The 288,358-nt window shown below is 39.3% G+C and overlaps 2 protein-coding genes and 1 pseudogene across 3 annotated transcripts; 2 read left to right on the top strand and 1 right to left on the bottom strand.

Moving 5' to 3' along the window:
- Window positions 1-60,381: 60,381 nt before the first annotated feature.
- LOC132379252 (dual oxidase 2-like) lies at window positions 60,382-194,471 on the top strand. Its single transcript, XM_059946955.1, has 34 exons — window positions 60,382-60,395; window positions 63,950-64,026; window positions 84,990-85,067; window positions 85,893-86,057; window positions 90,097-90,284; window positions 91,895-92,096; window positions 95,344-95,510; window positions 107,914-107,974; window positions 108,565-108,661; window positions 111,800-111,890; window positions 114,594-114,696; window positions 117,816-117,988; window positions 119,716-119,891; window positions 121,504-121,622; window positions 126,937-127,074; window positions 131,916-132,026; window positions 134,148-134,347; window positions 137,961-138,146; window positions 139,981-140,206; window positions 143,787-143,880; window positions 146,895-147,070; window positions 150,930-150,996; window positions 153,092-153,202; window positions 156,064-156,242; window positions 168,163-168,393; window positions 170,365-170,464; window positions 172,231-172,280; window positions 175,289-175,416; window positions 178,610-178,763; window positions 179,764-179,996; window positions 181,332-181,490; window positions 184,437-184,592; window positions 189,137-189,265; window positions 194,349-194,471. Exons 1-34 carry the CDS (start codon window positions 60,382-60,384, stop codon window positions 194,469-194,471), a joined length of 4,662 nt encoding a protein of 1,553 aa, XP_059802938.1.
- On the bottom strand, window positions 96,244-96,391 carry LOC132379289 (U1 spliceosomal RNA; annotated as a pseudogene).
- Window positions 194,472-221,061: 26,590 nt separating the features above from the next.
- LOC132378894 (secretory carrier-associated membrane protein 5) lies at window positions 221,062-287,929 on the top strand. Of its 2 annotated transcripts, none has more exons than XM_059946185.1 (7): window positions 221,062-221,229; window positions 242,737-242,795; window positions 245,242-245,361; window positions 264,522-264,678; window positions 266,931-267,032; window positions 272,561-272,678; window positions 282,796-287,929. In XM_059946185.1, exons 2-7 carry the CDS (start codon window positions 242,789-242,791, stop codon window positions 282,991-282,993), a joined length of 702 nt encoding a protein of 233 aa, XP_059802168.1. In that variant the 5' UTR covers window positions 221,062-221,229; window positions 242,737-242,788; the 3' UTR covers window positions 282,994-287,929. The 2 variants fall into 2 exon arrangements, with proteins under 2 accessions (XP_059802168.1, XP_059802169.1); XM_059946186.1 differs by having other exon boundaries at window positions 242,737-242,810.
- Window positions 287,930-288,358: the final 429 nt, after the last annotated feature.

Raw genomic sequence — 288,358 nt, 5'->3', positions numbered from 1 at the left:
TCTGTGGTGATTGATTCACTGCCTTTCCTATTTACAAGATACTAATCATTCTCCACCTGGATCAGTATACAATCAGCCCTCCTTATCTGCGGGGGATTGGTTCATGGACACCCCGCGGATGCTCAGATTGGTGGACTTTAGGACCCAGCGGAGCACCGGACCTTATTTAACCTGTGTCAGTGTGGTGGACTTTAGCTCCCAGCAGAGCTTGGGATCCGCCGCCCGCAGTGTTTCTATTCTGGAAAATGATCATGATTTAAAATAAAGTGGAAATAATAAAGCGATCAGAAAGAGGTGAAATGCCATCAGGCATTGGAAAAGCATTAGGCTACAGTCGGTCAATGATTGGAACAATTTTAAAGGATAACGTGAGAGTAATGGAACATGAGAAGGCCCTGCCCTGGTGAAAGCTACAATTATTACTAAGCAACACAGTGGTTTAATTAGTGAAATACATACGTTGCTTAAATGTTTTATATGCATAGAAAGGTAAAAATATACTATATACTAAGACAAAGGTTTGACTAACTGACCCGAAATAATACCGGATGTACCTGTTCCGGCTTGGAGAACTTCCATTTTTTTTCGATTCCCGACCTGCAGTAACCTATGCACATCCTCCCATATACTTCTCTATCATCTCTAGATTACTTGTAATACCTAATGCAATGTAAATGCTATGTAAATAGTTGTTATATTGTATTGTTTAGGGAATAATGACAAGAAAAAAAAATTGTACATGCTCAAATAACAAGTGCGGGAGAGAGAACTTCCGGGTTTTCCTGATCCACAGTTGGTTGAATCCGTGCATGTGGGACCCACGGGTAAGGAGGACTGACTGTAATTCCAATACTCACGAAGCTTGACACAATCCAAATACAGAAGCTTGCTTAATTGGCACCCCATTAACTACAGCCAAATATTTATTCCCTTCACTTCCATCAAACAGTGTGTAGCATGTATAAAATTCACCCTGGTTACTCTCACAGGTAATTCTGACAGCACCTCCCAAAGCAAAAAAAGGCAAAGATATATGTGTGCACCCCTTGCTCATTTCCTCTGAATTGCACACCATCACTACTTGGAAATATATTGCTATTCCTTCATCATTACTTAATCCTTTGTAGCAATGTGGAAGTAGCTTCATCACAGATTAGTAGTTCTAGAAGGGGACCAAGCAGTAACTCTTACCAGTCCCATTCATATCGTCAAAAATTAAAGGAATAAAAATTTTAAATTATCTGTCAACTACTTCATAGATGTTTATGGGACCCATGTGTAAGTTGATCATGATTTATATTTTACTGACAGGCTCAAGATACAGAGAAAGGGCAATCATAAATGCAAAGCATACTTTCTGAGCATAGGATGTCAATAAAACAAGTAGCAAAGGTAGGTGAAAATAATTGTGTTTCTGTCTATTGCCTTTTAGTTTTAGTTAGGGTAAGGTTAATTTAGAGAGCCAACCTTGCTACTTCTGATTTTTAAATGGCTATTTTTGACAACCTTATTCATATGTGAATGTTGTTCTATAATTGGCTGATCAAAAGCTTTTACAGCTGAATATGTGTGTCTGTCACCTGTTTGCAGAGCAATACTGATTTCACTTTAGCACATTGACCTAGAAGTTCATTGATCTAAAATATTCTTTCTTTTTAAATCTTTTTATTAATTTTTAACCAAATATAAGAAAAGAAGACATCGATTACAAAGAGCTTGAGAGTTCATAATTAATAGGCTAGAATACAAATACAAACAATTAATAATTCACATATAATAGTCTCCCAAACTCATAGTAGGTTGCAAAAAATGGAAAAATTAAAAAAACCTAAAAAACCAAAAAAAACAACCTAACCTAAACAACCTAATCTGTTGTATCATATCAAGTATACACAGTAGTGTCAATAACTCCGCACCTCTATCCAAATAATTATAGATGATGAGAGAATGGTTTGGGAAAGGTCAGTTTAATTCATATAAAAATGTTGAATAAATGGTCTCCAGGTTTCTTCAAATTTGACTGAGGGGTCAAAAATGACACTTCTAATTTTTTCTAAACTCTAACAAGAAGTAGTTTGGGAAAACCATTGAAATGTAGTTGGAGGATTTAATTTCTTTCCAGTTCAATAGGATAGATCTTCTAGCCATTAATGCGACAAATGCAATCATCCTCCAGGCTGAGGGGGATAAACGACTATTATCCACCATTGGTAGGCCACAAATTGCAGTGATAGGATGAAGTTGCAATTTGATATCCAAAACTGTTGAAATAATGCCAAACAACACACACAAAATGCTGGTGGAACACAGCAGGCCAGGCAGCATCTATAAGGAGAAGCACTGTCGACGTTTCGGGTCAAGACCCTTCGTCAGGACTAACTGAAAGGAAAGACAGTAAGAGACTTGAAAGTAGTGGGGGAGGGGGAAATGTGAAATGATAGGAGAAGACCAGAGGGGGTGGGATGGAGCTAAGAGCTGGAAAGGTGATTGGCGAAAGTGATACAGAGCTGGAGAAGGGAAAGGATCATGGGAGGGAGGCCTCGGGAGAATGAAAGGGGGGGGGGAGCACCACAGGGAGATGGAGAACAGTCAGAGTGATGGGCAAAGAGAGAGAAAAACAAACAACTAAATATGGCAGGGATGGGGTAAGAAAGGGAGGAGGGGCATTAACGGAAGTTAGAGAAGTCAATGTTCATGCCATCAGGTTGGAAGCTACCCAGCCGGTATATAAGGTGTTGTTCCTCCAACCTGAGTTTGGATTCATTTTGACAGTAGAGGAGGCCATGGATAGACATATCAGAATGGGAATGGGATGTGGAATTAAAATGTGTGGCCACTGGGAGATCCTGCTTTCTCTGGTGGACTAAGTGTAGGTGTTCAAATAATGCCAAAAATATCTTTCCAGTATTTTTGCAAACAAGGGCAAGACCAAAACATGTGAGTTCATGAGGCAACTTCAGAGTGATATCTGTCACAGATTGGATAAACATGGGAATAAAATTAAGCAAGTTTGTCCTTGGACATATGAGCCCTATGGACAACCTTGAATTCTATTAGGTCATGTTTGGCAGATCTGAAATATTCACTATTGAATGGACACTAGAATTTCTATCATAGCATAGCAGTTAGCATTGTGCTATTACAGCTTGGGGCATGGGAGTTCGGCGTTCAATTTCAGCATCATTTGTAAGGAGTCTCTGTACCTCCTCCCTGTAGAATGCTGGGTTTTCTCTGGGTCCTCCAGCATCCTCCCACAGTTCAAAGACATAGGGGTGGGTTAATTAATTATTGTATATTGTCCCGTGATTAGAATAGGATTAAATCACGGTGGTTGGTTGCTGGGCAGAGCTGCATCTCTAAATATTGTTTTAGGGTTTTGCACAATTGCATCATTTCAGTAGGCTTTCAGTGCAACCAACTGGGTATTTGAAAATGTCTCACCTGGTTTGCCTGTTCTTTGTCCAAGACATGGATCCAGTGTGGGGTGGAGTGGGAAGATGTGGTTGTCAGATTAACTTGCCTGCATAGGTATCTACTGTGACTGGAATGTGTGAAGGTTGAAAGGAGAGGGCAGGGTGGTACAGTGGTAGCTGTTCCAAACCCAGTATTGATGAATCTTCAGTAGAAGACATGACCTGGATTTTTTTAATGGATCAGCTGTTGATGTTGCGGAGAGGGTCCAAGTGGTGGAAGCTCGAGGAAAGTGGAGGAAATCTATGCAGTGCCATAAGTGTGGGGTGTATGAAAGCGCAAAACAGATAACTGACTGACTGGAAGGAGCACCCAGTGCACCGTTGCATTTTCTGAGTTTTTATTGGTTGTTGTAAAGGGAGCATGATCCAAGTTTCCGGTCAAAACTCCAAAAGGAGCTTTCCCAGGAAAAAGCCATTGACTTTTGTCATTTATATAAAAGTTGGACAAATACACAACTGATCTTGTCATATGTGATCCCATTGAATCCTGATGAAGGGTCTCAGCCTGAAACGTTGACTGTTTACTTTTTTCCATAGATGCTGCCTGGCATCCTGAGTTTCTCCAGCATTTTGTGTGTTGCTTGGCTTTCCAGCATCTGCAGATTTTCTCATGTTTGTACATAAAGCTGTTTGCTTTCTTTAGTTACAGCTTAATTTCACAATCCATTATTTCATATTTTGCTCCTTTGAAATCTTTTAAGTATTGTAATACGGTTTTAAAGTGTGCCTAAAATTAGAAAAGCATAGGTTTAGTAACTATAAAGGATATTAAAAAAGTGAGCAGATGCTGGAAACCTGAAATAAAACCAGAAGCCGGGAGAGATTAAATGCTGGGGAAAATCTGCAGGCGAAGAAGCATCCGAGGAATGAGAAACAGTTCACATTTGATGTCGAAGAACTGCCTGAGCCTACTGAGATTTTCCAGCCTTTGCTTTAATTTCAAATAGGAAGGACTACCTCCTGACAATAGGGGTAATGAACAGGGAGCATAGTTCTTGGGTAATACTCACGAGGTAAGTCAAAAAATATGAAATCATCCAGTGCGTGTGATATTTTGAATTCACTGACTGAAACTACATCTAATTTTAAAAAGCGGATAAACATAAGGAAAGCTATAACCTACAATGAGACCTGCAAAATGGTTTCATCATAATGGTTGTTATTTGGAGCAGCAGGCAAAAAAACGCCAAAGAACCATAATTCCACCAGTGTTATTTTGTTTATGATCCATGTCTGTCCTAAATTTACTAATAAAAAGATGGCCAATAAACAAGAAAATTGGAAGCAAAGACATTAACAGAACTGATTAATAATGGAAGGCATTATTTCTGCTTGTATTTTGTTTCATGCAAACACAAATCTAATTCTATAGTACCATTACCTATTGTCTGTACCTTGTGATTTTATCAATATTTGAGATATGACAACTCACATAAGAAATGTTGAAGTTTCTTTTGATATTAATAACATCTGTCAGATCTTGCATAAACCATACCAAAGCAATGTCTTTTATTGAAATAGCATTAGAATTGCATGACAATAGCCCAGCAGGCACACTCAAATGGTTCAATTAATATCAGAGAATATAAAGTATACAACCTGAAATTCTTACTCTTTGCAGAGTCATCCATGAAACAAGAAAGCCCAAAGAATGAATAATAATATATCAGAACTCCAAAGCCCCTCTTTTGCATGAGCAGAAGCATTATCTCCCCCCCCAACTGCACCAGCAAAAGCACCACCCCCACCTACCATGCAATCAATAGCAAAAGACCCCAAAGAAATGCTGATCTAGAGTTCATCAAAAACTACAGCCCATCCTAACACACCTGTATCTTATCACCTGTATCTCACCAGTGAGGGAGACAGAGGTCACTCCTGCAACAACAAGGTCAGCAGCTCGCTGTTCCAATGTTACAATCTTCTGTGTTGCCTCTCCAAGCCCCCTGAATCTGGGACCAACAGGCTCTCGCCCTCCGTGAGAGAGAGGTAATGCTTGAGTACAAGAGTCGTCTTCCGACAGCAGTGCACACCACTTGCTGTCAATATCAGTCTCCCACAACGCTTCAGTTGATGAAATCAGTGAGGAATCAGGTCATCCACAGGGCCACTCCTAAAAGCACACATCTTCCAGGCTGCACAGCCAGTGTGAAAACACACTGCTTTCAGAGAACCGTAGTTTGAACTGTAGATAATGAGCTCCGACAGAATCCCAGCCACCTTGAAAAGAAAAGACACAAGAAGAACAAGCTGCTTCACGAGCGATCTGGAAGAAGTCGCCTGGATCTACAAAAACCACTGGTACCATCTTTCCTAGCTAATTTGGGAGATGGGTAAAAGAAACATCTCATTCCTGATGGGACAGATTACCTCATGAAGACAGATTACTTTTTCAGTTTAACCCACCAGGAGAAGATGGACTCACTGCTTTGTTCTTTAAACTGAGCGTCTGTTGCCAGTCATGTCTCACTCAGGATACTATTTTCAATGTCAAACCACAAAGATTCTCAACTTATTGTAGCAGAGTGTTGTTTGGATTTGTTGCAGCTGGGACTGTTCAAGAGGGCTCTGATGTTCAAGGTCGTGTGTTCTGCGCGTGACTTCTTACAGCATATGATAATTTGCATCTTTTCTCCTGTGTGAACTTGACAGAGTGAGGCCTTGTTCCATTGCAAGGGTTCCAAGACAACTGGAAACCAGCCCTTGGTGCAGGGAAATGATTGCTCAAATATTTGTAACATCCCTTGTCTCTCAGCATGCGCTCACTCATTCTCAAGAAAACACGTATACACAAATGGGACCAACCTTTCCTCACTCCCCTCCATGCCTGCTCTTACCTGACCATTCCCACCTTACTCTTCCCTGTCCTTGGTTCTTTGTTTGACTGTCACCCAGCCACACTTTGGTTGCCCTAAATTCTGAGCCCTCCTATCCTGGTTGTTCTCCAACTTAACAGCTTCTTATGACAAACTTGCCAACATTAATTCTGCCATTTACTGAGAGCAGATAGTGTTATTCTTGCAGAAGTTCACCAGGTGGATTATGCCTCTGGTAATTTCTTGATATTGGAATTAGCGTATTATTTTCACATGCATTGAGATACAGTGAAAACTTAGTTTTACAAGCCGTCCATTCAGATGATTTCAAAACACAAGTTCATCAAACAGTACAAAGAGAAAAGCAATAATTGAAAGCAGAATGTAGTGTTACAGGGACAGAAAGAATGCAGTGCAGATAGATAATAGGTTGCAAGGGCCACTGTGAGGTAGATTGTGAGAAAGAGTTCATCTTTAAAGTACAAGAGGTCTGTTCAAGAGACTTTTAACACAGGGATAGAACCTGTCCTTAAGCCTGGTAGTACAGGTTTTCAAGCTTTTGTATCTTTTATGATAAGGGGAAAGAGGAGAGAATGACCAGAGTGAGTGTGATCTTTGATTATGCTGGCTGCTTTTCCGAGGCAGCAAGTTGCTGACAAGGGTCCATGGAGGGGAGGTAGCTTGGTGATGAACTGAGCTGCATCCATAAATCCATGCAATTTCTTGCAGTCTTGGCCAGAGCAGTTGCCGTGTCAAGTTGTGATGCGTCTGGATGGGAAATATCCAAGGGTGTATCTATAAAAATTATTGAGGGTCATTGGGGATATATTGAATTGGCTTTGTCTTCAGAGGATGTCAGGATGTTCGTGTGTTTTCTTGACTATAGCATCTACATGGTTGGACCCCAAGCATAAAGCCAAGTCTACAGAGGAATGGCTTAAAAACAACAAAGTTAATACATAGAAATCTACAGCACATTACAGGTCCTTCGGCTCACAATGTTGTGCTGACCAGGTAACCTACTCTAGAGACTGCCTAGAATTTCCCTAGCTCATAGTCTTTTTTTTTCTAAGTTCCATGTACCTATCTAAGAAGCTCTTAAAAGACCCTATTGTATCTGCTTCCACCACCGCTGCTGACAGTGCATTCCATGCACCCACCACTCTGTAGAAAAATTTACCCTGACATCCCCTCAATATCTATTTCCAAGCACTTTAAAACTATGCCCCCTCATGTTAGCCATTTCAGCCCTGGGAAAAAGCCTCTGGCTATCCACACGATTAATGCTGCTCATCATCTTGTACACCTCTATCAGGTCACCTCTCATCCTCTGTTGCTTCAAGGAGAAAAGGCCAAGTTCACTCAACCATCTAGGCAACATCCTTGTAAGTCTCCTCTGCACTCTCTATAGTATCCACATCCTTCCTGTAGTGAGGTGACCAGAACTGAACACAGTACTCCAAGTGCGATCTGACCAGGGTCTTGTATAGCTGTAACATTACTTCAATCCCACTGTGTGGTTCTTTGTGGAAATGGGACCTGCTCTCAGGGCCTCATGACTGGCTGCTTTTCAATATGCCAAAGATGCAGCCTGGAGACTAGTGCGCCTTCAGGGTGCCAGATTTTTGTGGCTCTGGAGGCAGGTGGATTGGAGGCCGGTGCCGCCGCCAGATGTGTTGTGGGAGTACATGGAAGATTGAAAGTGGTGAGCTGGCTGTGTGCCCAGAGACCCGAGTTCTTTGGGCACAGAGCTCAAAAAAGCAATGCAACAGACTTTTAATGCCATAAATCAGCAAGTTGTTTTGTTATCTCCCCTATCACTGTGAAACAGGGACACATTTTTCCATTACTAGGGAGTGAGAGAGTCTGTGGTTTGTTGAATTACCAGGTGAATGAGTAGTCTTTGGGCTACTGCAAGCTTGTGTCTTTATTGATGTTTTGCTGCCCACCTGAGTGCTCGGTGGGGGTTGCCGATGCTTTTTGACGGTGGGGTGGGGCGTTGTTGCTTTGCTGCTGCTTATGCATGGGAGGGGAGAGTTGGTGGGGGGGGGCTTTGGTGTTCTAACATTTAACTGATTCATTCTTTGGGGCACACCTCTGTTCGTGGATGTTTGCGAAGAAAAAAATTTCAGGATGTATATTGTATGCATTTCTCTGTCATTAAATGTACCTATTGAAACTATTGAATGCCAACACACCATACACTTTCTTAACAGCACTGTGAACCTGAAGAGCAGCTTTGAGTGTCCTGTGGACATAGACCTCAAGATCTCTCAGATCTTCCACACTGTCCAGAATCTTACCTTTAATATTGAATTCTATCTTCAAATTTGACCTACCAAAATGAACTACTTCAGATTTATCTGGATTGAAGTCCATTTGCCACTTCTCAGCCCAGTTCTGCATCCTTTTGATGTACCTCTATAACATCTGACAACCCTCCAGACTATCCACAACACCCCCAAACTTTGTGTCATCAGCAAACTTACTAACCCACCCTTTTTCTTCATCCAGATCATTTATAAAAATCACAAAGAGGAGGGGTCCAAGAACAGATCCCCCAAGGAACACCACTGGTCATTGATCTTCATGCAGAATGCAAACCATTTACAACCACCCTTTGCCTTCTGTGGGCAAGCCAATTCTGAATCCACAAAGCAAGGTCTCCTAGGACCCATGCCTTCTTACTTTCGGAAGGAGCCTTGCATGGGGAACCTTATCAAATGCCTTACTGAAATCCATATACACTACATCCACTGCTCTACCTTCATCAGTGTGTTTTGTTACATCCTCAAAGAATTCTTTCAGGCTCATAAGACATGGCCTGCCCTTGACAAAGCCATGCTGACTATCCCTAATCAGATTGTCTCTCCAAATGCTGATAAATCCTGACTTTCAGGATCTTCTCCAACAACTTGCCCATCACTGAAGTCACACTCACTGGTCTGCAGGTACTTCTCCCATCCCTATTGATGATGCAAAGATCATTGTAAGAGGCTCAGCAATCTCCTCCCTCACTTCCCGCAGTAGCCTGGGATACATCTCATCTGGTCCCGGTGACTCATTAACTTAATGCTTTTCAAAAGCTCCAGCACATCCTCTTTCTTAACGTCTACTTGCTCAAGTATTTCAGTCCACCATAAGACATCCCCACAATCGCCAAGGTCTTTTTCCTTGGTGAATACTGAAGCAAAGTATTCATTAAATACTTCCACTACCTACTCTGACTTTATGCACACGTTTCCACTATCGCACATGGTCCCATTCTCACATGGTTCATCCTCTTGCTTTTCATGTACTTGTAGAATGCCTTGAGAATTTTTCTTAATCCTACTCACCAAGGTCTTCTCATGGCCCCTTCTAGCTCTCCTAATTCCATTCTTAAGCTCTTTCCTAGCAACCTTGTTTCTTGAACCTTTCATAAGCTTTTTTTCTTAACTAGATTTTCTACATCCTTTGTACTCTATGTTTCCTTGACCCTACCATCCTTTCCCTTGCCTATGCAGAACTCTTTGCAAAAGTTCCGTGAACATTTGCCACATTTCTGCTGTGCATTTCCCTGAGGATATCTGTGCCCAATTTATGCTCCAATTTCCTGCCTAATAGCATCATATTTCCCCCTACCCCAATTAACTGTTTTTGCAAACAATCTGCTCCTATTCGTGTCCAGCGCTATGGTGAAGGAGATAGAGTTGTGATCACTACCTCCAAAATGCTCTCCCACTGAGAAATCTGACACCTGACCAGTTTCATTTCCCAATACTAGATTAAGTACAGCCTCTCCTCTAGTTGGCTTATCTACATATTGCATCAAGAAAGAAACCTTCCTGTACCCCTTGCGCTAAAGAGATGCCAATCAATAGTAAAGTTTAAAATCTCCTGATAGACAGCAGCAGAAAATTAATCCTGATCTTTATAGTATTCAGCACTGGTTCAGCATATCTACAGTTAGTCCAGTGAATGTGCTATAACATCAACACAAATTTAAGTAGCTTTCTTTCAACTTTTGTGAAAGTATTGCACTGGATGAATATAGGCAATAGTATAATCATACAGGACAGAAATCAGCACATAGGCACATCCCCACCCATGCTGACATTCAAGAAATTTGTCTACGCTTATCACCATCACTTGATCCATGACTTAATATGTTTTGTCAATTCAACTGCTTACCTAGATACTTGTTGAGTGTCTCTGTCCCCAGTACTCTCTCAGGCCTTGCATTCCATCTCCAAATGGCTTGTGAGTCAAAAGGATTCTTCCTTTTATCCCTTCTAAACCTCTTACTCCTTACCTTAAACCTATGACCTATAGTTATAAATATCTCTACTACAACAAGTTTACTACTGTTCACGCTATGGTTTTTAAAATTCTGTGCACCTCATCATTTTCTGCCTCAGTCTCTCTGCTCACAACTGAAATGCTCCATGTCAGGCTACATCCCAGTGAATCTCCTCTTCACGCTACCCAGAAAAACTGCATCCTTTCTATAATAGGGACTTAAACTTCATCCAAAATTCCATTGGTGACCCTGCAACTGTTTTATAACTGTACTATGAATTCTCTGCTCTTCTACTCTGTGCCCAAATATTGAAGTCTGGAACCTTGTATAGTGCCTTCAGCAACCTATGTGACTGCACTGTCACCTTCAGAGATCTTTGAACTTGTTCTCCGGTACTGGGTTCCTCAATACTCCTTATGGCCCATTCATTATGTATGTACTCCCTTATTTAATCTCCCAAAGTATATCGTTTCACATTCAACAAGATTAAATTCCAACTGTCAATGCTCTGCCCAATTTATAGCTGATTAATATCTGAAAACAATGACGGGGTGGGAAAGTGTCAGAAGAACCTGGATAGATTACTGAACAATGACTGCTGGAAATATATTCTTTGTGTACGAGAGATTGGGGAAAAAACAGGAATGCAGCAAGTAGCTCCCAGCAGATGTTGCAGTTGAATACTCATGCCCACCCTGACTCCTCCCATGGGCTAATAAAAAAATAGAAGTCTTCTCTACTAATGGAGTGCTGTTTTCTGAGTGCTAGGAACACAATGAATGCTGTGTAGGATGAAGTGGAACTGCAGACCAGGACAATTAAGATAGTAAATCCGTGCTGTTGAGAGTCAGAAGGCTGATGGAAATTCATCAGCTTGAAATGTTAACTCTTTCTCTATCCATGCACACTCACTGATCTGTCAAAGTTGAGTTTAATGTCATATGCACAAGCAGATGAATGCATAAGTGCAATGAAAAGCATACTTGCAGCAGCATCACTGACAAATGGCATCAGATGCACTACATTCACAAGGAATGCTTAACAATCTAAATTATGCAAGGAGTAACACAACTAAAATTTAAAAAATCAGAAGTCCATTGTGGTGCAAAGTGGTCATAGTTTTGCTGTAATTTAAGAAGTGATTAGGGTTGTGCAGGTTATTTTGTGAACCAAATGGTTGAGGGAAAGTAATTCTTGATGAACCTTGATGGACATTAAAGCTTCTGGACCTCTTGCTCGGAGGTAGCTACAAGAAGATGGTATGGCTGGGGATCTTTGATGATAGATGTTGCCTTCTTGAGGTGAAGAGGCTTCTGTCTACAATGTACTGGTTTGTGATGAAGGTTCTGGTGTTTCATGCACCTGCTGGCTCTACCCTTCTTGGTGGTAGATAAAAATGCTTCCAGTGGATGAAACTCGATAGAGAGGATGTGGAGAGAATGTTTCCTATGGTGGAAGTGTCTAAGACTAGACGACATAGCCTCAGAAAAGAGGGGGTACCCTTTTAGAACAGAAATAAGGAATTGCTTCGGCCAGAGAGTAGATAAGAATCTGGAATTTGTTGCCACAGGCAACTGTGGAGCCCAAGTCTTCACATACATTTAAGGCAGAGGTTGATAGATTCTTGACTGGTCAGGACATGAAGGGATACGGGGGAAGGTAGGAAATTGGGACTGAGAGGAAAATCTGATCAGCCACGATGAAATGACAGATCAAACTCAATGGGCCCAATGGCCTAATTCTGCTCCTATAATTTTATGATCTGAACCAAGCATGTATTTCAAGTAAATTAAAAAAAGATCAGAATATATAGGAAAAACTTTAGAACAATGTGCTAGAAATGTGAATTTAACTGAATTTGGGTAGTTGGTATAATACTGACCTTCAGATATGAGTTATATTGGCAGGGATATGGGGTAATTGAAAAAGGTTATCAGAGATATGATGTTCTGGAGGGTCAATACAACATTTGGTGTCTGTGTATTGTGTGGTTCATGAATATTAATTATTACTTTGCTGGTGAGTCACTACTATTAAGGAAACTCATCTCATTCACATTGTGTGTACCATGCTTTCGCTTAGTTGAGAGTTGTCTGTCACGATAAATGCATGTGTTTCCAAAAATTGCTGGAGGGACTCACCAGGTGACACAATATCTTTCGAAAAAAAAATACAAACAATGTTCTGTGCTGAGACCTAATTAGTATTCATTCACCAGGAATCAGAAATGAGTCTTAGCCCAAAATGTTGAATGTTGATATCTTTCCACAGATGCTGTCTGACACATTGATTTTCTCCAGCATTTTGTAAGTGATGCTCAAGATTTCCACCTTAGCCAAATCCACTACCTTTTGTAGGATACTCTGCTCAAAGGTATTGGTGATCCCATATCAGGCTGTAATGCAGCCAGTCAGCACACTTTCCACCACACATCTATAGATGTTTACCAGGGATTTCAATGACACGCCAAATCTCCACAGACTCCTGATGAAGTAGAGGCACTGTTGTGTTTTCTTCACAATAATATTTATATGGTGGGTGCAGTATAGGTCCTCTAAGATGGTAACACCCAGGAATTTAAAGTTACCGACCCTCTTCACCTCTGATCTTCTGATCATTGCTGGCTCATGGACCTCTGGTTTCCGTCCCTGAAGTTACATTTGGTTCCTTGGTCTTACTGGCATTAAATGAGAGGTTGTTGATATTACACCACTCAGCCAAATTTTCACTCATCATCCCCTTTGATACAACCCACAACAGTGGTGTCATCTGCAGAACTGCTTATGGTGTTAGAGCTGAACTTAGCCACACAGTCATAGGTGTAAGGCGAGTAGAGCTGGAGACTAAGTACACATTCCTCTGGTGCTCGTGTGCTGATGGAGATTGCAGAGGGGATGTTTTTGCCAATCTGAACTGACTGGGGTCTACAAGTGAGGAAATCCTGGATCCACTTACACAAAGTTGTATTGAGGCCGAAGGTCTTGGAGTTTACTGATTAGTTTTGAGGATGTGATAGTGTTAAATGCTGATCTGTAATGGATAAAGTGTGCTCTGATGTATGCATCTTTGCTGTCCAGATGTTCCAGTGTTGTGTGAAGAGCCAACAAGATAGCAACTGCTGTAAAACTCTTCCTTTGGTAAGCAAATTGGAGCAGATCCAAGTCGCCATTCAGACAGGAGCTGATATGGTTCAACACCAGCCTCTCAAAACACTTCATTGTAGATGTAAGTCCCACTGGCTGATAGTCACTCAGACAACTTATCACAGTTTTCTTGGATCATTGGGAGACATCGGGGTGTGCAATGGTTCTTCCCTGTTCTAGAGGTCAAGGCAAGCATAGATGGCATTGAAGTCACCTGGAAGTCAAGCTCTGCTGTCCCTTATGTTGCAAGATTTAACTTTGTAGGATGTTATGGCATTCAAACCTTGCTACAGCTGTTGAGCATCCCTCATTGATTTCAGTCTAATCTGGAATCTCCACTTAGCCCGAACAATGGCTTTCTGGAGATCTACCTGCACCTCTTGTAGCATTCTTGATTTCCAGACTGAAATGCCTCTGATTTAGCTCTCTGATCTGAAGGTGAAAAGTCTGAGGGTAGATAAATAATCTGGACCATATGTTCTACACCCCAGGGTTCTGAAGGAGGTGGCTGAAGATTTTGTTGGAAGCATTACTAATGATCTTCAAGATTCAACAGTTTCTGGCATAGTTTGAGAGGACTGGAAAATTGCAGATGTCACTCCACTCTTCAAGAAGGGAGAGAGGAAGAAGAAAGTGAAATATAGTTCAGTTAGTCTGTCCTTAGCGGAAAGAGGTTGGAGACAATTGTTAAAGATGTGGTTTTCAAGCCAGCCCATGTTTGTCCATGTTTGATTGTTGCCCTTTTGAGGAAGTGACTAATGGTGAAGAGGAATGTGACAATGATGTATTAGGTTGAGTCCAATACTCTGCAACGTCTTTATGCTCCTGAGTATATATTGTAGCTCTAAGAAGAAAGAGAACAAAAAAAATTAAATAGGCACTAAGAAAAGAAGATATCCTTTATAAATTGTTGATGATGAAAATCTTAGAATTAAGCACTGGGAGGCAGTGCTGTGCATAGCAGAGCCTAACATTGGAGCAGCCATCGATGTCAGCTGAAAAGGAAATACTTTTCACAATTTATCAACAGTAAAACATACTCCTTTCAATAAAGGCAAGAAAACCAGTTTTGTTAGATGGACGGAAGAATGACGAAGTTAAAGCAATATGGAATTGAATACTATGTTTCTCTCAAACTGATCAATACAAACCCACTTATGTTGTCAAACAGCTTTTGCTTCATTCATTGCCCAAAGCCCTTGGTCATTGTTTGGCTTGTCCTTGATCCAGAAATTCCACCCAAAGTGGGCTTAGAAAACAATGTTATCTTTATGTCAGTCATGACTCATGGTTATACTTCAGTTCAGTTCATTGTCATTTAGAAATCACAAATGCAATGCAGTTAAATAATGAGCCAACATTCCTCCAGAATGATATCTCAAAAGCACGTGACAAAACAGACTACACCAGAAAATCCACATAACATTTGGCAATCCCCAAGCCAGAGTCCGGAGAGGGTGCTGCATATCAATATCGCACTACAATCTTAGTGCGTTCCCCGGAAAGGAGCTCCAAATCAACCAGAGTAAACAAGACCAAAAACTAAAGCTCCAAGACCTGCACAAAACCACATAGTTACAACATATAGTTATAACAGTGCAAACAATAGCATAATTGTTAAAAAAAAAGACCATGGGCACAGTAAAAATAGTCCAAAGATGTTAAAAGACTTTAAGTTCGAAGGAAACGACCACACTGTTTCCACAAGTCCTCAGGGTCCCGACAGACTCATCATCCCACACAGGCGTCAGAAGGGAATACCCCTGCTATAGACTTTCACGGATCTGCCGGACTCAGCCTCACAGACACAGCACACAGTGAAAGTGCACCGACCACCGCGGACTCCGAGTCTATCAACCCACCGAGCCTCCGACCATCCCCTCCAGCACAGCTTTTCTGAGCACCATCCTCTGTCGAGCGTATTAAAACGCCCCTGCCAACAGCCACTAGCAACATGACCCCGAGGACTGGCTGCCTGTTCGTCTCAGCAGAGACCCGGACTCCACAGCAGCAGCAGCAATGAAGAGGGCCTTCCTGGAGATTTCCAGATGTTCCTCCGTGCTCCCACGTCTGTTTTTCATCAGATTAGGATTGTGCACAGCACCCCGCTTAACAAATAAAACAAATTACATATCAGCTCTGGAGTGGCCGCTGCAAGCTGCGTCACGCCGCCATCTGGGCTTCTTACGATGGTAGGGAAATCCATGATTTAATCAAAGCCTTCTAGGAGGACAGGAGGATGAATACAGGGCCCTGATAGTGGACTTTGTCAAGTGGGTCAGCTAATCATCTGCAGATCAACATTAGTAAGACAAAGGAGATGGTGATGGACTTTAGGAAGACTAAGCCTGCACTGCTCGCTGTTACTATTGATGGTAAAGACGTGGATGTGGTGAGGACCTACAAGTACCTGGGGGTTCATCTGGATGACAGGCTTGAGTGGAGCACTAACACAGAGACTGTGTACAAGAAGGGCCAGAGTCATCTCTACTTCCTGTGGATACTGAGGTCCTTTGGAGTATGCCAGCCTCTCCTTTACATGTTCTACCAGTCTATTGTCGCCAGTACAATCTATGCGGTGGTGTGCTGGGGCAATGGCATCAACACGGTGATGCCAAAGGGCTCAATAAACCGATTAGAAAGGCTGGCTTTGTTATAGGAGTCACACTGGACACTGGAGGCTGTGGTAGAACAAAGGACCCTATGGAAAATCCTGGCAATTCTGGACAATCTTTCTCACCCTCTTCATGCCACCTTGGCTGAACAGAGGAGCACTTTTAGTAACAGACTAAGATAACTACCCAGCTCCAAAGAGTGCTATATGAGGCCATTCTTCCCCTCGGCCATTAGGCTCTATAATCAGTCAACCTCTAATCAGAGAAGTGATGACCCCCTCCTGTTAGACTGTTTATGATAACTTTTTATTCTTTCTACCTCTCCTAATATTTTTATCTGTGCTCTTGTAATGCTACTGTGACACTGTAATTTCCTTTGGAACCAATAAAGAATTGATTACCTATTTATTATGTTCATGCAGATCATCAGGCACACAATTTTTCCTTACACCTACCCTCATCCACTTTATTTTTGCCCATGTTAACATCAACTTCACAAGGAATACTTACCAATCTAAATTATGCAAGGAGTAACACAACTAAAATTTAAAAAATCAGAAGTCCATTGTGGTGCAAAGTGGTCATAGTTTTGCTGTAATTTAAGTAGTGATTAGGGTTGTGCAGGTTATTTTGTGAACCAAATGGTTGAGGGAAAGTAATTCTTGATGAACCTTGTGGACATTAAAGCTTCTGGAACTCTTGCTCGGAGGTAGCTACAAGAAGACGGCATGGCTGGGGAACTTTGATGATAGATGTTGCCTTCTTGAGGTGAAGAGGCTTCTGTCTACAATGTACTGGTTTGTGATGAAGGTTCGGGTGTTTCATGCACCTGCTGGCTTTACCCTTCTTGGTGGTAGATAAAAATGCTTCCAGTGGATGAAACTCGATAGAGAGGATGTGGAGAGAATGTTTCCTATGGTGGAAGTGTCTAAGACTAGACGACATAGCCTCAGAAAAGAGGGGCTACCCTTTTAGAACAGAAATAAGGAATTGCTTTAGCCAGAGAGTAGATAAGAATCTGGAATTTGTTGCCACAGGCAACTGTGGAGCCCAAGTCTTCACATACATTTAAGGCAGAGGTTGATAGATTCTTGACTGGTCAGGACATGAAGGGATACGGGGGAAGGTAGGAAATTGGGACTGAGAGGAAAATCATCAGCCACGATGAAATGACAGATCAAACTCAATGGGCCCAATGGCCTAATTCTGCTCCTATAATTTTATGATCTGAACCAGGCATGTATTTCAAGTAAATTAAAAAAAGATCAGAATATATAGGAAAAACTTTAGAACAATGTGCTAGAAATGTGAATTTAACTGAATTTGGGTAGTTGGTTTAATACTGACCTTCAGATATGAGTTATATTGGCAGGGATATGGGGTAATTGAAAAAGGTTATCAGAGATATGATGTTCTGGAGGGTCAATACAACATTTGGTGTCTGTGTATTGTGTGGTTCATGAATATTAATTATTACTTTGCTGGTGAGTCACTACTATTAAGGAAACTCATCTCATTCACATTGTGTGTACCATGCTTTCGCTTAGTTGAGAGTTGTCTGTCTCGATAAATGCATGTGTTTCCAAAAATTGCTGGAGGGACTCACCAGGTGACACAATATCTTTCGAAAAAAAATACAAACAATGTTCTGGGCTGAGACCTACTTAGTATTCATTCACCAGGAATCGGAAATGAGTCTTAGCCCAAAATGTTGAATGTTGATATCTTTCCACAGATGCTGTCTGACACACTGATTTTCTCCAGCATTTTGTAAGTGATGCTCAAGATTTCCACCTTCTGCAGAATCTCTTGTGTTCTCAGTGTCTTGGAGTCATTTGGGAGTTTGAACCGCAGGCAATCAATGAACAATGCAAGTAGAAGAGGAGACTTCACATTGGGATACAATTGAAAATTTGAAAAGCAGCACTTCTTGGATAGTTTTTGGAGTTTGAACTGCAGCCAATCAGTGAAGAGGCTTCATTAGTAAGGTGAATAAAATCAAGACAGGCAAGCAGAATGGCTATTGTTGGAGTGGGTTAGTGTTAGAGTGGGGAGTCTTTGGCTTTGGTTCATCAGGCTAGGGCTGGAAAGTATCTGGTAAGTTCCTTCTTTTTCTTTATCTTTCATTCATCATCTGTTAGAACATATCTAGTGCAGTAAGAATGGCTCTGAGTGCTGTGTTGTTTTTGTAAGATGTAGAAATTCTGAGAGACCTCCAGCTTCCCAGATAACCAAATCTGCACCAGATGCACAAAGCTGCAGCTCTTCAGAGAACACACTATCCAACTGGAGCTGCAGCTTGATGACCCTCTGCTCAAACAGGAGATTGAGGAAGTGATAGTTAGGAGCTACAGGGAGGTAATCATCCCTAGTTTGCACAATACAGGTAACTGGGTGACTGTCAGGAGAAGGAGCGAAAATGGACAGCCAGTGCAGAATAACCCTGTGGCCATTCCCTTCAAGAGTAGGTATACCTTTGTGAATACTATTAAGGGGTACCACCTACTGGAGGGAGCTACAATGAACGGGTCTCTGGCACTGAGTCTGGGTGCTAAGGCTCAGAATAGAAGATAGGTGAAGAGGTCTGCAGCAGTGATGGGAGATTCCATACAGGAATAGAGATGAGATTCTGTGGAGATAATAGAGACACCTGGATGGGGCCAGGGTCAGAGTCATCTCGGATCAGGGCCATGACATTCTAAAGGAAGAGGGTGAGAAGCCAGAATCTTGGTACATATTGGTACCAATGACATGAGTAGGAAAGGAGTGGAGGTCCTGAAGAGAGATTTCAGGGGGCTAGGTAGAAAGCTGAAAATCAGGACTCCAGGGTAGTAATCTTTGGATTGCTCTCTGTGCTGTGCACCAGTGAGGGTAAAAATAGAAGCATTTGACAGATAAATGTGTGGCTAAGGAACTGGTGCAGGGGCAGGGGATTTGGTTTTTGGAATATTGGGATCTCTTCTAGGGAAGGTGCAACCTGTACAAAAGAAACAGGTTATGCCTGAACCTGCGGGGGACCAACATCCTTGCGGGCAAGTTTGCTAGAGCTGTTTGAGAGGGTTTAATCTAACTTGGCAGTGGGGGAGGGGAACTGGAGAGTTAGGGCTGAGGATAGGGCAGTTGGTTTACAAATAGGTATTCTCTAGCAAGGGCAGGCTGATTATAGGACAAACATGCAGTCAACACGATGAGTTGCAATGTAAGCATACAAAAATAAAGTAGATTGTATTATCGAAGTACATATATGAGATTTATTTTCCTGTGGGTATACACAGCAAATCTATAGAACAGTAGCTAACAGAGGCAGAAAGATGAACCAGAGGACAGAAGACAACAAACTCTGCAATTGCAAATATAAATAAATAGCAATAAATAATGATAATATGCAATAATGAGATAAAGAAGCCTTAATGTGAGTTCATTGTTTGAGGGAATATCTCAATGATGGGCTTCTTTTGACTTGGCCCACAACAACAGAGTCATCAGCAAACTTGAATATGGTGTGGGCGCTGTGTCATTAAGTCATAGGTGTAAAGCATAAGTGCACCTGCACTGATGGAGATCGTGGAGGAGATGTTGTTGCCAATCCAATTACAAGTGAGGAAATCCAAGATCCAATTGCATATGGAGGTATTGACAAGGTCTTGCGGCCTATTTATTAGTTTTGAGGGGATGATGGATTTGAATTCTGAGCTGTAGTCAATAAAAGTTGGACAAAGTTGAAAAGGATGATGAATACAGGACTGAAGGTGTTGCATTTGAATGCACGCAGTATACTGAGTAAGGCAAATGAATTTGTAGCACAGTTAGATATTTGCAGGTATGACGTCATGAGCATCACTGAATTGTAGCTGAAAGATTATAGCTGGGAGCTTAACATCTAAGGATACACATTGTATTGAAAGAACAGGCAGCTAGACAAAGGGGATGGCTCTGTTGATAAAAACTGAAATCAAATCCTTTGAAAGAGGTTACTTAGAATTGGTAGATGTAGTAGCATTGTAGGTAGAGCTAAGAAACTGCAGGGGTAAGACGACCCTGATGGGAGTTATATACAGGCGTCTGAACAGTGACAAAGATGTGGGCTACAAATTACAATTGGAGATATAAAATGCATGTCAAAAAAACAATGTAATGATGGTCATGGGGGATTTCAATATGCAAGTGGATTAAGAAAATCAAGTTTGTGCTTGATCGCAGGAGGCAGAATATGTAGAATGCTTACAATGTGGCTTTTTGAGCAGCTTGCAGTTTGAGATCATTAGGGGATCAGTTCTTCTGGATTGGGTGTTATGCCATGAACTGGAATTGATTAGGGAGCTTAAGGTAAAGGAACCCCTAGGGGATGATCATTCTTTTTTTTTCATTTTCAATCCTTTCTATGGATTTTTCAGCAAAAAGAGATACAAATCAGAAGAGGTTATAGCAAACACATAATACAAAAAATGTAGAAACAACAAAAGAATATACACTGAAAAAGTCAAATAAAAATAATATTGACTTATTGTATATAAACAAAGAAACACAACTCCTCTTGACAAATCATAGAGAAGAAAAAGACTGGAAATTTCTATAGTAATGAGAAAGAAACAGCTAAACTAACCTAAAACAACAAAAAAAGAAAGATTGGGCAGTCCATTTGAGGATAAAATTAGAAAAAAAAGAAGAAAACCTCCTTCGAGTCAGGGGATGATCATTATATGATCGAATTCACCCTGAAATTTGAGGGAGAGAAGCTAAAGTCTGATGTACCAGCATTACAGTGGAGTAAAGGGTGTTACAGAGGCATGAGAGAGGAAATAGCCAAAGTTGATTGGAAGGGAATACTAGCAGTGATGATGACGGAGCAGCCATGAGACATGGCTGCAACTTCTTAGAGCAATTTGCAAGGTGTAAGATAGATACATCCCAAAGAGTAAGTATTCTAAAGGCATGATAATGCAACCGTGGCTGACAATGGAAGTCAAAGCCAATATAAAAGACAAAGAGAGAGCATATAATAAAACAAATATTGGTGGGATGTCAGAGGACTGGGAAGCTTTCAAAAATTAACAGAAGACAGTTAGAAGTTCATAAAGTGGGAAACAATGGAATATGAAGTTAAAGAGTATGCCAAAAGATTATTCAGATATTTAAAGAGTAAAAGATAAGTGAGAGTAGATATTGGACTGTTGGAAAATGAATCTGGAGAGGTACGTGAGGGAGGCATGGAAATGGCAGATGAACTGAATAAGTATTTTGCATCAGTCTTTTCTGTGGAATATGTTTGCAGAATACCAGAAGTTCAAGAATATAGGGGGCAGAAGTGATGCCTTCAATAGGGAGAAGGCTAAAAGTAAAATTGATTATCGGAGTACATATATGGCACCACATACAACCCTGAGATTCTTTTTCTGCACCATACTTAGCAAATCTATAGAACACTAACTATAAACATCAGGAATTATAAACTGTAAAGAAATTGTGCAAATAATAAATATCAGTAATTATTGAATATCAGTAAATATCAATAAATAACTAGTAAAAAAATAACAATGTAACAGAGTCCTTAAATGATTTATCCCCTTTTGTTCATGAGCCTGATGGCTGAGTGTTAGTAACTGTTCTTGAACCTGGTTGTGCGAGTCCTGAGACACCTGTACCTTCTACCTGATGGCCGAAAAGACCATTGTCTGGGCAGTGAGGATCTTTGATGATGGATGCTGCTTTTCTACAACAACGTTTCATGTAGATGTGCTCTATGGTTGGGAGGATTTTACCAGTGATGTACCGAACCAAATCCACTACCTTTTGTAGGATTCTCTGCTCAAAGGTATCAGTGTTCCCATATCAGGCTGTAATGCAGCCAGTCAGCACACTTTCCACCACACATCTATAGACGTTTACCAAGGATTTCAATGACACGCCAAACCTCCACAGACTCCTGACAAAGTAGAGGCACTGTTGTGTTTTCTTCACAATAATATTTATAAGATGGGTGCAGTATAAGATAAGATTGTGACACCCAGGAATTTAAAGTTACTGACCCTCTCCACCTCTGATCTTCTGATTCTTGCTGGCTCATGGACCTCTGGTTTCCATCCCTGAAGTTACATTTGGTTCCTTGGTCTTACTGGCATTGAATGAGAGGTTGTTGATATTACACCACTCAGCCAAATTTTCAGTCTCCCTCCTGTATGCAGACTCATCATCCCCTTTGATACAACCCGCAACAGAGGTGTTATCTGCAAACTTGTATATGATGTTGGAGCTGAACTTAGCCACACAGTCATAGGTGTAAAGTGAGTAGAGCAGGGGACCAAGTGCACATCCCTGCAGAGCTCCTGTGCTGATGGAGATTGCAGAGGGGATGTTTTTGCCAATCTGAACTGACTGGGGTCTACAGGTGAGGAAATCCTGGATCCATTTGCACAAAGTTGTATTGAGGCCCAAGGTCTTGGAGTTTACTGATTAGTTTTGAGGATGTGATGGTGTTAAATGCTGATCTGTAATGGATCATGTGTGCTCTGATGTATGCATCTTTGCTGTCCAGATGTTCCAGTGTTGTGTGAAGAGCCAACAAGATAGCACCTGCTGTAAACCTCTTCCTTTGGTAGGCAAATTGGAGCAGATCCAAGTCGCCATTCAGACAGGAGCTGATATGTTTCAACACCAGCCTCTCAAAACACTTCATTGTAGATATAAGTCCCACTGGGTGATAGTCACTCAAACAGCTTATCACAGTTTTCTTGGATCATTGGGAGACATCGGGGTGTGCAATGTTTCTTCCCTGTTCTAGAGGTCAAGGCAAGCATAGATGGCATTGAAGTCATCTGGAAGTCAAGCTCTGCTGTCCCCTATGTTGCAAGATTTAACTTTGTAGGATGTTATGGCATTCAAACCTTGCAACAGCTGTTGAACATCCCTCTTTGATTTCAGTCTAATCTGGAATCTCCACTTAGCCTGAGCGATGGCTTTCTGGAGATCCTACCTCTATCTCTTGTAGCATTTTTGATTTCCAGACTTAAATGCCTCTTATATAGCTCTCTGATCTGAAGGTGAAAGTTCTGAGGGTAGATAAATCACCTGGACCATATGTTCTACGCCCCAGGGTTCTGAAGGAGGTGGCTGAAGAGATTGTTGGAGGCATTACTAATGATCTTCAAGAATCAACAGATTCTGGCATAGTTTGGGAGGACTGGAAAATTGCAGATGTCACTCCACTCTTCAAGAAGGGAGAGAGGAAGAAGAAAGTGAAATATAGTCCAGTTAGTCAGCCTTAGTGGGAAGAGGTTGGAGTCAATTGTTAAAGTTGTGGTGCTCAACCCAGCCTGTTTGTCCTTGTTCGATGACCTTTCATGACAGATGTTGCCCATTTGAGGAAGTGACTCATGGTGAAGAGGAATGTGACAATGATGTATTTGGTTGAGTCTAATACTCTGCAACTTCTTTATGCTCCTGAGTATATATTGTAGATATATGTAGATAAGAAGAAAGAGAACAAAAATAATTAAATGGGCACTAACAAAAGACGATGTCCTTTTCAAATTGTTAATAACAAAAATCTTGGAATTAAGCCCTGGGAGGCAGTGTTGTGCATAGCTGAGCCTAACATTGGAGCAGCCATAGGTGTCAGCTGAAAAGGAAATACTTTTCACAGTTTATCAACAGTAAAACATACTCCTTTCAATAAAAGCAAGAAAACCAGTTTTGCTGGATAGGCGGAAGGATGAGGAAGTTAAATCAATGTGGAATGGAATACTGTTTCTTTCAAATTGATCAATGTAAAACCGCTTATGTTGTCAACCAGCTTTTGCATCATTCATTGCCCAAGGCCCTTGTTCATTATTGATCCAGAAATTCCACCAAAGGGGGGCTTAGAAAACAATGTTACCTGTATGTCAGTCATGAGTCATGGTTATACTTACGATGGTAGGGGAATCCATGATTTAAACAAAGCCTTCTAGGAGGACAGATGAATACAGGGCCCTGATAGAGGACTTTGTCAAATGGGTCAGCTAATCATCTGCAGATCAACATTAGTTAGACAAAGGAGATGGTGGTGAAGACTAAGCCTGCACTGCTCTCTGTTACTATTGATGGTAAGGACATGGATGTGGTGAGGACCTACAAGTACCTGGGGGTTCATCTGGATGACAGGCTTGAGTGGAGCACTAACCCAGAGACTGTGTACCAGAAGGTAAGAGTCGTCCCTACTTCCTGTGGATACTGAGGTCCTTTTCGAGTATGCCAGCCTCTCCTTTACATGTTCTAACCAGTCTATTGTTGCCAGAACAATCTTCTACATGGAGGTGTGTTGGGGCAATGGCATCAACACAGGTGATGCCAATGGGCTCAATAAACCGATTAGAAAGGCTGGCTTTGTTATAGGAGTCACACTGGACACTGGAGGCTGTGGTAGAACAAAGGACCCTATGGAAAATCCTGGCAATTCTGGACAATCTTTCTCACCATCTTCATGCCACCTTGGCTGAACAGAAGAGCACTTTTAGTAATAGACTAAGATAACTACCCTGCTCCAAAGAGTGCCATATGAGGCCATTCTTCCCCTCGGCCATTAGGCTTTATAATAAGTCAACCTCTAATCGGAGAAGTGATGACCCCCTCCTGTTAGACTGTTTATGATAACTTACTTTTTATTCTTTCTACCTCTCCTAATATTTCTATCTGTGCTCTTGTAATGCTACTGTGACACTGTAATTTCCTTTGGAACCAATAAAGAATTGATTATCTATTTATTATGTTCATGCAGATCATCAGGTACACAATTTTCCCTTAATCCTGCCCTCATCCATTTTATTCTTGCCATGTTAACATCAACTTTCCCCCAGACTCTACCACTTACCTACACACTTAAGGGCAGCACCATAGCAAAGTGATTGGTATGACGCTTTGCAGTACAGGCAACCCGAATTCAATTCCTGCCGCTGCCTCTGAGGAGTTTGTACGTTCTTCCCATTACCATGTGGGTTTCCATCAGGTGTTCCGGATTCCTTCCATGGTCCAAAGACATGCTGGTTGGTAGGTTAATTGGTCATTGTAAGTTATCCCATGATTAGACTGGAATTAAATTTGGGACTTGTTGGGCAGTGTAGCTCGAGGGGCAAGAAGGGCTACTCTGCGCTGTACCTTGATAAAAATCAAATTTAAAATACAGAGGCAAGATAGATTGGCTGGTCAGGTGATGTCACAACAACAACCTTGGACTCAGTGTCAGCAAGAGCAAGGAACTGATTGTGGATTTCAGAATAGGGAAGTCAGGAGAACACATTGTCTGCAGTGGAAAGTTGAGATGTTTCAAATTCCTGGGTGTCAACATCTCAGGGGATCTATCCTGGGCACAACACATTGATGCAGTCACTAAGACAGCATGCCAGAGGGTCCAATGTACAGTATTGTAAGAGGCTGCAGAAGGTTGTAGACTCAGCCATTTCCATCATGGGCACAAGCTTTCCTACTATTGTAGACACCTTGAAAAATTGATGCCTCAAGAAAGTGGCATCCATCATTAAGGACCCTCACCACCTTGGATGTGCCCTCTTCTCATTACTACCATCATGGAGGAAATACAGGAGCCTGAAGACTGAGACACAACAGTGTAAGGCTGCTTCTTCTCCTCTGCCATCAGATTTCTAAATGGTCCATGAAGACTACCTCCCTATTCCCTATTCTCACTATTTATTTATTTATTTATTTAGTTAGTTAGTTAGTTAGTTAGTTCATTAGTTTTCCTGTATCCCACAGTAATTTTTATGTCTTCCTCTTTACTGCTGCCACAAAACAACAAATTTCATGACATATGGCATTGATAATAAACCTGATTCTGACTTATAGTGGATATTTAACCTACCAAAATTTAGCAACTGGAGAATTGGTAGGAAGACACCACAGTCAAAGGAAAAATGTGCAAACTTCACATAACGGTACCAGAGGTTCTAGAGTTCAAAGTCTGGAGTTTGGTCTCATCAGCAAGTCCTGGGGTCAAAGGTTGATTGGAAATCCAGAAAGTAAGGCATAATAGTGGAGGCCCTTGGTCTATGAGTCTGCAAGTTGATTGAGAAATTGGGGGCTTGATGTCTGTGAGTTTACTGAAAACCCAGAGACTGCCTATACTGAGGTTGGAGGGCTGCTGGTGTGTATGTGTGGGTGGGTGGGAGCGAGGAAAGGAGCTTGATTTGCAGTTTTCTTGTTGCTGCTCCTTGTGTTGTTCAGCTGAATGTGGTTAGCATGCTATGTTGGCACCATGGACAATTGTGGACTGTCCCAGAACATCCATAGGTCATGGTGGTTGTTAACACAAATGACACATATCTCTACATTTCAATGTACATACAATAAATAAAAGGATGTGACTCTGAAATTGGGTCACTGGAGAGTTGAGGCAATGGTTCTACTAGCTGCACCACTGGGCTCCCCTGAGCCGGATGACTGTAGCTCCTAATTCCGTTCTGGAAACCTGAGCACAAAGAGCTGCACCATCAGAGTTCATAACTCCTTGCCCATCCTTTACAGGGAAGCAAAAGAGGAAGTGAAATTTCTCTGAAATTCTTTCTGATATTTATATGTAAATTACTGACACTGACCTGTATTGTTATTGTTAATGCTGCTTATAGGATTTATGACAAGTTGCACGTCTTAAAGGTGAATATATATATACAGTTGGAAATAACTCCTCATTCGGTTGTAATGCTCTGACATGTACTGAGGTTTTGAAAGGGTGCTGAAAGCTGTCATTTCTAACTGGGGTTCTCATTCCATCTTTGATGCTGGCTTCACACTGTAATATTTTCTACATAGAACATAGAATAGTACAGCACAGTATAGGCCCTTTGGCCCACAATATTGTGCTAACCCTTAAACCCTGCCTCCCTTATACCCCCCCCCCACCTTAAATTCCTCCATATACCTGTCTAGTAGTCTCTTAAATTTTATTAGTGTATCTGCCTCCACCACTGACTCAGGCAATGCATTCCATGCACTAACCACTCTCTAGGTAAAAAACCTTCCTCTCATATCCCCCTTGAACTTCCCACCCTTTACCTTAAAGCTATGTCCTCTTGTACTGAGCAGTGGTGCCCTGGGGAAGAGGCGCTGGCTGTCCACTCTATCTATTCCCCTTAATATTTTATTTAAAGATACAGGACATCCCAGCCCATTGAGCCCACACTGCATAATTACACCCATCTGACTGATTAACCTACTAACCCAAATATGTCTTTGGGATGTGGGAGGAAACCAGAGCCTCTGGAGGAGATCCATGGGATAATGGTGAAAACATACAATCTGCTTAAAGATAGTGCAGAATTGAATCTAGATCACTGGTGCTGTATTAGTATTATGTTAACTGCTACACAACCATGCTGCCCTAGGTCACAGGAAAAATGATATACTAGCTGCACAGTAATGCTGGTGAACCAAAAATTACTGTAGTGACTTTTCTTGTAGCTTTGTATTTTGCTGTATTATCTTTCAGCAAATCATTGCAATGTTACTTCTGTGTTAGGCTACTTATCTCCCAACCAACATGGTAAAAATGATCCCATATAGTAGCAAAAACATTAGTGTGTGATTTAGAATCCTGCTACCCTACTCATGAAAACTGGGATTGGGTAAATCCAGTTCAGCTCATTCAGATGCGGCTGGGTAAAATAAGATAGATCATTGCAGTTGAGTCAAATTGTCCTGGGTGGGTATTTTCCCGTCTTTAGCAAACAAGTGTGCTCAAGTGCAAGAAATAAGGACCAAGTTATATAAGTTAAACAGAAAAGTAGGGTCTGGGCCCATTAATGCAGATTTTCTGCATGTTAAAAGTTCAAAGGAAATTTATTGTCAAAGTAACTATGTGTCACCATGTACTACCCGGAGACTTATTTTTGCAGGCATTCACAGTAGAACAAAAATGTACAGTACAATCAGTGAAAAGCTACCCACAATGACTGTTGAGCAGCCACGATAAAACAACAAACTGCACATACAAAAAATATATAAATATATAATACTGAGAACATGAGTTGTAGTCCTTGAAGATGAGTCCATAAGTTGTATTCAGTGATCAGTTTTGAGATGAATGAAGTTACCCACGCAGGTTCAGGAGCCTGGTTGTTGAAGGGTAATGACCGTTCATAAACCAGTTGGTGTGATACCTAAAGCTCTTGTACCTAATTCCCAGTGGCAGCAGCGAGAAGTGAGCATGGCCAGAATGTTGGGGATCCTGATGGTGTAAACTGCGTTCTTGTGCCAGTGCTCCTTATAGATGTGGTCATGGTGCGAAGGGCTTTAGTTGTGATGGACTGGGATGTATCTACAACTTTTTGGAGGCTTTTCTGTCCTTGGGTACTGGCTTTTCTATAACAGGCCCTGATATAACCAGTTAGGATACTCTCCACTGTACTTGCTGGGCACACATGTTGAAGGCTGAATCAGATAATCAACCCTGTTGCAGGGTTTCAACCTGAAACATTGAGATTTCCTTTCTGTCTACGGATGGGCTTGACCTGCTGAGTTCCTCCAGCAGTTTCCAGCAACAACAGTCTCTTGTATCTCTCTAGAAGTTCATGAGCTTGGACTGGATTTTGGCTGGATGGGAACTGATTTGTCCTTGGCGAGCAAGCTTGCCCAAGTGCAAGAGGTAAGGGACCAGGTTTTATAAATTGAACACAGATATGTCTAGGGTATTCAATGCAGGTTTAAGCAGGGATTTACATGCTTCGCTAGCATTCTTAGTGAGAGTTAGCTGGGCTAATCAGTCCTAATCCCTCCCCAGGTGCTGCTTGATCTCTCGAGTTCTTCCACGAGATTGCGAATGATATGTTGCCTCCCTGGTGCCACCGGGTGGTATTTTGCCTCCCTGGTGAGAGGATCTTTCTTTCTTTCTAAATCTTTTTATTATTATTAGTGATATGGACAGAATACAAATGATATATTGATAAAGAAATTACCAACATACAAATTCCATTACATATGAAAAAAAACATACATAATAGTTACAATATAAATGAGTTTACCAAGACATAAGCCATAAAATATATGTATGAACATGGTAAGTCTAAATATTTCATAATATATGATATAAAGAAAACAGAAAAAATAAAGAAAAAAAAATATATAATGCAAAACTAGCTAATCTACTAATCTAATAACTAATAACTAATATAGAAGAAAAAAGGAGCAAAAAAAAGAGAGAGAAAAAAAAGAAGAAAAAAAAGGGGGCTGTTTATAATATCTCACAAAAATAAGTATTCATCAATGCCGTCACTTTCGGTCCTCTCAACATACATAAGCTAAAAGCTGGGAAATCAAATGAACTTGGCACAGGGTCATATTACATCATATGAAAATGTTGAATAAATGGTCTCCATAACTTTTCAAATTTAATAGAAGTCTCAAAAGTACCACTTCTAATTTTTTCTAAATTTAAACATAACATAGTTTGAGAGAACCAATTAAATAGTGGGAGGATTAATTTCCTTCCAGTTCAACAATATAGATCTTCTAGCCATCAGAGTTAGAAATGCAATCATTCGACAGGCAGAAGAAGATAAATGCAGTGAGTCTAACATTGGTAAACCAAAAATTGCGGTAATAGGATGAGGTTGTAAATCGATATTCAAAACCGCAGAAATAATATCAAAAATATCTTTCCAATATTTCTCCAAAAATGAACAAGACCAAAACATATGAGTTAAAGACGCAATTTCAGATTGACATCTATCACAAATAGGACTAATATGAGAGTAAAAATGAGCTAATTTATCCTTGGACATATGGGCCCTATGTAGAACCTTAAATTGTATTAATGAATGTTTGGCACATAACAATGATGTATTAACTAATTGAAGAATTCTATCCCAATTCTCACTAGAAATAATAACACTAAGCTCTCTTTCCCTATCCTTTTTAGTCTTATAAAGAGGCTCTGAACGTATCTTCATAATTATATTGTAAAGTTTTGAAATAAGCCCTTTTTGAAAAGGGTCTAATTCAAATAAACTCCAAAATATCTGAAGGCACAAAATTTGGAAACGTAGGGAATACAGAACTTAAAAAATGTCTAATCTGTAAATATCTAAAAAAATGAAATCTAGGCAAGTTATATTTGTTGGATAATTGCTCAAAAGACATGAAACAATTGTCTAAAAATAAATCAGAAAATCTTAGTAATCCCTTAGTTTTCCAAGCCGAATAAGCTTGATCTATAATGGAAGGGTGGAAAAAACAATTAGATACAATAGGACTATTTAAAACGAATTGAGTCAACCCAAAAAATCTCCGAATTTGAAACCATATACGCAAAGTATGTTTAACTATCGGGTTGTCAATTCGTTTTGGCAATTTAGAAAGAGCAAAAGGGAGAGAAGTCCCTAAAATAGAACCCAGAGCATAAGCTGATACAGATTTAGTTTCTAAACTCACCCAACAAGGGCTGAAAGATCCACCCCCATCTTTCAACCAACATAACAAATATCTAATATTAACTGCCCAATAGTAAAATCTGAAATTAGGTAATGCTAACCCGCCTTCCTTTTTTGTCTTCTGTAAATATATTTTACCTAACCTGGGATTTTTATTCTGCCGTATATATGAAGAAATTTTAGAGTCAACATTAGTAAAAAAAGATTTCGGGATAAAAATTGGTATCACTTGAAAAATATATAAAAACTTAGGTAAAATAACATTCTTAATAGCATTAATCCTACCTATTAGGGATAAAGATAAAGGTGACCACTTAGTAAACAAACCTTTAATCTGATCAATTAAGGGTAAAAAATTAAATCTAAATAAACCTTTATGGTTTTTTGTGATTTTGATCCCTAAATAAGTAAAAGAGTCATTAACTAATTTAAAAGGTAAATTTCCATAAATTGGGACCCGTTTATTCAAAGGAAACAATTCACTTTTATTAAGGTTTAACTTATACCCAGAAAACTCACTAAATTGAGCCAATAATGATAAAACTGCTGGGATGGATTTCTCCGGGTTAGAAATGAATAGTAATAAATCATCTGCATACAAAGATAACTTATGAATATCTGTCCCACGATTAATACCCAAAATATCCTGTGATTGTCTGATGGCAATTGCCAAAGTTTCTAAGGCAATGTTAAATAGTAATGGACTAAGAGGACATCCTTGTCTAGTGCCCCGAAATAGGTGAAAAAAGGGAGATCTTTGATTATTGGTAAACACTGAGGCTACTGGAATATGATAAATCAATTTAGTCCATGATATAAATATCGGACTAAAATTAAACTTCCCCAACACATTAAATAAGCAAGGCCATTCAACTCTATCAAATGCTTTCTCCGCATCTAATGAAATCACGCATTCCGAAATGTCATGTGAGGGAGTATAAACAATATTCAACAATCTCCTAATGTTAAAAAAAGAATAACGATTTTTAATAAAACCGGTTTGATCATCTGAAATAATTTTGGGTAATACCTTCTCCAATCTAGATGCCAGTAATTTGGAAAAAATCTTGGAGTCTACATTCAATAAAGATATAGGTCTATAGAAAGCACAGTTAGTAGGGTCTTTATCTTTCTTCAATATTAGAGAAATGGAAGCTGGATAAAAAGATTGTGGCAAATTCCCCAATCTAATGGCTTCCTCAAAAACCTTACCTAACCAAGGGGAAAGAGTAGCGGAAAAAAATTTAAAAAATTCAACTGTATAACCATCTGGACCCGGTGCTTTCCCAGAATTCATTGAGGAAATAGCCCCTTTAACTTCTACATCCGTAATAGGAGTATCCAATATCAAAAGATCATCAGATGATAATCTTGGAAAATTTAATTTCCCAAGAAAATCAGACATGGTATTATGATCTTGAGGAAATTCAGATTGATACAGGGAGGTATAGAAGTCTTGAAATGCCTTATTTATCTCATCATGATTAACTGTCAGATTCCCATTCTGCTGACCAATCTTAGTGATTTGACGTTTAACCAAAGCATTCTTCAATTGACTAGCTAACAGTTTACCAGATTTATCACTATGTATATAAAAATCAGATATAGTTTTCATTAATTGATTTTCAATCGAGGATGTAAGTAATAAACTATGTTCCATTTGAAGTTCAACCCTTTGTTTGTAAAGCTCCTTATTAGGAGCAATCGAATATTTCTTATAAATCTCTTTAATTTTATCAACCAATAAAAGAGTTTCCATCTTAGTACGTTTCCTCAAACCAACAGAATAAGGAATAATCTGTCCACGTATATACGCTTTAAAAGTGTCCCAAAGTGTTCCGCAGGAGATATCATCTGTAGAATTAGTTGAAAAGAAGAAATCGATCTGCTCCTCCATAAATTTTATAAAGTCAGAGTCTTGCAACAAGGTAGAGTCAAATTGCCATTGTCTGGCATTAGAAGCTGTATCCGTAAATTTCATAGAAAGTAATAATGGAGCATGATCAGAGATAGCTATAATATCATAGTTACAACCGATTACCAATGGAATAAAACAAGAGTCTACAAAAAAATAATCAATTCTCGAATAAGAGTGATAAACATGTGAGAAAAAAGAAAACTCTTTGTCTTTAGGATGCCGGAATCTCCAAATATCAAAAACTCCATTGTCAGTCAAAAAAGAGTTAATACAAGTGGCTGACTTATTAGGTAAAGTCTGAATAGATAAAGATTTATCCATCAGAGGATTTAAACAACAATTAAAGTCACCACCCATTATTAACTTATATTCGTTTAGATTGGGTAAAGAGGTAAATAAGGACTTAAAAAAGTCAGGACAATCCACATTTGGAGCATAAACATTAACCAAAGCAAGCTTTTTATTACAAAGTAAACCCATAATTAACAAAAATCTACCATTCGGATCAGAAAAAATATCATGTTGAACAAATGGAATAGAGGAGTCAATAAAAATTGAAACTCCTTTTACTTTAGCATTCGAATTTGCGTGATACTGTTGACCCCGCCAAAATCTAAAAAAACAAAATTTGTCCTCCTTCCTCACATGAGTTTCTTGTACAAAAATGATATGAGCATTAAGTCTTTGGAATACTTTGAAAATCTTCTTTCGTTTAATTGGATGATTTAAACCATTAGTATTCCAAGACACAAAATTAATGGTCTGAGCCATAATTCTAAAATCAACCCTTTGGTATAGAAAGGGTTAACCAACTTATAAACTCATGCACCCGGAAGAGGAACAAAAGTAATGAGAAGACCCGGAAGTGACGACAACACAGACATATTTGAAGTTCAAAAACAGCTCAAATAAAAAAACTAACACAAACTGGTGCAAAAAAAATAGAATTAGAAAACAGACCATCCCCCCACCCCCCAAGAGAAAGAGAAAAAGCCAAAATATGACTTAAAAAGGGAAAAAGTAAGACTAATCCTACCCCCATGTCAGCTGAAGAACACTCCATATATAAAGGATATATATAAAAGAATCACCCCAACTTTAAAAATTAAAATCGCTATAATAAAAACCATATTTCTAAGTATAGTTAGTTGTAAAAAAATATATAATCACAAAAAAAAATTATAAATCGGGCTCTAGCCCAGACAAAACAAAAAATATTTAGGCTATGATAAGCGATGCTTTGTAGGAAAAAGACGAAAGACAGAAGAAAAATAACGCCATCTTAAGCAAAACCAAAGATCTTTTTCAAAAAACCACCATCTTAATCAAAGAAAAATTCACCTTCAAAGAATTAAAAATATACCTTCGAAGGAACAAAGTTAATGGACAAGTATGTAGTATAATGGTTAAAGTGTATAAGGCAGAACAATTAATATGACAAAAACACACTTTAACTTAAGTATAAAGTATAGGATGAACCTACACCAATAACCAGATTTTAATTCTGGTTTAAGAGATCAAGAACCATCTTACACGATCAGAATCGTTCATTTATTAGAGACCGGTGTCTGTAGCAGTAGGGAAGTTCTCCTCCAGATATTTTCTCGCTTCTGAACTCGAAAGGAAAACCTGTCGTGGAGCATTCGACGGAGATATTCGAAGCTTCGCAGGGTATAGGAGCGCAGGTTTCAGATTTTTCTCATAACATTCAGCCATCAACGGTTTAAAAAGAAGCCTTCTTTTTAAAAGGTCAGGGCTAAAGTCTTCGACCAGGCGGAAGCAGAATTCTTTGAATTTAATCATTCCTGCCCGACGAGCTGCTCGTATAAGTTGTTCTTTGTCATGTACATAATGGAACCGGACAATTACCACCGAAGGTTTGTCTGTAACACTCGGTGATCGACGCCGAATTCAATGTGCCCGATCCAATAAAGGGGGGTTATTCGGGAAAATCGTCGGAAACGCTTCTTTTAAAAGTTGAGCAAAATATTTCGAAGGGTCATCTTTTTCTATGCCGTCTGGAAAACCAAGTATACGTAAGTTCTGTCTTCTGGACCGATTCTCAAAATCGTCACTCTTGGCTTTAAGGGCTTCCATCAGCTTAATGGTCGAAATTAAATCCTGTTGCAGTTTTTCAATAGTCAAATCTCGCTTCCGAGCATCTTCTGGCAGAGACGCAATAAGAGCTTGTTGCTGTTTAATTACTGAATCCGTCTTAACCATGTACTCTTGAAAAGCCTTTATATCTTCTTTAAAAAATTGTTGTAGTTCAGCAAATTTTTTATCCAAAACCTCCATAAACAGTTCAAAAGTTAAGTTTGTTGTGGCGGAGCCTGCTTCTTTCCGTTACCGTTCTGATTGCATCCGGGGTCCCGTCCCTTAGACCTGAGAGACATTTCTGTTTGCATATCTTCAAAAGTTCACAACAAACTCTTGGCAGTAAATTAAAAAAAAAATTAACAAAGAAACTTTCGGTATAGGTAAAAATAAGCTGAATAAGGGTGATCAAAGGTTAAAAAAAAAGTAAAGGTTATAGAGCGAATCCAAAACAGTACTCACTCCATGAGTGTCTCCAGCTGACTCCCCTGGTGAGAGGATCAGGTCCATTGCATTCTCAAGGGCGAGGGTAAGCATCCAGAAGTCTTGGATGCTTACATAGTTAGACAAAGGTGAAGAGTTCCTGAAGAGAGGAGCTAGGTAGAAAGATGAGAAACAGGGCCGCCAGGGTAGTAATTTCTAGATTGCTGCTTGTGCCATGTGCCAGTAAGGGCAGGAATAGGATGATTTGACAGGTGATTGCATGGCTGTGGAACTGGTTCAGGGGGCAGGCTTTCAGAGTTATGGATCAAGAGGATCTCTTCTGGGGAAGGTACGACCTGTACAAAAGGGGCAGGTTACACCTGAACCAGAAGGGGTCCAATATCCTTGGCTAGAGTTGTTTGGGAGGGCTTAAACTAATTTAGCTGGAGATGGGAACCGGAGTGATAGTGCAGAAGATGGTGTAGCTGGTTTAAAAAAAGAGGCAATGTTTAGTGAGGAGAGGCTGTTGATAGGGCAAAACTGCAGTCAACAGGATGAGCTGCAGCGTAAAAAGTGAACAAAATTGAGAAGGGTGAATTCAGGACTAAAGTTATCATATTTGAGTGTTCGCAGTTTACGGAATAAGATAAACAAATTCATTACAGATTGGCACGTATGATGTTGTAGGCATCACCAAATCATGGCTGGGTGATGAATATCCAGTGATACACATTGTATCAAAAGGACAGCCAGTAAGGCAGAGGGGGCGGCATTGCTCTGTTGGTAGAAAATAAGATCAAATCATTAGAGGTAACATAGCGTTGGAAAGTGTTGAATCGTTGTGGATAGAGCTAAAGAAGTGCAAAGATGGGAGTTGTGTGCAGATCCCCAAACAGTAGTAAGGATTTGGTCTACAGATTGCAATGGAAAATAGGAAATGCATGTTGAAAAGGCAATGTTACGAGGTCTCAAGATGGTGCTTATGGAATGAGACTGTTTTAGGCTTCGCTCCAATCCTTTTACTTTTTTCTACCTACAATCACCCCCTAATTGATCTGTTTATACCTATTCTAAAGGGGTTGATACTTAAGAAATGTTTTTCAACTGTTTGAATTATTTTTCAACTTGTTAAAATGTCTAAACAATGATAACCTAAGGAATCGAAACAGGTGAAAGAACCGTTAACTTTGTAAGCAATTGCGAAACTTATGTACGAGAGACTTGAGAAACTGGAGAATAAACTAACCCCAAAGCTTTCTATGCTCGATGAAATTTTAAAGACAGTCAATGTAAAACTTCAATCACAACGGATTCTCAACAACAAGAAGCAAGAATTTTAGCTCTCGAAGATGCCGCTCGCCAGAGAGATCACAAAATTGAAACTTTGGAACAACAGCAATCTTCAACTTCTCAACTGCTGGATTGTTATAAATCTAAAATTACTGATCTTGAAAACCGGTCTCGAAGACAAAATCTTCGGCTAGTTGGGATTCCGGAAAATTTTGAGAACAGTGATCTGACTGTATTTTTCTCTAAATTTTTAATGGACATAGTCAGCTCAGAAGTTCTGGATACGTCTCCAATAATCAACCATGCACATCACATTTCTTGTTTTCAGCCAGCTCCAGGTACGAAACCACGACCAGTGATTCTCCAGATTCATTATCCTCATACTAAAGAACATCTGATTCGAGCTGCCCGGAAAAAGGGTATGATCAGCTTTCAAAATTTCCAATTTCATATTCTGGAAGACTACAGTCCCGAAGTTTTGAGGGCAAGAACAGCTTTTAAGTCAGTTATGTCGGAAATTCATCAGAAAGGCTACAAACAAGTGCTGCTATTTCCAGCACAATTGAGAATTACTCCGAAAGTTGAGACTTGTTGGTTGTTCAAATCTCCAGCGGATGCTCAAGGGTTCCTTGAAGAATAGTACAAATTGATTTGTTTTTATCAACAAATTCTACAGAAGAGATCTCTACTGGAACATTATGGGACACTTTTAAAGCATTTATTCATGGACAAACTATTTCATACTCTGCTGGAGTTAGGAAACGAACTCATTCTGAAATATTAATGTTGGTCAATAAAATTTAAAAAATTGATAAGATTTATTCAGTGAACCCCAGTAAACAACTTTATAAAAAAAGAGTTGAACTTCAAATGGAACATTGTTTGTTATTATCCTCTTTGATTGAAAATCAGTTAATTAAATCTAGAATCCAGTTTTATGTATATGGAGATAAAACTGGCAAATTATTGGCTAATCAATTGAAAATTGGTTCGGTTAAACAACAAATCACCAAGATTCGTAAATGAGATGGCACTTTGATGATTTATCATAAAGAGATAAATAAATGCTTTCATGATTTTTATAATTCTTTATATCAATCAGAATTTGTTAAGAATTCTTCCATAATGGATAAATTTTTAAGAAAATTGAATATCCCAAAATTAACAACAGAAGACAGTGTATTTCTAGACACACCTGTTATGGAAACTGAAATAAAAGAGGCCTATGTTTTCAATGAATTTGGGTAAAGCCCCTGGTCTGGATGGTTATACTGCGGAATTTTTAAAATCCTTTTCTTCTATACTCTCTCCTTGGCTTTGTAAAATTTTTAAAGATGTGTTAACTGTAGGTAAATTACCACAATCTTTTTATGATGACTCCATTTCTCTAATTCATAAAAAAGATGAAGACCCCACTGAATGTGCATCCTATTGGCCTATATCCTTGCTGAATACAGATTCTAAGATTTTTACCAAAATTTTGGCCACTAGATTAGAAAATATTTTTCCTCAAATTATTTCTGAAGATCAGACCGGATTTATTAAAAACTGTTATTCATCTTTTAACATCAGAAAATTAATTAATATAATTTGTACTCCATCTAAAATACCAGAATGTGTTATTTCCTTAGATGCTGAAAAAGCATTCAATAGACTTGAATGGTCATATTTATTTAATACATTGCAGAATTTTAACTTTAGTTTAAAATTTATATCATAGATTAAATTAATATATTATAAACCTTTGGCTTTGGTTCTTACCAATAATCAGAGATCTCCTTTTTTTTCAGTTATCCTGTGGTATGAGGCAAGGCTGTCCTTTAAGTCCTTTATTATTTGACTTTGTTTTGGAACCTTCAGCCATTGCCATTTGTGAATCACCTAATATTTTTGGTATTACTCATGGGGTAGGGACTTATGTTATCATTGTAAGCTGATGATTTGTACTATACATATCTGACCCTGAGAGATCTATTCCTGCTATTTCGTCCTTGCTTACTCAGTTTAGTAGCTTTTCTGGTTATAAACTGAATTTTGATAAGAGTGAATTATTTCCATTAAATTTCAAGTTCCAATTTATAAACACTTACCATTTAAACTTGTGACAGATTATTTTACTTATTTGGGTATTAAAATTGCCAAGAAACATAAGGATTTATTTAAAGTTAATTTTTTACCTTGAATTGACCAAATCAAGCAACTTGTTACCAGGTGGTCCCCATTATCTTTGTCATTGGTTGGTTGAATTAATGCTATTAAGATGATAGTATTACCCAATTTTTTATATTTATTCCAAGCATTAACAATTTTTTTTCTTAAATCTTTTTTTGATATCATTGACTCCAAAATATCCTCGTATGTGTGGCAAAATAAAAATCCTAGATTAAGTAAAAAATATTTACAGAAGCCTAAGAAGGAGGGTGGTTTGGCTTTGCCAAACCTGAGATTTTACTATTGGGCAGTTAATATTTGATATTTAATATTTTGGACACAAGTATCGATTATAGTATCTTGCCCACAATGGGTAAATTTGGAATGTAAATCTGTACAAGACTTTCTATTTTAGGATCTTCGCTTCCTTTTGCTTTATCTAAATTGAATAAACAAATAACCAATCCTATAGTTAAACAAACATTACGAATATGGTTTCAATTTTGTAAATTCTTTGGCTTGAATAAGTTTATTTTATCAAGCCCTATTATAGCTAACTTTTTTTTGGCCCTCTTTTATGGATCTCGCCTTTGTATTATGGAAAACAAAAGGTATAACATATTTGACAAAACTTATTGAATTTCTTGAAGAAGTTACAAGGAATGTTGACGAGGGTAAGGCAGTGGATGTAGTCTATATGGACTTCAGCAAGGCCTTTGACAAAGTTCCACATGGAAGGTTAGTTAAGAAGGTTCAGTCGTTAGTTATTAATGCTGGAGTAATAAAATGGATTCAACAGTGGCTAGATGGGAGATGCCAGAGAGTAGTGGTGGATAATTGTTTATCGGGATGGAGGCCAGTGACTAGCGGGGTGCCTCAGGGATCTGTTTTGGGCCCAATGTTGTTTGTAACATACATAAATGGTCTGGATGATGGGGTGGTAAATTGGATTAGTAAGTATGCCGATGATACTAAGGTAGAAGGTGTTGTCGATAATGAGGAGGGTTTTCAAAGCTTGCAGGGAGGTTTATGCCGGTTAGAAGAATGGGCTGAAAGTTGGCAGATGGAGTTTAATGCTGAGAAATGTGAGGTTCTACATTTTGTCAGGAATAATCCAAATAGAACATACAGGGTAAATGGTAGGGCATTGAGGAATGCAGTGGAACAGAGAGATCTAGGAATAACAGTGCATAGTTCCCTGAAGGTGGAGTCTCATGTAAATAGGGTGGTGAAGAAGGCTTTTGGAACGCTGGCCTTTATAAATCAGAGCATTGAGTACAGAAGTTGGGATGTAATGTTAAAATTGTACAAGGCATTGGTAAGGCCAAATTTGGAATATTGTGTACAGTTCTGGTCACCGAATTATAGGAAAGATATCAATAAATTAGAGAGAGTGCAGAGACGATTTACTAGGATGTTACCTGGGTTTCAGCACTTAAGTTCCAGAGAAAGGTTGAACAAGTTAGGTCTCTATTCATTGGAGCGTAGAAGGTTGAGGGGGGATTCGATTGAGGTATTTAAAATTTTGAAAGGGATAGATAGAGTTGACGTGAATAGACTGTTTCCATTGAGAGTAGGGGAGATTCAAACGAGAGGACATGATTTGAGAGTTAGGGGGCAGAAGTTTAAGGGAAACACGAGGGGGTATTTCTTTACTCAGAGAGTGATAGCTGTGTGGAATGAGCTTCCTGTAGAAGTAGTAGAGGCCAGTTCAGTTGTGTCATTTAATGTAAAATTGGATAGGTATATGGACAGGAAAGGAGTGGAGGGTTATGGGCTGAGTGTGGGTAGGTGGGACTAGGTGAGATTAAGAGTTCAGCACGGACTAGGAGGGCTGAGATGGCCTGTTTCCGTGCTGTGATTGTTATATGGTTATATGGTTTTCGTGATTTTTTTGGACAGTAGTTTTATGTCCTTTGAACTTCTATCGAATAAATATAATTTGCCTAGAACTCATTTTTTAGATACTTGCCAGTTAGAAATTTCTTGAATAATATGTTACAGTTCTTTCCAAAATTATGTCCAATGGACATTACGGAAAACTTTTTAGCTCTGAATCCTTGCCAGAAGGGTTTAGTAGCCACCATTTATAATATGATCATGAAAATACAGCCAGAAGTATCAGGAAAAATTAAGAAGGAATGGGAAAAAGAACTTCATTGTCTTATACCCACTGAGCAGAGGGAGAAAATTTTACAATTAGTCAATTAAACATAGAAACATAGAAAATAGGTGCAGGAGTAGGCCATTCAGCCCTTCGAGCCTGCACCACCATTCAGTATGATCATGGCTGATCATCCAACTCAGAACCCTGTACCTGCTTTCTCTCCATACCCCCTGATCCCTGTAGCCGCAAGGGCCATATCTAACTTCCTCTTAAATATAGCCAATGAACTGGCCTCAACTGTTTCCTGTGGCAGAGAATTCCACAGATTCACCACTCTCTGTGTGAAGAAGTTTTTCCTCATCTCAGTCCTAAAAGGCTTCCCCTTTATCCTTAAAATGTGACTCCTCGTTCTGGACTTCCCCAACATCAGAAACAATCTCCCTGCATCCAGCCTGTCCAATCCCTTTAGAATTTTATACATTTCAATAAGATCCCCTCCCCACAATCTTCTAAATTCCAGTGAGTATAAGCCTAGTCGATCCAGTCTTTCTTCATATGAAAGTCCTGCCATCCCAGGAATCAATCTGGTGAACCTTCTCTGTACTCCCTCTGTGGCAAGAATGTCTTTCCTCAGATTAGAGGACCAAAACTGCACACAATATTCTAGGTGCGGTCTCACCAAGGCCTTGTACAACTGCAGTAGAACCTCCCTGCTCCTGTACTCAAATCCTTTTGCTATGAATGCCAACATACCATTTCCCTTTTTCAACGCCTGCTGTACCTGCATGCTCACCTTCAATGAATGGTGTACAATGACACCCAGGTCTTGTAGCATCTCCCTGTTTCCTAATCGGCCACCGTTCAGATAATAATCTGTTTTCCTGTTCTTGCAACCAAAGTGGATAACCTCACATTTATCCACATTAAATTGCATCTGCCATGAATTTGCCCACTCACCTAACCTATCCAAGTCACCCTGCATTGTCTTAGTTTCCTCCTCACAGCTAACACCACCACCCAGCTTCGTGTCATCTGCAAACTTGGAGATGCTGCATTTAATTCCCTCGTCTAAATCATTAATGTATATTGTAAACAACTGGGGTCCCAGCACTGAGCCTTGCAGTACCCCACTAGTCACTGCCTGCCATTCTGAAAAGGACCCGTTTACTCCTACTCTTTGCTTCCTGTCTGCCAACTAATTCTCTATCCACATCAATACCATACCCCCAATACTCTGTGCTGTAAGTTTGCACACTAATCTCCTGTGTGGGACCTTGTCAAAAGCCTTTTGAAAATCTAAATATACCACATCTACTGGCTCTCCCCTATCCACTCTACTAGCTACATCTTCAAAAAATTCTATAAGATTCGTCAGACATGACTTTCCTTTCACAAACCCATGCTGACTTTGTCCGATGATTTCACCTCTTTCCAAATGTGCTGTTATCACATCTTTGATAACTGACTCTAGCATTTTCCCCACCACCAGTGTCAGACTAACCAGTCTATAATTCCCCTGTTTCTCTCTCCCTCCTTTTTTAAAAAGTGGGGTTACATTCGCCGCCCTCCAATTCTCAGGAACTAATCCAGAATCTAAGGAGTTTTGAAAAATTATCACTAATGCATCCACTATTTCTTGGGCTACTTCCTTAAGCACTCTGGGTTGCAGACCATTTGGCCTTGGGGATTTATCTGCCTTTAACCCCTTCAATTTACCTAACACCACTTCCCTACTAACATGTATTTCCCTCAGTTCCTCCATCTCACTAGACCCTCGGTCCCTTACTATTTCCGGAAGATTATTTATGTCCTCCTTAGTGAAGACAGAACCAAAGTAGTTATTCAATTGGTCTGCCATGTCTTTGTTCCCTATGATCAATTCACCTGTTTCTGACTGTAAAGGACCTACATTTGTCTTGACCAATCTTTTTCTTTTCATGTATCTATAAAAGCTTTTACTGTCACTTTTTATGTTCCCTGCCAGCTTTCTCTCATAATCGTTTTTTCCCTTTCCTAATTAAGTCCTTTGTCCTCCTCTGCTGGTCTCTGAATTTCTCCCAGTCCTCAGGTGTGCCACTTTTTTTTGCTAATTTATATGTTGCTTCTTTGGACTTGATACTATCCCTAATTTCCCTTGTCAGCCAGGGGTGCACTACCTTCCCTGCTTTATTCTTTTGCCAAACTGGGATGAACAATTGTTGTAGTTCATCCATGCGATCTTTAAATGCTTGCCATTGCATATCAACTGTCAACCCTTGAAGTATCATTTGCCAGTCTATCTTAGCTAATCCACATCTCATACCTTCAAAGTTACCTTTCTTTAAGTTCAGAACCTTTGTTTCTGAATTAACTATGTCACTCTCCATCTTAATGAAGAATTCCACCATATTATGGTCACTCTTACTCAAGGGGCCTCACACAACAAGATTGCTAACTAACCCTTCCTCATTGATCAATACCCAATCTAGAATGGCCTGCTCTCTAGTTGGTTCCTCGAAATGTTGGTTCAGAAAACCATCCCGCATACATTCCAAGAAATCCTCTTTCTCAGCACCCTTACCAATTTGGTTCACCCAATCTATATGTAGATTGAAGTCACCCATTATAACTACTGTTCCTTTATTGCATTCATTTCTAATTTCCTGTTTAATGCCATCCCCAACCTCACTACTACTGTTAGGTGGCCTGTACACAACTCCCACCAGCGTTTTCTGCCCCTTAGTGTTATGCAGCTGTACCCATATCGATTCTACATCCTCCAGGCTAATGTCCTTCCTTTCTATTGTGTTAATCTCCTCTCTAACCAGCAATGCTACTCCACCTCCTTTTCTTTCCTGTCTATCCCTGGATGTTGAGCTCCCATCCTTGGTCACCCTGGAGCCATGTCTCTGTGATCTCAGCGAGATCATATTCATTAATAACTATCTGCACATTCAGTTCATCCACCTTGTTATGAATGCTCCTTGCATTGACACACAAAGCCTTCAGGCTTGTTTTCACAACACTCTTATTCCTTATACAATTATGTTGAAAAGTGGCTCTTTTTGCTTTTTGCCCTGGATTTGCCTGCCTGCCACTTGTACTTTTCACCTTACTACTTTTTGCTTCTACTCTCATTTTACACCCCCCTGTCTCTCTGCACTTGTTCCCATCCCCCTGCCACATTAGTTTAAAGCCTCCTGAACAGCAGTAGCAAATGCTCCCTCAGGGACATTGGTTCCAGTCCAGCCCAGGTGCAGAACGTCCTTTTTATACCGGTCCCACCTACCCCAGAACTGGTTCCAATGCCCCAGAAATTTGAATCCCTCCAAATTGCACCATTTTTCAAGCCACATATTTATCTGAAATATCCTCCTATTTCTACTCTGACTAGCACGTGGCACTGGTAGTAATCCAGAGATTATTACCTTTGTGGTCCTACTTTTAGTTTAAATCCTAACTCCCTAAATTCACCTTGTAGGACCTCATCCCATTTTTTACCTATATCGTTGGTACCTATGTGCACCACAACCACTGGCTGTTCACCCTCCCATTCCAGACTGTCCTGCAGCCGCTCAGAGACATCCTTGACCCTTGCACCAGGGAGGCAACATACCATCCTGGAGTCTCGTTTGCGCCCGCAGAAACACCTATCTATTCCCCTTACAATCAAATCCCCTATCGCTATAGCTCTCCCACTTCTTTTCCTTCCCTCCTGTGCCGCAGAGCCACCCATGGTGCAATGAACTCGGCTGCTGCTGCCTTCCCCTGATGAGACATCTCCCCCAACAGAATCCAAAACAGTATATCTGTTTAGGAGGGAGATGACCCCAGGGGACTCCTGCACTACCTACCTACTGCTACGCTGTCTAGTGGCCACCCCTTCCCTTTCTGCCTGTGTAGTCTTTGCCTGCGGTGTGGCCAACTCACTGAATGTGCTATTCACGACTTTCTCAGCATCATGGATGCTCCAGTATGAATCCAATTGCAGCTCCAGATGCTCAATGCGGTCTACCAGAAGCTGCAGTTGGACACACTTCCTGCACACATAGTCGTCAGGGACACTGGAAGTTTCCCTGATTTCCCACATGCTGCAAGATGAACAAACCATGGGGCCGATCTCAGCTGCCATGACCTACCCAATACTTGCCTCAACTTTTGAAACTTTCTCCTTTGAAAGGAACTTACCCGGCCTTACCTCACTTGGAGTGAAGCTCGTCCTCAGCCTCTTCTCGTCGAAGCCTCTCGAGTCAAAGCCTCAAATCTCCATTCCTTCACTGGCCGCTTTCCACTTCTTCTATTTCTTCCAATTCTATTCCAATTCTTCTTCTATTTGTGCTAAACATGCCTTAATACAATTTAAGGTTGTACATAGGGCTCACACATCTAAGGATAAACTTGCTCGATTTTATTCTTATGTTAATCCAACCTGTGACAGATGTCATTCTGAAGCTGCTTCATTGACCCACATGTTTTGGTCTTGTCCCTGCTTGCAAAATTATTGGAAAGATATTTTCAGTATTATTTCAAAAGTTCTGAATATTAAATTGCAACCACATCCTATTACTGCAATTTTTGGTTTACCAATGGTGAATAATAGTTGTTTATTCCCCTCAGCTCAGTAGATGATTGCACTTGTTACGTTAATGGCTAGAAGATCTATCCTATTGAGTTGGAAAGAAATTAATCCTCCAACCATATTTCAGTGGTTTTCTCAAACTATTTCTTATTTGAGTTCAGAAAAAATTAGAAGTGTTGTTTTTGACCCTTCAATTAAATTTGAAGAAACTTGGAAACCATTTATTCAACATTTTCATATGAGCTAAACTGACTTTTCCTAAACCTTATTTTTATTGTCCTTAATTATTTGGATGGAGGTACGGAGTTATTGACACTGCTCTGTATATTTGACGTAATGCAATGGCCCATGTTGGTTAGGTTTTGTTTTTGGAGGGTTTTTTTTCTTATTTACTCCTTTTTTTGTAATCACTATGAGTTTGGGAGGTTATTATATATGGATTTTCATCTATTTGTATTTATACTTTAACCTATTAATTATGTATTCTCAAACTCTCTGTATCTGGGTTTCTCTTGTTTGTTTAAAATTAATAAAAAGATACAAAAAAAAGAAAAGGCAATGTTACAATAGTTATAGGGGATTTCAACACGCAGGTAGATTGGGAAAATCTGGATTAGTGCTGGATTACAAGAGGGGGAGTTTCTAGAATGCCTACAAGGTAGCTTTTTAGAGCAGCTTGTGGTTGAGTCCACTAGGGGATCAGCTATTCTGGATTGGGTACATGCATACATACATAGCTTGTCACACCAGACAGTCAGCCATTCTTGTCTGGAGCATAGTGTCAGAATTGGTCTCCTTTCGGATTAACCGGGTCACGGTATGAACATTCCTGACTCGACCCTTGTTTTTTACGAGGCTGAGTGGCTAGCTCAGCGCTCAACCCAGCACGGGTGGAAAGCATGGATTGGGTGTTGTGCAATAAACCGGAATTGATTAAAGAGCTTAAGGTAAAGGAACGGAGGCGGAGTTAAGATGGCGCTAAACGGTGACTCCTTTGCTTGCATCTTTGGCAACAGCTCTATTTCCATCTTTAATATCTTTGTTTTTCCTTTTCAGGGTTCCTTTGAAGACCCTGACCTGGAGTTACATGCTGACTTCGGTTCTTTGCGGGAATGGGACCCATTCTCGGGGTCTCAGGATCAGCCATTGTTTGACATACCAAGGGGTAGGTCTGAGAGGTGGCATAGTGTTTCGAAACCTAAGATCACGGGGCTCTGGAGACAGGTGGATCAAGGGTCGGTGTTATGGCAGGAGACGTGTGTCGTCGGGGAGGCTGGAAAATCTTTTGCTGTGGGCTCAAAGACCAGAGATCTTTGTGATCTTCAGGCACAGAGCTTGTAAAAAGTGACAAAACTGACTTTTTAACATTGTAAACCAACAGTTTGTTGTTATGCCTCCCGCTCACTTTGAAAATGGGGGACACCTCTCTCTTCCTTATTAGGGAGAGAGAGAAAACCTGTGGGTTGCTGAATGCCAGATGAATTGTGATAGTCTTTGGGGTAACTGCAAGGTCTGTGTCTCTGCTATCGCTTAGCTCATGCTTGTGCTCGGTACACTTTTTGTTTTGCTGGTGGGGGACGGGGGGATTGTTGCTGGCCGCCAGTTATGCGCTGGAGGGGGAACTGGGGGGGGACTTTGGGATTCTCACATTTAATTGTTGTTCATTCTTTCAGGCACTTCCCTGTTTTCGTGGATGTTTGGTGAAGAAAAAGCATTTCAGGATGTATATTGTATATATTTCTCTTACAATAAATTGAACCTTTGAACCCTTAGGGGAAAGTGATCATAATATGATTGAGTTCACCCTGTAATTTGAGAAGGAAAAGCTAAAGTCAGATGTATCAGTACTACAGTGGATCAAAGGGAATTACAAAGGCACGAGACAGGAGCTGGCAGAGTTGATGGTAAAAGAATACTGGCAGTGGTGACGGCAGAGAAGCAATGCCTGGAATTTCTGGAAACAATTCAGAATGCACAGGGTTATATGCATCGCAAAGAGAAAAAAGTATTCTAAAGGCAAGAATAATCACGGCTACCAGGAGAAGTCAAAGCTGACATAAAATCCAAAGAGAGGGCAAAAATGTGTGAGAATCAAGATAGCAGCGCGACGCAGCTTACAGCGGGCACTCTGGAGCTGATATGTAATTTGTTTTATTTGTTAAGCGGGGTGCCGTGCTCAATCCTAATCTGATGAAAAACAGATGTGGGAGCATGGAGGAACATCTGGAAATCTCCAGGAAGGCCCTCTTCATTGCTGCTGCTGCTGTGGAGTCCGGGTCTCTGCTGAGACGAACAGGCACCCAGTCCTTGGGGTCAAATTGCTTTTGGCCGTTGGCGGGGGTGTTTTAATACATTCAGCAGAGGATGGCGCTTGGAGAAGCTGCGCCGGAGGGATGGTGGAAGGCTTGGAGGTTCGATGGACTCAGAGTCTGCTGCGGTCGGGGCACTTCCACTGTGTGCTGTGTCTGCGAGGCTGAGTCCAGCAGCGCCGTGGAAGTCCACAGCGGGGGTACTCCCTTCTGCCGCCTGCGTGGGGTGCAGAGTCTGTCGGGACCCTGAGGACTTGTGGAAACTGTGTAGTGGTTTCTTTCAAACTTATAGTCTTTTAACATCTTTTGACTATTTTTACTGTGCCCATAGTCTGTTTTTTTTTAATCAATTATGCCATTGTTTGTACTGTTGTAACTATATGTTGTAACTATGTGGTTTTGTGCAGGTCTTGTAGCTTTAGTTTTTGGTCTTGTTTTGCCTGGTGGGTTTTGAAGTTCCTTTCCGGGGAACACACTAAGATGATAGCGTGATATTAATATGCAGCAGCCTCTCTGGACTCTGGATTGACAATAAACTTAATCTGAATCTGAATAGAGCAAAAATTCGTGGGAATTTAGAGGATTGGGAAGCTTTTAAAAACCAACAAAAGACAATGAAAAAGTCATTAAGAAGGTACAGATAGAAAATGAAAGTGAGCTAGTCAATAATATTGAAAAGGATATGAAAAGTTTATTCAGATACGTAAAGTTGAAAAGAGAGGCAAGAGTGGAGATATCAGACTACTGGAAAATGACGCTGGAGAGGTAGTAATAGAGGACAAGGAAATTGCAGACAAACTGAATAAGGACTTTTGCATCATTCTTCACTGTGGAAGGTACCAGCAGTGTGGTAGAAATTCCATAGATCTTGAAACGTAGGAAGTTACGATTACTAGAGAGAAGATTCTTGGGAGGTCTAAAGATAGTTAAGTCACCCAGACCAAATGGTGTACATCCCAGGCTTCTGAAAGAGTTGGCTGAAGAGATTGTGGAGGCATTACCAATGATCTTTCAAGAATCAGTAGCTTCTGCAATGGTTCCAGAGGACTGGAAAATTGCAAATGTCACTCCATTCTTCAAGAAGTGAGAGAGGCAGAAGAAAGGAAATTATAGGCCAATTAGTGCTTGGAAAGATGTTGGAGTTGATTATTAAGGATGAGATATTAGGGTACTTGTAGGCACATGATAAAATAGGCCGAAGGCCATGGTTTCCTCCAGGGAGAACCTTGCCTGACAAATCTGTTGGAATATTTTGTAAAAATTAACAAGCAGGATAGACAAAGGAGAATTGATTCATGTTGTGTACTTGGATTTTCAGAAGGCCTTTGACAAGGTGCCACACATGAGGCTGCTTAACAAGCTACGAGCCCATGGTATTACAAGAAAGAGTCTAGCATGGATAAAACAGAGGCTGATTGGCAGGAGGCAAAGAGTGGGAATAATAGGAGCCTTTTCTGGTTTGCTGCCGGTGACTCACAGTGTTCCGCAGGGGTCAGTGTTGGGACCAATTCTTTTTACGTTATATGTCAATGATTTGGATGATGGAATTGATGGTTTCATTGCAAAGTTTGCAGATGATATGAAGGTAGATGGAAAGACAGGTAGTTTTATAGAAATAGAAGCTACTGAGGAATTTAAGCAGATTAGGAGAATGGGCAAAGAAGTAGCAGATGGAATACAATGTTAGGAAATGTATGGTCATTTACTTTGGTAGAACAAATAAAGGAATTTACTATTTTCTAAATGGAGAGAAAATAGAAAAAAAACTGAGTTGCAAATGGACTTGGGAATCTTTGTGACAAACAAGAGAAAATCCGCAGATGCTGGAAATCCAAGCAAAACACACACACACAACACTGGAGAAACTCAGCTGGTCAGGCAGCCTCTATAGAAAAGAGTACAGTTGATGTTACGGGCTGAGACCCTTCTTCAGCAGGACTGGGAACTTCTGACTGCAGCAGTGAGAGATTGAAGATGTCCTCGAACACTCCTGCCAGTCGGTTGGTACAGGTTTTCAGAGCCCCACCAGGCTCTCCATCAGGGTCTGATGCTTCGCAAGGATTCACTCTTTCGGAAGGTGCTCTAACATCAGCCTCCGAGTGTCATGGTGTGTGCTGGTATTGACTTGGAGGAATGGCAGACTCCCATGTAGCAAAGGAAACAAAAGGCTATACATAAGAATACCAACAGAGAATTGGTGGCATGACCAAGTGACATTGTGAGACAAATCATTATAAACACAAGAACTCCATAAAGCACTAAACCAGAGTCCACTTTAAATAATCATAGAATGTGGAAAACCTGTGCTAGTGACAATTAACTTAAGATTAAACAGAAAGCACAAGGGCTTAACAACTCTGGTTAAGTCAACAATTAGTAAATGCAGGTACTCGAGAAACCTGGAATCTCAATGCTCTATGGCAAGCTGCAGAGCTCATGACACCAAGGCAGAGATTACAGGATCACCAGGTGCTGCAGGAATTTGCGCAGGTGTAGTTTTACTCTCTCTTAAAAGCATGCACAAAAAGCATTGAGTTCCTCTTGGAGTGAAGCATTACAGCCATTCATGATGTTAGGTTTTGCTTTGTAGGAAGTAATAGCCTACAAACCCTGCCAGAGCTGATGTACATGTGATTGTGTCTCTAACCTCAATTAGAATTGACTTTTTTTTTTGCCCTTGAAGTAGCCTTCTGTACCTGGAATTCTTGTATATTTCTGGATCAGATGTCAGGAATGCCACAGATTCAGCCAACAGCACACTACAAGTCCCCCTGGTTTTTCCACAGATTTTGGTTTGGGTATGTCAGGTATGTTCTCGAAGGCACACGCTCATCCATACAGGCTTTGAAGAAGTTGGTGACAACTGTGCCATATTCATTCAGACTTGAAAATGAATCCCAGAATATTGTCTAGTCCACTGACTCAAAGCTGTCCTGTAAGCACTCCTGCACCTGCCTTGACCCTGCTTTCTTGGTCCTCAGTACTGATGCTGTGGTGTTCAGTCTTTGCCCATATGCTGGGAGTAGATATACAGCCAGATGCTCACACTTACAAAAGTGTGAGCTTGGGATGGCACAGTAAGTGTTCTTGATAGTGGTATAGCAGTAGTCAAGTGTGTTGGCTGCTCTGGTTTAACAGGTAATATGTTGGTGGTAATTTTTCAGAGGCTTCTTCAAGCTGGCCTAGGTTGAAATCACCTGCAGTGATAGGCAAGGCATCATATCAGCATACAAGACACATTATCTGAACAAAAGGTGACAGACGGGAAATGATAAAGTGACAGAGTGACTGTTGGAAGAGAAAGTTTTCTAGATAGCAGGAAGTACTTGAGAAGACAGAGGTCAGTGACTGTCAGAGTTGGTTTGAGGTGTGGAGTGTAAGCATAAGGTGGCAGTGCATTGGCAGAATGAAGAATGCAGGGGGGCTGTGGAGAGGAGTAGTTGATCTTCCTATGTTTTTCAAAGGAGAAAATAGGGTAACATATGTGCAATGGAATCTTGTCAGCTCTTGTAGCCAGTCCCTTAGGATTCTAGATAAAACACTTTCACTCAGGCAACACACAAAGTGCTCAAGGAACTCAGCAAGCCATTGAGTCCTGCTGAAGGGTCTCAGCTCTAAACGTTAACTGTTTCTCTCCATAGATGCTGCCCGACCATCCAGCATCTTGTGTGATACCCATCAATTTGTCTTGATTCTTCTACTTATGCTAGGCAAATATTACACTACATTAGAGGTATTTAATGACAGCCAGGCAACCCCTCAAGTAGCATGAATGTGGAATGTGGGAGGAAGCCAGAGCACTAGGGAGTGGTCTCAGGATATGTGTTAAAACCGGATTGAACTCCGGTTACTGGAACTGTCGACTCTGCTGGCATCTCAGTCTTGGATCTACAGTCCATATTGTAAAAGTACTGATTACCCAACAGTGATGGTGTGAGCTGATTCTGCAAGGTTATAAACAAAAAATAAGGTAACTTACGCTAATTTTAAGAAAAAAAGGCTAATTTTCATCTGTGGGACAGAAATAACCAGATCTTCTTCTGTTTTCAACTTCAGAATGTTTCATTGTCATTATTTTCAGATATCGGGCAGGTTGGACAGCAGCCCGCAGAGGAGAAGGAAATCTCTGATTTCAAACCTCTGCTGTCTCGCGACCATACCCACCCATGGGAAAGGCTTTGGGAGTAAATCCCAAGGAAAAAATCTGGAGCTGGGGTCCTTAAGGAAGTTTGATGTTGTTTACAACTTCTGTCTGGCAACATCTGCGATGACACTGGTGCCAAGCTGCATCGGCACTTGCCCTTCCCTTGGACTACATCAGTGACTTGGAGAGGGGGAACCTGCGGCATGGGTAACAGCCAGTTCTTCAAATCTTCCCACACAGGCTTGCGTCCTGGAGAGGACGCAGTCCACCAGAGGTGCAAACCCATAATCCACTCGGATCGACGGCTGCCTACTACAAACTTTTGTAAATTTTCTGATACTAATCAGCTATAAATTTGACAGAGCATTGATAAAGTGTTCCACAAACATGCCTGGGATGATACCTTCTGCAATTGTCCTTTACTTTTTGCAGCCCCTCAATGTGAATCACGTTTTCTTTTTCCTTCCTCAGATGTTCAGAGGTTCTACTTGTCACTTTTCACTTCGTGTCAAAATTGGGCTGAACAAAAATAAACATGAAGATCTTGTAGCAAAAAGTTTATAGAACTAGAAGGTTCAACACAGCTGTGTTGCAGTAAAACATTTAAGATGTTTAATTAGAAAATATGGATGTGAGGAATAGACTTTACCCAAAATTTGCTCCAAAATGACTACCAAATTTAAGTTGCATTCATCTTAAAGCTAAAATCAGAAAGATGTAAATAAAACACTGCAGGATCTTAACAGGTCAGGCAGCATCTGTGGAGTAAAATAGATAATCAATGTTCTGGGTGGAGATACTTCTTATGAACTAAAAGATAGAGGGGAGGCAGCCATCATAGAGAGGTGATAGGTGGATTTAGATGGGGAGGGGTAATAGGTGGAGGATGAAGAGAGTTAATAGTGACAGAAGCTGTGAGGTGATGGGTAGAGGTGAAAAAGTGTTGCAGATTATGGAATCTGACGAGAGAAGGTGGAGCATGGAACAAATGGGAGTGCATAGGTGAAGATGTGTGTGAAGGAGTAGAAAGGAACAAGTTGATAGGGACTAGGCTGGGTGCCAGAAAAACTGGGTAGATCAGAAAGAAAGGGAAAGGAGACAGATGGGCTATATGCTACCCTGATACTAGAGAACTCAGTGTTCGTGGGGTCAGGGTACAGATTGCCTAGGTAGAATACGAGGAGATGTTCCTTAATTTAAGTTTGGCCTGATTCTAGTAGTGGAAGAGACCAAGGATGGATAAGTTAGTGTAACCTAGATTCCAGCATCTCCAGTTTCTACTGTTTCCTAGAAATCTGATGTTTTCTTTGCATTCACTGAAGATTAAACAGTTTTGAATAAAGTTTATAGACTTGAAACATTAACTCAGTTAACCATAACACGAGGTTCTGCAGATGCTGGAAATCCAGTGGAAAACTCACAAAATGCTGGATGAACTCAGCAATTCATGCAGCATCTATGGAAGGGAATAAGCAGTTGACATTTTGGGCCAAGACCCTTCATTGGGATTGGAAAGAAAGGGGTAAGAAGCCAGAATAAAAATTGGGGTAGGGGAAGGTCCTGCCTCCACATATGCTGAGTATTTCCAATCCATTCTATTTCTATATTAGGGTACATTCACTTTCTTTCTTGGATCATTGTAAAATTTTGTACTAAGCTGAAAGGTTTTGCTTCAGTGCAAGTATAAAACGCAACTGTGGTATTTATAGTTCACGATGTTACATTTGTATAACCTTACCCAGATGGTCATTGAAATCATTATAGTTGTTCAAGGTTAAAGTAGAACACAATCAATAGAAAGGAGCGACAATGCTGATAAGGAATAGCAATTGAGTTCACACCTTTGCAATTTCTCCCTTCAGCACATTAATCCTCCAAATTTGTTAGGTTTAACAAAAATACTAAATTGTTTTGCATTAATACATAGATATTTACATTAAGGAGCCATCTTGTAATTTGCACGGATAGGAGAGGGAGAAGGACTTAACTATTTTCAAATTCTTATGCCAAAAGGGCGACTTATTGTCAAAGAGACCTTGTGAGTTTTCATGAACTAGAGCATACAAATGTAACTGGGTGACCATCGGATGCTATTCATTATCGTTAAAGAGTGTACTCAGGGATCCATCTGGGTAATGCTAGAATAGTGCCTTTAAGTGGAGATGGTGATGTCATTACGCATGTGCGGGATAGTGGGGAGACCATTTTGTTTTCTGCTGAAGAAGCTGGCGGGGCATTGGAATTGAGTTCCTCCCAGAGATACTGGGTTTGGTGAGGAAAGGTGAGCATTAATTTAACATTGCATTTGCCTTCCTCACCACAGACACAACCTGCAAATTAACCTTTAAGGAATTCTGCACAAGGACTCCCAAGTCCCTTTGCATCTTGGTTTTTTTGTATTTTCTTTCCATTTATAAAATAGTCAAAATTTTATTTTTCCTCTACCAAAGCACATGCATTTCCTGACACTATATTCCATCTGCCACCTCTTTGCTCATTCTTTTAATCTGCTTATGTCCTTATGTAGTTTCTCTACTTCCTCAAAACTACTTGCCCCTCCATTTACTTCATATCATCTGCAAACTTTGCAATAAAGCCATCAATTCCATTAATCCAGTCATTGACATCTAATGTAAAAAGAACTGGTTTCAACACAGATGCCTGTGAAACACCACTAGTCACTAACAGCCAGTTAGAAAAGGCTCTCTTTGTTCCCACTCTTTTCCTCCCGCCAATCAGCCACTGCTTTATCATGTTAGAATCTTTCCTGTAATAACCATGAGCTTGTAGCTGTTGAGCAGCCTCATGTGTGCATCTTGTCAAACTCCTTCTGAAAATCCAAGTACACAGCATCAACCAATTCTCCTTTGTCCATCCTGCTTGTTATTTTTTCAAAGAATTTCAACAGATTAGTCAGGCAAGATTCTTTCTTGAGGAAACCATTCTGTCTACGGCCTATTTTATCATGTGCCTCCAAGTACACTGAGACCTGATTCTTAATATTTGACTCCAACACTTACCCAACCTCTGAGGTTGGACTACTGGGCCTATAGCTTCCTTCCTCTGCTTCTCTCACTTCTTGAAGAGTGGAGTGACATTTACAATTTTCCAGTCTTCTGGAGCAATTCCAGAATCCAGTGATTCTTGAAAGGTCATAAAACCCTCCAAGTAAGACACTTGCATGGAAGTATGGATCTAAATTCTAAACCTCCCAACCCATGAATGAACATTATTTACAATGACAAAAAATCTACAACTTTAAGGCTAAAGTGTTAGGTTTAGTTTAAGCTTCAAAGTAAGTTTATTCTCGAAATAGGAATACCATTATACAGCCTTGAGATTCATCTTCTTGCAGGTTCCCACAAAATAAGGAAATACAATAGAATCCACAAAAAAACAGACCCAACAAAAACAACAAACATCCAGTAATTTAAAAAGTAAACAAATAACACATCGAACATGAGCTGCAGCATCCCCAAAGTTGAAATCAAAAGCAACAAACTGACTTCTACGGATGGAGAAAAGAACAAGTGTACCACACACTTGGCAACTCAATGTGCAGACTATCTCATTTTCTCCTGTGGGGTGAATACGAGCAATATGGGATGACATATTTCAGATAGTATGTCTGATTTTTAAAAATACCTTTAAAGGGCATTACCATACCAGAAACCTTTGAACAAGTTATTTTAGTGCCACCTCTAAGGTGTGTTCCTTTAGAGACATGATACAATTGGCAGATAATTAAATTCTACATTTCATCCTAGCCTCTTTAAAAGGAGTACTTAAATCAGCTCAGGCAAAATCCCCTTTTACATTGTAGACTTAGAGGAGGCTTCTGCCATCAGAACAGTATAAGCGAACTGCCTCTCCTTTTGTGAATATTTCCTGAGACTAAATTAGAAAGTTTGCACAAGGTATGTTCTTGTTCCTTTTCTGGTTTTTATTTTTTATTTATTATTTTTCAATCACTTTTTAAAATGTTTCATGTTGGTACACAGCTGATAAAACCATTATGGTAGATGATATTCAATATATTAAATCCATTAGATAATTTCTGTATGTTTTATTATTATTTTCTTTCTACTTAGAAAATATAAAATCATTTATTTGATTATTTTGGATTATATTAGATTAGAGAACCACAATTTTTATTTCTTTTGAAATGCTTTCATAAGCTTAAAAGATCTGCAAAATGCCATTCTATAGTTTTATCTGTTTTCAAGAGGGGCTTTCTGTTCACTTTTCTGCTGACAATCACAAGCTCTCAACTCTGAGTGTGTTTTCTGTTTTATTACCAGTACCTCAGCCTTATGTAATTGTGGAGACCAATGCTCTTTCTGTTTCCAGCATTTACACTGATGTTGAGTTTAATTTATGGCACTTAGAAGAGCGTTAGCAAGTTTGGAGTGTGTTACACATTAAAACATTCTATTTCATGTCTATTTCTTTGCTACTGTTGACAGATCAATGTGGATGTTAGAATTCAAAGCTGGAAGATGATGGCAGCGAGTAATAACCGTAAAGCATTGGTATTTTTCTGGACTCTGATTCTGTGTTGTCCTTCATTGAACCGTAAGTAATGCAGCAAACATATGAAGCTTCTTGAAAATCTAATAGTACTGTTTATCGTGAGATTATCTTTAAATAAGGAAGCTGCCTAGAAGAGGTAGAAAAAGGGTCTCGACCTGAAACGTTGACTGCTCATTTCAACAGATGCTGCCCAACCTGCTGAGTTCATCCGGCGTGTTGTGTGTGTTGAGTTTAAAGAGCAGTATGTGAACAGTACACAATTTTACAGAACTTTAAATATTACAAATACCATACTCCTTCAGAAGTTAAAACTCAGTCACACAGTGGCATCTGTGAAAAGTGGAAGAGGTAACAGAGGCAATAGTGGTTATAATGATGGGGGGGCGAAGGCAAGTGTAGTTACGTTGCATCACTTTCAAATACCTCTTCTCAAATCTATCAAAAGTTCTGTGCACAGGCCCTTTGCCAAAATAAGGTATCTGGTCCTTTTATGTATGAATGAGGTAGAACATGGATGCACAGCATGCCTGAGCAGGAATTACTTCCCTGCCATTTCTTCTCTTGTCGTCCTTCTCCAACATATTCACATTTTGGGGTATTTTCACTGAGAAATACAACTAATGGGAAAAAGTGGTGTTGGCGAAAGGGTGGCACAGCTAGCTGAGCTGCAGCTTTCTGGTTCCAGCGACAAGAGTTCTATTTTCACCTGTGATATTATTGGAATAGATTCTCCTTATGTCCTTCCAGTTTTGCTCTGGGTTCTTATTTTTCCTCAACGTCTCGACCTCTGATGCTGTCTGTCTAAAACGGAGGCCATATGGGTTTCCTCTGGGTGCTTTACTCTCCCAAAATGCATACTGAATGTTTAATCAGCCACTGTAAATTACTCCCACTGTGTAAGTGATTGGCAGGATCTGGGTAAGTTGAACAAAACATATTAAGAGGAAAATTAGTTGTACTTACTTACTGCCCATTTTGCCATTGGTGCTTATGGCAGCAAGGAAGGTCCACTTTCTCTGCCGGAGTCCAGGGCTTCCTTCATCATGTCAGTAGCTTCTTCTTGGTTTTTACTACAGTCAGTCATGTATGCCCTGGGTGGAGACTCAGGAATACCATTACTCGGATGTAGGTTTCTTCATTGCTGTTTCCATCACAATTTTATTTTACCTGTCAGGGTTGTTAGCCCTGAGCTAAACCGACAAACCTGGAGAACTAGTGGACCACTCTTAGTGTGGCTTGTTTGGCATGGGTGACCGTACCAAGAGCAAAGTCCTGATTCCAGCCAACATAGCTCTCTGGGTCAACAAGGTTATGGTCCTCTTGAAGGGAAAATTAGTAGGGAATGGGATTACTCTGCAAGTTGGCAAAGACTTGATGTGCTAAGATATTATCAGGAAAAAATGGTATGAATGATCACAATGGCCGATGACAGAAATTAAACACCAAAAAAAATGGGATTCCTATATATCTGGTGTCAGAATTTTTTTTATCCTCCATTAAGACACATGATTGATGCAATTCCTTAGCAGCTGTGAGTGAATCTGACACACAAACAACTGTTAGAAGTTAGCTTCAAAATGAAAACTGCTTCTTCCAAAACTGTGATTCAAATCCCACCCCAGGGCATTAGTGCAAACATTTCGACAAACATTTTGGACTAAACAGAGTGTTGCTAAAACAACATGCCTATTTATTTATGTAAAAGATTCTATGCCATTTGATTTCTCAATTTACAATTATTTCATTTATGAATTTTTGCTTTGCTATTAGTTCTTTATTTTGAATGGCAGGGTGGAGAAAATGCCAAAGGAGGTGTTAGGGCGTTCCTTCCCTTCGCTCGCCTACAGGTCCCCTTGGGCAAGGTGTAGCACCTGCCTAATAACCCCCCCCACCCGCCCGATCAGGGTGACGTGAAGCAGTGGGAGCAGGTAGTGGGTGGTCGTAAGAGCAGCTGGTTCATATCACAAGTCCTGGTTATGTGACTACTGACAACAGGCAGATAATCTCTGAAAAATATTGACAATTGCTGTGGTCACCTGTCTTTTAAAGACACAGCCCTGAAGAAGGCAATAACAAACCATATCAATGGAAAAACTTGCCAAGAACAGTCACGGTCAAGGCAAAACCATGATCTCCTATGTCTACAACATGGCACATAATGAACAAATGAATGTTTAGTTCTCTGGGTTACACGTATTCGATTTACAAATCTGTTTATTGTCACAAGGAATAGTACAGCAATAGCACTTTCTATAGGAAGACAAAGTACCAAAGTAGCTGCAATTCATTTTGTGCAAACATTCCAATTTATGAAATTTTGCTTAATATTTTCCATGAATGCATCTCTTGTTTTGTAAATAAGAAAATGGTTGTATTTTAAAAGGGTGAATGAGGAGTGTTTGATGGTGCTGAGCCTGTACTCAGTGGAGTTTGGAAGAAGGACATGAATGGTCCATTTTCTCATTGCAACAAGGGCAGCACAGTGGAGCATCTAGCAGAACTGCTGTCTCACAACAGTTCCAGAGTTCCTAGTTCGGTCCTGATTTCCTGTATTGTCAGTGTTGTGTTTGCATGTTCCTTCCATGGCTGCATGGATTTTTCCAGTGTGTACTGATTTCTTCCCACAGTCCACAAATGTGTACTCTGGTAGGTTAATTGGCCACTGTAAATTGCCCCTAGTGTGCAGATGAGTGGTAGAATCTGGTGTAGTCGATGGGTATGGGTGAGATAATAAAATGAGATTAGTATAAATGCATGCTGGACAGTTAGTGTAGCTTCACACTGTTTCTCTGCAGTGTGACTCGATGACAACTGGAAAGAATAAAGCACTATGTTGTAATGCTCTTTCTAATAGATGATAGTCAGGAAATGTACTGTACAAATGAAAAGCTTTTAAAATGCCCCTTTTGTTGTGGTTCACTTCACTTTGTATGGGTGATGGATATAAATTAGGATCATCAGGACCAAATGATCAATGAATTAAATGCCTTGTACTGTCCTTTAATTGCATTTTATCAAGTGTTTATTCTTTTACTTTTGGACCATTGAAATTAGAATTCAATGGAATTCCAAATTGGAATTGGAACACTTTCCCAATTTAAATAATTTACTATAAAAAATTCCCAATTTATAACACGTTCTGGTATTTATATATTATACATATTTTATTTCATATCTGTGCTTGTAATTAAATTTTTACATTTTTGTTTATAATTGTTGAATAATTTTCTTTCGCCTGTCATGCCAACACACCAGAGCAAATTCCTAAGACATGTAAATGTATATGGCAAATAAAGTTGATTATAGATCCTTAAATATTGTGTGTGTGTGTGTGGCATCCGTCGGTCTCGAGAGACCATGGATCTGCGCCTGGAGAGTTTTGATTCAGCTGCTGATGGTGGTGCAGCGTCTGTTGTGGCTGTACAGGCCCACACAGGAGTGACAGTCTCGGTTGCAGCGATTGCATTTGAAGACGCTCTCCTCCAATGTTGCCTTGTTGTTGTCTTTTCAGCGAGCGCGCTTTTCCTCGGTGGCAAGCCTCAGTTTCTCTTCTCCTCGCTCCAGCCCTCTGTGTAGTTCTCGTCTCCAGCGTGAGCGATCGTTCGCGACATCTTCCCATCTTTTGACATCCAGTTCCATTGACTTCATGTCCCTTTTGCAGACGTCTTTGAAGCGAAGATGAGGACGTCCCCGTGCTCTCTTGCCGGTGGTCAGTTCCCCGTACAGTAGGTCTTTCGGAATCCTCCCATCCGGCATGCGATGTATGTGTCCCAGCCAGCGGAGGCGGCGTTGTTGAAGGGTGAAGAGGCTGGGTAACTGGGCACGGGTAAAGACTTCGGTGTTGGTGACTCGGTCGGTCCATTTGATGCCCAGAATGCGTGTCAGGCTGTGAAGGTGGAAGGCGTTGAGACATCGCTCCTGCATGGAGTACAGGCTCCTGGTCTCGCTGCCGTAGAGCGGTGTGCTGAGGACACATGCCCTGTAGACTGCCATTTTGGTGTTCGTAATTAGCTTTCTGTTCTCCCAGACTCTCTTGGTCAGCCTGGCGAATGTGGTGGCTGCTCGTCCTATCCGCCTGTTGATCTCGGAGTCCAGGGAGAGGCTGTCCGTGATGGTGGAGCCGAGGTATGTGAATTCGTGGACTACCTCCAGCTCGTAATTGTTGATGTTGATGACGGGGGGCGGGGGGGGGCAGGGGGCTGTTCAACGCCTTGGCCCATCACGTTGGTCTTCTTCAGACTAATGATTAGGCTGAATTCCTGGCAGGCTCTTGAGAGGTTGTCCATAAGTCGCTGCAGTTGCTCTTCCGAGTGTGTCGCCAACGCTGCGTCGTCTGCAAATAGCATGTCTCTGATGAGTACTTCACGGACCTTGGATTTTGCCCTCAGCCGGGACAGACTGAGCAGCCTTCCGTCCGATCTGGTATGAAGGTAAACTCCATCGGTTGAAGTTCCAAACGCATGTTTCAGCATGACTGCGAAGAAGATGCCGAATAGGGTGGGAGCAAGCACACAGCCCTGCTTCACACCGCTGCAGATGTTGAAAGCCTCTGAAGAAGAGCCGTCAAATGTACTCACAAGTATACTTGTGTACTCACAAGTATAATATTGCATACACAGGATTAATTGTCCCTTTAGACAAGTTCTATTTTTAAATCCTTGAACATTTTCGAAGAGTTCTAGACATGCTGATTAGAATGAGAGGGGGGTTGGCATTGAGGAACGGAGAGTCTTGTATTTGTTTCTATGCATTCAGAACAGTACTGATGGAATTTGGAACCTAGAAATGCTGTAACTAGGGGAACAGCTGGAAACAAATACATTTCTGCACCAGTAAGCTTTCTGGCAGCTTTAAGGAACCTTTTGATTTTGGTAATTTGGCAATTACACTTGCCTAGAATTGCAAAACATTACAGTCTCTGCTGAAGTCAAATAGTAAATAAGCTTCTTCTAAATATTCAGTACAGTTTGGGAAAATGAAAAGAAGAATAAAATAGCATATCTCATATTTAATCAAATCAGCGATTTGAGGTAGGTATAAATCTCATACAAAAAGTAAATGATACAGTACATGGTACCCATTACTGATTTTGGTCTTGATTTGTTTCATCTTCCACTGATGATAGATTATTATTGAGAGCTGGGAAAGGTTGATCCCATAACTCAGTATACACCCAGTGGCCAGCTTATTAAGTATACCTGTACACCTGCTCAAGAATGCAATTATCTAATCAGCCAATCGTGGCAGCAATTCAATGCATAAAAGCATGCAGGCATGGTCAAGAGGTTCAAATGTCATTCAGACCAAATATCAGAACAGGAAAGAAATATGATCTAAGTGACTGACTGAGGAATGATTGTTGGTGCCAGATGGGGTGGTGTGACTATCTCAGTAACAGCTGATCTCCCGGGATTTTCACGCACAACAGTCTCTAGAGAATGGTGTGAGAAACAAAACCAACAAAAAATCCAGTGAGTGTGAATTCTGTGGGCAAAATCAGCTGGATAAAGATGGGGGCTCAGACGACATTGGTCAAGCTGACGGGAAGGCAATGGTAATTCTAATAGCCACACATTGCAACAGTAGTGTGCAGAAGAGCATCTTTGAATGCACAACACGTCAAACCATGAAGTGGTTGGGCTACAGCAGCAGGAGACCATGAACATACAGAAAAACACTTAGTGGCCACTTTATGAGTTACCTCTGAAATCCGATAAAGTGGTCACTGAGTTATGTTTTACAAACTCATTGTTTACACTCATTAATGGAATGTTGGTATCACAGACGAATTTGGCAGTTATTGCCCCTTCCCTATCTTTCTGTACCTAGTTGTTCACTAGGCCATTTCAGAGAATAGTTTATAGCATTCACTTATACAGTCGGCCTTCCTTATCCACAGAGAATTGGTTTCAGAACCACCCACAGATGCTCAAGTCGGTGGACTTTAGGAACTGGCAGAGCTCCGGAGCTTATTTAACCTGTCTCAGTGCTGTGGACTTTAGGACCCAGCGGAGCACCAGAGCTTCTTTAACCTGTCTCAGTGCGACGAAAGCTACAATTATTACTAAGCAACACAGTGGTTTAATTATCGGAATTTATATGGTTCTTAAGTGTTTTATATGCATAGAAAGATAAAATATATACTATATATTAAGACAAACGTTTGACTAACTGACGCTAAATAATACCAGATGTATCTGTTCCATCTTAGAGAACTTCTGGGTTTTTTTTGGATTCCTGATCCGCGGCAACCGATGCACATCTTCCTGTATACTTTGTCATCTTCAACCCATTTAAGATTTCCAGCTAAGCTAATCCCATTTGCCTGCATTTGGCCCATGTTCTTCCAAACCTTTTCATCCATACACCTGTCCAAGTGTTTAAATGTTGTTGTTGTATTCAACTCAACCACTTCCCCTGATAGCTCACTGTCCACTCTATGAGTGAAAATGTTTTCCCATAGCTTCCCTTTAAATCTTACCCCTCTCAGTTAAAACCTATGCCTTTTTCATACTCTACCTTAGGACAAAGAGTGTGCTTTCACCCTGTCTATGCCTTTATGATTTTGTGAACCTGTTTAAGATCACCACTCGTTTTCCACAATCCAATGAATAAAGTTCTGGTCTACTCCTCCGTAATCTCTCCGTAATCAATGCCAGAAGTCCTCATGATTATTTCCTGTACACTTCTCACTAATGTCATGTTCCCTATAGAAGGGGGACCAAAATTGAACACAGTATTATAAATGTGGCTCCACCAATATTTTGTATATCTGCAACAGAACTTTTATATCTTAAATAGCTTTTCCTTTATCATTTTGAGACTCCTGGTTCTCAGCTTGAAGGTCACCTGGGACATCCTTCCAGTATCAAATCTGTCCATTCCCATAAGCATTTTGCAGCTGTCCATGAGATCCCCCTTTATTCTTCTAAACTCTAGTAAATGCAAGTCTTATCGACCCAATCTCTATTCATATTCAGTCTCTGTTCTTTTTTCTCACAGAAAGTGCTGGATGTGTTGTGCACCCTGTCAGAGTGGTGGTGGTGATAGATGCTTATTGGACATTTAAGAAACTCTTAGATAGGCACAAGGATGGAGAGCTATGTAGTAAGGAAAGTTGAGATTGATGTTCGAGAAGGTTAAATGGTCGTCACAATATTGTGAGCCAAAGGGCCTGTACTGTGCTGTACTGTTCTATTTTTTTGTATATCAATACCATAATTGCCAGGATTAGCTGGCTGAACTTTACTGAACTTTCTGTAGAGCAAGAACATCCTTCCTCTGATAAAAAGATCAACACTGTACAGAATACTCAAAATGTGGTCTCACTAAGGCCATGCACACTTCCAGAAAGACATCCTTGCCCAATTTCTCTTGCTATAAAGGCCAGAGAACAATCTTCTGCACTGTTTATTTAACTACAGCAGTTGGCGGACAAGGACACCCAAGTCTCGCTGCACCTCCCCCTTCAATTCATTGTTGTTGCCACCAAAGTGAATGACCTCACATTTATCCACATTATTCTGTCCTGCCTTGTGTATCTGCCCACTCTCTTAGTCTGTCCTATCTAACCCAACCTGGAGCTTCTCGACGTCATCTTCCAGACTCACCTTGCCATCCAGTCTCATCTCATTTATTTGACAAAAGCATATTAAATCATTAATGTTTATTGTTAATAGCAATTATTTGGATGATGGAATTGATGATTTTGTAGCCAAGTTTGGAGATTATTCCACGATAGATGTGAGGGGGACAGGTAGCGTTGAGGAAGCAGGGAGTCAGCAGAAGGAATTAGACACATTAGGAGAATGGACAGTGAAGTGGCAGGTGGAATATTATGTAGGGAAGTGTATGGTCATGCACGTTGGTAGAAAGAATGAAGTTGAGTGGATTATTTTCTATACAGTGACCAAATTCATAAATCAAAATTGCATCTATGTTTGGGAGTCCTCATGCAGGATTTCCTAAAGGTTAACTTGCAGGTTGAGTTGGTGGTAAGGAATGTTAGCATTCATTTTGAGAAGACTAGAATATAAAAATGAGGATATAATACTGAGGCTTTTTAAGGTGCTGGTGAGGCTTTACTTGGAGTATTGTGAACAGTTTCGTGCCCCTTATCTAAGAAAGAATGTGCTGCTTTTAGGGATGTTTCAGAAGCAGTTCACAAGAATGTTCCCAGGAATGAAAGGATTAATATATGGGTAGCATTTGATGGCTCTGGGCCTGTACTCACTGGAGTTTAGATGAATGAGTGGGGACTCATTAAAACCTATTGAATATTTGAAAGGTTGAGATCGAGTGAACATGGAAAGAATGTTTCCTATTGTGGGGATGTTTAGGATCAGAGGGCACAGCCTAAGAATATAAGGTTGTTCCTTTAAAACAGATGAGGCAGAATTTCATTAACCAGAAGGTGGTAAATCCATGGATATAATTGCCACAGATGTCTGTGGAAGCCAAGTCATTGGGTATATTTGCAGCCAAGGTTGAGAGGTTCTTGATTAGGGAGGGTGTCAAAGGTTATGGGGAGAATGTAGGAGATTGGGGCTGAGAGGAATAATAAATCACCCATGAGAGCAGACCTGAAGATAAAACGGCCTATCTCTGCTCTTGTGTGTTATAATCTTTTGGTTTTAGGGTTGTTTATTGTCAATCAACTACCTCTCTATCCATGCACTGTAAGCACCTCCTCCTCAGTCCTATGTGCTTTAATTTTGCATACAATTCCCTAAACTGGGATATTATTCAAAGCTTTCTGAAAAGGTAAGTGCAGCATACCACTGGTTCTCATTCAGTATGTTATAATCCTCAAAAAAATGTTGGTAGAATTATCAAATGTGATATCCCTTTGATGATACCACACTGACTTTTTCTGACCACTGTCTTCTTTGTGTTCTACTTCTGCATTTTTTATAATGGATGATAAGACTTCCTCATCATGGATATCAGGTACACCAGTCTATTGACTCGTCACCTCCCTTCTTAATATTCTTACACGAGCTAAACTCCAAACCATTAGAACTCCACAGATCAAAGAATGTTGCAAAGTGATCACCAAGGTAGCCACTGTTTCTAGGTTTACTTCCTTGAGTACTCTAGGATGCAGGCTAGCAGGCTATGTCTCTGATCCCTTCAATTTCCCCGCTAATACATATTTATTTATTCTCTCTGTTTCAATAGACCTTCTGTTGCCCAACATTTCTGGGAAGTTAGTTATTTCCTCCTTTGTGAAGAGAGAATCAAAGAATGAATGTAATTGGACTGCTTTTTCTTTGTTCCCTATTATAAATATCCTTGACTCTCTTTGCAGAAATATCGAATCTTTTATAGTCAGTTCTGAACCTCTGTACAAGATTACTCATACTCTATTTTCCCTTTCCCAATCAATCTTTGTCCTCCATTGCTAAATTCTGAACTACTCCCAATTGTCAAGTTTGTTACTACTTTTGACTTTTTTTTCCCTTTTGAATCTAATAGTGTCATTAATTTCTTTTAAAAACCGTGGTTGAGCTACCTTTCCTGCTTCATTTTTGCACCTTTCAGAAATGTATATTGTAATTGATACATTTACTCTTTCAGACGTTTGTTTTGTCTGTCCACCATCAACCCTTTAAGTAACATTTCCTAATCTATTATTGCTAACTTGTGCTTTACACTTTAGTTTCGTGGAACATAGTACAGAACAGCAACATGCTCTTTGACCCACAATGTCTGCTCCAAACACAATGCTGAATTTAACTAACCTCTTCTGCCTTTTTTTGATTCATATCCCTCCACTCCCTACCTATTCACGTGTCTGTCTGAATAACACTCCTGGCAGTGTGTCTCGGGCACCCACCACTCTCCGTGTAAAAATGACTGACCCTTGCCACGGAGCTGCCTGATCTAGAGGACACGTCTTATGAAGATAGGTTGAACAAGCTGAGGCTTTTCTCTTTGGAGCAAAAGAGAATGAGAGATGACTTGATAGAGGTATACAAGATCATGAGAGGTATAGATCGAATGGATAGCCAGAGACTATACATTCGGGCATAATTCTAGGGTGATTTCAGGAAAGTACAGGGGGGGGGGCATGTCAGAAGTAAGTTTTACACAGAAAATGGTGAGTGCATAGAATGCCCTGCTAGGAGTGGTGGTAGAGGCAGATACATTAGGGGCATTTATGAAACTCCTAGAGAGGCATATGATGGTAGAAAAATAGAGGGCTATGTGGGAGAGGGAAGTTAGTTTGATCTTAGAGTAGGTTAAAGAGTCAGCACAATATTGTGAACTGAAGGGCCTGTTATGTTCTACATTCCTATGCATCCCTTTTAACATTTCTTCCTCTCACCTTAAAGCTGTGCTCTCTAGTAGTGACACTTCTATCGTGGGTAAAAGTTTCTGACTGCCAACTCTATCCATGCTTCTTCATTATTTTATAAACTTGCATCACATCTCCTCTCACCCTCTGAAGCTCCAGAAAAAGCAATCCAAGTTTGTCTAACTTCACCTTATACCTTATAGTCCAGGCAGCATTCTGGTAAATCTCTTCTGAACCCACTTCAAAGTTCCCACATCCTTTCTGCAACAGATCAACCAGAACTGTACACAATGCTTCAAGTGCAACCTGACCAAAGCTTTATTTATAAATGTGTTGTAACTTCTTGACTCTTATACTCTATGCCCCTAGTAATGGGCACAATGAGAGTGTTCATTAATCCTTTCCTGTTAAACAATCCCAGTCTGGCTCTACAGTTGGTTCCTCAACATATTGAACTAAAACTATCACAAGCCCATGTCAGAAATTCTACTTATACAGTATTAGTACAAATTTATTTTGTCCAATTGGTATGTAGATTGAAGTCACCTTTAATTACAGTTGTATCTTAATGCATACATCACTAATTTCAGTTTAATGGTTTCCTCCACATCACCACAATTGTTTGTGGTTTTGCATATAATCTACCAGCATGTTCTGCCTCATAATGTTCCTCTACACCTCCCATATAGATTGTCCATCAGGGTTTTTAACTTTAACACTATATTTTGCATTCTGCTATTGCTTTTTCCTTGTACTCCCTCAATATGCTGATGTGACGAAATGATAGCATGCAAAGCAAAATTTTTCACTGTTTCTCAGCACATGTGATAATGATAAACCAAGATACGTTTGAACAGGTAAATAGACGGGAGGCATATAGAGGACTTGGTCTTGGTGCAAGTTGATGGGACTAGGCAGAAGACCTGGTCAACATGGACTAGATGGGCCAAAGGTCCTGTTTCTGTACTGTGGTGCTCCTTGACTCTTTGTCAGAACCAGAATCAGGTTTATTAACACTGACATATATGATAAAAGTAGTTGTTTTGTGGCACCTGTACAGTGGAAGACATTAAAAAGTTACTACAAGTGGTAAATAAAAAATACTTGAAAAGAGGAAGAGTGAGGTAGTGTTCATTGACCATTCAGAAATCAGCATGACAATATTAAACCAATTTGTCAATTTAATTTCCTTCCTCACACTTACAAAATAAATTAACTTCCTTAGCTGATGTTGTGCGATTCAATCAATAGTCCAGACCTCTTGAAACTCATTCAGTAATATAGCCACTGTATATTGTGTCCCTAATCATGCAAATAATAAAATCATGAACTGTTGGGAATATGAAATAGATAGACATAGACATAATATATACCTATACCTATAATCTATACCTCTCATAATGTATAGACATAGTAAAGGATAGATTATGCTTTGGATAACATATGTTAGGATAGATCTGCTGGTTGTGGACAGAGTGGGAGTGTCAAGGTCATGGCCAAGTCCAGCAGAAGAGTTGGAGAGACAATTGAACCAGTTTACAATGAGGAGTGGAGGCGGCAGATTGAAGATGACATCAGAGGTTCCAAGTAACATCGGGAGCCTCATTTGATGTGAGGATGGGTAAGAGAAGGCGTGAAAGAAAACTAAAGCAAAGGCTGTCATCTCAGATAAAGGTCATGGACTGTGAATGGCTGATCCTCTTTGGTTTCAACTCTGACATTAAGACTCGGTTTACACTTCCTCAGAGCCGCTGATCACGAGAGCAAGTATTGAGTGAAAAAGCAGAGAAAGGTGACGAATGTTTGGCTCAGAGAAGGGCATGGTTGTTTCATGGAGGTTTAGTGAGTGCATTTATAATTGTACAACAATGTATGTTTTACTCCTTAGCTGAAGGTGTGGATGATCCAACACCGAAGTTTGAAATGAATTGCAGGAGATAAAGAAAAGCACTTTAGTCTAATGTTAATGTTAATATTCAGTTAGACTCAGAGCACTACATAGGTGGTCACAGAGTGGTTACAGGAAGCTAGTAAGGCCAGACTTAGAATATTATGTTCACTTTTGGTCACACTGCTATAGGAAAGAAAATATTATTAAACTGGAAAGAGGGCTGAAAGGATTCACAAGAATGTTTCCTGGATTTGAAAGACTGAGTCATAGGGAGGGGTTGGACAAGCTAGGTCATTTTTCTTTGGAGTGTAGGAGACCTTGCAGCCACAAAGACAACAAATTTCACAACATATGCCGGTAATATTAAACCTGATTCTGATTTTGAGGGGGTGATCTTACTAAGGTGCACACAATCATGAGAGTGAATGCACTCAGTATTTTCCCCAGGGTTGGTTGATGAAGAACTAGAGGGCATAGGTTTAAGGGAAGAGGGGAAAAATTGGAAGGCAACTTTTTACATAGAGACTATTTGAGGCAGTTAATACAACAATTTTGAAAAGACAATTGGGCAGGTACATGGAAAGGAAAGGTTTAGAAGGTTAAGAGCCAAACATAGGGAAATAGGACTAGTTTCTATGGGCACCATGGCTGGCATGGAACAATTGGGCCAAAGGGTCTGTCTTGGTGCTAGATTACTCTATAACACTAAGGTCATGTGCATTTGTTGTGATAGTTGGCTTTCAAATAAGATAAAGCATGATACAGGTCGACCTTCACTAATCTGGTACCATTGGGAACCGTGGAGTGCCGGATTAGTTAAAATGCTGAATTACAGCAGGATCTCATTAAGCAATAGCTAACCACCTCGTCATACCTTTAAAATATCATATAAATCAGTACAAGTTAGATAATAATGAAACAGAAATATTAAATGAGTGGGAAGTGAAATTTTAATAAAGTAATATACTGTACGGGTACAGATAAAATAAAGGGTACAGGTAAATGTACAGGAATTAACTTATACAGAACAGTTGAGCACTTCTGCTTCTAAAGTAAGATGTTTAATATACCTTCAGGCAAAGTTACGTGTCTGCAAGTGTGGGGTTGTCAGGATCATCAACATCTTCATCTTGAAAAATGAGTGAAGCATCAGAAACTGGCGCTGAAACTGGCACAGCAGTTTCTTCAAAAACTGTTGATGTTGGTGGCAGCACATCTGGGTGAGCAGAAGCAGAAGTCGGAGAAAGAAGGTCTTCTATACGCCACATTTCACATGACCAGGGATTCAGCGCTGGCCTCTTCCCTCTTCACTCGCAGTTACTGAGGGAAGCCTTGTTAGTTTCTTTTCCTCCACTTAGTAATATGCTTAAATTCAGTGGGTCGCCACATCTGATCTGAGGTCGTAGGCAGAAGAGAACGGAGCACCGGTGGGCGACACTGAAGGGCAGTATGCGACTGCCAGCAGGTGGGTGAGATGTCGGACTGACCCAGCGCGTGCCAGCTCCCCCGCCGCTAGTGGGTGAGACGGGCAGGTGCCAGGTGGCCATGCCTAACGCAAATGATATTAATAAGTGCAGGAAAACAGGCAGGAATTGTGTTTACAAGAGCACGCCAACATGTGAACAGATCTAGCACAACCAATTGGTACCGGTGGCCCAGGAAATTTGTAATTACGGTTGCACGGAAAATTTGAAGTCAGTGCTGGATTATTGAAGGAACAGGTAGATACATGTTACAGGTAGTCAGATTAGTGAAGATTGACTGTACCAACAACAGGAACCACGTGACAGTTTCCTTGATTATAGGGGCTCAGCCAAAATCAACAATTAGATCTAACAACTAATATGCATAAACTACATGACAAAACACAGATACTGAATATTGTATTGGTCATTCAGAACATCAGATCTCTGACAAGCCCTTTTCAATTACCCCATATCCCTATAAATATTGCTCCAAGGGGGATATTAGAGGAAGGTTTTTTTCTCAGAGAGTGATTGGTGGGTGGAATGCACTGCTTGAGTCTGTGGTGGAGGCAGACATACTAGTGAAATTTAAGAGACTACTAGACAGGTATATGGAGGAATTTAAGTTCGAGGGATATACGGAAGGCAGGGTTTAAAGGTCGACGCAACATTGTGGGCCAAAGGGCCTGTACTGTGCTGTACTATTCTATGTTCAATATCAACTATTCAAATCTAGTTACATTCAAATTTCTAGCCACATGTTGCATATGCTTTCTTCCTTATATCTTCTGACTCCTTTACCTGAAATGCATGCACTCTGATTATTCAGCTTCATCCACTGGAAACCTATTCTGTTTATTTTCTACAAAGAAGGAAAAGGGTAGTGGGCGTATGGAGCACTCTCACCTACAGATTCCCCTCTAACACACACCCATACATGATGAATACAAGCCTCTCCACCATCAGTAGTAACTACTGGAAGCACTGCCTCAAGAAGGCAACATCCATCATCAAAGACCCCTATCATCCAGGCTGTGCCACCCTCTCATAGCTGCCATCAGGTAGGAGGTACAGAACCCTGAAGTTCCACATCACTAGATTCAAGCATAGCTACTTCCCTTCAACCATTCAGAAACAACTAGCAGAATCCTAATCACTATAGTTTAGCCACTTTGATCACTTTACATTAAAATGGACTAATTTTGTTCCAATTGTGATCTTTCTAAGAAAAGTTGTGTAAAATTTGTTTAATTTGTGTTTTTCTTGTGAAAGCTCCTGATGTGATATAATGCACGTGCAATGTTGCTGCAAGAAAGCTTTTCGTTGAATCTGCATACATGTACATCTGGACATGACAATAAACTCAACATTGACCTTCCAAGCAGATCACCTTTCCTTATCATTGCTAGTCTAACTCCTGGATCTCCCTATGCAAGGACATTATTGGATCACCTTCAACACACAAACCACAGTCGATCAGGAAGACAGTTCACCACCACTACCTTAGGGAGAGGTAATAAATGCTGGCCTTGCTAACAACACGTTGCATGAAATAAGTAAATATTTTTTAGAAACAGAAATTTTTTACAAAACAGTGTAGGCTTTGGTGAGGAAGTGATCAGTACTTCCTGTTGGAATTCCTTCATTTCATAAATTTCATAAATTTCATAAATACATTTAAATTCCTTAGAGCTATCACATCAAAAAATCTGTCCTGGGACCAGCACATGAGTGCCATCACAAAGAAGGTATGACAGCATCTCTACTTTCTTGGAAGTTTGCATAAATTTGGCATGTCATCCAAAACTTTGACAAACTATTTTAGATGCACAGTAGGGAGAACCCTAACTGGTTGCACCATGCCCTGGTATGGAGACACCAATGCCCAGGAACGGAAAAGTGTAAAGATTGTGGTGGATACAGCTCATTCTATCACAGGAAAAGCCCTCCCCACCAATGGAGCACATCTGCAAGGAGCATTGCCACAAAAAGCAGCAACCATCTTCAAGGATCCCCACATTTCGGGCCATGCTGTCTTCTAGCTTTTACCTTTGGGCATGTTGTATATTTAATACTTAAGGAATTGAGTAATATTATAAATATATTGTTTGATTAAGCATTCTTTGCTGTTTCAATAATTCATGTAAAAGTATGTGAATGGCATACATCATCAGACCACCACATCGTAAGTGTGTGTCTCGCCAAATTCAAAACAAAAGTAAACACAACTCTTGGCTTTGTGTTTTTTATTCAATTAGTTTTATGTTTTGGAGTTACAAACTATAGCTGTGGCAACGATTAAGTTTTAAACAACCTGAGATGACAACCTACCTGTTGAAGAATAGCAAGATGTTCAAGCAAAAAAGAGCAGTGCAAAATTGTCAAGCTAAAAAAAAAAACAGCACAGCACATGCTTTTTTGGGAAGGGACAGAGATGGATATATTAAAAAAAAGGCAGAAAAATGGACAAATTCATGGGTTCATAATCAATGAGTACCAAGTGATAATAATCATAAATAAAAAAGCAGTATGATAGATACATTGGACTGCACAAGAGATAACTATATTGTACACTGAGAGAATTGAGCAGTTTTTAAAGCAAATGAAATAGCCAATGAAAAGCAAGTGCCAGATTTACTGAGTGCATTGGATTTAAAAGGATACAATTTGCTTAGAAGTTTAACTGATTCCACCAAACCAACCGAAATTAACTTTGCTGATATTGTGAAAGTAATGTGGGAACACTTTAGAACTGAAAGAATTGTTGCTTGCTGAATGCTTTAGGTCTCCCAGCCAGAACCAAAAGGAAGGGGAAATCCATTTCAGCGTATGTGGCTGAATTGAAGGAGTTGCCTGAGCATTGTCAATTCAATGATGAGTTTAATGATGCACTGAGAGATCATTTGGTTTGTGGAATCTTACAAGAAGGCATTCAAGTGTAGCTCCTAACCGAGGCACAACTTGCTTTTAAAAGAGCAGTTGAAACTGCTCTATCAATGGAAACAGCAGACAGAGACGCAATTGAGTTGAAGTCAGGAATAAAAGTGTGCATGAACAAATTTGAAACATTTAAACAGAAACTGGCCTGGCCAGGCAAATTGTGTTACTATCCTGGCAGGGGCTCACATGCAGATTATGCAGATTTAAAGGTCAACCTTGCAGAAAATGCATACAAAGAGCCTATTGGGCAGATAAAAATAAATGGACTGTACAAGGAAGAGAAAAAACTAAAAAGTCAAATTGCAGTTTCAAAATTAGCACTAATTTGCATGCTGTTGATGAAAACATCTTTTAATGATGAGAGTGACATAGGACTGAATAGATTTGAGATTTACAATGTGAAAACTAACAATAGACAAGCAATATGACTTACACCAGAAGTGAATGGCAAATTGATTAAAATGGAGTTGGACACCGACTCAGCTATTTCAGTCATTCCACAAAATGAATTTGAACAGCATTTCAGAGATATTAAACTGAAGCCTGCAGATATCCAACTAAGAATTTATACTGGAGAAAAGATAACTCTTGTGGGAATGAGAATCGTACCAGTGAAATGCAAGAACCAACAAGCCACGTTGGGTTAGTATTTGGTAAAAACAGGAGGGCTAGCATTGTGGGGCATGATCGGCTGAGGCAACAACACGATTGGAGATCCTTCCAACATTTGCATGCCAAATCCCCTGCAATCGAATCAACTGAAAGTAATTTAAGAAGGATACTGATAATGCCATAGCAGTATTCAAGGGTGATCATGAGCTGAATTCTTTAAACCAAGCTTCACTTACTATGCTCACATCATTGATACATCAGAATTACACAAATGGGCAGGCAAAATTCAAGAGTGATAGATGCCCCAGGGCCAAAGGATGTGTCACAGTTGGAGACCTGTTTTGGATTTGTCAATAATTATAACAGCTTCTCAGCAAACATCATTACTGTGCCCCACCCACTACAGATCTGGAAGAAATGGCAATGGACAAAACGGGATGAGTTGGTTTTCCAAAAGGCAAAGGAAATGGTAACATCAGGCACCGTACTCATCCATTATGATCGACACCATCCAGTGAATTTTCCCTGTGATACCTCACCTTATGGTACAGGTGCAGTTGGGTCACATGTTATGAGTGATAGAAGTGAACACCCCATAGCCTTTGCATCATGTTCCCCTACTATTGCAAAGATAAATTACACATATATTGACAGAGAAGCCTTCAGTCTGGTTGGGGTATAAAATGTTTCAACTAGATTTTGTGTGGGAGAGAGTTTACCCTCATTATTGATCATCAACCACTAGTGTTCATTTTCAACCCACAGAAGGGTGTTCTAATAACAGCAGCACATACACCGAGATGGGTTCCGTTTCTTGGGGGACACAATTATAAGATCAAATTCAAGAGAATGACCAATCATGGAAATGCTAATGGATTATCCAGTTTACCCTTAGAAAAGGAAATACCTGAAAAATTTACACATCTTGACATATTCTCTAATGCAAATCGAAAATCTCTCTAGTACGTCAGAGATGATTCAGCAGACAGCCAGAAAAAATCCCACACTGTCTTAGATCTACATGGCCACCCAGATTGACCAGAGGGTACAGTAGAGACTCCATTTCCCCCATTTTACCAGCTCTGGGATGCAATTGCCCTTGGTAGAGTTTGTCTCGTGGGGATTGAGTGTTGTACCATCCAAGCTGAGAGCTACTGTGTTGAAGGAGCATATATATAGCTAGGATGCCCAAGACTTTTGCACAGTACTGTATTTGTCAACGTGGAGCAGAGAGTGAGTTTGTATATCTGGTGTGAGCTAAGGATGCTGGGAATTGTGAGAATTGAATGCCATGGGAGGGGTGTGGGACAGGAGGCAGAGACAAAGTGCCAGGGGTGGGGGTGTTGGTAGCACGAGTACAAACACACCTGGCCCTGAGACACTAGGCAAGGTAATTTGATTCCAAATAATTGGTTTATTATCATTACAGGATGTCTCTCTGGTGCTTCCTGCTCCCTCTCCTCTTTGTTCCCCTTTTTCCAACCATGATTCCCCTCTTCCTGCTCCCTTTCCACTCTCATTCCACAATAGAGACCCATATCAGAAGCAGGTTTATCATCACTCATATATGATATGAATTTTTTTGCAGCAGCAGTACAGTGCAATACATAATATTACTACAAAAGTTACTGTTACTTTTACTGTGCAAAAGTTTTAGATACCTGAGCTATATATATGTGTCTAAGACTTTTGTACAGTACTGTGCATGTCAGTCATCGAGGCATATTCAAAAGGAAAGCATTGACTCAAAGCTTTGTCTGCTGGCCTGGGATAGATGAGCAGATTGAGCAGCTTGCCATGCACAGTTCAAGATGCCGGCATGTCCAGAAGAAAGGTATTCAGAGCTGTAGTCACTTCCTGCAGTCCCGGAGTCAATCGCCATGGAGCAAGCTCTAGAACCTGAGATTGTTGCACAGCCATAAATCTGACCTGCCAAGATAGTGACCCCTCTTGCCAGGAAGAACGTTATCCCACAAGAGTAAGAAATTTGCCTCAGCCATTAAATCTTTAGGCCTGCATTGGGCAATTTAAAATCTACAATGCTGTGAATGTCTATATAGTAGATATATTTTATAGTGTACTGTATATATAAATTTGAGATTCATTCTACGTTGATTTGGAGTGTTGTGTATTTAATATTTCAGTATTTGAATAATGTAAACACATTGTTTGAATAAGCTTTCTTTGAATAATTCATTATTGGTTACATGTAAAAGTACATGAATGGCATATGTCATCACGTCACCACATTATAAGTGCATGTCTCACTAGATTAAAAGTGAAACTAAAACACATATCTCCAATTCTCCGTGTTTTTTATTCAAGTAGTTTTTTGTTTTGGAGTTACAAAACATCACAGGGCAGTGTTACAGGAGATTTGGATTGCACAGCACCAGATTCAGGGACAGTTATTACTCTACAACCATCAGGCTCCTGAAACAGAGTGGATAACTTCACTCTCCTCAACTCTGAACTGATTCCTCAACCTATGGAGTCACGTCCAAGGAGTCTATTTGAACAATTTGACTTTTACACATTTTTGCTTCTCAGTCTTTGTTTATGTATAGTTTTATTTCTTTAGTTTTTTGCAAATGCCTGTAAGAAAATGAATCTCAAGGTAGTGTACGGTGGTATACATATTTTGATAATAAATTTACTTTGACTTTGAAACACTCACATGGTTGCCACACTGCATCAGTAATGTATGAATCCCAGACTTAGGATGGTGAAAGTGTGCCAGTTGAGTGCACAACTTTATCCAAAACTGTGTTGAGCTTCTTGTCAGTTGGGTGCTAACTCATGAGGATGATGTATAGGATTATCAGTGACATTTGGTTCTTAGATTTTGACAAAATACTTAATGCCAAATTAGAAACTCATTGCTATGGCACACATGTGTTAAGTAAATGAATAAGGCAAGATTGCTAAGTGCCTACTGAAGCCACTAGTACACACTGATGACAAATAGTTTGCATTGCTTGCATTACAAACAATCATGTTAAATTCATTGTATAGACCAGGGGTCAGCAACCCGCGGCTCTTTCATCTCTGTGATGCGGCTCCCTGTGGCTTTGGAAAATAAATGATGAGTATTTAATTAAAATGTATTTTATGTTAGTTTGTTAGTTTTTGAAATGTAATTCTAAATTTGAAGATTATGGTGATCTTGTACAATCTAAATAAAACGTGTTTTTTGTCGCTATTATACGTCACCACTACCAATGCCTGACACCCGCCAGTGCGCGATTTCTTTAATTTTTCGATCCAAGGTAGGCGAACTATGGAGAATTCTAAAAAAGGAAAAGTGACTGAAGAAAACAGAACTTTTAATGATAAGTGGGCAGATTCATTTGCTTTCAGTGCTGACGAGACTGGTTTACTGGTATGCTTAGCAAACTAGCAAACAACAAAAAGTCAAAAGTCACAAGACATTTCCAGAATAAACACACAGCCTTTGCTCAAAGATATCCAGATGGAGATGAAAGAAAAAAAGCCATTTCGGAACTGATGCGGAAGGTTGAGCTGAGCAAAAATCATTTCAAGAAGTGGATGAAGTCTGGAAAATCAACTACATATGCTAGATTTGTTGCCGCTCAGTAAATAGTCAGGCACGTGAAGCAGTTTACAGATGGTGAATATATAAAAGAATCTTTCATTAAGATTTCAGAACATCTATTCACGGACTTTAAAAACAAGAGTGAAATTGTGCAGAAAAACAGGAATATGCCCCTCTCTGCAAAGACTGTCAAAGACAGAACCATAAAAATGGCAGAAGACATCACAAGACAGCAAATTAAAGACATCAATTCAGCTGTGGCCTACTTGATTGCCTGTGATGAGTCTAAAGACAAAGGTGATATTGAACAAATAGCACTGTTCTGCCGGTATGTAAACTCTGCCTGGCCACAGGAAGAAATGATTGAGTTGATACCTCTAAAAGGCCAAACACAGGGGGAGGACATCTATGAAGCTGTCTTGAATTGTTTAAGAGCCAAAGTAATAAAGACCACCCACCTGGTGTCAGTAGCTACTGATGGGGCATCAAGTATGACAGGAGCGTACAAGGGATTTGTGGCTTTACTGCAGAAGTCGCTGGGCAGAAAGCTGCTGACTTTTCACTGCATCTTGCACCAAGAGGCTTTGTGCACTCAAACATTTCCTCCAGAATGCACAGGTAATGCTAATTGTCATTCAGATTGTCAATAAAATAATGGCAAAAAGTTTAAATCACCGTCAATTCAAAATGTTACTGGACGAGCTGGAAAGCACATATTCTGATCTCCTGCTGCACAACAATGTCCGGTGGCTGTCAAGAGGGGAGGTGCTGAAACGCTTTGTCGCGTGTCTGGAAGAAGTGAAAACTTTCCTGGGCAGTAAAGGGCTCACCTTTCCTGAGCTGGAACAGCCAGAGTGGCTGGAAAAGCTACACTTCATGGTAGACATGACAGCGCACCTGAACACACTGAACACAGCTCTTCAGGGGAAAGGACGCACAGCCCTACACATGTTGGAGGATGTTTTGGCATTCGAGCGCAAGTTGACAGTGCTTGCCAGAGATTTACAGAAAGGCACATTGTCTCACTTCCCCAATTTGAGAGAGTTCAAACAAGCTCACGACATGATAAATTCGGAGTATTTACATTCTGCAATCATCGCAATGCAAACATCGCTTGGGAAATGCTTCTGTGAGTTCAGAGAAGAAAAAAACACATTATCCTTCCCGGTCACTCCCCTAAGCATCGATCCATCCCTACTGAATACGACTGCATTGGCAGGTGTGAGTCAACCTGATCTTGAGATGGAACTGGCTGACATAGCCGACAAAGACATATGGGTGTCCAAGTTTAGACCTTGAAGATGTTACCCGTCAGAAGGCCGTTCTTGCTCAGAATCACAAATGGAGTGATATTGAAAACCTGCCCAAACTGGACAAACTTGTGTTCGAAACATAGAATGCTATCCCCGACATTTATGTAAACATTAAAAAGTATGCACTTGGAGTCCTGTCGATCTTTGGATCCACATATGTATGTGAGCAGGTGTTCTCCAACATGAACTTTATTAAAAACAAACATCGCGCACGCCTCACAGATGACAGCTTGCGATCCTGTGTAAAGATGAAGGTGACGTCATACAGCCCTGATGTGCAGACGCTGTGTGCTGAGGTCCAGGAGCAGAAATCCCATTAACCAAGAATGATAAGTATTTTAATTGCCTATTATTTTACGTATATTCAAGTTTTTTTTTTCATTTTTCAGTGAAATAGTACTTTTATTTTCAGGTTGACAGCTGGCTGATGCTATTTTTGGTTTGCTGCTGGCGGACAATTTAAGTTCGGCATTTTTCATAAATACAAGAAGGACTCAAATAGATTGAGAATTTTACTTAAAAGTAACCTTCAACCCAAAGTCTTTTTTTCGGAGTTCAAAATGTTTTTGTTGCATGCAGAAATGTAATTTTGTTTTCTCTGCAGGAGTTCATCGATTTCATAAATGCAACACATTATAGTTTGTTTATACATAGCATAAACGCAAAAAAAATGTTGTATGCAGTGTTATTTCATTTTAAATGTCAAACGGGTTTTGTGGCTCCCAGTGTTTTCTTTTCTGTCGGAAACAGGTCCAAATGGTTCTTTCAGTGGTAAAGGTTGCCGACCCCTGGTATAGACAAAGCCTGGGAACAGAAAAGGTAACTGAGAAAGCTAGTATTAACCAGACAACTGAGATCTGCTGTGATGTGATTTAAAGTAGATCAGTCTTTTCTGGTAATAAGTGATTTTGAGACATTAACGTCTCTCGCAGATATATCCCGGTATAGTAAAGTGCTACACTACTGTGCAATGAGGAAAGGTGTACCATGTGTTAAAGTTCAGGAATGTAATTGACTGCTTTAAATTTTTTTTTGGTGTTTGCTTCCAACTGTTCCCAACAGAACCCAGTTCAAAAGAACTTTCAGCCTCTTCCCAGTTATTCAGCATCCCCTCCTCACTCCCAACTAACTCTTCAGTCAATTATATTTCTGAACTTTAGCGCATGGTACACCTTTCCCCTTGTATGGGATTTTTGCACTTTACTACACCAGCTGTAAGATCAGGGTTCAATTCCCACGTTGTCTGTTTGGACGTTCTCCCTGTGATTGCATGTGTTTCCTCCGGGTGCTCCAATTTCCTCCCACATTCCAAAGATATATGGGTTAGCATTAGTGAGTTGTGGGACTGCTATGTTGGCACCAGAAGCATGATGAAACTTGCCGGGTTCCCACAGCACAACGCAAACTGTGTTGGTTATTGACACACATATTTCACTATATGTTTCGATGTGCATGTGCCAAAGAAAACTAATCTTAATCTTGCAACTCTCCACTGCCAATTCTAGTTCCAACTCTCCCTATGGACCTCCTCACTGAAATCTTGTCAGAGGTGCTAACAAGCTCAGAGCCTGTTGTTTTTCATAGTACACAGACTGGGACTTAGAAAACAACTGAGGGAATCCTGCACTAGGCAGGATTAGCTGCCGTTCTGTTCTGGTATTAGCTGCCGTTTTTGCCTACTTAATACTCTGAATGCCAAATCCCAAATCATTTTTGGAGTGGCTGGTTCCAATATCGATGTCAAGCTTCTTTCATTGTTAATCCTGTTTTGTTTTTCACTCTTCACTCTCCAAGTATACTGAAATTAACATTTAAGTACATTGGAGTAGACTATAAGACCCATTGTATAACAGTGATTTGGTATTCTAAACTGGTTAATGTTTCTAGAACCTAACTTTCATCACTTTAGGAAAAAAAGCTGAGATTATTGTCATCTTCACAAGTACATGTGCAATGAAAAGCTTACTTTCAGCAGCATCACAGGCACGTGGTATCATATAAACAGCAGTAAAACAACAAATTAAACATAAATTCTACACTATTTACACAAGAAATGACAATTAGAATTAAAATAATTGTCTTCTATTTTCGTTCAAAGTGATCCAAGTTGCTACACTAAGGTAGTGATTCAGGTTGAGCTGCCTGGTTCAGAAACTGAATGGTTGAAGGGAAGTAGCTGTTCTTTTATCTGGTGGTGTGGGACTTCGGACTTCAGACTTCTGGAGCTCCTGTCCAATGGTAGTTATGAGAAGATGGTCTGACCCAGATGGTGATGATCTTTGATGATGGATGTTGCCTATATGAAACAGCTCCTCGTGTAGATATTACCAGTGGTGTGGAGGGGTGTGCCCATGATGTATTGGGCTGGGTACACTGCTCTATGCAGTTTCTTACATTCCTGTCCATTTGAATTCCTGTACCAGACGATGATACAACTAGTCCGGATACCTTCAAGAATATACTGGTAAAATGCTCCACCACTATTGGATTCCATTGACTTCTGATCATCCCTATCCAGAACGTCACTGCAGGAGTTCGGCAGAGCTGTGTCTGCACCCAACCAGTTTCAATTGCTTTATTGATGGTGTTTCCATCATAACCACAGAAACGAGGATGTTTGCTGATAATTGCACAACGTTTAGTATAGTTTGCAACTTCATGGCAGATACCACAGCTCTTGCCCGTAAGCAGTAAGATCCAGATAACCTTTAGGAATGAGCTGTTATGCAATACATAACATCCATGCCATGAAAGTGCCAGGAAATGTACACATTTAACAAAGGAGAGTAACTATCTACACTTGTCATTCAATGGCATTATCATCATCCAGCTCCCTTGTCATGAACATCCTGTGGATCATTATTGACCAAAGCCAAAACCAAAAGAGCTGGTTATTCCCTACAGGAAGAAGAAGCTGGAGGTTCTCATTAGGGGACTGCAGGTGGAGAGGGTCAATAACTTAGAATTCCTTGTGTTAACATTTCAGAGGATCTATCCTGGGACCAGCACATAAGTGTCATCACAAAGAAGGAAGGGCAGTGTCTTTATTTTCTTAGAAGCTTTTGTAGCTTGGAATGTCATCTAAAACTCTGGCAAACTTCTCTAGATGTACAGTGGAGAGTATCTTGACTGGTTGCATCACGACCTGTTATGGAAACACCAATGTCCATGAATGTAAAACTGGTGGGTGCAGCCCTGTCTATCACAAGGAACGCCTTCCATATCATTGAGCACGTTTACAAGGAGCGCTGCCACAAGAAAGCAGCATCCATCAGCAAGGACCTCACCATCCAGGTCATGCTGTCTTCTCACAGCTACTATCAAGATACAGGAGCCTTCGGTTCCAAATCACCAAGTTCATCAAGCTTATAATTTCACTTACCTCTACAGTGAACTGACTTCACAACCCATAGACTCACTTTTAAGGACTCTACAACTCATTCTCAGTAGATATTTATTTACTTTTTTGATTATTTGAATGATTGTCTTCTTTCACACATTGGTTGTTTGTCTTTGCTATGTTTATTTTTTCATAAATCTGTTGTATTCCATTACTTTAATGTAAATATCTGAAAGAAAATGAATCTTAAGGTAGAATATTTTAACATATATGAACTTTGATAATAAATTTATTTTGACTTTGGGAATCCAACTGGTTAACCCACATAAATATTAGGGAGTCAGAGGCTGGGTAGCCCACAGCTACTCAGTGAGCTGGGTGACTCACCTCTTGAACACGTTGAAGTCAGAGGTGTGATGGAATCCTCATTGGAGCATGCCTGGATGAGCACAGCTCTAATATAATTCTCATAAAGTCACGTTTATCCTGTCAAAGCTGCCTGCTTTGTCCCACCACTCCTAAACAGTTACTCCCTGCATCACCAGCAGAAAGTGGCTCCAGAATGAATCATCCATTAAATGACTGCAGTTACTCACCCAGACTATGCTGGCAGCAGCTGCCAATTCTCTGATATTTACTACCAAGAAGAAGATAACAACAAGCACACAGGAAGACCACCAGCTTCAGATTATTTTCCCTGCAGCACGCCATTGTGATTTGGTAATGTTTCACCAACCCTTCATTATCACTGGGTCAAAGTACTGGAAATTGCCCTCTGTCAGCCTTGGGGCAGCACTTTTGTCAGTAGGACTGCAACAGTTCGGGAAGGCGGAATCCTTCTTGATGTTGAAGGCAATTAAATATATGCAATAATTGCTGGCCGACCCAGTGACACCTAAATCTCAAGAGATGAATAAGTAGTATAACTGTTATTTTGATCACTTTTTGGCAATTATTAGATTATATTTTTCTATTTATAAGTATGATATATATTTCTAGTACATTGTTATTTTATTGGAGAGATTTTCCTGCATTCAGGAATATAGACGTTCCTTGCAAAACAAGTAAAGTCCATTCATTATTGCTGTCATGAAGGTAATCATACAGCAACCATGATCATCCTCATTGATCACTCATGGTCAAGTATGATTCTTCTCCTGATGGTTGATCTGGTTACTTGTGGGTCTTGAGATGACTGAAGAGGTTGCTCCATGATCCACAAGTCCTATTGCGGTGTTGGCAGGTGTAGGTCATTGAAGTGGTGGTGGATGATACTGGTTAGGCCTTTCCCAATCTCTCCTTATGTTGAAGCCGCCTAGTCTCAGTGGCACAGTGGAGGTATTTTTCAAGCTGTGTAGTCCTTCTCCAGCTTTCCCTATCCTGTGGTAATTTCTCCCATCCATTCATGCTGATGTGGCACTTCCTCAACTGGGTCTTGATATTGTCCTTAAACTGCATTTTCTGTCCTCCAGGAGTGAGCTTTGCATCCTTGAGTTGGCCGAACAGGAGTTATTCAGGGAGGCAGGAGTCTAGCGTACGGATGATGTGGCCGACCTAGCGCAATTGGTGTTGAGACACAGTTATGGCTATGATGTTAGCTTCTTCCAGGATGCTAAGATACAGGCCCTTTGGCCCAACATGTCGATGCCAACCACAGTGCCACCCAGCTACTTCCAATTTCCTGTATTCTGCCCATATCCCTCGAAGCCTGCCTCTTGATGTAACTATCCACTTCCTCTGACAGCTCGGTTCATAAACTCACCAACTTTGACATGGAAAAAGTTGCTCCTTTCTCACCTGAAATCTATGTCCCTTAGTTTTGGACTCCCCTAACCCAGAGGAAGACTGTTTCCATCCATCTTCTCTACCATACATAATTTCAATCGTACACCATTTTAGAATATTCAACCTTACATCATTTCTCTAAGGTTTCCCCTCATAGTAGTAAGCCATCTTTTATATTTAAAAAATAAACTTCGTTCATAATAAAGTTTACATTAATCATTACATTAATTATCTGGATGATGGGGTGGTAAATTGAATTAGTAAGTATGCAGATGATACTAAGATAGGTGGCATTGTGGATAATGAAGTAGATTTTCAAGCCCGCAGAGAGATTTAGGCCAGTTAGAAGAGTGGGCTGAATGATGGCAGATGGAGTTTAATGCTGAAAAGTGTGAGGTGCTACATTGTGGTAGGAATAATCAAAATAGGACATATGTGGTAAATGATAGGGCACTGAAGAATGCAGTAGAACAGAGTGATCTAGGAATAATGGTGCATTGTTCCCTGAAGGTGGAATCTCATGTGGATAAGGTAGTGAAGAAAGCTTTTGGTATGCTGGCCTTTATAAGTTGAGTATAGGAGTTGGGATGTCATGTTAAAATTGTACAAGGGATTGGGAAGGCTAAATTTGGAGTATTGTGTACAATTCTGGTCACTGAATTACAGGAAAGATGTCAACAAAATAGAGAGAGTACAGAGAAGATTTACTAGAATGTTACCTGGGTTTCAGCACATCAGTTAAAGAGAAAAGTTGAACAACTTAGGTCTTTATTCTTTGGAGTATAGAAGGTTGAGGGGGGACTTGATAGAGGTATTTAAAATTATGAGGGGTATAGATAGAGTTAACTTGGATAGGCTTTTTCCATTGAGAGTAGGGGAGATTCAAACAAGAGGACATGAGTTGAGAGTTAGGGAGCAAAAGTTTAGGGGTAACACGAGGGGGAATTTCTTTACTCAGAGAGTGGTAGTTGTGTGGAATGAGCTTCCAGTAGAAATGATAGAGGCAGGTTCGATGTTGTCATTTAAAGTAAAATTGGATAGGTATATGGACAGGAAAAGAATGGAGGGTTATGGGCAGAGTGCAGGTCGGTGGGACTAGGTGAGAGTAAGCATTCGGCACAGACTAGAGGGGCCGAGATGGCCTGTTTCCATGCTGTAATTGTTACATGGTTAAAAATATGTAAAAAAGAAAACAATCATGGTGTTGTTTGATCTATATTTTTATACTGAAACGATTCCAACTGGCATCTACAGTCATTCCACAGTCAGTCACATAGATAACTTTTCTTCCCCAGTCTGATGAACAACAACTGAACCTCTTGATAATGTCTGTATGCATTTATGTTTGAGTTGCTGCCACGAGATTGATTGATTAGATATTTGCATTCACAAGTAGGTGTACTGAGCATATCTCTGAATCACTAAATCATTCATTCTGGGTTGTTACGCCAGTAATGTAGACTCACAGTATTGAAGAGAATCGCAGTATTGACCATACTGATTTACTTTGATTTAGATGCTGCTCTGAATTGGGAGGTACAGCGATATGATGGATGGTACAATAATCTTGCCCATCACAGCAGAGGGACAGTAGGTAAGTGATTTCTTCTACCTGTAATTATTTCTACAATTAGAATCAGAGTTAGGTATGTTATAACTGACATATGCTGTGTCAAATACTAACAAATCTTACAACATCTTGTCAATGGCAAAGAATTTTGTAGCGTACTATCGGAAGTATCCTTGACAACAGGAAATAGAATTGTGCAGGTACAATGACCTGAAGGTTCTCTTCCTTTGTTGAGTTGAAACCACCATCCAATGACCTCTCACAATCCAGGGAGGTGTAATGTAGATTCATATGACTGCTCTCATTGGTCAAAACTGGCCTAGAGGCAGAAAATCCCCAAAAATAACTCACGTCTGGGAATTTTTAAAAGGCAGCAAAGCCATGCCCGTAGTTTTCTCACCTAGCTCAAGATTTTTTATTGTCTCCAAAAGTCTCAAGTTGTTTGTTTTTAATGATACCTAAGTGCCCCTCATATTCTGCAGCATTTAAAACTCTTAAAAATGAAGAGGTCAACTTATTTAAAAAAATCCTTGGGACCAGTTTTCCCCTGTAGTTTGCCATACATTTTTGGCTGAAGTCAGTGATTGTTGGGGAAGAGACATGAAAATGAAGCTAAGGCCTGAAGCTGTTTTTGTATTGTCCACATATAAAAACATCTTCTCTATATCTATGCTTTCAAAACATTTCATAATTTGAAAGGTGGAATCAGAGTACTTATGATTATGGCAGAGTCTCGATGAATCATCTTTACCCACTATAGCCTCTCATTACTAGCATAGTATTTATTGATGTATTAAGAAGTTATTTGAATTTGAAAAGCAACCAGTGAGTCACTGTTCTCCTTTTCAGACGCCCCCTTTGTTCGCCTGCTACCAGCTAATTATGCTGATGGAGTTTATGAAGTTTTCCGAGAACCAGAATTACCGAATGCTCGCATGATCAGCAATGTGGCAATGCAAGGAAAGTCGGGAATACCATGTTCCAAAAACCGAACTGTTCTGTTTGTCTACTTTGGTAAGTTAGCTTATAAGTTTTTGAATGCTTTAGATCTGCAAACATTCATTCAGATTTAAAGTTGTTTTTTGCCAAATAAAGTCACCTTTATTGTAGGCCTATGGCTTACAATTACAACTCAAATATAACTTGCACCTGAGTTCTGGCAACATTGTTATAACTCTTCTTTGCACTGATTGCAAATTGATTATAAATCTCTGATTGCAACATATAAGATTATTAAGGGATTGGACAAGATAGAGGCAGGAAATATGTTCCAGATGCTGGGAGAGTCCAGTACCAGAGAATAAGGGGTAGGTCATTTAGAACAGAGTTAAGGAAAAACTTCTCCCAGACAGTTGTGGGGGTCTGGAATGCACTGCCTTGGAAGGCAGTGGAGGCCAATTCTCTGGATGCTTTCAAGAAGGAGCTAGATAGGTATCTTATGGATAGGGGAATCAAGGGATATGGGGACAAGGCAGGAATTGGGTTTTGATGGTAGATGATCAGCCATGATCTCAAAATGGCGGTGCAGACTCGAAGGGCTGAATGGTCTACTTCTGCACCTATTGTCTATTGGCTATTGCACTCTTTCCAGAACTAGAGGTCATGGGTTAAGGGTGAAAGGTGAATACTTAAGGGAAACCTGAGGAAGAATTTCTTCACTCAGAAGATGGTGCAAATGTGAATGAGCTGCTAGTGGAAGTAATGGATGCAAGGTCAATTTCAACATTTAAAAGAAATGTGGATAAGGAAATAGAATAAACTAACAGAGACACAAGAGACTACAGATGCTGAAATCTGAAGCAACAAATAATTTGCTTGAGGAACTCAATGGGTCAAGCAGCATCTGCTGGGGGAAATTAATCATCGATATATGGGATCAAAGCTCTGCATCAAGACTGCATGAGAAGTTTTATTTTAAAGTTGGCATACCTTGAAATGATTTTGTAGTGGATGACGAAATGAACTACACTAAAAGTAGCAAAGCAGGATTTCGATCTGAATGTCAACAATTCCTTCCCTCACCACAGATACTGCCTGACCCACTAAGTTCCTCAGGCAGATCATTTATTAAACTAAAAATAATCCTAGATTACACTTACTGTTTATATTGTCTGGGCCTCTTATAGTTTCCCTTCCATGTTCATTGTTCCAAAGAAATTACTTTCCAGACTTGGCAACAAACTCAGAAAAGTTTTCTGCACCCTCATGAATTCCATTGCAAGTTCAAATCTAGTTCATTGTCATGTGCACAGGTATGGAGAGTTAAGGGTACAATGAAAAACTTGCTTGCATTAATATCATGGACACTTCAACTCAGACAGTACATGGAATATACACTGTACAAGACTGACAAAAAAGTCTACAAAATAAAATATTAGTGCAATAAACACATTTTCAGGGATGCTTGTGCAAGTCTGAGAGTGTTCCATGGCCGAGGACATGTTCAGATTGTGCAGATTTGTTCAAGGACCTGATGGTTACAGTGAAGTAGCTGTTCCTGAACCTGGTAGTTCTTGACTTCAGGCTTCTGATGGTGCTGGACCTTCTGCTTTGCATTAACAGTGCTTTTAATAACTCTATCATGATCTCCCCGCATTTCTTCATTCTACTTTGGATGAAAAGCAGGTTTCCCATAAGCTTTCTCAACAACTATACTCATGTGTGCTGCTTTAAGCATTTTTGTCATGTTCTCCTAGATCGCTCTGCTCTTTGCTTTACTATTTTCATGCATTCCATTCTAGTTTTCTGCAAGTGTATTATCTTATACTTGATGTCAGGGGTAAGTTTATTACACAGAGAGTGGTGAGTGTGTGGAATGGGTTGCTGGCAGCGGTGGTGGAGGTGGAAACAACAGGGTCTTTTAAGAGACTCTTGGATGGCAACATGGAACTTAGGAAAATAGAGGGCTATGGGTAAAGCCTAGGTAGTTCTAAGGTAGGGACATGTTTGGCATAGCTTTGTGGGCCGAAGGGCCTGTATTGTGCTGTAGGTTTTCCATGTTTCTCATAAAGGATGAAGAGATAATGGAGAAGTTAAGTAAAGAATTCTAAAGCTTGGCACTGTGAGAGTTGCAGGTGTGGCTGACAATGATGGAGTGATTAAAACTGGATGTAAACAAGAGGGTAGGATTCGCGGGATGCATATGTCTTGGTGAGATTCAAGCTGGAGTGGGTTACGGTGGAAAGGAGGAGTGAGGGCTTTGAAATCAAAGATGACAAGTTTTAAAAGTGAGACTTCACTGAGAGTCTGTAGCAAGCACAGAGGTGGCTGCAAACAGGACACCTGCCAAAAATCTCATTCAAGAGCACAGCAGACAAGAGAAGCTGTGTGTAGCCTCTACCAGAGTAGTCAGGTGCAGGTCGCAAACCCTAGTTCATCTAGTTCATACTGAACTTTTTTCTGCTTCGTCCTATTGACCTGCACTTGAACCTCCATAGCCCTCCCATCCATGTACTTACCCAAACTTCTCTTACATCTGAGGACTAGAAATGTAAGGATGTACAGCTGAGGCTTAATAAGGCATTGGTCAAATCACATTTGGAGTATCGTAAGCTGTTTTGGATTCTGTATCTAACAAAGGATATGCTGACATTGCAGAGGCTCCAGAAATGGTTTATGAGGATAAAAGGTTACTGTATGAGAAACGTTTGATGTTTCTGGGCCTGTACTTGCTGAAGTTTAGAAGAATGATCGGGGAGGAATCACATTGAAACCCACCAAATATTGAAAGGACTAGATAGAGTGGATGCGGAGAGGATTGGTGGGAGAATCTATGACTGGGGAGCTCAAGCTCAGAATGTCCCTTGAGAACAGAGATGAGGAAGGATTTCTTTAGCCAGGGTGGTGAATCAGTTGAACTCATTGTACAGATGGCTATGGAGGCAACATCACTACGTATATTTTAAATGCTGATTATAGATAGTTAATTAGTAAGGATGTCTAAGGTTATGGGGAGAAAACAGGAGAATGAGTTAAGGGGGAAATTAAATCAGCCACGATCGAATGGTGGATCAGATTCGTTGGGCCTAATGACCTAACTCTATTCCTCTGTCTTATGGTCATATGGTGTTATGCATAATACCATAATGAGAATTGAACCCAGTTCTCTGGCATTGTGAGGCAGTGCCTCTACCAGTACCACTACTGTGCTACCAACTTAGCTGTCCTGCTAGTTATTGTTGAATCATGAAATCATCAGGACAAAAAGTGATTATTCAGATGATCTATTTTAGTTTATCAGTTCCTTTATTTGAGTATCAGCAGTCAAAGTCACATCTGTGGTTTCACCAGAAACACTCTTAAGTCTACTGACCTTCAGTGGAAATAGTACAACAGACTGCAACCAAGCTAATTCTATCCTGTAGTGCACAGAGTCATTTCACCTCTATGCAAGTGGACTCTAACTAGTCCAAATCTCTGGACTAGCTGCCCATAGCCTCACAAATATTACCCATTGAAGTCTTTATCCAGTTCACTTTTTGAATGCCATGATTGGATCTGCTTCTGAATTATAACCACTGACTGTGAAGACACATCTTCTGATAGTACATTTGGTATTATCTTCATCCTTCATTCTAAGCTTTCTAATTCTTGACAAGTCTGCCATTCTTTATTTGAAAGAAAATGAACACAGAACATGGTTGAACATGTGAAGCAAGGTAAGGCACTTGCTTCGCACCCCCCCTTACCCCGTAGCCCCCAATCAGGTTGATGTGAAGCCATAGGAGCAGGTGGAGGATGGCCGTATGAGCATCTGGAGCAGATCACAGGTCCTGGTTATACAGCCACTGATGCCAGGCAGACAATCTCTGAAAGGGTTTGGCGTCACCCTTCTTGTAAAGACATTGCCCAGAAGAAGGCATTGGCAAACCACTTCTGTAGGAAAATTTGCCAGGATCAATCACGGTCATTAGAAAGACTATGATCATTCACATCATACCACAAACGAACAGTCCCATAACCGTCCATTTTTCTTACATCTATATGCCTATGAAAATATATTTTATTGAATGTTTTATAATAAATATTTTTCTGCTTTGTTTGAACCTTTCAGGGTTTCACGTCTTTGATGAAATTTTGGAAGCGGTTGGAAATGGATGCCCTGCTGAATTTCTTAACATTCAAGTTCCTTCTGGAGACCCAGTTTTTGATCCCAATAGCACAGGGAGGGTGGAGCTTCCATTTCAGCGCTCTCGATGGACAACCAAGTCAGGACAAAGTCCAAACTACCCCCGAGTGCAGGTGTGTCACGTGACAGAGCTCAGTGCAACTGTCCAACAGATAAATCATTTTGAATAAAATATTAAACAGATCTGAAGCTAGAAATACAGATCTTCAGCTGATATCCTCTCCAATTACCTTTCCTAGCAGGGAGAGATGGAATGAAGAATGCATTTGGTTGTAGGGAAGCTCATAGTATGGAATCATATCTCTTATATAAAAGTGAAAATCAATGGATATATTAACTCCAGTCATTATTCCTCACTACTAGGTTTCTGAACATTGCATGAGACCTCAGTGCAACTTCCTTACCTCAACTGAAGAATGAGTCAAAATATTCTTCAATGCTTAATAATACAATAAAATGAGTATTTAGCAATAACTATGTCAAATGGAGATAAGAGAGGTCATTGTCCCTTTAGGTTGAAGATGTGCGGCACTGTTGGAGGTCCTGTCAATGTGCTGAGATACCCAATGTACAATTATAGAACGCTACAGTACACATGAACAACAAACACAAAATGCCTGAAGAATTCAGCAGGTTCGGCAGCATCTATGAAGGTGAAAAACAGTCAATGTTTCAGACTGAGCCCCTTTGATCCATTGAATTTATCTCCCATTTCCCCCAGTACACCTGTATTGTTAGTCTAATTCTCTCTATTCTTGCAAATTATCTTCTCTCAAATATCTATCAAAATTAGAATCTATTCCCATCTTCCTTACATATCGTCACACTCTCCATACAAAAATATTTCCTTATAGGGTGGCATGGTAACCTAGTGGTTTGCATACGCTATTAGAGCGCTAGCAACCTATTGGTAAGGAGTTTATACATTCTCCCTGTGACCATGTGAGGTTCCTTTGGGTGTTCCAATTTCCTCCCACAGTTTAGTAGCTTAATTAGTTACATGGGTATCATTGGCCGGTGTGGCTTAATGGGTCAAAGGGCCGATAACCGTGATGTATCTCCAAATTAAATTATATCTCCATTGTACTGGCTGTCACCAAGAAATGAATGGGTTTCAATTTTACAGATGCAAGGATCCAACACAAACATTGACTATTCTTCACACTCACCTCGTCCACAAATGCTGCTCTACCCACTCTAGCAGATTGTTTGTTCAATTTTAAAGAGTTTGTATTATTAGTGTTTTCCACATTATGGATATTTCCTATCGCATCCCCACATCCAGTTAATTTACTTCTATAGTTCAAGATGTTGGAGCAAGCCCACTCCAATAACAAGTGAATGATTGACAGGGAGATCTATTTCCAGCACTGATCTATGGGGGAGGACATCTTGTTAGAGCACAAGGAGACCTTTCTGTCTATGTTGCACTTGTTGCAGCTTAAAGTTAACGTTTCATTTTAGCAATAACTTCATAGTGTGAGAGGTACCTGGAAACTCTGAGTTTCTGTCTGCATTGTACAAATAATAATTGTTGACAGTAGAATCCTGTATATGAGGCCAAGACACATCAGGGAATGAGGTGCATTTTGCTTTCAAGCTGGGTACCTTGCTGATGGGTACAGATTAGTTTAAGAAAGACTCAACTTTATCAACAGAAATGGAACACGTAAGATATTTTTTGTGTGCTACCTTACATGTGGCAGTCATCCCTTCATTCCAGATAAACCATGTCACCACCTGGATCGACGGAAGTTCTATCTACGGATCATCTCATTCTTGGAGTGATGCCCTGCGCACCTTCTCTGGTGGACGTCTGGCTTCTGGCCTAGACCCACAGCTGCCGAGGCAAAGTGATGGATTGATTCGTTTGTGGAAATTTGCAGATCCTGCAACCAAACAACATGGAGTTCAGGGACTTTATGGTAAATAGCTTGACTCCTCTCATAAGAACATTCCTTATGAGTTAGTTTGGATAACTAGCTATAGATCTTTAAGGAGAACATTCATTCATTACAAATTTACACTGCATTGCTGTTGCAGTTATTTACTCTAGATGTGCTTGATTAGCTGAACTTTTGCCTCTGTTTCTGAAGGTTCTGAAGGTTCTGAAGGTCCAAAGACTTGACAGAACATATCTAGGTTGTTCTCCAGTGCAGGGTGGAGTAAGTGCTAAGTATATGCACCAGATTTTTGATACAAAATCCAACTGAAGTCCCATTAACACATACAAAATGTTGGAGGAACTCAACAGGTCAGGCAGCATCTATGGAACTGAATAGATAGTCAACGTTTCGGGCTGAAACCCTCCTTCATGAATCATCTTTGGCAGCTGTAGAAGATATTCTTGCCAGTATCTTGGTGCAGAGCTGTAGGACTAGCTCCCATATCTATCCCTGGGCCATATTTATCACTCATCTGACGTTATAAAAACAGGTTGGACTGGAACTTATTAGGAAATTCAGGCATTCCGTGCACTGAACTGTGAGCATGTAAATTTGGAACTCAAAAGATATATATCAAACATGCTAATTAATTCTTTCTTTCCTTCGCCAGACTTGTGTAACAGTCTGTTTATGTTCCATCTGAAGAATGATTTGAAAACACAACTAGAATACAATAGTAACAAATATCATCATTTCTCTAGACAATAATCTTTTTCCATTCAACTTCTTTTGCTCCTCTCTTGTTCATGGAAGTCATTAATATTTACCATCTGTTACACCACTGGGGTTCATGGCAGCAATGAAGGTCCTCCATCTCTGTCTGTCTTTGGCCACACAGATGTAGAAAGATTATTCACTGCTGTTTCTGTAACTGTTTTGTTTTACCAGTCAGGACTTGTTTGCCCTGAGCTGTATGCCTGAACCTAGAGGACCTGTACCACTCTTAGTCTGGCCTCTGCCCTTTGACCTGTTCAGCATGGTGATCCTCCCAAGAGCCACAGCATAAAGCCCTAACTCCAGCCAGCATAGCCTCCTGGGTTATTGAGGCTCGCAGGCCTCCAAGCTACGAGGTTGTGGCCCTCTTGGAGGAAAGTCATTACTTCTAGTGACTTCTTCCAAAGTTCTATAATCTTTGAAATCAATAGCAGTTTGTTTTTTTAAATTTTCTTTTGCTGAATTTACGGCCGGGGCATCCAGAATACAGTAACACAACATAGACTATGATCTGTAAATGTGAAGATTGAAGTTAAAAAAAATGTCTGTTTATGGGGTTAAATTATCTGGACAGGTAATATGGAGTAAAATCTTCTTCTTGGTAGTTGAATTCTGAAATAAAAGAACTTTTGGAAATAATGCAGATCATGCTGCATCTGTCCAAGAAGAGGCTGACAACCAGATCAAATACCTTGCATTGATACTTTCAAGCAAATTCTGAGCCATGGAAGCCTAGGGAGCTAGAAAAGAAGCTTGGAATTGGAATTTGTATTTCTTTATTATTATCATACAGCATATACCAAACTATAGTGATAAGCTCATCTTGCATGATGTTCATACAGATCAAATCATTACAAAGTGCATTGAAGCAAAACAATACCATTACAGACTAAAGTAAAACAGCTACAGAGAAAGTGCAGTGCAGGTGAAGAATAGGGTGCAATATCAATACGAGGTAGATTGTGAGGTAAAGCATCCAATTTATCATATTAGAGAATTATTTAATACTGATAAGGATCTGATAGAAGCTTTCCTTGATCCTGGCATTTGCTTTCAGTCTTTGGCATTTTCTGCCCAGTGGAAGAGTGGAGAAGAGAAAATTTCAGGGTGGGAAGGGTCTTTGATTATTACGGCTGTTTTACTGAGGAAGTAAAAAGTATAGACTGAATCCAGGGAAGGGAGGCTAGTTTCCGTCATGGGCTGAGCTGTGTCTACAACTCTCTGCAGACTAGTTGTGATACCAAGCCGTGGTGTCTTCTACGGTGCAGCGATAAAAATTGGTAAAGGGGGACATGGTCATGCCAAATTTCTATAGTCTCCAGAGGAAGTACAGAGATTGGTGTCATCAACATTGTTGGTGCAGGTCAGATTATTAGTGATGCTCCTTCCGAGGAACTTGAAGTGCTCAATGCTCTTGTAAGCTTACAAGATGCAATTTGATACCTCAGATCTTATTAAAGCCTGTATTTCCTTCCTGTGTCATTATCCTCACTTTATGTCTCCTCAATCATTCAACTTCATAGGACAGATAGTGGGGGATTGCAAGAGGCAAGAAGACATTAAGGCACTGAAGGTCTTGCGTTTCCTGATTAGATCTCTTCACATGCACACTTGATAGTAGAAAACCAATTGAAGAATACATGCTCTTGTGTTAATATTAAGCATTCCCCTGAATTTGGGGAAAATAAAAGCAACAATTACATTGAATTCACCTGTAAGTCAGGCAGGATAGGAATGGCAGATTATCCTAACTGATAATTGTTAATAAACCAAATGGGCTTTCATAACCTTCTGGCCATCTTATAGTCATCTCTCCAGCTACTCGTTTTTTATTCTTGATATATTTAATTACTTGAATTTAATTTCTCCAGTTGCCACAATGGCTTTTGGAAACGTCTTTGGATGAATTGGTAGTCCAGTAAAATTGGATAATTTGATTATTAGCAATTGGGTTATGATTGTCACATGTACCAATAATTATTTTGCGTGCCATCCATAAAGGTAATTTCACAACATGATTTCTTCAGGTGGTGAATGTATGGAATTCTTTGCCATAGACGGTTGTGGAAACCAAGCCATTAAGTTTATGTAAGGCAGAGATTGATTGGTAAGCGAGGGTTAAAGGTTATGGGGAGAAGGCACGAGAATTGGGGTTGAATAAAAATCTGCCATTATTAAATACTGAATGGTCTAATTCCATTTGTATATCTTATGGTTTATAAAAATATTGAAGTGAGAATAGGGAACATGAATAGGGAAAAGTAGGAACAGGCTGCGGAATAGAATGATACAGTTACGGTGAAATGCAACTAGACAATAAAGTGCAAAGGCTATGAGAAGGTAGATTGTGAAGTTTGGAATTTACCTTTATCACACAAGAGGTCCATTCAAGAGTCTTATAACAGCAGAATAGAAGCTGTCCTTGAGCCTGGACGTGAGGGTTCCTTAGATAAAAATGGTGTAATGGTAGATTCTTATGATCTAATTTTGCTTGTTTGTCTCTTGCTGACAGATTTTGGAAATGCAAAAGCAAATGAGAGTCCATTCCACCAAGCTGAGAACATCATCTGGTTTCGATACCACAACTATTTAGCTTCCAAACTCCAAGAGCAAAATCCCACATGGACAGATGAAGAGATATTCCAGAATGCCAGAAAACGAGTAATTGGCACCTTCCAGGTAATTATAAACCATTAACTTTCCTTATTGAGACTCACTTATTGGTGTAGACTTAGAAGATAGTTCTGAACAAGCCACTTGACACATTTTTATTGAGATCACAACCATGTTGACCTTTGACAAGAGATCAAATTAGGTTAGCCTTTTCTTTCTTTCTTTTTCAATCTTTTTATTAAATTTCACATATAAAAAAACAACACATGATAATGAATAGATTACAAATTCAATAAACTTGAAATTACATTAGTAATAGGATAATAATATCCTATTAAACATCAATCAACAAAAGGTACATAAATCAATCAAGTCTATATAAGGTTAGCCTTTACTAACATATTGAAGAATGAAGAAAAATGAGAGGAGATCTTACAATGATGGTAAGAAGAGTGACAGATGGATGCTGAGAAGCTGCATCCTCAGGATGGAGAGTCAAGCACAATCTTAAACATTAGTTTTATTTGTCACATGTACATCAAAGCTTGCACTGAAATGGATTGTTCGCGCCAAAGATCAACACAGTCCAAGGATGTACTGGTGGTAGCCTGCAAGTGTCACCATGCTTCTGGCACCAACGTACAGCATACCCACAACTTACTAACTCTCACCCGTACATCTCTGGAACGTGGGAGAACATACAGAGTCCTTTCAGACAGTAGCAGGAATTCAGTCGTGATCTTACAGCTGGCACTATAAAGTATTATGCTAACTGCTATGCTACTGTCCCATCCAAGACCAGGGCAAAGTGCAAATACAGTCCCCCACTACCACAAATTATGCAGTTGAGTGGCCTGCATTTGGGGATATTACAGGTGCCTGCACATCTGGAGTGCAATAGGATATCTTTGTCCTTGAACCTTGACAGTTCCCTGCAAAGTAAGTATCTTGGTTAAGGAGACAGTCTTTAAAACTAAGATGAAGAGAAATTTCTTGACATAGTGGGTTGTGGATTTTCGGAATCCTCTGCTTCACAGGGCATAGTCATTTTGGACATCAAAAGATTATGGGGATTAAATGGCAAGGCAGAATACATACATGCTAAGCTGCATCTTGCTTTTGCTCCTTATCTTTTCTGGAGACTGCAAACTGAAACATAAGTGAATAAAAGCGGAAGGAAGAGGTTAACGTGGAGCTGGAATCGGTGGCAAAGAAGGCAAATCGTGTTTACTATCACTAACATATGTCATGAAATAAGTTGCTTTGCAGCAGCAATACATTGCAATATATAATTTTAAAAACTACAAATTACAATAGGAAATATATATGCATGTAAATTAAATAAAATAAGAAGTGCAAAAAGAGAGCAAAGAAAAAGTAGTACACGTGTCCACCGAGAAATCTTTCTTTTTCTTTTTAAATCTTTTTATTAGTTTTTAAACAAACATAAATGAAACATGAATACCGAGAGTTTGAGAGTACATAATTAATAGTTTAAAGTATAAATACAAATAGATGATAATCCATATATAATAATCTCCCAAACTCATAGTAGTTACGAAAAATGGAGTAAATTAAAAAAAACACAAAAAAGAGAAGAAAAAACCTAACCAACATGGGCTATTGCATTATGTCAAATATACACAGTAGCGTCAATAACTCCGTACTTCCATCCAAATAATTAAGAATAATAAAAGTACGGGTTTAGGAGAAGTCAGTTTAGCTCATATGAAAATGTTGAATAAATGGTCTCCAAGTTTCTTCAAATTTAACTGAGGGGTCAAAGGCAACACTTCTAATTTTTTTCTAAACTCAAACAAGAAATAGTTTGAGAAAACCACTGAAATATAGTTGGAGGATTAATTGCTTTCCAATTCAATAGGATAGATTTTTTAACCATTAATGTAACAAATGCAATCATCTGCTGAACTGAGGGGAATAAACAACTATTATCCACCATTGGTAAACTGAAAATTGCAGTAATAGGATGCGGATGCAATTTGATATTGTTGAAATAGTACCGAAAATATCTTCCCAATAATTTTGCAAGCAAGGACAGGACCAAAACATGTGGGTCAATGGAGCAACTTCAGAATGACATCTGTCATAGGTTGGATTAACATAAGAATAAAATTGAGCAAGTTTATCCTTGAACATGTGAGCCCTATGTACAACCTTAAATTGTTTAGCACCAATAGTAGAAGAATTGACTAATTGTAAAATTTTCTCCCACTGCTCAGTGGGTATAAGACAATGAAGTTCTTTTTCCCATTCCTTCTTGATTTTTTCTGATACTTCTGGCTGTATTTTCATGATCATATTATAAATGATGGCTACTAAACCTTTCTGGCAAATATTCAGAGCTAAAAATTTTTCCGTAATGTCCATTGGACATAATTTCAGAAAAAACTGTAACATATTACTCAAGAAATTTCTAACTTGCAAGTATCTTAAAAAAATGAGTTTCAGGCAAATTATATTTATTAGGTAGCTGTTCAAAGGACAAAAACTGTTATCTAAAAATAGATCACGAAAACATGTTATACCTTTTGTTTTCCATAATACAAAGGCTTGATCCATAAAAGAGGGCTGAAAAAGAAAGTTAGATATAATAGGGCTTGATAAGATAAACTTATTCAAGCCAAAGAATTTACGAAATTGAAACCATATTCGTAATGTATGTTTAACTATAGGATTAGTTATTTGTTTATTCAATTTAGATAAAGCAAAAGGAAGTGAAGATCCTAAAGTAGAAAATAATTAAAAGCCTTGTACAGATTTACATTCCAAATTTACCCATTGTGGGCAAGATGCTATAATCGATTCTTGTGTCCAAAATATTAAATATTGAATATTAACTGCCCAATAGTAAAATCTCAGGTTTGGCAAAACTAACCCACACTCCTTCTTTGGCTTCTGTAAATATTTTTTACTTAATCTAGGATTTTTATTCTGCCACACATACAAAGTTATCTTGGAGTTAAGAATATCAAAAAAAGATTTAGGAATAAAAATTGGTAATGCTTGAAATAAATATAAAAATTTGGGTAATACTATCATCTTTATAGCATTAATTCGACCAACCAATGACAAAGATAATGGAGACCACCTGGTAACAAGTTGCTTGATTTGGTCAATTAAAGGTAAAAAGTTAACTTTAAATAAATCCTTGTTTCTTGGTAATTTTAATACTCAAATAAGTAAAATGATCTGTGGCAACTTTAAATGGTAAGTGTTTATAAATTGGAACTTGCATATTTAATGGAAATAATTCACTCTTATTAAAGTTCAGTTTGTAACCAGAAAAGCTACTAAACTGAGCAAGCAAGGACGAAATAGCAGGAATAGATCTCTCAGGGTCAAATATGTAGAGTAACAAATCATCAGCATATAATGATAACTTATTAAGTCCCTTCCCCACGGGTAATACCAAAAATATTAGGTGATTCACGAATGGCAATGGCTAAAGGTTCCAAAACAATGTCAAATAATAGAGGACTTAAAAGACAGCCTTGCCTCATACCACGGGATAACTGAAAAAAAGATCTCTTATTATTAGTAAGAACTGAAGCCAGAGGTTTATAATATATTAATTTAATCCATGATATAAATTTCAGACTAAAATTAAAATTCTCCAATGTATTAATTAAATATGGCCATTCAACTCTATCAAACGCTTTTTCAACATCTAAGGAAATGACAACCTCTGGTATTTTAGATGAAGGAGTATAAATTATATTAATTAATTTTCTAATGTTAGATGAATAACGATTTTTAATAAATCTGGTCTGGTCTTCGGAGATAATTTGAGGTAATATATTTTCTAATCTAGTGGCCAAACTTTTAGTAAAAATCTTAGAATCCGTATTCAGCAAGGATATAGGCCAATAGGATGCACATTCAGTGGGGTCTTCATCTTTTTTATGAATTAGAGAAATGGAGGCATCATAAAAAGATTGTGGTAATTTACCTACAGTTAACTCATCTACCCAGAAATCTGATGGCTGTAGGGAAAAAACCTAAAATGTTGAGTGTGTGTCTTCAAGCTTCTGTACCTCCTCCTTGATGGTACCAGTGAGAAAAGGGCACGTCCTGAGTGATGAGTGTCCTTTCTGACAGATGCTGCCTTTTTGAGGCACTGCCATTTGAAGATGTTCTCAATGCTGGGGAGGCTAGTGCCCATGATGGAACTGGCTGAGTTTGCAACATAGTGCAGCCTTTTCTGATCCCGTGCAATTGTCCCTCCATACTGCTAGTGATGTAACCAGTTAGAATGCATGGTACATCTGTATAAATTTTGAGGGGACTAGAATATAAAATAAAAACAAGTATGTAATGCTAAGGCTTTATAAGGCATTCACAAGGCATTGGTCAGACTGAACTTGGAGTATTGCGAACAGTTTTGGGCCCCTAATTTAAGAAAGAGTGTGCTAACATTGAAGAAGGTCCAGAGAAGGTTCATGACAATGATCCAGAGAATGTAAGGGTTAATGTATGAGGAGCATTTGACGGCTCGGGGAATGTATTTACTGGAATTCATAAGAATGATAAGAGATCTCATTGATACTTATTAAATATTGAACAGCCTAGACCAGGGGTCAGCAACCTTTACCACTGAAAGAGCCACTTGGACCCGTTTCCCACAGAAAAGAAAACACTGGGAGCCGCAAAACCCGTTTGACATTTAAAATGAAATAACACTGCATACAACGTTTTTTTTGCCTTTATGCTATGTATAAACAAACTATAATGTGTTGCATTTATGAAATTGATGAACTCCTGCAGAGAAAACGAAATTACATTTCTGCATGCAACAAAAACATTTTGAACTCCAAAAAAAAGACGTTGGGTTGAAGGTTACTTTTAAGTAAAATACTCAACGTCTATTTGAGTCCTTCTTGTATTTATGAAAAACGCCAAACTTAAATTTGCCGCCAGCAGCAAACCAAAAATAACATCAGCCAGCTGTCAGCCTGAAAAATAAAAGGACTATTTCACTGAACAATGAAAAAATATGAATATACATAAAATAATAGGCAATTAAAATATTTATCATACTTGGTTAATGGGATTTCTGCTCCTGGACCTCAGCGCACAGCGTCTGCACATCAGGGCTGTATGACGTCACCTTCATCTTTACACAGGATCGCAAGCTGTCATCTGTGAGGCGTGCGCGATGTTTGTTTTTAATAAAGTTCATGTTGGAGAACACCTGCTCACATACATATGTGGATCCAAAGATCGACAGGACTCCAAGCGCATACTTTTTCATGTTTACATAAATGTCGGGCATAGCATTCCATGTTTCGAACACAAGTTTGTCCGGTTTTGGAAGGTTTTCAATATCACTCCATTTGTGATTCTGAGCAAGAACGGCCTTCTGACGGGCAACATCTTCAAGGTCTGCTGTCAAGCGTCTAAACTTGGACACCCATATGTCTTTGTCGGCTATGTCGGCCAGTTCCATCTCAAGATCAGGTTGACTCACACCTGCCAATGCAGTCGTATTCAGTAGGGAAGGATCGATGCTTAAGGGAGTGACCGGGAAGGATAATGTGTTTTTTTTCCTCTCTGAACTCACAGAGGCGTTTCCCAAACGACGTTTGCATTGCGATGATTGCAGAATGTAAATACTCCGAATTTATCATGTTGTGACCTTGTTTGAACTCTCTCAAATTGGAGAAGTGAGACAATGTGCCTTTCTGTAAATCTCTGGCAAGCACTGTCAACTTGCACTCGAATGCCAAAACATCCTCCAACATGTGCAGGGCAGTGCGTCCTTTCCCCTGAAGAGCTGTGTTCAGCGTGTTCAGGTGCGCTGTCATGTCTACCATGAAGTGTAGCTTTTCCAGCCACTCTGGCTGTTCCAGCTCAGGAAAGGTGAGCCCTTTGCTGCCCAGGAAAGTTTTCACTTCTTCCAGACACGCGACAAAGCGTTTCAGCACCTCCCCTTTGGACAGCCACCGGACTTTGTTGTGCAGCAGGAGATCAGAATATGCGCTTTCCATCTCGTCCAGTAACAAACGGAATTGACGGTGATTTAAACTTTTTGCCATTATTTTATTGACAATCTGAATGACAACATCCATTACTTCTGTGCATTCCGGAGGAAATGTTTGAGCGCACAGTGCCTCTTGGTGCAAGATGCAGTGAAAAGTCAGCAGCTTTCTGTCCAGCGACTTCTGCAGTAAAGCCACAAATCCCTTGTGCGTTCCCGTCATATTCGGAGCCCCATCAGTAGCTACTGACACCAGATGGGTGGTCTTTATTCCTTTGGCTCTTAAACAATTCAAGACAGCCTCACAGATGTCCTCCCCCCGTGTTTGGTCTTTTAGAGGTATCAACTCAATCAGTTCTTCCTGTGGCCCGGCAGAGTTTACATACCGGCAGAACAACGCTATTTGTTCAATATCACCTTTGTCTTTAGACTCGTCACAGGCAATCGAGTAGGCCACAGCTGAATTGATGTCTTTAATTTGCTGTCTTGTGATGTCTTCTGCCATTTTTATGGTTCTGTCTTTGACAGTCTTTGCAGAGAGGGGCATATCCCTGATTTTCTGCACAATTTCACTCTTGTTTTTAAAGTCCGTGAATAGATGTTCTGAAATCTTAATGAAAGATTCTTTTATATATTCACCATCTGTAAACTGCTTCCCGTGCCTGACTATTTCCTGAGCGGCAATATAACTGGCGTATGTCGTTGATTTTCCAGACTTCATCCATTTCTGGAAATGATTTTTGCTCAGATCAACCTTCCGCATCAGTTCCGAAACGGCTTTTTTTTCTCTCATCTCCATCCGGATATTTTTGAGCAAAGGCTGCGTGTTTACTCTGGAAATGCCTTGCGACATTTGACTTTTTGTTGTTTGCTAGTTTCTCATTGCATATTAAGCATACCGGTAAACCAGTCTCGTCAACAGTGAAAGCAAATGAATCTGTCCACGTATCATTAAACGTTCTGTTTTCTTCAGTCACTTTTCTTTTTTTAGAATTCTCCATAGTTGGCTTACCTTGGATCGAAAAATTAAAGAAATCGCGCACTGGCGGGTGTCAGGTATTGGCAGTGGTGACGTATATTAATAGCGATAAAAACACGTTGTAGCGGTGTGCTCACGCAGTCAGTAAACTGCAGTCGAATAACTTTATTCGAACTAAACAGCCTTGCTTTTAAGCCTCCCTCAACCCAGCCCCCATGGACGCAGATGCTGCAAAAGACGCGTACTCACAAACCCCCGTAGGCTATCTCCCTTAGCCGGAATGCTGGCTAATTGTGAGGAAATGTGTCGCCACACTTAGATTGTACAAGATCACCATAATCTTCAAATTTAGAATTACATTTCAAAAGCTAACAAACTAACATAAAATACATTTTAATTAAATACTGACCAATTATTTCCCAAAGCCACAGGGAGCCGCAGCACAGAGGTGAAAGAGCCACAAATGGCTCGGGAGCCGCAGGTTGCCGACCCCCGGCCTAGACAAAGAGAATGAGGACAGGGTATTTCCTTTAGTGAGGAAGTCTAGGAGCAGAATGTGCAACCTCTGAATGCAAGGACATCTTTTTTGGGGGAATTTCTTCAGCCAGAGGATGGTGAATCTGTAGAATTCATTGCCACAGATAGCTGTGGTGACCAAGTCATTGGTTATATTTAGAACTGGTGTTGATAGATTTTTGATTAGTAATGGTGTTAAAGGTAATGGGGAGAAGGCAGGGGAATAGGGTTGAAAGGGCTAATAAATCAGCCATGATGGAATGGCAGAACAGAGTCAATCAGCCGAATGGCCTAATCCTGCTTCTGTGTCTTCTGGTATTATGGAAACCCAAAGAAATATTGGGATTTTATAACAACATCCATAGAGAATAATGGTAAAGATGCCTCTGCCAAAAATTAGGCAGACTAAATTATGTGCAGTCTACCCATTTATAGAAATGTTATTAAGGTGTTTGAGAGAATAAAGCAGAGATAGATATAGGTAATATCAGGGATAACAAATTGTGGTTATCAGGAGGTAATGGTGTTATTTTCACTGGGACAAAAGAGATTTTATATAAATTTCCAAATATTGTAAGATGTTTTGATTTGGGATTAGGTCAATAAATTTAGTGACAGTGGCAAATCAATTTAAAATAAAGTGAATACAGAATTGGTAGTTTAGAAATGTTATAACTGGTAAATTGGTTTATTATTGCTGCATGTACCAAGGTACAGTAAAAAAAAACTTTGTTTTGCATACCATCCATTCAGATCCTTTTATCATATTGGTACAAAATATAGTACAATGGAAAACCAGTCACAGAATACTGAGGACAATGTTTTAGAGAAAGCACAGACCAGACAGCTAAAAAGGTTCAAGGCCATGATGAGGTAGATTGTGAGATCAAGGGTCCATCTTATTTACACAGGGATTAGTTTATGCATTTATGATAATTTGGATAAATATTTGATTTAAGACTATAGATGAGATTCCTATCAGTGAGATTATTTTATAAAAATACAGAAAGAGACCATTCTGCCTATCAGGGCATTAGCCCATAGAAGAGAAATCACATTAGTCCCATTTCCCCTCTTCTTCTTTCCCTTCAGCCCTACCTAGATACTAACACATGATAGGGAATAAGCCTGCCGCTCTTGCTGGAAATGACTAAGGTTTGAGGAACACACACAAAAGGGGCTATTTGCAATGCATAATTAGCCTTCCAACCAGAGCACTTGAGGGAAGCCTGCACAAACTTGACACAGACAGTACCTGAGGTCAGGACTGAATCCAGAACATCGGTGCTGTGAGACTGCCAACCAACCAGTGTACCATTGGTTGCCTATTTGTTTGACCATGAGAGGTTAGGAATGCCATTATTTTGCCTAAATGTCTGGTGGACACAAATTTAACAGTAACCTGGAATTACCAGTTGGATAACTCGTTAGATAAAATGGTAAAAAGACCCAGCTTGTGAGACCAACTTGATTGTCCTCTGAAAGAGCCTGCACAAGTTTGCTGGGCCAACTGTTAGACCTGGTGATTTAAATGCAAAGTTTCTTAGGAAGTGAAAAATGAGGCATAAAACTTGGTGGCCACAGCCATTTATTAAATGTTACAAGAACAAAGAGAAAGAAAAAAGATATGATAGAGATAAAGCTCCTTCCATTCATAAGCTGTAACTAATGAAATAGCCAACTTCAAGTAGAGTAAGAAACCAAAAACCTAGAAAATGCAAAATTAGCTATGCTATAATTGCTAGAAAAATTATTGAACAATTACACATATATAGATAATAATTTTAAAATTTTAACTACAAGAAAAATAACAATTCTACACATAAATCCAACATATTCCTTTCATTGTTCATGGTATCTCTGGCCCATGTATTGCTGCTTTACAAAACAGTTCAGATTTATTTGTGTTGGGTTAGAGTTTTGCTGTGTCAGCTTTCTCAGTGTGTTCTGTAAAGTCTTCTGTGGAACAGAGAGCAATTGTCGAGGAACTAGTTTCACAGTGAGTGTCCAAGAAATAAAATAAAGAGATAAAGGGTTCTTGGAAGTGCCAATACTCAGAATGCTCAACTCCAACAATGGTCAACAATGAGCCCGCCGTCTTATGATTTGACACAGAATGACAAACTATTCAGTTGGGAAAAAGAGAAGCCTTAGCACTTTTAAAGAGACAATCAAAAATAGAGCAGCCAAACCACAGGCCAATGAACAAGAAAGATACAACAGCTTTGACTGTATGATGAGAAAGCCAAGAGTGATGATTAACGTTCTCAGGCTTGGAACAGGAATGGCCTGGGAACCAAACCCATTTAACATATTGCGCAACTCTGAAGCTAGTCTGAATTTAAAACACTACTGAAAAATGGCACTATAACATTTAACACGAGAGATGTTGGAAGCCATAAGCAATGCACAGAAAATGCCGGAGGAACCTGGTTGGTCAGGCAGTATTTATGGAGGGGAATAAACGACATAAATTAATGTAACTTACCCTTGCACAACTTGGTCTTTTAAATTGTTTTTTTGATTTACCAACTACTTTCTATTCAATTCTAAAAGCAGACTCAGTTAGTGCTGGAATGAGCACTGGTGTAAGTAATTCATACAAGCACATGACACATGAAATAACACATAGCACATGAAATAGTTCTGAAGTACAATAATTTTAGAAAATCCTGCAGTCACTTCAAACATGGGCAGAAATGTAATTATGACATTTTTGTATGGTAATGATAATTCTGGATATCAGGAAGAATTCCCCCACTGTTCTTCATGACACTGCCTAATGATCTTTTCCCTGTGAGAGCTGCTCTTGAGGCTAAAGTCTTTGAGGTGTGTCAAGTTTTTCAAAATAACAAATGCAAACTGAAGGACAATTTTACTTCATTTCAAAGCTAATATGATTAAGAGTCTGTTTATTTACCGTTTTTTGTTAAATAAGATTGGTGGAGGGGCAGGCAGTGTTGAGGTAGGCTGCAGGTAGGAGAATGGGCAAGAAAGAGGCAAATGAAATACAATGCTGGAAAGTGCACGGTCATATACTTTGGTAGAAGAAATAAATGTGCAGACCATTTATATCCAAAAATCTGAGATGCAAAGGGTCTTGGGTGTCCTTGTGCAGAACTACCTAAAGGTTAACGGTGGTGAGGAAGGCAAATGCAATGTTAGCAATCATTTCAAGAGGTTCACAAAGCAAGAACAGGGATGTGATGCTGAGGCTTTATAAGGCACTCCCACCTGCGTGTAAGCGGCAGCAAGCAACAATCCCCCCTCCCCCCTCCAGCAAAATAAAGTGCACCCGCTACCGGCGCTCAAGAGTGAGCAAAGCAATAGCAAACACTTAGACTTACAGTTACTCCAAAGACTACATTGTTCACCCAATAATTCAACATGCTGCATGCTCTCTCTCTCTTTTCTAATAAGGACGAAAGAGGTGACTCCATTTTCCAATGAGTGGGGAGACATAACAAACACCTCACTGGTTTATGATGTTAAAAGTCCGTTACGTTGCTTTTTTCGAGCTCTGTGCCTGAAGATCGCAAAGACCCTGGGTCCCCAGGCGCACAGTAGATGTTCCGACTCCCCCTTGGGTCTCCTGTGGCGACACTGACATTTGATCCGCCTGTCTCCAGTTGCTTGAGATCCTAGGCTTCTGAATCCATGCCGAAATCTTAGGCCAAGCCTTTGGCATGCCGAATAGCAGCCGATATTGGAGCCCTGAGAGTGGGTCCCATTCCCGCAAAGAACTGTTGTCAGCATGTAACTCTAGGTCTGCAAAAGAACCCTGAAAGGGAAAAATAGAGATATGAAAGATGGAAATAGAACTGTTTTCAAAGATGCAAGCAAAGAAGTCATTGTTGCACGCCATAACTACTTAGCTCTGCCTCCTCACCAATTCCAGGGATGAAAGTGTTATCATACAAGGAATGTTTGATAGTTCTGTACTCGCTGGAATTTAGAAGGATGAAAGGGGAGGAATCTCATTGAAACCTTCCATCTATTGAAAGGCCTAGACATAGTAGAAGTGGAAAGGATATTTCCCATGGAGGGAGAATCTAGGTCAAGAGGGCATAGCCTCAGGATAGAGGGGTGTCCATTTTAACAGAGATATGGAAAAACTTCTTTAGCCAGAGGGTGGTGAATTTGTGGAATTTGTTATTACAGGCAGCTGTGGAAATTAGGTCATTGAGTGTATTTAAGGCAGAGCTTGATAGGTTCTTGATTAGACATGGTATCAAAGGTTATGGGGAGAAGGCCGGGGAGTGTGGCTGAGGAGGGGAAAGAGAATGGTCAGCCATGGTTGAATGGCGAAGCAGACTCGATGGGCTAAATGGTATAATTTTGCTCCCATGTCTTATGATCTATTTTAAAAACTTCTGAAGCTCCATTGTTAAAAGCTTTTGCCTAAACTTTCAATGAAAATTGAAATTTCTGGAAACCTCAGTATGTCAGGCAACATCAATGGAGAGAGAAAAAACTAAGAGGCCAAAAATGTACTTTGTATTTGCTACTTAAGAAGACCATTGGCAATATAAAATACAAGAGATTCTGCAGTTGCTTAAACTCCAGAGAAACACACAAAGTACTGGAGGCACTCAGTAAATCAGGCAGCATCAATGGAAATGAAAAAAGATTCAAAGTTTTGGTCTGAGACCCTTAATCAGGACCACTGGCAAAGTCCTCCTTGTTGGTCAGTATGTTCCACCTTCTACACAGGCCAGGTGCTGGTTCAATGGACCTTCTGTTCTGCTGGATAGATCAGAATTGAAGCCAAAACCTCCTGAACTGTGGAGCTGGATAGCTCAAAAAAAGCTATGCTCTACTCCATTTCACTCCACACATTGTAATGTACGTTTCAGGCCAAATAAAGGGAATTAGTTGCAAGCCAGAACTATCATCTCTTTCATCAATAAGCATCTGATATTGAAGGCAGGGGATCATGTTTTAGTTAACTTTGTTAACACTTTTTGTATTTGTAGCGCATCCTGTTTTATGAGTGGTTACCAGCCTTTATTGGAGAAAGTGTGTCAGCTTACAGAGGTCAGTATGGTCCGTAATTTCTTGAAACATGTTCCTGAAATATACCTAAATCATAAAAAGTGCAACGTGAAAACAAACATTTTTTTAAAAAAAGTTGAAACAACGTTGATGGGAAGTTGTTGCCAAAATTGAAAGAAACTTGGGTAACACCTAGACACTGATCCAAAGACAATTAGAATGCAATTTGAAAGGCAGAGCCTAAAAGCGGTTCATTTCTATCAGCAAAGACAGGAGAGAGTGCAGATGCTGGAACCTGGAGCAAAAAAAAAGCTGCTGGAGGAGCTCAGTGGGTCAGGCAGCATCTGTAGAGGAGAAAAAGACAATCAATATTTCAAATCCAGTTGAAAGGTCTCCACCTAGACATTTCTGAAACTCAGACAGGCACATGGATGAAAGAAAAATGGAGGGTAATATGGGAAGGCAGGTTTAGATTCATTCTGGAATAGATAAAAATGTTGGCACAATATCATGGGCAGAAGGGCTTGTACTGTTCTAAGTTCTAAAACTCCAGAAAGCTGTAATATATAGAATCTCATACAATTCCAGAAGGTAACACAGAGCTTTTCTGATTTTCAGTTTCTGTTTTGCAGGCTACAAGAAATATATAGATCCGAGCATTTCACCTGAATTCCAAGCTGCGGCTATTCGAATAATGAACTCCTTGGTTCCTGCAGGAGTCTATATGAGGTAGTAACGCCAAAATTACATTGGTATAAATGTCTTTGAATATTTACTGGTGTGGCTACGTTAGGCAATGTGGAAGAGGCTTGACCCAAAAGCAGAGCAGCTCAGACAATTTAGAAGTGGTAACTTTAATTGTAGACTAGAAAGTAACAAGCCACGAGGGAAACCAAAAAGAGGGAGAATAAATACTAAGCACAACAGACAGCAAGGTTACTGAAGGCTAGCAGTAACTGGTTAGGGGCTGCTGGTTCAATGAGTGAATGAGGACTGTAGATGAGAACTGCGGTTGAAGAGGCTGTAGGTGACGAGTTAGGAACAACAAGCGGCTGACTACTGTTATCTGGGTGGAAGGTTATCTGGAAGGTGCCTGTATGTGAAGGCCTGACAGAACACCCTCACCCCCCCCACCCCCCACACTCACAGCTGGCTCCTGATGGTTTAGGATGATCCGGATGGATCTGGTGGATCTCCTTAATGAGCAATGCATCCAGGATGGAATTGGATGGCACCCAACACCTCTCTTCTGTGTTATGCTTTCCCAGTTGACCAGGTACTGTACACCCCATCTATGATGACATAAATTCATTAACCAGCAAATGGTGTACACTAGACTAACTCCCACCCTCCTAGGTTCCGGAGGTGCAGGCTCAGGTGTGTTGAGTGGTCCATATAAAATGGGCTCGAGGCTGGACATGGAAACCAAGGGTGACCAAGTGTGATGCTGAGGAACAGTGGCAGCTAGAGATAGCAAGTGATTGGATTGATGTGGTGGGTAATCTCAAAAGGACCAGTTAACTGGTCTGCAAGCCAGAATAGTCTGCCTGGCTCTTTGTATGAGGGCAGTAGGCAATTAGGATGGCCATCCAGGCCCACCTCCAGTAGTGGTGAACCAGGGCCTGGGTGGTCAGGACCCCCACCATTGCATCCTCCATGGGGGAACAACGGAGGTTGGTAGCCATGAAACACTTTAAAGGACAACATACCCATGGCAGAGGAGGAGGGTAGATTCTGTGATAGCGCGGCCTAGAGAAGATACTTCTTCCAGATGAAAGGGTTAGAGGCAGCAAAGCACTGCAGAAACTTTTCCACCTGCTGATTGGCTCTTTCTGGCTATCCATTAGTCTACAGATGATAGCCAGAGGACAAACTCACTGAAGTGAAGAAGAAGGAACAGGATGCTCACCAGAATTGGGAGATGAATTGTGGGCCCGGATTGACACAATGTCCTGAGGGAAGACATGGAGTCAAACTACATCAAAGAGACAGTCTGCTGTCTCAGGGGCTGACAGAAGCTTGGGGAGGGCTTTGAATTTGGCTGCATTGGAGAAGTGGTCCACCACTGCAATGACAACCATGGCCATGTCAGAAAGTGGCAAACCCATGGTGATTTAATCACAGGTGTCAAGGGAGTGATAGAGGCCGCAGAAGCCCAGAGAGCCACTGATTGGAGGAATTGGACAGGGCAATTTGAGGACAGGCAGAGACAAACTGACATACATTTGCAATCATGGTGGGCCACCCAAAATGCCATCACAGAAAATCCAGAGGTCATCATGTATCTGGATGGCCAGAGAGTGGTGAGGAGTGGATCCACTTGAGCACATTGCCACCAGCACAAACATGTGGATGTCAGGTGTGTCAGCCAGAGCAGGCTGTTGCTCTAAAGCCTGGCAGATCTGGTTGTCAAAATCCCAGAAATTCCTTCCTGTCTGTGTTTTATAAGTATTCCATTATTTTCATGTGACACAAGTATTAGAATGACAGCAAAATAGCTGCAGAATCCTTTGGTCTAGTGCCTTAGGTGACCATACTCTGCTGGGTTCACTCATCCTGTCAGGGAGTATAGAGGAAGTTTGACCTAAAAGTAGGGCAGCAGAGATGATTTAGAAGTGAATGATAACCTTAACAATAGACTGCAAAAGTAACAAACCACAAAACAAGAGAAAACAGATATTACAGACAACAAGGTAACTGCAGGCTAGCTGTAACTGGTTAGGGGCTGCTGGTTCAATGAGTGAACAAGGACTGTGGATGAGAACTGGGTTTAAATAGGTTGCAGGTGATGAGTTAGAAACAAGTGGCAGGTGATTCCTATTAGCTGGGTGGAGACTGGGAGGTGCCTGAATGTGCATGCCTGGCAGGCTGATCTACTTCTGATATATTGCTGGAACTGTTTAATATATCAAAAAGAAAAGGTAGCTCGGTTCAACTGACTGAGATCTGAGTTATTGGCTCAATCTCCATTCAAGGGATAAGGTATATAAATATTAGTTATCAATTCATATAAAGTATTAAATGTTAAATGCTGACTGTCCATTTCCCTCCTTAGATACTGCCTGATCTGCTGAGTTTCTCCAGCATCTTTATGTGTTGCTCCAGATTAGCATCTGCAATCCCTTTTGACTTACAGTTAAATTTCATGCTTACTGATGAAATGGTACAGCAAAGGTCTGTCTGTGTATGGAATTTTTTTACTGCTCCAGATTCTACACCAAAAATTGCCCCTCAAGCAGCATTACCAAAACAAGCCAACAGGATATTCATTTCAATTCTGTTGGCAGCTGTGTTTGCTTAAGGAACCAGTGTAACCATACTTAAAGAAAAAAATTAATTATCTGTGAATTGAGTTGTATGAGCCCAATACTTAGAGATCATAAGACATTAAGACATAAGAACAGATTCAGGCCATTCATCCCATTGAGTTGGCTTCACCATTCAATCATTGCTGACTTAATTTCCCTCTCAACACCATTCTTCTGCCTTCTCCCCATAACCTTTGACACTGTTACTAATCAAGAACCTATCAGTCTTCACTTTAAATATACCCAATGACCTGTCTTCTATAGCCGTAGGTGGCAATGAATTCCACAGATTCACCATTCCTGTCTGTGCTCTAAACAAATTCCATGATTATCATGTGACATGGGTATTAAGGTGACAGCAATATTGCTACATAGATCCACTACACGGTCCAGTGCAGAGGTTTCCAACCTATTTTTATTCCATGGACTCCAGGTTGTGAACCTATGGTCCAGAAGGAAACACGTTATATTTTAATAAGAATACCAGATATTAGAAAAGTGTAAAGGCAGTTCTGAAATTGTGAGCAATAAGAATACTTCCTTCTATTTGATTCTCCAGGAACAGAACATGCCACTTTCGACAGGTTATGAATGTTTATAACAGAGAAGATCCAGCACTTCGTGTTTGCAATAACTTCTGGAGTCGAGAGGTATGGCAGCATTATTATTACACGACTGAATGAGCATTTAGGAGGACAAAGCTTCTGACTGCTCTGTGGCAGATTGTGAAAGTGAATTTAATAGTGGCCAAGTACGTACCCACTAGATCCATACAGAGTTACTGTGAAACCTCTGGAGTAATGGGTTCAGGATAGCTTCTTCATTGCCGTTATCAGATTTCTGAATGGACAATGAATCCATGAACACTTACTCAGTAATTTTCCCCTCTCTTTTTGCACTAAGTATTTAATTTATTTTTATATATGCTTCGTATGTTAATTTATAGTTTCTATTTCAATGTGTTACAATGTACTGCCGCTGCAAAGCAACAAGTTTCACAACACATGCTGGAGATGTAAACCCTGATTCTGATTCTGATTCAGATTCTGGTAATGTGCTGCTGATTCAGTAACATCCTTCAGGAAAAGGAACATTCCTTGCCCAGTCTCATCTCTGTGTGATTCTAGGCCTGGATTTTTAGCATCCACTGAAATGGCCTAGCCAACCACCTGTGAGCCACGACAAGTGGCAGTTGATTACACACATTATTCCCAACTTTCATGTCTGGTTTTCATCAAAGTTAAAAGTGTGGAATTTCTTTGATTGAGTAAATTATATGTGAACTACTAGCTTTAAATATATGTCAAGGATCTCAAAATCAGATTTAATATCACTGGTATATGTCATGCAATTTGTTGTTTTTGTGGCAACAGTACAATGCAATACATAATAATAAAAATTGTGAATTAAAGTATATAAAAAATTAAATAAGTAGTGCAAGAAAGTAGTGAGGTATTATTCATGAATTCAAAATCCATTCATAATCGGATGGCAGAGGGGAAGGGGACAAAACAACATGACCCAGATGTACCTGCAATCATTGCTGCTTTCATCTTTGTTATATTGGTCATGGTTGACTGATTATCTGTTCCTGTTTTTGCAATAACTTCCTCAAGCATGGAACAAAATAAATGGTCCGTATCATTTTTTTTCTGTGTTGATAGTGTAATGGGTAAGTTATTGATCCAACACCCAGGGGCTGCACAATTTATGTGAAGACAAAAGTTTTTATCTTCTTAGATGAGGAACTTAAAAGTTAGAATTAAAATATTTGTGTTAATGTAAAAGTGACATTAAAAACTGCTACATTCCTGAAAATACTCTTACAGCTAAGTAGTGCCTTTGAAAGAAAGAGATCCATTTCCTGTATGAAGATTGATCTGCATGTGACCTAGTTCCAAATCTTTTTTATGCTGTAGACCAATAACATTAAGCAAGTGGTCTGTGGACCCCAGGTTAGGAACCTCTCCTCTAGACTCATCAACCTGGTTGAATCTTAAGATTAAAAATTTAAGATTAGCTTTGCTACATGTACATCGAAATATGCTGTACAGTGAAATGAATTACTTGCATCAACAATCGACACAATCTGAGATGTTCTGGGGGCAGCCAACAAGTGTCACCACTGCCAACATCATATGCCCGCCACTAACTTGTACGTCTTTGGAATATGGGAGGCACCTGGAGGAGACCCATGCGGTGACGGGAAGAATATACAAACTCCTTACAGACAGCAGAAGGAATTGAACCCCAGCCTTAGAGTTGGCACTGTAATGCATTGCACTAACCACTACACTACCATGCTGACTCTCTAAGGGTGTTTAAGGATGGACACTAAATACTAGTTTTGATAGTAATGGCCACATCTTGTGAAAAAATAAACTAAACGATGAGTTTTATCAAAGTGATTGACCAGCCTGATAGAATTATAAATCAGATGTGGGAAATAATGGCAAGAGATCTGATCTGATTTCTTTTCTACTTCATACTTAATAAACTGTGGCTTTATTATATAATGGAAAACAAATCATATAATAACATACATCACTAAATCACCATTAAAAACTGTGCTGCATCTATAATGATGAGCATCAGTTGAAATTGCTGGTCCAATTTGAATCATTACCCTCCATGTGATAAATAACAGTTTCTCTTACAACCTTAATTTTGTGCCATCTTTAACAATTTTCACCAATTTATTGTGGCCATTTGCAGAATTTTGTACAAATTTGTATGGCACGCTCATGTAACAGTTAGTATAAAGCTACTGAGGTGCCAGAGAACCTGATTCAATCCCTGCCACTGTCTGTAAGGAGTTTGTACATTTTCCCCGTGACTGTGTGGGTTTCCTCCGGGTGCTCCAGTTTACACCCACAGTCCAAAGATGTCTGGGTTAGTGGGTTAATTGGTCACATGGGTGAAATTGGGGTCACTGAGCCAGAACGAATTGTTACAAGCTGTATCTTGAAAAAAATGTTTAAATTATTGCCTAAATATCCACTCCCCATCAATAGCATGGGATATTTCGAACATTTGAGACAGTACATTGTTCATGGTCATTGAAGCTTGAAATGACTCTGGAATGAATTTTGAAAGCACAAATTGCTTTAAATGTGTTAGAACCTCTGAACAGGGATGATTGGCTCCTTTTATAGGAAATCTGTAGAGGATCACACAAAAGCAGAGACATAAATGTAAATGATGGCTTTCCATCACTATGCAAATTGAAATACATATTAATTCCTTCAATACTCTATTAGTCATTAGATGTTTATTGGTGACATGGCTTTTATTAGTTAACTGGTGGACATTTTCCACCAAATGGACCTTACCTTTGTTGATTGTGGTTTTAGAATTCGAATTTTAAGAAAGCAGAGGACATAGATGAGCTGATACTGGGAATGGCATCGCAGCAAGCTGAAGAAGAAGACAATATCGTGGTGACAGACCTAAGAGGTAAAACACTGCCATTGCAATGCCACTGCAATGCCATTGCCATTGTGCCCCACTCAGTGAAACAGAACACAGAGATTGAGTGCATCAGTATGCTCTGTGGTGCCCCAGTAGTTAATTCATATCCTGTTTATTTGCATACAATTTAAACTGACAGATTGTCATCACATCTGCAGGCAAAGTGATGACTTCAAAACCACTCACGACTGAAAATAAATGTCCTCTATCCCATGAATTTGTTTTAGAGCATAGGACATGAAACACTAGAGCACAGTAAAGGCCCTTCAGCCTATGATGCTGTGCTGACCTTATAACCTACTCTAAGATCAACCTCAGCCTTCTCTCCTCCATAGCCCTCCAGTTTTCTGTCATCTATGTGCCTATCTGAGAGTTTCTGAAATGCCTCTAACGTATCTCATATCTAACCACATCTTTTAACTAATGTATCAAGAACAAGTGTGTGACTGTGACTGAGGTAGGTAGGGGATCCAAGATGTAGTGCTGCTTTTTAAAAAAATCAGAATCAGAATTAAGTTTAATATCTAGATAAATAAGCAGTGCAAAAAGAACAAAAAGAATAGTGAGATACTGTATATGGATTCATTGTCCATTCAGAAATCTGTTCCTCAGACGTTGAGTGAAGCTGCTTATCCAGCAGTAATAAGAATGAAATGCATAATGCGAAACAAATTCTATATTGAATAAGGCACATTGATTAAAATGTGAGTTGTAAGTAGATAAAAAAAATTACAACATAACAGTGCAGGCTGTATAAAATAGTGAATAATAACACAAATTTTTGAAAAGAATATTTAAAATTGTTTATGAATTATCAGAACAATTGTTGCAACATTGTAACAACAAGCAGTTAATTTAGTTAATGTGATCTGACAAATGTGTGTGATTATTTTATTACATGTATCTGAGGATGAATTGATTGTGTTAGTAGGTAAAACATTCTTCCCTCGGGCTTTCCTTCTTACTTATGCACCCCTTGTCAGTTTGGATGCTTATATACTCACATGTTGTATATTAATTTGCACGTCCTCCCTGTGAATATTTGCGTTTCCTCAGGGTGCTCCGGTTTCCTCTCAAGTGCCAAAGACATAAAGGTTACCAGATTAACTGGTCATGGTAAATTATCCTGTATTTGTGCTAGGGTTAAATAGGTGGGTTGCTTGGCAGTGCAATTCATTGAGCTGGATGACCCTGTTCTGCTCTGTATTGCTAAATAAATTAATTAGTTAATTGATTAATTTTATTGTAGTTTCCACCTACCTTTACATTATAGTTTATAATGAACTGAAACACACCCATCAGTTCAACTGGTCAATAATGCTGAAATAGATGCCCATCCAGGCTAGTGTACATATATTTGGCCCATAACTTTCAAAACTTTTCCTATCTATTTACCTATTTAACTGCCTTTTAAAGGTTATTGTGCCTGCCTCAAGCACTTTATTTGGCAGTAACACAGACAAAATACTGGTGGAACTCAATAGGTCAAGCAGTATCTGTAGGAGGAATAAACAATTAATGTTTTGGAACAAAAACCATCATGAGGACACTTCCTCTGGCAGCTCTTCCACATACATACAATCCTTTGAGTAACAAACTTTTCTCTCAAGTTCCTATTAACTCTTTCCCCACTCCCCTTTAAACTACAGTACTGTGCAAAAGTCTTAGGACACACACACACACCATATCTCTGGTGATTTCCTGCTCTCTCCCCTCTCCCTTCCTCTTTACTCACCCATGATTCCCCTTTCCCTGCCCCCTTCCCCATTCCCACTCTCAGTCCACAATCGAAACCTGTATCAGAATCAGGTTTATCATTCCTCATATCTTTCATGAAATACACTTTATTTGCAGCAACAGTACAATGCAATACATAAAATTACGATAGTACTATGAAAAAGTCTTGGGCACCCTAGCTAAATACATGTGCCTAAGATTTTTGCACAGTACAGTATGCCTGAGATAAAGACTGATTCCATTCAGTTCATCTGTCCTCTTCATGATTTTATATTAGTTTCTAATGTTATTGGCCTAGAAATCTTACTACACAGTACATTATTTATGCTACACAATATAATTTAACTGGAAAATCATTCACAAGATCCAGTGTTTATCTCTTGTCCAATGAAGTCTTGTGGCTTTCTTTCCATTTCTGATATACCAACAATGTGCACAGTGAAGCCAACATCGTACAATAGATAGATGGATACACGTTACAGTACAGGATAATCTTAGTTCATTCATGCTGCAGAATATTTTAGCAATGAGCCCTGAGAGGCCATTCTTTCTACCATTCCTTCAACATGCAGCATTGATGCCAAGTGATTAAGGATGTAATGCTGAGGCTTTATAAAGCATTGATCAGACTGCACTTGGAGTATCGTGAGCAGTTTTGGTCCCCTCATCTAAGAAAAAATGTGCAGGCATTGGAGACAATCCCAGAATGAGAGGGTTAAGAAATAAGGAGTGTTTGATAACTTTGGGCTTGTACTCGCTGGTGTTTAGAAGAATGAGGGAGGATCTCATTGAAATCTATTGAACATTGAAAGGTCTAGATAGAGTAGGCATAGAGAAGATGTTTCCAACAGGGGAAGAGTTTATGGCCAGAAATCACAGGCTCAGAATACAACGACATCCTTTTAGAACAGAGATGAGGAGGAATTTCTCTATCCAGAAGATGGTGAATCTGTGGAATTTGTTCCCATGGGCAGCTGTGGAGGCCACATTATTGGGTATATTCTAAGTGGTGGTTGATAGCTTCTTGATTAGTAAGGGTGTCAACAGTTACAGGGCAAAAGCAGGAGCATGGGTTTAAGAGGGATAATAAATCAGACATGATGGGGGTGTCAAAGGTTACAGGGAGAAGACACAAAAATCAGTTTGAGAAGGGTAATAAACCAGCCATGATGGAATGGCAGTGCAGACCTGATGGGCTAAATGGCCTAATTCTGCTGTGTTCTATGGTCTTGTGGTGATTTCTAGCCTAATGCCTAATTTTTGATACTACAACATTGGTATGAGAACAATATTTTTTGGTGTTCTGTAATTGTTGTATTACTTAACTGATATATTGTCTTCCTAACTATGCCATATACCTATTACAGACTTTATGTATGGACCTATGAGGTTCACACGATCAGATGCAGTAGCCCTTGACATCCAGCGGGGACGAGATAATGGTCTCCCAAGTTATAACCAAGTACGAGTGGCTCTTGATCTTGAGCCTGTTAAAAATTGGACAGAAATCAATGCTGAGCTCTCCAGGGAGAATCCAGAGGTCAGAAATCAGAATTACTTATTCCTATCTTAAGAAACAAAGAAAAAAATACTCTAAGTTAAAAAAAATGATTCTCAAGAGAGAAATATATATGCCAGTGTTATTTGTCTTTTAACATAATAGTTATTCACCAAGTTTTGCCTCTTGAAAAATTATAAACTCATTATTCTTTTGTTCCTCTCAGAGGGGTAAGCTTTTTTTGGCCACTGTGTCTGCACCAGCTATTTGAACGAGTTCTTTCTCTGTTGCTCTGCATTTTATTTATCCAGTTACTTCATGCAAGTCACTACCTAATCCTTTCCTGCCCTTTTTTTTCAGACAGCATATTGGAGATTATCAACCCCAATGATAACTGTAGAAATTTATACTTTGATTCTTACAATCACTGACCCAACTCTGAGTGGAAACAATTTCGACTTGTTTACTTTATCTAAATCCGTTGTGAGACTGGGCACTTTCAAAGGTCTATCTTCGTTGCTATAGTCTCCACCTAACTCATGTCTTTGCTGGCATTCTGGTAAAGACCCATCCACGCCATCTCCAACTTGTTCACATTCTTACCAATGATGGGTTCCTAGGGTTAGTCAGATTAGGTGCTTTAAATGAAGCTTAAGGATCAATTTACACATGTAACGTGTTTAGCTTTGGAATAAAATAACTTATAAAATCAAAATTCGCTACCAATAACCAATGCTTTTTGATTTGTTTTAAACTGTTTTATTTCCCTTAGTGGGACTCTAGAGTTTAACCTTTACCTGTACTGTAGATGGGTATGTAAAAAGAGCTTTTAGCACATTGGTCTTGATAACTCAAAGTATTGAGTATAGGAGTTGGGAAGCTATGTTGAAATTGTATAAGACATTAGTGAGGTCTAATTTGAACCATTGTTTGCAGTTCTAATCAGCTATCTACAGGAAAAATATTGAAAAGATTGAAGAGTGAAGAAAGAGAAAATTTACGAAGATCTTATTTATAGGGAAAGGTTGAAAAGTTTAAGACTTTATTCTCTGGAGCATAGGAGAATGGCGGGGGGGGGGGGATCTGATAGAGGTATGCAAAATTATGAGGGGTATTGATATTGTAAATTTCCACTGAGGTTGAATGAGACTAGAACTAGAGATCAAGTGTGAAGGATTAAAGATGAAATATTTAAGGGGGACATGAGAGGGGAACTGCATCACTTATAGTGTGGTGAGAGTGTGGAATGAGCTACCAGTCGAAGTATTGGATGCGGGTTTACTTACAACATTTAAGAAAAAGTCGGATCAGTACATGGATGGCAGGAAGTGGAGGGTATGGTCCAGGTGCAAAGTTGATGGGACTAGGCAGAATAATAGTTCAGCATGGACTAGATGGGCCAAAGGGGCTGTTTTGTGCTTTTCTGTATTACGACTCTATTGAAAGGGTGCTAATGTTCCACTGGGGCTTTACCTTGATATCAACATTCTTGCCTCTGTTAGAAGATTGTGAGTTCAAGTCTCAGTCCAAAAATTCAAGCACATCATTCAGGTAGGCACACCTTCAGAACTTTACCCTCTGAGCTAGTGCCTTCTGGATAAGGGACTTGTATTCACTTTCTGTTGGACGTAATTGATGTGTTTCTATTGAAAGAAAGCTCTTTAGCTTAGTGTTTTTTTTGTTTTTCTTTGGTTTTCTTATGCTTTAAATTTTTCAAATATTCTGGATAATCTAATTGTGAATGATGTTTTATCTCTCCTGTAAACCAGCTCATTAAGCAATTAGCAGCACTATACAATAATGACATATCCAAACTGGAGATGTTTGTCGGAGGCATGCTGGAAAACAGTGAGAAGCCTTCACGACTCTTCACTGCCATCATCAGAAAGCAGTTTGAGAACTTACGGGATGCAGACAGATTCTGGTTTGAAAACACTAAGAATGGGTGAGTTAAGGTCCTTCACTGTCTGTTGGCTGCACACTTGGCAGAAGGATTATTAAACGGTTTACAAAGGCATGATTTGTAGTGTGGCTTATCTGAGTGAATTTCTGGTCAATGCTGACCCTAGGGTGCTGATGTGGGAAATTTGGCAATGGCAATGACATTGGAAATCAAGTGTATTGCGAACACATAACACACAATCAATCACTTCCTATGGGAAGCTTCAGTTTATTATTTTTCTTTATATCTTTTTATGAAGTCCTCTCTCACTCTATCATTGTGACTATATTGCTTTAATATAGGAGTCTAGATTGAATTAGGGAACAACATCCGGCTGCAACACACAAGATGTTGGAAGAACTCTGTGGTTTAGGCAACATCTACGAATGAAAATTGGCAGTTGATGTTATGGCGTGAGATCCTCCCTCTAGTCCTGATGAAGGGTCTTACTCTAAAATGTCAACTGGCCATTTCCCTCCTCACAGATGCTGCCTGTCCGAATGAGCTTCTCCTGTGTTTTTTGTGCCGCCTCAGATACCGACATTTGCAGACTCTTGTATCTCCAGCTTTGGCTGCAGCTTGCTAGAACATTTTTGTGTGTGCCAGTCAGAAGAAATTATGAAAATATTGTTTTTCATACCCATCAATCATATTGTTGTGACACAGATGATAGACATATGGTCCCTGAAGTCCAGGATGACTCCTGGCAGAACAATCACATTGGTCCCACTTGGTTGCACTTTCCCTGTAGGCCTGCGCGTTATTCCCTCTCAGATTCACTCTAATACTCCTTTGAAGGTACTGCTTGATCTTCTTCATAACAACGCACACAAAATGCTGATGGAGCTTAGCAAGTCAGTCAGCATCTATGGAGGCAAATAAACAGTCAACATTTTGGGTCCAGATCCTTCATCAGCATCAGGCCTCAGCCTGAAACGTCAACTGTTTACTGCCTGACCTGCTGAGTTTCTCCAGCATTTTGTATGTGTGTTGCTCAGGATTTCCAGCATTTGCAGCATCTCTAATGGTCCTCTCCACAAAATGAATTCAGATCATAATTTCTCTCTGTGTAAAAAAAGATTTTCCTTACACCCACTCTGTGTATTTTCCTTAAAATGTTAAATTTCAGTTCCCTACTCTTCGAACCACTCTTCTTGTACACTTTTTCCAAATTCTCTTCCTTTCTCCGAGGAAAACAATTATCGCTTCTTTAGCTATTCTAACCTTAGAACAGAATTATTTTCTTCCAAGGACCATTCTATTAAATCTTTCTTGCACCCACTCTAGGACTTCCACGTCCTATCTGAAATGTGCTGATTATAATCAGACATCGAAGAACATGATATGAGAATGGTATTGAGGATGGAGCTGGGAGGGGTGAAAAAAGCTTAAATTTCTCATTTGTGCAGTTCTACTGGTTAACATAACCAATCTGATTAACTTAAACTGAACGTTTTGACATTTTTCTTACAAGTAAACCATACTAGCAAGTGCTGACTGATCTTTTGGGATTGATAATAGTGTGTGAAAATATAAAAGGTTATGTATCAGTGTGAATTAAAAATTCTGTGGAAAGGAATGCTATAAATAAGAATCAGCATTCTCTTTCTTTCAGCATTTTTACAGAAACGGAGCTTGATACCATTTGGAACATGACATTTAGAGATGTCTTGGTGGCAACAACAATTGCAGAGCGTGAGGATATTCAGAATAACGTATTCTACTTGAGGGAAGGTAAGCACCATGGTGTCATGATTCGCAAGATATTTACAAACCTAAACTGAATTGTGCATTGCAATGGAGTACAAAGGATCCTAAGTAGAATTAAAAGCAAAACTCTTGCTCTGAGCATCACCTTGAATAAAGAGTTCCCAATCTTTTTAATGCCATGGGCCAATACCTTTAAGCAAGGGTCCATGGATCCTAGGTTGTGAATCCCTTCTTTAAATGGTTAAATTTGTTTTTGCTTTGTTCAAATATACTACCTTGCCTTTTTATGAAACAAAAACAAGTACAGAGACTCAGGCATACTGTTCGCTCTAAGCACTTCAGGTGCATCACAGTCAACAGCCTAAATTCTTCAATTACTTTTAGAAACTTCTCTGTATCCTTGTTAAGATGTTTCTTAGCTGTTGCCACTTTGATTAAAATGCCGATCAACTGCCTAATTGTTTCTCCTCTGGAGCAGTTCTGGAGAATCCTCACATAAAATGTAGTAAGGAATATTAGTAACAGGCTGGTTGCCAATAGTACAGCACCCTCTGTTCGCTGAGAGTTTTATCTCTGACCCATTCATCAGTCTGAGGTTTGTAACTGTGGCTTGTTCTCATCTGCAAAGGTACTAATTAGCCTCAGTACTGCCAAGGTTCCTGGATGATGAATCTAGTCCTTTGTGCTGACTGATTTTGGGATATTCCTGCCCTTTGTGCTTCATAGTTTGAGGTCAGCTAACTCTAAACAGACTGGCAATTGGACCTGCTTATTAAGGACCAACTGTTCATTGGACACAGTACGCAGCAGGAACGGACCATTTTAACAATTTGAAGTGATACACTAAGTGATGAAGGAACTCAGGCAGCATTTGTGGAGGAAAATGGACAGTATGTATCTCAGGTCATGACCTTTCATCTGGACTAAAAGATAGAGAGGAGATAGCTAGTAAAATGAGGTGGGGGGAAGGGGTGTAGCAGGCAATAGGTGGATCCAGGTGAGGAGGTGATAGGCAGCTGGTGGAGGAGTGAGAGTGGGAATAGTGTCAGAAGCTGGGAAGTGAGAAAGGGTTGAATATAGTGGTATCTAATAGCAGAGGCAGGTGGACCCTGGAATATAGGGGGTGTGGGGATAGTAACCAGTGGAAGGTGTGTGGGTGATGGGCAGGTGGAGAATGGGAAAGAGACAGGGCAATGAGGGCCAGTTGGATCAGGAGGAGTGAGAAGAGACAAAGGGGGCAAAGGAGGAGCGGTCACTGTTTGTATGACTGAACAATTTAAAACTGCTTTCTGCTTGAAAAGAACATTGAAACAAAATTTGATATTAAACTTACAGTAAGTGGGGAATTTTTGGAACAGTGCCAAAAATTTGGTGGAAAAGACAGGTCAACACAGACTGGTGACATTTGAAATACTAACTCTGTTTATCTCTCTACAAATGTTGTAAGAACTGCTTTTATTTTTGGATTTCTAGAATCCTTTGAATATTATCTTGGTATGAATATCTGAGGCAGAACCTTAGGGAAAAGAAAGTGATTTTTCTTTATCATTTAGAAGGTATTCTTTTATATATGATGACTCATAGACCAATCCCATCTCAGTACTAATTTTCTCTGTAAACTATTGTCTCTATATTGGCACCGGTTCAACTGCATTCCAGCTGCCATTTGCCATCACCAATTGGCTTATGCAATCAAAAAGAAGGCATGCCTGTGGCTCTACTTTTTAAGAGTTTGAAAAGATTTGGTTTGTCACCAAAGACACTTTCAAATGTCTGTAGCTGTACAGTGGATAGTATTCTGACTGGTTAATCACAACCTGGTATGGAGCCTCCAATTGACCATAAGGAGGAATTAGCGGGTTGTAGAGACCATCCAGCTTCATCACGGGCACAACCCTCCTAACATTGTGAATATCTTCCAGAAGTTGTGCCTCAGAAGGCAATTTCATCATTAAGGTCCCTCACCATCTAGGACATTCCCTCTTCTTCTTACTGCCATCAGAGATGAGAAACAGCTGCCTGAAGTCCTATTCTCAAAGATGTAAGAGCAGCTTCGTCCCTGTTTCCATCAGATTTCTGAATGGTCTATGAACACTGCCTCATTATTCCTTTTTTTGCACTATTATCTATTTTTGTAATTTATAGTGTTTTTTGTATAAACTCATAAAATAATTGAAAATTACCTCACAGAAATAGACCATTTGGCCCACCTAGTCCATGCCGAACCATTTCAACAGCCTACTCTCATCGACCTGCACTGGGTCCATAGTCCTCCATACCCCTACCATCCACGTACTTATCCAATCTTCTCTTAAACTTTGAATCGAGCTTGCATGCACCACATGATTTAACCACTTTAATTTGCATTGGACATCTCCTCCTCTGTAATCTCGGGTTCATGAAGTTGACAGTGCTGTTTTGCCTTCATTCTATAGACTATGTGTCTGTTTCCTGAGTAAATACAGATGCAAAAAGAGTTTAAAATCTGCCCCATCTCTTTTGCCTCCACTCATCAATTACCATTCCGATCTCCTAGGGGACCAATTTTGTCGCTTGCAATCCATTTGATCTGAATATAATCTGTCGAATCCCTTGGGATTCTCCTTCACTTTGTCTGCTAAGGTAACCTTATACATTTTTTAACACTCCTGATTCCTTTCTTAAGTGTTCTCATACATTTCTTGTACTCTATAAGCACCTTATTTGTTCCTACCTGCCAATACTTACAATGCACTTCTTTTATTTCTTAACCAAAGCCTGATGTCCATACATGGCCTCCTCTACTGCCATGATGAGGCCAAACTCATGTTGGAGGAGCAACACCTAATCTACCATCTGGGTAGCCTCCAGCCTGGTGGTATGAACATTGAATTTTCCAATTTATGGTAATTTCCCCCCCTCCCCCCTTCCCCTATCCCAGGTCCCCCTCTGTCTCTCTCCCCTTTCAACTTTCTGCTTCTTTATCTCCACAGTTCTTTCATGCTTATCCCCTCCCCCTCTGCCCTTTATCTTTCCTCTGATTGGTTTTCTACCTGGCGCCTCTAGGCCCTACCCCTTCCCCTATCTCTATTACTGGGCTTTGGTCCTCTCTTCCCCCCCATTCCTGCTGAAGGGTCTGAGCCCGAAACATTGGCTACTCTTTTCTCACGGATGCTGCCTGACCTGCTGAGTTCTTCCAGCGTTGTGTTCGAATCCCTTGGACTATTGGGTGGTCTGCAATATAGCACCATTAGCATGCTCATACATTTCTTATTTCTCAGTTTCACCCATAATGCCTCACTAGATAAGTCCTCCAGTCTGTCCTGACTGAGAACAGCCGTAACATTTTCCCTGACTAGTATTGCCACTCCTCCTCCTTTAATCACTCATGCTCTGTTGCACCTAAAATAATAAATCCAGAATATTGAGCTGCCAGTCCACAAGACCATAATACATAGGAGCAGAGTTAGGCCATTCAACCCATCAAGTATGCTCTACCATTCCATCATGGTTGATCCCAATCCCACTCATTTTCATACACCTGCCTTCTTGCCATATCCTTTGATGCCTTGACCAATCAGGAAACTATCAACTTCCACTTTAAATATACCCATGGACATGGCCTCTATCGTTATCTATGGCAGAGAATTTTACAGATTCACCACTCTGTGGTTAAAAATAAACAATCCTTCTTACCTTTGTTCTAAAAGGTCACCCCTCAATTTTGAGGCTGTACCCTTTGGTTCTTGATACTCCCACCACAGGAAACATCCTTTTCGCATCCACCTTATCTAGTTCTTTCAACATTTGGTAGGTTTCAATGAGATCCCCATGCATCCTTCTAAATTTTAGTGAGTACAGGCCCAAAGCTGCCAAACACTCCTCATATGTTAACCCCTTCATTCCCAGAATTATCCTTGTGAACCTCCTCTGGACTTTCTCCAATGACAGCACATCTTTCTGAGTTATGGGGCCCAATACAATGACAATACTCCAAGTGCGGTCTAATTAGTGTCTTATAAACACTCACCATTACCTCCCCTTGAAATAAATGCCAACATTATGGTTGCCAATGTCTTATTCTCGTCCACAGAACCCCCTTTCTGTTTCCCTAACTAATGAATCCCTGATGTCCACAGTTCACTTCTTCTCCCTACTTTCCTTGCAAGTCACAGAGTCAGACTCAGAGCCAGAGATCTGATCACTGTGGACTTTCCTCTGCTAGAATTTTACACCTTTGCTGCCTAACAACAATGTTCACATCATATGGCAGTGATTCTGATTCCAATTCTACCAATCCGCTTGTCTTTGGGATGTGGGAGGGAACTGGAGCACCCAGAGAAAACAGACATGATGTGCAAATTCCACACAAAACCACCTGAGTTTGGGTTCAAACCTGATTCACAGGCGGTGTTAGATAGCAACTCTGCTAACCATCTCAAGGAGCACAAAAGATTTGGTCAGGAAATTCTGGAGCTCAGGACACACGTAATCAAAGGCAGAAATGTTACTAATTGGAAAAATCCTTGAAAGAGAAAAAGCAAGAATTGAATGAGCTCCTGGTTGAATTACTGGGAAATTGTGAATTGATTGCACTATTCAGGGCTGGTGAACCTTTTCGAGAGTTTGTGCCCAAATTGGCAATAATCTTGTAAAAACTTTCCTATAGATGAAGGTGAAGGATGAGTCCTCTTGCTTATTTCACTTTTAATCTTTGTTTTACTATTAATAAAAGTAATAAACCTGTATACAAGTAGAAAATCTATTTTAAAAAGGCAATTGAAAAATAAATGTTCATGGGGCAATTAAACAACATACAATATTTACTATTATAATCACAGCCTTCACTCCCATATGAAAGAAAATATACAAACAGAATGAAGTCAAATGCGAACTGACTCAGTCATTTACTATCCAAACACTAATGCAAGGATCTCAAAGCATATTATCCAACATCACATGTTCTCACCACCATTTAGCTGGAGTCAAGCCTTTGTTTCTTGTGAAAATATCTCACTGCTTTCAGGTTTCAAAAATATCTCACTGCTTTCAGGTTGCAAAAGTCGTCTGTCGATTCATTTGGCAGCAATGATCATCATCATGTACCTTTTTATTATGGGTAAGGTATAAAGAGTTGAGGATGACATAGACCAACAAAATTTTTCCACAAGCCATTTTGGGCACCTGTGCCATAGGTTCGCCACTTTTACACTATACTATTTTACTTTGACGTTTGAAGACAGCGTTGTGTAATTACATTTTGCATGTTAGCATGAATTAAAAGAATGCATTTCCAAAGAGCATAAAAATGCTTTGCCAATATTTCCGTGCTAATTCAGTTTTTACTGTCTGTTGACAGGTGACCCATGTATTCAACCAAAGCAGATTAATGCCAGTGATATGGAACCGTGTGTTAAAGTCAGCACCCTGCATTACTTCCAAGGCAGTGGAGCAGGTTTTGGAATACTCATTGTGGCTCTTTGCTGTTTCCCACTAGGTCTGTTCATTTATTTTTTAAAAAGAAGCAAAAATGAATTGCCATGTATTGTCATTGTACATAGTATACTCAATTAAATGTTATAAACAATAACAAACCACCATTTCTTAACAGTTACTTGAGCTGCCTTATTTTAAGTTGCTGGAATCCTGATGTTGGGTTTCAGCCTGAAACAAGGATAATTCGTTCCCTCCCACAGATGCTGCTCAGCTCGCTGAGTTCCTCCAGCAGATTGTTTGTTTCTCCAGATTTCAGCACCTGCAGTCTCTGGCGTCACCATCTTTTCAGTTTAGTGTTTAAAATTAAAAGAAATAGACTATCACTTTTAAACAGAGTCTACTCAGATACAACAGGAATGAGCGATACCTGCAAGTTTTATGTGCTGATTAATATTGAGCAAACCAACTTGGATTTAACTAGAGTGAATTAAGCTAATGATCAATCTCATGTGAAATTGTGCTGGTTGTGAGATTGGGCTGGGTTCTTCTGTATGTTCTCCACCCTCACCTGTCTGTTCTTTACTTGCTATAACATGCACACCTAAACCATAGGTGAAGCCTATTTCTGTCCCTAGCAATAGAGCTCCAACCTGTGGCCATCCTGAAACAGTCTCAGTAGAATGAGAAGTGCATTGTTGGTTTTTGGATCATTTAAAAGGAAATTTCATTGATTGGGAGAACAGACTGGACATCTTTAGCATGGATGGCAAGATGCTGAATCACCTTGAATGGGAATCTCATGGCAGGAAGCAGAGATTCCAAATGCGAACAGATTCCAGGAACTGCTTGGACACATACATCCCTTGGGTTGTGCAAATCATGTACTTCTTCCAGGACTGACCAACATGAGAGAAGGTCTTGAGAGACATCACATCCTACCCTGAGCAGTGGATTCATACGCTTGAGCTTTCCAAGGTGTTTATCATGTTTCATGTCTGAGCTCCTTCATCAGAACACAAAGATGTGCCAGAGGAGCTTTAGCTACCATCTCATGCATGATCTTGTATCTCTGTGGGGTCAAGGTCACATTGATTCTGCACTACCAGATCAATTAAACTGCACAACAGATCTTTGCCAACAGCTAGTTGAATGGTGCAGCAACAACCTTGCACTCAACGTCAGTAGGACCGAAGAGCTGATTGTAGACTTCAGAAAGAGTAAGATGAGGGAACACAAACTAATCCTCACAGAGGGATCAGAAGAGGAGAAAGTGAGCAATTTCAAGTTCTCAAGTGTCAATATCTCTGAGGATCTAACCTGGTCCCACCATATTGATACAGACATATAAAAAGCAAGTCAGTGACTATTTCATTAGGAGTTTGAGGAATTTAGTGTGTTATCTAAAGCACTTGAAAACTTCTACAGTTGTACCGTAGAGAGCATTCTGATTGGTACCTGGTATTGGTGGGGAAGGTTGGGGGAATGGATACTGCATAGGATTGAAAGAAGCTACAGAAAGTTGTAAAATTAATCTGCTCCATCATGGGTATTAGCCTCCATAGTATCCAAGACATCTTCAAGGACCAGTGCCTCCATCACCCAGGATCTTTCCTCTTCTCATTGTTACCATGAGGAAGGAGGTACAAAAGCCTGAAGGCACACACTCAGTGATTCAGGAACAGCTTTTTCCCATCTGCCATCAAATTTCTAAATGGACATTGAACCCATGAACACTACCTCACTTTTTTTTTCTATTATTTATGTTTTGCACTACTATTTTTTAATTTACTCTAGGTATTTAATATACATATATATACTTACTGTAATTCATATATTTATCTATTTTTCCTATATTTATCATGTATTGCATTGTACTGCTGTTGCTAAATTGACAGATTTCATGACTTGTGCCAGTGATATTAAATCTGATTCTGATTCTCTGCAGCATCTTGTAGTTCTGGATTTTGTTACTAATGGGATAGACTTCTATTTTCTAAACAATGACCATTTATCTTGTGTCCATGCTGATTGATAGAGAACCAGCCCCTAATCCAAAATTTCAACAATAGTTCTCTAACCCCACATGTCACATCTCTCACATCAGGTTCATTTTAAATGGCATTTTGTCTCAGTCCTGCTCACCTGACCTGCAGCATCTAGCAGTCAAATGTCATTATTTTTATCTGCTGAGGGAGTTTTCTGCCATCATCCTGGTAGCTCTGTACATTCCACCTCAGGCCAGCATCAGGCTAGCACTGGAGGAGTTGAGCTCTGTAATCATTAGGCATGAAATATGCAGCCAGATGCCTTCTGCATCATTGTGGGGGATTTCAACCCGGCCAGTTTGAAGAAGTCTTTGAACAACTACCACCATCATAGGAGCCAACACACTTGACCACTGTTAAACCACTATCAAGAATGCTTACCATGCCTTCCCATTCACACACTTTGGAAAGTCCAATTATCTGACTGTACATCTACTCCCAATGTGAGGCACCACTGTACAGGATCAGAAAAAGCCACAGAAAGTTACAAGCTCAGCCAATTTCATTATGGACACTAGCCTCCCCAACATCAAGGGCAGAGAAGAAAGCTAATGGCATGCTGGCTTTTATAACAAGAAGAATTGAGTATAGGAGTAAAGAGGTCCTTCTGCAGCTGTACAGGGCCCTGGTGAGACCCCACCTGGAGTATTGTGTGCAGTTTTGGTCTCCAAATTTGAGGAAGGACATTCTTGCTATTGAGGGAGTGCAGCGTAGGTTCACAAGGTTAATTCCCGGAATGGTGGGACTGTCATATATTGAAAGATTGGAGTGACTGGGCTTGTATATACTGGAATTTAGAAGGATGAGAGGGGATCTGATTGAAACATGTAAGATTATTAAGGGATTGGACACACTGGAGGCAGGAAGCATATTCCCGCTGATGGGTGAGTCCAGAACTAGAGGCCACAGTTTAAGAATAAGGGGTAGGCCATTTAGAACAGAGATGCGGAAAAACTTTTTCACCCAGAGAGTGGTGGATATGTGGAATGCTCTGCCCCAGAAGGCAGTGGAGGCCAAGTCTCTGGATGCATTCAAGAGAGAGTTAGATAGAGCTCTTATAGATAGCGGGGTCAAGGGATATGGGGAGAGGGCAGGAACGGGGTACTGATTGTGTATGATCAGCCATGATCACAGTGAATGGCGGTGCTGGCAAAAGGGCTGAATGGCCTACTCCTGCACCTACTGTCTATTGTCTATCTTCAAAATGTGATGCCTCAAATTAGCAGCCATCATTAAGGACCCCCATCACTAAGGACATGCTGTTTTCTTATTGCTACCATTAAGAGAACGTACAGGAGCCTGAAGACACACACTCAATATTTCAGGAACAGCGACTTCCCCTCTGCCATCAGATTTCTGCATGAATGCTTCCTCAGTAGTTTTTTTTCTTTATTTCCCTCTTTTTTTGTACTACGTATTTAATTTATTTTATATATACTTCTATTTGTAATTTATTGTTCTACTACTGTATTTGCAACAATGCAATGCTGATGCAAAACACTAAATTTCGTAACATATGCCAATGACATTAAACCTGATTCTGAAAGAAAAAGATTCAGGGATCTTACTGTAACTTTGGAAAATGTAATTCAGAATCACATTTCCATCAGCCTTGCACATACTTGATCTGGTGGAATGGAGGTTCTGGACTAATAGAAGCAGGCAGTATGGAGAAACAACAGATCATGGAAGAATTTCAATATGACATAAAACTGACAGAATTCTGAATCCTAACTCCAGAGGTGAAGAACTGATTGTAGCTTTTGAGAAGGGGAAGTCAGGAGGACACTCAACAGCTTTTATTGAAAGGGCATCAGTGGAAAGTGTGAGCAGTTTCAAGTTCCTGTGTATCAACATCACAGAGAAATTCTCTTGGGTCCAATATATTAATATAATACGGAAGAAGGCATGCCAATGGTTCTACTTGATTAGGCATCTGAGGAGGTTCTGTATGTCACCAAAGTCTCTAGCACATTTCTACAGATGTACTGTCGAGAGCATTCTGACTGGTTTCATCATCTTTTAGTTCAGAGGCACCAATGTACAGCAATTTCATGACTTGTGCCGGTGACAATAAACCTGATTCTGATACTGATTTTGAATTCAAAACTTTATTGTAACAGGATTCAGAGCATTGAAGAGTCAGCCAGGTCCATCATGGGCACTCCCTCCCTACCATCAAGAACATATTCAAAAACAGTGCCGTAAGAAGGCAGCAAACATCATAAAGGACCCTCACCATCCAGGACATGCCCTCTTCTTATTACTGCCATCAGGGGAGAGGTATAGGAAGCTGAAGCCACACCCAGTGTTTTAGGATCAGTTTCTTCCCCCGTTATCATTTTTATGAATGGTTCATGAACTCATCAGCACTACTCCACTTTTGCTCTAATTTATTTTTTATTGTAACTTTCAGTATTTTTTATGCCTGCACTGTACTGCTGCCACAAAACAACAAATTTCATGACTTGTGTTAGTGACAATAAACCTGATTCTCAAATGGATTCTGATTTCAAAGATTTGTTGTTGAATGAATTAATCCAACATTATAGATTCACACATTCTAGCTGCACGATGTTACAGTTTTTAGTAGGGGGGTTGAGTGTTGCACCATTATGTGTAAGCAATATATTATCTCAGTGGCTCCAAGAAGTCCTGGTACATTGCTGTCGTTTATTGATAGATCCATTCAAATATAAAGCATTTCTCCTGACTGACTCGGACGTTATTGTGTCATCAAGACAGGTCAGACAGACATATTATGTGGATCAAACCACTTCAAAGTTGAGAAGAGCTTTACAATTTAACTTTGTTCATGTTTTGATAAGTAATGGCTTCTTTTTATGTATATTTACAGTGGCCCTGCTTTTAGCTTTCGCTATATCTCTTGATCGAAATAAAGAAAAGAAAAAATTACAGAAGAAACGTTCTACAAGGAAACAGCCCTCTTCAGGAGATAAGTTCCAAGGTATTAATTTTAATGTTATGAAATAAAATGTTTTCTGTATGACAGTTGCAACTGGCTCTCACTGACTATTGTGCAGTTTGGAGGTAATAGTATTTAATTAATTATTAATACATTATTTCACTCCATTCAATAGAGGTGCCCCCAATAATATTATAACCCAGTTGAAAATTTTGGTTTTGTGGCTTTTAAATTAGATTTGGTTTATTTTTGTCACATATACTGAAGTATGGTGAAAAGCTGTTCATTCAGATCAATTGATTACATAGTGCATTAAGGAAGAACAAGGTAAAACAATAACAATGCAGAATAAGGTATAAACATTACAGAGAAAGTGCAGTGCAGGTAATGCCAGATCATAATGAGGTAGACTGTGAGGTCAAGCAACCATCTTTTAGTAGGAAACCTTTCAGTAATCATAACAATGTGGTAAAAGTTGACCTTGACCCTGCTGGCTTTTATATCATCTGCCCAACAGGAGAGGTCGGGAGGAAGAATGTCCGGGGCATATGGGGTCTTTGATTATGCCGGTTGCTTTACTGAGACAGCAAGAATTGTTGACGTAGACCTTTGAGGGGAGGCTGATTCCTGTGATGTGCTGAGCCATGTGCACAACTCTCTGCAGTTTCTTGCAGTCAGCAGCATTGCAGTTGCCATAACAAGCTATTATAGTACATCCAGATAAGATGCTTTTAATGGTGTATTGATGGGGTCGACGGGAATTTTCTTCAGCCTTCTGCAGAAGTACAGACGTTAGTGAGCTTTCTTGGCCTGATGTTTACATGGTTGGACCAGGACAGACCTTTGGTGAAGTTCAGTCCTTGAAATTTGAAGCTCTCAACTTCAACATTGTTGATGAAGATAGCAGTATGTGTATTGCCCCCCTCTTCTTGAAGTCAATCACCAGCTCTTTTATTTTGCTGCCATTGAGGTAAAGTTTGTTGTCATGACATCGTTTTAATGAACTCTCTATCTCCAACTTTTCATTATTTGACTATTACCAGCTCCCAATCACTGGTTAATAAAAGTGAGGGTATTAGAAATAAAAAGCAGAGACAAAAATTTGGTATTTTGTCATCAAAATGTTAATGTAATTTTAAATTGATTGATTCCCTTTTCAAATCTGAAGCAAAATGTGCTCTTTTGTAGATGTGGTAGGTCTTTTACCTGATGAGGTAGTAACAAACATACGTCAGTATTTCAATGGTGATGTCATTCTGCTGTGTTCTTAGGGCACTGAGTAGATCCTCTACAATTTTGTGTACTGCTAGGGTATATTTGAGTCCGGACTTGAAGAGTTATTAACATGGCCCTAGAAGTGAATGGACAGCGACTTGCCCCCTTCTAATCACACTCCTTGTTTAAGATGATGGCCCTCTTCCTGAATCTGGGTATGCAATAAACAAGGCAAGTAGGGCTGTGAAGAGTACAGAACCAGAACAAAGTTTTTCAAATATTTCTGCCTTAGTGAAAATGTGTCAGATTTATTCACTAGTGTTTAATCATCCCTATCTGATTTGCCTCTATTTGTTCCACCTTATGACATAAGACCATGAGACATCCAGCCTATCTAGTCCACCCCACCATTTTGTCATGGTTGATTTACTATCGCTCTCAACCCCATTCTCCTGTCTTCTCCCCATAACCTTTGACGCCCTTAACAATCAAAAACTTATCAGCCTCAGCTTTAAATATACCCAATGACTTAGCGTCCATGGCTGCCATTGGCAGTGAATTACGAAAATTCAGCATCCTCTGGCTAAAGAAATTACTCTTCCCCTCTGTACTAAATAGATGCCCTTCTATTCTGAGGCTGTGCCCTCTGGTTCTGGACTCCCCCCACTATAGGGAACATCGTTTGCATGTCCAGTCTATCCAGGCTTTTCAATTACTAATAGGTTTCAATGAGATCCCCTCGTTCTTCTAAATTCCAGTGAGTACAGGACCAGAGCTATCAAATGCTCCGGACATGGACTGGGAACAATTTGCATATATTCTGTGGTTCCATATTTGATTGTTTAGGTACCGCTAGATGATTTGAAATATTAAAAGCATGTTCTACTATCATGATGTTATGATTATGTTATGTTTGTTATGATGTGTACGTTCTTGCATTGCATTTAGCCAGAGAATGGCAAGGGCCCAAGGATACACCGCGGTATGTCAGCATTGTCTTGGACGCCAACAAGTGCATTAAGGTCATGGACAGTAAACGTTCTGTGATCCGAAACATCAAGATTAGACAGGACCACTTCGATATTATTCAATCCACCAATAATGAACAAAAGGCTTTGTTGCTGAAGGTCCCCAAGGAATATGATCTGGTAAGTAAAAATTTGTGTTTGTGCCTCCTTTTTTTAACAACCTACTTACTCAACTGCTTAGTCGTACAGTGTGGAACAGGTCCCTTTGGTGAAATCAACCACACAGCCCAGCAACCCACCTATTTAACCCGAGCATAATCACAGGATAATTTAGAATGACCAATTAATCTGCTAACCTTTACATCTTTGTAATGTGGGAGGAAACCAAGAGCACCTGGAGGAAACACATGTGAGCACAGGGAAAAGGTACCAACTCCTTACACACAATAGCTGCAAGGAATTGAATCCCAGTCTTACATCTGGTGCTCTAATAGTGTTATGCTAACTGCTACTCTGCAGTGTTGCCCGCTTAGGAAGTTTATAAGCTTCCTAAGTTCAAGTATGTATTTGTTACTTGACCAAGGCAGACTCCTAAGGTATCAAGGCCTAGAATTTTAGGTTATCAGCCATGTACCCATCCCTACCTCATTACAGAATGTTCTGCCTTTGACCCTCCCTTATGTGACTGGTCCATTTGAGTTTCTATACATTGGTGAGCCCAGATGTCAGTGCTTGAAAAGTCACAGGCGAGTGGTTAGTCTTGCCAGAGAGGATCATTGCCCTGTGAAACTATGAAGTGCATTTTTCCGTCTTTCAATCCAGACATGGTCCACATCCATCTAATACACTGCAAATGCCACTAAATCCAGTGGAAGGATCAAAAACATGACCATTTCTGACCTCATGATGCAAGGAAAATCATTGGTGAAGCAGCTAAACTAGCTGGGCTTTAGAATGCTGTCTTGAGGAACACTTTTACTTTAAACCACTTTTTATAATACTGGTTACATTGTAAATGCATGCTAGAATTTATGTATTTGTGCACATTTTATTTCATATCTGTACTTTAAACTCTACATTTATTTTATATAATTTATTCTTCATAATTGTTACAGCATATGTTCTTATCTTCATTGCATGTTGTGCCAATACACCAGAACAAATTCCTAATACATATAAATTGATCCTTAATAAAATTGATCCTTAATCCTTGAGGAACTCCTCCAGTGAAGCCTGGAGCTACATTAATTGCCCATCAATAAGTACACCTTTATGCAAGCTGTGATTTCGAATCAGCAAGGTTGACCCCAGATTCAAAATTATACTTTAGTGAATGTCTTTGATGATACAGATTTCATCAATCACTTGCTTATTAACAAGCACAGTTATTTTCACTTCGATGTAGTACTTGTCATTCTGCATGCTCCTTACCTCACTTTAACAGTACACCATTGTCTGTAAAGCATATCAAATCATTTTGAAAAAGGCATGGAAGATGCTATTTAATCTGTACAGCAGTCTGGAACTAAGTGGCTAGGTGCAACAAGCAATCTGCTGGACGAACTCAATGGGTCGAACAGCATCTGCAAGGAAGGAACTGTCGCTATTTCATGTTGAAACCTTGCCTTAGTCTTGAAATGTTGACAAATCTTTTCCACTGAGAATTCCAGCAGATTTTTTCTTTGCACCAGATACATCTATCTACAATATTTTTGTGCTTCCACTGGTGACCAGGCTCTTATTAAATGTCATTTGCCAACAATGTCATGAGCAGCTTCCATCATGTCACCTATGACTGAGAGTAGACTTATAGAACAGGAGTTAGCTGGATTCGATATGCCCTGATTTTACTGAGTGGACTGATTGGGTAATGTTGTACATAGGAATGGAAGTGTACATTTAAGAGCTGTGCAATTATTAGTTGAGTTTTAATTGTTCTTAGTGAAGATTGTTTGGTGAGCAGCTCTATCCTTGTTGTTACACATACAATATTCTACAGGAACTCAGAAAGTCAGGCAGTACCTATGGAGGGGAATAAGCGGTCAACATTTCGGGCCAAGACCTTTCATCAGGACTCAGCTCAAAATGTCGATAGTTTATTCCCTTCCATAGAAGCTGCATGATGTCATCACTGATTAACTGGATTCTGAAAACTCACCCTTGTTTCTTCAATCACACTTTATTTACTTGTCTACAAGGAGAACGGCATGGCTGCTGCCACCACACTGTTCTGAAATTTTAACAAAAATGCCATTTCTTTATAGAGAAATTAAGTATACAGATAATGATTAATTGGTAATTTTGTGTATGTTCAAATTCCTTATTTACATATGCAAGCTCCAATTGCACTATGATAATACTGGGATTTATAATCAATAGAAATTCCATGTTAAATGCCAATAATACTTCAGAATGAGCAAAGTAACTGACCAATAGTAAGTGTCCTTCACTTACTAGAATCCTTCATCTGCATCCTTATTCTGTATAAATTTTCCAAATGACTTTGGTTACCCTCTGTGCAAAGGAAAGCTATGCCCTTCAAAGACCTTCTATTGCCAGGGAAGACTGTGCGTGATCTGTAAACTATCCTTGCCTTAATTTTACTATAATCCTTGTGTTACTGCAACTTCCATGATGACTTCCCAGTTCCTCCAGTATTTTGTGTGTGTTGCTCAAGATTTCCGGTATCTGGAGAATCGTCTGTGTCTATCTTGTTTCATGTCTAGGCAAATAATACGACAAAAGCCCCTGCAATGTTTTCCCATATAATCTGTAATTTGTCATATTTGTGACCAAAAACTGTTGTTAGTTTTTCTTTCTTTTTTAACTATACAATGCATTATTTATTTTTTAGGAACTTTTCCCTGATTGTGTCTTTCAAATTAATTTCTGCAAATGGTCAGTAATCAGTGTGCAACTTTAAAAGGTCCCAGGAAGAGTAGCTGCTCTGTACTTTGAACTGATTTCACTTGGGAAAGTTGTAGGGTTGTTATAATTATCAGTTCTGCACATCATACTGCTAAATCTTCTCAGCTCTGCAGACCATGTAGCAAAGAAAATCCTGTCATACATAGGATGATGTCCTTGTTATGACATCATCCTGTTTCATGCCTATGCAGTGTTCCTCATGGGGAATTTTAGGGGAACAAGGACAACATTGTCCCAAAAAATTATCACCATCAGGCACTCCTGAGACAACTTAGTCTTTGCAACACATTCCAAGTGGAACCTCATTATTTAAGACCCTTATGTAATTATAACAAACCCCTTTGAACCTCACGCACTGTTGCCCCTGATTTGATTCTAAGACCCCAATCCTCTGCCTGTCTAGTCTTGTAATGTCCTCAAGCCTAAGCTCTGATGCTGTAATCTCCTGATCATTCCTCAGATGCCATGATCTGATCATTCCCCTGGACCTCAATCTCCATCTCTCCCTCAAATCCCTGGCTTGTACACGCTGCTACAAATCATTGGTCGATCTTCTGCCTCCTTTTTCAATCCTTGACTGGTGTTCCAGTCCTCTATCTAACCACACCCAACTAAAGACACAGCCTCGACCTCTTCTGCCTATTCCTTCTGCCACAAGCCCCACCCTCCTCCAAAATTCAATTATTTTGACATTATTTACATAATAACAATAATTTTGTTAACTTATGCATTATATATACATTTGTTTAAATATTAAGTGCAATAGATATAAACTTTATCTTGTCATTAATAAAATTATACACTTGCATCAACATTTAAAATTACCATGCCATAGGTTAATATAAACTCTAACTTTTGCCCTCAGGTTCTGATGTTTAATGATGAAGATGAACGTAACATATTTGTGGAAGATTTTAAAAATTACCTGGTTAGTCATGGCATATCTCTGCTGGTGCATGAAGTGAAAGAACAAACTCTGTTGAAGGAAGCTGTGACAAAGGAACAACGGATAAAGATCTTAGATACGTTCTTCTGTCGTGTTTTTGCCCAGGTAATGCAACAATTGGTAAATTAGCTTATTATTGTCACATGTACCAAGGTACAGTACTTTTTAGATTGGTTCTATACAACGTTATGGGCTGAAGGGCCTGTTCCTGTGATACACTGTTCTACGTTCTACGTAAAACGTTGTTTTGCATGCTATCCATGCAGATCATCTCGTCACATCAGTGCACTGAGATAGTACAAAGGAAAATAATAGCAAAATGCAGACTATAGTGTTACAGTTAAAGAGAAAATGCACACAGGCGATAAGGTGCGAGCCTTATAGAGACAGATTTTAACTCAAGTATTTAACTTATCATACTAAAGGAACTAATCAGTAATCTTATATCAGGGGAATAGAAGCTGTCCTTGAGCCTAGTGGTTTATGCATTAAGGATTTTGTATCTTCTGCCCGATCACCATCTACTCCATCATCAACATCTACACCATCAACACTATCTACACCATCATTACTATCATCACCATCTACTCAATCATCACTATCTACATCATCATCACCATTTACACCATCTATATCATCTACACCATGATCACCATCAACACCATCATCACCATCATCGCCATCTACACCATCTACAGCATCATCACCATCAACATCATCTACACTATCTACACCATCATCACCATCTACACTATCATCACCATCTACTCCATCATCACCATCAACATCATCTACACTATCTACACCATCATCACCTTCTACACTATCATCACCATCTACTCCATCATCACCATCAACATCATCTACACTATCTACACCATCATCACCTTCTACACTATTTCCCATAATCACCACTAAAGTATGAATGTATTGCCATCTACTATCTTGAGATTCATTTTCTTCCATGTATTTACAGTAAATAAGTAATTCAATAGAATTTATGAAAAAACTATACATAAGTATAGGCTAACAAACAGCCAATATGCAAAAGAAAATGAGAGGGGGGAGGGAGAAGGGGGCAGAGAGAGGGGGAAAGAGAGGGAGAGGGAGATGGAGAAACATGATTTGTCGAGTCCTTGAAAGTAAGTCTGCAGATTGTGAAGTAAGTCAGAGTTGAAGTGACTGAATCTCTCCAAGATTTTGACCTAGGATTCCTTCCATACCATGAAGACATTAAATAGCAGTGAAAAGAGCTAGTTCATAATCTGAGTGTGGGCCCACACTGCCCGCATCTTCCTGTTTCACATCCTATGATTGCAACAGCATCATACACATGTTGTTCTTTCTTCAGCTTATTATTGAAGAATAATGGTCTGTGGGGGGTGGCTGTAGTGAAGGGAGGTCTGGGATGGGGACTAGTTCATAGATGGGATCAGCATTTCAAGGGCTGGAGAAGAGGATAGCACTCAGATTTGGGAGAGGTCATAAGGTGGGCATCTGAGCACTAAGTGGAGAGTTGGTGGCTTGGTTGGACCATGAAAAAAATAAAAGGACATATATCACATCTGCAATCTGCACAAAAGCTGTGACAGAGTGGTGATGGATATAGAAGAGGGAATGATCTTTGGAGAATTGATATGTGAGACAAGAACAGGCTGAAGCAGTGCATCTGCCAGGGTAGTCTCACTCATTGATCTTAGGAAGGAGGACAGAAACTGTCTTTGTACGGTGGGGTATGATAAAGTTGGAAGCTGTGGAGAAGAGATCTGAGGAATAAGATCAGTGACTTGCAGACGTGAAGGGTCATAATCCAGAATATATGAGGAGATTGCAGTTGTTGTTCACCCTTAGGGAGGTAGGTGTCATTTTATCAGGCAATGACATCCCTGCATTTTCATTGTGTAATATGATCTACTTCTGCTTTCTTTACTCCAATCAGGTTCTGGAGATTGATGGGTCTGATGCCGGAAACTTTGATTATGAAATCTCCAAGAAAGCAAAAGAGTCTCTGACCTGTGAGCTGACGAAGACAGAATTTGCAGAGGCACTGGGAGTAAAGGAGGACAGCATGTTTGTAGAGCAGATGTTTAGCCTGGCAGACAAAGATGGAAATGGCTACCTCTCTTTCCGGGAGTTCCTGGATATCTTTGTTATTCTGATGACAGGTAACCCATGGTAGTGTAGCGGCTAACATGACCGTATTACAGTTCAGGGCATCAGAATTCGGAGGTAAATTCTGACATCCTCTGTAAGCAAGTTTGCACCTCCTTTCCCATGTGCACATGGATTTCTTCGGGGTGCTGTGGTTTCCTCCCACAGTCCAAAGATGTACCGGTTAGTAGGTTAATTGGTCATTGGATTATCTGTAATTAGGCTGGGGCTAAATAGGTGGATTTTAAAAATAATTTTAATTTTTTAAAAGCCTTGAAGGTAAAGTGTGAGAACAGATGTGAGCCCAGCTGGGAGTCTGGCCAATGGTTAACAACACTTGTCTCAGCAATAATGGAGACAGGAAAACAACACTGTCTTTTGATATGTGAAATCCACACTTATGCATGTGTTGGTGTATTCCCTCTTGCATTACTTGAGCTCCCATTATTACTACCATAATTTTTATAGGATATAGTTTATTTTAATTTTACAATATCTTGAAGTAGGCTTGCTATTAGGATGTCCCAAAGAACATTGCTGTACATGGTATACTGTTGGAAGTGTTTGCACTGCTGTCATGTGAAAAATGTGGCAGCCAATTTGAAAGCTGCCACAGATCACAATATGGCAGTACAGCCAGTCCCCAGGTTATGACAGAGTTCTGTTCCTGGGTACTGCTCATAAACTTACTGTTGGAAATCAACAGCTGTGTGTGACGGGAGAGAGAGCAGGCAGGGGAAGAGCAACCACCAACCAGCCTCACTGACTTGGTGCTCTCAGCTCGACCGAGTTCTCAATTGCTGTAGCTCTCAACTGGGGAGAATAAAGGCTTAGAAATGACCTGTTCCCACCTGAAAGAAGATGCCTGCTACCTTGCAGCAGCCTGCAAAATGTGGTTAGATCACACGTGGAGTATTGTGTTTAGTTCTAGTCACCCTATGATACAGAGGATGTGGAAGCTTTAGAGAAGATGTAGAGAAGATTTAGTATGATGCTGCCTGGATTAGGGAACATGTCTTTTGAGGAAAGGCTGAGTGAGCTAGGACATCTCTTTGGAGTGAAGGAGAAGGAATGACAAATTTAATTGAGTTGTATAAGATTGCAAGAGCCATATAGAGAGTGGAAAGGCAGCACCTTTTTCCCAGGTTGGCAGTAGACAGTACCAGAGGCTAACATTTTAAGGTGATTGGAGGAAAGTTTAAGGAAATATCAGAAGTAGGTTTTTTACACAGAGTGGTGGGTGCCTGGAACACACAGGCAGCGGTGGCGGTAAAGGCTAACACAATGGAGACATTTAAGAGACACTTGGATAGGAACATGATAAAAGAAAAAAGGAGGGTTGTGGGCTATGTGCGAGGGAAGGGTTAGACTGATTGTGTTATTTTAAAATTTAATTTTGAGACACAGCACAGTAACAGGTCAATGAGCCCACACTGCCCATTTTCACCCATGAAACAAATTAACCTACGAACCCACACATCTTTGGAATGTGGGAGGAAACCACAGCATAAGGAGGAAACCCATGTGGTCATGGGGAGACCGTGCAAACTCTTTACAGAAAGCAGCAGGAATTGAATCTCGGTCAATGGCACTATAAAGTAATGCACTAACCACTATGCATTCGTACCATGAAGTAAGTTAAAAGGTTGGCATATCATCATGGGCCAAAGGTCCCATACTGTATTGTGCTGTTCTATATTCAAATCCTTTCCATTTATCAATCCACTCTCCCAATTGCTCATTCTATGTATGGGTGTTTGAATCCAACAATCAAAACCAAACAATCTCTTTGTTGCTTTAGCTATAACTATTGGACTATAAGACAGAAGAGCAGAATTCAGCCCATCAGGTCTGCTCCACCATTCAAACATTGCTGACTTATTTTCCCTCTCAACTTTATTCTCTTGCCTTCTCTGCATAATTTTTGATGCCTTTACTAGTCAAGAACCTATCATCCTCTGCTTTAATATATTCCATAGCCATTTGTGGCAATGAATTAATTCCACAGTTTCATCATTTTTTGGCTAAAGAAATTCTTCCTCATCTCTGTTCCAAAGGGACATCCTCTGATTCTGAAACTATGCCTTCTGGTCGTAGACAGTCCCACTATTGGAATTATCTTCTCCATGTCCACTCACTTGATCCATTCCCTATAATATTTGCTCATTTTCAATGCCCCCCACCTTCATCCTTCTAACCTCCAGAAATTATAGGCCCAGAGCCATGAAACATCTTCGTACATTAACCCTTTCATTCCCGGGATCATTCTCATAAACCTCTTCAATGGCTTCACATCCTTTCCTAGACATGAGGCCCAAAACTGCTCACAATACTCCAGATATGTTTTGAACAATGGCTTATGAGGTATCAGCATTACATATGTGCTTTTATCTTCTAGTCCTCTTGAAATAAATGCTTTTCTTACCACCAGGGATAGGAACAGAATAGAGTATCAGTTGAAACATCAGTTTAGACAGTTGCAACCCCTTAAAAAGGGCAGCCTGTGGCTTAATTTGGCCTTTACAGAGGGATATATTTTACACTACAGGTGGCCTTTCATTCCGAGAGGCTGCTAATCATGTAGTGGTATTATACTGGGAGATCTATGTGTCCTTCCACATCAGTCACTGAAGGCAAGCATGCAGCACCACTTACCTGGAACTGATTAGACTTACAGGTGAGCACAATTGTTATACAACTGCCAAATGACTGCAGACTATCTCCTACATATTTAGCACTGGTGAACAAATATGGAGTTCTCCCTCCCTCTGATTCCAATAGACAAACAATTTCAAAGTTAAAGCCAGAATTTATTGTCATATGCATAATTACATATATGCTCAGATGCAATTAAAACTTATTTGCACTAGCATCACAAGCACAGCAGCACGTAAACAACATTTGCAAGAAAAACATAGATCGAACATAAATTCTACACAAGAAAGAACAAAATTAGAACAAATATATCTATTTTAGTGCTAGGTGTTCAAAGTAGTCACAGAATTGCTATACTGCATTAATGATTCAGGTTTGGCTGGTGGATTCATGAACTAAATGGTTGAAGGGAAGTAGCTGTTCTTGAACCTGATGGTGTGGGATTTCAGGCTTCTGTACCTCCTGCCTAACGGTGATTGGGATAAGATGCAATGGCTTGGATGGTGGGAATCTTTGATGGTCTATGTTGCTTTCTTGAGGCAGTGCCTCATGCAGATACTACCGATGGTGGGGAGTTACATGCCCGTGATGTATTGAGCAGAGTCCACTACTTGCTGCAGTTTCTTACATTCCTCCACATTCAAATTACTGTACCAGACCATGAAGCAAGCAGTCAGAATACTACAGAGATATATCTATATACAGCAGTATATCTACAGAAGTGTTTTGTGACATGCCAAACTTCCTTAATCTTCTAAGAAAGTAAAGAAGCTGGCACACTATCATTGTGGTTCTATCTATGTGCTGGGCCCAGGTCAGGACATCCAATATGTTAACACTCAGGGATCTGAATCTTCCACCATTGTAGGTTGTCTTCCCATTGTAGAGACTGTTTGATTATTAATTCCAGCTGAAAACTGTCTTAATTTCCTTGTGCAGGTTCTTCGGAAGCAAAATCTAAGCTCATGTTTGCAATGTACGATGTTGATGGAAATGGTTCCATGTCAAAAGAAGAGTTCTCACAACTACTTAGGTAGCTCACGTTATATACTTGCACATCTGTATGTTAGGTCTGACATGGTAAATGGTTGAGTGAAAACTGCTAAGGTTCCTTAAGGTAAAAGATGATATTGTTTCTAAAATTGACATGGTGCTTCCTACAGGTGGTACCCAGAGAACACACTTTTTCTTCCTTAGAAATATAGAATTGTGAGTTTCTTGCTATCTGAATTTGGGATATTGGCTAAGATAAAGGTTTAAACACAAAAATTCTTATTAGTGGGGTTGGAAATTATTTTGTGATGGCAGTTACCATGAAAGGATTCATGTACTTTATTGGACAAGCCCCACTCACATCCAGTAGTGTGCCTCTCCTGTCCAACATGGTTATGTAAAAGGCATTATTCTAATATTGAAATAATGCCTCTTACATAACCAGCAAGGCTCACATACAAAAGATAGGCTATTGTTTTTCAGATAGAAAGTTTCATAATATGTCATATCTTGATTGCTGTCAATTTGGACATTTGTTTTTACCTTGGTTATGCTTTCTAAAGTTAAATATTTTAAAATGATCCAGTTTAAGGCAATACATTAGTCTACTACATGATTTAATTTCAATTAAAAATAAAATGTGAATAGAAAATGGAGAAATCCACCACTTCTGAATATCTGCATGGTCCAACATATATGCAGTCTTGGGTGCAAGAAATGATGGGCCATAGGTACAGAAACAGCCCTTTCCTTTGTTCTTAGGGCAGATGCAGCCTTCATTATAGCTTCTAAGTGAGTCCATGTGTAGGGCTGGGTGCTTGAACCAACCTTAATTAGGTCCTCTTGTATGTACCTGCTTCTCCCTTAGCACCTTCCCCTCTATCCCATCCTTTCAACAACTCTGCTTAAGATTTGCTTAAGAAGGAAGATCAGTACATCAGGATTTATCCTGGGATGAAGCACAGAGGTAGGACATGGGAAATTAAGAAGACTAGGTCCACACTCCCTTGAGTTTAGAGGAGTGAGATCTTCTAATTTAAGCATACAAAATTCTTGACAGGGTAGTGTCAGCTATTTTCCTGGAGCTGGGATGGTATAACCATTATTGGTCTAAAACAAATGATCTGGGGTGAAAATAAAAAGAACGTTCTTCATTCAGAATGTAGTGAATATTTGAAATTCTAACAAAGGGGTGTGAAGACCCAGTTGCTGAGTATATGTAAAATAGAAGTTAATAGATTTTTATATATTAAAAAATAGAGACATAGATTAGGAAAGTGATACTGTAGTGAAAGATCAGGCAGGATTTTATGAAATAACAGAGTGATCCCAATCTGGCTTTTGTTTCTGATGTTATGTACTGATGAAAGACTTGGGTTACATCTGAACCACAGCAATTTTTAATACAAACCAGAAGTTTCCTTCTTTAAATTCAACAGTTTAACAAGTCACAGTTGTAAGACAATTCTGTACTTTTATTTACAATCCAGCAACAATTTTGATATCTATGCAGGATAACATTAAAGTTCTTTTGAAGCTTCCTAGATCGTTACTCTTGTTAAACGAGATTAAAATGTTTTGTTGCCATCTTCCAGCAAAGGGGTATTGAATGTTAAAGCATTCAGATGAAAATTGGTGTTCATTCATACTTACTGTTGAGAGATTTGAGATTCAAGATTGTTTAATGTATTTTGTCATTGCACAAGTGTAAAGGTGAAGGAAATGATTGTTACTCCAGATTCAATGTCCCATAAAAAGCACAATAAGCATGATGAACACAGTTTTAAAAACACAATAAGTATCTATACATAAATTAGCTTATATAAATAGACTAATTGTATTACATAAAGTGACACTAGGTACAGGAGTATTTGTACCTAAGGTGACTGTCAGAAAATGATAAAGTAGTAGAGGTGGGGAGGGTGAGTGGGTGGAGGTGTTGATTAGCCTGACAGACAGGGGAAGTAACTGTTTTTGAGTCTAGTGGTCCTGGTATAGATGCTGCGTAGCCTCTCCCCTGATGGGAATGGGACAAACAGTCCATGAGCAGGGTGGATAGAATCTTTCATGATATTGCTGGCCTTGTCTCAGCATATTTTCTTATATATGCCTTTGATGACTGGTAGTCTGGTGCCAGTAATGTGTTGGTCAGTTTTAACTACCCATTGTAGAGACCTGCTGTGCGCTGCAGGGGAGATTCCATAACACACAGTAACGTAGCATGTTAGGATGCTCTCAACTGCATATCTGTAGCAGGTCATGACTATTTATGTGCATGGTCTATCTCTCTTCAGATACCTCATAAAGTAGGGACTGATGCCAGTGATGTGTTGGGCAGTTTTATTCAGCAGATGCGAATTAAGCAGCAAATGAAAACCAAAGACCATGGGATGCCATTGGATAATTGGGCTCTGCATAAATGCTTGAGTGAAATATGTTATTAGAAAAAAAAAGAAAATGAATTATTTTTCATTATTTCCAGTAGAATGTCATGTTCAAAGGATTCAAAGGTTAATTTATTATCAATGTATCTTCTACAACTCTTGAGATTTGTCTTTTCCAGATAGTCACGAAACAAAGAAAGAAAATGAAAGTTGTTCGGTGAGAAACATCAAACCCTCCTCCCCCACACAAAAAAAGAACAGTATCCCGATCGTCAACCCCCAAACTCCATTTCCTTGCACAAAATGGAACAAAAACATCAACTCCCAAGCAACCCCTCCCTGCTTAAAAGAACTAACAGTTCACAAAAAGTACATCAATCTGCAACCCCTCCCAGACCTTCTGCCCTCGCAGAACAAAATGGAAAAGAACATACTTACTATACAAGAAAGCTAAACAGAGGGCATAGTTTGGGATCTAGATTTTGGCTTTGCCTGTCTATTTAATTTAATTTAACACAAGAGATACTGCAGATTTTGGAAATCCAGAGTTAGATACACAAAATGCAAAGGAACTCAGCAGATCAGGCATCATCTATGGAAAGAAATAGAGTCGACATTTTGGGCCGAGGTGCTTCATCAGGACTTTAATTTACTTTAATCTATATTTTAGGTCCTTCATTGAGATCTCTAACAACTGCTTGACAAAGGATCAAATACAAGAGGTGATAGAGTCAATGTTCAAAGATGCTGGATTTGAAGATAAGGAGGAGTTAATGTGGGAGGACTTCCATTATTTGTTTCGAGATCACTACAGCGAATTGGAGTTGGCTCACATCCCTATGAAAGGTCTGTAAAGCTGTTTCATAATTCTCATGATCATTTATCAAGAATAAATGTAAGAAAGGAATTGACATTCCACACTCTTTAATAAAAATTGTTTAATTTATAATATTCAGTTTTAGTTCTTTTTTAGCATATTGTTTTTAACCATAAACTGTCCTACCTTGAAAACATACTGCTGATCTATTATCATTTCTACGCAATTCTGGTGAGCTGTAAGAGAACCTTTCCCACAGCACGCCAATCATTCAGGAAGGGCAACTGACCAATGTAGTTGGGAATGAAGCTTGTACTCCTTCTCCTCCCCCCACATTCTTATTCTGGTTTCATTCCTTTTCCTTTCCAGTCCTGATGAAGGGTCTCAACCCAAAACAACAACTTTTTATTCCTCCCCATATATGCTGCCTGACATGCTGAGTTCCTCCAGCATTTTGTGTGTGTTACTCTGATTGTTAATCTTTAATTACCAAAACTGCTATGATTCAAGCAGTGCCATTTCATACTTGCCTTAATTTTGTGTCCTCAGGAAATAGTTTTTATTCCCCCAAGCCTTGTTAGATTACCTGTTAGAGAAAGGTACTCCATTAGTTTTGTTTTCAGCAGTTCAGTATTGATGGAATGGATGCCGTTGGATCAGGCCAAAAACCAAGCTGAAGGGATTAATGAGCTAGGTTCACGTGCAACCAGACAAGAAAGTAATTTTCAGGGTTAACCATATAACAATTACAGCATGGATCTCAGCCCTTGTAGTCCATGCCGAATACCTACTCTCTTTAAAGAACCCTGAAAGGGAATAATACAGATATTGAAGATAGAAATAGAGCTGTTTCTGAAGATGCAAGCAAAGGAGTTGCCATTGTCTCCTAAGCTCCACCCCCATTTATGATATCTCTGAATGATTTGCATTAAATATGAATGCTTGGTTTGGTATACCTGCAGACGATAAAATGATTGGTGGCACTGTCGACAGTGTGGAAGACTTCCAAAGGATAGAATAAGAAATAAATCTGTTGCAGATGTGTCAGAGAAATAGCAGATTGAGTTACAAAGAGATATGATACAGTAGATGATGAGCAGATTATAATTTGATAACTAGCTTTCAAAGCTGGTGGCGTAGTGCCATCAGCGCTTGACTTCAGCGCAAGAGGTACTGAGTTCGAATCCGGCCACACTCTTCATTTGTGCCTGGGTTGATTGTTGAGCTAGCAACTTGACCTCATAAAAAAAATACCTGGAGAGGGATGGGCTTTGCCAGGTTTCAGATGCCCAAGACACACTGTACGATGAGCAATCACCAAAAAGATCGGTGCATCTTGTCATGATGGCGCCCTGATGACTCCAGCAGGAGTTAAGGGCACACACACACACACCATAGCCTCTGGTTGTGGTCACCTCTGTGTAGCCAATTCTATCGACTTGCAATGATGCTTTTACTTTTGAGAGTCCAAGTGCACTGACCATCCTTATCAAGTAGCCACAAAATTAATAATTACAATCAAACTAATTGTTTTCATTCTGTCAACAATGATTATCAATTTTTGACCAGGTCATTATAGACCAGTCAGTAGTCAAAATCTTCCAAAGCCTAGAATATTTATCAGAGGTAAAGTACTTTATTAACTCAGAATATTTATGTATGAGGGAAGGGTTGGGGGTATAGTGGTGAGTTGACCATTCTTGTAGTGCTTAATTGATATCAAATTGCCTCTACACAATAACAGAAATTATCCAACAAGTTACTCAATGAGCTTTTGATGTTGTCTACGTAAATTTTACTCAGGTGTTTGACAAGATCCCTTATGGGAGGCTCATCCAGAAGATTAAGATGCAGCCGATCCATGGTGACCTGGTTGTTGGACCCAGAACTGGCTTGTCCATAGTAAAACGATAATTGTTGAGGGAACTCATTCAGGCTTGAAGTGTGCGATTACCGTTGTTCCACAGGGATTCTCCTGGGACCTCTGATATCTGTGATTTATACAGATGACTTGGATTTAACAGGAATGGTCAGATTGGGTAATTCATAGATGACAGACAAGATTCATGGTCTAGTGGAGGGTCTAGAAGACTGCCAAAGGACAGAGCAGGATATAGATTTGTTTCAGATGTCAGAATCAGAATCAGAATTAGGTTTGTAATCAACTGCATGTGTCATGAAATTCTTTAACTTAGCAGCAGCAGTTCAATGCAATACATAATATAGAAGAAAGAAAGAAAAAAATGTTTGCAGAGAAATAGCATATGGAGTTTAATATGGACAAGGGTGAAGTGTTGCACTTTGGGAGTTCAAATGTGGAAACAGTACACTATTAATGGCAAGATCCTTCAAAGTGTGATGTACAGAGAGATCTTGGGGTCCATGTGAACAGCGCCTTGAAATTGGCCATGATAAGATGGTAAATTAGGCCTATCAGAAAGTTTATTGCAGTTTTATGGAACTCTGGTTAGACCACATCTGGAGTACTGCATTCAATCCTTGGTAGGGAAGACGGAGAAGATTTGGCAAGGGTGCAGAAGAGATTTATTTACCAGGATACTGTCTAGATTAGAGGGCATATCCTATAAAGAAAGGTTAGACAAACCTATATTGTTTTCTCTCAAGTGCCAGAGTCTGAGAGGCATAGATAGAGTAGATAGTCAGTATTCCTCAGGTCAAAATGTCTAATACCAGAGAGCATCCAGTTAAGGTGAAATTGAGTAATTTCAAAGGAGATGTACAAGGCAATATTTTTACACAGAGAGTGGTGGGTGTCTGGAATGTGCTGCTAGAGGAGGTCTGAACCAGCATCAGGTTTATTATCACTAATATACACTTGGTCGCACTTTATAGGTTACATCTTATATCTAATAAAGAGGTCACTGAGTGTATGTTTGTAGTCTTCTGCTGTGTAGCCCATCCATTTCAAGGTATGATGTGTTGTGCATTCAAAGATGCTCTTCTCCACACCACTGTTGTAATGTGTAGTTATTTGAGTTTCTGTTACCTTCCTGTCAGGTTGATGCAGTGTGGCCATTCTCCTCTGACCTTATAATTTTAGCTGATGAAATATGGCAGCCCAATCTTTGTTTTATTTTAGTTTAGTTTTTTTTTGTTTAGGGTTTTGTTTCTCTCTTTATAAAATATATTTTTCATGGTTAGTTACAAAGAGATTGAGAGGCTAAACTACATTTGTTAGTTGGAATCTGTGTTTGTATATGTCTACTGTTATTAATGTAATCCCAATCTCTTTGTATCATTATCATTATTGTTATGTTTACTCATTTGAAACTTAATAAAAAGATTGAAAAAGACCTTTCCCATTTACAAGGCATTTTCGCCCACAGACCTGCCAGTGCCTGGATTTTTTTTTTTTGTTTTTGCATCATTCTCTGTAGACTCTGGAGAAAGTTGTGAGTGAAAATCCCAGGAAGTCAGCAGTTTCTGAGATACTCAAATCACCCCACCTGGCAACAACAATCATTCCACAGTCAAAATTCCCTTTCTGATGTTTGATATGTCCAACAACTGAACTTATTGATTGTGTCTGCATGATTTTATGCATTGAGCTGCCATATGACTGGCTAATTAGATTAATTAGACTGGCTAATAAAGTGGCTATTTAGTGTATGTTGCTGGATAGTTTTAGAGTTTTAAAGTTGTACAATAAAGGAACAGGCTCTTTGGCCCATCGTGTACATGCTGACTTTTTTACCCATCTACATGAATCCCGTTTGCCTGTATTCTGACTGCATCATACTATGCCTTGCCTATTTGTGAGTGCCTAAATGTCTCTTTAATGTTGCAATTGCATCTGATTCTACCTGACCTCTGGCAGTTTTATTGGACCTTTCAAATTCAACATCTATAACTAATTTATTTTTTCAGGTGTTGAAGGGCAGAAACGTGACCAATCCACTCGGGTTTCCTTCATAATGAGGAAAAAGCAAAGAAAGTAAGTAAACAAGAGATATATTGGATGGGAAGATTTATTGTAAGTTTTCAAAATTATGAAGCTAATTGAGGCAGTTGGGTGGGACAGATGTAAAACAGTGTCAAGAAATTGAATCAAACAACACATAATGTCAATTAGAGAGAGAGAGAAAAATCAGAGGCAAATGACTATTTCAGGACAACAGGTGGGTCTAGATTGATTCAGGGTTCTTTACCTGTCTGACTTGCTACACATGTATGTGGCTTACAGATGATATGACCACTCAAGCAGAAGCCACAACATTGTTGATACTTGCTTCAGAGTTATACAAAGCATTTCACTGAGCAGGCCCAAGGCTGTGGGGTCTATTGCTAGGAACCCATTTCAGGAATGTTCTGTTTGAAGGCCTAGGGGCAAATGAGCAGATATTGTCCATCTTCAGGACCCAATGAGTGTTGCGTCCTACTGCTGTTGGAGGCTGGACTCAGTGAGAGGATCGGGGTGGGCAGGGATACAAGCTGATACGACTAGTGTTGCCATTGGAGGAAGTGGGTGTATTAGAAGCCACAATTTGAAATGTGAGTGGGATGAATTCGGAACTATCAGTGATAAGAGCTCCTTGAACATTTTACAAGGAGGGGATCTGGAGACCAGCAACTGAAAGGTGGGGAGGGGATTGGGAACTGGTAGATGCCAAGTGGCTGATATTTCACTGTGTGGCAGCAACCTGGCAGATTTAACTGATTGGTTGAGACGTGTTGTGAGGGAGATTGGAGGGGTGAGGGTAGACATGCGAGTGAGTGATTGGAAGGATGACAGTAAGTAACCCAGTTTTGAGCTGAGACTATTCTTCTGTCCCGAAATGGCAACAGTTTATTCATTTCCATAGATGCTGCCTGACTTGCAGACTTCATCCAGCATTTTGTGTGTTGCTTTGAACCTGTTAAACTTGTTTCACCTGTTCAGTGGTTGGCTCAGTTCCTTCTGCGTCACTGGATTCAACATCACAATGCTGTCTTTTGGATCTTATCTGCTACTTATTATAATGTATGTATCTAGAAATTGAAAGGTATAGTTTTTTTAGCTAGCTCATGGTGAGACAGTGGAAAATTAAATGGAAGAATGTATGCCATTCAAGCAATTCTTGATATGACTGCTCATCAAAGAAAATCAATAATTTAGTACACAAAGCATAGTTGCTGGTTGGTTATCAGAACTCCCATTACAGAAATATGTGAATGCAAGCATGAACCCATGACTGCACCAGCAGGCTACAAGACATTAATAGGATTCACTTGAGCACAGAGTTAAAAATTTCTGTGATGTTATGTGCACTTAGGAATATCGAGTTTTTCACCAACAATAAAATGCATAAACTAATCATTCATCATGTTTGGTGCTTTTTTAATCTTGCTTTTCGAAGTATGGCTGCATGTTTCCCTGCATGGCTATAATTATGTACATTCATCATTTGCAATGCACCTTCGAATGTCTGAATCATAGAGCACTACAGCACAGAAACCAGACCTTCAGCCCATCTATTCCATGGCAAACTATTATACTGCCTAGTACCATCACCTGCATCCCGCACTATAAGCCTCCATTCCCCTCCCATTCATGTACCTGTCTAAATTTCATTTCAATGTTGAAATCAAACCAGCATCTGCCATTTTCGCTGGCAGATTGTTCCATATTATCACCACCCTCTGAGCAAAGTTCACCTCATGTTCCCCTTAAATGTTTCAGCTTTCACCCTTAACCTATGACCTCTAGTTCTAGTCTCACCCAACCTTAGAGGGAAAAGCCTGCTTGCATTTACTGTATACTACTCATAATTTTGTCTACCTCTGAACATAGAAAATATTGAAAACAAAACTGCACAGGAAGAGGGCCTTTGGTCTATGATGTCATGCTGAACTTAATGTAAAAGGTGTTGCATAAATGTAAATTTGTTCAATTACTTGTGCAAATGTCTTTTGCCTGACATGTTCTTGTCTTTCTTTGTAAATCTATTCAGCTTCTTTCGACAGCAACTGCAGAATTTGTGTCAGGATGCGATCCAGGTTTTCTAAATATCCCTGAGACCTCATGAATATTATCCTTTGATGTTTTCCAGCACGGCAGAACCCACTGAAGGCAACCAAGTGGAGACCAACCACCAGGAGGAAATGAATGAACCAAGCGCGGCGGGCATTGTAATGGACCTGCGGAAACGGTTTCGCAAAAAGTATGATATAAAGTCTTAATTATATAATTCAGTAACAGGAGAATGTTGTTGAAATTACACATTGACTTTAGCTTGTAACATCTTTGCATAAGAAATCAGCCCAAGGATCAGAGTACAGTTAACCTGAAAACTACACTGCAGTTTTTTATTGTTTTAATTGTTTCCCTGCAAAATGATTGTTTCCTTCAAAAGCTGATGCCCCAAAAAGGTGACATCCATTATTGAGGACCTCCATCACACAGCACGTGCCCTCTTCTCATTGATACCATCAAGAAGAAAGTACAGGAGCCTGAAGACACACATTCAATGTTTTAGGAACAGTTTCTTCTCCTCTGCCATCTGATTTCTCAATGGACAATAAACCCATGACCACTACCTCAGTAACTTCATCCTCCCTTTTTGCACCACATATTTTTTTTCATTTTATGTATATTTATTGTATCTATAGTATTTATTATTATGTATTGCAATGTACTACAGCCAGAAAACAGAAAAAAATCATGACATATGCCAGTGATATTAAACCTGACTGTGATTCTGAAATGAGGTCACATTTACAATTAACTGTGATAGCGAGGCACCAAACTTCGTATATCTTTAAACCCCTTAAAACTCAAGTAAAATCATGACCATATTTTCCATTTTCTTCTTTCGGGGGCAGTGTACTGAACTGTAACATTCTAGTGTGTGTACTAGAAGTGAATAATTAACTGGTAATAGAGACTTGTTTCCTCTAGTTCAGTTACAACAGTTGGATTAAAGGTGGAAATAGAAGCAACGATTCCTACTCCAAAGTTCTGACAGAGTATGATCATAAAATTAAACAAAATTAAAGCTGTCAATCTATAAACATGAGGACACAAAAACAGCAGATGCTAGAAAGTAGAGCAACAATTTGTGGGAGGAACTCAAAAAGTCAGTCAATAACTGTGGAGGCAATGAAATGGTTGAGGTTTTGGGTCAAGACCTAATGCATGGACTTGACCTGAAATATATATCATTTCTTTCGCTCCACAGATTTTGCCTGATCCATTGAGATCCTCATGCAGTCTGTTTATTGCGCATTTTAAACAGTTTTTATGCACAATGATAATAGGAATCCTGAGCATCTTAACAAATTAGATGATAGGCCTGTGGAGTTTACTTTACCAAGGTAAAATATTGTTTGGCATGGCTGTCAAGAGATCTTGGAGATGGTCAAAAGTCAGGTATGGATATTTTGAATGTCTGAACAAGATCAATGGACTGAATGGCCTTCTGTTGTTAACATTTACTATACTACTTCACGGCTGAGTGGTTAAAACTGAGACACTTTTCCTAATTTTTGCCCAAGCATCTCCATCCAGAGAATGTTAACAACGTGCAGCCTCTTAACTAGGCTCAGATCAAGCAGAATGGCAAATACATTTCCTGCTGAACTTTGACTCAGGTTTAAGTTGTATCTCAACTTGCAAAGTTATAAAGGGCTTCTGAGATTGACAGATTTAGCCCATTGGAGGGCAGAATTGTTTTACTGGAAAGCAGTAAAGGGAAGTTTGTATCTGGTAAACCTTTAGGTTCCTGGTATGAAAGACTACGGTGGGTTCTTGCACATTAGTGTAAGACAATGGAGAAGCATTCTCTCCATTGAGTGGAGGAGGTTAAGAGGGGACATAATTGAGGTATATAAATGTTTGAGGGGTATTGACAGAGTAGACTGCAAGAGACTTTACCCCACATCAGTGGGCATAGGTTTTGGGTAAGGGGGAAAGGTTTAGAGGATATATGGAAGGAACCTGTACCACCTAGAGAATGGTGCATACCTGAAGTCCTCTGCAAGTTAGAGATTGGTTGAAAATGGGTTCCTGACAAGAGTTAAGAAGTGTCTGGATGAGAACTTCACATGCTTAGGCATTAAGAGCGTCCAAGATAGTCACTCGCTGTTATGTTGCACAGCGCACTGACTCTGATGCTTTCCTGTAGTAGGCTGTAACACTGCCCTCACCAAATCCAGCTCCTCCACCAAGGAGCAGCTCGCTGATCAGATGGATCTGCCATACTTGAGTTTCATTACAGCCAGAATTGTCTTATGATCATAAAAGAAAAAGTTTAAAAAAAGACAAAAAGCCCCTCAGGTTGGCCCCCAAAGGGCCAATGCAATCAAATATTCTGCTATCTTACTGAATGTTGAAGTTATCAAGGCACCAGTATAACATACCATCTCACTGCATGCCCTGCCATAGTTTTCATTTCTGGTAGTAATGTAAACACAGCCTTTCATTCAAAGTCATCTTATGTGGTCATACTGAATTACACTATCAGACCCTCACTACGAAAGTCAGATGCACATGCCATTTAATGTTTTTTCAAAGATTATATTATGATAAACAAAGAATTTTTGAATAATTTTATTGAATGTATGCTTAACTTAAGATGGGTAATACATTATTTTCAGACATTTACTGTAATAAACTGAATAAGCTGTGACTCAGTTGGTAGAACCATTGTCCGTTGAGTGTAGAAAATTGTGTGTGCCCTGACAGGGTTAAAAAGTGTAATCATTGAGATTAGAGATATTTCACCATTTTACTACTGAGCAATTAAACTAAGTCCTCTCTCAATTTCTGAAGTGGATGTAATAGATCTATGGTTGTAATTCAAGTGAGACCAGAAGAGTTATCCTATCCAATAGTTATCTCTTGGATTAGCTGTTCACACTATTTATGAAGGTTTGCTATGTGAAAGTTGTTTTCTTTGTGTGATTTCCTCATTTACTGTGCTTCAAGTATATTTACTGGACTTTGCAACTTGCTGTTATGAAAGAGAATACATACCATATTTTTATTCAATTGGCATCAATTATTTTATTATTTTTGTTTCAGATCTTCCCAACCACCTAACAGAGTCTTTGCAGAGGCCAAACGGGAGAAGTATACCAAGAACAAATTTCAACGGAAAATTAATGAATGTATTCAGTATGTTCAGAACCATCAACGCCAGATTTTTTGTGTCATAATCTTCTACGGTATTACAGCCGGTGTCTTTATTGAGCGTGCCTATTGTAAGTACGACATTCTAGCTGCATAGTACAGTAAGAACAGCAATAAGTATTTTAGTTCTTCAGGCCTTTTCCACCACTCAGTGAGATCATAGCTGATCGGTACCTAATTCTATTTGTCATTTTGATTCCCTGCCCCTCTCTACATGTCCTTCACCAACAAATAGCTTATCAAAAATATTACCTGCCCCTTTCTCTTAACTTTTTTTGGTAAGGAATTGGTTCCAGATTTTCAACGAATCATTACAGTGAAGAAAGAGTTCATTCTGCTCATCAAGTCCATGCCATTATTGCTGTTTATCTGAAGTACTCTATACATGGTAGCACAGTGTTTAGTGTGACACTATTACAACATCATGTTTGGACTTCAATTGCAGAATTCTCTGTGAGGAGTCTGTATGTCCTCCACGTGGAATGCATGCATTTCCTCCAGGTGCTCTGGTTTCCTCCCACAATCGAAATACGTACCGGTTAGTAGGTTAATTGGTCATTGTAAGTTGTCCCATGATCAGGCTAGGATTAAATTGAGGGTTGCTGGGTTATGTGGCTCAAAGGGCTAGAAGGGCCTATTCTGTGCTGTATCTTGTAATAAAAATAAATTACCTCTGAACAGCCAAGCTCAAAAGCAACAGGCAATTTAAAAAAAGAACTTAGTCGGTCAGGTAACATCTGTGGGAGGAGGGGGAGATAAGCCTTTGAACCTACTTTAAAATCAATCTAACCCTTCTCTCCCAAATATCACTCCATTGTTTTTCTTTCATCGAAGGGCTTATCTAAGAGTTCCTTAAATTTCCACTATTGTATCTGCCTCTACCAATACCCCCAGGATGGTGTTTCACCACTTTGTTATCAGAAACCCATTTCTGAAATTCCCTATACTTTCCTCCAAGCACCTTGAAATTATTCCCATCCACATTAGCCATTGCCACTCTGGGGAAAAGGTAAGGTGCCAGCTTTCCACTCTATCTATATTTTCTTTTCATCTTATACACCTCATTTTCATTTTTAGAATCTTTTTATTGGTACATAATCTTCTACAGCCATAAAATGATACAAAACTTCAACAGATTAATATGTATACTATTTAAAAAGCTGAAGAAAAAAGCTGATCGTAATATATAAAAACGGAAAAAAAAATTATATATAGGAAAAAAAGAACCCCGTCTAATTAGGAAAAAAAACCCCACTGACTACAAAAAAAGGGAAAAAACCCATTATGAATCAACCCCCTGGAGCAACGTTTGACCATCATCTAAATATATTAAAAAAAAGTCATCAACTGCCAATTCATATTTATAAAAAAAATAAAATTGGGAGGAAACCATATAGAATAATTCACATTAAATGATAATATTTAGCAGAAGAACCCCATCTTTTCTCAAAATTGAATCGGGGATCAAAAGTTCTACTAATTTTTTCCAAACTGAGACAAAACATTACTTGAGAAAACCATTCAATTAATGTAGGGGAAGAGATATCTTTCCATTTTAATAAAATAGCCCTTCTTGCCAATAATGTAACAAATGCAATTACATGTTGATCTGAAGATGAAATACTCTGAATATGATGCAGAACTATTCTAAGTAGAACAGTCAATCTATTAGGTTGTAAATTAATTTTCAGAGCTTTAGAAATTATAGAAAATAAAGATTTCCAAAATGATTTTAATGAAGAACATGACCAGAACATATGTGACAAAGTAGCTACTTCAGTTTTACATCTATCGCAGTAGTTGTCTATACGAGGAAATATTTTAGATAGTCTCTCCTTTGTTAAATAATAATGGTGAACAATCTTAAATTAATTAAACAGTGGTTGGCACATATAGAAGAAGAATTTATGTTTTTCAAAACTCGAAGCCAATCTTCATTAACAAAGGTCATATTAAGTTCTCTCTTCCAATCTTGTTTAATCTTTAGTGGTAGGTTCTCTTTTTGTGACAAAATTAAATTTTAAATTCTGCTAACGGAACCTCTCACTAAAGGATTCACTTTAATTTGTTAATTTGTTAATTAACTCTTCAAAAATCATCAATCAATCATCACAAAATAAATCTGTAAAAGAACGGATCCCTTTATTTCTCCACAAAAGAAAAATGGGGTCAGTTATTGAAGATTTAAATGAAAAGTTTTGATATAAAAAACTAGACAACTTAAATTGTTTAAAATTTAAAAAATTGCAAAACTGAACCCAAATTCGTAAGGATTGTTTAATAACTGGATAAAAATTTAAATTTGGAATTTTAGAGAGCTGTAAAGGGAATGGAGCTCCTAATGTTAAAGTTAAATGAAATTGTTTAACAGCTTTTAATTTCAAATCAACCCACAGTGGTTTTTGGCTCTTATTGAGCTGGTATAACCAAAAACATAATTGTCCTATATTCACAGCCCAATAATAGTCTTAAATTAGGAAGTGCAAGTCCACCATCTTTTTTAGATTTTTGTAAATGATACTTGTTAATTCTTGGTCTCTTATTGGAGAGTCAATTTGATCGAAAAATGTTTTAGTTAAAAAGATAGGTATATTTTGGAAAATATATAAAAATCTAGGTAAAATCATCATTTTCACAGCATGGATATGATCTTTTAAAGAAAGAGTAAATGGATTCCATCTAGAAAATAGTTGTTTCATGGAGTCCATTAAAGGAACTATATTAGCTTTATAAAAATCTTTTTTTAGTAATTATAATACCTAAATATCTAAATGTATTAACAATTCTAAAAGGAATATCATTATATATACTAACAGGGACATTTAATGGAAACAATTCATTTTTATTCAAGTTAAGTTTATATCCTGAAAATTTACAAAATCTTTGTTTCCAAAAGATTAGGAATTGATTCCTCAAGATTCAAAATAAAAACCAAAAGATCATCTGCATAAAGAGAAATGTTATGTATGGTTCCATTCATAGAGATACCATGAATATTTTTAGCTTCACATAATGTTATAACTAACGGCTCCAATACAAAATTAAATAATAAAGGGCTTAATGGACATCCCTGTCTAGCACCATGAGAAAGTGAGAAAAAAGACCTGCAATTATTAGTAATGACTGTGGCAATAGGATTCTTATAAATCATTTGAATCCACCTATTGAAATTATTACCAAAACCAAATTTTTCTAATACTTTAAACAAATATGGCCACTCAATTCTATCAAATGTCCTTTCAGCATCGAGAGAGATAACACATTGAGGTTGCTTAGATAATGATGAATATATAATGTTCATAAATCTCTGAACATTAGAGAAAGAGTAACGGACTTTAATAAAGCCCGTTTGATCCATAGAAATGATTTCAGTTAAATTATTTTCCAAGTGATTAGCCAATATTTTAGAGAGAATTTTTGCATCCACATTTAATAGCGAAATAGGTCTATATGATGAGCATTCAACAGGATCTTTATCTTTTTTAAGAATTAAGGAAATAGATGCTTCATAAAAAGAAGGTAAATCACCCTTCTCAAAGGATTCATGCAATATTTCCAAAAGATATGGAGAAAGTAATCTTTCAATTTTTTTTGTAAAATCCCACTGAATAACCATCAAATCCAGGAGCTTTACCTGATTGCATTGATAAAATAGTTTTCTGAATTTCATGCTCGGTAACTGGAGCATCAAGCATCTGTTGATCTTCAACAGAAATTTGTGGAAATTTAATCTTATGTAAAAAAGCCTTCATTTTGGAGGAATCTGCAGGAAATTGAGATCTATAAAGATCAGAGTAAAATTCTTGAAAAGTATTATTAATGTCCTCATGGTTACTTGCTATATCACCATTATTTTTACAAATCTTTAAAATTTGTCTTATAGCCCTAGTTGCTCTTAATTGGGACACTAAGAGCTTATTATTTTTATCCCCAAAAATATAAAATTGACATTTCAATTTAAGCAAATATCCTTCAATAGGATATGTTAGTAACAAATTATACTGTGATTGTAATTCTACTCTTATAAGAAACAACATTTGGAGAGATTGCATTGATGTTAGCTAATTCTTTAATTTGTTTAGAGATTTTATCTAATTCCATTCTTGTTTGTTTCTTCAGTTTAGCTATATACAAAATAATCAGACCACATAAATAAGCTTTTAATGTATCCCAAATTACTAACTTTGAGACATTTCCTGTATTATTAAAGAGGAAAAAACTCTTTTATTTGAGCTTCAATAAATTCAACAAATTCTGAACTTTGTAATAAGTATTCTGGAAAATGCCAAAGTGGTCTAGTGGAAACAATATCAAATATAAAGTTTAAAGGAGCATGATCAGAAAAAGCAATCGCATCATACTCACATTTCTGAATATTAAATAAAAGTCGAGGATCGACTATAAAATAGTCAATTCTTGAACATTTTTATGAACATGTGAGAAAAAAAGAGTATTCTCTATCACCAGGGTGCATATGCCACCACATCGCAATTAAACCCTAATCAATTAAGAAGGAATTAATAAGTGATGTAGAACAATTAGGGAGTTGATGTTTGGATGATGACTTTTCCATTAAACGATTTAAACAAGTATTAAAATCACCACCCATTAATAACATATATTCATTTAAGTCGGGTAATAGAGCAAAAACAGCTTTAAAAAATGAGGGATCATCATTTGATCCATAAATATTAACCAAAACCGTTTTTCTATTGTAAATTAATCCTTTAACAATCAAAAATCTACCATTAATATCGGCTATACTGTCCTCCTGATTAAAAGGGATATTGGAATCAATAAAAATAGAAACACCTCTAATTTTACTCTGGGAGTTTGCAAAATTCCAAAATTTTGAAAATTGATTTTTATCACATAACCTGATATACATCTCTTGAACAAAGATTATATCAGGCTGGAATCGCTTATTAACTTTAAATGTTTTCTTATTCTTAATAGGATGATTCCAACTGCGAACATTCCAAGTTAAAACATTTAACTGTTTAGATATCATCATGAAAGTTTGTATCTAAAAAAAGAGTAGTTAGACGCATGTCAGGATAAGGTAGTCAAAAATGGCAGAGATGAACAACAATAAAAATAATTAGCGCGTGCTCTGGGATTTATAATGGGGATAAAAAATGAAAAAAAAACATTCAAACTACAAAGCCCAGAAACAAGTCGATATCAATCGATGCAAGCCCCAAGAAAAGTATAGATGCAAATACAAACTCCGCCTACTTAAGTAAAAATAGTGAAAAAAGTCATCTCTGTCTCCCTCTACCAAACATAAAGCTCATTACAGTCGACATATATCTCAATATAATTAACTTGGAAAGAAAGTGTTTTTCTTATAAAACAAAATGACCTTCAATTTGAAAGTAACCTTCATAATATTAGATAAGGGAAGAAAAGCACATCCAAAACAATTCTTGAAATACTTGCACAAAAGAAAAACAATCGCCATATTTAAATTGTCCAATCTATCTTTAAAACATAAGGAAATCCAAATAATTACTTAAAAGATCTTTACAAAAGCATACAGAACAAAAAAAAACTATTAATTCCTTTAAATGCTGCAGAGAAAAAATTCTAGATGGTTCAAACTTATCTACAGTCTATCAACAGTTCTCCCACTATATCTTCTGAGGTTAAAGCCATCCAAACCAGTTTTTTTTTCAGATATAAAAATGCATTTTAAGGTAAAGATATTCTGTAACCATCAAATCTTCCAATCTCATCACTCTTTACACTGCAAGACAATCAAGCCATTATAAATCATTCAAGCTTCAGGCTTCAGACTCGTCATCAGATCCATCAGGTAAAGAGTTAATAAAACGCAATGCTTCGGCTGGGTCATCAAAAATATGAGCGCCAGACTTTTCGACAAAAAGCCTTAATTTAGCTGGATATTGGAGCAGTGGAAAAAGCTTTTCTTGATATGATAATTTCATAACCGATGCGAATCCAGCGTGCGTCTTTACAATTTCGCGTGGAAAATCTTCAAAAAAGCGAATCTCTGTATCTTGATACTGAAACAGCCTTTTTTTCTCTCGCAATCTTAATAATACGGTCTTTGGCTCTGAAACGGAGAAAACGCACAACAATATGTCTGTTTTTACCTTGATCGAAGAGTTTTAAAGTGCTGATTCTGTGAGCCATTTCAATACCTGGAGGCTGTAAACAAACCTCCGGAAATAAAGACTGCAACATTTTTGCGAAATAATCCAGTGTGTCGGCCGATTCTGATTTCTCTTTTAATCCAACAATTCGAATATTATTCCGACGTGATCGTGCTTCGAGATCGACGATCCATTGTTGAGCTTTATCCAAACAGAAGAAAGGTCAGCAGCATTTCGACTAACTTCTTTAAGATCAAAGCTCAGAGAGTCAATTTTTCCTTCATATTTCTCTTTTCATTGAGTTATTTCAATGCCGATACTGCTGATTTGAGACTCTAGTCTCTTCACCCAAGGGGGTTCCTCCGATAATTCGTCAGCTTTTTTGGGTTTCCCATTGCACGGGTCCGGATTTCTTTTGGCGCTTCTGAGAGGAGCCATAATTATAACTGTTACTCTACAGATCCAACTGAGTAAAGTTGAAATTTCAAAGTTTAAGTCAGAAAAGGGAGAGATTAAAGGCGGATACAAAGAGACTATGTCTTACATGCCTGTATGCGGAGGGTGGAGTCCTTATACACCTCTATCAAGTCACCTCTCATTGCCCTTCACTCCAAAGGGAATAGCCCTAACTTGCACACCCTTTCCTCATAAGACATATTCTTTAATTCAAGCAGCATTCCTCTGCACTCTTGCAGAAGCTTCCATATCTTTCCTGTAAAGAGGAGACCAGAACTAAACACATAATCCAACTATGGTTTAACCAGAGTATTGTAGAGCTGCAACATTACCTGAAGGTGACTGAACTCAAATCCCTGACTAATGAAGGCCAACACACCATACACTTTCTTAACCACCCTACCAACTTGCACAGCAACTTTAAAGGATTTTTGGACCCCAAGATCTATCTGCTTCTCTACATTGGTAAGATTCCTGCCATTAGCCCTGTACTCTGCCTTTATATTCGACCTTCCAAAGAGTACCAATTTGCACTTTTGCAGATTGAACTCAATCTGCCACTTCTTACCCCAGCTCTGCATCCTGTCAATGTCCCATTATAGCCTATTACTACCTTCTACACTAACTTAACACCACCAATCTTATTGCTATCTGCAAATTTATTAACCACCCTTCCACTTCCTCATCTAAGTATTTTATAAAATTTACAAAGAGCAGTGGTCCCAGAACTAACCATTGTGAAACAGCAATGGTCAGCAACTTATAGGCCGGATATACCCCATCTACTACCACCTTCTGTTTTCTGTACACAAGTCAATTCTGAATCCACATACCCAAGTTCCCTGAATCCCATGCCTACTGACCTTCTGTATGACCCTAACAGAGGGAACCCTGTTGAATGCCTTTACTAAGATCCATATACACTGCATCCACTGCTCTGCCTTCATCAATTTGTTTTGTCACTTCCTCAAAGAATTTAATCAAGCTCGTGAGACATGACCTGCCCCTTGCAAAGCCATGCTGACTATCCCTAATCTGACTGTGCTTGTCCAAATACTAGTAAATCCTGTTTTTAAGAATCCTCTCCAATAGTTTGCCCATCCCTGACATAAAAGTCACTGGCCTATAACTCCCAAGATTATCCATATTGCCTTTCTTGAACATTTTACACCCTCCAATCTTCTGGTAGTACTCCTGTGGCCAGTAAGAATGCAAAGATCACTACCAAAGGTTCAGCAATCTCTTCCCTTAGTAACCTGGGGTATATCGTGTCAAGCCCAGGGACTTATCTATCCTAATGTTTTCCAATCAATGCCACTTCTCCATTTCTTTTACCTCCCTCTCTTTTTTAAAACATCTAAACCCTGGAACATCCAGTATTCATTTTTTGCCGTTGTGACAGTCAGGTCTCTGTAATGGCCATAACATCATAGTCCCATGCTCTACGTTCATCATCCTTGTTCCTGATACTTCTTGTATTAAAATGGACACATTTCAACTCATCCAACTGACTGCAGTTTTGTCCTGTCTATTACCTGTCCATTCTCACAGCCTCTCTACAGAAATCAAATCAAGTTTAATTATCATTCAAACCATATATAGATACAGCTGAACAAGACAGTGTTCCTCTGGGGCCAAGGTACAAAACATTCAAATCAAGAAATAACATTCAAAACAGCGAGTAACATAATTCAAAATAGTGATCAAAGAAGCATATTCACTCAAAAAAAGAACATAGTCCAAGAACCTGAACAAATGTCCAGCAATCGATGAAACAGTTTCCTGGCAATGTGCAGACACAGTAATCCAGCAAGTCACTCAAACATGGGAGGGCAGCAGTGATAGGAGAGGCCAGGCCCGAGCTGAGTGCAGATGCCATGCTGTAATGCTTCAACACTTCCACGTTTCCTCTCACTCGGTCTGCAGTGGCAGGCAAGCCCATGGCTTGAGGCCTAGTCCTCGCTATAACTGAGTCTACACAGCTCCTATGTCATCTGTCCCTCCACCAAACAAAGGTAACAGGCTTGCGGTAACTTCCACTATCACTGTCCAAAGAGTCTTGCGATCAAAAGTGAAATGCCCAAGACAATCTCCCATGGTTACACTGCACCAACTTCAATGCTTCTGTAGCAGACAGCAACACGGTCTGCAGCCAGGTCAGCTCCTTCTTACCCAAACGGGCTCCTCCAACATCCCAGCAAGCTCCCCTGATATCCCGATGGGCTCCTCTGATATCCTGACCATCTCCTTTCCTGATATTCTGACCGGGTCTTTCTCCAACATCCCAGCTGGTCCCTTTGACACCACGGCCAGCTCCACCATCGACATCAGTCCAACTAATCTAATCAGTCCAACTTCTCCAGCTAAATATTCCAAAATTCTAAGTATCTATGCAGTATACAACCTGTGATTCATCTTCCCACAGACAGCCATAAAACAAAGAAACACCATGCACCCTTTGAAAGAAAACATCAACCAGCCAATGCACAAAAAAAAAACAAATTGCACAAACGGCAAAAAAATGAGCAAAAACACAGAATATAAAAATCAAAATACAGAGTCATTGAAACAGTCCAGGAATGTTCCGTTTTGTGCAGTCCAATTGATCACTGTGTTGTTCGTTGCATCGTTGCTGCTCCATCCTCTGACCTATAACTCTGGTTCCCATCCTCCTGCCAAACTAGTTTAAACTCTCTAATAGTACTAGCAAATCTGCCCACATAGACCACACAAGTTCAGGTATAACCCATCCTTTTTGTACAGGTCATACCTTTCCCAAAAGATCCCAAAGATCTACAAATCTGAAGCACTCTCTTCCACATCAGTTCTTTAGCCACTCATTCATCTACCACATGACCCTTTTCCTACCCGCACTGCAGGGGTTGTTATCTTTGAGGTCCTGCTTTTGAGCTTCCTACCAAGTTACCAATATTCTCACTTCAAGACCACATTTTTATTCTCATCAATCTGAACTGAGACCACAGCCTTCCATACCCATCCCATCCAAATATCTCTTCTGGATCGACAAAATCTCCTGTCTGTTTCCCTAACTATTAAATCCATTATCATCATGGCTCTCTTCTGCTCCCCCCTTCCCATCTAAGCCACAGAGCCAGACACAGTGCTCAGAACAGTTGATGTTTTGGGTTGAAACCCTGCATCACGACTGAGAGCTTAGCCTGGCATTGATTTTATCAGAGGAAATAATTTCTACTTACCATATCAAACTTTTATATTCACCTTTAACAGCACAATTGTCTACAGCAGGAGCTCCCACCCTTGCTTAACGATATTGGTCTATGGCATAAAGGAGGCTGGGAACTGGTCCAAGAGGATCACAACTTTGTTCTATTTAGAATTAGAATCACAGAACACTACAGCACAGAAACAGGTCTTTTGGCCAACCTAGTCCGTGTCAAACTATTATTCTGCTAGTCTCATCGATCTGAACCTAAACCATAGCCATCCATACCCATTACATCCAAATATCTCTTAAATGTCCACTACTTCTGGCAGGTCATTTCACATTCTTACCACTCCCTGAGTGAAGAAGTTCATTTCAACTTGCACCCTTAACCTATGACCTCTCTCTCATTCCAGTCTCAGCCAAATTCAGTGGAAATCCCTATTTGCATTTAACCTATCTAAACCCCTCAAATTTTTGTATACCTCTATCAAATCTCCTCTCATTCTGATACACTTGAGGGAATAAAGTCTTAACCTTTTCAACCTTTCTCTATAGCTCAGATCCTCAAGCCCTAGCAACATTATTGTAAATTTTCTCTGTCTCTTTCAATCTTATTGATGTCTTTCCTGTAGTAAGAGACCAGAACTGTACACAATACTCTAAATTAGGCCTCACTAATGTTTTATACAATTTCAACATAACATCCTTCCTATCTACTGGACTCAGTACTTTGATTTATGAAGGCCAATGTGCCAAAAGCTCTCTTTATGACCCTTACCTACCTCTGATGCCATTTTCAAGATCTCATGAGTTTGGTGGGGCTGGAGTTTGTTTCCCCTAGATTTATGCAGCCAAGGAAACCAAAGTGTTTCACAAGGAACATCATTTATCATTACTTCATATATTAATGAAAATGTATCACTGTGAATCACTAAGTCAATTCCTGAGATGCTTTGCCCAGAGTTGAATGAGTTATTTCAGATTCAGATTTAGTTATCACATGTACATTAAAACATAGAGTGAAATGTGATGCCACATATTCCAGCACCGACGTAGCAGGCCCACAATGTTCAACACAAGCAGCAGCAGCAACAACAGAACAAAGCAAGCCCTTTTCCAACCCTCAAACCCATCCACTCACTCCTACACATAGGCAGGCCTCATCTGGGCCTTCAGTGTACTTCACATGTGTCTGCTAAATTGTGTCTTATACAGCTAATGGATTAGTTGAGATAAAGATATGATTTGGAATGTTTTAATTCTTGCACCTATTGATAACTGTAACAGTAGAATGGCTTTCTCAAACTTTGTTTCCACCTGATCTGCTATTTCCAGGATTCTCATAACCTACTGTATGAATTTTATTTCCTTGTTGGTAAGTAGGTGTGATAATTTGAAAGACAAAACAACTGCTAGTTATCTAAAATAAAAAGAAACTGCTAGAAATAGTCAGCGGGATAGGTAGAATCTGTGGGAAGATAAATAGCTAATTTTTCAGATCAAAGACTCTGTCAGAACTGGGAAGGAAGCAAAAGAGCTTTTTAAGAACGCAAACACAAGGAAATCTGCAGATGCTGGAAATTCAAGCAACACACACAAAATGCTGGTGGAACGCAGCAGGCCAGGCAGCATCTATAGGAAGAACAGTCGACATTTCGAGCCAAGATGTTGACTGTACTTCTTACAGATGCTGCCTGGCCTGCTGCGTTCCACCAGCATTTTGTGTTTGTGGCTTTTTGAGAAGTTGAGAGGGTGGGGGAGTGCAATGTCTCTAACAGGGTGAAACCAGGGTGACCATGGGAATAAAATGTAAAGAAGGCAACTGGCCAATGAGTGAATGGGAACAGTTAAAGAGTGAAAATAGACACAAAAATGTGGGAGTTGTGAAATGCAGAGCAGGAAGACATACCTGACAGGTCAGGCTGGCCACGACCTCCAGTTACAGACAAAAAAAAAGAGAAAAAGTAAAACAGCATGTATGGATGACTAATACAGTCATAGAAATCAAGTTATCTGACGTCGAGCCCAGAGGGTTGCAATATGCCCATATAGAGGTAGTATTGTTACTCTTTGGATAAGGCATCACACTGCACAGAGATGGGCTGTTTAGCCCTCCATATTATTGTTAACCATCAATATTAATCCTAGTTACCTGCACATACATATGTTGAACTCTCTTGAATAAGTTCATTGTTTGCCTGGACTGATAAGCTCCTGCTTTCTCTTCAGACTATGCTGTTTTAAGGGAGCACTCTGGAGTACCTCAGACTACAAGGCCTGGCATCACCATTGCCCGTGGATCAGCAGCTGCAGTCTCCTTCATGTATTCGTACCTCCTGCTTACTATGTGCCGCAATCTCATCACGGCACTGCGTGAAACCTTCCTCAACCGCTACATCCCATTTGATTCAGCCGTTGACTTTCATCGTTGGGTTGCATTGTCTGCTATCATCTTCTCAAGTATGTACAACTCTGTGCACACCACTTAGAACCATAAGTCATGGGAGCAGAATTAGGCCCTTCAGATCTACTCAATCTTGGCAGATTTATTTTTCCTCTCAACCCCATTAACTTGCTTTTCCCTATAATATTTGACACCCTTACTAATCAAGAACTTATCAACCTCTATTTAAATATAATAAATGACCTGGCCTCCACAGCCATCTGTGGCAATGAATTCTACAGATTCACCACTCAGTTAATGCTGACAGCATTCCATCTCATATCTCTCTTAAATAGGTGACTCCTTTTGAAATTCTGCCCCTAATTCTACATATCCATCTAGAGAAAATCATCCTGTTGCATCAGCTATCATAAAATTGCCCTCTGAATGAGATCCAATCCTTCATCAATCCTTCAGTTGATGCTGTAAGCTGATCTGAGATCAGGAAGAAGGATTGCTAAATTTTGCTCAGTGTCTGTGATTAGGAAGGTCAAAGCATCCAAGATTCCATTTCCTAGTTATTAATCAGTGATTTTCCACAAAAGGCGAGGCAGTGGGATCCTTCTACCTGAATTGAAAAACTTGCACAGAGCAGAGGCCATTCTTCCATGTCATCTTCTCGCAGCTACCATCGGGTGGGAGGTACAGAAACCTGAAAACCTGTCCCACCAGGTATAGGAACAGCTACTTCCCTTCAGCCATTCAATTCCTGAACCATCCTACACAGCCTTAATTACTACTTTTTATTACAATGCTTTAGACATTTTGGCCAAAATATTCCTTGAAAAATGTTTCCTTGTAAAAATTGGCTATAATTAATGCTTTTCTTGTGAATTTTGTGTATCTAATGCTATGAACCTGCAATGTTGCTGCAAGTAAGATTTTTCTCTGCACACGTGCATACATGTCCATATTACAATAAACTTGACTTTGAATTTGAACAGTAATTAAAATATCTTAAAATTTACACATCAAATTGTATTGTTTTTGCCAATCAATTAGCCAAACTAGAAACTACAAAGACAGACTGAAAAGTTCGAATACATAGAACATAGAACAGGACACCAGAGTACAGACCCTTTGGATACAATGTTGTGGCAGTCTTTCAAACTACTACAAGAGTAATCTAATACTTCCTTTCCACATAGCCCTCTCACATAGACCTCCATTTTTCTGTCATTCATGTGTCTACCTCAGAATCTGTTAAATGTCTCTAATGTATCTGCCGCTGTTCCATTTATCCATCATTCTCTTTGTTTAAAAAAAATTACCTCTGACACTCCCCTAAAATCAACTAAATATTATGCCCTCTCATATTAGTCATTTCTGCCCTAGGAAAATGGTGCTGTTTGTCCACTCTCTCTATGTCTCTTATCATCCTTTACATCTCTATTAAGTCTCCTGTCATCCTCCTTTGCTCCAAAAAGAAAAGCCCTAGTTTGCTCAACCTATCCTGATGGTGCTCTCTAATTCAGGCAGCATACTGGTAAATATCGTCTGGAATGCTCTAAAGTTTTCATGTTCTTCCTATAATGAGCTGACCAGAATTGAGCACGATAATCTAAGTGTGGCAACATTATCCTGCGGTTTTAAGCTCAATCACACAACTAATGAAGTTAAAAAAAACATACGCCTTCTTAACCACCCTATCATCTGAAAACAGGGCTCGTCTGGGATTTGAACCAGGGATTACTCACACATCATCCCTAACATCAGCTTAAGCGAGAATCATATCCCTAGACCTACAGCCAATGCTAATTACTGACTGTCTTAAATAGATAAGTTATCAAGAGATATATACTTAACTGAATAAGTTCCTTGTGTGGTTAAAACCATTGAGCAGGAGAATCTGTTTTAAATTTGAACTCAGATCAATGGTGAGAGACAAATACTGTATCTGATCGATTGTTCTATATATTGACTGCTGGCTGTGGTTTATACAAGTCAGAAGTATATCTACAATGTATTTATTTAACTATATTTTGCAGTACTCCACAGTGCAGCTCATGCGGTTAATTTCTACACATTTTCTGCTAACCCACTCAGTGTTCTTGCCTGCCTCTTCCCTGAATCAATTTACGATGATGGGTAAGTTCAATTAAAATAAATCAGAAAAATTACAATTTACTCTGCATCCCTCAAAATCTCAGGACAAAACATATGCTTCATACATAAGTTGTATAGCTGTCATACATAAGTAAAAAAAATCACACTTAAGTATTACTTTTGATCCTTTGAACAAGAGGAGAAGGAATAATCTAGAACTAAGCCAATTGATCATTGAACATCTAAATGAGGTCCAATATTGGTTGTTCCAATTTTGATCACTTTTGCTATTCACCTTGACTCACTTGTAATTCAAATGCTTGTCAGTTTCTATCTTTAATATATGCACTGATCTATCTTGACAACTCTCAGAGGGAAAATATTCCAGAGGTTTTCATCCCCATGAGAGGAGCTATCCCATCTTATCTTCTCATCTCGATTTTAAGTGGGTGATCACTTATTCTGAAACTATGCCTTTTATTTCTAGCTCCCCAGCTAGGGAGAATATCCTCTCAACATCTGAGTCCCCTTCAGAATCTTACCTATTTCAATAATATCCCCTCTCAATCTTCTGAACTCTAGTGTATATGGCCCTACCTACACAATCTTTCTTCATATGTCACCCCTTCATCTCAGGGGATCATGAACCTCCTTTGCATCACATCCAACACTATATTATTCCGTAAATGCAAGGACCAAAATTGTGTACTGTATTGTATTCCACATGCTGTTTCATCAACATCTTATAAATCTGCATCAAACCTTCACAACCTTTATACTCCACATTCTTTGCAATAACACCAGCATTAATCTTCCTATTTACTTGTCATACTTCCTGCTAACTTTTTGTGTTTTATGTACCAGAGCCCCTGATATCTTTTGTTCTAAAATATTTCGCAATCTCACTCCATGTACATAATAATTTTCTTTTTCAGTCTTCCTTGCATACTTGGAAACCTCACATTTTCTTCTGCATGTGAACTTTTTAGCCACAATTATTCTTTCTACATCTCTTTTCATGCTATCTGTGTCCTCTTCTAACATGTTCATCATCTACCTTTGTCTCTTCATCTAAGTCATTACTATAGGTTGCGAGGAGTTGAAGAATCAGCACTGATCCCCTGTGGCAACCCCTTGGTTACTGATTACCAATCTAAAAATGACCCTTTTACCTTCATTATCTATTTTCTTTTACTTGTCCAAGCCTATTGAGATGTCAATACTTTACAACTATTTCTATGTAGTGGTATGCAACTTTTTATGAAGCACCTTATCAAATACCTTCTGGAAATTCAAACATGGCAGATCTGCTACTTCTCTTTATCTACCTGTTACTTCTTCAAAGAACTACAGCAAATTGGTCGAACACAGTTCCCCTTTCATAAAACCACATGGATAATCACGTGATTATCTGAATAGAATGAGTCACAACATTTTCAAAATTACTCATAGTTTTTTGCTTTCTGTCTTCTTTCTTGAATAGTGGTGTGACATTCATGATTTTCCAAATGCATTAAGGGAGCAGAAGAGGTTGACTGGGATGCTGACCAAATTGGAGAGCATTGCTATAAGAAGTTCCAATCTTGGGTTGTTTTCTGTGACAGTGCAGAATGGGGCAATAGCAATAGTAACAGAGCAATATAGGGCCCCTGCCCCCTTCCTCTTCACTCCTGATGAAGGGTCTCCGCCCGAAACGTTGACTGCTCATTTCCTGCTGAGTTCCTCCAGCATGTTGTATGTGTTGCACTGTTGTAACTCATGATGCCTTGCTGCATATTATAACTTACAATGTTGCCTTTCTCCTGCAGATCTGAACTGCCCCTGAAATATTACTGGTGGTTCTTTCAGAACATTACAGGTACCCACATTCTCATAAGGCTAAATCTTACAAAGAAATATTTGCACACATAATACAAAGTTTACAATATCATGAATGTGCCCTCTGTTGTAAAATGTGAGATTTGGTTATGTGTATTTGTCAAACTGCTACTTTGGAGTATAGCTGCAAAAAGCAAAAAAAAAAAACATTTCTGAAATTATAGTTTAACACAATCTTTAATATATGGTGTGTTCAGCACGTGCAACATTGCAAATGGACTCTTAAGATGTGGGCGGAAATGGTGCAAAGCTTTTTTGGAACAAAACTGCAAGGGCCTGATCATCTAAGTTCCACAATACTCAAAATGACCCACAGACAAAGTAACCATTCATATATAGTAATTATGTTTCAGCTGATATTCACTCATCTTGTGTCTGCACGAGCTGGTAGCCTAATAAAAAAGGCAAATTGCGTATGTTAGTCAAGGCACTGAGTTCAAGATATAGGAAGTTTTATAAAGCTCTTGATAGGCCACACTTGGAGTACTGTGTGCAATTTTGATCATCCCATCAAAGAAAGGATGTGGAGATGTCAGAGAGAGAGCAGAAGAGGTTGACCAGGATGTTGCCTGAATTAGAGAACATGTGCTGTAATGAGAGATTACAATCTTAGTTTTCTCTGTAGTGACAAAGGCTGATAGGAGATTTTATTAAGGTTTATAAGGTTATGGGAGGCATAGATACATTAGACAGACAGTATCTTTCTCCCAGGATTGAAATATATAATACTAGAAAGTTTGCCTTTAAAGTGAAAGTGGGTTAAGTTTAAAATGGAGCAAGTTATTTTATACAGAGGGTGGTGGGTGTCTGGAATGCACTGCCAGGGGTGATGGCGGAGGCAGATTTGATAGAGGATTGAAGAGGATCTTAGATAGGAATGTGCCGAGAATGGAGGGATATGGACATTGTATTTGTAGAAGGAATTAATTAATTAGGCATTTAATTACTTGTGTATAACATCATTGGCCAAAGGGCCTGTTCCTGTGCTGTGCTCTTCTATATACACACTTTTATTACTTTTCACAAAAGCTGATTATTTGGTGGCAGGGTGAAGATATGTCTCTACCTAAGGAGGTGTAAGGCACTCCTCCTCCTGATAGTCAGTAGGTCACCCTTGGGTAAGCTGTAGCACCTGCTTAGTCCCCGATTAGGGTGACATGACGCCATGGGTGCAGGCAGTGGATGGTAGTATGAGCAGCTAGTACATATCACAAGTCCTGGTTATGCAACCACTGATGCCAGGCAGACCGTCTCTGAAGCGTATTAATAATGGATGAGGCCACCTGTCTTGTGAAGACACTACCCAGAAGAAGGTAATGATAAACCACTTCCGTAGAAAAATTTGACAAGAATAATCATGGTCATGGAAAGATCATGATCACTCATATGATACGTCATGGCCCACAATAAACAGATGGACAAACTCCAGTAAAAGTCTCACAATCATGTCAGAATCCTTTGAGATCTTCTTCTTGAAAACCAACTTGACTCCTCTAACTATGGGGAGCATCACAGCCAAACTTATCTTGCTCATTTTCATCTCCATAAGATGCACTTTCTATCTGTTAACTGTGCAGCAATCAGGAATGCAAATTCGTAGTGATTTTTGTTTCTTCATCAAACTCCGGAATACACACATGAATCATGGCTACTTCTATTTGATCTATGCCAACACAAACCAAGAGTATTTTTTTATTAATATATGCGATGTGGGCATCTTCAGGAATACCTGACTCTTGAGAAGATGCTTGTAAGCTATTTTTTTTAACGCTGCTGCTTGTGTGTTGGTAGTGATTTTACAGAGAATTTGGTAGGCCAATGGTACCTATGAAAGAGTAGCAATATATTTCTAAGTATAGTTTGTGATTTGGAAAAAAACCTTGCATATATTTTTTCAGTTGTTTACTTCCCTTGTGTTCCAAAGGCATGGGGGTCTTGAAGAAGCCTTATTGAGTAACTGAATTTTATTTTGTTGGCCATATTTTGGTGGAGAGATTGAATCCTTAGTTTGATAGGTGGGATGTCAGTCAAGCAGGATCCTATGCCTTGAGGGTAGAGAGGCATAGAGTTATACAGCACAGAAACAGGCCCTTCAGCTTAATTGGTCCATGCCAACTAAGATGTCCCATCTAAGTTAATGCTATTTGCCTATGTTTGGTCCATAATCTTCTACTGTTTCCAATTCATGTACCTGTACAGCTGTCTTTTAAAAATTGTTATTATACCTGCCTCAATCACTTCTTCTGGCAGCTTGTTTCATATATGCATGTGTACCATTGACTGTGTAATAGAAGTTGCTATTCAAGTTCCTCTCAAACCCTTTGCCCCTCACCCTAAACCTATGCCCTCCAGTCCTTGATTCTCCAATCCTGGGAAAAGGACAATGCATTCACTCTATTGTTGAGGTTGTTAAGTATTTTTATAACTGGACTCAGCTCGCCATGTGGAAATAATCTTGCATACTCCTGGCTTATGCCATATGAATGACAGAAAGACTTTGAGAGATCAAGAGGTGATTTTCACATCACATAATTCCCAGCCTTTAAAGCTGCTACCTTCGAGCTTTCTACATCTGTGCATGAAAGGAATTAATTTTACTATATTAGTATCAAATACCGTAGGTCAAGCTTCAGAATAAATCTCATCATTCACATAAAATCCATGAAAAATATTTCTCATTTTAATATCTTTTCTTGTGTGAAATGCAAAATCTGTGGTGACCAGGATTGAAATGGTCTCCTACTCACTGAATATAAAATGGAACTGGTAGCCATACAGCTAGGATGGGCAGTGTTGATCTCACTATGATAGCTTTATGAGTTCCATCGTTTTAACTGCACTGGGTCTATGCTTCTGTTGAATTAAACCATTAAGTCAACAGATTTATGAAAAATATTGTTGGAAAACTTAGGTTTACTAAACAATGCATTGTGAAGAATCTACCAGGTGGACCTTTAATGACTATTAATATTTTGTTTTCTTTTCCAGGAATGACTGGGGTTCTTCTTCTTTTCGTCTTTTCTTTTCTACACATCTTTGCCTTGCGTTATTTCCGACGCAGTAGCTTTCGAGCATTCTGGGTGTCACACCATCTCTATATTGTGATATACATCTTGGTAAGGACAATTTTCTCTGAAGTGACAAGGAATTTTCAAACCAAACCAAAGTTTAATTTAGAGACACAAATTAAATTAATTTGAGGTGATTGAGTAGACAACAGTGAACTTAGTTTGGAGACCATTCCTGCATGCAGTGTATGTAGACTGTGGAACTAGATAACAAACCAGATGTAAACACAAGAGACTGCAGGTGCAGGAAATCAGGAGGAGCACAAAAGAGGATAGAGAAGCTCAGTGGTCAGACAGCGGTATGGGGGGAAATTAAGGTTTTGGGCTGGGACTCATTTTCCTCTATATGTGCTGCCTGACCTACTGAGTTCATCCAACAACTTGTGTTTTGAACCAACTAGATGTAGCAAGTTCAGTAAGACTGGTCATTTCAAGATTAATAAATACTGCAAAATTACTGTTGAAGAGCATGATCCATTGAAGAGTCTCAAGGAAACATACTTCTCACTTCTATCACCCTAACATTACATGCCTTTGGAAATAGTCATCTAAGAATCTGAACCAGAAGCAGGTTTATCATTATTTAATCAGTTCCCCTCCACCACCACCTTCCTCTGTCTGGTGCAACTAGTCCTCACTCAACAATTCCTCTTTCATCTCCTTCCACTTACTCCAAAACCATGATGTGGCTATGGGCACCTGCATGAGCTCCAGCTATGTCTGCCTTTTTGTTGGCTATGTGGATGAGTCCATGTTCCAATGTTGATGATTCATCAACAGGTCTAGGTTAGGAAACTCACTATGCAGCTCTTAATTAATCAAAGCTCAACTTTATTGTCTCTGCACAAACAATAGTGTAATAATGTTGACTCCAAGCCAATAACTTAAAACATGAATTCTACTGTTTTCTCTGTACCGATGCTCACTCAGATCACTTCTCCAATTTATAATACCGATATAGAGATCTTTCATTGGCCAGATGATTTATTGTTTCTCTCCCAGCCCCTGACATGGTGGTTCTTTCTTATGATAGTTAGTCTCCGGAATTCTCACCCCTTTGCATCTGAAGCTCCTAACTCATATAGTCTTCCATATCAGTTCAAATGTTGTGCTTCAATTGTGTTCACTTGAGGCCATCTGACAGACCTGTGTCAGATTCCCATTGGATGTAGTTCAAGGGCTACACAACTTTCTGCTTTAGGTGTCTTCTTTTGTTCTGCTCAACTCTGATCCAAACCAATTTAACTGGGTCATCAAGATATTGGACCAAGATAACGACAACACTTCTGCAAACCTGCCATTGTGCACAACACAGAGCCTATCTGAGAATAATTTCAGGTATAGCAGATCAATAACAGAAACTTCTTGTGTCCACATTCATTTGCTTTGATTCAGTTATCTCAGATCAAGAATCAGTTCATCAAACAGTTCACAAAATGGAGGTTACAGAGCAGCTTCACAAAATAGCAGCCTCCATTCCTTGAAGCACCTGGCAAGAACAAAAACAACTGCTTTGTCTACTTCCACTGTCTTTGACTCATTTGAGTTTGATGTTTCCTTCCATCTTTTAATTCCTTCATGGGTAACATCAAATCTTCCCCTGGTAACACTCCCCAACTCTTTCTGTATTACTTTGAAGACTGCATTGTGCCACTTCATGTACCCATGCTGATCTTGTCAAATTCATCAATTTTGCCTCCACCTTCCACCATGCCCTCATATTCACTTGATCTGTTTCTGACCCCTCTCTCCCTTTCTCAATCTCCCTGTCTTCATCTCTGGAGACAGACTATCTGCTGATATCTTTTATAAACCTAATGACTCTAACAGCTATCATGACTATACTCTTCCCATCTGGTCACTTGTATGCCATTTTCTTTTCTCAGTTCCACTGTCCCTGCTATATCTGCTCCCAGGATGAGGCTTTTCTTTCCAAAACATCAGAAATATTCTCCTTCTTCAAAGAAAGGGGTTTCCTTTCCTCTACCAGTATTGCTGCCATAACCCACATCTCATCTGTTTCCCAGACATTTTCCCTCATTCCTTCTTCCTGCCACCTTAACAGGGATAGAGTTTCTCTTGTCTGTATATACCACCCTATGAGCCTCCACACCCAGCATGTCATTCTCTGCAAATTTCACCATCTTCAATGGGATCCTACTATTAAACTACTTTACCTCCTGCCCACCAATCTCCACTTTCCACAGGGATTGCTCTCACTGTAAATTTCCTTGTCTATTTGTCCCTCCCCACTGATCTCCCTCTTGGCACTTATGCCTGCAAGTGGGGCTAGTACTACACCTTCCCATTCACCTCCCTCACCACAATTAAGAACCTCAAACAGTCATTCCAGATGAGGCAACACTTCACTATGAATCTGTTCGGGTCATCTACAATATCTGGTGATCCCAGTGCAGCCTTCTTTACATCAGTGAGACCCAATGTAGATTGGGGGACCACTTCGTTGAGCAACTTCACTCCATTTGCAAAAAGCAGAATTTCGTAGTGGCCAACCATTTTAATTCCAATCCCCATTCCCATTCAAACACTTCATCCATGGCCTCCTCTATTGACATGATGGTGGATGAGTAAAACCTCATATTCAATCTGGGTAGCACCCCAACCTAACACCCTGAACATCGATTCCTCTGATTTCTGGTAATTTAGCACCTCTCCCCCCTCTCTCTGTTTCCATTCCCCATTATGCCTCCCTTCTTACACTTTTTCTTTTTCACACCTGTCCATAACCTCCCTCTGGTATGTCCACTCTCCTCTTCTATCAGATTCCTTCTTCTTCAGCCATTTACCATTTACCTTCTCCAACAATCACTTCCTAGCTTCTCATTTCATCTTCCCCTTCCAAAGAAGAATATCTGTCTTTTTATTGTCCCACATATAATTTTTCCCCAACATTATATGATCAGCTTAGCTACCTTTGCAAACAATAAAAAGATCACAATAAAAGTAAATATCTTCACTTCCTCTGGCCCTGGCATGGGAAAGAATGTGGTCTTATTGGTGATGCTAATTCTACGAACAATTAATAAAAAAGGAAGTCAGAAATTCATTGCAGGAATGCCACATTTGTCTTCTACTTTCATGCACAAGTTGAATTATATAGTCTGATTGTACTTGGCTTGAAGGTAATAGCTTTAACATTCAGAACTTAAACAATGCCGCTATTTAACTTGATTTAAAATATCAACCTTGTCACTGAGCACCTTTTGTCTTTTTGAAACAGACAATCTTACATGGTAGTGCTGCTTTTCCTCAGCCTCAGAAATTCCACATCTACCTTATCGTCCCCACTCTGTTCTTTGTTGGAGACAAATTTGTCAGCTATAGCAGGAAGAAAATTGAGATAGCTGTTGTGAGAGCACAGCTTCTGCCTTCAGGTATGTCGAAAATCTCAGAGTTGTTGACACTGCAAGAACTGGCAATTCCGTACAGTCCTCTTCATTGATTTTCTTTACTTTATCATATCTGTATTCTTTGAGCTCAACCTAAGGTGAATGTGAAGCAACCCATGTTTTTGTGGACAAGTGAGTTCTCATACGTGCTAACCAATACTATTTCTGTAAGTATCAAGAACAAATTAGGTAGCTATTGCTATATACTGTACCTGCCTGGACAACACATCAGGGATTTATTTGCCTAAAAAGCCATATGAAATGCAAGACTTTCTACTGTGAGGTTTCTGTAACAATTTTTCAAACACATACAGTAGCAAGAGGGTTACCAACCAGTGAACGTATAGAAGAGAAGGAACCAGTGAATTCACTTTACTGATCCATTCATATGGCCATTGAGTTGACAGTGGCATTTGCAAAACACACTTTATGTTCTGGGAAATATAAACTGAAATATCAATAAGGAACAGTTCAAGTTGTTGGCAGTAGCATTCAATCTATCTGGCTGACAGGAAACTATTGAAATCAGATACAGTGTTGGTTTCATACCCAATTATTTTACTGTGTCCTGAAGAAGGAAAAGAGGGAAATATTAGGAGGGATATGAAACTGGAGTTTCACTTGATCCCTTGGTTTATCGGTCAAGTATGGGTTTTTCCTTGATTCTGAGGACTTGCTTCACCCCAGAGTAGAAAATATTCATGCTAGGCAAGCTCAGTATCCAACAGTCCCTGCTCAAGTGAACTACATTCAACTATAGAGCGAACATCATTGTAGAATGTCAAAATTCCCAAATTTGTTTGCATTGGGTATGATTGGAACGAAGTGTGCCTTTGATCTGTATGCCTTATCTAATGGAATTTGGATAAGATATTTCATTACTTTTTGCTAAATACTTCATTGAGCAAGTTGACATTTGCTCTTCCAGCTAAAAATGTGATTTTTTTTGAGAAAATCATCCAAAATTTAAACATTATTTTTGTAGGTGTTACCTACCTTGAATTTAAACGGCCCAGAGATTTTGACTACAAGTCTGGTCAGTGGGTAGGTATTGCAAGTCTTGTCTTGGGAACAAATGAGTACCATCCCTTCACCCTGACTTCAGCTCCTCATGAAGACACTCTTAGCCTTCACATCCGGGCTGTTGGACCATGGACAATGCGCTTACGGGAAATATACTCCCCTGAAAATATAGCAAGAATTGGTTATTACCCAAAGGTAAGAAAATTATTTTAGTTGTCTTTGAGTTCAATTTTGAATGTACCATATACAAAGTCAAATCTTTTCATTATCTTTTTTCACAAAACAAGGAAATCTCCATAAGATCAAAAGCTTGTTATTTCTGACCATTTCTCATTAGATTTAATGTTGGCTTGGCCTCACTGTTAATATTTTAATTTGTGAAAGTTAAGTGAACAAACACCAATTAGAAAACTTGGTTAGGTAAACTTGGGAAACACTCCAGTGTATAGTAACGTTGAATGCATGATTTCTGCAATTACTGTCTTTCACAGAAGACATTAAACTAAATGATCCATCTACTTGTTCAAGTAAGATCTACAAGATTGCATAACACTACTGAAAGAATAAAGAGAGTCAAAGAATCATACAACACAAAGAAGACGCTTTGACCCAACTTTTCCATGCCCACTTAAACTAGTCCCATTTTTCTGTATTTGACTCAAATCTCTCTAAGCCTTTCCTATCTATGTACCTGGCAGCAAGGTAGTGTAACTGTTAGTGTAACACTATTACTGTACCAACAAACTGGGCTCAATTCGATCGCTGTCTGTAAGGAGTTTGTATGTTCTCCCTACAACTACGTGGGTTTCTTTCAGGTGCTCTGGTTTCCTCCCATACTTCAAAGGCATATGGGTTAGGGTTATTAAGTTGTGGGCATTCTATTTTAGCGTCAGAAGCATGGTGACACTTGCAGGTTGTTTCCAGCACATCTACGGAGTGTGTTGGTCGTTGACGCAAACAACACTGTATGTTTTCACTGTTCTTTTGTACATGTGATATATAAAGCTAAGCATTAATCTTTAAATTTCTTTTCAATGATGTATCATAATTTTGGATTGTGGTTCTTTAGCAACAAATACAGAAAAATTCCAATAATCCAGTATCTGACCATTCAGAAGTCCTGATGTTTTAGTACCTAGCACCAGCTAATGTTTCCTACACTTCCTTCCACTCATCAAGGCCACATTAGGCCACAAGGTCAATGTTTTGGGCCGAGACCATTCATCAGGACTAATTTAGTCCTGACAAAGGGTCTTGGCCCAAAACGTCGTCTGTACTTCTTCCTATAGATGCTGCCTGGGCTGCTGCATTCCACCAACATTTTGTGTGGGTAAGTGATCCTTAAATGTGCTGTCAAACAAATTTTAATTATCAATATTCTGAAGGTATGTGTCAGGAAAAAAGTAAGTAAAATCTTGGTTGGAGAGATTGTTTTAAGAAGCTTCTGACTATATTGAAGACATAACTGGCACACTGCAAAGAAGGTCAGTGCACAAGCGCAATAATTCAGATTGAAAATCTCTTCTTTAGATCTATCTGGACGGCCCATTCGGGGAGGGCCACCAAGAATGGAACAAGTTCGATGTGTCAGTTTTGGTAGGAGGTGGGATTGGTGTGACGCCTTTTGCATCTATCCTCAAGGATCTTGTCCACAAGTCAACAATCAAGGACAAAATAGTATGTAAAAAGGTAAATTCAAGCTGATGCACATTATCTAATGGGTTTGAGACTTTGAATGGAAACAGTAGACATTTTTCTGCATCATCTTTACTCTTCTCCCTTGAAGGTACTGACTTTTAAGAACTGACTTTTACATTAGTGCTGGGCCTGTCATTGTAATCAAGTGATGACCATGGAGAAGTCTGGTAAAAGACTCCCAAGTGTGTTGGAGTATGAGGGGAGTGACAATAGAATTTTTTAAATTATGATAGGTATACAGAATATTTTTCCTAGGGTGCAGACGTTAAATACCAGAGGACATGCTTTTAAGTTTCGAGGAGGGAGAGTTTAAAGGTGCTATGAAAAGAAGTGTTTTTTTACCTATTGAGTAATAGGTGCCTTGAATGGGTTACCAGGAAACGGGCAGTTTGGTGGAGTTTAAGCTTTTAGATTGATGCATGAATGATACACAGGAAGAGGACATTTAGTATAAATTAATATCAAGATGATCTGTACTGTTCTATGCTCAACGGAAGTGAGTGTCTTCAACCAGAGAAAGTGTCATAGCTGTAAGACATGCACATTCAATGGGTATTCAGCCTCTAATGAAAGTTCATTGCTAATTAGACAGATTAATACCCAAGCTCAAACAAAGAGTTTATTGTTCAGTTCACAATGCCTCACAATTTGTATACATATTTTTATAGCCAGTGAGCAGTCAGACATTAAACATTATCCATAAGGGATGAAAGTCTTAAAGCACAGCCAATATAATTTTGAGTTCAAGTATCTGCATAATACCCACATTTGAAAGCTTTTCAGAATATCCATCAGAAATGGGGTTAAATATATTTTCCCCAAAATCCACAGTAATACCCTAATATCTACCTTTATCATAGTGGAATATGTTAAAAGAGCACAAAATGGGGGGGGGGGGGTTTAACAAAGTCAAAGTTGAATTTATTATCAATTGCACAAATAAAAACTTACTTGCAGCAGCATCATAGGCGCATAGCATCATTTAAATGGCATTCAGAAGGAAAAGTATCAATTATATCGAATTGTTAGAAGAAAGAACACAATTAGAATTTAAAAAATCCATTTTAGTACAAACTGACCAAAGTGTCCAGGTTGACACTGGCACAACATTGTGGGATGCTACACAGACATGGTGGGAAAGTTTACTGAACATTTTGGGATTTGTCAAATCCAACATTTATGCCCATCCCAATCTGTCTATGATAAGTTAGCAGTGAGCTGCACTTAAACCCCTACAGCTGATTTGATGAATTCCTCAAACTTTCAGTAAGAGTTGCTCAAGAATTAATGCAAGTTAATTTTCTTTTTATGGGATTCCTTTTTCTTAGTAACTTAGTGTCACCAATGACACCCCGCTCAACACTGATTATTGTTGTAAGAAATGCCACATCACACTGCAACCTTTATAATTATTATGTTCTCATTGTTTATCTTCCTGTATTCACAGCTATCAGTGATAAAATAACATGATAAATGTGTTCATTTCCCTTATGGCTTGTGTTTTCTTGTACTTGACAGCTCTGTCATGGTAGCTGTTATTTCCAAAATACTGAACATAATTTATACAGGTAATTTGTCCTCTGCCCTGCTAGATGGCATGTTGGGGAACCAGAATGTAATAAACAGAACGATCTCTCAACTGTATCAATCCAGCATCATTTCCTTTATTTTTGGTATTATATACAGTAAACATTATCTTAGCAAATTTCATCACATTATTTAAAAGCTGTATCTTATGAACCTTGAACTATTCTACTCATTTAATAGAGATTGTTTTCAGAACCACATGAAAGATATAAATTCTGCTTGTTCAAATGTTGCCCTGCAAAGTATGTGGACATTGGTAATGATAATGATCCCCAAGTGCATCATACTGGAGAGAGAGTGAGTAGCCACTTGCTCCAATGCTCAGCAAGCCTTTCCTTCCCAAGCATTTTAATTTCACCTTGAATATTTGAGCACTGCCAGTGATATGCTTTTGTTTCTTTTCAAAGGAAGTGGATGTTTTGCATTTTTTTTTCAAGATAAATGTGCAGCTGTTGAGATCTCTCTTTGCGAAAACATGGATATTAGCCCTTAACAACATACCACTCTTAAATTTAATCTTAAATTGGTACAAAAGTGTAGAACAGGAACTGAAACTACCAGGTGGACCTTTAATGACTATTAGTATTTTGTTTTCTTTTCCAGGAATGACTGGGGTTCTTCTTCTTTTCGTCTTTTCTTTTCTACACATCTTTGCCTTGTGTTATTTCCGATGCAGTAGCTTTCGAGCATTCTGGGTGTCACACCATCTCTATGTTGTGCTGAACAAACGAAACTAGAAATTAAACACCTGGCCATCTTCTGCCCACACAAGATCCATATTCCTCCACTCTCTGCACATTTATGTGCTGATCTAAGAGCCTTTTAACTGCCTCCATTGTATTTGGCTCCAGTATTTGGCAGCATTTTCTGGGCACCCAGAACTTGCTGTCTAAAAAAAAAACTTACCCTGCACATCTCCTTTGAACATTCCTCCTCTAAGAGCCTGCCCTCTAGTTAGTTCAACCCAGGGAAAAAAGATATCGGCTATCTACTCCTTCTATACCCTTCATCATCTTATAAACTATCAGGTCTCCCATCAGTCTTTACCACTCCAAAGCATGTTTGTGGCGAAGGGTCTCAGCCCAAAACATTGACTGCTCCTTTCAACGGATGCTGCCCGACCTGCTGAGTTCATCTAGCTTTTGTACATCATGTTTGTCCAGTTTCTTCTTATAATATATGCCCAGTGGTCCAGGAGGCATCCCAGTAAACCTTTCTGCATCCTCTCCAAACTATAAAATTGGAAAGCAAGTAATTAAAGCTGACTACATATTTTGCTGGTTAATAGGTGGTGAACCCTGAGAGGGCTTTTTTGGCTCTAAATAACTTAGTTAACCTCTTTATTGCCAGATCTACTTTATCTGGGTGACTCGAACGCAGAAGCAATTTGAGTGGTTGGAGGACATCATCCGTGAAGTTGAAGAGACAGACAAAAATTCCTTGGTATCTGTCCATATCTACATCACTCAGCTAGCAGAGAAGTTTGACCTGCGGACCACCATGCTTGTAAGTAACATTTGACCCTAGATCTGAACTGGGAGTATTAAAACTCTAACCCTCAAGGTCCCATTTTCAACTCCATTCTTGTCTCTACAGATGTACCGCTGAAGCTCTCACAATTCCAATGCACTTTTGGCCGTCCTCCAATTTTCCACTCCAAATAAGCTTGTACTCATGTATTCCTCTCCTGTCATCCTAACTCAAACCAAGTCTCACTATTATATCATGCATATGTAGTTGAAACTGAATACTAGTTTGTCAGTGATTTTTGTTTTCAAATCCCTCCAGGTTTCTTCTCTGCCATCTCCTTGTTGTCCTGTGCTGCTACAACCCGATGAGATTAGTTTTCTTTAAGCTCCACTTCTGATATCTCAGATGTCACAAAGTGTCTTCAAAGTGTCATTGAAGATAGTCATAATTTCCCAGTCTATCCAACTTCTCATTGCAGTCAATGGAATCAAGGACCCCTCCCATCCAGATTATTCTCTCCTCTCCCACCTTGCTTCAGGTAGAAAATATAAAAACTAGAAAACATGTATTACCAGGCTCAAAGACAGCTTCTATTCCATTATAAGACTTTTAAATTGACCTTTCTATGACAATGATGAATTCTTGATCTTTCAGTCCACCTCATTATGACCCTTGCACCTTATTTGTCCACCTGCACTGCACTTTTTCTGTAACTATAATACTATATCCTAAATTTACAACGGATATCCTACAACTATAACACTATATGCTGCATTCATAGCTTGATAACACAACCATGGCTAACAAGAGAGGTCAAAGCCAACATAAAAACCAAAGAGAGGGCATATAATAGAGCGAAAATTAGTGAGACGTTAGAGGATTGGTAAGCTTTTAAAAAACCAGAAGGTGACTAAAATGTCATTAAGAAGGTTAAGTTGGAATATGAGAGTAAGCTAGCCAATAATATCAAAGAGGATACCAAAAGCTTCATCAGGTACATAAAGTGTAAAACAGAGGCAAGAGTGGATATCGGACCGCTGGAAAATGACACGGGGGAATAGTGATGGGGGACAAGGAAATGGTGGATGCACTGAATAACTATTTTGCATCAGTCATCATTGTAGAAGACAGTAGCAGCATGATGAAAGTTCCATGTGTCAGGGGACATGAAGTGCGTGAAGTTACCATTAGTAGAGAAAAGAATCTTGGGAAACTGAAATGTCTGAAGGTAGGTAAGTCATGTGGACCAGATGGTGTACACCCCAGAGTTCTGAAAGAGGTGGCCAAAGATACTGCTTAACAAGCTACACATCCATGGTATTACAGGAAAGTCTTTAGCATGGATAAAGTAGTGCTGATTAACAAGAGGCAAAGAGTGGAAATAATTGGAGTATTTTCTTGTTGGCTGCCAGTGACTAATGGTCAAGGGTCTGTGTTAGAAACAATTTGAATGATGGAATTGATGGCTTTGTTGCAAAGCTTGCACACAATATAAAGATAGGTGGATGGATAGGTAGTTTTGAGAAAGTAGAAAGGTTACAGAAGGACTTAGACAGGTAAGGAGAATCGGCAAAGAAATGGCAGATGGAATACAGTGTTGGGAAATGTATGGTCATGCACTTTGGTAGAAGAGATTGAAAGGTTGACTATTTTCTAAATGGAGAGAAAATACAAAAACAAGTGCAAAGGAACTTGGGAGTCCTTGTGCAGGATTCCATACAAGTTAATTTGAAGATTAAGCTTGTGGTGAGGAAGGCAAATGCAATGTTAGCATTCATTTCAAGAGGACTAGAATATAAAAGCAAGTATGGAATGTTGAGACTTTATAAAGCACTGGTAAGGCCTCACTTGGATTATTCTGAGCAGTTTTGGTCCCCTAGTCTTATAAATGTTACACCGAAACAGGAAAGGGTTCAAAGGAGGTTCACAAAAATTATTCCAGGATTGAATGACTTGTCATATGAAGAATGTTTATTGGTTCTGGGCCTATATTCACTGGAATTCAGAAGAATATGTGGTGACCTCATTGAAATCTATTGAATGGTGAAAGCCTTGACAGAGTGGATATGGAGAGGATTTTTTCTGCTGTGGGAGAGTTTAAGACCAGAGGACACAGCCTCAGTATAATGAGGCGTCCTTTTAGAATGGAGATGAGGAGGAATTTCTTTAGGCAGAGAGAGGTGAGTCTGTGGAATTCTTTGCCACAGACAGCTGTGGAGGCCAGAGACATAAGGGAAAAGTTGATGGATTCTTGAGTGGTCAGAGCATCAAGGGATACTGAGCGAAGGTAGGAGACTGGGGTTGAGAGAAGAATTTGAATCAGTCATGATGAAATGGCAGAGCAGACACGATGGGTGGCCAAATTGCCTTACTCATCTTCTATATTTTATGGTCTTATTCTGGTTTTGTTTTCCTTTTGTACAACCTTGATGGATTTATATATAGAATAATCTGTTAATAATAATGGCATACAAACATAAACTTTTCACTGCATCTCTATATCTGTGACAAAAATAAACCAATTATTGACAGGAGGAAGGGAAAAGGCATGTGACTGGCACCTTAAAACCAGTTGCTTTGGGCAAATGGGGCTCATCAGCCATGTTTGGCAGCTCATTTAGGAGATTGAAAACTCTGATCTCAAACCTACGCTGCCTTGCGGCTAAACCCACTCATGGGGAAAGCTTTGGAAGTAAACTCTCAAGGAAATATCCAGAGCTGGAAGTTCTAAGACAGTCCTACATTGGGTTCAATGCTAACTGGCAACTCCTGCAATACCATTGGTGTCAAACTGTATCAGTATCTGCCATTCCATCAGCTGCCTGAAGAGGAGGAGGCTGCTGCATGGGGAACAGCTTGCTCTCCATATTGTATTGCCCTGGCTTGCATATCATGTCAACAACTAGGATGCCACTTCAATGGTCGACCTCAACCAATGGAGGACTTCAATCAAACTAGGCCAGGACATGCACAGTGAATGGCAGGCCCTTAGGAAGTATTATTGAACAGTGAGACCTTGAGCTACAGATGCATATTTCTCAAAAATGGGAACATGGGTAGACAGGGTAGTCAAGAAGGCATGCTATATGCTTTCCTCATTAGCCAAGGCATTGAGTATAGGAGTTGGGAAGCCATATTTTAGTTGTAGAAATCATTGGTTGGTCTGCATTGGGAAGATTGTGTGCAATTCTGGTCGCCACACTAAAGGGATTAAGCTCAAGAGAGGGCAGAAAAGATTCACAGGAATATTACCTTGACTGGAAGGTGTGAGGTCTAAGGAGACCGTTACCCCTGGAATGAAGGAGGCAGAGGTTTATAAAATTATAAGCATTGTAGATAGGATAGATAAATTATTTTGCCCAGGGTAGGGTAATCTAAAATTTAAAGGGCAGGTTTGTCACACAGAGGGTGATAGGTACATGGAAAAAGCTGCCAGTGTGGTTGGTAGAAAGACATACATGAACAATATTTAAAAGGTACTTGACAGGTACAGGGATAGAAAAAATTTTTAGAAGGATATGGTTTAAAATTTCAAAGTTCAAAATTCAAAGTAAATTTGCTATCAAACTGTATATGTGTCACCATATACTGTCCTGAGATTCATTTTCTTGTAGGCATTCTCAGTAGATAGAAAGAAATACAATAAAACCGATGAAAAACTACACACAACCAGCCAACATGCAAAAGAAAACAATAGATAAATTAAACTGAGATTATAGGTTGTGGAGTCCCTGAAAGTGAGTCCATAGGTTGCGGAATGAGTTCAGTGTTGAATGAATGAAGTTATATATATTGGTTCAAGAGCTTGGTGGTTGAAGAGTAATAACTATTCCTGAACCTGTTCATGTGGGACCTAAGGGTCATGTACCTCCTTCCCAATGGCAGCAGTAAGAAGATGGGGTGGGGGGGGGGGGGGATGTAATCTATGAAAATGGCTGCTTTTTTTGTGGCAGCTCTCCTTGTACATGTGTTTAATGGTGGGTACATCTACAAAGGTAGGCTAATAAAATTACTATAGCTAAGCACCTTGCTAGCATGGATGAGTTGGGCGCAAAGGCTTGTTTCTGTGCAAAATAACTATATGGATCTATGTAAATCTGTGGCGTGGAACTAATGTTATATTGGTATTGTAACAGCCAATAGACCCCAAACATCTGGATGAATACTACTGAAATCTATCTTGTCTTTCAACCAACATTTGGTAACTGTACTGCATACTTTATAGGACTGACTAAGTTAGCTAACTGCTATTTGCAACAAAGATGCCAGGACCTGGCTTTGGAATTTAGCTATTGCAGTGAGTCTTGTATCCCAACACCAGCTAGAAAAGCATTCTAGAATGCACTGACCTTCTGCTCACATTAGATAATGTTCATAATATTCTGAAAGTAAAGAGAAGGAAAAAAATTCACACATGAATTAATTTTGGGTGCAAGCATTTGGTACAATATTGAATCTGCTTGGTTACACAGTCTATATTACTTGATGATCTTGACTACCCTTATAATTTTATAAACCTCTATAAGCTTTGTTTGCTCTATTTCCTGACATAAGTTAATGAGATTTTTTGTTTGGTCCAGTACATTTGCGAGCGCCACTTTCAGAAAGTGTCGAACCGTAGCTTGTTCACTGGACTTCAATCCATCACACATTTTGGACGTCCTCAATTTGTCCCTTTCTTCTCTTCACTTGTGGATGTGCATTCTGAGGTGAGTAGTGATTTGTACTTCAGCAGTTGTGGTTTAAAGTATCCTGTCATCATCGTGGCAAACGTTGTCATTTCTCAATGTACCAGGAACACTCAGCTTTGATAAGGCAATTTTATTTGGATCTTTGATTTTGATTCAGTGTGACATATCCCAGTTATGTATGCCCCAAAATTTGTCAAAGTTGAGTTTATCATCATATGCACAGGGTGTACTGAGAAACTTACCAGCAGCAGTATCACAAGCTCAGAGCATAATACTAGCAACAATCACAAGAAAATCATAAATTATACACAACACTTACAGGAAAGAACACAATTATACATAATTTTATAAGAAACCCTAATTAGAACAGAAATGTTCATTCTAGTGCAGTAATCAAAGTAATCACAGTGTTGCTATACTGTAGTGATCAGAGTTATAGTAGTTGGTTCAAGAATGAATGGTTAATGGAAAGTAGCAGTTCTTGAACCTGAAGGTGGGGATTTATGTTTCTGTACCTCCTGCTCAATGGTAGCTGCAAGGATATGGCATGTTGGCTTCTTGAGGCAGTGCCTCATATAAATACATTCCACAGTGGGGAGGAATGTGTCTATTATGTATTTAGCTGAGTGAACTACTTTCTACAGCTTCTTGCACTCCTGTCTATTTGAATTGCCATACCAGAGCATGATGCAACTAGTTAGGAGATATTCAAAAATATTTCTGCAGAAGGTTTTTAGACTGTTTAGTGATAAACCAAAAACCTGGTTAACCTCCTAATTATGTAAAGATGCTGGGATACTATCATCACTATCTGAAGTGGAATTAACAGGTCACTGCTCAACTCATCCTTGGGAAAAACTGCTCAAAGTAGGCCACTTAGAAGTAGATGAGAGTCCAGTGTTTTTAACTATAGATTGACGAAAGCCTAGGCTAACAAAGCCAATAGAATTCTACAAGAAATGATAGGTTTCTTATCCCCAAATATGAAGCAGTAATTTATTAATGGTGGGCCACGACTGAAAACACAGGTCACCAGGATCAAAATGAGTACAACAGACATTGTTTTGAATGAGAATTTTGCAGTCGATGTTGAAGTGACAATGTTCACTGTTGGCTGCAAAGAAAACTGTCCACAATGACATAGCAACCCCTCTGACATATCATATTTGTTACCATGCATCCGATCAGAATCTCCCTTGCTAGTGATGCCAAGCAATCAATCATGAAAAATTTGCAGATGCCAAACCAAGAAGGCAGAATTTTTTGTTAATATATTAATCTTTTTAGAAATTAGAAATAAAACTAGAATATGAAGTGTCATTTTAAAATCTTCCAATTATTTAAAAATCAATTACTTTGAAATCTTAAATTGATATATTTCACTGTACTGTATGTTTTGATGTGCACGTGATAAATAAATCTGATTCTGATGTTCTTATAACCTATATGTACAGAATTTGTCTGATAAGTCTTAGAATTTACAAATCATTCATTCAGGTTAGTGCATCCTTAAACTTTGGAGTACTTAGCTTGTTCAGAGATAGGTGAAAACGTTGTCAATTCCCTATATTTCCTTGATTATCACGGAGAAGGCTGCAGAACAGCTGAGCATGTGAAAGAATGCCAAATTACACACACTTTGGCACTTCCACATTTAATGTACTCACTGTAGAGTTGCAGAATTTTTCTGCCAATGTCAAGGTGTAACAACAACGAAAGATGATTACTTGCCATCACTGAAATTGGTGGATCTAGACCAATTAATATCAAAAGTTGAACTTGAAGTAAAACCCTGTGAAACGTGTAGACGGAGGGAAGTAAGGACTTACAATTCAGAAGCTAAAAAATGGCATAAATTGACAAAGAATGGAAAGCAATGGAATAAAAAGTCCAACTGATATTCCAATAGTTACACTTCAGATGAACACCTTTGATCCCTCTTCATTCTATCAACATTGTTCTAACCCTTTATCAGCATATACTTCTATTCCTTTCTCCTTCTTGTGCTGATCTCAAGAAATAGGGGTCAACTCAGGCAGGTGTGAAGTGACATATTTTGGGAAATTAAACCAAAGCAAGACACATACAGTGAACCACATGGTCCTGAGGAGTGATGCAAAACTGAGACTGATGACTACAAGTACATAGTTCCCCGAAAGTTCCCTTGCATCATGCGTAGACAGTGGTGAAGAAGGCACCACTTTCCTTCACTGGAGGGGGCACTGGATAGAAGAATTGGTAAGTCATGTTACAGCTTTGCAACATGTTGCTGAGGTGGCATCTGGAATATTGTATGTAGTTCTGCCTGCCACAGAAAAATCAGAGTGGGTGCACAAATGTTTTGCTGGGAGTGGAGGCTTGAACTAAGGAGTGAATGGATAGGCTGGGGTCTGTTTTCCTTGGAGCAAAGCAAGTTAAGAGGTGACTTTACTGGGGTTTATATAATAACGTTGCATAGATAAGAAGGAGGGTCACAGTCTTTTTCCCAGGGTAGGGAAGGCATAGGTTTAATGTAAGTGGGGAAAAACTTAAAGGGCACCTGAAGGTTATAGGATTTTCACAGAGGGTAGTGGATGTGTGCACCGAACTGCCAGAGGAAATGGTATAGGTGGGTACAGTTACAACATTTAAAGGCATTAATATTGGCTTATGGATAGAAAAGCTTTGGAGTGATGCAGGCAAAAGGAACAAGTTCAGGAAGGCACCTTGATCAGCGTGGGAAAGTTAGGCTGAAGGACCTATTTCCACGCTGTGTAATTCTAGAACTCTGATAGCAAGTTACATTTTTAGCAATTGTCTTATATTGATGGCCCTAACCCCAGCTTGCCCCTGTGGTGCCCCAACCCAGGACACCCTCCACTTGGTCCGAACGTGCCCTCTCTCCAAGATCTGAGACGGCTCTGCCGCAGTCCATCAATGTGGCCACAAGCTGGAGGAGTGGCTCGACAAAAATCAATTAGAGGAGTGAACAGAAAAACACCTGCCATTCTAAACAACATATTGATGGCCCTGAGAATGAGTATATGGAGGAAGTATTGCATTAAATCATAATGTCGACCTGGAATGATTAGTGCTTGTATAAAATTAAAACCCAGTTCAACCTGAACCCAACGTCCACCTGAATCTTAATCATATTTTATAACTTTTTCTGTGCCTTAATGAACTTGATTATCGTTGTAAATGTAATAAGACATGGTGTTAGCCTGTTGAAGATGATGCATCAAATATCATCAGAAGTAAATGATTGTGATGCAAATTCAAATTGCTGAATAATCCACATTTATTAGAGAAATGGGTTTAAAATATCAGTAGATTTTGTTGTTATTGGATATATTTATTTACCATGATGGAGTAATGAGCTGAACCCACACAGTGCAACTAAAGCCAAACATGCAGTTTTATCAGAAGATCCTGGATGGATACCATTAATATGGTAGACTGAAATTCCTACTTCTGTGTGAATTCATGATTCTAATTCTCTCTTGGCCTGACAGAACCTGACATTTATGCTAATGAAAGATTGATGAAAATTGATGGTAGCATGGATTCATTTTGTTGAAAGGCCTATTTCCATTCAATATCACTTTCTGACTCTATAACAAACAAAAAACAAACCGCTGGAGGAACACACACAAAATGCTCAATCCAGGTCCAAAACACCAACTGTTTGTATCCTTCCATAGATACTCCCTGACCTACTGAGTTCCTCCAGCATTTTGTCTATATTGCTCAATACGTCCAGCATCTGCAGAATTTCTTGTGCCTATACACTTTTTCAGGAACTTAATGGGTTGAGTAGTATCTGTGGGGGAGGGGTAGAGGAAATCTCAAGATCAGGAGTGAAAGAGGAAAAGGGAATTAGCCAATACAAAGAGGGGGGGAAGCGTGAAACTGGGAACAGTGGGAGATAGATGGTCTAAGGAAGGATGGATGATGGGCAGGTGGAATCATAGAGCAGTTGGAGGGGTGGAGTTGGGAGACAGAGGTACAAAGGTGACAGGTGGAAACAGCCAAGAGTTAAAAAAGGAAGATGGAACCAGGGGAGGGGAGGGGAAGGTGAAAGTGGAGCCAGCTGAAGGGTGATAAGCAGGAACACAACGACTAGCAGTGCTGGAACCTGATAAGTAAGGGAGGTGAAATGTGATCTATTAGGGGAGAAGCGAAGGGCAAATGGAACCAGAGAGAGGAGGGAATCCAATGGGTAAATTATGTGGGGAGTACATGGTTGGAATCAGGAAGAGAAGGAAGAAAATAAATGATGGGAGTGTTGAAGGGGGAAAGTGTGGGTAAGGTATGTGAGGAGAAGCAAAAATAGGTGGACCAGAGGTTGATATGAAGGAGAGAAAGTGAGATGAGCACACAGGAGGTAAGGGTTCCCAGAAATTCTAGTGTTTGCACAACTCTTGTGACTCTTTTTGTTCAAAGGCCGAGGTAATTTTTTTGCACTGAATTCTGGTAGCCAGGTTCCAACAGGAATGGGGGAAGGTATTTTCAGCTCAGGAGATCAAGAAAGAAGAATACAGGCAAATAAAGCATTACTATAGTTAAAGCAGATGTAAAACTGCGCATTAAAATAAGCAGCAATGCACTTTAATTGAGAGGGGGATAGTTCAAAGGAAATATGCAGGGCAAGTTTTGTAGACAGACAGAGGTGAATGTCTGGAATGTGTTCCAGGAGTGGTGGGAAGGCAGAGATGAAAGAACGGTTTCTCTTCGACAGGTACATGAATATGCAGAGAATGGGAGGGGTAGATCTGGATCATGTGCAGACAGGAGGAATTGGGTATTATTTGCTTAATTAGTTCAGAACAACGTGATGGGTCAAAGGGCCTGTTCCGGTGTTGTACTGTTCTATGTTCTAAGAGACTGTAGAAGTGAAATAGAGTGTCAATCAGATGAACACACCAACTGCTGGAAGAATTCAACAGGTCAGGTAGCATCGATGGAGAGGAAAAGTGTCAACGTTTCAGGCCAGGGCCCTTCATCAAAACTGGAAAGGGAGGGCAAGGAAACCAGAAGTGATCCAGAATTATTGAGGGAATTGCGAAATTTTTCCTGTCTTTCTGGTGTAACATTTTTGTTGTTCATTATTCATGAGTAGGTTACCAAGGTTGGAGTGTTTAGCTGTGGACCTCCTGGAATGACCAAAAATGTAGAAAAAGCCTGCAAGGACATGAACAAGCGGCATAAAATGCAATTTCATCATCACTACGAGAACTTCTAGCTTCGCAGATCTTCTACAAGAACTTCTGAAAAATTCAGCTTTATAAATCTTCCTTAAGTTGAAGGAATACTTTGGATAGATTGGATATGTTGTTTCTTTCACTCACCTTGTGGTAGTTCATACTGACTGTTCCTAATCTCACACTGGGATCTATAAATCTGACTTTTATGAGAAAATATTTTTCAATTGTTAAGCATATATACAGATAAATGTTATGTCAATTGATTTGTTAAAATGATCCATTTGTGAGAGGCTGTCTGATGAATTGTGAATTGTTAGACAGGATTTTGAATTAGATTTACTGTTCACTCTGTACTGTTAAATCTTGAATGTTAATCCTCAGTACTACTTGGATTTATTTATTTAAATCCACACCTTTCGACTCAAGAACTTAGGGAAATAGGAGCATATCTTTCAAGTCTGCCCTTCTATTTTGATCTTTGATAGCCTCAATTTCTCTTCTTCACTTCATCAAATATTTAACCAACTTCACTTTAAATACTTATAATGATTCAGTTGCTATCATCTGCCATGGCAGAGGATTCCAGATTTTCACCTCTTTCTGCAAGAAGAAATTTCCATGTTCCTCAGTTTTAAATGATTGGCCCCTTGTAGTTGCATCCTCTTGTTTGAGACTCTTGTATTAGTGAAAATATCCCAACATATACTCCCGTCAGACCCCCTTTTGATAAGGTCACCCCTCTTTCTTCTGATCTCCAAGGAATACAGGTACAAATTATTTAGTATCATTTGGTAGGACAATACTCTCTGAGCAAGAATTAAGATCATGAGGACAAAAGACACAGAGGGAGAATTATGCCGCTCAGCCCATCAAGTCTGCTGCACTGTTTGATCATAAATTATCTATTTCCATCACAACCCCATTCTCATGCCTTCTCCCTGTAACCTTTCACAGCCTGACTAACTGAGAACATTTCAAACTTTGCCTTAAATACACCCAATGACCTGGCCTCCACAGCCACCTGTGGGAATGAATTCCACTTTCACCACCCTCTGGCTGACGAAAGAAATGTTCTAAAGAAATGTCCCTCTATTCTGCAGTTGTGCCATCTAGTTGTAGACTCCCTCCCCATCATAGGAAACATCCTCTCCACATTCACTCTACCTAGGCCTTCCAGCATTTGATAGGTTTTAATGAGATTCCCCCTCATTCTTCTTATTAGCCTAGTGAATTTTGTAGTACCCTCAATGTTCCAATATCTTTTGTTCGATAAGGGGACTGTATGCATTATTCCTGGTGAGGCCTCACCAATTCCATGTATAATTACCTCAAAACCTCCACAATTTTTAAAATCCAATGCCTTTGCAATTGCCAAATTCTAATGCCTTCTTAAGTATTTCTTGGGCGTACCTGCTAGATTTTTGTGATTCATGCGTCCATACATCCAGATGCCTTTGTATTTCACTCACTTGCAGTCTCTTCCCATTTTGATAATAGTGTATCCTTTAATTTCTCTTACCAACGAACATGAACTCACACTTTCCTGCATGAACTCCATTTGCCAGTCTTTTGCCCGCTCATCCTGTTGCAGAATTACAATATCCTTATCACAGCATGCCCTTCCACCTAATTTTGGAAACCTTACATTCTGTTCCTTTCTCCAAATCATTAATACAAATAGTGAATAATATTAGGCCAAGAACTAACCACTGTATTGCTTAAGTAATTACCTCCATTCAGTCTGAAAAGGACCCATTTATTTAAAGTCCCTGCTTTTTAAGAGACATTCAGTTTTCAGTTTATTCTAACATATGTTCCTTGATGCTATGGATTCTTAATGTATGAGGCATCTTCTCAAATGTCTTTTGGAAAGTAAAATACACTATATCTATGGGTTTCCTTCTATCATCTCCCCTATTACATACTCAAAATCTGAGCAAGTTTGTTAAACTTGATGTAGAACATATAACAGTACAGGAGCTTCAGCCCACAATGTTGTACTGATCTTTTAACCTACTCTAAGATCAATCTAACCCCTCCTTCCTGCATAGCCTCCATTTTTTCTATCATCCATGTGCCTGCCTAAGAGTTTCTTGGATGTCCCTAATATATCTACCTCTACCATTACCCTGGCAGGGTATTCCACTCACCCACCACTCTCTATGTAAATCATTTCCTCCATACTTTCCTCAATCACCCTGTTATCAAAGACTATTGGAGGGGGATACACAATGCCCTACAAGACATCTTTAAATGTGAAATACCCTTAGAGACTAAAACCATATATTTTGGGTATGTATCTCAAGAATGGTTGAAAAGAGATAAATATTTAATGAATATAGTATACTGTTGGTGGCTGGTAAAAAGACTCTTACTAGGAAATAGTTATCACAGGAGAGCCCAACTTTAAATGCATGAATGAAAATTACAATGGACATTTACAAAATGGAGAAGATAACAGCATCTGTTAATCATAAGCTGGAACAATTTGATTCATACTGGGAAAAAATGGTTTAACTACATAATGCCTCATAGACCTGATTTTATTCTCACAAATCAATGAATATGTTGTAAAAAAAAGATCACTCCCTACTTGTACACAGTTTCTACCTTTTTGCTTGTTTTTTCTTTCCACTCTTTTCTCTTAGTGTATACCTCAGATAAATACTTTGTGGAGATTTGTGACATGTATGATTATATGATATATATGTACAATGTCTGAAATATATCTTACGGAAATGTTTGTTTGGTGATGAACTTCAATAAAAAAAAATTACAAAAAAAATGCTCCCTCATATTAGCCACGTTGACTAGGTAAAATTACATTCACCTCTCCTAAAAGATTAGATATTTTCTCTTTTACTATTGATTCAGGTATTTTGCCAATGGTTGCTGCTAAACTAACAGCCTGCAGTTCCCTGCTTTCCTCCTCGATCCTTGTTTAAACAACGGAAGTACATTGGCTGTTTCGCAATCCTTTGGTACCCTTTTGAACGCAGGAGTTCAGCAAGTTATGAACATTTTCAATCAATGAATCCACAGACTCTGCAACTACTTTGTTTTAAATCCCTAGCACGCAGTTAATCTGGGTGACTTGCCCTCCAGACACCGACTCTTCCCATCCACATCTGTCCCCCCACAAAAGAAATTGCAATCACCTTCCCTTGTAATTGTGAGTTTTGTAAATTCTACCATGTTATTTAAAATTAACTCATCTACTATCCTAGGGATATTAGCAATATCACCCATGATGAAAAATGAGCAAAAAATTTATTCAACATCTCTACCATTTCTTTGTTTGCTGTTTTTGATTCACCAACATTGTTCTCTGGTGGACCAAACATTTACTACAGCTGCCCTTCTACTATGTAAACATCTACAAAAACTTTGTTTTATACTACATACAGATTTTATTTCAATATTCCTTTTTCCTTTCTCATCAGCTTTTTTAGTCTTCTAATGTTGGAACCTAATATCCTTCCCAATCCTCTGGTCCAACACCAGTCCTTGAAAGTTTGTATACTCTGGTTTTCAATCTAATATTATCCTTTACTTCCATTGTTATGCCTGCAGCCCCCTCCTTTGTGAGAATCGCAAGATCACTATTGGGTTGGGTCAGGAGCCCCAGGAAATGAGAGAGAGACGTGCGGAATTTCTCGTTCCCCTGGCGATATAAAGCTATGGGACATGGCCATTGTCTCTGGAAGACAAATTTGTGGATTGAAAATACTGTTCTACGTGGACGCCCTCAGGCAAAGTGGGCTGGTTGAGGGAGGGATTGCATCACCCCCAACCTGATTGACATCTGCGACCCTGCGAGTCAGGATAAAAGAGGTCTGTAGGAACAGCCCCTCAGACGCACCAGAAGAAACGCTAGCGATCCCGTAATAGCGGGAAGCCATTTGAAGGAGGCCACGTGTGTTCAGTTCCGTTGCCTGGGACTGGTGGCTGGTACCACGGAAAACGGCTTTTAGCTAACAACGGGGAAACCAACTCCCCCGACTCAAAGGATTGGCATCATAAAAGACCTGGGCAAGTTTAAACCGTCTCTCTCTTAAACCCAGAACGCTGCAGCTTGAATGAACTAACAGTGAATTTTATATTTCCATCGGACAATACATTATCCCCTAGAAAATGATAGAGCTAATTCTTACTGGTTATTATTATACCCACGCTTTTAGATTTAGTATTGACGATGTATATTATCTGTATGTTTGCATTAATCTTATTTTTGTGCCCCTTTTTCAATAAATACTTTAAAAAATAGGACCATCAGACTTCAACGGACCTCTCTATCTGTGCTGGTAAGTGACCCAGTTACGGGGTTACGTAACACCATCTTGACTCTTTCTCACAAGATTCCCTCTTTTGATTGGCATAAATTCTTACCCAGCATTACAGATCAGATGTTTGAGTAAAATGAACATGTTTCATTTACAATTTCTGGGGTACATAAAGTGTTTTAAGACTTCACAAACTGGGATTGTAAAATGGTAATCTTAATCTGTTACATAAATGGATGAAGTGATAGTCCAAAATCAGTTGAGAAGCGCTGTACTTCGTGGTAGACATGAATATCATCAGATGTCTCATTATTAGTGAAATTTGTTAAGCAAGGTGTGCAAGAAGGAAGAAAGTTTGACATTTCTGATCTGAAAGCTCATACACTGTATGTATAAGATGGAAATTAGGAAATTAGAGCAATGTACTTCATGCATCATGTTCATTACATAAGCAGGGCAAGTAAATTAGACATATGTTACAATCCAGGAAATGAAAAGCAAAAGAAAGTATTTATATTCTAAAGTTAAGTTTTAAGAGTTAAATTAAAACTATAAGATGGTTTAATTCTTAGCATTATTTCTGGTGTATTATTTAAATTGATTATTTCAAAGTACTTAATAATTCACATCATTTTAGAACAATGACTGATTTTATTGTCACTAAACATGTTTTTACACAAATTTGATTATTTATAATTCACGTGAAACTGTAAGGCACAGCATCAAGAATATTAGATCTTATTATATCAATATTAGATATTATTATATCAATTTTAGATATTATTATATTATGTCCAAAGATTTAATCCTTGATATCAGCAATGGAATGGCAATGGGACCATATTTTGGAAACAGAGGAGATGCACAGCCGTAGCAACTTCAGTGGCTGAAATGGACGAACTGTAGGCAAAATCACCTTCCTGAAGTCCAACTATATATTATTAAATGGTGTTACACTGGAATAATTACAGAATCCTGAGGAACAGAGACTTGGTATATAAGGAGAGAGAGAGAGAGAGAGAGAGAGGGAGGGGGGGAGAGGGAGAGAGAGAGAGATTAATTTCTTGGCAACAGTGTGCATATAATAATTACTGTAGATTAGCACATTCCACAAAGCTTTAAAATGATTGTGTTAACTATGTTTGATGCAAAGGCTCCGTGAGATGTTTATCTCTAAATCAGATAACTATGGTTTTCATAAATTGTTGACTCAGAGATAAACATCTCACACAAACTATTGCTGGGTGTCATTCCATTGTTTTTAAAGGTCTCTTCCATTGCTTACTGAGACACCGACAGTCAGAGGTGCCATCTTTTGGACTGCATGTTAAATAAAAGCCTTTCCTGCTCTCTCAAGCAGATCTTTAAGACGTACTATTTCAGAAATTTAGGACCATTTTCCACTTTGCCATTCATCAAAATTATGACTGGATCTCCAATTTCTTGCGCTAAAAAGAAGAATCCACCAATCATTGTTTTGAATTATCTCAATAACATTCAGACCTCGACTAGTGTTCAAGGAAGAGATTACAATGCCAGTTGAAAAATTACTTCTCATCGCAGTTCTAAATGACCTACTGCTTAGTCTGTGTTCCTTTTTCCAGACAAAATGTACTCCACTGTCAATCCCTGTAAGAATTTGGTGGTTTTCATTCTAAATTGTTGAGAATACAGGCTTAGTCTGCTCAACCTCTCTTTCCATAAATATGACTGTTGAACATTAACTTCAATACCTCTATGACAAGTGCTGTAACGTAGAAGTTCGAGTAACACTGTTACAATGCCAGCTATGAGATCGGGATTCAATTTCAGCTCCTGCCAGTAAGGAGTGTGTATGTTCTTTGTGTTACCCTATAGGTTTCTTCTGGGTGCTCCAGTTACCCCCAGTATTCCAAAGACTTTCAGTTAGGGTTAGTGAGTTGTGGGCACACTACAGTATACTGGTGCAGGAAGCATGATGACACATGTGGGGCTGCCCAACACAATCTTCATTTATTTGATTTGATGCAAAATGACGCATTTCATTATATGTGCATCTGACAAATAAAGCTAATCTAATTTGTAAAAATGAACCAGAATCAGAATCAGGTTTTAATTCCACTGGTATATGTTGTGAAATTTTGTTGTTTTACAGCTGCAGTATATTGCAATACATGATATTGAAGAAAATGATAAATGACAATAAAAATTACATTTAAAAGTTCAGAAATCTGATGATGGTGGAAAAAAGCTGTTCCTAAAATGTTGAGTGTGTGTCTTCAAGGTCCTGTACCTCCTCCTTGATAGGAGCAATGAGAAGAGGGCATGTCCTGGGTGATGCAGGATGTGAATGATGGATGCTGCCTTTTTGACGTAACACCTTTTGAAGATATTCTCAATGCTGGGGTGCCTAGTGCCCATGATGGCATTGGCTGAGTTTAGAACTTACTGTATATCCTTTCTTTAGTCAATCAAAACTGTCAAATATTCTGCTGCTGCAGTCTCACCAATGCTTTTTCTATGCCTACGCGCAAATTTTATTATGATAAAGGATGATATACCATTTTCTTCAACTGTTTGAGCAACTGCTTATTAGTTTTTAGTGGCTTCTTGTTATGTTTTGTAACTTCAAAATATTAAATTAATGAAAAGGAAAAGACAAAGAGTCCAAACTACGAGTCTTAGTTTGTTCTTTACTTTAAGCGAGACATCTACTTTTTCAGCTGGTACTCACTGTTTATGAACCCGTGAATTCTTCAGTTTTCTGCCTATTTTGTAACTTGACCATGTTCTCTCTTTCCCTTCTGAGGAACATGTGCTGCACTGCTTTTTTAAATGGTCACTGGCCATTTTTGGTTCATTTCAAAACGTACTCATTGCCACTGTTATGAATATCATTCCTGCAGGAGCTATCTTTTCTCCATTATAAGTTCTTAGTTGGAGATCTGCGGGCTTCAGTTTAGCTTCTTTGAAATGTCATTCGAACTTACTTTGTGGAATGTCTGAAACTGGCCAGTATCCAATTCTATATTAATTAATTTGTCAATCACATCTGGTGGGAGCCATGTTGCTATGTAATACTAGTTTTCACGTTGTAAATCTCAAGGCTAGCCAGCCCTGTGTCAGTCTTATCATTATCAGATTTTTCATCAACATCATGTCTCAAACTTCCAGTAATGCCTCCACTCCCCCCCCCTCGCCATTTCCCATCCCCTTGTCCCTCTCTCATGTTAACTCGTTGCCCACCCGTTGCCTCCCTTTGGTGCTCCTCATTTCTTCTTTCTTCCATGGCCTTCTGTCTCTTTCATCAATCAACTTCATAGCTCTTTGCTTCGTCCCCCCACTTCAAGTTTCACCAACCACCTAGTGTTTCTCTCTCCCCTCCTCCCACCATTCAAATCTACTCCTCAGCTATTTTTCTCCAGTCCTGCAAAGGGTTTCGTTCTGGAACGTCGACTGTACTTTTTTTCCACAGATGCTGCCTAGCCTGCTGAATACCTCCAGCATTTTGTGTGTGTTGCTCTGATTTCCAGTATTTGCAGATTTTCTCTTGTTTGTCATGCAAATGAGTGCTCTTTTTGAACCTGCAACTTGACTTTTTATCTTTCGCTCTTCTTTGTGCAGTCCATTTATTTTTGTTTGACTGATGTACTTTATGTATGTGTTCTACTTTGTTGCATATCCTGCAAGTTTCACCTTTAAGCCTGCATTTATCTAGTGTACATGAGCCTCTAAATTGGCTGTGAAGTTCTATGAAATATGCCAAAAATATATAATTTTTATTTTAATTGATTTAAGATTTTAAAAGCTGGATTAATGAGCTCTCTTCAGTCACAGGATAATTAAGAATTGGTACTTAGTAACTGTTTTTGCATCATCACGTGTATGTGCTGAAGTTCATGATAAACTTTGTTTTGCATGATATCCGTTTCATTACGTCGAGATAGTACAAGGGGAAAGCAATTAACTGAATGCAGAAAAGACTGCTACAGTAATGGAGAGAGTGTAGGTCAGGCAGTCAATAAGGAGGAAGGTCTTAATGATGTAGATTTGAAGGCAAGAGGTCATTTCATCAAACAAGAGCTCCCTTTAATAGTCTTACACCGGTGTTGGGTGACACAGTAGCATAGCAGTTAGTGTAATGCTATACAGCACTAGTGACCTGCGTTTCATTCCCAACACTATCTGTAAGGAGTTTGTACATCCACCCCGTGACTGTGTGGGCAATCTCTTGGGTGTTCTGGCTTCATCCTACATTCCAAAGTTGGTCACATGGGTGTAATTGGGTAGCATAGGCTCGTGGGCCAGAACAGCCCGTGCTGGCTCTCTAATTAAAATAACAGCAGAGCAGAAGCTATTATAATTAGTTAAATAAACAGTCTGCCTTTATCACCTTAAGAATTGAATATAGACATAGAGAATATATAAAGCTTTGGTGAGACTTTGCCTGTAGTATTCTTAATAGTTTTGGTTAACTTATTATGCAACCACATTCATTTATAATTAATACAACTGCAGCCCAGTATCTGGCCTTGGGGTTTAGAATCGACTCTGCACATTTAATATCTTATAAATAATCATCAGAAGATATGCAGTGTAAAATTGGGATTGTGAGTAGTCAGTCATTGAAGGTACATTGAATGCTGTTGGTGCTCAAAAGCATCATCTATACCGCACATGTACATCCAACATAGCAAAATGTGCTGTGCGTCACATGGATAAATCTAAACTGAGCATGATACCAATGCAAACACCAGGAAATCTGCAGATGCTGGAAATTCAAACAACAACACACACAAAATGCTAGTGGAACACAGCAGGCCAGGCAGCATCTATAGGGAGAAGCGCTGTCGACGTTTCGGGCCGAGACCCTTTGTCAAGACTAACCGAAAGGAAAGATAGTAAGAGATAGATAAGATAGTAAGAGTAAGAGAAAGTAAGAGATGTCACCAACGCTACTATTTCATAACTTAGGCATGATGATTCTTGTTGGGCTAACTATACCCCACAGAAGTAGATCAATTTGCAATTGTTTCCTTCGGGGAATTCTCTGACACCACACGAGGATCTTGGAGCTCTAAAAGTTCACAAGTAGTGGCATGGCTGGAGGGTATTTTGCTAATTGGATCGAGCAGTTGCTCTCAAAAAAGGATATTGTTGGTATTCCTCTTATAAGACTGGGAGAAGTAAATTTCCAAGTTGCAAATCAGAGCAAGTTGCTTGGAGTTGGAAAGTTAATGCAGACCAGCTCTTTCATTTTCAGACAATAATGTAGAAGATATTTGTTTAATGTTTTACAAAACTGCTTTATGTAAAATTTAAAATTTCTTTAGAAAAAGTGAATTAGTCTAGACTCTAGTACTCTGTAATATAATAAAAATTGATGGAAACACTCATGTGCAGGCAGCCACCCATGAAGAGAAAAACAGGGAAAATGTACAAGACCAAATCTACAGATACTGGAAATCCAAGCAACACACATAAAGTGATGGATGAACTCAAAAGACCAGACAGCATCTATAGAAAAGAATCAACAATCGACGTTTTGGCCTGAGACCCTTCAGCAGGACTGGTGAAAAAAAGATGAAGAGCAGATTTAAAAGGTGGAGGAGGGGAGGGAAAATGCAAGGTGATAGATGAAACCAGCCCTTCAACCTCCCCCTCCTCCCACCTTTTAAATCTACTCATCTTTTTTTTTCTCTCCAGTCCTGATGGGTCTTGGCCTTAAATATCTGCTGTATTTTTTTCCATAGATACTGCCTGGCCTGCTGAGTTCCTCCAGCATTTTGTGTGTGCTGTGTGAGTAACAGGGATAACGTTTCAAGTTAATGATCCCTAATAAGAACTGGAAAAATGAGAGACCAAGTGTATTTTAAATTATAGGAAAGGTCTGGCCAGAGAGAACAGACAGAATGCTTCTGATGGGATGCCACTATAAAGATGGTAATTTCTTTAAATTCTGGCAGTTAAGAGACAAAAGAAAGAAAGAAAAAACAAATTGAAACTGAAATATCAATCAACATTTGTAAATAGGTTAAATATTGTAATCAGTTTTACTAAAGTTGACAAATTCAACATCAAGTCCTAAGTACCAAAAGATGCCAGATTTAAAGTGAGGTACTGTACTACTTCTTAAGATACTTAAGGCATCATTGGAGCTGTGTAGAATGCCAACAACATTGAAGTCAGAAAAGAAATGGGACAGAGAATTAAAGTGACAGGAAAATTGATTCTCAAGACCACACAAGCAGACCTTCATTTTCAACTTTTCCATTAGTCATTGTGATCACTAAATATAAGAGCTAAGTTGAAAGGTGTCCACATCACCTGCTGCTTCATCTGGACAGATAACTTAGACCCCAGGATGGAGGGCAGAGCCTTCTCCCCAGTACAGCAATGGCTAATATGAAAGGACATAATTTTAAAGTGATTGGACAAAAATATAGTGGGGATGTTAGAGGTCCTTTCTTAACACAGAGTAGTAAGTGTGTGGAACACACTGCCAGCAGAGGAACACGCATTAGGGGCATTGAAGAGATTCTTAGACCCACGGATGAAAGCAAAATGGAGGGCTATGTGGGAGGGAAGTGTTAGATTGATCTTGCAGTAAGTTAAAAGTTTGACAAAACATTGTGGGCCAAGGGTCCTGTACTATGCTATATTGTTCTCTGTTCTATGTTCAGTATGGAGAAAGCTAAACGGTTAGGGTAACATTAATGTAAAACTAGGTTTTTGATCATCTGTGAGGACAAGGTGGGCTGACGAGTCTGCTTCCATGTTGTATTTCTCTATGACTCTCTGAGGTAAATAGCTGCAATGCTTCCTGTGGCTACAGTCATGGAGTGGTTGATGGCCAGAAAACATCCATGCAAAATGAAGAAAGAAGAGGGGAAGATGTGTCTGGCAGTGGAACTCCATTCAAATTGACAGAAATTAACTAGTTACATGTGGAGTTGCTGGGATGGATAATGAGAATAAGGAGAATCATTTGCCACATAGGAAGAAAAGGGTTAAACGGAAATGTGAGGAAAAAGGGAAGGAGCCCTGTCAATTATTGCAGTAGAGAAACTACAGTTTAGGAAAAAGGAAGATTTCTCAAATCCATGGATGTGGAAACTCTCATCATTAGAACAGTTACAATAGAGGTAGAAGAACAGGGAGGATGGAATGCAGTTCCAAAAGGGTGGGAGTAGGAGTAATAGAGATCACTGTGGGAGTCTGTGGGCTTTTAAAGGATATTGATCTTTATCTTATACTCTGAAGTGGGCTTATAGTAGGTCATAAATGGAAAGAATCATTTGATTGGAAAGATGCCCAAATGGGTCCACACTTTCCCCTTAGGATGTTCAGGGCAATTGGCACTGACCATTGTCTGAAGACATTCAGGGGAAGGGATGTATTTATCTACTCAGCAAAAGTAAGGAGGTAGGCTGATGTGAAAGGTAGGTGGTGGGCTCCAGCAAAGTGTCCTTGGCCAGCTTGGTCAGATCCAGCTATTTCTGAGCGGGGAACAACTAAGATCTCAACAGCTGGATAGATATGCAGTATTTATCTGCATATACTGATAAATACCTGGTTCTATCTACTACCAGGTACCTGGTTCTATCTACTACCTGGTGGTGTCATACACAAGAGTGAATATCAAACTAAGTACAACATTGAGGACCTCCGTCTTTGCCTGGAGCCTTATGTGTGGTGTTCCTGCATTGTGACAACAGTGATACAGTAAGGACAACACTTGGGTTATGTAAAATAGTATCAACAGCACCTCACAGCTTATCACCAAGTTCCTAACCATAATTTTAAGGAAGAATCCCAGCCATCAAACTGACCTGATTCTGTTCCTGTAAGAGCACAACTACATTGTCAGAAAAGCCTGAGTAACTACTGTCCACCTGGATCTTTTTATGTTGGAGTGGCAAATATTTGTAGCAATTCTCAGAGCTCAGTTTGGAAAGAATTAACTTGTTGCATTGTCCCTTATTAAAGACAATCAGCATCTGGGATATGTGCTCTTCTCATTACTTCTGTTAAGGAAAACGTACAAGAGTCTGAAGAGCCACACTCAAAATGAATCAGGAACAGATTCTTCTCCTCCTTCATTAAATTTCTGAATGGTCCATGAACCTCATAATTTCAGTTTTTGCACTATGTATTTATTTTATAATTTATAATTTTATGTCTTGGCACTGTATTTCTGCCACAAAACTATAAATTCAATGTCATATAAGACAGTGATAATAAAACTGATTCTGAACTTTACCTGGCAGCGTCACTGCACTGAGTATAAAAAGCTTGTATTAGTGACATCAATCATGCCATCAATCAAATGTTAGTTCCCTGCAAATGCTAATCAGGCAACCAAGTCTCAATGTGAACCGCACGCAAGAAAGGAAGTCTTAACGGCATGGAAGCACGTTGCATCTACACTCTCAAAAGGGATCATTAATTGATGACTTATTAAGGAGTAATCTGGAACTGGCTCACTTCATTCTATGGCCTACTAGTTGTGTGCAGATTCTAGGTGAGTACTAAAGGGAAGTTTGTCTTTACTACTCCTTACAATCAATTTCAGTGTTGCCCTGTTAAGCATGTGGCATGATCAGACAGAGAGGACATGGTCAAAGCAAGAAGAGCTCAGAGAAATCTAAAAGAGAGACAGAGGCTTCCAACGGAAGATTTGATGGAGGTTATTGATGGTGCAAACAATGCTAGAGAGGTAGTAAAGGGGACAAGGAAATTGCAGATGAACTGAATAAGTATTTTGCATCAGGTTTCACCATGAAAGACGCCAGCAGTATGTAAGAAGTTCAAGAGTGTCAGGGGGTATAAGTGTGTGAAGTTGCCATTACTAGGGAGAAGGTTCTTGGGAAACTGAAAGGTCTGAAGGTAGATATGTCACCTTGTCCAGATGGTGTACACCCCAGGGTTCTGAAAGAGGTGGCTGAAGAAATTAGTAGTAATGTTTCAGGAATCACTAGATTCTGGAATGATTCCAGAAGACTGGAAATTTGCAAATATCACTCCACTCTTCAAGAAGGGAGAGAGGCAAAAGGAAGGAAATTATAGGCCAGTTACTCTGACCTCAGTGATTAAGAAGATGTTGAAGTTGATGTAGTTTCTGGGTACTTGTAGGCACATGATAAAATAGGCCAAAGGTCATGGTTTCCTCAAGGGAAAATCTTGCCTGACAAATCTGTTGGAATTATTTGAAGAAATAACAAGCAGGATTGGCAAAGGAAAATCAATGGATATTGTGTAATTGAATTTTCAGAAGGACTTTGACAAGTTGTCACACGTAAGGCTACTTAACAAGTTAAGAGCCTATAGTATTACAGGAAAGATACTAGCATGGATAAAGCAGTGGCTGATAGGCTGGAGGCAAAGACTGGGAATAAAGGGGGCTTTTTCTGGTTGGCGACCAGTGACTAGAAGTGTTCCACAGGGGTCTTTGTTGGGTCTGCTTCTTTTTATGTTATATATTAATGGCTTGGATGATGGAATTGAAGGCTTCATTGCAAAGTATGCAGATGACATGAAGATAAGTAGAGGGGCAGGTAGTTTTGAGGAAGTAGAGAGTATACAGAAGGACTTCGACAGATTAGGAGTATGGACAAAGAAATGACAGATGGAATACAGCATCGGGATGTGTACAGTCATGCACTTTTGTCGAAGAAATAAAAGGGTAAATTATTTTCTAAATGGAGAGAAAATTAAAAAATCTGAGAAGTAAAGGGACTTGAGGGCCCTTGAGCAAGATTCCCTAAAGGTTAATTTGTAGGTTAAGTCTGTGGTGAGGAAGGCAATTGCGATGTTAGTATTCATTTCAAGAGGACTAGAATATAAAAGCAAGGACATTTTGCTGAAACTTCATGAAGCACTGATTAAGTCTCACTTCGGTATTGTGAGCAGTTGGAAACTTTATCTAATGAAAGGAATTGCTGACACTGGAAACAGTTTAAAGGAGGTTCATGAAAATGATTCTAGAATTGAAAGGCTTGTCATATGAAGAGCACTTGATAGTTTTAGGCCTGTATTCACTAGAATTCAGAAGAATGAGGAGTAACCTAATTGAAACCTATTGAATGTTGAAAGGCCTTGATAAAGTGGATGTGGAGAGGGTATTTCCTATGGTGGGAGAGTCTCAGAATAAACAGGAGACCTTTTAGAACAGAAATGAAGAGTTTCTTTAGCCGCAAAATGATGAATCTGTGGAATTTGTTGCCACAGGCAGCTGTGGAGGTCAAGTCTTTAGGTATATTTAAGGCAGAGGTTGATAGATTCTTGATTATTCAGGGCATGAAAAGATTAGGGAGAAGGCAGGAGACTGGGGTTGAGAGGGAAAATGGATCAGCCATGATGAAATGGCGGATCAGACTCAATTGGTCAAATGGCCAAATTCTGCTCCTACAGTATATCTTATGGTTATAGTACATGTGTTTCTGATAATTTACCATAAACAGTTGCCCTCTTGGCAGGTCCTGGTGGATTGAAAGACAGCAAATGTCATGCAATTGTTACAAAAAGGATATAGGCAAACGGTGGGTAGTTAGGCTAGTTAGTTTAACGTCAGTAGTAAGGAAAATGCTATCATTATGAAAGAAATAGAGAGACATTTGGTTAAAGTGATTTTATCAGGCAGACTGTGCATGGATTCATAAAAGGCAAGTGCTACTTGGCAAAAATACTGGAGCTCTTTTAGGATATAATGAGTACAGTGGGGTGAATTTAGAGGAACTGATGAATATTGTTTTCTTGGATTTCTAGAAGGCATCTGGTAAGATGCTGCCTGAAGTATTTATCCATAGATAAAGTTGCATGGACTTGGATTTGATGTATTATCATAATTAACTAACAAAAGGCAGAGAGTTGGGATAAATGGGTGTTTCTATGGTTGACAGTCAGTAGTGAGTGAAGTGCTGCAGGGGCTGGGCCCACAATGTTTACCATCAAGCTTTGCAGCTCTCCAGTATTGGCAGTCGGTATATGTCATACCATAGAAAATAGAACATTACAGCACAGTACAAGCCCTTTGGCCCATTATGTTCTGTTAACATTATAACCTACTCTAAGATAAATCTAACCATTCCCTCCTACATAGGCTTCCATTTCTCTATCGTCATGTGCCTATCTAAAAGTTTCTTAAATGGCCCTTATGTATTTGCTCTAACACCAAGTCTGTAAGGACTTTTTTTGCACCCACCATTCTCTTTGTAAAAAACTTAACTTGACATTCCCCGCTTCCTCTGATTTTCTCTTTTCACTATAAAATCATGTCTCCTGTTATTAACTATTTCTGCTGTGGGAAAAAGTCTCAGGCTATCCACTTGATCTATGTCTCTTATAATCTTATATATTTCTATCAAGTCAACTTTCATCCTTCTTTGCTCTGAAGAAAAAGCCCCAGTTCACTCAAAATCCCCTCGTAAGACATACTCTCTAATCCAGGCAGTACAAACTAGATACAGTTTAGCAATGTTCAAGTGTGCTCATGCTGAAAGAGAAGGAAGTTCTTCTGTTTGACCGAACACCAGAGATGTAGATTGTGTAGCATTGTGAACTTCTTGATGGTTGAGAAAATGAGAAATCTACATTCATGTAATGCTGAATTACCACAATGTCTATCACTCCCTGAACTTTCAAGAAAATGCAGTTCTGTCAACCAAGAGTCACTGTGATCAATGCCATGGTCATGGAAAATGAGCCTAATGCGTACACAGACATCCTGACATGCCTACCATATTTCATCTGCCTTTCCTGGTGGCTAGTTCTTCAGGGAACAAAGTCATCCTCTTTCTTTGACTGTTTACTTTCAAGTTTGATCCTCAGGTCCTGCATTGGTAATCAAGGAATACCCAGTGGAGAGTGTATACAAAATCTGCAAGTGAAATTTCACTCTGTGGATTTTGTATCAGTCACCAGACTGGATATCACATTTCTTTGTCATCCGATTCAATATGTCATCAAATGTGGAGGGCATTATGACTGCAACACCATCTGGTATGGAGGTACCAATATACACAATAAATTGAAAGAGGCTGCAGAGGTTGAGACTCAGCCAACTCCATCACAAACACAACACTCCCCACTACCAAGGACATATTTGAGAGGTGGTGCCTCAATAAGGTGGCATCCATCTTTGAGGATCTTCACCATTCAGAGCCTGTTCTCTTCTTGTAACTACCATCAGGGAGGAGATACACACTCAACCTTTTAGGAACAGCTTCATCCTCTGCATTATCAGATTTTCTAAACAGTCCATGAATCCTTCAGTACTACCTTGCTATTTGTTTTTTACACTATTTATTTATTTTTGTAACTTGTAGTAACGTCTCACTGTGAGTTCATGTCTTATTGCAACATTAAAGGCATAAAGAAAGTTGGAAGTGGTGTCATGAACTGTTGTTCACTGTTGAAAAGATAAACTCAGCCGCATTAATTCAACCAACACACACAAAATGCTGGTGGAACACAGCAGGCCAGGCAGCATCTATAAGGAGAAACGCTGTTGATGTTTTGGGCCAAGACCCTTCGTCAGGACTGACTGAAAGGAAAGATAGTAAGAGATTTGAAAGTAGTGGGGGGAGGGGGAAATGCGAAATGATAGGAGAAGACCGGAGGGAGTGGGATGAAGCTAAGAGCTGGAAAGGTGATTGGCGAAAGTGATATAGAGCTGGAGAAGGGAAAGGATCATGGGACAGGAGGCCTCAGGAGAAAGAAAGGAGGAGAGGGAGAAGCACCAGAGGGAGATGGAGAACAGGCAAACAACTAAATATGTCAAGGATGGGGTAAGAAGGGGAGAAGGGGCATCAACGGAAGTTAGGGAAGTCAATGTTCATGCCATCAGGTTGGAGGCTACCCAGCTGGTATATAAGGTGTTGTTCCTCCAACCTGAGTGTGGATTCATCTTGACCAGGGGTGGGCAAACTTTTTGACTTGTGGGCCACAAAGGGTTCTAAAATTTGACAGGGGGGCCAGACCAGGAGCAGATGGACCGAGTGTTTTGGTAATACACCTCATAAGAGAAAATAAAATATCATGGGGTATGTAGAAAACACGTGCTTTAATTTCAATTGAAAATGAACAAATGCATTACAACAAAATATCTGTCTTTGAAGTCCCATGGTATTTAGCTATTTATTGAAATGACTTTTAAAACTGAAAATTAAATGAATAAAATACAGCTTTTTTAATAGCAACAGTTATTAATTTAAAGCACTGAAAATACTGTTATCCTTCAAGATATTATCATCATCACTCTCCTCCTGACTGTTTTTATTTCAAAAATGGTAGGAGATCCAGGTCTACTTGTCCTGCTCCTTCTTATTCAATTGTCCCCTGTGCCAAAACTCAACAATGACCAGCACAAAGACAGAACAGTGACAGCGCGCCAGTATGCAGAGCGCGTTATTTGATCTGGAGCACATTTTTTATTTTGAGAACGTACGTGCACCTGCGCACTACTCATGTCCATCACTTAACAGAAATGACATGTAACATGTAAGGCTTATTGAGAAAATTATTTTCAAATGCATTTTTTACATAACACAATGAAGAAACTTATTTTTAATTTCAGTGGGAACAGTGTTGTTGGTCTCCCTTTTTAGCCAGCGCATCAAAGTCTGGATTTAGTTTTGTTGTGGCGATTCTCAGGAGGGATCTGAGGTGTTGGTCAGTTAACTTGGATCTGTGGCTGGCTTTGTTGATGTTCATGACGCTGAACACCTGTTCACACAAATAGGTCGAGCCGAACAAAAGCGCAAATGTGGAGTAATACGCTGCACCTCAACAAAGGTCAATGTATAAAGAGTGCGTCATCTATTGGGAAAACGCCAGAATTGCGGGGAAAAAACGTTAACAAGGTTTATTAATATAATTTCATCAAGTTCTGCGGGCCGGATTAAAAAGCTTAATGGGCCGCATATGGCCCGCGGGCCGTAGTTTGCCCATGCCTGGTATAGATAGTGATAAATTTTCTGTAACTTTTAAGTCATTTAGCTTCGATTATGGCTCACCACCTCCACCTTGTGATTATGGTTTGTAACTGCATCCATGCACTCTGATATTAAAATAATCTACTTTTGAAAATCAAATAAAATGCAGATGCTGGAAATTTGAAATAAAAACATAAATGAAGCAGCATCTGCTGAAAGAGAACCAAAGTTTACATTTCAGCTCAAAGTTCCTTTGTCAGATCTAGGTGAAACAAAAGTTGGGAATAGCTCCAACTTCAACAGATAGTTCAATGTTTAGCAGATCACTGTGGAAGTCTCTGGGCTTTTAATTGATCTTGGTCTTTAACCTATACTCTGAGGTGGCTTATAATGGCCACAAATGGCATTGACCATTTGATTGGAGAAATGCTAAAACAATTTCACAGTTCCTTCTTAGGATGTTAAGGACAATTGACATTGACTATTCCCTGAAGATATTAAGGCAGAAAGGAGAAACTTATCCATCTGGTAAAACTCAGGTGTGGGGTACTGTAAGTTGTCGATGGTTGGGTCCAGTTGGGTTTCTTGTTGGCTAGTTTGGTAAGACTCAACTGTTTTTGAGAGGGTAATAGCTAAGACCTCAACATGTTGTTTGCACAACTGCCATTGAGAAGGAGTAAAGGAGTCTTGGGTCCCACACCACCAGGGACAGTCATGGCTCTTCAACTGTCAGGCTCCTGAACCAACGTGGATATCTTCACACACCACAACACTGAACTGATTCCACAACTAATGGACTCACTTTCAAGGATTCTACAACTCATGTTCTCAGTGTTAATTAATTAACTGTTTTTTTTGTATGTAACACCTTGGAAAAGGTTTCAATGCTAATGTAATGGTCTTTCTGTAGAAGCACTGCTAATGTAATGGTTTTTCTATAGCAGCAGTGTTTCGGTTATGGCTAGAGATAACGGGGACTTTGGAAAGTGCACTGTCCAATGAAGGGCATGTTTTTTTTCTTGTTGTGTGCCTGAGACTGAGATGGTCTGGGTCTTTTGTTTGGCAGAAGATGAAGAAAGAAGATGCCAGAAAGGAGAGGTCATAGACACCAGGACAGAGTGGGGTCAGGAGTCAACGAAGCCCAGGGGAAAACGGTGGAGGACCAATGGAAGGGAAACTGTGAGATCCAACAATGTGCACATTAGACGGTTTCATTAAAATGGGCCACTTTCTTTTTGTTTTACTTTACTAACCCTTTAGTCAAAATAAGAATTATAAGGGTACATCATTTATTTGCATATGGAGTGCTGTCTGTTACTTTGTGGTACGGATTTGGAATGGGGTAACACATCACACAGCATTCACACAAACCGGAGGTTTTGCACCTCAATCTCATATGTTTAGTGGGGCCAGAGGTTGTCTTCCCTAGGCTTATGGAGCTGACAGAACCTTAGGGTTACATTTATTTTCACTGTTTGCCTCCTTTTACACTTTGATTCTATGTCAGTCGTTGAATATAGTTTTACATTGATTCTATTGGGGTTTTTTTGTTCTACTGTGAATGCCTATAAGAAAATGAATCTCAGAGTGGTTTACATGAGATATATACACTTTAATAAATTTACTTTGAACTTTGACATGTGCTTTTGCAGTTTCTGAGGTTGTCATATGTGAGAGTAGAGATCAAACAGCATTGCAGCATTGGAGGCTCTTTTCTTTTCGTTGGGCCTTACATGTGGAGTTCTTGCATTGTGACAGCAGTGATATGAGTAATACATCCAATTTGGCTTGTGTGAAGTAACACCACAGGCCCCTCACAATTTTTAATTATCAAATTCCTGCTAATAATGATGAGAACACATTCCACCCATTAAACCAACCTGTCTCTGTGGAACCTGCTTCAGGCAAAACTACATTGACAGAGAAGGGTGACGGCATAATTGCCAGTGGTTGATACCACTGATAGCAGAGAATAGCAGAGAACTTGTGTACCTAGATATAAGAGGCTGGTGCAGGAAAGGTTTTGCAATTTGTTTTGCAATCGCAGGCATTATAAATGCAAAACATCACTAATTTCCATTTGTAAAGTGCTAATTTACTACATTCTCTTGAATTCTAGTGGACATTTTTTTAAAGGTGCAATGTTATTGGGGATAAGTGAAGATCATGACTCATAATGAAACTTCGACTGACAGTTTCAGTGCATGAGACTTGCTTTTTTACCAAGTGTATGGTTTACATGGGTAATTAACTTACAAATATCTAAATACCAGCTCAAAGTAAAATTTTAATCATTGACTTAACTATCATTATGAAGCATACATGGGAAATAAATCCTTAACAGCATGGAAGTGTGTTGCAGCTACATTATTTAGCAGGACCATTGGTTGCATTTTGTATTATGGATGCCTTTAAACTAAGCCAATAGGCCCAATCTTTTAGGACCCTATCCCGTGCCTATCATTATACTCGGCATTTGTGGCAATGTGGCCTCTACATCCCATCAGTTACACTGCTGCATTCTTTAGTGAAGCAGCAGCCAATGAGAGTCAAAGTGCAACACAAATTAGATAAGTCCCCACCTCTGCACTAGCCCAAACTGGGAAGGAGGCACAGAAGCCTAAAGTCCCACACCAGCAGGTATTGCCCTTCAACCACTTGGTTTGTGAACAAATCGGCACAACCCCTAATCGCTATTATTTAGCAACAATATGACCACATTGATCAATTTACACTAAGTAGGCTTTTATAAATTTCTTGTAGAACTTGTGTACATGTTTAATTTGTGATCTTGTCGTAAATGCCACTTATAAGATGCTATGTGTCTGTGATGCTCCTGCAACTAAGTTTCTCATTGCCCCTGTGCATACTTGTACAGCTTGCATATGACAATAAACTCGACTTTGACTTTGTTATTCTGTCAAGAGCCTTTTCTACCTTGACTGTTGATCAGAAACATTTAGAAGAAAGAAAAACATTTATCTTTCTCTAATTAAGAAATATTGATAAAAATATAAGACTTTCTGTAATTTATGTCCTTTGTTTCATGCATTGTTCAGGATCTGGACCTCACTGGTGAGGAAAACATTTGTTATTCAGGCCAATTACTCATGATTCATATTCTTGAACCACTATAGTCTTTCTGGAGAAGGCGCTCCCATATTTCTGTTGAAAGGAAGTTTCTGAATTTAGATGCAATGACAATGAAGAACTGGGACTATAGTTCCAAATCAGGGTGGTGTGTGAAATGGAGAGAAAATGCAGGGGCCTAAAGTTCTCCTTATCTTTCTTGATGACAAATCATGAGTTTATGAGGTGATGTCGAAGTAACCAAGCCCAGTAACTACAGTGCATTTTGTTTAAGGTACACAATTCAACCACATGATTTGGGTGTGGGAGTTGTATTGTAGTGAACTGACTGCTGATCAAATGGCCTTTTTTACCTTGAGTGGTGCTGAGCTTCTTGAGAGTTGGTGGATTTGCATTCATCCAGGTAAGAGGAAAATATCCCATCACATTCCTAACTTCTACCTTATAGGTGGCTGAATGTCTTGGAAATGTCAAGGCATAAGTCACCTGCCACATATCCAGCCTGGTCTTGCAGCTGTGCTATTCATATGGTTAGTAAATAAATTTCTGGTCAAAGGATATAGATAGTGGAGAAATTAGAAATAGTAAATTTAATGTTGAGGGTGGGTCATTAGATTTTTCCTTGCTGTAGATGTTCATTGTCAGTTACTTCTATGCCATGAATGAAAACACAAAATGCACTGCAGATGCTGGGGTCAAAGCAACATGCACAGCATGCTGGAGGAATTCAGCAGATCGGGCAGCATCTGTGTGTAACGCTTACCCAACAGGCTGGTATATGTCTAGGGGAAAAGGAGATCCAGCCACTCACCAACCCCACCTCCCCTATACGCAGGTGCTGTGAGAATCAAGTTTATGCCACGCGCACACACACCATATCAAACTCACACCAGATACCATTATGGAATACATTTCAAGATTTTACTAAAACTAAACTATGTAATACAATATATATGAAGGAAAAGAACATAAAGTAAAAGGTGCCAACTTATCAAAGTTCAGTCAGTTTAGTGCACATTGTTGGAGCTCAACCATCGAATCATTCGACCCCTCATCACTTTCCTCTGACCTCCACGTCCTTGCACCTGGGACCACCCTGGTGGTCCACCTTCCTCGGTGTCTTCTTCCTGACTCCCCTGAAAAGACCGTGAAAACCCTCAAGCTCCCAGCCTCGCAAGACAAAATAACATTCCCCATTGGTCAACAAATGAATACAATCCCAATATCAGCAAGTCTAAAGCTAAACAACTGCGAGAGAAAGCACATATCATACAAAGAAGCATTCCTAGTCTTAACAAAACAAAGAAGCCATTTTGATTAACATAAGCTGTACATTGTACAGGTGGAAATGAGCAGTCAACGTTTCGGGCCGAGAACCTTCATCAGGACAGTCAGGCTTCCTCTTCCTCTTCAGTCCTGACAAAGGGTCTCGGCCTGAAATGTTGACTGCTCGTTTCCACGGATGCTGCCCAACCTGCTGAGTTCCTCCAGCATGTTGTGTGTGATGCCAAGAATGAAGTTGTGAATGAAATTAAACATTGTACATTTTAATTTTATAATGGAAGGAAAGTTAGTAATGAAGTAGTTAAAGACTAGGACACTGCACTTTCTTTAGTGAAGTCCTAAGGATGGGATGATTGTGCAAGGAATGAATCTAGCCATTGATCTGTTTTATACTGGATGCTCACTGACTTAAGCTACATGAACTCTTTCATTTCACACTTGGTCAAATGTTGCCTTAATGTCAAAGGTATGGTCATTTCCCAGCAATCAATTCATTTACACATTTGTTACATACCTTGTGGGTATCTTGTGACAGTTTCATGACTATGATGTAATTGAGTATCTGGTGAGTGTGATGTAATGGTCTTGTGATAGTGGGGTGATGCATTTTCCTGCCAGTATGAGGTCACATGATGTAATCTTTCCACGTGTGAGGTCATGTGATGGCCTATTCCAACAGGTATAAAACGGGGAAAGCCTTCTGTGACACAGGAGTTTTTGTTGGGACGTTGTTTAAGTCGTCCGTTACTCCGTTATGCTGCGTATTTGGTTTCACGACGCAGTTTTGTTTTAAAGTGGAATTTTAATTCTTACTGTAAGGTACATTGTAGTTGTGCTGGCAGGTTTGAAAATCACTGCCAGTTATGTTTGATGTATCTTCGATTTAATTTTAAAGTCTAAGTATTGGATAGTGAAGATTTACCGAAGTATGGAAACTCGAAGGATCGAGTAAAGTTGGTGCCGTTGGCGATAATACAGGATCGACTTTATTAGATCTTCGTTCTGGAAATAGTAACCAGCATTCAAGATAGCCCCTGCATTGTAAGAGCAGAAAGGATTGGGCGCAGTGTTATTCGACAAGGAAATGGTTAGTTCCTTCAAGCCGTTTTTATTTCCTTCATCGTAAATCCTTCAGGCAAGGCATATTTCGGCTGGGATCAGCAGTAAAGTCACATCGTCGAGGAATTAGTTACTTTAGGAAAGTCTCTCCTAATTGACTGTATAAATCAATTGGACTTTCACATTTATCACTTTAAGAACTGTGTTCATATTTATTGCTTTAAGAACTGTTCGAGTTGCCGTATAGCAGTTAACTTCCGGTTAAGTTGGTCGTTTGTTTACTTTTCATTTTTATTGACCAGTTTAAATATATGTTTATTTGTTTATAAAAAAACCTGTCTCAATTCTATATTCATTGTTGTCATATTGTAACACATTTCATACTACCTTCATTCTATGCATCTGCACAAAAGAGCACACCTGGTGGAGTGTGATGAATCATGGAGAGGGGTTGGACAAGCCAGGACTTGGTTGGTGTGTAGAAGATTGAGGGACTGCAAGCAGAGAGAAGGTGCAGTAGTTTGTAAAGTGGTGCAAGTGCAACAACTTGAGTCTCAACATAGACAAGAGTAAAGAGATGATTGGGGACATAAGAGATAAAAGCTAACTCACTCCTCTCACTGTACATAAATTGCTCCTCTATGGAGAGAACTGGGCATGCATGAAACAGACAATCTCACCTGGTCCCTCAAAACCAGTCAAGGAAGTACAGCAGCGTCTCCACTTCCTGAGAAAATTGAGACAAGCAAGGCTCCCGCCCCCAACGCCATTCTAACCCATTTTTACAGGAGCACTATTGAGAGTGTCCAAATGTCCTGATTCACTGCATCACCATCTGGTACAGGAATCACAAGGCATCTCACTACAAGTCCTTACCAAGTCCTGCTGAGAGAAACATTGGGGTCCCTCTTCCACCCATCTGTGATATTTATCAGGAGTGCTGCATACATGGAGCCCTTAGCATTGTCAAGAATTCCTCCTATCCATCCCACAATCTCTTTGACTTAATACCAAAAGGCAGCGCATACTGTAGCATTAGGAAAAGGATGGGGAGCAGCTTCTTCCCCCAGGTCATAAGATGACTAAACTACCATCACCCAGGTTTCATCATTTTTGAAGTGCCAAAAATGTTATGCTGTTTACTTTTTAAATTTGAGTTGTAAGTGCACTGATGCTAAATGTCAATCTTCTGAAATATATGTTAATACTTGTTAATTTATTTGCTGTAACATTACTGTATGTGTTGTGCATGAGTCATATGTACTGTGTTTTGCACCTTGGTCTAGAGAAATGCTGTTTCAGTTGGCTGTACACATGTTGAATACCAATAAACATGAACTTGAATTTATTGAGGCATATAAAATCATGAGGGATTTAAATAGAGTGAATACACACACGATTTTTATCCCCCCTGGGAAAATTGAATCAAACCCTGGAGGACATAAGTTTAATGTGAGAAGGGACCTGGGAGGTAACTCCATACAGAGGGTGGTACATTCCTAATGAATAGACCTCAAATAGTCAGGATATAGAACCACTCCTCCCTCCACATCATCTTTAACACAGGTGTCCCCACAGGTCTGTGTGCTGAGCCAATCACTGTACACTCTGCTCACACATGACTGCATGGCCAAACACCTGAGCAATCACATCATATAGTTTGCCGATGACATGACAGTGGTGGGAGTCCTCACCAACAACAAAGAAATGGTCTACAAAGAGGAGATGGAAGAGCCCAATACCTGGTGCCAGGCAAATAACTTGATGTCAATAAGACAAAGGAGGTGGTTTTTGACTTCAAGAGAACTCAAACAACCCACACTCCCCTTTATATCAGTGACATAGCCAATGGAAACTGCAAGCAGTTTCAAACTCCTGGGAGTGCACATCACACAAAACATCTCGTCGTCCCAGAACACACCCTACACAATCAGGTTAGCTCACAGACATCTCTATTTTTTTTTGAGGAGGCTGAAGAGAGCTGGACTTTACTCAACTATACTCACAACATCCTACAGATGTGCAGTAGACAGCATCCTATCAAGCTGCATCAGTGTTTGGTAAGGAAACTGCTCTGCAGCAGATAGGAAATCTCTACAATGAGCAGCCAAAACTACCCAATACATCACTGGCACCAGTCTATCCACCACCAAAGATATACTGTGTTGAAAAAGGTCCAGTAACATCATGAAGGATCCCACCCACCTTGCTGATGGACTGTTTGTCTCACTCCCACCAGGCTGTGTAGCATCCATGCCAAAACTATCAAACTCAAAAACTGTTACTTTCCCTAAGCAGTAAGGCTGCTTAACACCTGTACCCACCAACTCCACCCACTACAGTATTTTATTATTTCCTGTCAGTCACCTTATGTAGAGACTAGTGTCAACTTTATGGACATACAATCAATCTGTGTATATAAGTTATCTTATTATTTATATTTATTTTGTTTTATTGTGTTCTTTATCATTTATGCTTCTTTTGTGCTGCATCAGATCTGAAGTCACAATTATTCTGTTCTCCTTTACACTGTGTTCAGGAAATTAGATTACACTATCTTGAATCTTGAATATATGGATCTAGCTGTCAGAGAAGTGGTTGAGGTAGATACAATAACAAAATTAAAGAGGCAAGGAGTGGGTACATGGATGGGAAAGGTTTAGAGTGATATGGCTAAATGGGAGTAGCCTCAGAGGGGCATATTGGTTGGTATGGTAACCCTGACTTGCCTCATACTTTTCCTCAGTTGCACATTTCTCAAAGGAGGCAACTTTACAAGTTTCCTTATTGGCTTGACTCGGTGTGGGGAACGTGTGACAGCCTCCTTAGAGTTCATAGATACCTTCCTACCTGGCCAAGTAATTATCCCGGTGGAGAGGGCTGAGGTTGCCATGGTGACCGATGAGTGACTGGTACTGATGCTGGCAGATCTCGCGGGAGGAGCAGGGAAGGTGCCTTTGTTCTCGCGAGAGTTTCCGACCGGAAAAGGGGCTGCCGTTGGAAAAGACGCCTCCGTTCAAGTCGGGCGCCGAGAGAGGCAGCGGGACAGCCCGCGGTAGAAGAGTCTGGATTAATAAGGAAGAGTAGGATGAAATAGCACAGCTCAGGGGCTGCGTTTCTTTCTCGCTTCCACCTCTCCTGAAACACCTACAAGCAGCAGCTTTACGGTAAGGTAGAGCCCCGTGATTGGGTCTGGCTAGCAACCGGCCTAGCAACCAGCACTGCAGGGAAGGTGCAGAAGTCCTATTGAGGGAAAGGACGTTATGCAATGCCGGCAAGCTGGATAGGACGACCAGGATAACCTTGCATTAACGCAGATTCGAATCACGGATGTGCACTAGGAGAGATTGAAATCAGATATTTTAAAATCACAGCATTTAAAGGTTGATGTGCATGAGTGCAGATGTCAATCAATTTTATACAATGTAGTTGAGGCCCAGTAGTTTTATTTCAATTAAAATAAATTGGAAGGTAAGCATGCATTATTGCAAATCAACAATCTGCTGTATAGTGGATGGAACTGTTGGGATTTATTGTATTGGAAATCAGAGCACTGGAGAGTAAATTCAGTAAATTTTACATCAATATGGGTAAAAGCCGCATTAGCTTAAAGCAGATGACTGGTAAGTGATAAATTATGTAATATAAAGCATTTCCTTGAAAGTTATCACTATCAATGTGGGTGTAGATTAATTATATACAATATGCAAGATTGGAATATGTAAGTATAATGAGAATTGACATTGCATTTGAGGATACTGGGTTATAGCAGGGATTTATTGTAATGATAGCTTTGCTTGGTTTCAGTCTTAACAGAAGAAAGCATTGATAGAGCATTCATTCATATTTTAGCGCTTTAAATTGTCATATAACTGCATATATTTTTTTTTTCAGATGCAAAAGTGCATATTTTAACTAAGGTCAAGCTGGCATTTAAATCTGAGATGCTTGGAGCCCTGTGAAGCTCTAACATCATGATGTCATCTCAATCAGATGATTGATTTTTTTTTAACTGTAGTCTCATATTCAGTACTAGCTAGTCTAACTGTTTTCTGCAGCTGATCTTGGCATAATGTATTGACAATTCAAAGCAGTTCATGCAAAGCATCTAAGAAAGCAAAAGTTAGTAGTTATTGTTTAATTCTACTTTTCTCTCCACAAACTGGCTGACCTATTTTTTTAAGTAGCTTTTTCTTCAATAAAGCGATGTAGTTAGATTTTTTGCTGAATAGAATAACATCGGCTATGATCAGAATGTTTTTATGTTGTGATTTCCTCGTATATTTCAAGTATATTAACTGCAGTTTCTGAGCTTGCTGAATTGGGAGAGTGAGATTGGTCATTAATGTACAACTGTGGCTCATTAGACTGTCATTAGGATTCTGTAGGTTTTCCAGCTTGCTGGTTGCCTTTTGGTTCTTGTGCCTGAGTTGCAGGCAGGAAAAGTTAGCTGTGAAGTTTGCTTTTTTTCATGTTAAAACTATGCACAACGTCTCTTGTTCTGCAACACCAACCTCTCCCTGATCAATTAGCAGTGCAATATATAGGAACACAAATTTCATACTTGAAGGTAAAATGCATCTTTGGTTTCATGCTGGAGCAAATCATCACTGGTGCAGTTTGTACTTGCAGTGTTAACATGAGAATATGTCCATAACTAGTTAATCCGATAACTATAATACAGCCAGCTACTTTATGAATTATTAATTTGTTGCATGTAATGGAGGCTATTTAATTCCTAAATAATCTCTAGCATTGTCCATGCTGAATGAAAAGAAGTACTTGTCTTAGACAATACAGGATTTGTCCACTATGATGGAGGAAGGGTGCAATTAGAAATTCTTTGTCTTGAATGAATTTGTTTTGGTTTTAAGCTTAAAAAAAATGTTTGCTTTCTTCACAACTGTCATCAACAGGTAATAGCATGGAATGGCTTTGTTCAGTGCAGTTACTTTTGTACATTGCACTCCCCCCCCCCCCGGCAATACTTTGCCAAACACTCAATTTATCTTTTTAGAATTTAGCTTTACAGTCTGACCTTGTGAGTTGACTGGACTGATCCCACAATTCTAAAGGACTTGCTTTTCAAGTGAGTCCATTTATTATTTATTTATTATTACTATTATTTGTTTTTTTTTGTATTTGCAGAGTTTGTCTTTTGCACACTAATTATTTGTCTGTCTTTGCAATTTTTCATTGATTCTGTTCTGTTTCTTTGTATCTACTGTGAATGCCTGCAGGAAAATGTATCTCAGGGTAGTGTATGATGACATGTATGTACTTTGATAATAGATTTACTTTAAACTTGATGAATGATCCTTGTATTGCTTCTGTTCACTGTTTGTGATAAGTGCAGTAAATTACATTGAAAGCCGCTGTTTGTACATATAGAACCTCATGAATTGAATTTTATTCTTCATTTTATCCTGAGCAGCAATATGGTCATGTATTGGGTGGAACTGCAACTTTTAAGACTGATGAATAGGCGGAGCATCAGAGGCAGCTCATATGAAATATGAAGTCATAATACTGAAGTTTTAATATCAGTCATAACAAATAAATTTTCTCCCCCCTCCTCTTTTTCCATTCCCTATTCTGGTTCCTCGCTTCTCACCCACCACTTCCTTAAAGTGCCCTCCCTCCTTCCCTTTCTTCCATATCCACTGTCCTTGCTTTCCGGATTCCCTCTTCCACCTATCACCTCCCAGCTTCTCACTTCATGCTCCCCTCTGTTTTCCCCTCTCTGGCTTCACCGATCCTCCTCCTCCTGCTCACCCACCACCTTATTCTAGCTTCTGCCCCTTTGTTTTCTGGTCCTGATGAAGGGTCTCGGCTCAAAACATTAAGCATTTATTCCGTTCCATGGATGTTGCTTGACTTTTGAATTCTTCAGCATTTTGTTCTTGGCTCCAAGATTTCTAGCATCCGCAGAATCTTTTGTGTTTTAAATGTTCTTTTGATGATGGCTGGGTGAATCCTGAAAGCATTTGCCTGCTTTTGTTCAAGCTTTTCTTCATAAAGGTAGTCTGATTCTTTGCATATCTGAGAATTACAATATGGAGGAGTGTTATGTCAACACTTTCTTCTGCAAAGTTTATTCAGCACCTCAGAATGATCCATATTAGTTTTCATTTCAAGGTCATCCTGCAATTAAGTGGATGTAGTTACCACTGGCACAAGGGACTTTTTGACCTATAGCATCTACTTGATATGGTTGAGTGGCTTCTGAAGCAAATTACATTTTATACTAAAATGAAAGCAGAAAATTTGGTGAAAACACAGCAGGTCAAGCCCCATCTGTGGGAAGTACAAGAGTTGATGCCTTGGGCTGAAGGCGCTTCACCTATTTTAATTCTTTTTATCATTGTTATATTTATTTTGAGTGTTGCGTTGTGCTGGATTACAGTTGAATCATCCAATCCCTGGACTTGGTAAATCTGTCAGCAAAGTGTAGGTTTAGATGTGCTGCCTGCATCTTGCCTGCATTTTATGTGACTTCTGCATGTCTGTGTGTGTTCAGAAAGATGAGCTAACCCACAAGAAGGATTTTGTCAGTAGCTCCCTGGTGGCTAGGGATAAATAAGAGGTTTGGTCCATAAAATGGCAATCATTTCTAGATTTTAACTTTGAACTTGGTGATTGTGCTTAACCAACCCACCCCACCATATCCCCTCCTCATTATTGCTTATGGGCATTCCAAGAACTCAAGGAACAACTGATAACAAATTCTGTAATTCTTTTTGATGTGCAGGATCTAATTACATACAAAATAGCCGTGTTTTTGGCCCTGTTGTGTTGACCATCTGCTTATTGTAATTGCCTGATTCTTGCAGCCCCAGGCCCAGTCTGTTTTCTGGAACACAAGCTCTAGTAGCACATCAAGAGCCAGCATGTCGTGTGGAATTTTTCATTTTCTCGGAACAGACAAAATATTTCTTACCTTTCATAACACCAGTCAAACACATGATTTTTTAGAAGTTTTTGTACTAGAGCATAAGAATGATATTAAATCAACCCAGGCGGGTTTTTTTTGCGCTGGACTTCAGTTGTACCATTATTATCTGATTCTTATTCTCCTATGAATCATATTTGCTCTTTGAAGGTGGTTCTGATACCAGTCCATCACTATTTAGTATTTACTTTACCTGAGTATTTAATGATTTGTATCAACCAATGCGGTTGGATTGGGACATGTGACTTGCTGCAAACTGTTTCTTCTACTGGAAACATGCATCCAGAGAAGAGGGGAAGCAAAAACACCAACAATTTCATGTGATACTTGTAGTGCAATTTCTCAGAAATATTGAAATCCAACACAGCCATTTACAATGATATGGTCACCAGACTTTCAGTGTATGGAGCTTTCAGTGTATTTAGTGATTCAGATCAAGTAGATCCTATTTTCTGTAGAACTCCTACAGCACAAAGTGAGCATTGAAGTGTATAGTAGAAAATATTTCATAGTGGCTTTTGACTGCGTGAGTTTATTTCTCACGCACTCATAATCTCAATTGGGTTTATCACTGAAATATTGTATGGCATCAAATTAGTTGTTTTGTAATGGCAGTACTGTGCAAGACATTAAAAAGTTACTAGTAAATTTCCAAAAAAAAACGCGTACCTGACTTTTCCTTTTAATGTTCATGGACTGTACAGAAATCTGATGGCAGAGGCCAAGAAGCTGCTACTAAAATTTTGATTGTGCATCTTTATGCTCTTGTACCTCCTCCCCAATGGCAGTAAAGGAAAGGGGACATGTTCTGGAAGGTGACAGTCCTTAATGATTGGTGCTGTCTTCTTGATACACTGCCTTTTGAAGATGTTCTTGATGGTGGGAAGGCTGTGTCCATTATGGAGTTGGCTGAGCCTACAACTTCTGTAGTGTCTTTCAATCCTGTGCATTAGAGGCACCATACCAGGTGTGATGTAATAAATCAGAATGCTATCCATGGTATATCTGTAGAAATTTGTTAGTCTTTGTTGACATACCAAATCTTAAACTCTAAATAAAGTATAAAAGTAATGAATTAGATAGGTATCATATTTATCTTTTAGAATATTTAATCCCTCCCCAAGGGTGAATGTCTTAATATTTGCTCTGTCAACCCATTGTTCAGAACACCCATGTTGTTAGACCCACATCCATACCCCCTTCCCTCAACTTTGTATTTTCTGTGTAATCTTTGCAGAATATCACATTATTGATGCTGTTTGAAGGTGAAATTCTGCCACACCTCAGTGCTTTTAAAATTAATTGTTTAGCATTTAAATACTGTTTACATCTCCACAACTTATAAATTAAATTTTCCAGGATTGTTATGAATGTAAACTTTAAATACAGGTATTCTGCTCTAAGGTGTTTTCTGGGCTGACGAACAACACACATACAATTTGGGGATATCTTCAGGTTATCACCATGGTGCTATTATCTATTCTAAAATTGTGATTATAAAATTGCCTACTAAGTGACCCAAGGATTTGGCAAAATTATCAATCAGCAATTACTTAATTTTCTAATTTGCAGATGTAAATTTTAAAATAATTTGGTGCAAATGAAAACTTGCTGTCATGCCATCACGTAATTAAAGTTTGTGTGAAGCGAAGCATATAATAGAACCAAAAACATGCTTTATGAATTTTCAAAATCTAAGTACAACAAATATAAAATTAATTCAGTAATTGTGACATGTATAATGCCTTTCAAAATCAATTGTGAATAGAATTCCTGTAATCACTAGTTCATGTTCTCTATACACAACCCAATAGGGCAGATTTTCAAAGCAATGCACATAAAATGCTGAAGGAACTCAGTCAGACGGCATCTATGGTAATGAATAAACCCTTGACGTGTTGGTAAAGTCTCTTCATCAGCACTGGAAAAGAGGGGGAAGATGCTAGGGGAAAAAAAGGTGAAGGGGTGGAAGGAGAACAAGCTAGAATGTGATGAATGAAGCCAGGTGGGTGGGGAGAGGATGAAGTAAGAAGCTGGGAGGTGAGGTGGAAAAGATGAGGGCTGGAGAAGGAATCTTGATAGGAGAGGGGACCATTGGAGAAAGGGAATGGGGTGGGCAGCAGTGGGGAGATGATAGGTGAGGAGAAGAGATAAGAGGCCAGAATTGGGAATTGAAGAATGGTAAGGGGGGAAATAATTACCAGAGGTTAGAGAAATAGATGTTCATGCCATCAGGTTGAAGACCACCTCGATGGAACATGTGTTATTGGTGCTCCAACCTGAGTGGCCTCCTCATGGCAGAAGAGGAGGCCATAGACCAACATGTTAGAACAGGAATGGGGATAGGAATTTAAATGGTTGGCCACCAGGAAATCCTGCTTTTTGCAGATGGAGCGGAGGTGCTCAACAAAGTAGATAGATTTCCATATGTTCATTTAAATTGTATTTTCTTGTATAAGTACATGTTTCATCTTGCTGTGGTAACTAAAAGCAAAGCTTAATTTCAGTTCAGCCAGTTCACTATTTGGAAAGTAGTAATTCACCGCTGGATAGGTGCTTTGAAATGCATGTGTTTACAGTTGGCATAAAGTACTTGGAGGTAATAGATTTTCAATTTTATCCATTGCTGCAGTGGTTTATTTAATTGTGAAATCTTGACTATGTCTTTACACCAATGACTGTTTGATCACCACACTTTATTAATCTGTTCTTTTAGAGGCTCCTACTTTTTATTCAGGATTATGATCTAAACCTTCCCCTCAGTTTAGAGCTACCCCACTGTGGTTATCTGGATTTCTATTGATTATAGTGGTCATTACTACACATAGGCTAGTCTTAATTATCTGCATTTTGCTTTGTTTTCTTTTACAAAAGATTCTTTTCACTTGAGTGCCATGAAGTGATTTGCTTTAAATATGTAGCATAAGGTCTATCCCAGCCCAAAAGAACCATTAAAGTCAATATTTTTGGCTCTTGGTCCATGACCTTCAGGATTCATGTAGGTATCTTTAAAAATTTGATGCTACTTTTGCTCTGCCTCCAGTCTTTAAGATGTTGAACTACATATCAACATCACCATTCCAACTAACTTTATCATCTCCATTCTAACCCTTCTATCGGTCCTTCTATCCATCTTTTCCAGTAATTTTCTTGTGATCTATATTAGGCACACTGACCTGTAGTTATTTGTTTTATTTTTTTAACATACAAAGAATCTAGCACCATGTTGTAGCTAGTGAGTATTGAAAAAGACAGCTTCATGTATTCTTGACCTCCTGATTCTTAAGTTCTCACCTACAGTTGCTACAAAAAGTTTGTGAATCCTCTGTCAATTACCTGGTTTTCTACATTAATTACTCTTAAAATTTGTTCTGGATCTTCAAGCAAGTTACTATAATAGACAAACACAATCAGCCTAAGCTAATAATACAAACATTTGTATGTTTCATGTCTTTATTGAACAGTCAAGACTGGAAAAAGTATGTGACTCCTTGTATTTAATAACTAGTAGAACCTCCTTTAGCAGCAATAACCTCCATCAAACATTTCCTGTAGCTGCTGATCAGACTTGCACAATGGTGAGGAGGAATTTTAGAACATTCCTCCATAGAAAACTATTTCAGGTCCTCGATATTTCTGGGATACCTTGCATGAACAGCCCTCATCTCAGTTGCGTTAAGGTCTGAACTCTGACTTGGCCATTCCGTAACATTTTTTTAAAACCATTCGGTTGTTGATTTACTCTCATATTTCAGATCCTTGCCTTGTTGCATCATCCAACTATATTAAGCTTCAGGTAATGGATCACTACCGACATTCTCCTGTAAAATATCTTGATACAGTTTTGAATTCAATGTTACCTCAATTGGAGGTTTGCAAATTGTCCTGGCCCTGAGGCAGCAAAGCAGCCCCAAACCATGATGCTGCTTCCACCATGCTTCACAGTTGGGATAAGGTTTTGGGGGAGCTGTGCAATGCCCTTTTTCCTCTAAGCATAGCAGTGTGCATTTCTGCCAAAAAGTTCAACTTTTGTTTTGCCTATCCACAGAACAATGTCCCAGATGGATTGTGGAACATTCAGGTGGTCTTTTTCAAACTTGAGACATGCAGCAATGTTGTCATTTTTTTTTGGACAGCGGTGGTGTCTTTCCATAAACACCATTTTTGTTCTGTGTTTTTCTTAAAGTGAGCAGAGACTTCAAGTTTTAGAGATTTCTCCAGGTCCTTTGCTGTCACCTTTGGATTCTTTTTCACCTCCTTAGTGAGCATGTTGTACCCTTAGTCAGATTTTTCCGGGATGCTCACTCCCAGGGAGAGTAGCAACAATACTGATTTCCTCCATTTGTAGACAGCTTATCTTGCTGTGGACTGATGAACATTCAGGTTTTTAAAGATGCTTTTGTAGACTTTTCCAGCTTGATCCATTTCTACAATTCCTCTTTTAAGGTCCTCTGAAATTTTTGATTGTGGCATGGTGCACATAAACAGATCTTCCTTAAGAAGAGCAGGCTTTGTCAGTAACCTCACTTTGTGTCTTTATTATAGGACAGGGCACCTCTACAAATCGTGTGTCCAATCTCACATCTCATTGACTGTGATTGTTTAAATGGTGTACTCAGTATTGATGAAAAGAAGTGTGTAATTTTGACTTGGATGAAGATCAGACCACATTTTATGAATAATTAATGCAGAAAACCAGGTAATTGAAAAGGGTTCACAAACTTTATCTTACAACTCTATATCTCCTAAACATCAAAGAATCGCTGGAGAGCAAACATCTATTCCGTTAGTGTTTACTACTTATTTCGGATGAAATGTTCCATGGCCTTGGTTAACCAAGATCCCTACTCTTATTAACTTTGCTGCTTAGCCTTACAGCTGACTCTGAGCTTTTACTATCCAGCCTGTAAACGCCTCTCATTTTTTCAGCTGTCAGTATCCTTCTGAAAGCTGCTCACAATCTACTTTGTCCAGGTCCTGCTTTGTGCAGTTTGAAATTGGCCCTAACCCCCCCCCCCCCCCACCCCAGTTGAAGACCTTAATTCTACAACTAACCTTGTCTTTTTCCATTGACTACCTTGAACTTTACTGAACTAGCGTCACTTTTTCCAAAAGGTTCCTCAACAGAAACCTCTACAACTTGCCCATTTTCCTCCCTGAAGTGAAATAGAGTGCAGTTCCTTCTCTAATAGGACTACTTACAAGAGAAAATCTGCAAATGCTGGAAATCAAAATAATACACACAAAATGCTGAAGGAATTCAACAGGCAAGGCAGTATCTATGGAAAAGAGTAAACAATCGATGTTTCGGGCCCAGACCCTTCATTAGTGACACTGGATGTCTGACAACTCCGGCAGGGTTTGTAAGACATTACTTTCTACAAAGTGAAACTCAGTAGCATGAATGGCAGTGATGTTTCACTACCAGATGAACTTAATGCCCTCTATGCCGGCTTTGAAAGGGCAAATATAACTACAGCTGTGAAGATCCCTGCTGCAGTTGGTGACCCTATGATCTCTGTCTCAGAGACCGATGCTAGGCTGCCTTTAAAGAGGGTGAACCCTCGCAGGGCTTAAGGTCCAGATGGAGTACCTGGTAAAGCTCTGAAAACTTGTGCCAACCAACTGGTTGGAGTATTCAAGGACTTTTTGAACCTCTTACTGCTACGGGCAGAAGTTCCCTCTTGCTTCGAAAAGGCAACAATTATACCAGTGCCTAAGAAAAATAATGTGAGCTGCTTTAATGACTATTGCCCGGTAGCACTCACATGTGCAGTGATGAAATGCTTTGAGAGGTTGGTCATGACTGGACTGAATTCTTAACTTAGTAAGGACCTGGACCCATTGCAATTTGCCTATTGCCACCATAGGTCAGTGGCAGATGCAGTCTCAGTGGCTCTTCACGTGGCTTTAGACCACCTGGACAATATGAACACCTGTGTCAGGATGCTGTTCATTGACTGTAGCTCAGCATTTAACACCATCATTCCCACAGTCCTGATTGAGGAGTTATAGAACCTGGGCCTCTGTATCTCTCTCTGCAACTGGATCTTTGACTTCCTAACCAGAAGAACACAATATATGTGGATTGGTGATAATATCTGCTCTTCACTGATGATCAACACTGGTGCACCTTGGGTGTGTGCTTGGCCAACTGCTCTACTCTCTCCGTACCCATGACTGGCTAGGCATAGCTGAGATACCATGCGGATGATGCATTGATTGTTGGTAGAATCTCTGATGGTGACGAGAGGGCGTGCAGGAGCAAGATATGCCACTAATGTAGTGGTGTTAGAGCAATAACCTTGCACTCAATGTCAGACGAAAGAGCTGATTGTGGACTTCAGGAAGGGTAAGACGAAGGAACACACACCAATTTTCAGAGGCATCAGAAGTGGAGAGAGTGAGTAGTTTCAAGTTCATGGGTGTCAAGATCTCTGAGGACTTAACTGCATCGATATGTTGGACCAGGTTATAAAGAAGGCAAGACAGTGACTGTACTTCATCAGGAGTTTGAAGAGATTTGGTATATCAACAAAAACACTCAATTTTCTGTAGATGTACCATGGAGAGCATTCTGACAGACTGCATCATTGTGTGGGGGGGGGGGGGGGGAGGATGTGGGAGGCGGCGGCTACTACACAGGACCGATAGAAGCTGCAGAGTGTTGTAAATTTAGTCGGCTCCATCTTGGGTACTAGCCTACAAAGTACCCAGGACATCTTCAAGGATGCCTAAGATAGATAGCATCCATTATTAAGGACCTCTTACACCTCGGGCATGCCCTTTTCTCACTGTTGCCATCAGGTAGGAGGTACAGAAACCTGAATCTTCTTCCCCACTGCCTCTGATTCCTAAATGGACATTGAACAGGTGAACACTACTTCACTTTTTCAATATACATTATTTCTGGTTTTTTGCACAATTTTTATCTATTCAGTATATGCACACTGGAAATTGATGTACTTATCATTATTTTTTTCTATACATAATATAGAACTGCTACTGTCATTAACAAATTTCACAACACATGATAATAAATCTGATTCTGATTATCTAAACACATTGCATTAAGATAAAATCAATCAGCATTGGGAAAGTTAAAATTCCCCAATACTGTGTTTTATATCTTGCCGTGAGTTGCCACCATGTCTGTTCTTCTAATTCACTATTGGAGAGCCTATAATATAATATCATTCAAGTGATTGCTACTTTCTTATATCTAAGTTCTACCCATATAACTTTAGCTGAACCCTTCCAGACATCCTCCCTGAGTATGAAGTAATGCTCACCCTGATCAACAATGCAGTGACTCCTCCCTTTTTGCACCCTCCTCCGGCACACCTGAAACTTTCAAATGCTTGAGCTGTCAGACCTGCCCTTCCCTCAGTTGACATGTTGGAAGAATAGAGTTGGATTAGGCCTGCTTATTGTGGAGGGGTTGAAGCCAAGTTTGGATGTAGTGCATATTTGCTGATGAATGGGCTTTAGACAAGGTAGGATATTTTTTCCATGGGGTCTTCACGGTAGAAGTGAAGCAATAATTTGAGCTTTGCAAGGCACTCATTGGATAATTGTTACCTGTAACAAAACTCCATTTATGTTTTGATTAAAGTAAGAACTTTTTTAATATTTGGAAAATATTTCAAAATGCATTACTTTAAAGTTTTATTTAAATTTGTTTTACATTAAATATTTCAAAGTGGAACAGGAAGTACATATTCCTGCATTGTGATGTTGTTTCATATATGTTTTGGAAAATACATTGTGTAGATTTGTTCTTGGTTACATTTATTCAATTTATTTGAATACTAATCCACATACCAATGCAATCCTACTTTTTGCTTCTATCTGTACTTTTTTTAAAAAAACCTGAAAAACATGACTGTTGCATGGAATTTGCATTACATTTACTCAAATGAAAATAAGAGAAGGAAGCTGCACAAGTGGGGAAATTTAAATTATAAGGAAATGATGATGGAAATCCTCATCTTTGGAAAGAGACTTAACATTTTCAGGTGGAAGATCTCCTCCCCCTGCCCTGCCCTATGCCAAAACTCAAGATATAATATATAAGATAAACACAAAGTACACTGCAGATGCTGTGGTCAAATCAAGACATACAAACAAACTGGATGAACTCAGCAGGTCGGGCAGCATCCGTTCCTGCTGAGTTCATCCAGCTTGTGTGTACGGTATATAAGATGTTGCTTTGAAATGTTAGGGACCCCTTATGAAAATCAAATTTAGTTCAATTTAAGTTTAATTGTCATTCAACCATACATGAATACAGCCGAACAAGACAATGTTACTCTGGGGCCAAGGTGCAAAACACAGTCACACACAGCACAAAACACACATTACACGTATTGATGGTGAGAAGAAGGCACGCAATAAGCAAATCCAAACTCGAGCCATTCAACACCGCTTATCTGCAGATGACCACAGTAGAATTTGTCTTCTGCCAAGCGAACGCAAGGCGTGGGGGTAGTGGCGGGGGCAGCCCAGATGTTGCACTATACTTCCCCCCACCCCAGAACTGGGTGGAGCACACTGGCTCCAATGCCTCACTCCTGCAGGTTATAAACAGGCACCACCACAGCATGAGGCCCTGAGTCCATTGAATGCCGCAGAAATCTGGAGTTAGTTGCATTGCTCTTGTTCCTACTGTGAGGAAATGTTTAGTTCTCAGCTGTGTATTTCCTGTTAAGAATGGCAGTTTCATAGTAACTGCCCCATGTTTGCTCATTTCTATGCAGTGACATTTCTCAGCCCAAGAACAACTCTTCTCTGCAGATCAGCTGCAGTGGAAAAAGTGAGGAAAAATACACTGGGTAATGCTAAATGTGTGTCTTTTCATGTAGCTTCAGTGTGAAATTTGCAGCCTTGTGATCTCACAGCATGAATGTGGGCCAATCATTGAAGCAGGGTTTAAGCCTAGTACGAGATGCACAAAAAAAAGCTTCAGATATTTTGACTATTGTGTGAATTCAATTTTATGATGAAACCATTGAGATTAGAATTGATACCCTTTAACAGCTCTTCACGGATTTCAGTACATCATGCTCCTCATTTTATTCAAGAAGATACGCAATGGCCACTCTTGGGTAAAGGAATGGAGCTCAGTGTGGACTTCTGCTGTATCCAATTCACTTCAAGATTTGACGTGTTGTGTGTTCATAGATGCTTTTCAGACTACCGACATGGTTATTTGAGTTACAGTTGCCTTCCTGTCAGTTTGAATCAATCTTCACATTCTTTCTGACCGCTTTCATTAACAAGGTACTTTCACACACACAACTGACGCTCACTGTATGTTGATTGTTTTTCACACCATTCTCTGTAAATCATAGAGTATGTTGTACATAGAAATGTTCTGAGATAAACTACCTTTTTTGTTTGCACCAATAATCAGTCGACAGTCAAAGTCACTTAGATCACATTTCTTCCTCATTCTGATATTTGGTCTGAACTGCAACGGAACCTCTTGACCATGTCTGTGTGCTTTGAGTTGCTGCCACATGTTTGGCTGATAGATCTGTGCATAAATGAGCAGGTGTACCTAATAAAATAGCCACAGAATATATATGATGTGTCCTTCTGATCATTTTGGAACACCAGTTTCAAGTCTAACGGAATCAGAAATGTTAAGCCAACAATGTCATTTCATATGCAGTGCCTTGAAAAAATGTTCAGCCCCTAACCCTTTGTTTATATAACCATATAACAATTACAGCACGGAAACAGGCAACCTCGGCCCTTCTAGTCCGTGCCGAACACTTCGCTCACCGAGTCCCACCTACCTACACTTAGCCCATAACCCTCCATTCCTTTCCTGTCCATATACCTATCCAATTTTTTTAAAATTACAAAATCGAACCTGCCTCTACCACTCCTACTGGAAGCTCATTCCACACAGCTACTACTCTCTGAGTAAAGAAGTACCCCCTCATGTTACCCCTAAACTTTTTCCCCTCAAATCTCAACTCATGTCCTCCTGTTCGAACCTCCCCTACTCTCAATGGAAAAAGCCTATCTGTGTCAACTCTATCTATCCCCCTCATAATTTTAAATACCTCTATCAAACCCCCCTCAACCTTCTACGCTCCAAAGAATAAAGACCTAATTTGTTCAACCTTTCTCTGTAACTTAGGTGCTGAAACCCAGGTAACATTCTAGTAAATCTTCTCTGTACTCTCTCTATTCTGTTGACATCTTTCCTATAATTCGGTGACCAGAACTGTACATAATACTCCAAATTTGGCCTCACCAATGTCTTGTACAATTTTAACATTCCATCCCAACTCCTATACACAATGTTCTGATTCATAAAGGCCAGCATACCAAAAGCTGGTTCTCTTGAAATGAATGTTAACATAAATCCAGGGAATTTGATCAATTTATCTGTGAATTTTTATTTGTGAATCAGGAGTTTCTTTACCCCCCCCCCCCCCACCACAGTAGAGCCCAAAAACAGGGAAAATTGTAAAGCCTGAAGAACTAAAAATTCAAAACTGAAATGCCAGCAGTTCAAAAGTATTCACCACCTTTTGCTCAGTACTTGGTTAAACCACCTTTTGCACAGCTAGTAGTCTTTTTTGGATAAGATTCTATTAGATTTGCAGCACCTGATGGAGCAAGATTCGCCTATTCCTCCTTGCAAAATGGCTTAAGCAGTGCCAGGTTAGTTGGGATGCGGCAGTGGACAACAATCTTCAGGACTTGATAGAGATTTTCGATTGGGTTAAGGTCAGGATTTAGGCTGGGCCACTCAAGAACATCAATTTTCTTCATTTGAACCCAGTCCATTACTGTTTTGGCAGTGTGCTTTGAGTCACTGTCCTGCTGAAATACTAACTACCTCCCCAGTTTAAGCTTTCTGGCAGAGGGTAGCAGGTTTTTATCCAGGATCTCTATGTATTTAGCAGCATTCATCTTCTCATCAATCCTGGCCTGATTTCCAGTCACTGCTGCTGAAAAGCATTCCCATAGCATGATCAACACATACAAAAGCTGGATGAACTCAGCAGGTCAGGCAGCATCTGTTGAAATGAGCATCCCTCCCATTTCCTGCACATCGGCCCTCACCCCATTCACCCGCCACCCCATTCAGGATAGGATTCCCCTTGTCCTTACCTACCACCCACCAGCCTCCAGGTCCAACGTATAATTCTCCGTAACTTCCTCCATCTCAATTGGAATCCCACTAACAAGCACATTTTTCCCTCTTCCCCCCACCCTTCTGCTTTTCGCGGGGATCGCTCCCTACGCGACTCCCTTGTCCACTTGTCCCCCCCATCCCTTCCCACCGAGCTCCCTCCTGGCACTTATCCTTGTAAATGGAACAAGTGCTACACCTGCCCTTACACTTCCTCCCTCACCACCATTCAGGGCCCCAGACAGTCCTTCCAGGTGAGGCGACACTTCACCTGTGAGTCGGCTGGTGTGGTATACTGCATCCGGTGCTCACGGTGTGGCCTTTTATATATTGGTGAGACCCGATGCAGACTGGGAGACTGTTTCGCTGAACACCTATGCTCGGTCTGCCAGAAAAAGTAGGATCTCTCAGTGGCCACACATTTTAATTCCACGTCCCATTCCCATTCTGATATGTCTATCCATGGCCTCCTCTACTGTCAAAATGAATTCAAACTCAGGTTGGAGTAACAACACCTTATATATACTGGCTGGGTAGCCTCCAACCTGATGGCATGAACATTGACTTCTCTAACTTCCGTTAATGCCTCTCCTCCCCTTCTTACCCCATCCCTGACATTTTTAGTTGTTTGCCTGTACTCCATCTCCCTCTGGTGCTTCCCCTTCCCCACCTTTCTTTCTCCTGAGGCCTCCCATCCCATGATCATTTCCCTTCTCCAGCTCTGTATCACTTTCACCAATCACCTTTCCAGCTCTTAGCTTCATCCCACTCCCTCCAGTCTTCTCCTAACATTTCACATTTCCCCCTCCCCCCACTACTTTCAAATCTCTTACTATCTTTCCTTTCGGTTAGTCCTGACAAAGGGTCTCGGCCCAAAACGTCGACAGCGCTTCTCGCTATAGGTGCTGCCTGGCCTGCTGTGTTCCACCAGCATTTTCTGTGTGTTGCTGTTTGAATTTCCAGCATCTGCAGATTTCTTCATGTTGAGTCAATGTTTCGGGCTGAGACCCTTCGTCAGGACTACTAAAGTTCTACTTTAGTCTCATCTGACCACAAGACCAACTACCACATCTTTACAGCATCTTCTAAGTGAAACTCTGAAGTCTTTATGAGCAAGGAGCATTTTGTGGCACATGTTGAGATGAATATTTTCAAACTGCTGACATTTCAGTTTTTGAATGTTTAGTTTTTCATGCTTTACTATTTTCCCTGTCTTTTTCGGACAGTATAATGAAAAGAGGAGCCTGTGATTCACAAATAAAAATTCTCAGTTAAATTAATCATAATCCCTGGTTGTAATACTCATTTATGTGAACAAGGCATTTGGGATGCTTACTCTTACAAGGCACTGTATATATCTGTAGCATTATCAACTGGGGGCAGGGTGGGTTAATTCTTTGTCAATGACTGCTTTAAAAAGTGGTGCTTCAATTGATTTAATTTCTCGGTGCATTTTTTTTTAGAAAAATCCCTTGATGTTCCTATTTCCTTGCCATTGCCATTGTCTGGTACAATCATTCATGTTTGTGAATGAAATGGGTTAAATCACTACAACAGTCTTTGTTCACAGGGATGGCAACCGTCTTTTCCAAGAAAACTCTCACCAAATAGTATGCTTGATATCAGATTAAGAATTATTTTCAAGGACTTTATTGCACACAGATCAAGTTGCTTTGCCCTGCCCATAGAATCTACTAAGTAGGATTAGTACAAAGCCTTTGGGTTCTGTAAGTACTTCTAAGTGCTCGCAAATGAACAGATGTTAAATATAACCAGATTAATTGTATTTTGTGGTTTTGATTATTAACTACCATGCTTGTTTAAAAATCATATATGGAGTTGCATAGCAAGAAATCTTAATTCAGAAATAGATAAATAGCAGTATTTAAAGAGGGTCATACAGAGATTAGGATTAAGTTTTAAAAACAAATTCTGCGGATGCTGGAAATTCAGAGTAACACAATGTTGGAGGAACTCAATAGGTTAGGCAGCATCTCTGGAAAAGAATACAGTTGATGTTTTGAGACAAAACCTTTAATTGACTGGGAAGGGAAGGGGGGAGGAATAAGAATAAGGTGGGGAGAAGGGAAGGAGTAAAGCTTGGGTAACGGGTAAAGCCAGGTAAGGATGGGTGGGGGAAGGGGGGTGAAGTGAGAAGCTGGGAGGTGATTGGTGCAGAAGGTGAAGTGCTAAAGAAATAGGAATCTGATTGGAGAGGAGGATTAAGACTGCTTTTCTGCTTTGTTTTTTCCCCAGTAGCAGAAGCAGGCTGCAAGGAAGGGTGCTAAGGATAGAGCAGAGGAAGTGATACAGTGAAAGGCTGGGCAAGTGTAATTAGGAGTCATAGCTTAGTAGAAGTAGCTGCTGATAGACTATGCCAAATACGGTAAAACTGCAGTACAACAATCTGCTGTCTTTCCATTTGGAAACCCAAATTGTTGGGCATTTGACTTGACAGGAATTGTATGCCATTCTCCTTACAGACTTACCAAGACCTTGATTCCAATGCTCCTTTTACACTTGGCAATTTCACTAGGAATTTTATTGTCAAATCATAAACACAAAAAAAGTGAGCTTTAGTGGTCACTAAACTGCCACCAACAAAGTTGATTGGGCTGGATTATTTGGAATTTTACAATATTTTTCATTGAAACATAGAATGTCCAGCGCAGAAACAAGCTGTTTGGCCCATCTGGTCTGTTCCAGTATTTGTACTGTGAAAACCAAAATTTCCTGAGTATCAGTATGGTCACACACTGTATTTTGCAAAGAAACAAGAAGAGTTGAGTACAGAAACAGGCCTTTTGTAATTCTACTTGTCCTGTAGAATTGATATAAAGACACAGATTTGCAGTACCCCAAAGACTACTCATTCACCCGGTAATTCGACTTGCCATAGCCTCACTCTGTCTCCCCAATAAGGGAAGAAGAGGTGTCCCCATTTCACAATGAGAGGAGAGACATAATAAACATCTTGCTGGTATGTGATGTTAAATGCCTACTCTGTCACTTTTTCCATGCTCTGGTCTCTGGACACACAGCCCAAGGCAGCTAACCCGCTGCTTCTGATGCTCTGTGTCCTCCCGTGATGCCTCAGTCAGGGGCACTGGCCTAGAATCAGCCCATCTCCAGAGCCACGAATATGCGGCACCCTGAAGGCATGCTGGTCTTCCAGGACATGTCCTTGGGATATCAAAAAGTGACCAATCGCAAGGCCCTGAAAGTGGGTCCCATTCCCGCAAAGAACCGAAAAAGTAGATGTCCATGCTATCGGATTGGAAGTCATGGATAGACATATGAAAATAGGAAGTGGAATTAAAATAGGTGGCTACTGGGAGATCCAGCTTCTTCTGGCAGACAGAGCATAGGCACCTGGCAAAGTGGTCTCCCAATCTATGACTGGTCTCACTGATATATAAGGGGCCACACTAGGAGCACCAGACACAGTATATGACCCGAACAGATTCACAGGTGGAATGTCACCTTACCTGGATGGACTGTTTGGGGCCATTTCCTACACTTCCCTCCCCTTTTTTTGATCTCTCTGTCTTTGTGTCTGGAGACAGCTTATCCACTATTATAAACGCACAGACTCTCACAACTACCTGGACTATACCTCTTCCCACCCTGTTACTTGTAAAAACACCATCCTCTTCTCAATTCCTCTGTCTCTGCCGCATCTGCTCTCAGGTTGACACTTTTCATTCCAGAATGAAGGAGATGTCATCCTTCAAAGAAAGAGGTTTCCCTTCCTCCAACATCAATACTGCCCCAACCACATCTCTTCCATTTCACGCACGTCTGCTCCCATTCCATCCTCCTGTTGCCCTACCAGGAGTAGAGTTCCTCGTCCTCACCTACCACCCCACCAGCCTCTGCGTCCAGCACATAATTAACCACAACTTCTGCTATCTTCAATGGGATCCCACCATCAAGCACATCTTTCCCTCCCCCTGCCCCCCACTTTCTACAGGCATGGCTCCCTACTTGACTCCCAAACAGTCCTTCTGGGTGAGGTGACACTTCACCTTTGAGTCTATTTGAGTCAAATACTGTGTCCAGTGCTCCTGGTAGATTGGAAGAGACTGCTTCCAAGAGCATCTATATTCCGTCCATCAGAAGAAGCATGATCTCTCAGTAGTTAACCATTTTAATTCCACTTCCTATTTCCTTCCATGGACTCCTCTACTTGTCCCAATGAGGCCACACTCAGGTTGGAGAAACAACACCTTGTATTCCATCTGGGTAGCCACCAACCTGATGGCATGAACATCAATTTCTCAAACTTCAGATAATGCCCCCCCTTCACCATTTCCCATCCCCTTTCCCTCTCACCTTATCTCCTTGCCTGTCCATTGCCTCTGTCTGGTGCTCCTCCCTTCCCCCTTTCTTTCTTCCATAGCCTTCTGGCCTCTCCTATTAGATTCCCCCTTCTCTGATTCCCCCCCCCCCTTTCTCCAGCCCTATATCTCTTTCACCAATCAATTTCCCAACTCTTTACTTCACCTCACCCCCTCCCGGTTTCACCTATCACCTTGTGTTTCTTCCTCCTCTCCGCCCACCTTTTAACTCTGCTTTTCATTTTTTTTCTCCAGTCCTGCTGAAGGGTCTCAGCCTGAAATGTTGACTATATTCTTTTTTGCCCCCCTGTTGATGCTGCCTGCCCTGCTGAGTTCCTCCAACATTTTGTGTGTGTTGTTTGGATTTCCAGCATCTGCAGATTTTCTCTTGTTTGTAATTGTATTTTGGTACTGATTTGGAATAGTAAAATTTGAGTTAGAATGTTCATTTAATTACAGGTGTGCACTGTTTAACGTCCATTTGGACAACGTCCGATCGCATATACATCCGCAGTCCCGATCGGAGAACGTGACATAGCGGACATAACCAATCTTGTATCGTGCTTCTCTTGTGTGTAGTAGCGTTATCTCTCTGTTTAATGTTCTTTCGAAAATATTACCCTCATGGCTTCCAAACACAGCAAAACCACTCCTAGTGATAGCAGCAGCAAGAGGCAAAGGAAAAGTATTGATTTGGAAGTGAAACAAAAGGTTATTAAATAACATGAAAGAGGAAAAGCAGTGAATGCTATTGCCCGGGATTTAGGCATGTCGCACTCGACAATCATGATGATCCTGGAAAACAAAGAAAAAGTTCTCGAAGCTGTTAAAGGATCGGCTTTACTGAAAACTACAAGGCTCACAAAAATGCAAGAGGGACCTATATCGGATTTGGAGAAATTCCTAATGACATATTCCTGAAGAAGCCAACACTTCCTGAAGTGGAACACAATGAGGAAGTTGAGAACAATGTGGATGATCCTGATCCTCTTTGATAAATTGTATGTGATATAGGCTTAGGAAGTGTTTACATAAAAGGTTAAAAAGTGAAAAAAATTAAAAAGTTTAAAATGAAATAAAAAATTATAGTGTACAGTACAGGCAGTTCCCAGGTTACGTACGAGTTCCGTTCCTAAGTCCGTCTTTAAGTCGGATTTGTACATAAGTTGGAACAAGAACATCCGGTATTTAGCGTCAGTTAGTCAAAGGTTTGTCTTAGTATATAGTGTATATTTTACCTTTCTATGCATATAAAACACTTGAACACATGTATTCCAATAATTAAACCACTGTGTTGCTTAGTAATAATCGTAGCTTTCATCGGAGCTGGACCTTTCACATGCTCCATTATTCTCACATTATCCGTTATCCTTTAAAATTGTTCCAATCATTGACCGGCTGTAGCCTAACGCTTTTCCAATGACCGATGGCGTTTCACCTCTTTCCAAACGCTTTATTATTTCCATTTTATTTTCAATTGCGATCACTTCCCATCAATCAAACAGAAGCACTGAGGGCGGCTGGTCCCAAGCTCCGCTGGGTCCTAAGGACCACCACATTGAGACAGGCTAAATGGGACAAGTGTGCTGGGTTTGGGTATTTGATCCTCCATAATACTCTGCTTGGGAATTTAAACTGAAGGTGGCAGTGTTTTTTTTACGAGGTCGAGTTGCGAGCTTGACATCAACCCGGCAAGGGAGCGGTCTGTCAATGGATCGAACTGGGAAACCTCTGTTCTCAAGCCCGGCGCTGATCTCACTGTGCCACCAGCCAACTGGAATGGGGGGCGGGGGGTCAGGGTGAATCTTACGAAGAAAAATTTAAGCCAAATACAAAGTTAAACACTCAACACAGTGTCAACAGCAACAACTTAAAATGGCGGACAGTGTTCTCCTTGGTTCGTAAGTACAAGTTGTCCATAGGTCAGACGTTGGTAACTCGGGGACTACCTGTGTACCGTTTTAATGTAAGTTGGCTATGTAGTCGACACAGGTACACTACAGTATTCCATATAGGTTTGCTAAGTATATAATATGGTGTTTGCATAACGTCCAAATCACATAACATCTGAGTTCACAGAATGTATCATGGATGTTAAACGACACATAGCTGTAACTGTAATTTGCAGTGAAATGATTTGTGATAGTTAAGTAAATTTTATGATTCAACTGGAATTCTGATTTGGCTCTTGTATTTCATAGCCTTTTTGTTTTTTGTTTTACAGGTTGGAACGTGTAACTTACTTCAAAAGGCAGAACGCAGATACTATTTAAAGTATGGCAGGTATGGGTATATATTGTAAGTCATGTTCAATTTCCTGAAAATAATCTACATTTCCTGGAAGCACAAAATAATCGTAAAGTAGCATTTGACGTAACTTGCATCTCACATTAAATGCAAATTTTACACTCAGTGGCCACTTTATTAGGCACACCTCATTAATCCAAATATCTAATCTGCTATTAATGAGATAGCAATTTGTTGCATAAAAGCATGCAGACATGATCAAGAGGTTCAGTTGATGTTCAGACCAAACATCGGAATGGGGAAGAAATGTGATCTAAGTGACTTTTGATTATGGAGTGACTGCTGCTGCCATTTGGGGTGGTTTGAGTATATCAGAAACTTCTGATCTCCCGATATTTTCACACTTCAGTCTTGAGTTTACTGAGAATACTACAAAAAATGCCATTGAGTACTGGCTGTAAAGGAGAAAATGCCTTGTTAAAGAGAGGGCTTGGAGTGGAATGACCGGACTGGTTCAAGCTGACAGGAAGGCAACAGTAACTCAGATAACTACACGTTACAACAGTGGAGTGCAGAAGAGCATCTTCAAACACACAATATGTCAAACCTCGAAGTGGATAGGCTATAGCAGCAGAAGACCGCAGTGGAGTCCACTCCTGTACCTAATAAAGTGGCTGCTGAGTTCATGTCTAATACTTGCTGTGAAGCTTAAATAAGTTTTTTAAATTTATTTTCTCCCAGTTACTTGCTCCCTAAGCATAATTGAAATGTTTGTAAATTGTACTGCTTGCATTCGGTTGCAGTCACGTGAGACCTTTGAATATTTCAATCTAATTTGCACTCCTGTTTTGTGAACTACTGCTATCCCCAAGAGCCAGAAATTATGCTGATTACTCAGAGGGGAGTTGACTTTTAAATTGGTGACAGCACTTATTCTTTTGTTGCATTTTTTCTACATAGAGTGAGTACTTCAAACAAAACATTTCCTGGGAGTTTCCAGTTCTTCAGTGCTTAGTCAACAGAGACTGCCACTTAAATTACTACATTGTACAAAACTCTTATCTATGTTTATTCATACAAAAGTATACTTGAAGTTTTTTTTGATGGTTTAAAAACAAACCACATGAGTTGCCATGTGGCAATTTCTCTCTAGAGATCGCTGTGTAAAATATCCCTTTATATATTTTGGAATTAATTATCTACACTACTGTACTTTTGGTTTCATTTTTTAAATGCTGAATGTGCTTAGTATATCATGCCAAGTAAAACTGGAATCAATATTCTGCATTTTTATTCCATGTTCACAATTGTATTTCTGCTTATGAACAATGCAGCACTAACCACAACTGCACTAAAGTCATGTAAATTGATGATATCCCACTTTTATCATTAGAACAGTTTTGAAAACTTCTTGAAAGCATCTTTGCAGGAAATGCTCTGTTCCTAGTGTGGCCAATAAACTTACGAACTCAAGTTTTGTCATTGCTGTGCTAATTAATTTTATTTTCATCACTGTTCACCAATTGTACCACATACATTATTTTTTGATGTTTCTTTCTTTCTTCACTGTGCTGACAAAAATTTAATTTTCATTCTATTTTCAGTGTTCTGAAACATAATTATGAGTGCTTCTGCTCTATATCCATGGCAAATGACATAATAAACAAAAAAAATAACACACTAATTCCTTTAACTCAATTTATCTCACTACCCCTTCAGTGCTGCTTGTGTCAGCTTGAGGATCTGTCAAGAATATCTTGGTTCTCGATCTCGCAGTTTCAAACTTTATAGAATTGCAATATAGAAAAGTGACATCATACTTCCCTTGGCCTTGCTCACCTAATGGTACTTGGTGTCCTCAAACAAATGATTTGCTGGGGCCTACCTAATGATTTGAGAACCATTAGCAGATCTGATATATACCCTTGTGCAGAGATGGCCCTTCTAATCAGTGATTTTCCTTGTTTTGTTCCTGTCATAACTCAGCAGTTGCATCATGATGTATATATTTAGTGGATGAATTAAAATAATGCTGGATAATTGGATAGAGGAGGCACAAGACAAAACAGCTGAGATGAGCAAACAAGGAATTTCTCAGTTCATTTGAAATCACTGGAGCAGGTAAAAGTGATATTAAAGGTAGAGAAAATTAAGATTCTTCAACAGGGCTGAAAGAGAAAGGAAAATGGAACTAGCTTAGTTGGACATATTACTTGGCATGGACAAGTTGGTGCAAAAGGCTTGTTTCCATTCTTTATGCCTCAGAAAATATAATCCTATAAGAGTATGTATGATAGATTGAGAAAATTCCCATGAAATCATGATAGGGCATGTAACATAATTTGAAAGAGTAATAGCCTGTTCTAAATGTGTTTTAACAGCATAGCATAAGATCTACCTGTTTAATAATGAGTGTCAAATATTTGAATTGTTTTAACCATATTTAATGTGATATTAAGATGAACTGTTTTTTGTCTTCCAGAGAACAATTTTCCCCCTCTCCCAAAGTTCATTCCATTGAAGCCATGTTTTTACCAGGATTTTAATGAGATTCCAGATCAACATCGTGTCCTGGCAAAACGCATATACTATCTGTGGATGTGTGAGTACAGAAGCTATATCCCAGTTGAATTGAATGCACTCTAGATGTGATGTGCACCTTTGTAACATATCTCTAAACTTCCAAACATTGTTACAACTCTTAGTTCCACCTGCATACTCGAAGTGGCATTACTATTGGCTTTTGATATTTCAAAACTTATCAAATATCTTTACATAATTGATTCTAAATTGTTTTAAGTCTTTCAGTGTTAACTTTTACTGTCATACGTTGAAGTTAAAATATACCTAATAGGCCATTTGGCTCAGTAGCATGTACTGAACCTTTACAAATTCAAATCCAACAAATATAGAGATTTTAATTCCAACTATATGGATTTGAATTTTCCTAGGCTAGGGAGTGGTTTTGGCTTCTGACTCAAAATAAGTATGAAGTCCCAATTTAAAAAAAAACTCCACAGTCTAGTTAACATTGGTATTTTATTATGAGAAAACCTGGTAAGATCTGTGCATGTTTGGCAAATTATGTAATTAAGAGAATTACCTTTGTGAAGTTCCCTCTGCATCAAAATTGGAAGAGTTGATGCTAGCTACATGGGAAACTGGAAACATTATTCTAATGGCTAGCTAGGTGTTTATAATTTCATTCAATACAATGTCTAATATATTCTGCAAAAAAAATCAATGAAGCTTTTCGGAACTTAATGTTAACAAGGGCTTTAAGTGTGATATCATGGGATTTTTGAATACTGCCAAATGTTGCCTGGTCACACTTGATCTGTGTTCACTAAGGAGGAGGATTTTGTCATTAGAAAATTCAGAGATGAGGATGACATTGTCTACTCATAGTGATCACATCTAGGACTTCTGGAAATTAGCAAATGGACAAATGGCTTGTTTGCTGGTCTCATGGGTCAGATGTGAACTCTTGGCAGTGAGTTGCAATGGAAATGTTTGAGACCTCTGTCACATCACGGATTACCCATCACTACTACTTGCCCAAAAATAAAATACTGTATTTAATTTTAGTCCCGTCATGTGCACACATTGGCTACTTTATTAGATACACTTGTATAGTTGCTCATTAATGCAAGTATCTAATCAACATGTCACGCGGCAGCAACTCGATACATAATAGCATGCAGACATGCCCAAGAGGTTCAGATGTGGTTCAGTCCAAATGTCAGAATTGGGATGAAATGTGATCTAACAGACTTTGACAGAGGTGTGATTGTTAGTTGGAGGTGGGGTGGTTTGAGTATCTCAGAAACTACTGATCTCCTGGGATTTTCATGCACAACAGTCTCTAGAGTTTAAAGAGAACGGTGTGAAAAACAAAAAGCATTCAGTGAGGGCAGTGCTGTGGGTGAAAATGCCTTTGTAATGAGAGAGGTCAGAGGACTGGTTTAAGCAGATAAGAAGACAGTAACTCAAGTGACCATGCATTACAGCAGAGGTATGCAGAAGAGCATCTCTGAACACAGAACACATCAGACCTTGAAGTGGATAGGGTATAGCAGCAGAAGACCAAACATGCACTAAGTGGCCACTTTATTGGGTACAGAAAGTACCTAATAAAGTGGATATTCCATGTAAGTGCAGCCCAAATCCTCTCATCTGTGTGTTTGGTGTTAGCCCCTCGAAGATCAATGGAAAATTTGTGTGTGTTCATTAAAGACAATCAAATAATCTGACAGCTTTAAATAAAGAGCCTGAATGCAGGATATTCTGCAGATGCTAGAAGTCCAAAGCAACACACACACAATGCAGGAGAAACTCAGCAGGTCCAACAGCATCTATGGACAAGAATAAACAGTCATTTGGGGTTGAGACCCTTCATCAGAACACATTGAATGAGGGGTGTCAGCCCAAAATGTCAAGTGTTTATTCATCTCTGTGGATACTGCCTGACCTTTTTTTGAGTTCCTCTAGCATTTTCTCTGAGGTAAAGAGCCTGGACAAGTTTCTCCTTTGCTTTAATGCCTAGTGTCTGTATAAGTTTTATATTTTTCTTAAAGTGGGTAGGCATGCATTAATTTCATCATTTACAGATGAACTAAAATTTATCATTTGTTTTGCCAAGATTGTTTCCACAAAACCTTTCTAGGGTGAACATGTTTTGTTTTAAATATATTTGCTGTGAGCAAATATAAACACATTGCACTGAATTATTGAAATGCACTATAATTCAGTGAACAGCCATAAAGATACCAAATAAAATAATCTAACGAAGAACTAGAGTTTAGTGTGCTATCAGAGTACAAAGGTGGTTTGTACTTCCAGTTGTCTTTCTGCACGAGAGTTAAATCAGTGAATCAAATAACATTGTGGATTTTCTGTGAAGCATAGAAATATAAATCACAGGAGTAGGATGTTGATCCCACTGTAGTAATGCTAGCCAGAAAGGACCTTTTCATCCCAATCCTCATTACCAGCTTCCAGTCAACAGCCTTGCTAGTTAAGCACCACTTGAAGGTACAACTTCTACCTACCATTCTTCCAGGTAGAGGTGCCTTGAATATTTCAACAAAAGCATGGAAATGTATAACATTTGGTATAAAACTTTTATATATAGTAGCAGTGATTCATATAAAATATTGCTTGTTCACTGGTTGATCCATGTTAAATTGACAATTTTCTCCAGTGAGCCCATGGGAGCTTGAATAATGAATGTGCATTTATGAATTTGATACAGTTACTTCTCCAGGAAAACCGGGAAGCACATATGTTGTAGCAGGGAATACAAACAGCAACACTGTCAATAATCAAGTATTCTGGTACAAGTGATGTGAATTGAGAAGGAAACTTGTGGCTAGGGAGCAAAGAGAACTCTGCTGCTCTTTCTGCAGAGATACTTGGGAGTACTTTTGGCTGAAATATAGCAACTTCAGCAATGCTCTCCACTACATGGGCACGAGCCCAAGTTTTGTGCAAAATAAAAAATCAGAATCCAGTTTATCAGACATACATCATTGATTTTTTTCTTTTTTTCTAAACAGTACAGTGTGATTATCTTAGAATGCATACCCAGCTTTTTGTTGTGGCAAGGGTGTGGCAAGCTATGGCAGAATGTGAAATACGTCTAAGTTCATTATTCCACTTGATGTCTTGCTTTAACTAGGTTAATTTGTTAGGATTGTGTGACTGCTAATTTTGGTTTGAATGATGCAAGCCAAATAAACTGTTCCAGTTTCAGCATTAATACTCGGGTGCACTCCAGTCATTTATCTATGGATTCAAAAGTCAAAATATGACCCAAATCATTAAATTCACATTTGTTTGTTAGTTATATATCAGTCAAAAAAGTGCTAGGGGAACTCATTGGGTCAGACAGCATCTGTAGAGGAAAATACATATTTAACAATTTGGGTCAAGTCCAGGTGAAAGGTCTTGATTGTCCATTTCTCGTCACTGATACTGCTTGACCCACTGAGTTCCTCCAGCACCTCTTCTATGTTGCCTCAGATCCCAGCACCTGTAGACTCTTGTGTCTCTAGTTATATAGCATCTCAGTTAATGTAATAATTGTGCTACATTTGTTTTAAAATGGGATATAGCACGCAAAAGAGGGAAATAATATGAAAGTTATTCTGAACAAATTGGTCAATTACAATATTCTTTTCTATTAATTTGCCCCTTAAATTTCTTATCCCTTTTAATTTTAAGAGTCAAATTTCTGTTAGTTGGATTCAAAATGATAAGGGATTAATATAGATGGTTATTTGATGATTGACATGAACTAGCAAGGCTAAAGAGCCTGCTTTAAGTCTCTATCATAGAGAGAGAAGATTAATGAAAGCAATATATCATCTTTCAAAACATTAGATATTTAATATGGTTTAATCAAAGAGGAGTTTTGAGATTTGCCTTGAAAACCATAACTATGTGCTTACTACAAAATTTTGTTTTTAAATCAAGATTTTGCACTTTTTTTTCCCGCTTCTCTCCCCTACATATACATTCGAATGCAGTTCATCGACTTCAGTTCAGCATTCAACACAGTCATTCCTCAGCACCTGATTGGAAAGCTGAAACTGTGAGACCTGAACAGCTCCCTCTGCAACTGGATCCTAGACTTCCTGACTGGGAGACCTCAGTCAGTCCGGATCAGTCCTCCATTACCAGGGTCCTGGAGGAACATTGTTTCTTTTTTACTGTGTTCTGTACCAGCAGTTTATGGTCGAAGTGACAATAGACTTGACTTGACTATCCAGGTTATTCAGTTTTTCCTTTTGTTGTCTAAAGTTAAGCTAATAAACTTAATTAACACCATCACACCTAGCACGGGGGCCACCCAGGGCTGTGTGCTCAGTCCACTGCTGTTCACTCTGCTGTCCCTTGACTGTGCAGCCATACACAGCTCAAATCACATCATCAAGTTCGCTGATGACACAATTGTGGTGGGTCTCATCAGCATGTCAACGATGAGTCAGCTTACAGAGAGGAGGTGCAGCAGCTAGCAGACTGGTGCAGACCAACAACTTGTCACTGAATGTGAGCAATACAAGAAATAGTTGTTGACTTCAGGAGAGCAGGGAGTGACCACTCTCCACTGAACATTGACGGCTCCTCCATTGAGATCATTAAGAGCACCAAATTTCTTGGTGTTCACCTGGCGGAGAATCTCACCTGGTCCCTCAACACCAGCTCCATAGCCAAGAAAGCCCAACAGCGTCTCTACTTTCTGCGAAGGCAGAGCAAAGTCCACCTCCCACCCCCCCATCCTCACCACTTTCTACAGAGGATGTATCGACAGCATCCTGAGCAGCTGCATCGCTACCTGGTTCGGGAATTGCACTGTCTCAGATCGCAAGACCCTGCAGTGGATAGTGAGGTCAGCTGAGAAGATCATCGGGTTCTCTCTTCCCACTATTACAGACATTTACACCACATGCTGCACCCACAAAGCTAACGGTATTGTGAAGGATCCCACACACCCCTCACACAAACTCTTCTCCCTCCTGCCATCTAGCAAAAGGTACCGAAGCATTCGGGCTCTCACGACCAGACTGTGCAACACTTTCTTCCCCCAAGCCATCAGACTCCTCAATACTCGGAGTCTAGACTGACATCTACATCATTTGTTATTGTATTGTAATTTGTCCTCTACTGTGCCTATTGTCTTGTTTATTAATTATTGTACTGCCCTGCACTGTTTGGGGCACTTCATGTAGTCCTGTGCAGGTCTGTAGTCTTGTGCAGTTTTTATGTTTTACATAGTCTAGTGTAGCCTTGTACTGTTTCACATAGTCTGGTGTCGTTTTGTGTTGTTTCATTTAGTACCAGGGTCCTGGAGGAATGTTGTTTTGTTTTTACTGTGTACCATACCAGCAGTTTATGGTCGAAATAACAATAGACTTGACTTGACTATCCCGACTATTCAGTTTTTCCTTTTTCTAAAGTTAAGCTAATAAATTTTGCAGTTTTGCTTTCCTTTAGTGCTCTGTTGTGGAAAGAGAGCCATAGGCACACAGCAATATTACATAAGATGTAATAAATTGTCTTAATATTGCAGGGAGCTAGTGGGAGGGTTTGATTGGGAACTAGGTGTCTGGGGGAGAGGTAGGTTCCCTTAATAGAAATATTTTGATGGTGCTGATAATGCCACAGTAGTTGTCTTGTAGAAGCAATCCTTAAAAATAGCAATAGACTGGTAAATTATCCTAAAGTTTAACCTGGTATTAGTGTCTGGGTATGCAATTACTGCTAATTACACAAACAGGAAATACCTGGGAGCTTCTGCCTTTTGTATCTTCCAGGTTTTAGTTCACTACCAACTAGAGAAGAATTAGATCTTCTATTCTTACAATCTAATGATTAATAAATATGATGTAGAAAACGGTACAGTTTGGGGTAGGAAGTATAAGCCAATCAGTCTTGTCAGTATGTTGGGAAATGGTCATTATGAATAATAAAAATGATTAGGTAATTTCAAATAATAAAAGAAAGCATGACCCAATTTGTTCTCAAAAGATTTTCAGTATGTTTCTGACAGATAGTAACTTTACTGTAAGAGTGATTAATGGAACAGTTTAGTTCTAATTTTCAACTAGTGTATTGCTTCTTTGTTAATACACTAGTTGTCATTGATAATTAACTGGGGAACATTCAGGATGTAAAATTCAACCTACGGCAGTAAAATGTTAAATTATGTGGACATTACGATCAATAATTAGAACAATTGAATGCAACTTAAGAAAATACTTCCAAAGATATTAAAACATTTATTAACACCATGAGTTTTGAACATTATGCCAAAGTACTTTTGTTAAAATATTATTTAAAATGCTCTTGTGCATGATTAAATTCTTTTTAGGCAGTCTTTCTCTGAATTATAATGTTTTTAAAAAAACATATAATATTCACCTCCTTGGTAACACCTTCCTAGTGGACTTCATTTTGTATCACTGGCATCTATAGAGATACTATTTTCCTTGTGAGAACTTATTCATAATGTTTTTTTTTGTACATCACAATATCAAAACATGCCAACAAGAAATGTAATTCTAAAAGTATAAATTCACAAGTTTTACCAAACTTAAAAATGGGAACCTATAATTAAATAGTGATGCGCTAAGTTGAGGAGGAAAATGGAGAAGCTTTTATCAAAGTTATAATGGGCAGAGACCATGTGAGAAGTTGGAGAATCACAAAATAACAGCTATTTAGTCCAAAATGTCCATGCTTGTTCTTTTGAAAATTAGTTCCTCTCTGCCTTTCATCAGACCTCCTATATTAATTTTCCCTTTCATTGTTTAACTAATTCCCTTAAAGTCTTTTTTGTCCTCTGTAGGATCTGTTTTATAACACCTTTTAGGCAATACGTTCTAGATTATAGCAGGCTATGTTTTGAAAGTAAACATCCTGATCTAGTTCTTTTGCAAATTCAGAATTGGGTTTAATATCACAGGCATATGTCGTGAAATTTGTGAAGCGGCAGCAGTGTATGTCAATACATAATAAAAACACTAAGTTACAGGAAAAAATATATAGTAAAAATTAAGTAGTGCAAAAAGAGAGGAATAAGTAGTGATGTAGTTTTCATTCAGGAGTCTGATGGCAGAGATGAAAAACCTATTCCTGAATCATTGAGTATTGGCCTTCAGACTCCTTTACCTCTCCGTTGATGGTAGTGAGAAGAGGGCATGTCCTTTGTGATGAGGGTTCTTAATGATAGATGCCGTCTTTTTGACGCATTGATCCTGAAGATGACGTTGATGCTAGGGAGGCTACTGCCCATGATGGAGTTAACTGAGTTTACAATTTTCTGCAACTTATTTTGATCCTGTGCATTGCCCTTCCCTCACCCCCTCTATACTAGACAGTGATGTAGCCAGTTAAAATGCTCTTCACAGTATATCTTAGAAATTTGTGAGTGCCCCTGGTGACATAATAAATCTCCTTAAGCTCCTAATGAAATACAGCGGCCGCTGTTGTGCCACCTTTGTTACTGCATCGATATAATGGGCCCAGGATAGATTCTCAGAGACGAACTTGAAATTGCATACTCTTTCCACTTCTGATCCCTCTGAGAACTGGTGTGTGTTCTCTCGTCTTACCCTTTCTGAGGTCCACCATTGATTCTTCGGTCTTGAGTGCAACACCACTCAACCGGCTGATCTATCTTGCTCCTGTATGCCTTCTCGTCACCATCTGAAATTCAGACAACAGTTTGAGCAGTTTGTCTGAATTTCAGTTTTGTTAGCAAATTCATAGATACCATTTGAGCTGTGTGTAGCCACACAGTCATTGGTGTAGAGAAAGTAGAACAATGGGCTAGGCACAGATCTTTGAGGTGAGCCAGTGTTGAGTATCAGCAAGGTAGAGTTGTTGTTTCTAATCTGCACAGACAGTGGTCTTCTGGTGAGGAAGTTCAGGATCCAGTTGCAGAAGGAAGTACAGAGACAAAGGTTTTGGAGCTTTTTGATCAAAGCAGTAGGAATGATTGTGTTAAACAATGAGCTGTAGTCAATAAACAGCAGCCTGATGTGTATTTGTATTGTCCAGGTGATCCAGAGCTGTGTGAAGAACCAATGACCTATTGTAGCAATAGGCAAAATGCAGTGGTTCCAGGTGCTTGTTTAGGCAGGAGTTAATTCTAGCCATGACCAACCTATCAAAACACTTCACCGTAGATGTGAGTGCTACTGGATGGTGGTTGTTAAGGCAGCTCACCCTGCTCTTGGGCACTGGTATGATTGTTGCCCTTTTGAAGCATTTTTTTTATCATACTGACTACACAATTCTTTGGAACAAAAATTTTAAGATGTTGCTTGTAGAGGGGAAAATCAGGCAAAATTCTTTTCAGTGTGTTTTTTTTTAAGAACATTGACTGGTTTGAAAATAGGGTGGCTGAGAATGAAAATATTGCCTCTGCTGACAGAAAACTTGCCACTTGTAGAAACAGTGAAGAAGGAAATTCATGATGTGCATAGCGCGCACAAAATAATGGAGGAACTCAGCAGGTCTGGCAGCATCAGAGGTGAGGAATAATGGTCCAATGTTCTGAACTGAGACTCTTCAGGACTGGAAAGGTAGGGGGAAGAACCAGAATAAACAGGTGGGGAGATGAGAAGGAGTATAAGCTAGCAGGTGATAGGTGAAAATCTTTTGTATTCCCCATTCCATTTCCCCTCTCACCACTTCTCTTCCCCTCACTTGCCCATCCCCTCCTTCTGGTTTCCCCTTCTTCGTTTTCTTCATTAGTCCACTCTCATCTGCTGTCAGATTCCTTCTTCACTCTTCTGCCTGTCACTTCCCAGCTTCTCTCTTCATCCTCCCTCTCCCTACTCATCTGCCTGCCCCTATCCTCTCTTCACCTGTCACTGTCTAGCCTGTACTCCTTCTCCTCCTCCTAACTTAATCTAGCTTATTTCCCCTTTCATTCTCAGTCCCGATGACCTGAAATGTCAACTCTCTATTCCTCTCCATAAATGCTACCTGACCTGCTGAGTCCCTCCAGCAGTATGTTTGTGTTCTGGATTTCTAGAATTTCAGAATCTCTAGTGCTATCAAGGAGGATACTGGATTTTATTTGTTGTTACAACCAAAGAAGGCCAAATGTTAGCTTGTGTGCTATAAGATTAAGTGATTTCTCGAAGGAATGTGTTTCGGGATTCCTCTTGCCACCTTTGCTCATGATGAGCCTGAAGAGAATTTCAATAAACAGATCAGGCTTCATGAACTGAAAAGCCTTTTTGTATTCTCTGTGGAACACAGCTGTGCACAAATTAGCTGCCTATGTCACCACACTTCAAAATTGCTAAACTGTCTTGTATAAATGAAAGTTCATATATTCATGCTTAGCTATCATAGTTATGCGCATATAGATTTACATGGATGTTGCCAGAACTTGAAGACCTGCATTATAAGGAAAGACTGTATAGGTTAGGACTTCATTCCCTGAAACATAGGTGAGTGAGGCAAGATTTGATAGAGGTATATAAAATCATGAGGGGCATAAACAGGGTTAATGCAGCAGGCTTTTTCCAGAGGTTGGGTGAGAACAGAGCTAGAGGTTGTCGGTTAGGGGTGAAAGGTGAAATATTTGAGCTATACCTGGGGGGGGGGGGTGGGGGTCATCTTCAGCTAGAGCGTGGCGCAAGAGTGGAATGAGCTACCAGCAGAAGTGGTGGATGCATGTTTGATTGCAACATTTAAGAGAAATTTGGATAAGTGCCTGAATAGGAGTGGTATGGCGGGCTATGCAGGTTGATGGGACTAAGTAGAATAATAGTTGGGCATGGACTAGATGAACTGGAGGGCCTATTTCTGTGCTGTAGTGTTCTGCCTCTGTGACAACAAACTGAAGAAATTTTGTAACAGTGCCTTTTAAGCTATTGTAGAATTTTGTTTTATAAAGGAAACCCCAAAAAGAAAATAAACAAGATGCAGGAAAACTTTGTTGAAAGATTGCTATGCTTTATAATCAAAATGACTAGTATGTTTTTTTTATATAAGTGACCCCTTTGGAAAATATTAAGCTACCTTTTTTCTTGATATGTACGTAGTCTTCTTGGGTGTGAACTGCTGTACATAAGCTACAAGTCCTATTAAATACATTGAGCCAAAATAAATCTAATAGTCAAAAGTATTGCAGTTCATAGCACAGATGTCTTTAATATAAACTCATTTCTTCTGGAGTGATGGAGTGTTAATAATCTTGTCATCTTAAGCAAGAGGAAAATAACTTGTAAATGCTGCTGCTTCGCATCAACACATTTGTATGCCTGATGTAAAATGGAATTTTGATCTTTTGCTTTTAATTAAAGTATAAAAATTAATATTTTAAACATACTATAGTCATAGTGAGCTCTACTGTATCCCGATGTTTTCAACACTGATTGAAGTACATCAGAAAGCAACTTTCATTTTTCATTGCTTGCCTAGCTCTTTTGTATGGAGAAGGAAAATAATGCTTCCTGGTCACAGGTTGCACAGTGAAGAAACAGGCCCTTCAACCCGCTATGTCCGTGCTGGGCTTTTGCACATCTATTAATGCTATTTATGTGCTTTTTAATATAGAAATACAGCACAGTAACAGGCCCTTCTGGCCCAGTGAGCCCAGTCCACCCAATTGCACCCATATGGCCAATTAACTCAGTCGTCCCCAACCTCTGGGTAGGAGTCTGAAGCATGCAGGGTGCAGCAGTAGCCAGAACGCACCCAGTACATCTTTAAGAGAAAAGCCAAAATAAACAAGCTAATTAATTAGGTGCTGCCCGGCACGTAAATGTTGGCCCAGATCAGAGGCGATTGCAGGCTCCGGGCATGCCACCACATCTGCCCCAAAGTTTCACCTCTCAGAGGCAATCACCTCTGATCTGGGCCAACATTTACATGCCGGGCGGCACCTAATTAATTAGCTTGTTTATTTTGGCTTTTTTCTTAAAGATGTGCTGGGTGTGTTCCAGCTACTGCTGCACCCCTGCATGCTTGGCGGCCTGGAGGTTTGTGACTACTGACTTAACCTACTAACTTGCCCATCTTTGGAATGAAGGAGGAAACTGGAGCACTGAGAGGAAACAAAACAGTTATGGTGAAAACATACAAATGCCTTACAGACAGCAGTGGGAATTGAATGTGGAAGCTAACATTGTGCTGTCATGCTACCATGCTGCTCTCATTTGCATGAAAGTCATATCCTTCTGTGCCTTGCCAACTTAAAAATATCTCTTAAAGATGATTTTTTTTCCTCTCTGATTCCGATGCCACTTCTGGCAAAATGTTCCAGGTATCAATCACTAATTCTAAAAATGTTTTCCCCACAGAACCCCTTTAAATTTATACCCTTCCATATAACAAACACAAGAAAATATGTAGATGCTGGAAATCCAAAGCAACATGCACAAAATGCTGGAGGAACAGCAAGCCAGATAGCATCTATGGAAAAGAGCAAACAGTCGACATCTCAGGCCGAGACCCTTCAGCAGGTCTTGAAAAAAAGTATTGGCCCGAAACATGACTGTCTGTTCATTTCCATAGCTGCTGCCCAGACTGCTGAATTCCCCCAGCTGTGTGTGTCTGTGTATGTGTTGCTTCCCTTTCCACTATTACATTTGCAGAGAATAACTCTGTTAGATTTTATTTTAGACTATTCACAACAAAATGGTGAAAAATATGTCCCCATGTAGTTTCAGGAGTATCAGCTAAGCATTTGCAGTGAACATCACATTGCTAATGTACTGCAAAATAAAAGATGCTTGAGATTTTTTTTAAGTTTTCAGAGAGTACTTGATGGTAAATAGCCCATCAATGCAATCTAGAGGTTAAATTTTCTTCAATTGAATGTAGCCGCAGTGTTATAATATTTCAGTTTGAGAATATTAGCTATGTTGCTGAAAAGTTAGAAACAGATTTTGAAGAAGGCTAGATTCCTCTTGCTGCCTTAATTTACCTGGAGGATGTTCCATTTTAAGTGGCTTTTTATTCATAATACAGGTATTTAAGTCCTTTTAAAAGAAAGCAGGATGTCTTTGTGTGTATTACCACTAGATGGCAACATTTCAACATTTTCAGGAGCACTGCGTTAGATAATCATGATCCATGGTTTGCAATAGCAGTGTTAATCATTTAGTGATGCAATGCAGAGTAGGTGCTTCCAGCCTTTTCAGCTATGCTGCTCCAGCAACCCCCAAAAAAACCTGATTTAACCCAAGACAATTTACAATGACCAACTAACTTACCTGGTTTGTCTTTGGATTGTGGGAGGAAATTGGAGGACCTAGAGGAAACCCACACATTCCACAGGGAGGACCTACAAATTACTTGTAGAACTCTGAACTCTGGAATTCATCAAGCTGTAATAGCATCACGCCAACTGATTCAAGTCAAAACTCTGCTTTAAATATCAATGCTTTGATTTTCAGTTGTCTTAACTGTCAATATTACTTTTAATTTTATAAATGCAGTTTAAACTATAATTTATTCTAAACAGTATATGCATTGCCTTGAGAAAGTATTGAACCCACAACCCTTTGTTCACAAATATTAGAACTAGGGACTTTGATCAGTTTAACTGAGAATTTTTACTTGTGAATCACATGCTCCTTTTTCACAGTAGAACCCAAAAAACAGGGAAAATTGTAAAGCATGAAAACTGAAAATTCAGTAACTAAAACGTCAGTTCAAAAGCATTCACCCCCCCCCCCTTTGCTCAGCACGTAGTTGAACTACCTCTCACAGCTAATACAGGCAGTAGTCTTTTTGGATAAATCTCTATTAGCTTTAAAATACAAGTCACCCATTCCTCCTTGCAAAATTGTTCAAGCTGTGCCAGGTAAGTTGGGGAGTGGCAGTGGACAGCAATCTTAATCTTGCAAGAGATACTCAGTTGGGTTAAGGTTAGGGCTCTGACTGGGCCATTCAAGGACATCAGTTTTCTTCATTTGAAGCCACTCTATGGTTGTTTTGGCATTGTGCTTTTGGGACATCGCCCTGCTAAAAGATGAACTCCATCCCCAGTTCAAGCTTTCTGACAGAGGCTTGCAGGTTTTTAATCCAGGATCTCTCTTTTACTCTATTTAGCAGCATTCGTCTTCCCTATAATCCTGGCCTGATTTTCAGTCCCTGTTGCTGAAAAGCATCCCATAACATGATGTTACCTCCACCATACTTTACGTTAGGGATACTGTTACCTGGCTGATTGCGTGGTATTAGATTTGTGCTACATGTACCACTTAGTGTTGAGGCCAAAAAGTTCCACTTTAGTTTTATCTGACCACATGACCTTTTACATCTTTATAGAGTCTTTATGGGCAGGGCTTCTCCCTTGCCACTCTTCCATAAATGCTGTTTATGCAAAATCTTAGAGATTGTGAAGCCATGAGCTTCAGCTCCAGTTGCAGCCACTGATTTCTGCAGTTCACTCAGAGTGACTTGCAGTGTCATAGTAGCCTCTCTTACAAGTTCCATTGTTTGACGACCAAGTTTAGAGGGGCAACCTGATCTAGGCAGTGTGGCTGTGCTTTCATATTTTTTTCCACTTTTTCCTGATAGATTGCACTGAGCTGATGTACGTTCTGAGCCTTTGAGATTACTTGTACCCTTTCCTATATTTGTGCTTTTCTATTATAATTTCCCTGACTTGACCTGAATGTTTTTTTGCCTTCATTTTGCTTTTGCCTGGTGAAAATCCACCATACTGTTGGAACTTGGGGGTATTTACAGTATTCTTATAATTTCATTGAAAGTAAGCGATCCTCCAATTTTCTGCATCAACGAATTGGGTGAGTTGGTAAAGTAATATATTACTTCTGGGGAAATCTAGCATAATACTTACAAAGGGGATAAATACTCTTTCAGCCTCAGGATTTTGTTTTTCTAATTTTTGGTAAATTGTTGACAGGTTTTGGATTTCTTCTTTGGATATGCACAATGTTTTGTATATTAGCTAAAAATATCTTACTTCAAAATTTAAACTTACTTTAAACTTAGAAAATGAGACAGTAAAATGTGAAAATAGTTGTGGGGTTTGAATACTTTTAAAAGGCGTTATATATTATAAACATTAATAAACAATATTTATTGCAGCCAAAGCATACCTTGTTACCTTCTCCAACTAATCTTGGTGGCCTCATGTTCAGCCTCAGTCCTTTTCATTCCTTTTTTTGCTAGTTTTGCCCTGAGCAGTTCAATCCCTACAGCCTTGAATTCTTGTGTAGGTTCCCTCCTCCACCCTTCCTCTCTACCACACATCCATTGCCACCTCCCAGGTTGATTTCAGTTAGAACTAAACAAGGCTCAGGCTCTGAGTTGATTATACTGGCGATTTGAAAATACAGCACAGCTGAAGTTAAATAATTGGAAGTATCTAGAATAGCCTGCAAGCGGCAGTGTTGGATAGCTGAGTGGTTGAAAGGTATTGTGTACATCTGCACATACCAGTTTGAGATCAAAAGAGTGGTGAATATAGGATTATAAAAGCAGCAAGATTATGATGCGGATAGCCTAGATTTTGTCTACTTTCATGTCCTGAACAATGCACTGAGTGAATAAAAATCCAGGCCCTTTGTGATGCACAGCCATCAACCTATGGAAGCTGCTCATTTAATGTTGGCATTGATGTATTACTGATTTAATTAATTTTTCAGATCTTCTTAGCGTATGTGTGGAGCTTATTTTAAGTGGGAGTGCAAAATTCATACTCTCTTCTCATGAGCCAATAAATAGGGATGATTATACATACACTTTTCATAATTGTTTCTCCCCATCACTTGGTCAATTACTTGGTAATCTACACAGATTACTGATATTTCTGTGCAAAATAATATTTAATATGGTTATTGAACAAACATTTCATGGGGATTAGTTATTTCAGATTAATAATATGAAATTCATTGAATAGACTTATGAAGTATTGGACTAATTAAATGTAAAATTTATAAAAAGTTTTTACAAGCATGAATCAAACATGATTCCTTGAAGGGTGTTGTAACAATGTTTACTGTTGTTGTGCTTGATGTGTTTAATCATACTGACTTGCTAACAAATAGTGTTACTGTTATGCATGGAGGTCAGCTGTTAAATCCTGCTTGTTGTTTCAAATAATTCTAATGAATTCAATTGTGTACAGTAATATTACCAGTGCAATTCCTTGAATTTTATTATAAGGAAATGGAATGGAGGTTTGTCAGCTGACCCATGGAGCCAATGTAATTTCTTGGGTGAAATCCCATTATTCCCAATCCTCCCTTTTCTTATTACATTATATCCCTCCTCTCTCACATACCCAGGGGCTCCCCATTGATTTTCAACAGAACAGAATGATTCATCATTGCTCTGATGAATGCCTTCTTCAGTATCCATGCTTGGTTTCTGTGACCTACAATGTGACATGCTTGGCCTCAGAAAGTTTCCAGACTGATGATCCCAATGGTTTCCTACAAGGTAGTTTCAATTAGAACTCTCACAAAGTTGACAGGGCATCTGATCCCTAGAGCTAGTGAGTCCACTCATTGTTGAGTCGATTACCAGAGGATGCAAGTTTAAAGTCAATACAATGGGAAGAATGGAGAGGTTGGGGAGTTGCTTTAAAGAATGCAATCATGATGACCTGTTGGTGAAAAGAAAACTCAGGATTTAAAATGAAAGTGTATTAATATTTAAATAAATAAAATGTTTAAAAGGATATGACCTTGCTATGTCTTTCAAAGTTAACAATGGGTACAAAAAACACATAACTCTTGGTTCTGTGACATTTTGGGAAACTGATTAGCCACATTTCCAACTGGGTTGAGCACACCACTTGTAAGCACCAACTTTACAAAATATCAGGCCAGTTTTCATTCTCTTGGGTAGAAATGCATGGTGTTTTTTTTTAAGAATTTTAACTAAGACCTCTAAACTGCAACACTATTCTTTAGTATGAAATCACTGTCATTCATAAAAGTGGCTGAAAAAGTGCTGATATTCACAGCACGTGGGAAAGCTGCTGGCTTAAGAAATACACATAGCAGTTATGCCCTGCTAGAGTTGGGTATTTTAACATGATTTAAATCCTTAAAGTATCAATACACTTCACCTGTGGTTAACTATGCCCTCTTCATTGTTGAACTTGGATTTCTTCAAGTACAAGCTTCATTCAATGCTATTAAGTCTTATATTTTAATTACCTATCCATCCTCATTTATATAATAGAAGCTGCGTTCCGGTTCTTGATCCTGGTGGGCCTGTGCTGAGTTTATAGATTTATTACAAACAACTACTAGCTTTTTAAATAATCTCAATAATTATTTTAAATAACATGGGAAGGGATTGAGGTCTTTCAATTGGTAGGAATGAGCAACTCCTTCAAGAGCTCTAAGTGTTGTTATAGATGTGTGCTTAATATTTACTAAAGCCTTAATGTGTCTAAAGGCTAAAGTCACAGATTAGTAGTTTAACAGCTGCTTTGTTGGGTTGCTTAAAAATTGAATAATGTTAATTCATGAACTGTTTAAGCCATTATACATTGTGTGGTTAGATAATTCTCAAACAGAAGTTTGTATACATAGTCATAAATTCATAGAGTACTGCAACATGGAGAAAGGCCCCTCGGCCCATCTAGTCTGTGTCAAACTATTATTCTGCCTAGTCCCATCAACCTGCTCCCATAGCCCCCGATAACATACTTATCCAAATTTCTTACGAGCTGTTGAAATCGAACCCACATCCACCACTTCTGCTGGGTTCATTCCACACATTCGCCATCCTTTGAGTGAAGAACTTTTCTTTCATATTCCCCTTAAATATTTCACCTTTCACCCTTAAGCCATTACCTCTAGTTCTAGTCTCACCCAATCTCACTGGAAGAGTCTTGGGCTGAAACATCAGCTGTTTATTCATTTCCATAGATACTGTCTGACCTGCTGAGATCTTCCAGCATTTTTGAGTGTTGCTCAGTGGAAAAAGCTACTTTAAACTACCCTATCAATCATTCAATCGTTACGTGTTTATGATGTGGGCCTATATATATAAAATCTCCCTTCATTCTTCTACATTCCAAGGAATAAAGTCCTAACCTTTTCAGATCTATTCAGCCTTTCCATTTAAATCAAGGTCCTCGAGTCCAGTCAACAGCCTTGTAAATGTTCTCTGTACTCTTTTAATCTTACTGATATCTGCCAAAACTGCACAAAATAGTCCAAATTAGGCCTCACTAACATTTTGTACAACATCAGCATAATATCCCAGCTCCTGTACTCATTAGTTTGATTTATGGAGACCAATATGCCAAAAGCTCTCCACGACCCTTTCTGCCTGTGCAAAAATACCTCTTGCATTTATGCACGCCAGAATTTAATGCCAAACTGCAGTCAGGGAAAACAACAATTATGGCGATAGACCAGTAGAAGGCACTCTACCATATTATCTTCACAACCTGTACCAGGTAATCTGTGTCAAAATGATATTCCTAAATAAAATGGCATAGTTCCAGTCTTCCATTCACTGCGAAAAAGGAAGTAATTTCTCCACACTGTTGTAGGAGTGTAGCCTAGCTTCCCTCAGGGAAACCACATCCTGAATATGTAAGCTACATTCAGTAATTTTAAATTCAGATAGACTTGGCTCCTCATTTTTGCCTCTCTTGATTTGGTGGTAGAATCATAGAAGTTTACATCATAGAAAGATCTTTCACCCATCATGTTCATGCTATTCTGGCAGGGCTGGCCTCGTGACTCATTTTCAGGATGTGTCCCTTGGTTCCAGAGGTCTTTCACCTCTTTAAGGGTCTTTGTTTTCTGCACCAGAACTCTTCTCTGATATAATGCTATAGTGTGTCCACAACTCTTTTAATGTAAAGCTAATTATCTGGGGAGCAAAATCTATAGCTTTTAACACTGGCACTGCCCTTGGTATCACTCCTCTAGGATCTGTAGCATCGTTTCACTTGAAGTAGGTATTAATAAGGAAGCGTTGTATGATGGCTGTAGCAACTAATAAGTCAAACAATAAGAAGCTGTCAAACTTTCCATCTACATTTTAAGGAACATATTAGACTTGAACAACATTTCTGGGGACCATAAATTCTGGCACTGATCATTTGTACTCTTTGCCCTATTGTATTGTAAGGCTGACATAATTTCTAGTGTTCAAACCACAAATTGGCTTTATCCTGGGGATCCTTCTCTGTGTCTGGGCTATTTCCTATCTTGCATCAATGACTTCCTAGTTACTGTTGGAGACAGTGTTCCACTGATTTAATATCAATTATAATGCTTGTAACCATTTGGTACATTGTTTCTATGAATATATTGTTGTTACGTCGGAAGAATTGAGCAGTGTACCATAATCAGAAAGTTGTAGGATGATCTAATTGGTCCGCTTGTAGGTTCCCATGTTACAATCATATTGCTGTTTCCATAAAGCCCAAAGTCAAGTTAAAGAATTGTTGTATGATCTTAGATTTCATATGGAGAAATCTTCAAATAATCAAAGTGCCACTCTTCAGGTTAACTCCATTGTGTGATTTTTTTTTTTTTTAAAGCCATCATGTCATGATCAGCTGATGTTCTGGTTGATAAAGTGTAATATCCTGATACTCCTGTTTACATATGTCAAATGGCACTTTGTCTGTCATGGAGATGCAGTAGTGAGACTGCAATGTGTGAAAGGGGTTGTTACTTTTATGGAAGAGGTGGAGGGGCTTGTTTCGTTGGCATAGTGTCAGCAATGGGTACAGTTATGGAGGTCATAGGTCCTTGAGTTGGTAAATGCAGTAAATGTTGTGCTCAACATGTCGCCATATGTAGATATCTTGTTTCATTTTGGAGAGGCAGCACGGTAACATGAGCTTCTGGCCCAACGAGCCTATGTCACTCAATTACATGTGTGACCAATAAACCTACTGACCTGCACGTCTTTGGAACATGGGAGGAAACCAGAGCACCCGGAAGAAACCCAAGTGGTCACAGGGATAATGTATAAAAACCTTACAGACAGCCGTGGGCTTAAACCTAGTTCACTGGTGCTAAAATAGCATTAGGCTAACCACAGTACTACCATGACACCCTTAGATATGTGGAGATCAGGTTGCAGTTACATGTACAATCATGGACTAGTGTCAGAGCATTCCTGTTTTGCATAAATTGAGTTCTTGGGATTTGGTCATGCCTCTTGATAACTGACCCACTCTAATACCCATGGAAATGCTGACCTCCATGTTAGTGTTGCCTGCGGCATGTGACTCATGGCTGTTGTGTGCTACTTGATGCTTTATTGCAGTGAACAGCATCACACTTGCAGTGAATCTGATTGGCTGCCTAGCTTGGTTGATTGGAGGAGGAGGAGCTGTCAACTTTGGACTGGCCTTTCTCTGGCTGATAATGTTCACACCATGCTCCTATGTTTGCTGGTTTAGACCAATCTACAAGGCCTTCAAGTAAGTATTCAAACAGCATTCAATTTCCTCGGCTCCCTTCACATGGGTGAGAAGGTTCAAACATTTTATCATTAAATCGTAAATTATTTGTCCTTTTTGGACTAGGCTGTTACATCTCCATTTGGAAGAATGTCAAAAAGAAATGCTTTTCATTTGGATGTTCTACTATTTCAAGTTTCTAATTATGCTCAAGTAAAGTTAAATTTTTGCCCTTTTTAACTAGTAGTTTGGTTTTCCAGTTTTTTAAAATTTTATAATAATTGCATATGTTTCCATTGTTTGTCCAAATTGCATCCAAGGATTACATCTGGTTGTTCACTGCTTTAGTATAATGAATCCTGAAAATAGATACCCTTGGGTTAAAATAGAACCATATTCATTTTCAACAAACCAGTTTTCAGAATGCTTTAGTTGAAGGCTTTTGAGGAGATTTAGCAAGAGCAAGACTTGCCACTAACTGGTGAGTTTTCCTTGAAGAGTAGAAAGGATAAATTGGAGTATTTTATTTGTATGTACAAGACACGCAAGGGTATGAAATGCTTTGCCAGAATTGGTACGCAAATCAAATCTGTAATTTCATGTTCAAGTGTGGATCAATTTTTGAAGAAAGATTAGAAAAGTATAGGTGAACAGACTGGTCTTCCCCTGTTCTTTCCAGTCCTGAAGAAGGATTTCTGTCCAAAACATCAAGTGTTTATTCATTTCCATAGATAATGCCTAATCTACTGAGTTCCTGCAGTGTTTTGTATGTGTTGAGACTGTATAGCTTGCTCTTTTGGTGCAATGCAAAGGGGAAATAACTGCCCTCAGTGCTGTAAAAACCTATAGTTATGTAGGTTAGCATCATCGCAAATAAGAGATGACCTTTCTTCAGGAGTTTGCAGTGATGTTCTCCCTGGGAATCATCTGGGCAATTCGAAGATCGCAAGATTAGTGAACTGCAGCATAAATTTCCAGTATGCAAAATTGCTAACTGAGACTTTGCACTTGGATCTACATGTAATTGTCCATGACTTAATATAGAAACAGAAATAGTTAACTACTTAATTTGGGTATGAAACAGACTGGTATTTTGAATGTTACCCACATGGAATGAACGGAGCCAGTGGAAAATAACCATATTACTTGCTTGACTAAATTTGTTTCCACTGTAATAATTACTGAAACTGCCATGACTTTGGGGCTTCAAATGCATGTCTGGACATACTGCTTCATGTTTCCATTTCCATTTTTGTTTGGCCAGGAACATACAATTCTACCATAATTGAAACACTTTTTTCTTATCTTGGGTCATGCAGTAGGATTATTTCTTTGCTGGAAGTTGTGTTTTGGAGGTGCAGTTTGTTTGACAGAATTGATGCTGATGGCACACTAACTCCATTGCCAAAAAATACCAGATGTCCTCATCTCAATGCAAACAAAACAAATAGAATCAATATTTAAGGTGTCTAAAACCATTTTTCTCCTCACAAGAAGAGTGTCTGTGCATTAGTTTTAAACCATGCTCTTTACTTATTTTCCCCTAACACTGTCATATTTCTATCCCAGACAGTTCACTTAGTTCTCATTAGTTCTGCTGTTTGGGGGATTGTCATCATAGATTTTGCAATACTCCCATCCCCATTACCCTTTTTCCCTTCAGAAGTCAAACTGGAAAACAAACTACTCCATCTGAACTAGTTGCTGGTGTTTTTTTTTGTTCTGCTTTGAAAATGATCACCTTAATTATTTCAGAACCATGTTAGATCACTCTTAATTTGAAAAAAAAAATTGTGAAAAGGGAAATTTGCACTAAATCAACATGAACTCAGTTTCACCTCTAAGGAGTACCATATTTAAAAAAAATACTGGAGATGTAAGGCTATTGGGTATTGTTCTTACATTCGTTGCTTTTATCAGAAAAAGGAGTTGGTAAATCTCCTTTTGTGATAAAAGTTAAATTGGCATTTTGCATTTATTATTTAACCAGTTCTGCTGTAGGATATTTTAAAAACAAACATTGAGGTGAACATCAACTGTGTACAGTTTGAATTTTGAACTGTATTTTTGCTCTGGTTTTTGGCCATTCGTGACAAGTGTTGTGAGATTTTAATTTTATTTCAAATGGGAATTTAAAATTTTGTGTGGATCCTCTGAGGCAGCTATTTTATGTGGATGGTGGGTGTATATGGAATGTTTTAATCGCAAGGTTGTTAACACTGGTAATTGCTAATTGTTTGAAAATGTCCTCTGTCATCTGTTTGTACTTTTAGGTCAGATAGTTCCTTCAATTTTATGGCATTCTTTTTTACATTCATGGCCCAGCTGGTGATCAGCATTATTCAAGCAGTAGGAATTCCTGGCTGGGGAGTCTGGTAAGGATTACTTTTTTCATTGCATGTGGAACTGTAACAAACTGGTTATTGCTGCCATTCACTTGAAATTGTGTTAAATGGGATCAATCAAAGGGGTCTATTCAGAGAAAAGCAGCCAATGACATATAACTACGATGTCAAACCCAACTTTTAATACACTGCAAATGTTTTGAGGTTGCTATTCCAGGTGGATTTTACTTTATGTAACAGAAGATTTTGATTTCCAAACTCCACTGTACATCTGTCTTTTTGATCCCACTCTTTGCAAGTCCCACTTCGAACAGTGTTTTCAGAGTGAAAAGGCAGAGTTAGAAGTCAGGTGAGAGCTCAGGGTGAACTTTCCCAAAGTTCCTGACAACATTTCAGGGAGCAGAGTTGCTGCTTCACAGCTCTGGTGATCTGCAGCAAATCAGAGGACATAAGAGACTGGAGCACTCAGTTGGTAGGTTGATTGACTGCTCTAAGTTACCTCTAGTGTGGAAGTGATTGGTAGAATCTAGGGAAATGTTAGTGGGAATATGGGGAGAATGAAATGGGATATGTGCAACTGTGTGCTTGATGGTCTATCTGAATTTGGTGAGCTGAAGGGATTAGTTCCTTGCTCTGACTCTAAATTCACTAATTTCTTGAAATATTTCTACAGCAATGCTTATGCCAACCATATCATACTCAACTCTTTGGCTTATGAAGGAAGGCATTCCAACTGCCTTTATCACTACCCATCTATCAGATTCATAGAGCTTTGGATTTGCACCCGGAGGCCTCGCTGTACATCAACACGGCTAAAATATATGCAATGTACTCGGGTATGCCCTACCGGAATTTGACTTCCTAAAATTCTTTACTTCCTGTTTTGTCAGGATTAATTTTCATCTGTCACCACTTTGCCCAACTTTCCAGCTGATTTATGCCCCACAACTACCATCAATTTTTTTGTGTTGTCTTAAAAACTTACTGAGTATACCAACCAGGTCAAGTATTACAAACGACAAAGGCTGCAACACTGATCCCTGCAGTGCACCACTTGTTACATGTTTCTAGTCAGGAAAACACATTTGACCATTATCTTCTACCTCCCATCACCAAGTCAGTTTTGGATCCATCATGCTTCAGATCTCTTGTGCTTTAATCTTTCGGAACAGCCTACAATACTGTACCTTGTGAAAAGACTGAAAGCCCATATAAACCACATCTACTGTTCTGCTTTCATTAAATTGTAAATAAACTAGTGGTAAAATGCCAAACTGCAACCTCTGGGAGCTGATGAACCAGCTATGATCTATTTTGAGAATTTTTTTTGGTATAGTTTCTGCTGATTTGCAGTTTGCTAGAGGACTGTCCCAGAGGCTTTTGATGCCTGTTGCCACTGCTCTCTTTTTGTCAATGTGGGAAGAATAAGGTATAATGTATGAAGGGTTGTCACTGTTCAATCTTCATATTCAGTGATAAAGGGGAAAAAGTCTGTAAATGCTGGAAATCTGGACTAAACTCAGCAAGCTAGAAACATCTCTGGAGGGAAATATGGACATTTACTTTCCCAGATGCTGCTTGGCCTGCTGAATGTTTCCAGCATTTTATATTATTGTATACTACAGTGTTGGATTTTTAGCTTTCTGCCTTTTGGCATTTGAATGATGCATAAGCTGCAGTTATTGTGAATTTTTACAAGAGTCTAGGTTTTTAAAAAAAGATGAGAAGTCCCATGAGCATAACATTTCAAATTCATTAACAATGAGCATTTTGTTAAAGTATTTGACTCTAAATTTAATATCTTGGATCTAATGACAGCTGTATATTTAACCCACTGAAATTCAGTTGTATGAACAGCATTTTAATAATTAAATGCATTTAAATATTAATATACACTGCAAGTTAATTTGACCTGTTTGATTTGTACTGCTTTCTGAAGGAATTAATGTGCAGACTGCAGTAAGTTTAATTTATATTAATAAGAAACTCTAAAAGGTATCATAACTCATGAGTAGAACCTGGATTCTTTTAGAGTTTAGTGTATTTATATTAACAGGATTGAGTTAATGTAGTGTCTCAAGATGCATAGATGTACATTCAAGTTCATTTAAAAAGAATGGGAACAAACATGTATACATCAGAATTGTAATTCTTTCCAGTTTCTTCCAAGCAATTGCCAAGCATATTATTGGAAAATAACCTCCAAGCAGCAAAATAGCATTAATGAGTGAGACGTCAAAAGTTCTGATATGTGAAACTCCTGGTTAATGGGATGATCATTTGATGTGTATCATGTATTATATGATTGCAACTATGGAATCATTCACCTTATTTCCAATATTTTATATAGTGATCCCTTGAGTATCAAAGTTCTCTATCAGAAACCATATTTAGGAAGATCAAGGAGGAGTTTTGGAGAGCATCATTGATATAATTTAAAGGCTTGTCTAACATGAATATGGTTTTCTTGATAGCAAAATCATGCGTGTCATTATTTGCACAGTAATAAAGCATACACAGTCTTGCATCAGTTTTGAGATGCTTCCTTGAAAGTTGGGAATTAGTGATTGAAGGTACCTTTGTTAATTGTACATTGATTAGAACTCCAGTTTAAAACAGGAGGTTGAAAGGAGAGAATGCTGGCTTCTGAGATTGCAGCCAATGAGGCACAGCTCACTTTCCCATTGTGCCTTAATTTTTCTCCATCACAGTAAGATAGGGGTAATATCTCAAATTTATTTGACCCATTAACACGGTGTGTGGTGAGGAGGCAGAAGAAAATTAGAATCATAAATTCCTGGTGGGTTCAATTTGCACATAACACATCTCATTTCTAACCTAGCCAACGTGGAACTGATGGTGGTGCAAATCAGCTGAGACAAATGAGTTTTTGGATTCCTTTTGATTATACACCCTCAAAGTATAATTGGAAAACTTCAGAATCTGAGTTTTAAAGTATACTCTGCAGATTTTTAGTGGGAAAAAATCTTTGTAGGGCATCTATAATTTGTGTTATGCTTGATTTAGCAAAAAACTGTATTCCAACTTGTGAAAATAGATTTTTAACTTTATTTTTTGACAGTGTGACAAAAACATTGTTTGATTTGTTAACTGTGCATTAATATTGGTGATCTGCAAAGCTGTGCAATAAAATCTTGTGCTTTTTATATCCCCAATGAGTATACACAATTGCCAAGCAAGCATAGGTCTTCAATCCACTCTGTTTTTCTGCCAGCAAACATCAAAAAGATTTTTGATGGCCCAGTAATTGTCATGCAGTTACTATGGAGATCTGTCAAACATCTCCTTTTAAAGCCATTCCTTTTGAGCATGGAAAATGGGTCAAATGTGAAAGAAATATTAAAGAATGACTTGCATTTATAAAGCAACTTTCAAGACCTCTGAGATATCCCAAAGTACTTTATGCCCAAATAAGTACATTCCGAGATGTAGTTTTTTTTCTGATGTACAAAGCATTGCAGGCAATCTTTGAAAATCAAAATTCCAAAGTAAAATATAATAATAGATTCTTTAAAAAAGGTTGGTTTAAAAATAAATATTAGTTCTAATAACACATTATCAACAGGGAGTCTGAAGACCCACACTCAATGATTCAGAATCAATTTCTCCTCTGCCACCAGATTTTGGAGAGGTCTGTGAACCGGGAGCACTATCTTGTTATTCTCTTTTTATGCACTATTTATGTTTGTAATTTCTAGTAATTTTGCACTGTAATGAAACAAATTTCACAGTTAAGAGTGAAAATAAATCTGATTCAGTTCCTCAAAGTATAATTATTTGGGAGCAGATAAGATTTTGAATTTTGTTTGTAAGATGGAAGCAGTGATGGTGCAAAGGTCCCTAAGTTGATGCTGAAGCTTCTGATGCCCACAAACCTGACTCCAAGGCAAATGTGTTATCAGCTGAGCGCTAGTGATGCTGCTGATGTATTTAAGAGATTCATCAATATGACAAATCCATCACCTTTTAAATTATGTGGTAGATTTTTTTTAAAAAGAAATCAAACTGCATGAAAAGTGTGTCCTCATAAAAATGATGTTCTAAATAAATCCTTGGCTATATTCCAATCTGAGAGGAAGATTAAGTGAGCTGATTTTTGTCAAAAATGCAAGGCGTAGTTTAACATTTGAGAATATTGCTAGCAGCAAATAAATGACATAACTTTTATTAGTGCAGCTGTTTCTGCTTACCAAATTTGCATGTTGTGAATTAAATCATATTACTGTTAATCATTGCAAAAGCTCTAAAGCTTGTGTTCCATGAAGTGTATTGTATCTGTTATAATGTGCACCTGTTCATTATTAACATTCTTGAGTATTGTTTTATTTTCTCTGCAGGAAGAATTTTCCAGTTTACACTACTTTCTATATAGGAATGATATAAAATTAGTGTTTTTGATTCTGTGGGGTGGTTCTTTTTTAAAGGTTTTCATTGTATTCGACATTAAAAGCTGTAGCTTCTACTTTGATAGCAATTTCGATTTACATGTTATTGGTCTTGTTTGTACTGAGGCCAATTCTGCCTCACTCAGCTGAATGAGGGAGTGACTAACATGGCCCATACTTGCATATTCCACTGAAATGTGGTCTGTAGCTCTCCGTACAGAGGGGGAAGTAAAACCTACCATTGCTACCACAAGGATGGAATCTTTTATGCCGTGGTTTATTTTGCACCAAATGTTTGTGGGAATATTCTGTTCTCAAAAATGTGAACCAGATTGTGAGCTTTAAGATTCCCGAGATAACCTGGATAATCTACATCAGATTTAGTCTGGACTAATGCTCACAACTTGAAATGCCGTAAGTGGAATTCAGAGAGTGCTCAGATGGTTTCTTAGCCTCTCCTGGATACAATATACTATCCCATATCATTCACCATTAATACAAGAAATGTATCACCAAAGGTTGAAACCTGATACATTATAGAAGAGGTCAGTTTGGCAAGAGAACTGGTGAAATTAATCATTCAGCGGTTCTTTAGGTATATACTGTACCTAATAAAGTGGCCACTGAGTATGTTCATTGTCTTCCGCTGCTGTAGCCCATCCACTTCAAGGTTCAAGATGTGTAATCAGAGATGATCTACACACCAGTGTGTGGTTATTTAATTTCCTGTCAGTTTGAACCAGTCTGGCCATTCTCCTCTCATTAACAAGGTGTTTTCACCCACCAAACAGCCACTTAATGGATGTTTTATTTTTTACACCATTCCCTGTCAACTATAGAGACTGTTCGTATAAAAATCCCAGGAAAATCAGCATTTTTAAAAAAAATACTCAAACCATCCTGTCCGGAACCAACAATCATTCATGGTCAAAATCACTTGGACCACATTTTTTCCTACTCTTGATGTTTGGTCTGAACATCAACTGAACTCCTTGATCATGCCTGCATGCTACCATGTGATTGACAGATATTTGTATTAACGAGCCAGTGTACCTAATGGCCACTGAGTGTATATATCTTTGCTTGGGGTACTGTTATTAAAAATAATCAGTCCATTACTGAAAGCTAATGTTTTGTTTTTTTTCCTGGCAGTGGCTGGATAGCAACTATTTCCTTCTTTGGGACAAATGTTGGCTCAGCAATTGTGATGCTGATTCCAACTATAATGTTTACAGCTGTAGCCGTGCTGTCTTTCATCGCACTGACCAAGGTAAAGCTTACTTGATTGGACAGGAATATTGGGTTCTAGCTCCTCAAAACTAATGTTTTTGAAAAAAGGAATATTTTTAATAAACTCTATTAGTAATATTGAATGGTTTCACTTTCTTATTTTCTATTTTTCTTATCATTCTTTCTTCAATCTTTTTGTAGATTGTACTGAAATATATATTCTTTTTTGTAACATCGATATCTTCCATCTGACACCATATTTTACAATGGTAGACCATGTCCTTGTGTTTAAACTGGGATTCTTATAACATATAACATGCCACTACTTGTTTGTGACACATTCACATCCAATTTGAATTTGCAAATACAATATTCTATATGATACTTCACACTAGTGTATTAGGAGGAATGAGGAGAGATGCACGTGGAGGGTGCACTTTTGGTGTATCCTAGGCAGAGAAAGAGAGTGGGGGATTAATTTTGAAGGGTACAATAGAAAACATGAAATTTGAGTTTTTGTACATTCTTTTGAACTTTTGAAATTGCATCTGGTTTGTACAATTCTAAAGGTGATCAACAAATGCCTACTTCCACAATAAATGTGCCAATGAAACATTTGATTTTAGGCAATATTAATAATGTGTTCTGGTACCCAATGGTGACATGGATCTTGAGGCAGAATAGTTGGTGCAGATGAGATTAGCTTTGTCACCTATTTTGAAACATACCTGAAATCTATTGTTTCGTTCAATGATCAACACAGTCTGAGAGTGTGCTGGAGGTAGCCCACAAGTGTCACCATGCTTCCCACAGCTTACCTGCTTTGGAATGTGGGAGGAAACTGGAGCATCTGGAGGAAATCCACACAGTCACGGGGAGAATGTACAAACTCCTTACAGACAGCAGCAGGAATTGAACCACGATCGTTATCTAACTGCCACGCTGCCATGCTCCCGTGGTCACTCTATATAGTAGGGTCAGGAGGATCTGGGGTTATTGTAGAGGAAGTTTGCAAGGATAACGATTTCTATTTTTGACTGGCTGCGGGGGGCTGCAACTCCATCAGGATGGATGGTTGGGGAGGGGAGGATTTTGGATAATTGAGATTTAATGCATCTTAAATAAAGTGCTACAAGGAGTGTTCTTTGAGAACCAGTGTGGACTTCATTGAAACAATCCCAAATGGAGATAATAAAAGAATGGATGAGATTTTCACTTGCTGCTTGATTGTGGCTAGAAGCTTGGATATCTTGATAGACGAGATAATATAAATAGATTTAAATTGGCATTCTTTTTAAATATTTGTTTGAAGAAACATAGAAAATAGGTGCAGGAGTAGGCCATTTGGCCCTTCGAGCCTGCACCGCCGTTCAGTATGATCATGACTGATCATCCAACTCAGAATCCTGTATCTGCTTTCTCTCCATACCCCCTGATCCCTTTAGCCACAAGGGCCATATCTAATTTCCTCTTAAATACTGCCAATGAACCGGCCTCAACTGTTTCCTGTGGCAGAGAATTCCACAGATTCACCACTCTCTGTGTGAAGTTTTTCCTCATCTGGGTCCTAAAAGGCTTCCCCATTATCCTTAAACTGTGACCCCTCGTTCTGGACTTCCCCAACATCAGAAACAATCTTCCTGCATCTAGCCTGTCCAATCCCTTTAGAATTTTATATGTTTCAATAAGATCCCCCCCCCTCAATCTTCTAAATTCCAGTGAGTATAAGCCTAGTCGATCCAGTCTTTTTTCATATAAAAGTCCTGCCATCCCAGGAATCAATCTGGTGAACCTTCTCTGTACTCCCTCTATGGCAAGAATGTCTTTCCTCAGATTAGGGGATCAAAACTGCACACAATATTCTAGGTGCGGTTTCACCGAGGCCTTGTACAACTGCAGTAGAACCTCCCTGCTCCTGTACTCAAATCCTTTTGCTATGAATGCCAACATACCATTTCCCTTTTTCACCGTCTGCTGTACCTGCATGCCCACCTTCAATGACTGGTGTACAATGACACCCAGGCCTCGTTGCATTTCCCCTTTTCCTAATCGGCCACCGTTCAGATAATAATCTGTTTCCCTGTTCTTGCAACCAAAGTGGATAACCTGACATTTATCCACATTAAATTGCATCTGCCATGAATTTGCCCACTCACCTAACCTATCCAAGTCACCCTGCATCCTCTTGGCATCCTCCTCACAGCTAACACCGCTGCCCAGCATCGTGTCATCTGCAAACTTGGAGATGCTGCATTTAATTCCCTTGTCTAAATCATTAATATATATTGTAAACAACTGGGGTCCCAGCATTGAGCCTTGCAGTACCCCACTAGTTACTGCCTGCCATTCTGAAAAGGTCCCGTTTACTCCCACTCTTTACTTCCTGTCTGCCAACCAATTCTCTATCCACATCAATACCATACCCCCAATACCCCGTGCTTTAAGTTTGCACACTAATCTCCTGTGTGGGACCTTGTCAAAAGCCTTTTGAAAATCTAAATCTACCACATCCCTATCCACTCTACTAGTTACATCTTCAAAAAATTCTAAGATTTTAAGATTCGTCAGACATGATTTTCCTTTCACAAATCCATGCTGACTTTGTCCGATGATTTTACCTCTTTCCAAATGTGTTGTTATCACAATTTTGATAACTGACTCTAGCATTTTCCCCACCACCGATGTCAGACTAACCGGTCTATAATTTCCCTGTTTCTCTCTCCCTTTTTTAAAAAGTGGGGTTACATTAGCCAACCTCCAATTCTCAGGAACTAATTCAGAATCTAAGGAGTTTTGAAAAATTATCACTAATGCATCCACTATTTAGGTCTCTATTCATTGGAGCATAGAAGGTTGAGGGGGGATTTGATCGAGGTATTTAAAATTTTGAGAGGGATAGATAGAGTTGACGTGAATAGGCTGTTTCCATTGAGAGTAGGGGAGATTCAAATGAGAGGACATGATTTGAGAGTTAGGGGGCAGAAGTTTAAGGGAAACACGAGGGGGTATTTCTTAATGAGCTTCCTGTAGAAGTAGTGGAGGCCAGTTCAGTTGTGTCATTTAAGGTAAAATTGGATAGGTATATGGACAGGAAAGGAGTGGAGGGTTATGGGCTGAGTGCGGGTAGGTGGGTCTAGGTGAGATCAAGAGTTCGGCACGGACTAGGAGGGCCGAGATGGCCTGTTTCCGTGCTGTGATTGTTATATGGTTATTTCTTGGGCTACTTCCTTAAGCACTCTGGGATGCAGACCATCTGGCCCTGGGGATTTATCTGCCTTTAATCCCTTCAATTTACCTAACACCACTTCCCTACTAACATGTATCTCCCTCAGTTCCTCCATCTCACTAGACCCTTGGTCCCTTACTATTTCCGGAAGATTATTTATGTCCTCCTTAGTGAAGACAGAACCAAAGTAGTTATTCAATTGGTCTGCCATGTCTTTGTTCCCTATGATCAATTCACCTGTTTCTGACTGTAAAGGACCTACATTTGTCTTGACCAATCTTTTTCTTTTCACGTATTTATAAAAGCTTTTACAGTCAGTTTTTATGTTCCCTGCCAGCTTTCTCTCATAATCTTTTTTCCCTTTCCTAATTAAGCCCTTTGTCCTCTTCTGCTGGTGTCTGAATTTCTCCCAGTCCTCAGGTGTGCCACTTTTTTTTTACCAATTTATATGTTTCTTCTTTGGACTTGATACTATCCCTAATTTCCCTTGTCAGCCAGGCGTGCACTACCTTCCCTGGTTTATTCTTTTGCCAAACTGGGATGAACAATTGTTGTAGTTCATCCATGTGATCTTTAAATGCTTGCCATTGCATATCCACCGTCAACCCTTTAAGTATCATTTGCCAGTCTATCTTAGCTGATTCATGTCTCATACCTTCAAAGTTACCCTTCTTTAAGTTCAGATCCTTTGTTTCTGAATTAACTATGTCACTCTCCATTTTAATGAAGAATTCCACCATATTATGGTCACTCTTACTCAAGGGGCCTCACACAACAAGATTGCTAACTAACCCTTCCTCATTGCTCAATACCCAATCTAGAATGGCCTGCTCGCTAGTTGGTTCCTCGACATGTTGGTTCAGAAAACCATCCCGCATACATTCCAAGAAATCCTCTTCCTCAGCACCCTTACCAATTTGGTTCACCCAATCTATATGTAGATTGAAGTCACCCATTATAACTACTGTTCCTTTATTGCACGCATTTCTAATTTCCTGAGAAAGCATAGATAATTTCTTCCGGGAATTGGCTGTGGAAAATGAGTGAACATTACAATATAAATGTGCAAAGGTGAAGTAATGTAGCATGCAGAAATGTCAGTTGTCTAGCGGATATTATTTCAGCTCTTGCTTCCACAACCACATTATCAACCACAGACCCAATTCTCCAGCCAGTAATCATTGTTGTAAAACAAAAAGTGTTTATAAAGTCAGTGATGTAAGATATCAAAGCTAATTATTTAAGTGTTTTGCTTATTTTCTCAACCGCTTAGCAGCTGTCAGATTCTCTGATCAGGAAATACATCTTTTTCTATAAACTTCCTTGCACTTACGAAGTTACATTTCAAGATTTTTAGCTGCAGACTGTTTGTATGGAGTTGTTTTGTGTTTGCTTTGGACTGTCACGTTGATCAAATGTCTGCTTCTGAAGCATTTGCTTTGTAGCTGGACTGCAGTCTCTTAGCTGATTGAGTCAAAGGAGATTTGTGTAATCATGAAACTGGGTTCTATTAACATTGAATTTGTCATAAGGATATACTGCACAGAAATTGGCCCTTTGGCCCATGGAATCTGTACTATTATTAGCCATTTAGAATAATGGGATAACATTATACTTCCTGAAATGCTATCAACCTCCCTCAGAATCTATCACTTGCCTACACAGTAAGAGCAGTTTACAGTGGCCAATTAAGAGTCACGATCATGAAGCATAAAAAAAAGGCTTTTAGTTCACTATATCCTTAAAATAACTATTACACTGTTCCATTTCTGTAGCCTTCTCTGCCTGTTAATGCAGGTGTACACTGGATACTACTAAAATGTTGTAAGTACCTACCTCCACCAAACAGTCAGGTTGTCTGTTTCAGAGTTCAGCTATGCTCTGGGTGAAAAGTTCTTCCCTGAGTTCCCTCTACACTACTTCCCCCTTACCCTTAACCTGTGCCCTCCACTTTAGACCCCTACAAGATGGATTAAAATTTCTACTGTCCACCTTATCTATGCTTGTAAATTTTGTATTCCTTGATCTCCTTCCAGCTTTTTCCATCTCTCCTCAAAAGTAAAACATTTCATTTTAGCAATGTCCTGGTAAATTTCTCCAGTGTGGTCACATCCTTCCTATAGTGTACCACCCAGATCTGTGCATATTTCCTAATCTTCCACCCTGCACTTGAATGGCACTGTGAATGTGGGAAGGTGTGGTGGAAAAGGCAGTGTGTCGCTAGAAGAATATGTGTACTCCACAGAAAGAGCACTATAGGTTAGGAATGGACCTGGGTCACTGAAACTGAGACAAATGCATGTTGAAATTTCCATTGTTCCAGGTGTCTGATATATAGATCTACAAAAGGGAAATATACATCTGTAACAATTTTAAGAAGCTTGAAATTGTCCAGAAACTGAATTTGGTTGTTCAATGAATCAGAGTTATTTATGAATGGAATAAACCAGAAACCTTTGAAGCTAGGTGTTGTAATAGTGTTATGCTAACTTCTATACTACCATGTCATACCCACTTATTTCTGGATTCTCTCTTTAATGAAGAGCTGCAGTTCAAACCCTTGACATTCAGTTTCCAATAGTTCATGTGGCTTTGGATAGCAATAGGAAGGGAAGTAAATGGGTGAGTCTAGTTTATGTCAGTCTTCCAGGATCCTAATGTTTTTTTTAAATGTCTTCAGGGAAGTAACTAATTTTGATTTTTGTCACACTCTTTCAAAACCCTCCCATTGTTTAATACTTCGTGGAAAACAAAAAAAAGGTAGTTTACTTTTGTCAGGAACTTTTGCAATCCAGAGCTATTCACTGTGTATGATTAATTAGAATAATGGTTCATTGCAGAATTCCTAATGAGTGCAGCTGTCACATTTTGGTGAATTCAATTAAGATATCATTAGTTTTGTTGCCAGTGTAAACAAAAGTCATGTCCTCTAATTAATTTCAGTTTAATGTCCACAATACTCTGTGGCTGCATCTTCTCTGTTCTCTGGCTCTTTGACATGAGAATTATAATGCTGTTTTCCAGCAATTAGTAAGCCATGGAATGTTTGATGTAAATAATTTCTTGTATCTTGCACTAAATCTTTTAATGTAAAAAGATCATTTGAAGTTTACAGCAGAGATAAAGGTTAATACAGCTTGGAACATCATAGTTCAGTATTAGAGTGCTTTAGTTAGATCTACAAATTACCAATATCAGGCTTCTGTACATTCAAGTCTTCAACAGAAATGGCAACATAGAAATGTGGTGCAGAAATTAAAAATAACTTGTGAATCTGGTGTCGCTGAGGCACATTGGATTTGCTGAAATGTTGTACAATTCAGTTAATAAAATATAAACCCACAATAATTGTGATCCTCTTTCAGGATAAGAGATGGGTGTTTAAACAAAACTATTTGGCTTTGATCCAGCCCTTCAGTATTGATTCTTTACTCAATGTCGAACAGTGCTATAAGAGCTGCATTAAACAAATTGTGACCAACCTTAAGAATTGCATAAGGTTTCTTTCTTTCTTTTTGTAGTTGCAACCTGTCTACATTCTGTGTCAAGTGCCTTGCCTAAACTTCCCAGTATGTCTCCAAATATTTAAATCTATCTTGTCTGTTTTCTTTTGAAAAGGTATTCCACAATTCTAAATCATAGATTTGTTACAGCACTGCAGTATATTACTTCACATGGTGAACTCAGTGATTCAGTGCCATTTGTCTTATTCTACTGCTCTTTCCCTGGCTCTCTGCAAATGATTTTCCCAAATGCATATACAATTCCTTTTGCAAAGTTTTCAGTTATTATTCATCCTAGATTATAACTATTCGCTTGGTAAATCTTCCCAAAAAAATCATGGTATTCCCCTTTAATCTATTGCCCATAGTTTTAAATCTATGATTCCTAGTCTTTGAACCATCTGCTACAGGGAAGAGCTTCCTGTCAATCCTCTCATGATTTTGTACATCTGTCATATCTCATATCAGTTATGTTTTCTCCAACTCCAAGCTTTGCCACCTTCAGCTTAAAGCTGAAATCTCTGGATCTGTTCTTGAAGCACTCTTCTGAACCTTTTATAGGCTGTTTGCATCATTACTGTAGTGTGTGATTAGATGGTTTTGGTAGCTGTGCTTAATACACATAGAACACATCAACTCTACACTGTGAGGAAGCTAAGAACTCAGTGTTATTCCAATGAGTTAATGGCATTTAAATTGACCACCAGCTGTGTACTAGTTTAAAATTCAACTCTTAGTTGGATAGTACATTATGTTTTGGTTTTATCACATTTGGGGAGAATTCTCTTTACATCACATGTTGCAGATCTAGTGTTTCGAGTCCTGCTTTAACCTAACACACAGTGCTGGCAGCAGCAGGTGCAGAGGAATGCTACAAGTCCATGAACCTAATGTAAAGATCCTTTCAAGTTATCCAAATGTTGTTAATTTATTACCACTCATGCATTTCTTAACAAATAGAAAATTACTTTTATTGTTTTTAGCTTCAATGTTTTTACTTATTTCAGTTAATTAAAAATGTATCTCTTGATTAAGATACCCCTGAACTTCAGCTCCCCATTCTAGACAAATAGTTCTTTAGAAAATTATCTGAAGATTCCCTGTACTGTGCTACAACTAGCTTGCTTATTTTGGTAGAGTATTAAAGCCAAGAGTTCTGTTGACAAATATGCTGATAGAAGAAAGAGCTTTTCATTTGGGTTAGCATATCAGAGGGAAATTGAAAACCTGGCTGAGTGGTACTACAACAACCACCTCTCACTCAATGTCAACAAGACCAAGGAACTGATTATTGACTTCAGGAGGATAAACTGAGGTCCATGAGCCACTCCTCATCAGAGAATAGGATGCGGAGAGGATCAGCAACTTTAAATTCCCTGGTGTTATTATTTGAGGATCTGTCCTGGACCCAGCAAGTAAGTGCAATTATTATGAAGAAGGTATGGCATTGCCTCTACTTCCTTTGAAGTTTGCAAAGATTTTGGCATGACATCTAAAACTTTGACCAACATCTGTAGATGTGTGGTGGAGAGTATATTGACTGTGCAGCAATACACAGCTCAAATCACATCAAGTTCTCTGATGACATGACCACGGTGGGTCTCATCAGCAATAACGACGAGTCAGCATACAGAGTGGAGGTGCAGCAGCTAACAGACTGGTGCAGAGCCAACAACTGGTTTCTGGATGTGAACAAAACAGATGTTTGTTGACTTCAGGAGAGCACGAAGTGACCACTCTCCGCTGAACATTGACTGCTCCTCTATTGAGATTGTTAAGAGCACCAAATTTCTTGGTGTTCACCTGGCGGAGAATCTCACCTAGTCCCTCAACACTGGCTCCATTGCCAAGAAAGCCCAGCAGCGTCACTACTTTCTGCGAAGGCTGAGAAAAGTCCATCTCCCACTCCCCATCCTCATCACATTCTACAGAGGATGTACCGAGAGCATCCTGAGCAGCTGCATCACTGCCTGGTTCGTGAATTGCACCGTCTTGGATTGCAAGACCCTGCAGTGGACAGTGAGGTCAGCTGAGAAGATCACCGGGGTCTCTCTTCCCACTATTACAGACATTTACACCACATGCTGCACCCGCAAAGCTAACAGTATTGCAAAGGACCTTGAGCACCCCTCACACAAACTCTTCTCCCTCCTGCCATCTAGCAAAAGGTACCAAAGCATTTGGGCTCTCACGACCAGGCTGTGCAACACTTTCTTCCCCCAAGCCATCAGACGACTCATACTCGGAGTCTCGACTGACATCTACATCATTTATTATTGTATTGTAATTTGTCCTCTACTGTGCCTATTGTCTTGTTTATTAATTATTGTACTGCCCTGCATTGTTTTGTGCACTTTATGTAGTCCTGTGCAGGTCTGTATTCTAGTGCAGTTTTTATGTTTTATGTAGTCTAGTGTAGCCTTGTGCTGTCTCACATAGTCTAGTGTCATTTTGTGTTGTTTCATGTAGCACCAGGGTCCTGGAGGAATGTTGTTTCGTTTTTACTGTGTACTGTACCAGCAGTTTATGGTTGAAATGACAATAGACTTGACTGGTTGCATCACGACTTGATATGGAAACACCACTGCCCTTGAATGGAAAATCCTACAAAATGAAAGTGGATATGGCCCATTCCATCACAGGTAAAGCCCTCCTCACAATTGAGCACATATACACAAAGCACAGTGGCAGGAAAAAAAAGCATCCATCATCAAGGATTCCCACCACCTGGCTATGCTTTCTTTTTGCAGCTGCCATCAGGAAGAAGGGACTAGTGCCACAGGGCTCACACCACCAGGTTCAAGTACGGTTATTACCCCTCAACCATCAGCTCTTGAACCGTGGGGATAACTTACTCACCATCACTGAACAACCTATGGACTTATCCTACAGCATATGGACTCACTTTCAAGGACTCACCTTGTGTTTGCAATATTTATTGCTTGCTTATTTACTTTTTTTTTATTGTATTTGTGCAGTTTGTTGTCTTTTACACATTGGTTATTTTTCCATCCTGTTGTGTGCAGTCCTTCAATTTTTTTTTCTTCTTAGATTTACTGAGTATGCCCACAAGAAAACTAATCTTAAAGTTATATATGGTGACATATGTACTTTGAACTCTGAATTTCTATTCCATTCTAACCATAATTTCTGATCGTTGTTTTGGGATTGTTAGAAATTGAAGCGGAAAATGTTTATTAGTAAATTGAACATTTGTGAGAAATTTCTTTAAAAGTGTGTGTAAGTGTGGGCTGATAACACAGACAGCTGAAGCAAATAGAAAGATTTGTTAAAGGGGGAACGAAATGGACTTCATTTCACAGTCACAGGTTTTAATGATGAATTGTCTTTGTTGCAATTCCATTCAATTGCTTACCTGTCTCTCCTGTAAAGGACTAATTTAAGCTTGACATTGTTTCTGGTCCTAGGTTCACAATTATTATCGTGGCAGTGGAGGAAGTATGAGTAAAGCTCAAGAAGAATGGACTACTGGGGCATGGAAGAACCCACATGTGCAACAGGCAGCCCAGCAAGCAGCTGTTGGTGCAGTCCAAGGGTCCATGCAGAACCCACAGTACACAGAATACTCAGACACTCCCAACTATGCGTACAACAACCAGATGTAAGCTTCCAGCGTTAATGCACCTTGTTGGTTTACAATGCATCTCCTGGATTCAGAATCAGGTGGAAAGTGCAACATGTTTTATTTTGTCAATATTGTTCAGAGATCAGGTGTTCAGAAAGCAGCTAATATTTGTGATGTACACTAGAATCAAGTCATGGTTACTGTAGAAAAATGTGCAAAATAGTTTTAAAAGATGTGGTTATTGATATTGAAATTGTGATATATAGGATCCTTCCAATTTAAAGAAAAATCATGCACACAAATGTAATAAGGGTAGTCCAATAAAATGATCATCAGATTATTTCTGCAGGCAAGTACAGTAAAATTCCTTGCCCACATAGCACTCCCAGTATTGATTACTTCTGCCGTATTTTAGATCAATGTTGTGATTACTTCAAGGCTCGTTTGTAGAATGCAGTTTATTAGCCAAAGTATGGAGATAGTGTATTGGCACAAAATTTAAAAAAAACTTAAAATGATCCATTTGTCATCATAACTTGGTAGCTGTATCAAAAGTTCCACAAGGTTCTGGTCATTCTACATATGCAACAAAGTGTTGCAAGGGGATCAATTTGTCCTTGGATTTCAGAACTAAATGTGTGCAGGAGTGTCTAGGAGTATGCAGTTATTGTCCATCCGTTCTTCAAATTCCACTGATCTTGCAGGATCTGAAGGTGCAGGGGTCAGTGGAAGTGACTGTCAAACTCCTCCACACATTTAGAGCTAGCAACTAAAAGTGAATTTCTCCCCAAGTGCCTAACATATCCTAATTAGATACTAAGTTCTAAATTGCTGGTAGAAGCATTGTAAGTTAAATAAAATAAATTAATTTCAAATTTTGTATCGAAGAATAACTGCGTAAAAATCCAATGCTGCTTTATGTGATCCTACATTGTTGAGCTAATGGATCAGACAATGCAAGAGGAGAATAATTTCTTGCAATTTTTTGTGCATTTTGCAGCATTTTATTGCTTAATATTTTAAATTAAATAGTGCTGTTCATATCCGAAAAACTTAATTTATATTGCTGCCTAACTCGTCAATTGCAAAGTCATTTTTTAAAACATTAACATTGGTCTAACTTCTCAGGAACTTGGCTGGCAACTTAATTTGGTTTTGCCTTACATCTAACTGAAAGCTGGATTAGGGGATCATAATTTGAAACTACCATTTTGCTTATTGTCACATAATTTATAACTGTACTGGTTATGTTTAGCCTGTAATCATTTTTGCTCATGTTAACTGAAGCATCCTCATAATTTTTGTAGAATTTCCCAAAAAAAAAACAATTGGAATAAGAGATGATGAACAGCACATTTACAGACAATATCTGTATTTATACTAATGAATATTATTTCCATTCTTATTTTAGAATTTTATACACCATTAACTCCTTTCAAATAGATCTGAAAGAGAAAGGTCATAGAAAGACATGCTATATATAGGATAAAATGATGGGGCTGGGACTAATGGTCTAGGGCTGTTGGACTAGATTATACATGTACAAGCAGTAAACATCATGGTTCTCATGTAGAGACTGAATCATAAATATCTAATTGGGTAAAGGTACCTTTAGTAAAGTTTGATTTTATTTAATTTATTAAAAATACAATTGCACCTACCTGTATTGGAAACCAATTCATCATTAGCAAGTTCAATGACTGAACTAAGTACAAACTGCAAGAAAATGTGGCATCCAAGACACAGGCAATGGTCAGTCAATACATCATTAAATTAAAAAGGGAGAAAATGCAAGTGCTTATTAACTGCTTCAGAGAAGTTGCTGCAAATTACAAAGGTCTCTTTTAAGCCAATAAATTGAATCAGTCTGTCGTAGCATTTGAATAACAAAATAGAAGAGTGGAGATAGCTGACTTGGAATCTATTATATAAAGGATGTGCTCCCATTTTGCATTCCTACAGATTTCTAAATTAATCTTGAACAGTATTGGGAAGAGATTTTAATCTGCAAAGCTGCCATGGTGTTCAGATCAAAAGCAATCTGTACCTGGGAAGGACATAGTGAATTAATTTTGTACAGTAAATATAATCTGAGATAAGAAAAAGTTAATTTTTTTGAATTAAAGTATAGATGTACATAAGAATATTTAAACTGGTCAGTGACTATGGTGATTGTGGCTTCGTACAGTTGTATAAATTGTTGTAGGAGCATGAATTATAGTTAGCTATTCTGCTGTTGAAAATTAAATGCGTACTTTAAATTTGTTATTTCTTGTTTTTACCCATGAACTACAGGAGAAATGCATTACGGTTCCGATTTGCTTAATAGTATTTTGGTTGTACACAAGCTCTCACCATGTATTTAAGTTGATCTCTACTTGGTTGGGTCTTTTCCTTCCTAACTCAGAAAATTGTGGAATTGTTTATTTCAGAGTCATTAGATAATGCTGCATTTGTGATATTAGAAAATTAACTTTATTTTTACAGGGACAAGCACTTTAGAATTTTGTCTTTGTAAAAGTGGGAATCATGATCATAATATTTTGTGGTGGAATACAACAGTTCTGTAGCACTTTCAAAGATTAACATTTCTCAGTTGTGTAGAATCATACAATCGTTAAATAAATTCCCTCTGGTTCTGGCATATGAACTGGAAACTCCTGCATGTTACCATAACATATGCAGCTGCTATAGATTTCTTTGTAGGATTGATTTTTGCATTGGGTACATTTCATTAAATGTAGATAATTGAAGTAATTGGTGATTGTAAAATGTTTATTGTGAAAATTAGAATGAACTTCAATGATCACACTATTCTTACTACAGCTTGATTATGACACTTTTTAAAAATTACTACCTTTTAATGTACTTCAGAACCTATATACTTTATTCCAACCCAAGCACAAAACATTGTGCTGTGGTAATTAAAAAATAAATGCACTTTTTCCTGTCATCTTTTAACCCCAGCACCCCATAGTTATATTGTGTTTCTGTTTATATAATTTTAAAAAGACAGGTGCTTACAAAGTACTTGGATAAAATATGCAGTGTAAAGCCATTTATCAATCACTAGGACCAATACTGTACCTTCCAGCATCTTAATATTCTGCAAGTAACAGGAATTATTGTACTACTCAATGAACTGTATAGAGAAGCTATTATTTTTCTGTATTTTCAGTAATTGTTTGCCCCTTGCATTTATAATCTGCTAGAAACTGCATATGGTTTTCTGCATTTAAAATAAAATAACCCAAATTGATGGAGGGATTTTGGTGCAAGCTGCTGATGAGAGCAATTTCTCAGCAGCTGAAGAATAACTGCAGTGAAGGAAATTTTCAATCAGAACTGTTTTTAAAAGGTGGTTAATTTCAGACACAGTGGGGTAAGATTTCTGATCTGTTTCTAGTGGGGGGGAAGAAACATCCGCATATTAAGTTCTTTCTCCCCTTTCACAGAAACTGTTTTCAGAGTTTTGCAGAATCCAAAATTTTCCTACAAACGCATCTCAATACTACTGCACTGAAAATTTAGTCAAATATTTTCTCCCATGCCATTCAAAAGTATTGCTATCTTTTGAACGTTAGCCTTACTTTGGGTAAATATGTCAATTTTATTGTTTCTTTCAGAATGCATGACAGTTTACATTGGGAATTTTATAAAACATTATAGATCACAATTTTATTGAGCTTTATATACCAATAACAGCAAAATTGTATTTCTCGATGTTTCTTCATTCCATTACCCAATTCTATTTAAATGCATTATGTACTTTCTTTTCCTTCCTACATTCAGTACTTGTGCTTTCTCAAGCGACCATCCAGTAATTCAGCAAACACTTCAATTCTTTTTAAACTCTTGGTTAATTAATTTTTTATAAATTAATACTTAAACTTTAAAAACTTAAAATATTGTTTTGCATCAGGGATTCTAACACTCTATCAATAAAATTAACTACATTGCAATCTTATAGCCTCATCTTCCAGTAGACCAGCTTGAATAACTTATTTGGATATTGTGCTATCATTTGGATGATATATATAAATGCACTATGTACTTTCCCTCCTACATCCAGTACTTGTGCTTTCCCATATGCCCATCCAGTTTATATATTTTTTTGCCGTTTTTTTGTCATGAAGCCCAGTTCTTTTTCTAAAGATGAGCATTTCATCATAAATTTCAAAGCTGTATCCCTCTCTCCTGCAGACCATAAACATGCTGGCATTTGCTGATTTATTTGTTCTATGGAAACCTGCTCATATAATAAAAATTAAATTGGGCTGAACCCAAGAACAGTTGTGTTCGAATAAACTGTAGCTTAGTGAAACAAAAAATGTAAGCATTGCATACAATAAAAATCCTCATTGGGTTGCACTGTCTAGCATTAGTAAATAACATTGGTCATTCAGCTATACTACTTAAATCATTCAAAAGTACTTGCAAACTTGCTTATTTTAATCTTGCTTTAATAGGACTTGTACTGAAGTTTAGGAAAGTTATCTCTGACAACTTTGTCTAGACTGTAAAACTAGAATTAATGTCCAGTATCTTGTAAATAATTATTTGAACCAAGTTGATGGAGTATTACTATGGGAATCTATAATGTGATTCCTTTGAGGTTAAATAATATATCACCTTAATAACCCTGATACTGTTGTTTTGATTAAAACACTTAACTACATTCACACTTCTAATAGTATTGTCTGACCCCTAAATTACACTTTCTGACTGCAGAGTGCAATCTGTTAACCAATTAAAAAGGGCAATTTTTTGAAGAAAAGGTTAATGTGTTTAATAGCTACTGCATTGTTGCATATGCTACTTAGAAGGTAATTGTCTGCATTGTTTTCACTTTTTATGGTAATTCTTCAAAATGGAGTATCTATATCTTTCCGGTTGAGAAATGATATCACTGTAATTCCAGTATGTCAATGTGTCAGTGTCGTTGTGTAGAAATAAATGGTAAAGCTTAGCCTGGTTATCATGTTTTGTCTTGAACTATCATTACAAATTCTTTCTTGCATCTTACCATACACATATCTGCATATCTCTCATTCGCAGCAGGGTTAATGCTGCTATTTATTGTGACTAGCCGAAGTAGGAATTACTTCCATCTTCAACTTGAAGCAAATTACTGTAGTTCCTTTACCAAGTATATTGTACTGTTTTAAATGATTCCTGGCCTATGTCTGCATATTAAAAAAAATCTTCATGACCACACATTCAACAATTAAGCAACTTGTCCAACAAGGCCAGAATCGATAGTCTGAGTCATATAGCAGAGAACCATTCCCTTTGCCTACCATCATGTGTCTAGAGTAACTCTATCGCACCAGCAGCCCAGGTTCAATTCCCTCAATGTCTGTAAGGAGTTTTGTACATTCTCCCTCTAAATACAAGGATTTCCT

Source organism: Hypanus sabinus, chromosome 21 (assembly GCF_030144855.1).
Source record: "Hypanus sabinus isolate sHypSab1 chromosome 21, sHypSab1.hap1, whole genome shotgun sequence".
NCBI classification, from domain to species: Eukaryota; Metazoa; Chordata; class Chondrichthyes; order Myliobatiformes; family Dasyatidae; genus Hypanus; species Hypanus sabinus.
This window is presented reverse-complemented; position numbering and strand designations above follow the sequence as displayed.

Excerpts from the sequence above, each read along its gene's own strand:
- LOC132379252 (XM_059946955.1), top strand. Across the intron at positions 117,989-119,715 it reads TCTCCAGGGAGAATCCAGAG|CTCATTAAGCAATTAGCAGC; the intron begins GTCAGAAATCAG and ends CCTGTAAACCAG. Across the intron at positions 172,281-175,288 it reads GTTCTTTCAGAACATTACAG|GAATGACTGGGGTTCTTCTT; the intron begins GTACCCACATTC and ends TTTCTTTTCCAG.
- LOC132378894 (XM_059946185.1), top strand. Across the intron at positions 264,679-266,930 it reads CCAATCTACAAGGCCTTCAA|GTCAGATAGTTCCTTCAATT; the intron begins GTAAGTATTCAA and ends TTGTACTTTTAG. Across the intron at positions 272,679-282,795 it reads CTTTCATCGCACTGACCAAG|GTTCACAATTATTATCGTGG; the intron begins GTAAAGCTTACT and ends TTCTGGTCCTAG.